This window comes from Dromiciops gliroides, chromosome 2, assembly GCF_019393635.1.
Source record: "Dromiciops gliroides isolate mDroGli1 chromosome 2, mDroGli1.pri, whole genome shotgun sequence".
In the NCBI taxonomy this organism is placed as follows: Eukaryota; Metazoa; Chordata; class Mammalia; order Microbiotheria; family Microbiotheriidae; genus Dromiciops; species Dromiciops gliroides.
Genome location: NC_057862.1, coordinates 293,601,678 through 293,890,035, shown reverse-complemented (window position 1 = coordinate 293,890,035; position 288,358 = coordinate 293,601,678). Strand labels below are relative to the sequence as shown.

Below are 288,358 nucleotides of genomic sequence, written 5' to 3'. Positions count from 1 at the left end.
GTCTTTTAACCATTTATCATGAATTGCTTCTTTTTGAGGGGATCATGGAAGGCATTACAAAGGAATGTATACTAAAGTGAGGTCTTCAAGGAAGAGAAAGATTTTACTGGGTGGATTCCATGCAATGGCCAAATACAAGAAAGTAGGAAACGGCAGGCTGAGATCCTGAAATAATGAATAGTCCAGTTTTATTGAACTATTTATGTAGTACAAAATAGAAATAAGACTCATAGGGTATGTAGGAAACACTGTAAAAGGTTTTGAATGCCAAGCAAAATGAGTTTGCATTTGGTTTTCTAGGCAATGGAGAGCCAGCGAAGACTTTGAAGCAGAGGAGTGTCATGATTAGAGAAGTGCATTAGGTAGATTATTTAGAAGCACAGGAAGAACTGGAAGAGGGAAAGACTAGAGGCAGGGAGAATAGTAAGGGATGTGATTACAATAGGCCAACTGAGTCATTTTGGTGGCAGTGGAAATGAAAAGGAGAGTTTATATGACAGGGAGATGGAGAATATTGAACTAGATGATCTTGAAAGCAAATTTCAAATGTAAAATGCATACTCGGATTCCAATATATTTGTGATGCTTATTGAGATAAAAGGGTTAAGAATACTTTGTGACTGCAAAGCATTGTCAAAACTGAAGATTCACAAAGTCCTGTATGAATTTTTATAAATTAAATACCATGTTGATCCAAATATAGCATTTAACTTTTTTTTCCTTTGCGGGGCAATGAGGGTTAAGTGACTTAGCTAAGGTCACACAGCTAGTAAGTGTCAAGTGTCTGAAGCCAGATCTGAACTCAGGTCCTCCTGAATCCAGGGCCCATGCTTTATCCACTGTGCCACCTAGCTGCCCCTATGTATGCATTTTTTTTTATTTTATTTTTTTTAGTGAGGCAATTGGGGTTAAGTGACTTGCCCAGGGTCACACAGCTAGTAAGTGTTACGTGTCTGAGGCCGGATTTGAACCCAGGTACTCCTGACTCCAGGGCCGGTGCTCTATCCACTGCGCCACCTAGCTGCCCCTTATGTATGCATTTTTAAAGAAGATAATATTGCACACATTTACCTGAGTAGAAAAATCTGTGAAATAATAGATTTGCTGATTTTACCTTTCTAAACTGAATTTTTATTACTTTAATATCAGGACCAATCAGAAAGGCATAATGCCTAAATACTGAAATACACTGCCTTCAAAAGCTACTAAGATGTATAAGCAAAGTTGCCTGGAAACTTGATTTTAACATGATAGCCTTAAGTCATCCAGAGTTATATATCCAAAAGAAATGTTTAAAATCAAGTGGGATCTCTTCAAATTGCTAAAAGTCAAAGAACGTACTCAAATTGTTTTCCAGGAAATTGCAAGGTGCCCGTAATAACAGCTCTTCTTGTCAATTAGGTACCTTCACAGGTTAATAGATTTAGAGCTAGAAAAGACTTAGAGATCACTTGGGTCAAGGATGAATGAGAAAAGTGAAAGAATTGGGGATTTTGAGTAAAAGGACCTGAACTTAAACCCTAGCTCTGCCACTTAACTATTTGTGACCATATATATTTAAGTCACTTCATATCTATGAGCCTCAGTTTCCTTTTATTTTTAAATGTCATTTATTTGTTTGTTTATTTGAATTTTTGAGATAAACCAACCATTTCTATAACAGTATAATTTTTATAAAGATGGCACTTGAAACTGCAAATTTATTATGTACAACTTGCTATTTCTTTTAAATACATAATAAAGTTATCATGTAAATTTTTGTCCTTTTTTTCTTCTCCACCCCCCACCCCCAGAAATGGCTACCACTAGACACAAGTATGTGTGTGTGCATGCATGTGTATATGTATATATGTGTGTATGTAAAGTCATTCTATATATACTCCTATTTATCAGTTCTTTCTCTGGAAGTTGGTAGCACAGTCAAAATTACTTATTCACTCAAAGTTGTTCTTTTTGTTGTTGTTGTTGTTTTCAGGGCAATGAGGGTTAAGTGACTTGCCCAGGGTCACACAACTAGTAAGTGTCAGGGGCAGCTAGGTGGCGAGGGGCAACTAGGTGGCGCAGTGGATAGAGCACCGGCCCTGGAGTCGGGAGGACCTGAGTTCAAATCCGACCTCAGACACTTAACACTTACTAGCTGTGTGACCCTTGGCAAGTCACTTAACCCCAATTGCCTCACAAACAAACAAACAACAACAAAAAGTAAGTGTCAAGTGTCCGAGGCTGGATTTGAACTCAGGTCCTCCTGAATCCAGGGCCACTGTTTTATCCACTGAGCCACCTAGTTGCCCCTTCAAAGTTGTTCTTAAAACAATATTGCTATTACTGTATATAATGTTCTCTTGTTTCTGCTCATTTTACTCTTCATTATTTCATGCAAGTCTTTCCATGTTTTTTCTAAGATCATCAAGCTCATCATTTCTTATAGCACAGTAGTATTCCATGACAGTTATATCAGATAACTTGTTCAGTGACTCCCCAATGGATGGGCATCACCACAATTTCCAATTCTTTGCCACCATAAAGAGAACTGCTATAAATATTTTAGAACATATAAGTTCTTTTTCTTTTTCCTGAAAATCATCTTTAGAAACAGACCTAGTAGTGGTATTCTTGTGTCAAAGGATATAGAGGCAATTTAATAACTCTTTGGGCATAATTCTAGATTTCTCTCCAAAATGGTTAAATTAGTTCACAATTCCACCAACAATGAATTAGTGTCCTAATTTTTCCACATCCTATCCAACATTTGTTGCTTTCCCCTTGGTTTTCTTTTCTATAATATGAGATTAGACTAAATGACCTCTAAGATTCTTTCTAGCTCTAAATCTTAAACCCCTCATTTTATAGATAGGGAAAACACAGCCCATAAAGTTGAAGTTATTTATCCAAGGGCACTCAGTTGTCCAGCTGGGAGCTAAATCCAGCACCTCTTACTCCAAATCTAATGAACATGCCCCTTGCTTCAAGTGACAGGTGGCTAAATTCTGCAACTCCAGCAACCAGAGGATTTGACTAGAATACAAAAGAACAAGAACTGCTGCCACACTGAGATTTGCTTCCCATAGGTCACTGCCTCCCTCAATTAGACTTGAAGCAAGATGGAGCCCTAAGAATCCATCAGTGCTGTTATGGTTCTGTCAGTCTGAAGGCTTGGTTGATCTTGAATCTATAGGACAAAGTGGGTCCTGTTCTTGTAGAGTGCTTATCTGTCACTATCAAATGAAGTAGAAAAGGTACTCTTTCTGGACTGAAATTCCTTCTTTTCACATCCCAAGAAAATGTTCAAGTTAGGAAGGCAAGAAAAAACCAATAACAAAAAAAGACAGTCCTGAATCAGGCAGGTCACTTTTCATTGTTTTATTATTAAGAGCACAATGCCTCAGGTTCAGTCTTTTTGCATCCTCTAGTTGGCCTATCAGAGACCAGCTCACCTTATGCATAGATATAAGGGAAGTTACTCACTAATTTTATCTGAATAGTGCTAGAAAGAAATTACTGTTCCACTAGCACTAGAGTCACAAAACCTTGGCATCTCAGAGCTGGAAGGGACCTCACAGATCATTTAGTCTATTTCTCTCTTTGGAAAAAAAATTATTATAAATTTAACAAGCATAAAAAAAGAACTAGGGACAGCTAGGTGGCACAGTGGATAGAGCACCGGACCTGGAGTCAGGAGTACCTGAGTTCAAATCCGACCTCAGACACTTAACACTTACTAGCTGTGTGACCCTGGCAAGTCACTTAACCCCAATTGCCTTACTAAAAAAAAATAAATAAATAAAAAGGAACTATACAAAGAACAGAAAAGATGATTGTATATAAAACTATGAACTCCTCTTATACAGTTTTTTTCTTCTTTAATTTTCCAAAATTGTTAAGCTTTTACTTTTTCTCCTTCCCATCTTCCCCTCTCCACAAAGAAAAGCAAAATATACTAGTCAAGCAAAACAAATTCCTGTATTGGCCATATCTAAAAATACGTCTTATTTTGCATAATTAGTCCATTATCTTCCATCAGGAGGTAGACAGCATTCTTCATCAGTCCTCTGGAATCATGGTTGATCATTGCATTGATCAGAGTTCTTAAGGCTTTCAAAATGTTTCATTTTTATGAAGTTAATTTTTCTCCTGGATCTTCTCACTTTACTCTGTATCATTACATGCTATCCTTCCTAGGTTTCTCTGAGACTATCTCTTTCATCATTTCTTATAGCATAATAGTAATACATTACATTCATATACCATAATTTGTTCAGCCATTCCCCAACTAATGAGTACCCACTTTCCAGTTCTTTACTACAACAAGTCCAGCTAGAAATATTTTTGTACATATGTATCCTTTCCCTATATGTGACCTCTTTTGAATTATATGTGCCTAGTACTTATATTACTAGGTCAAAAGGTAAGTATAATTTAGTGTCTTTCTGGGAAGTTCCAAATTGCTTTTCAGAAGTCTATCCAATAATTACTATTTTCCTCTTTTGTCATATTTGCAAATTTGATGGATATGAGGTGGAACTTTAGACTTGTTTTTTATGTATACTTATCTAATTTTTACTGATTTGGAGCATTCATATGGTTGTTGATTGTTTACATTTCTTCCTTTGAAAACAACCTCTTCTGAAATCAAAGCTATCTACTGCCATATAAAAAAAAATGCTCTAAATCACTTTTGATTAGAGAAATGCAAATTAAAACAACTCTGAGGTACCACCTCACACTTATCAGATTGGCTAATATGACAAAAAAAGGAAAAGAATAAATGTTGGAGAAGCTGTGGAAAAATTGGAACACTAATACCTTGTTGGTGGAGCTGTGAACTTATTCAACCATTCTGGAGAGCAGTTTGGAACTATGCCCAAAGGGCTATAAAACTGTGCATATCCTTTGACCCATCAATACCACTATTAGGTCTTTATTTCAAAGAGATCATAAAAGAGGGAAAAGGACCCACATGTACAAAAATATTTATAGCTGCTCTTTTTGTTGTGGCAAGGAATTGGAAATTGAGGAGATGCTCATCAATTGGGGAATGGCTGAACAAGTTGTGGTATATGAATATAATGGAATACTGTTGTGCTGTAAGAAACGATGAGCAGGCAGATTTCAGAAAAGCCTGGAAAGACTTAAGTGGACTGATGCTGAGTGAGATGAGCACAACCAGGAGAACATTGTATACAATATCAACAACTGTGTGATGATCAACTGTGATAGACTTGACTTTTCAGTTATACAATAGTCCAAGATAATTCCAAAGGACTCATTTTGGAAAATGCTCTCCAAATCCAGAAAAAAGAACTGTGGAATCTAGATGCAGATTGAACCATACTGTTTCTACTTTTTTTGTTTTTCTTTTTTGAGGTTTTTCCCTCTTATTCTGATTCTTCTTTCACAGCATGACTAATTCAGAAATATGTCTAATGTGATTATACATATATAACATCAGATTGCTTTCTGTGTTTGGGGGGGAGGCAGAAAATTTGGAACTAGAAATCTTATAAAAACAAATGTTGAAAATTATCAGGGGCAGCTAGGTGGCGCAGTGGATAAAGCACTGGCCTTGGATTCAGGAGGACCTGAGTTCAAATCCAGCCTCAGACACTTGACTCTTAACTAGCTGTGTGACCCCAGGCAAGTCACTTAACCCTCATTGCCCTGAAAAAAAAGAAAAGAAAAGAAAATTATCTCTACATTTAACTAGAAAATAATAAAATATTTTTATGATGAAAAAGAAAACTACCTCTTCTGAAAAGCAATCTGAAATTATGCCCCCAAAGTTACAAAACAGTGCATACCCTTTACCTTGACAATACCACTATTAGCTCTGTTTCCTAAAGTTATCAGGAAAAAAGGAAAAGAACCTATATGTTCTAAAATATTTATAGCCATTCTCTATGTGGTGGCAAAGAACTGGAAATGGAGAGGGACACCCATCAGTTGTGGTATGAAATATGATTGTGTTGGAATATTACTGTGCTGTAAGAAATGATGAGCTGATGGATTTTTTTTTAAAAAAAACATGGGAAGACTTGCATGAAACAATGATGAACAAAGCAAGCAGAACTAAAAAAACATTGTATACAATATTAGCAATATTATTCAAAGAACAGCTGTGAATGACTGTTATTCTGAGTATTATAAATACTCAAATCAATTTTAAAGGACCTATGAAAGAAGATGCTATCCACCTCCAGAAAAAGAACTGATAAATAGAATTATCCATATTTATGATTTTACATATTTAGAGAGAAAGGTGGATAGATAGATAGATAGATAGATAGATAGATAGATAGATAGATAGATAGATAGATAGGTAGATAGATAGATAGATGATAGATAGATCTGTGTCAGATGGTGGCCTTCTCTTATGCAGAGTGAGGAGAGAAGGAAGAAAACAACTTGGAACTTAAAATATAACAAAAATTAAATTAATTTTAAATTTTCTAAATTTTAATTTTAATTAAAAAAAATTTAAGAGAAACTCTGATGCAGTTACCAACCATAATTCTAGAGAACTCTTGATGAAACATGCTACCCTACTTCCTGACAGAGAGGTGATGGATTCAAGGTGCTAGTTGAAACATAAAATTTTTTTATGTGACCAATATAGGAATTTGTATTGTTTGACTATGTATTTGTTCAAAGTTTTTGTTTTTCTTCTTTTTTCAATCTGGTGGGCAAAGGAGGTAAGGTGGGAGAGAAGGTAGATTTTTTTAAATCAATTTTTGTCAATAAAAAATAAAATGAACTTAGAAATACAATTAAGTATTTTTAAAAAGATAAATGAGACTGTCTGTTCTACCTATTTTGTTTTTGTTTTTTTCTCTGCCAAGGAAAATGAACGTTACACTGGAAATAACAAAACAAAAATGTGTAACAGGAAGTTGATACCTAAGACATGTAAGGAGATTTGCCCTTGATGAATTCAAATGACCTGTCCCAGATGAAATAAAATTTGCTTGAATTATTTCCCAAGAAATTGCAATGGTGACAATGCTAACAACTCTTCTTATCAAACAGGTACATTCACAGGATAATAGATTCAGAGTTGGAAGGGACTGAGAGATCACTTGGGTCAAGAATGTATGGGATAGGGGCAGCTAGGTGACGCAGTGGATAAAGCACCGGCCCTGGATTCAGGAAAACCTGAGTTCAAATCCGGCCTCAGACATTTAACACTTACTAACTGTGTGACCATGGGCAAGTCACTTAATCCCAATTGCCTCACACACAAAAAAGAATGTATGAGATAAGTTAAAGAATTGGAGATTTAAAGTAAAGGGACTTAGATATCAAAAAAAATTGGAAAGTGTGATTATCAGCATGATTGAAAGGTCGTGGAAGGTGGGCAAGGTACTACAGCACTAGAGAAGGGTAAGTGCTATTCTGGTTATCATAAAATGGAAGAGACCAGAGTCCACAAACTTTAGATTAGTGAACTTGACTTTAGTTCTTGGGAAAATTCCAGAACAGATCATTAAAGTGAAGATTATTGAACACCTCAGAAAGGAAGCCATGATTAAAGAGCTATTAAGGCTTCATGGGGAGCAGCTCAAGCCAGACTAACCTTATTTCGTTTTTTGCCAGGATTACCTAACTAGTAGATCAGAAGAATATTGTAGTTACAGTTTACTCAGATCTTAGCAAAGAATTTGCTAAAGCATTTTGTGCTATTATTTTGGGGAAATGGAAAGATGTGGACTGAACAGTAATACAATTAGACGGATTTGGAATATGACATGATGTTTAAAGATTTCCTCTAATTTCAGTCATTCTTCAATAGTAAAAAAAAAAAAAAGTACTCCAAAAAAATCCTTTGGATAGCAATAAAGTATAGATTCCAATTAATAGTTTCTGTGTTCTAGATATAAACTAAGGAGCCCCTTGCAATAAAGACAAGAAAGAGTAGCCATTAATGATTCAATGTCATTTTGTCAGGAGGTCTCCAGTGGAATGCCTATGGCATCTGTGCTGGGCCCTGTACTATTGAAAAGTCTTATCAATGACTTGGAAAGAAGGCATAGTTGTGGCATGCCTATTAAACTTGCAGATTACATGAAGCTGGGAGAGACAATTAACATTACTGGATGACAGAGTCAGCATCCACAAGGATTTCGGCAGGTCGATGCATTGGACTGAATCTAGTAGGCTTTATATGTGAGTTAAAAAAATAAACTTCTTAAGTACAGGACAAGGGAGGTCTGGTTATTCAGAGGATAGTCTGAAAAAGATTTGGGCTTTTGGTGAATTGAAAGCTTAAATATAAGCCAGCCTTGTAAAGTGGTATCTTAAAAAACTAATGTGATCTTGGACTACATTAATAAAGATATGGCTTCTAGGAAGAAAAGAAATAAGCATTTATTAAACACTTCTTATTTACCAGGCACAAAACTAAGTCCTTTACAAATGTTTTTTTCATTCAATCCTCCAGCCCTAGGAGGTAGGTGCCATTATAATTCCCATTTTACGATGGATGAAGCTGAGGCAGGCAGAAATTAAGGGAAGTGCCCCAAAACATGCAACTAGTTAGAGTCTAAGGATGGATTGGAACTCAGTCTTCCTGGCTCCAGGCTCAGTTCTTTATCCACTAAGCCACCTAGCTGATAGTCCTGTATTCTCTTCTGGTCATACCACATAAGGGGAATTGTGTTCAGTTTCGAGTGTCACAATAAAAGGACAATGATAAGCTGGAGTGTGTCCAGGGGAAGACAACCAGCATGGTGAAGGGTCTTGAGTCCATGTGATGTAAGTAGTGGTTGAAGCAATTAGGGAGATTTCTCCTGGAGAAGAGGCATCTCAAATGGGACATGATAGATGAAGCTTAGTATTTGAAGGACTATCATGGAAAAGGCATCTGCAATTACTGACTTGATCTGTTAGGCCTCAGAAGGAAGAACCAGGAGAAACAGATGAAAGTTATAAGCAGGCAAATTAGGCTTGATGTCAAGGAACTTCCTAATATTCACAATTATCCCTTCCACATGGCAGGGGTTAGGGGCATAGAACACCCCCGCCCCATCTGGAAAATTTGCATATAATTTTCTGCTCTCCCTTCATACCAGAGAAATCTGAATATTTTCTTTTTCTTTTTATGGGGTGTTTATAGTATCTCAGTGTAAAATTTGGATTGATATCATACAATACTGTAGATATATTTTTTGCTTTTCTGAGTTTCTAAACTTTTTCTGTGTCATCCACTGGCCTTCATGTGTCATTTGCAGCTTCCATGAAACTCCCCTAAAAGTTCCCATTTCATTTCTTATGACAACCCATGATATAACAAAACCGTGATGGGGAAAGTTGTGATGTGGAAGGGGTCACTGTAGTTTCCCTAAAGTGGAATGGGCTACTTTGAGAGGTGCTGGGTTCCCCTTCTTGGAGGGACTCAAGTTTAGACTGGGTGATATCTTATTGGATATGTTATAGTACAAATTTCTCTGGTTATAGCTTGAACTAAATGACCTCTGAATTCCCTTCCAACTCTTAAAAATGATATGATCTATGACTGTGAACAGAGAGTGGGAAGAAAAATTGTCACTTCATGTTACCTAGAAAGCACCTAGGTAGGTTTGAGAGCTACCCTCTCTCTCTCTCTCTCTCTCTCTCTCTCTCTCTCTCTCTCACACACACACACACACACACACACACACACACACACACACACACACACACACACACGCACACACACACACGCACACGCACGCACATATCTGTATTATAAGTACATATACATGTATACATGTATATATGTGAGTCTATATCCCAGGGATTCAAACTGTCCAACTATATAATTCACTCCTTGAATTAAATTAAACATGCAAGGCTCCTCTGGGGAAGGAACAGTCCAGGGCAAACCAGGCTCTCAGTCCCTGTCTCACATAATCTGCCGCTGGGGGCAATGGATAGGGGGGTGCACATGGAGCATATCTGTAACACTGCCCCTTACCCTACCCAGACAATCCAGAAGACCCATAGGCTAGGGAACCAAAATTCTACACAGCTAGACATTGCCAGGCAACAATACCCTTTAGAGAGTGAAATTATTATTCAGCTGCCACCCACTACTAGTTCTATGACTAATGAACTCCCACCACCTATTTCTTTCCCTATCCCTGTATAGCTCATTCACTGGTCACTTAGAAACAAATCATCCCTAAACCCCACCTTCCATTCTTTCCCCTATCTTCTTCAATCCTTGTTCTTCTCCAACTCTGCTCATTCCTCCTATTGTGCCTTCTGGAATTCCTGTTCCATAGAGAAAAAATTTCCCTTTATCCTGGACCTCTTTCTCTCACAATTCTTCCACCTATTTGCCCTCATTGAGATCTGGGTTCTTTCAAATGGCCCTGCATCCGTGTCTATCTTCTTCAGTATTGGCTGAACTTTCCCTTACAGCTCAGACACAGTGGTCCTGAGGAACAGTTGGATCACATCTCGCTTCTTCTTGCAATCTATACCTTCCCTCGGCCCATTAATCATTAACCTCCTCTCTTTTGAAGTTCACATTATCGAAATTTTCCATTGTATTCAAATCATGGTAGCTTTTGTCTATGTAGCCCCAACCCCTACCCCAAGTGGGTTTGACGGTCACCAGAGCCCACAATGTTTCATGTTGCCTATGTAAAAGGAGATGTGACTTTTGATTGTATGATATGACTCAGGCCCTGCCTAACATAATCTGCAGCTTGGATTGGACATAGGGCAAGAGATTGATTGGCCAAGAAATCTCAGAGACCGTGACAATATGTACAGCATATGTGCGAGATGTAGCTTTGAATTGGCATAGAGACGTGGGAGTGACTGGAGAGATCAAATAAGTGGAATCTGAGAAAAAGAAGGCATGTGCTCTTATAATGGGAATCCCTGAAGTTTAGTTCATGTGGGGGCAGCAACTCCCCCAATATGTCCCTTCTTTCCTAGTACCTACACACCCATGAATTGCTAAGAACAGAATACTTTGGTGAAATCATTTTCTCCTTGACTGAGCTGAGATTTTCTCTCACTTCCTAGTCAAAGAGCCTTTTTTTTTTTTTGCATTTTATTACCTACACTAATCTGTATCACTTCCCTAGTTTCTGTTCAATACATATGTTTTTCTCTTATGACTTGTTAAGTCTTTAATGGGAGAAGTTAAGCTGGAAGAGACTAAGATAACTTCTACTCTCCCCTTTAGGGTAACCAAGGAAAAGTAGCATTTATCCTGACACCCTAAAAAGAGAATTGTACCCCAAATTTTGCAAATATCTGATTTGTAGCAGACAGATATAATCTGGCATACACGTTTATACAGAACAGGAAGAGAGCCATAGATAGATATTCATTTCCTCACTCACATCTCCAAGAAAGGTATTGAGCTAGAATTATGAATCACATCAGACATATGCCAGAAAAGCATCTCATAATCCCACCTGGAGAACATAAATATTTTTTTAAGATCAAGAAAGCCCTTTCTGATCTTTATTATAGAGGACTCTTTAGATTATATCTAAAACACATCAACTATTCATTCAGGCCTGTGTTTTATTGCCATCCAAAGGTTGAGTTTTTTTGGAGTACTCTTTTTACTATTGAAGAATGCCCTAAAATTAGGTGGAATCTTTTTCTTCTACTTTTTTTTTTTTTTTGGTGAGGCAATTGGGGTTAAGTGACTTGCCCAGGGTCACACAGCTAGTAAGTGTCAAGTGTCTGAGACTGGATTTGAACTCAGGTCCTCCTGAATCCAGGGGCGGTGTTCTATCTACTGCACCACCTAGCTTCCCAATGAGGTGGAATCTTTAAACATCATGTCACATTCCTTTTTGAAAGCCTTTAATGAAAGAAGGAGTAAGGAAATGGCATTTATTTGGTCATTTAGAGAGGCCATTGACCCAATTTATTGGTTATTGCTAGTCCTAACTAATAAAGTGATCATGCTAAGACCACTGTCTCTCAGTTTACCTTAATTTTCAAACATAACAATTGGTGACTCATGAAGGGATAGTAGGGGAGACAATGGTCTCTGAAAAAGCCACCCAGGGAAGTATATAGAAAGATTTTTACAGGGTGGGGCAATAAGGGTTAAGTGACTTGCCCAGGGTCACACAGCTAAGTGTCAGGTGTCTGAGGTCAGATTTGAACTCAGGTCCTCCTGAATCCAGGGTCACTGTTTTATCCACTGTGCCACCTAGCTGCCCCAAGATATTTTTTTAAAAAATCCAATTTTCCCAACTTGGCCCTTGTGAGGAAATGTGGGCTCCCCTCAGTTGATTGGAGCTGTCTGGGGAAACAATTACAGGTGATTTAATGTCCCGGAAGTGGACTCAGGTTCAGCTGGGGAATTGATTAGAAGAGAATCAGGTAAAAGTCTGCCTCTCCTCCCCACCCCCCCCTACCCCCCCCAGCAAATAAAATGACATGATTCAGGGCAGCTAGATGGTGCAATGGATAGAGCACTGGCCTTGGAGTCAGGAGTACCTGAGTTCAAATCCTGCTCAGACACTTAACACTTACTAGCTGTGTGACCCTGGGCAAGTCACTTAACCCCAATTGCCTCACTAAAAAAAAAAAAAAAAAAAAAGACATGATTCAGGGAAACCCTAGGCTGGTAATGTGGGGGAGGAGTTTGAAGAGTTGTCCCTGTGTCACCTCCCCCTTGGCTACACTGCGTTCTGATTGGCTAGTTTTGGGTGCCAGTTTTTGGTGCCCAGATTATGATTGGGGAAGAAGGGGAGGGGCCAGTTGTGTAAAGAGATAAAAAGGCCTGTGAGCCTCCATTTTGTTGCACATTTCACTAAGGAATGCCCTGTTCTCACAAGAATGAAAATAAAGAAGCTTTTTGACACACTTTGAACGCTGAGTTCCAGAAATTTTTGAGTGATATTTCTCACAGCCCTGCTTATCATCTCCATGCCCCACCCTCCCTTGATGCCACCTCCTGTCCAAACCACAGTTGTATCTGCTGTGCCTGTCATGCCATGGCTCCCAATGGCCTCAGTGGTCCACCTGCCTCCTGACTCGGCGATTGACTCTCATACCTCCTATCATCCATGTTTCTAGAATCAATGTGATGTCCATGGCACCCTCAGCTCCACCCATTATGTCATTGCATCCACCTCCCATGACTATACCAACAGCATTTTTATAAGCCCACCCCTTTGACTCCAGTCCCAGAACCAAACCTAATGCCTCCTGTCCACCCCCCACTACCCATGGAAGATGAGCCTGTTTCTAAGAAACTAAAGACAGAAGACAGTTTTATGCCAAAGGAAAAGTTTCTCAGGAAGAACAAGGATCAAGTCACCAATGAAGAAATAAAATGAGGGCCAGTTACAAAATGGAGTTGATTTAGTGTGAGAATTGAGAGAAATAATTAGATTACATTTCAAGAACACTGACTCTATCTTGTGCTGCCATGTGTATTATCCTCCATCTTGTTTTTTCTGCAAATCATTCATGGGAATATAGATGGTATAAGCCATCTATTGTTTTGTAAAATTCAGGTGGGTGCAATTAATCATCATCTCCCGATTCTTGGAAAGGAAAAACTTTGAAACCCACTTGCCCCCTCCCAACTTGGAAAATCCACCATTTTCCCTCCAATTAGAAATCAGATCATCTAATCTTGTATCCTGGTTTATATATCCTGTTAACTGTTTTCTCTTAATGCATAAAAATCTGTTCCCCTCTGTATTCAAGGTCCAGTGCCAAACTGAGGAGCCCTTGTCCCAATTTGTCATGCAATTAGCATGTATTGCTTAATAAATCCATATGTGTCGGGGAAAGACATTTTAATAAGAAGATGGGATGAGAATCACTTCTGCTCTGTTTAGAAAATGAGAAAATAGGGGGCAGCTAGATGGCGCAGTGGATGGAGCACCGGCCCTGGAGTCAGGAGTACCTGAGTTTGGGTCCGGCCTCAGACACTTAACACTTGCTGGCTGTGTGACCCTGGGCAAGTCACTTGACTCCAATTGCCTCACTAAAAAAAAAAAAAGAAAGAAAGAAAAGGAGAAAATAGGCTATAGACAATGGGAGTAGGCAGGCAGCTTTGGTTGAATCTGCTAGAATTTGGGATAAGTGGGTGCTGGGTAAGGTTGCAAAGGAACTTCCATTTGAAATAAATGGATGAGGTTACAAAAGTAGACAATATCAGGGTGGAGATATAAATTAAAATAATAGAATTGAGACTCAAATTACTGGAGACTACCTAATTATCTGGAAGTAATTACAAGACGGTAAAAACAAGATGGTACTAGGTGATATAGTGGATAGAGTGGTAGGCCTAGAGTCAGAAAGACCCGAATTCATATCTGATTTCTGACATTTACTAGCTATGGACTGTGGCTCATGCTTTTCCTCCATATTTCCAAATTTCAAGAATTTATAATTTCATCAGGGTTATAGGGTACCTTAATAGATGCTCTTTGCAAATTACTCTGGCTAAAAAAACAATTCTCACCCCTCTGATGATGAGCTTCTTCCCAGTTAGAGAGTGTGTTCATTATTGTATCTGTTCTCAGCTCTTTCCAGTACTCATGACAAGGTCTTTGAAAATCCAAAGTTTCTCTCCATGCAATTATGAAGCATCTGATAAGTCATATTGAGGCCATAATGAGACTTTTAAGTAAATAAGCATGTATTGAGACACTACCATGTGTCTGTTACCATGAGTGCTGATGTGTGATGAAATCAGGATCAAATTGATCATGAGTTGTCCCAAAAGAATTATAAGACTCAGCGACTCAGTTTCCCAAGTTTTACTGCAATACTGTGGGTGACCACAGGGAGAGAACCAGAATAGTGGAAAGGTATCTCTCGAATAGTGAAAGGAAAGACAGTTATATTTATAGTATTGTGTTAAGATAATGGATTTAACAGATACTCAGGGACCCACCTGGAGATTTAAATTGATTGAATTAGATAAGGTGACTGACTGTTGACCTTACTAGAGTGTAAGCACATCTGGCTGGTACTTAAGGGTACTTAAGAAAGCAATTGTTCTCAGAAGCTAACAACTTTGAACTTTGACCACCTTTGAGCCCAGTCAACCAATCAGCTTAAAGAACCTCCCATTTCTGGGAGGGGAACAGGAAGGAGGAAGTGGAGGCTGCACAGAGAGCTCAGGCTCTTTTGGCTGGAGAGATCATGGTAGTGGGAGAGAACTTCAGAAGTGGAAGCTAAGGAAGTTTAGGATTGTCAGGTTATAGGAACTCTGTTCTCAATCTTTCTCTTTCTTTTACTATCTTTCAGTAAACCCTTAAAAAACCTAAATTTGTTTATCAGTTATTTTAGTCAGTTTCCCCCCAAACTGGGGGGGACAGATTAGAACCCAAATTTAGAATTTTAAATTACACAGTATGGATAAATTGATTATCAGTCTTATTATAATAATCTCTACTTTAGGGAGGTACAGGGGAGAGCCTATCCTAATTCGGTGTTCCTGGGGTCCTAAACCAACCCCCGAGGTGGGTGCCTTTTTCCATGGAGGTGTATTTTGGGGGTTTACATGTCATAAGGTGAATCTGGGGACAAATTTGCGCCTTTTCTGTGCATGTCTCTTTCTGATTCCCATGGCTAGTTTCAAAATATCTTCATTTTTCATTAGAATTTCTATAACCTGTCAATGTATCATTGTGTATCATTGTTATAGTTAAGGTCTTTTTGACCTTAATGACCTTAATGTCTCTTTATGTTCTTGTTATGAATGGTGATTTATGTGGGTTAAGAGAACCTAGGACCTGACTTGTTTCCCAAATCTTAAGTTATCCATTATCTGGGATCTGAATCCCTTTTAGAGCTAATATCTGAATTAGAGCTTGGATCTTGTTTTTTCTGTTAACCCCTTTTTGCCTCCTACATCAAGTGCTTTGGAAGATATGAAAATATTCCTGACCTTGTAAAATTGGCATCTTATAATTGATATTTCATCTTTGTTAAGGGACAGGACTGTGGGTGTAAACCTACCCTTCTTCCTCACTTCCCTATTTCTATTCATAAAGGTGTCCTTCCCCCAGATTTGTAACATTAGAGTCCTTCTTATATCTCCATTCTCTCTCCTCACTCCTAAGCAACTAGCTGCCAAGTTTTGTTGTTTTCCTTCATGATATCTCTCAGATCTGGCCTATCTCTTTACTTATACTTACACAGCCACCATCTCAGTCATCTCTCACATGAGCTATCACAATAGCCTTCTGATTGGTTTCCTGGCCTTGTCAAACCTCTACATAGCCTTCTCTCCAATAAATTCTCTACACAGCTGTCAAAATAATCTTCCAAAGCACACTTTCCTGTTGAAAAGGCTCACCTCTAGGATAAAATAAAAACTCCTCTGTTTGACATTTAAGGCCCTTCATCATCGAGCTCCAGGTTTATTACACATTCCTCCTTTTCCTTGAAGGTTACTCTTCCATCCATCCAAATTAGACTATTTATGGTTGCCTAGACACAATATTCTATCTCTAGACTCTGTGTCATTGCCCAGACCATCCTCCTATGGAGAGCTCACCTTTCTCACCTCTGCCTCCTAGTTTCCTTCAAAGTTTAGCTTCCTCCTACATGAGGCCCTACCTCCACCTGCCCTGAGAAGCTATTACCTCCCTGGAATTACCTTGTATATATTTTGTGTAAACTAATGTTGTATATGTAGTTTTGTTTTGTTTTGTTTTGTTGTTTTTGTTTTTGCTGGGCAATGGGGATTAAGTGACTTCCCCAGGGTCACACAGCTAGTAAGGGTCAAGTGTCTGAGGCCGGATTTGAACTCAGGTACTCCTGAATCCAGAGCCAGTGCTTTATCCACTGTGCCACCTAGCCGCCCCTAATGTTGTATATGTATTTAAATAGAGGCAAATATTCTCGTAATTAGATCTCTCTTTCCCCAAAGGAGAGGACCATAGAACACAAAAGCCAGATCCCATGATCTAAATCCCCTTTTCCCTAAAAGGAGAAGAAACCAGAGAGAGACAATGCCTGTGAAAATTAAATGAAAATTTTAACTGACTAGGGAAGAAAGTTTAATATGATCATGGATATTATCCAGCCTATTGCCAAATAGGACACTAGGTAACAAATTGAAGGGGTTTATATACAGTTTAAACAAAGGCAAGTAAGGAATTTAGAGGGAAGGATGGACTATATTAAAACGAAGGACTATACCATACCACCCCCAGCTTGGGCCATCAGTTCAAAGTATACCCTTTTCAATGGGTGGGCTGAGTGACCCCTACCTATCTAGACAAAGGATCTTTCTCCACCCAAGCTTGAGTAGAACTCAATGCTCTTCACTTTTAATTCCTTACAAGGTTGGCCAAGATGAAAGGGTGTTAATTTAATTTCATCAAGAAGGAAAAAAATGGAGAAGTAGTGGGAAAAGGGGCAGTCCAGACTTTCAAAGAAGGGGAAACCTGAATTGCCCCAAGATTTTAGTTATTAAATATCATTTCTCACATGGATAATTATGTTCATATGTTGGACGTATCCTGTATTTAGAGGCAGCTTGATGGCACAGTGGATAGAGCACTAGGCTTGGAGTCAGGAAGATCTGGGTTCAAATTCAGGCCCAGACACTTCCTAATTGTGTGACCCTGGTCAACTGACTTAGCCTTCCTTTAATTGTCTCAGTTTCCTCAATTACAAAATAAGGATCATAATAGCACCTTCCTCATTGGGTTTTATGAGAATCAAATAAGATATTTGTAAAATTCTTAGTCACATAACAGGCACTTAATAAATGCTTATTACCTTTCCTCCCTGTACCCCCACTCCCCATATGTTGTCCCCCCCCTCCAGAATGGGATGCTTCTTGAAGGCAGGTACCATATCTTCAAAGACACAGAGTTGAGAACTGGAGTATCTTGTGTGAGAAATAGTAAGAAGGCCAATTTGGCTGGACAAAAGAGCATGTAAATAAATCTGCAAAGTGAGGTTGGAGCTATCTTGTAAAGAAAGGGCTTTGTTGTTATTCTTCATCCTTCATTCTTGAATAAGACCAATGACATCATAAGGGTGATGTCTTGACTTTGTAGTGAATGGATTTGAGTCATCAGCTTCACTCTCTCCTCCAGACTCATCAGAGTCCAGTGGCAAGACAAAGGTCAAGATGACTAGGATGCAGTGGGTGACCTTGACCTTTCTAAATTAAGGTCTTTCCCAAGTCTCAGTTTGTCAGAGGCAAAACCTTTTCAATGACTAAGGGCTAGGCAAGAATTGAGACAAAAAAATGGCCTGATCATCACAAAGATATTAATGTGGGAAAGGAAGGCCCTCCTAATTTCTGGCCAAAACAGAAAACAATTGCTACATACACTCATTCAAGTCAACAAAACTTAAACAATGAGCCACCAAGGCTTGGGCTGGGGCTATTATTATCCATCAATCAAAGCCAGAAGGATTTGGGTTTAAAGAAATAGTCAAGTAGCTCCATTTAAACACCATGAGCTTTTTTAAAAAACTAGTTTGAGAGCTATAGTTCTAGAAATCAAAAATGAAAACTGCACAAGGCAAAAAGTAAATTGTCCTAGCTTTTTGAAAAAAAAGAAAAAAAAAGGAGAGGAAGGGAGAGAAGGGGGGAAGAGGAGAAAGAGAAGGAGGAGAAGGAAGACTTCCTCATGCAGAACCCTTTTGATGTTGTTCATCCTTCCTTCTCAAAGAAGATCAATGACATCTGGACAGAGATGTCTTGACTTGCACCTGAATTGGATTTGAATGAGGCAGAGGTGAACAAAGTGATCAACCTCAAGATCTCTCCTCCAGAGTCATCAGGTAAAGGGCTTTAAATGCCATAGGAATTGGTATTTTCTCCTAGAAGGGTTGTGGAGTGATTGAGGTTTCTCAAGCAGTGTATTAAAATCGTTATATTTATACTTCAGGAATATCATTTTGGCAGTTGAGTGGAAAATGGGTTGGAGAGAGAGAGAGAGAGAGCACAAACCTGGGTGACTGTGATTATTATTCTCTTTGACAGTAATAAAGACATTCCAACAGAAGTGGGTTTGGGAGGAAATATGAGCTCTGCTTTGAACATGTTGATTTTGAGATGACTGTGTCATATCCAGTTCAAAATGTCTAACAGGCCAAAGCTTCTTAAATTGGGGGTCATGTAACTGAATATGGCCATCACAAAAAACTTAGCAGTAAATGTTTGATGTGTATACCTATTTTATATACCTACATCCCCAGGGTCACATAAAAATTTCTCAGGTGAAATGGGATTACGAGTGGGAAAAGTTTAAGAAGCCCTATAATAGGCAACTGGCCATGTATGATTAGAGCTCAAGAGAGTAATAGATAATGCCCAGTAGTAGTAATAGTGTTATGGGATTGGGGTACCTCAGAAGTTTTCTGGGGGAAATCAAGGAACCTTCTTGAGAAACTAAACCAAAAGACAGACACACCTAAAGAGATGAGCGTCATGGGATCTGCCAGTCTCCCCCACACCTTGGGGAGATAAGATTAGGTATGTCTGCTGCCTTTGTGACAAAGATGGCTTGAGAGAACAGAGCTGCCTCTCACAGAACTTCCCCCAGTCACTACAAGTTGAGGATGGTCCTCCCCCAATAAGGGAACTTTCCACAGTCAGATGATCACCCCATTGGACCACCACCATCGGTCCTCTATAATAGAATTCGCCTGTCTCCTGCTCAAGGAGAAAGGTATCTCAGAGAGCCATACCTTTTCTCTTGGTTTCCTTTCCCTAGCACCTAAATAAACTATTATTTTATTCTAATTGAATTTGTGTGCAAGAGCATGTAATTCTTTTTTTTTTTTTTGGTGAGGCATTTGGAGTTAAGTGACTTGCCCAGGGTCACACAGCTAGTATGTGTTAAGTGTCTGAGGCCGGATTTGAACTCAGGTCCTCCTGCCTCCAGGGCCAGTGCTCTATCCACTGCGCCACCCAGCTGCCCTGGTATAATTCTTTAAAAAGGAATTCCTAAGAACCCCTACCCCAAACTCCCATCTATTTCTCCCATAACAATAGATTTTGCCCAGAAAGGAAGGTACAAATGTTGTGACTGACAGAAAATTGTTAATATAATGACAGAAATCATTAATACCAAATGTGCTATGGATTGCCACTCCCTTAAATGATCCTTGTAACGTCAGAATTTCAGTAATGTCCTTACATTCCTATTTTTAAGATATTTACTCTTGATTAGATTCCTTGCCCAGACTGCCAATGGCCACTAGGGTCTCATGACCAGGCCTCCTCCCCATCTCCTCCTAAACATATAAGAAGCTTCTGCATGGGTCACTGGACCTGGGAAATCTGCTAGACATCCCCAGGGTGGTGGGTTTACTACCCTGTTATCTCAATTAAAGATGTTTTATTCCTCAACTCGTGGCTTTGATTTATTTCAGGATTTGATATGATGGAGACTTATTCTCACTCTCATCTTGAAGTGGTAAAAGAGGTAGTAATAATGATGATAATTATGATGATGATAACAATATTGTCTATCATTTATATAGAGCTATGAAGTCTTCCTTGATTCCAGCCCTCAAATCTTGGAGTATTTGTCCTTGATCTCTCTGTGCCTCCATCATACTGACTTTGAATTGTGCTTACCTGTTTACATATAATTTGTCCTTTGTAGAAAGGAAACTCCTTTAGGGCAAGTACTATATAATTTCAAATATTTGTCTTCTCACAATTTATCTCAAGATAAGGCATGGCTCTGCACATGGTAGGTGTTTAATAAATATATTTGTTGAATTCCTATATCTGGTGTTCTATAACTTCTTGTTCACAATCTAGGTGGTACAGTAAGCAGCAAGATGGTACAATAGGTAGAGATTGCCGAACTTGGAATAAAGAAGACTTGAGTTTTCATTCTTGCCTCATACACTTATGATCTGTGTCACCAGGGCAAGTCATTTACCCTCTTCCACCCTCAGTTTTCTCACCTGTAAAATGGGGGTGATAATAGCATCTACCTTTACAGGGTTGTTGTGAGGATAAAATGAAATAATATTTATAAAGCACTCTGTGAATCTTGAAGAGTTATATAAATGCTAGTTATTATTGTTGTTGTTATTGTTACCTTTTCTACCACTTCAAATAAGCCTCTATCACATTTGTACCTTCCTTTCTGGGCAAGGTGTAACTAAATTTACCTTGAGTAGACTAAGCAAAGTTTCTCTACATCAGGCTGAGCTGTGTGGGTGGTAGGGTTGCTATCCAAACATAGATGTCAACTCTTCCCTGCTCTCTCTCCCCAATCAATGCTCTCTTTTGGCAGTTTGCAGTCTGGGTAACCCAGAGGTGCCTTTTCACCACTCAAAACCTATGTATGTGAAGGAGAGCAATTCTTTTCCTAATATATCCCCATGGCCTTGAGTCTTGCAAGGAGAGTTAAGATGTGTGAAAGTGTTTGCCTAAGTGAATTTATATAGACACTGAAGGAATTTGTGTTGTGTATTTTCTTTTCTTTTTCTTTCTTTCTTTCTTTCTTTCTTTCTTTCTTTCTTTCTTTCTTTCTTTCTTTCTTTCTTTCTTTCTTTCTTTCTTTCTTTCTTTCTTTCTTTTTTGCCTGAGTTCTTAGATATCTTTCCACTCATAGTGGCTGTCCAGCAATTATGGAGTGTAATAGAAAGAGCCAGGAGCAGTCAAGAGTCCTGGATGCTTGTCTTGAGTCTTCCATTTAAAGCACCCAAAACTCTGAAGTGGGTAAAATTTCCTCATTTCTACAGCAAGGGAGTTGAACTTCCAGCTCTTACATTTTGCATTCACGGAGTCTAAGTCCCATTCCTGCAATAAAATTAAATGTTCTGTAATTCTAAGGTCCCTCCCAAATCAATGTTCTATGAATCTATGATTCACAGGCCCTGTCCTTCTCTGAAATCCAAATTCTATGGTTTCCAAGGTCCCTTCCAGTCCTGACATTCTATAGTTGTTTAGTTCCATAAGCTTGTTTCGGTCAATCAATCAAACATTTATTAAGCACCTACTATGTGTGGGTACTATGCTAAGTGCTAGTGCCTAGTACTTCTTCAGCACCTCTTTCCCAAACCCCTTCATAAAAACAAAATTTTACTCTCAGATCTTTTTCATACTTTCAAGAGTCAATGACCATTTAAAATCTGGTTGAAGTAATTAAGACCAAAATCTTAAGGCTGATAGATAAAGCTCAGTGTAGAGTTTCATCTTTTAGTTGGTACAAAAGGTGTGAGATGATGAAGGATGCAATTTTGTTATGGAATCATAGAGTATTGGAGCTGGATGTGATCTGGAGAAGTAGATTTTCCAAGGTCACTGAACTAGGCAGTTGTTTTCTGGCTCCTAACCTCTTCCCTAGGTCCTGTGTTTTTCCATTACATTAGAATAACATCAGGGGGCAGCTAGGTGGTGCAGTGGATAGAGCACCAGCCCTGGAGTCAGGAGTACCTGAGTTCAAATCCAGCCTCAGACACTTAACACTTACTAGCTGTGTGACCCTGGGCAAGTCACTTAACCCCAATTGCCTCACTAAAAAAATAAATAAACAAATAAATAGAATAACATCAGTATGACATAGCAGAGAAACCACTAGAGTCATAGTCAGTAGGATTGGGTGTGAATGCTAGTTTCAACACTCTGCTAATCATGTGACTATGGACTAGACCCTAACCTTCACAACCTGAGTTTCCTCATTTGTAAAATGGGGATACTAATACTTGGCACTATCAACCTGCCAGGATTTACTTTGTAAGCCTTAAACTATGTAGACCTTCGTATTTATCTTTGTATTCTCCACAGAGTATCTCACAGGACCTCACAATCAATAAACATTTATTAAGTGCCTACTATGTGTCAGGAACTGTTCTAAGTACAGCACTAAGGTCACATGTAATAGATGCTCAAGAAATGTTTGTTGAATGAATAAATGAATGAAAGAATGAAAGTAATGTCACATCCCTGAGACCAGTTAATCTTATAGCTGGAGGATGATGGTGTTGTTGGAGTCTTGGGAAGGGAGGATAGGGTATGAAGACTGGTCAGCTATGAGAGTAGTTATTCCATAGACTGCCATAATTGATTCATATAAAAGAACTCTAAACACCAGCTCTGGATTCAGGAGGACCTGAGTTCCAATCCGGCCTCAGACACTTGACGCTTACTAGCTGTGTGACCCTGGGCAAGTAACTTGACACCAATTGCCTTACCAAAAAAAAAAAAAACTATTATAGAAGTTTATTATATACCTCACTGTACCACAGATAAGGCTAGAGAAGGTTAACTCATATTTCTATGTATCCCTACTGCTGTGATATACATTTTGGGGGATGGAGGTCAGGACTTGTAATTTCAATCAATGAAACATTTATTAAGTGCCTACCATGTGCCAAGTACTATACTAAGTGCTAGGGATACAAACAGAGACAAAAACCACATCCCGCCCTCAAGAAGTTTACAATCTAATGGGGGAGACAACTTGCAAAGAAATATATGTGGAGCAAGCTATATACAGGATAAATAGGAAATAACAGAGGGAAAGCACTAGAATTAAGAAGGGTTGGGGAAGCCTTCCTGTAGAAAAGATGAGATTTTAGTTGAGACTCAAAAGGAAACCAAGGAAGTCAGTAGACAGATCAAGAGAATTCCTGGTGAGGAAATTCCCTCTACCAATGCTGGATAGCAATTGTTGGGTAACTTATATTCTTAGATTGTTGCCTGGGAGTACTGATAGCAAAAGATAGCAACATTAAGAGGACACATGATTGGGGCAGCTAGGTGGCGCAGTGGATAGAGCACCAGCCCTGGATTCAGGAGGACCTGAGTTCAAATCCAGCCTCAGACACTTGATACTTACTAGCTGTGTGACCCTGGCCAAGTCACTTAACCTTCATTGCCTGCAAAAAAGAGAGAGAGAGAGAACACATGACCTCTTTCTAAACCAAAGTCACTGACCTTGAAGATTGTACAGAGACAATTTAAGGATCATGGGGCTCCCAGAAGGATGTATAAATCAAAAAACCTGTATGCCATAATGCAGGAAATAGTATAAGGAAATTTTACAGAACTTCTGAATTCAGAAATAAAACACCAGTAGAAAGAATCCATAGATTGTCTCCAGAGGAACACACACACACACACAAATCTATACTTCAAACACTAAGACACAGTTGTTAAAGTCCACAAGTGCAATGACAAGCAATCAGTTCTACAAGTGGCCAAGAGAAAGACCTTTAAATAAAAAGGAAAGGAAACTGGAATAGCACAGTATCATTCTATACTCAATAGAAACCTCAGAAGGAAAATGTATAGGATATTCTGAAAAGCAAAAAAGCCTAAGAAACAACCCCAAATGACATACCCTACCACTCTAGACCTATTCAACAACAAAAAAGTAGCTATTCAAGAAAAGAGAGTCCTGAAAATAACAAAAACAGACACAACAGAATATATTTGACTTGCTAACACTCAAAGTGACAGGGACTCAAGAAAGATAAATAAGTACAATTACCAAGGAAAGACCATTAAAAAAAAATACTGACCTGCAGGGTAAAAAAACAAACAAACAAACATGGGATCAACAATTGATTTTAAAACACACACAAGATATGAGTTGAATGTAAAGAAATAGATGTGAGAATGGATTGAGGTATCTTGTGGACTGAAACTGCAGAATGAGAAGATGCATAAATGGGGAGTGGGGAAGCAGAAAACAGAGGGGATGGAGGATGTACCCTTATCAAGTCCATGGGTGAACACTGAAGGAATGATAACTTCTATAATCTCTTAAATAGAAAAGAGGATGAATGGGAGAAGAAGCAGGAGGTAGGGATTTAAACTAATGTTTAAACATTTCAAACCAATAGAGGGTTCCACTGAAGTGTGCTCCTTTAGGGAAAGAGTCGTATGTCTGTGATGGGAGATGGAGACCTCATGATGAGTTTAATCTGGAGGGATTTGGTACAATGGGAGATCTTTCTCTGAAAGAGTGTTGTGCCTCCATGGACAATATTCTGCATCAGGAGGAAGAATATGTGAGCTTCTAGTGTAAGCCTGTACCCAGAAAAATAGGGGAGGGATGAACCCAGAGATGAGATAGAATGATGGCATGGCAAGGGGAAAAAAAAGATTAATAAGAATTTATAAACCACCTAATATATGCCAGGCATTTTGCAAATATCTCATTTAAACCTCATAACAACAGAAAAAGAGTGAGAAGTAGGTGCTATTATTATCACCATTTCACATTTGAAGAAACTGAGGCAAACAGATTAAGCAACTTGTCTAGGGTAATACAGCTAATAATAATAACTAACATTTATATAACACTAAATATGTACCAGGCTCTTTGCTAAACACTTTAGAATTATTATCTCATCTTATCCTCACAGCAATACTGGGAAGTAGCCCCATTTTACACATGAGAAAATGAAGTCAAATAGAAGTTACCAGAGTCACATGATAAGTAAATATCTGAGGCTGGATTTGAACTCAGGTCTTCCTGACTCCAAGCCCAGTCCTCTATTGTACCACCACCTGCCTGGGGGCAGGAGGGGGTTGGGGGAGGAGGGGCTGAAGGTAGGTAGTAAAGTGAATAGTTCACTGTCCCTGAAGTTGGGGAGACCTGAGTTCAAATCTCATCTCAGACACTTACTGGCTATGTGACCCTGGGCAAGTCACTTTAACCCTTAAAACATCTGGGACCATCTCCAGTTGTCCTGATATATATCTTGCCACTGGACCCAGACAACTCTGGAGGAGAGAGTGAGGCTGATGATTTTGCACAGCCCTTACTCACTTAAATCCAATTCACTGCAAGTAATTACATCACCCCAATGTCATGGTCCTCACAGAAAAGACCCAAAAAAAGTCCCTCAGGGGTAGAATTGGATAAAAAAATTGGGGACATAGTAATTTATTTTTTAAATTTTTATTTATTTAGAATTTTTCCCAAGTTACGTGTATAAGGACATTTTCACATCCATTTTTAAAACTTTGTGTTCCAAATTCTTCTCCTCCCTCCCTCCCCACCACCTCTTAAGAATTCAAGCAACTCAATATAAGTTGTACATGTGTAGTCATGCAAAACATTTCCACATTAGTCAAGTTGTAAAAGAAAACAAACAAAAAAAACTTTAGAAAGAGGAACTAACAAAAAATACTATATTTCAATCTGTATTCAGCTACCATAAGTTCTTTCTCTATAGATGGATTGCATTTTTCATAAATCCTTCTGATAGCATCCTGCTCATCATTTCTTACAGCATAATAGTGTTCTATCCTAATCTCATCCCACAATTTGTTCAGCCTTTCCTCCAATTGATGGGCATCACCCCAATTTCAAATTCAACTTTTTTAAAATCTCTTTTACCAACCTAGTAGTGGTATTGCTAGGTTGAACAAACAGTATGCATGGTTTTATAGCCATTTGACCATAGTTCCAAATTGCTCTACAGAATGTTTGAATCAGTTTACAACTTCACCAAGAGTGTATCAATGCCTCATTTCCCCCATATCCCCCACAACATTTGTCATTTTCCTCACCTGTCCTATTATCCAATACAATAGATATGAGGTGTAATATGCTGTATATATCAAGTTTAAATATGAATTATATTTTGAAGAACTCTCATTGTTTAATTTGATCACTGACAATGCTATACTAAGGATTAGTGAAAATCCAACAGTTCAACAGCTAAAGAAGTAAAAGAGTCCAGAGACAACCAGAGTTCAGCTTCCCTGATGACATCTCAACACTCAAAGAAGACAAGATTTCAAAGACTTTAAATGAACAGTTTTGGTTTTCTCCTGTTATTATATACACCATCTGTAGTATGTATTCACTGGAGGCCCTCCCTCTGCAGACATTGTCAAAGTGCGGGTTCATGAGGGACCGCCCCTCTGGACAAAAATTCCCCTTTCTCCCTTTCCTGTATTGTTATTGACATATTGTTTGTTAGCATAGGGTATTATGTTCTGTTATTTTTTACTGTTTCATCTAGGAAACACTTCATGTTCCTCTAAGAAACAAAGGGGGGGGGATGTGGGAAAAAATAGAATTTGGCAGATGCCCAGGGGTCCGACTTGATTGATCTAGTAGTGTTTGAATTGGGTGTGAATAAAAAACTACTAAGTACCCACTTGATTAGATTTTTAGCCACCTAGTTTAAACTTGGCAAACCTCAGAGGCTGTGGACTGGGTCATCAACAGGGAACCAGTCTCAGCCATACTTCTTGAAAGACCTCCCCTTTGGAGGAGGGAGAAAAAGGTAGAAAAGGTGACCCCCAACAAGAAATAAGACACTCTCACTCACTCTCTGGTCTTGAAGGAGCTTCAGAGCAGACTGGCTGCCATAGAAATTACGGACTCCTAGTGGTGAGTTAAATCCAGCCCTTTGAATTAGCCGAGCTGAAAGTAAGTTTGGGTTTGAGACAGCCCTTGCTAGAGGGCTATTCCCTTGTTCTTGGCTTTATTAATTTCAACATTGCTGTTTATTTTATAACCATTAAATAAAACCTGATTTGTTTGTGGAAAAGAGGCTGTTAAGCTCCTTTCTTATTGGCCTAGGAGAAATAACTAAAAAATACAGTTTGGAGGGGAAGAAGCTTTGGACCTAGAGGTCCCTCATTATTTTCTGAACCCCAATATTTAGTGAGCCACCCAATTAATTCTCCCCATATTAAATTTGGCCCCTATAATTTGCCAAGCAAAGCCAGGAGCTAATGAATCTGGTGTGGGTTTCTTTAACCCACCCCACCCACCCCTTACTTGACCATGTGCCAACTAATCTGGTGGACCTTTTTAACACTCTGCCACTGCCTCCCTCATTTAATCAATCTCCCTTACTTTAAACACCTCTGAAAGCCTTACCTCAAGAGAAAAGCCAGTCCGTTTTAAAGGGAACCATGACTGAATATTTTGTTTTCCCCTTATGTATTCTCATTGGAATGTTTTGGGACAGCATAATGTCCCAATTTAAATGACTAACTTACTCAATATTCCATCATAGCATTACTTGTTTCCTCCTCATTCACAAAGTAAAACAATTTTGGAATAATGGCATGGGAGGAGAGCCCTTCTTCCCCACTGAACACATGTTTAATGGTACTGAAAGCATTACAACTAAATTAGAACCTTACCACGATAGCATAACCATAGCACTAGTGATTATAATTTTTATTCTCTCTTTTATCATTATTGTAATGTGTATTTTCTCAAAAAAAAAAAACTGGAAAGAGAGGAAGGAGTGTGACAATAGTGGACCACATGGTCGGAGAGATGCTAAAACAGCTCCCTCTTCTGGAGATGACGTGAGTTCAGAAACAGATCTTGACCAATCTTTAGAATCAGATCAGCAGAAACTGCTCCCCCTGCAGGAAGTTATAGAACATACCCGCAAGGGAACAGCAGTGCAGGTTAGAAAATACACTCCATTTAGCCCAAAAGATTCGAGTGCATGGAAGAAAATTATACCTAGGTTTGTTCAAAATCCAAAGACTGTAATTTTGCAGCTAAGGACCATATTTAATACATATCAACCCACTTGGGTCAATGTCACTGGTCTTATGGAAATTATACTATCCCTGAGTGAGATTATGGATATTATCACAGCAAGAAATTCCTTGGTAACTTCAGGTCAAGCTACTACAGAATGGCTTCTCCAGGACCCAAATTAGAATTATAATGATGACCAACAATTCCAAGAATTAAAAGAAACTATAGAAACACTTCTTAAGGGAATGGAAACTTACTCTAAAAAGTCCAAAAACTGGCAGAAATTCTTAAAACTCACTCAAGAGCCTAATGAACAACCTAATAGGTTTTACGATAGCCTTTGTGAAGCTGATAGGCAATGCACAAGACTAGACCCACTAGATTCAAAGGATTCCTATGTTGTGCTTAACACATTTGTCCACCAATCATTGCCAGAAACTGCAAATATTTTATAAAACAGTGTCCAGGCTGGAAAGATATGACTATATAAAAGCTTAAAGTAGTTGCCACCTATATCTTTGAGGCAAATGAGGAGAATAAGTCTAAACAGAGCATTCTAGCACCAGCACTTTCTGGTCGGGCATCTAAAGGCCAATACAAAAACCCTAATGTGTGTTATTACTGTGATAAACAAGGACACTGGTTGAGGGAATGTAGAACTAGAAAATGGGAAATTAAGCAGGCAATGACCAAGAGCCTTGAAGATTTCTTCAGGGGAAATCGGGTTAATTATGGAAACTTTTATCAGAGAGGAAACAACCAAGGTAATTATAGGCCTTATTACAGGCAGAATCAAAATGGATATAGATCTTTTTAGGGGGATACAGAGAGACAGAATCAGAATAACCGTAGACCCTATCAGAGAAGTACAGAAGGACAGAACCAGAATCAGGGTAACCAGAGATTCTCTCAGAGGGGGGCACAAGATTGACAATGCAAAGGAGAGGGATGGACAATAGATACTGAAAGCTTCATTTTTACAGACTGTGGAAAAAAATGAAAGTTTTTAACTAACATTTAAGAGTTGGCTAAACAATAACTGAAGGACGCCAGTTTTTGAAAGACCACCCTTTTGGGGAGGAGATTGTAACAAACAGCCGTGCATCTGCTGATACTTGGGAGAGCATGACCAAGCACTTCACTTCTGGGGTGCAAGCTTAAAAACGAGGAGAAAACGGAAGTGGTCTCTCTCGCTCTCGCTCTCGCTCTTGACACACACACACGCTGACTCAGGTTTGATGGCGTGTTCTGGTGATCAGTCCTGGTCCTCGGTGGCAACACGTGCTTGATGCTGGTTCTCAGCCTGAGTTAACTTTGGGATTTGGTGAATTTTATAAGGAATATAGACTAAGCTTAGATCTAAGACTATTTATTTGTATTTCTACTTTCCTATTTCCCTAATCAGCATCACCTTGTTTGTTGGCTAATTAATTCCCAAACAATAAAAGCTAAGTAATCCATCTCTAATTAAAGCTCAGAGGCTTCTTTCTCTTACTGGTCTGGAAGATATATAAAGGAAAGGTTAAAGGGGAGTTTAATGCTCTTATATCCAATTTTAAATCTCACAAGACCCTGGATATATTAACTCCCTTATACCAATCCATTCACCTCCCCAGAGTAACAAACCCCATGTGACCCTCAAAGTTGGGGACATGTATTATGATTGTCTGTTGGATACAGGAGCCTCTAAATCAGTATTAGTGAGTAAACCAGACCCTGGTTGTAAAGCTGAAAGCTCTTTAAATGTGGTAGGAGTCTCAGGAAAAGCCCAAAGAGTAGCAGAATTAACCCCTTGCATAGTATCTATGGGGCCTTTAACAGTAGAACATTCATTTTTCCTTATGCCTGATGCCCCTGTAAATCTATTAGGTTGTGATCTCCTTTGTAAACTTAGAGCAACCATATCTTGTGCTCCAGATGGGGCTGTCTCCCTACAATTGCCAGAGGATACTGTTCATTTATTACCAGTTTTGATTACAGATGCTCAAGGAACAGTAGGGGATACATCCAAAATCCCCTCTGACATTCCTGAGACCCTATGGGCCTCATCCTTTACTGAAATGGGGCTCCTTAAATCTACTATGCCTGTTACCATTAAAATTAAAGGGGGAAGGGGGTCAGCTACATGGCACAGTAGATAGACCACCGGCCCTGGATTCAGGAGGACCTGAATTCAAATCTGGCCTCAGACACTTGACACTTACTAGCTGTGTGACCCTGGGCAAGTCACTTAACCCCCGTTGCCCCAACAAAAAAAAAATTAAAGGGGGACCACCCCCATCCATTCCACAGTATCCATTGTCTAAAGAGGCTATAGAAGGAATCACCCCTATAATTGAGGCTTTGAAAAGCCAGGGTATTATTGTTCCATGCCATCATTCTCCATGCAATACTCCCATTTTGCCGGTTAAAAAAACCAAGCCTGGGCCAGATGGTAAACCTGTTTATCATTTCGTACAAGATCTTAGAGCAAAAACCTCTTATGTTATACTGAGACATGCCATAGTCCCTTACCCTGCCACGATTGTTTCTTCCATCCCATGTGATGCTACATGCATTACAGTGGTAGACCTCTGCTCTGACTTTTTCTCCATACCAGTGCATGAGGACTTCCAATATTTATTTGCTTTCACCTGGAAAAATACACAGTGGACCTGGACTGGACTCCCACAGGGATTTGTAGACAGTCCTACATTATTTTCCCAAATTTTACAGCAGGATCTGGCCTCCATTACTTTTAAAGGCTCCACTTTTGTACAATATGTTCATGACTTACTTTTAGCCTCCCCTAATGCTGAAACCTGTCAGAAAGATAGCCGTCACTTATTATTAGAGCTAAACAAGAGAGGTCACAAGGTTTCTAAGTCAAAGGTACAATGGTACTTGCTCCAGGTAGACTATTTAGGCTTCATTCTGGCTGCTGGAACTCGCTCTGTCTCTCTTTTTTTTTTTTGTGAAGCAATCGGGTTTAAGTGACTTGCCTAGGGTCACACAGCTAGTAAGTGTTAAGTGTCTGAGGCCAGATTTGAACTCAGGTCCTCCTGAATCCAGGGCTGGTGCTCTCTCCACTGTGCCACCTAGCTGCCCGCTCTGTCTTTCCTAAGCGAGTCCAGGCTATTCAACAACTTTCTACCCCCACTACTAAGAAGTAGTTAAGAGCCATTTGGGGAGCTGCAGGGTTCTGTAGACAGTGGATCCCTTCTTTCAGGGAGCTCACTAAACCCCTGATATCCTTAACAAAAAAATAATGTTCCAGAGCCTTTACAGCTGGAAACCCAACATCTCTCAGCTCTAAAAGAATTGAAACAGGCCCTATTATCAACACCCGCCCTAGGCCTCCCAGATTACAGTAAGCCCTTCACTCTCTTTGTACATGAGCAAAGATGGGTGGCTTCTGGAGTTCTGACTCAATCATTGGGGCTTGCCTAATGCCCTGTAGCTTACTATTCAATCCAACTAGACTCGGTCACCGCAAGAGACCCGCTGTGCCTGAGGGTGGTGGCCGCAACAGCTATTCTAGTGGAAAAAGTATCTGATTTGGTCCTAGGTAATCCCTGACAATACAATGTCCTCACAAAGTGGAGACCCTCTTGCTACACCATAGAACACAAGCCTTTTCAGATCAAAGGCTGGCTAAGTAAGAAGTAGCCCTGTTAGGTAATGAGAATATCACTCTAAAATCCTGTACTGTCCTTAACCCAAAAACACTGCTCCCTAACTTACCACTCTTGGGGGAGCCATTGCATGACTGTGCTTCTTTAGTTGATATGAATGAAAAACCCCATGATGATCTTTTGGATACATCTTTAGAAAACCCTGATATTGTCCTCTATATGGATGGTTCTTCGTTTATGAAAGATGGGATCCATTTCACTGGGGTCACTGTAGTTTCTGATTATGATACTGTCTGGGCAGCTTCTCTGCCTTCCCATTTTAGTACACAAGCTACTGAAGTTGTGGCTTTCACACAAGCCTGTAACATAGCCAAAGAGAAGAGTGCCACAATTTTTACTGACTCCAACTATTCGTTCAGTGTATGCCATGCTGTGGGCATGCTTTGGGTACAGAGGAGCTTTCTAACATCCTTGGGCAAAGCTATTGCTAATGGAGACCTTATCAAGTAACTCCTATCTGCCCTGAAACTTCCCTCTGCTCTAGCCATTGTACATTGCCCTGCCCACACAGGGAATAATGATCCTGTTTCAGAATTGTTTTGACCTGAATCTCTCCAATTAATAATGAGTTAGAGCATTTTTTCATATGGCTTTGATTATTTCATCTGAAAACTTCATGTCTTTTGATCATCTATCAATTGGGGAATCACTCTCTTTTTAACAAATTTGACTCAATTCTCTATGTATTTGAGAACTGAGGCCTATCAGACAAACTTGCTTCAAGTTTTTTTTTTCATAGTTACTATTTCTAACTATTGTATGAGCTATTGTATTAGCTAATTATAGTATTACTAACTATTGTACTATTGTATTACCCTCAATCCTATTCCCTCCCCTTGATATTTACTCTATTTTCTATCTTCTTTCACCCTATCCCTCCTCAAAAGTGTTTTGCTTCTGACTGCTCCTTCCCCCAATCTGCCCTCCCTTCCTTCACCCCTCCTCCCTTATCTCCTTCCCCTCCCACTTTCCCACAGGGCAAGCTATATTACTATACCCAATTGAGTGTGTATGTTATTTCCTCTTTGAGTGAATTCTGATATGACTAAGGCTCACTCACTCCCCCGCACGTCCCCTAACTTCTCCTCTACTCCATATGCTTTTTCTTGCTTCTTTTATGTGATACTTTACCCCACTCCACCTCTCCCTTTCCCTTTCTCCTAGTGCATATCTCTCCCTGCTTAATTTTATTTTTTTAAAGATATATACATGGGGCAGTTAGGTGGTACAGTGGACAAAGCATCAGCCCTGGGCCCAGGAGGACCCAAGCCCAAATCCAGCCTCAGACACAACACTCACCAGCTACATGACCCTAGGCAAGCCACCCAACCCCAACTGCCCCACAAAAAATAAAATAAAATAAATGCTTTAAAGATATTATCCCTTCATATTGTACTCACACCTGTGCCCTCCATCTAAATATACCACATTCAGCTGCACTAATAATGAGAAAATTCTTGAGTTAGAAGTATTATCTTCCCATGTAGGAATGTAAACAGTTTAACATTTTAATATCCCTCATGATTTCTTTGTCCTGTTTACCTTTTTATGCTTCTCTAGGGTTTTGTATTTGAAAGTCAAATTTTCTATTCAGTTCAGGTCTTTTCATCACAAATGCCTGAAAGTCCTCTCTTTCATTGAATTCCCATTTTTGCCCTAAAACATTATGATCAATTTTGCTGGGCAGGTGATTCTTGGTTGTAATCCCAGTTCCTTTGCCCTCCAGAATATCATATTCCAAGCCTTCCAATCTTTTAATGTAGAAGCTGCTAGATCTTGTGTTATCCTGTGGCTCTACAGTATTTGAATTGTTTCTTTCTGGCTGCTTGCAATATTTTCTCCTTGACCTGGAAGCTCTGGAATTTGGCTATAACATTCCTGGAAGTTTTCATATTGGCATCTCTTTCTTTTAGGAGGTGATCAGTGGATTCTTTCAATTTCTACTTTACCTTCTGTTTCCAGAATATCAGGACAATTTTCCCTGACAATTTCTTGTAGATGATGTCTAAACCCTTTTTTATCATGGCTTTCAGGTAGTCCGATAATTTTTTTGTGTGTGGTGAGGCAATTGGGGTTAAGTGACTTGCCCAGGGTCACACAGCTAATAAGTGTCTGAGGCTGGATTTGAACTCAGGCCCTCTTGAATCCAAGGCCAGTACTCTATCCATTGTATCACCTAGCTGCCCCTAGTCCAATAATTTTCAAATTATCTCTCCTGGTTCTGTTTTCCAGGTCAGCTATTTTTCCAAGGAGATATTTCACATTGCCCTCCATTTTTTCATTCATTTGGATTTTCTGTATTGTGTCTTGATTTCTCATAAAGTCATTAGTTTCCATTTGCTCTATCCTAACTTTTCAGCAATGATTTTCTTCAGAGAATTTTTGTATCTCCTTTTCCATTTGGCTTTTCAAGATGTTGACTTTTTTCATGATTTTCCTGCATCACTTTCATTTCTCTTTCCATTTTTACCTCTACCTCTCTTACCTTACCCCCAAAGTCCTTTTTGAGCACTTCTGTAGCCTGAGACCAATTCATATTTTTCTTGGAAGCTTTGGCTGTAGGAGCTTTAACTTTGTTATCTTCTTCTGAGGGTATGTGTATGTGTGTGTTTGTGTTCACATTGTCTGCTACCCCTACCCTTGTGTATCTCTTTTATATGAGAAAAATTTTCTCCATTCTACCTCTCCTTTCCTCCTTCTCCCAGTGCATCCCTCTTTCTCACCCCTGCATTTTTCTTTTTTGGAGATCATTCCAACATAATCAACTCATAGCCATGCCCTGTGTCTAAAAACTCCTTTAAACTGCCCTAATAATGATACATTTCTTAGGAATTATATTATCTTCCCATATAGGAATGTAAACAGTTCAACTTTATTAAATCCCTTATAATTATTCTTTCTTGTTTATGTTTTTATGCTTCCATTGAGTCTTGTGTTTGAATGTCAAATGTCCTATTCAGCTCTGGTCTTTTCATCAGTTATGCTTGAAAGTCATCTATTTCATTAAAAATCAGTTTTTACCCTGAAGTGTTTTGCCTGGAGGTAAGTATTAGTTGGAATTCCAGCTCCTTTGGCTTCTGGAACATCACAGTCCAAGCCCTCCACTCTTTAACATGGAAGCCACTAAATCTTGTATGCTCCTGATTCTATTATATTTGAATTGTTACTTTCTTGATGCTTGAAGTATTTTCTCTTTGACCTGCAAGTTTTGGAATTTGGGTACAATATTCCTGGGAGTTTTCATTTGGCGATATCTTTCAGGAAGTGATCAGTAGATTCTTTCAATTTCTATTTTACCCTCTGGATCTAAGATATTGGGGCAGTTTTCCTTGATAATTTCTTGAAATATGGTGTCTAGGCTCTTTCTCTGTTCATGGCTTTCAGGTGGTCCAATAATTCTGTTGTTATTCTTGTTGTTGTTGTTGTTGTTGTTGTTGTTGCTTTAAATTTTATTTTACTTAGTCCAATGTAGTAGACAATTAACATTTTCCACCAACTCAGGGTGCAGAAAATTTCACTGCAAAAGGGCTTCACAATTTTTTGTTTTGGTGCTGCCTTTGTAGGAGCCTTAGCAGTAGATGCAGCTGTTTTCTTAGTTGCTTGCTTATCCTTTTTTGCTTCCTTGGCAGCCATGATGGCTTGTTCTCATTGGGCCTTCAGGTTTGTGGTTCCTCTCGGCCATTATATCAGCAAGAGAAGCCCCAGTGATGGCCCTCTGGAATTTAACCGCCTGACAAGTTCTTTTATTTTGAATCTCTTCCGACTGTCCCTTCTCATGCTTTCTTCTATACGGGACAGTCCAATTGATCTGCTGATAGTTCCTCTATAAAAGGAATGCAGACTCACATTTTGCATTCAAAAATTGGAAAACTTTCCCATCTGTGTGGATGTAGTGCCTCCTGTAACCCGGGTAGATCTTGTGCCCACTGAAGCTGCACAGCTCAACCTTTGTGGCTGCTAGAGGTAGGAAGATGGCAAAGAGGAAGAGGCTGGTCCAATAATTCTTGAATTATTTCACCTCAATCTATTTTCCAGGTCAGTTGTTTTTCCAATGAGATATTTCACAATTTGTTTTTCCTATTTTTTTCATTTTTGACTTTTTTTTATTATTTCTTTATGTATCATGGGGTATCTTCCACTTTCCCAATTCTGATTTTTAAGGAATTATTTTCTTCCATGAGATTTTGTATCTTTTCCCATTTGGCCAATTCTCCTTTTGAAGGAGTTGTTTTCTTCAGTGAATTTTTGTACTTCTTTTTCCATTTGACCAATTCTGCTTTCTAAGGAGTTATTCTCTTCAGTGGATTTTTCTGTCTGTTATGCCATTTGGTCATTTTTGGTTTTTAAGGTGTTATTTTCTTCAGTATTTTTGTGCCTCTTTTACCAAGCTGTTAATTTTCTTTTCATAATTTTCTTGTATCATTCTCATTTCTTTCCCCAATTTTTCCTCTATCATTCATCTCTTTCTTTAACTCTTGCAGGAATTCTTGTTGGGTTGAGTCCAACTAGAATTATTCTTTGAGGCTTTGTTTATAGCTGTTTTCATATTGTTATCTTCTTCTGAGTTTGTGTCTCAGTGTTCCGTGCCACTGTAATAGCTTTTTATGCTCAAATTCTTTTTTGTTGTTGTTTGCTCATTTTTCAGATTACTTCTTAACTTTGAACTTTATGTTAAAGTTAGGTTTTGCTCTTTGGGTGGGGGTGGGGTACACTTTCCCAAGCATCAGGTTTTTTCATGGTGCTGTTTTCAGAGCTATTTCTGGGGATCTGCAAGTTTTTGGTGCTTCCAAGTTAATGTAATCCTGGGAGAGGGACAGTCTCTGTTCTCCTGGTCTATATGGTGGTCTTTAACCAGGAAAGGTCCCTGCTTCCCTACATTTGTAAGCACCAGTGCTCTCTTTGCCTTGAAATTGTAACCAGGGCTCCTCCTCCCTTATGATCAACCACCAGCACTCTTCTCCACCCTGGAACTGCAAGCCAGAATCTAGTATGGGCAATAGAGTTGCCAATCAGTACCAGCTGTATCCAGTGCCAGCAAAGGGTCCCCTATAATCGTTTTCTGACTAGTTATCTGACTCCCTTACCTAGTCTCTGGGATGAGAGCTCCTGAAGCTGCTGCTGCTGTGGCAGTTGTTGCTGCCGCCACATGTGTGGGTCTAGACAGGGTTCCACCCCAGTGTCACAAATTTCTCTTGCCAACTTAAGTTTTCTTAGGCTCAAAAAATGTCTCACTCCAAGACTTTTGTTGTCTCTATAGCTCCAAAATTTGATTTGAGGAATTATTTTAAAGTTGTATGGAGGGGAATGTTGGGAGAATTCAGCTGGGAGACTGTCCTTATTCTGCTATCTTGGCTCTGCCTCCTCACATATGTTTGTTGCTAAATTTTACAAATGAGGAGACATAGAACAGTTTGGAATAGGCATTGCCAGAACCAGTCCAGCAGTTCTCCACTATGTTGCATCTGCCTCTAACCAGACTAGCCTTCTCAACAATTATACCAAATTAGTGTCATTTTTCTATACCCCCCCCCCCAGGGACTCTTGCTGTTCAGTAGAGACAAGAACAGCATTTTACCAAACAAGAAAATGCTCCCCCTGATATTCAGATTAATTTTCTGTACATCAAACTCTGGATATGAACTATGTAGGCTACCAATTGAGATACAGAGTTCTTGTATCCTTCCCTATTTATAAGTCTATTCAGCAAATAAGCAGAGAAAATAGAAAAGAAGAATCCTACTGTCTAAAAAAGTCTAAGGATTAACCTCAGCTTTGGCCCCTACTAATGGGAAAATTTTGATGTAGGTTTTGTCAAGTTACCAAGTCTTGCAACAATATACCCTACCATGCATGTAAGGTCACTTAATTATAAAATTTAGAGCTTGAAGAGATATTATAGATCATCTAATCCAACCCCTTAATATTAAAGATATGGAAAATAAATCCCAAAGTGGTTATGTAATGTGCCCAAAATTATAAACATACTAAATAACTCAGCTAAAATACCAACTCAGGTCGTCTGACTTTTTTAGTTTGGTCTTCAGATGACCCAAAGTTATAATTAAATTCTCACACAATCTACATATTATATACAATGCATACAATGATATAAAGTCATTCCTCAGCTTTCATTTCTCCAAACTAAATAATTCTTTAACTGTTCTTCACATAGGACTTATTTTCTAAAATGTTAATTATTTTTCATTGCACACTGAGAAAGTGCCCTTATTCCCACTACTGGAATTGATTTCTCTATCACCTGATGTTGTGTAAAGAAAACTGAATTTAAAGTTAAAAGAACTGGATTTGACAAAAACTGGGAATGACAAAAGATAGGAATAATAAGTATTAGAGGGAAGAGTGGGAAAAGACACACAGAAATATATTGTTGGTAGAGTTAGGAATTAACAACCATTCTGAAAAAGCAATTTGGTACTATACAAATGTAGTAGATAATGTCCATACCCTTTGACCCAGAGATTTCACTGCCAGGCAAAGAGGTTATCAATATAAAGAAAGGCTCCATATATACCAAAATATTCTTATGCTAGGAATTATTGTGATAGCAAAAAACTAGAAACGAAAATAGATGTCCATAAATTGGGGAAGGACTATACAAGTTGTGGTACATGCATGTTATGGACTATTACTAGAATGTAAGAAACAGTGAATATGATGAATACAGAAAAACATAGGAAGACACATAAACATTATATATGTCTACTAAAATGTAAATGGAAAGAACAAGAACAAAATAATGAAATTGAATGTTATAAAAATGATAATGAACAAACCAGCTCCAAATAAGAGCTAAGAGAAGAGACCTTCTTCATCCTTTACAGAGCTGGGAGGCTCTGGGTGTGAAAGTGCTTCATGTAGTATCAGACTTTTAAAATATCTCGGTTAGTTTTGTTTAATTATTTGTTCCCTTTTTTATTCTTTGTTATGAGAGATGACTCTCCAGGAGGTAGGCAAAAAAAGTGATACATTATGGAATGCAGATAAAGCAATATCAGAAATTTGTTTTAAAAAATAAAGTAGGGGCAGCTAGGTGGCACAGTGAATAAAGCACCGGCCCTGGATTCAGGAGTGCCTGAGTTCAAATCCAGCCTCAGACACTTAACACTTACTAGCTGTGTGACCCTGGGCAAGTCACTTAACCCCCATTGCCCCACAAAAACAAAAACAAAAAAATAAAGTAGGGGCAGCTAGGTGGCACAGTGGATAAAGCACTGGCCTTGGATTCAGGAGGACCTGAGTTCAAATCCAGCCTCAGATGCTTATTAGCTATGTGACCCTGGGCAAGTCACTTAACCCTCATTGTCTGCCCCCCCCCAAAAAAAAGATTCTTAAAAAATAAAGTATAGGTTGGCCATTTAGTTCCCAGTGGAGCCATATATTTCCTTAAACAAGTCTTTCCTTCTTCCTCAATGGAATTGTTTCTCTTTCTAGCTGAAACACATAATTTGGGCCCCATTAATAGATATTTGATCATGGAGTGGGAGGAAGAGATCTGTCTACAGGAAAGTATCTCAACTAACATTCCCTAATCTACTCAGACTTGACTCAAGAGAAATTACCCAACAAGAAACCAAGCAACTTCCTCCTGTGCTTCCACTTCCTGCTGAGCCCAACTGCTCTACAGCCTCAGGTGAGAAGAGGATCAGGTGTCTTTCATCTCCTGCTGCCCATGGTCCCCTGAGGAAAGGCTGTAACATTTATCTGTGCCAGAACAAGGGAACTTCTACCTCCTGATGCCAGCCTAATCTCCCAATCAGGATGTGGAGAACTTCCAGTGCAAAGAGAAGCAACCTTTTCTTCAACTTTAGGCTTGCCATCTCCTGTTGCACCAGTCACTTGAGGGAAGAGTAAGAAGGAAGTTGGTGGAGACAACTTCTCTCCTCTCTCTTTCTGAGCAGACTCAATTTCCATCTCCTGCTGTGCAGTTTCCTGCCTAATCTCCAGACCTTGAAGGGAGATTAAAGTAGTAAAATGGGCCTCTCATCTGACCATCTGCCTTCTGTCTCATGTTGAACTTGTTACCATCCCAATCTCAAGCCTCCTTTGAGAAGAGGAGCAGCACTTTTCTTTTCTTTTTTCTTTTTCTTTTTTTGGTGAGGCAATTGGGGGTAAGTGACTTGCCCAGGGTCACACAGCTAGTAAGTGTTAAGTGTCTGAGGCTGGATTTGAACTCAGGTTCTCCTGACTCCAGGGCCAGTGTTCTATCCACTGCACCACCTAGCTGCCCCTAGGAGCAGCACTTTTCACTCAATGATAATCAGTCTCACACCAGGTTGATAGCCTTCACATTCCAGTGATTCTGAACCTCTAGTTCATCATCCAAATGTCATTGCCATCCCCTACAACCTGAATTTTTACTCTCATGTCCTTCAATCCTCTCATCCCAAAGCTCTTACCAAATACCACCCACTCCTTCCACTGTGCTCTCCTGAATACCTGTTCCATAGGAAGCCAACTTCCCTTTATCCTAAATATTTTCCTTTCCTATTCCTTCCATTTTCTAGATATTACTGAAACCTGACCCTCCCATGATGACACAGCCTCCCTTGTCACCCTTTCCAGTACTGGCTGCACCTTCACTGATTTTCCTGGGCTCACAGGATGACACAGGGAACTTGGAATATTTCTTGTTCTCTATTGCTACTTCAAGATTTCCTTCTATGTGCATCACTCAAAATAAACTCTCCTCCTTTGAGGTTCTTGCAGTTCATATATATTATCAATCAACATAGCCCAGGTAACTCCCTTTCCTTGCTCAATTAATTCAGGTACCTGGCTCACAAGTTTTCACTCTTATGCTCTTACAGTTGGGGACTTTACATATATATTGGCTATTGCTCCTTCAACACCTTAACCACTCAATTCCTCAAATTGACCTATTCCTCCATAGGCTCCACAGCCTCATATGAAATTAATCATACCCTTGATCTTGCCATCACCCATAAATGCATCACCTCAATGTTTAAGAAGTCTGAAATCCCCTTCTCTGACCATAACATTTTGGCTTTTCACTTCTGCCTTTCCTTATCAAATCCTGCTCTTTGACCACACCATGACCTTCAAACTCTTGACTCCTAATTTCTCTCTCAGATTATCACCCCTCACTAGCTAGTTTTCCTCATTTTAACCCCTTGATGAACCGCTTCATCCCTCCTTTAACCCTCCATAAATCCCCCTCTCTTCACCCCCTCAGTTGAGCCTCACATTTTATTGAAAAAATTGAACCCTTCATTGATCTGCCTCTTTTCCCATCTTCCTCATCTCCTATCACTCAGATTCTTTCTGCTATCTCCTCCTTCATCACATCTCACATGAAGAGGTGGCCTTACTCCTTACCAAGGCTAATCCATCTACTTGCACAAATGATCCCATTCCATCCTATCTCTTCAACTTTTTTCCAGCCTCTAACACTATTGATCACCGGCTCTTCTTTGATACTCTCTTCTCTCTAGTTTTTTTGGGAACACCACTCTCTCCTAATTATCCTTCTTCCTCTTTGACCACACCTCTTTTTCTGGATCCTCCTCCAGATCACACCCTCTAACCATAGGTATACCCAAGGATTCTGTCTTTGGCCCTTTTCTCTTCTTCCTCTATGCTACCTCACTTGGTGATCTCATCAGTTCCCATGGATTTAATTTAACACCATCTCTATGCTAAACATTCTCAAATCTACCTAACCTTTCTGTTAATCTCCAAATTCACATCTCCAAATGATTTTCAGATATCTTGAACAGGGTGTCCAATAGGCATCTTAAACTTGACATGTCCAAAATGGAACTCATTATCTTTCCCTCTATACCTTGCCTCACTCCTAACTTCCATATTACTGTTGAGAGCAACACCATCCTCCTAATTCCTCAGGTACCCAAAGTGGGCATTATACTCTACTCCTGGCTATTCTCACCTCTCACATCCCATCTGTTGCTAAGACCTGTCAATTTTGCTGTTGCAACATCTCTCCAATATGCACCCTTCTACCCTCTTACACTCCACCACCCTGAAACAGGCCCCCATCACCCCACACCTAGACTAGTGCAACAGCCTGCTTGTGGGTCTGCCTGCTTCAAATCTCTCCACTCTAATCCATTCTCCATTCAGCCACCAAAGTATTTTCCTAAAACACAGGCCCAAACATGTCAGCTCCCTACTCGTTAAACTCCAGAGGCTTCCTACCACTTCCAGGATATAAAAAAAATCCTCTGTTTGACATTCAAAGCCCTTCATAACCTGTCCCTCCTCCCCAACCTTTCTGGTCTTCTTATATTTTACTTCTTGTCACATATTCTTTGAACCAATGATACTGGCCTCCCAGTTGTTCCAGAAACAAGACACTCCACCACTCAGTTCCAGGCATTTTTTCAGGTTGTTCCCCATGCCTCGAATGCTCTCCCTCCTCATGACCACCTTCAGACTTCCCTGGCTTCCTTTAAGTCCCAACTAAAATCCCATCTTCTACAGGAAACCTTTCCTAGTCTCTCTCTCTCTCTCTCTCTCTCTCTCTCTCTCTCTCTCTCTTTTTTGTGGGGCAATGAGGGTTAAGTGACTTGCCCAGGGTCACACAGCTAGTAAGTGTCAAGTGTCTGAGGCCCGATTCGAACTCAGGTCCTCCTGAATCCAAGGCTGGTGCTTTATCTACTGTACCACCTAGCTGACCCCCCCCAATCTCTCTTAATTCTAGTGCTTTCCCTCTGTTAATTATTTCCTATTTATCCTGCATACAGCTTGTTTGTACATATTGTTTGCTTGTTGCCTCTCCTATTAGACTGTGACCTCCTTGAGGGCAGAAACTGTCTTTTGGCTCTTTTTGTATCCCTAGTGCTTAGCATAGTGTCTGGCATATAATAAATGTTTGTCAGAGTTGCCATTGACCTTGGGATAGTCTTGAGGGAAGGATGATGGATAGAAGGAAAATAGTAGCAGTTTATGACACAGTGACAAGAACACAGGACTTAGAGTGAGGAAGAACTGGGGTCAAAATTTTGCCTCAGACACAACCTATTTGTACGTCCCTGGGAAAGTAACTTAACTTCTGTGCCTCAGCTGTGTGAAGTTGAACAAATAAAAGGCGGAAATATCCACATTATGTACTTTTTCCACTAGGCACCAGCCAAAGAAGTGAGCTAGTGGGTGGTGAGATGGACATTTGCAAAGGTTAATGAGGATAAAGTCACCTTGCAATTCCCCATTTATCTTGCTCTGAACCCTTTAAAATATGGTCTACCCACATCTGGGGTACATATAAAATTTTACCAACTTTTCTTCTTCCCTAACAGAAAGTTTAATTCACTATTTCCTAATGTTTTCAATATTCTTATTTTAGCAACAAGCTCTTCCTTGTCGGTTAGTACTAGGTCCAGAATGAGTTTCCCTTGGTTCTTCTACCTTTTGAAAGCAAAATTATCATTCAGACATTGATGGAAAGCAACTTTGGGAAAGTAAAATAGCCTTTAAGAATAAGCAGATTGGGGGCAGCTAGGTGGCGCAGTGGATAGAGCACCAGCCCTGGAGTCAGGAGTACCTGAGTTCAAATCCGACCTCAGACACTTGACACTTACTAGCTGTGTGACCTTAGGCAAGTCACTTAACCCCAATTGCTTCACAAAAAAAAAAAAAAGAATAAGCAGATTGGAGCCAATCACAGACTTCAAACTCCTAAGGTATAGTCACACTAGTATCACCAGCACAGCTGTTTCTAATATGGTGGCTCCAGTTGCTTGGCCTGATGGTGTAGTCAGAAACTAGTAAGGGGTAGAAAAGCTACCAGAATCAAGGGGGGAAATTCTGGGGTTTATGGAAAAGATTTTGCTACTGATCACATTCATAGAGTTTCTTGCTTGTAGTCAGTGTTATAACTGTGTCATGACAAATTGAGCAGGTTTTTTAAAAAGCCTTTTTCATTCTGAACCCTCCACAACAGCTCTGGTCCATTGTCTAGGGATGGTGACTGGATGACAGGCTGAGACACAAAGCATGGACTCATTGGTCTGAGGTTGGCTAGATAGACTCTGCTTTGTAAGTTTGATGTTCAGTCATTTACTAAACAGGACAACTCAGAGCCAGGGCAACAGTTCCAAAGTTGAGTAGATCAAATTTACAAGGACAGTCTCTTAGAGATACAGAATTCCAGTGGACAGAAAACCATCCTGCTAACTTGGAAGGTAGGGAATTTCTCAGGATGTGCCATTTAGAGGACAAATGTGATAGCCATAGTATTGTACTACAATGGTTTAGCGAGTACAATCCTCACCTCTGGTCAATACACCATGCCCATAATGGGTTTAGCTTTGCTTATGCTCAATCCCCAAAAATATTTCACCAAAGCAGCGGGAGCTTTAATTCAAGATAACCTGGGAAGGAGCTGCAAAGTGCCAAGAACTACATGGGGTCTGGAATAAAGCTACAGCCGACAAATGTTCTTCATTGTGATCATTGCAATATGAAGGACATTGCTTACAAAAAAGGAAGAGAAGCACCACAAGTCTATAGAGCAAGAGTCCTTGACCTTTTTCTATAACAGTAAGTGATGGCAGTCTAGTGAAGAAGTCTTTGGACCCCTTTCTCATAATAATGTCTTTTAAATAATTGAAGAAAATGCTAAATTTCAGTTATAAAATGAAGATAGTTTACTTTTGTGCTACTTGTTCTTATCTATTTCAGTGTCAGAAAAGCCATAAACAACAGTTATCTAATCAATGAAACTAAGTACTGGACTTGCTCAAGCTTCTGGTGTCCACAGTAAACTAACTGCTTTCATCACCATCAATATCTTCCATGAAGTTGTTCAAGAGCAAAGGCACACAAATGAAATATTACTTTATCCTCTTTGGTAATACTAGAGCAAATGAGAGTTTGGGGTATTTATATTTGGTTTTCATATTAAAGGAGAAACAAAACTGAAGATTTCAATTTACAATGTTGTCATTTCAACACATTCATAACTATTGAATGTAGCTTAAAAATAGCATCAAGGTGAAGTAGTCCAGGCAGGTCAAATGATACCCAACTAATATGACTTCTGATAGAGGGAACAGAAGTAGAACTATGGGGGGATAGAAAAAAGAGAGAGGACAAAGAATGTGAATTGAGTTGACAGTTATAGCAAAGGTTATGTTGAGAAAATCTTGTGAGGGGTAAAGTTACAAGTATTGCAGAGGAAGCCCAAAAGACATAAATAAAATTTATAATATATAAAGAAAAGCTTATATGATATTAAGGGAGGTAACTCTTGAATATATCATTTATACTTTAACATGAATGAGCTACAGGTTCATTTTTTATAGAAACATACTATGAAGAGGCCTCCCCTCCACCACCCCCATCACTGCCTTCTTGTGTTGAAGGTGCTTGCATAGTTCAATGAAACTATGAGCAGGGTTATCCAAGATGGACAGGTCATAGTGGAGAGCTCTGACAAAAGGTGATCCACTGGAGAAGAAATGGCAAACCACTTCAGTATCTTTGCGAAGAAAACTCCAAGGACAGTACTAAAATAATAAAAGAGATTATATTGGAAGATAAGCCCCTCAGGTCAGAAGGTGTTCAATATGCTACTAGGGAAGAACAGGGGACAATTACAAATAACTCCAGTACTATATAGTGTCAAGGAAACAATGAACATGAATTTGGACAGACTTTGAGAGACAGTGGAGCATAGAAGGGCCTGGTATGCTATATTTGATCTATGGGGACATGGATAGACACGACGGAACAACTAAACTACAACTATAAAGACACTGAATGCTTTAGGCAGGAGGTGCAACTGAGATTCACAAAGGCAACCTTCTATTTCAAAGTTTTGCTTTGGACTGCCAGTGATGAATCTGTTCTGAATGGTTCTAGCTCTGAATGTTTCTAAACAACTGAATGCCTTGCTTTTTGATGATTTTGAATACACTTCCCAAAACTATTTATTAAACAATCAGTTGTTACTGATATTGTTATAGGTTTAAGGGAAGGGAGACTGAAACCAAATCCCTCCTCTCTTACACAGACACTGATCAAAGCAAGTTAAACAAAGTCTCTACCCTCAAGAAACTGAATTTACAATGATATTAATTTATCAAGTCATCATTATTCCCTTTTAAAAATCATGATATTAAAGCCCAATTTACTAGTCTGTAACCCAGGCCTTTTTAATATCCTCTGTGATGACAAATTTCTTCCCTTTGAGGGAGGAATTTCTAATTTTTAGAAACAGTCAAAAGCTAAGTTTGAGGAGATCATCAAACAGGGTAAAAATGTTTGTTTTTAAAGCAAAGCAAAACTAAGAGCTAATGCCCATTAGACAAAAGGTGAAAGGATATGAAAAAAGTTTTCAAAGGAAGATTTTCAAAGTATCAACATCCATATGAAAGAGTGCTCCAAATTAATACTAATAAGAGAAATTCAAATTAAAACAACCCTGAGGTTTTGCCTTACATGAGGAAAATTGGCAAGAATGATAAAAAGACAAATAGTCAATGTTTGAGGGGATCACAGGAAGACGGGAATACTAATGAACTAGTGAATAGCTGTGAATTGGTCCAACCATTCTGGAAATCAATTTAGAATTAATTAATAAAATCACTAACTTGTCCATACCCTTTGACACAGAAATCCCACTGCTAGGCAGAGAGAGAGAGAGAGAGAGAGAGAGAGAGAGAGGGAGAGAGAGAGAAAGAGATCAAAGGCAGAATTAAAAGTACTATATACACCAAAAAATTCATGATGGCATAGTATAATAGCTAAGAAATAGAAATCAAATAAATGCCTATAGATTAGAGAATGGTTGCACAAATTTTAGTAAATGAATGCCATTAAATAATGCTATGCCCTGAGAAATTATTAATGTAGAGAATTTAGATATGTATGAGATGACATATAAATGATACAATCAAGCAGAACCAGAAAAATATATACAACCACAACATAAATGGAAGGAACAATAAAATTAAACTTTAGGGGGCGGCTAGGTGGCGCAGTGGATAAAGCACTGGCCCTGGATTCAGGAGGACCTGAGTTCAAATCTGGCCTCAGACACTTGACACTTACTAGCTGTGTGACCCTGGGCAAGTCACTTAACCCCCTTGCTCTGAAAAAAAAACAAACAAAAACAAACAAAAAAAATTAAACTTTATTGTTGTTGTTCAGTCATGTCCAACTCTTCATGACCCCCTTTGGGGTTTTCTTGGCAAGATAATGGAGTGGTTTGCCATTTCCTTCCTAGCTCATTTTATAGATGAGGAAACTGAGACTGGGCTAAGTGACTTGCCCAGGGTCACACAGCTAGTAAGTGTCTGAGGCCAGATTCAAACCCAGGAAGAAGAGTCTTCCTGACTCCAGGCCAGGCATTCCATCCACTATGACACCTAGCTATCCCTAATTAAATTTAATGCTCTATAATTAGAATGACTAAGCATGACCTTGGAGAAGAATTGAGAAATGTACTTCCTTCTCTGTAGCCATAGGGAACTATGAGTATAGAAAGTTACATATATTGTCCAACTTGGTAGAAATGGTGGTTAGTTTTACTGCTGTTTTCCCCATCTTTCCTTTTTATTCTTTGTTTCAATAGACAGCTCAGTGTGTAACAGGAAAGGGATAGGTATATTTGGAAATGAAGGTCATATAAAAATGAAATATATCAATAAAAAGTTTAATAACAAAAAAAGGAATTTTCTCTTCTTCTCTTAAGCTTACTTTACAACCCAGTAATATACAAACTATTTTAGTGTATCTACCACATGTGAAGGGCCCTGCTATTTTAAGTGGATGCTATTTTATTCCCTGGCAATAGTTTGTCCTTACTGAGAAACGGCAATAACTGCCTTTTGTATAACATAACTTCAAAAGTGTGCAAGGCGCTGAGTTTAAGCAATTAGACTATTATTAGAAGTAGTGAAGTTCATTAGTAAGAATTCTAAATGTGCTTCTCCATATATTTCCACCAAGGAAACTTAATAAAACCAATCACCTTAAACTTGAGTTGCTATTCAGTTTTCAATTGAAATGCCCAAGTCCAGGTAGCATGGATATATATCTTAACTCTTCACCAGTTCAATATGAATATGTATGTTGGAGGGGAAGCTATTACAAATATTCTAGTATTTTCAAGTACTTTCTTTTTAAATTTTTTTTAAAATTATAATTCAATCTGTATTCAGATACCATCAATACTTTCTCTGTTGATGGTTTACATTTTTCATACATACCAATACCATCCTGCTCATCATTTCTTTCACAGTTACTATTGCTAACTGTATTACCCTCCATCCTATTCCCTCCCCTTGATATTTATTCTATTTTCTATCTTCTTTAACCCTATCCTTCCTTAAAAGTGTTTTGCTTTTTACTATCCCCTCCCCCAATCTGTCCTCCCTTCCTTTGCCTCTTCCCCCTCTTATCCCCTTCCCCTCCCACTTTCCCCCAAGGCAAAATATATTACCATACCCACTTGAGTGTGTATGTTATTTCCTCTTTGAGCCAATTCTGATGAGAGTAAGGCTCACTCACTCCTCTGCTCCTTCCCCATCTTCCCCTCTACTCCATAAGATTTTTCTTGTCTCTTTTATGTGAGTTACTTTACCACCTTCCACCTCTCCCTTTCCCTTTCTTCCAGTGCATTCCTCTTACCCCTTAACTTTATTTTAAAGATGTCATTATGAGGAAGGCAGCTAGATGGCATAGTGGTTAAAGCGCTGGCCCTGGATTCAGGAGTACCTGAGTTCAAATCCGGCCTCAGACACGTGACACTTACTAGCTGTGTGACCCTGAGCAAGTCACTTAACCCCCATTGCCCCGAGAAAAAAACAGAACAAAACAAAACAAAAAACAAACAAAGATGTCATTATGAGTCAGCTAGGTGACACAGTGGACAAAGTGCCAGCCCTGGACCCAGGAGGCCCCGAGCCCAAATCCAGCCCTAGACATAAGCCACCCAACCCTGCCTGCCCCACAAAAAAACAAGGATAAACAAAAAATAAATGCTTTACAGGTATCATCCCTTCATATTAAATTCACACCTGTGCCCTCTGTCTAAATATACCACATTCAGCTGCACTAATACTGAGAAAGTTCTTATGAGTCAGAAGTATTATCTTCCCATGTAGAATGTAAACCGTTTAACCTTTTAACAACCCTCACGATTTCTTTTTCCTGTTAACCTTTTTATCCTTCTCTAGGGTCTTGTATTTGAAAGTCAAATTTTCTATTCAGTTCAGGTCTTTTCATCACACATGCCTTAAAGTCATCTTTTTCATTGAAGTCCCATTTTTTTCCCTGAAATATTATACACAGTTTTGCTGGGTAGGTGATTTTTGGTTGTAATCCCAGTACCTTTGCCCTCTAGAATATCATATTCCAGGCCCTCTGCTCCTTTAGTGTAGAAGCTGCTAGAACTTGTGTTATCCTGACTGTAGCTCTACAGTATCTGAATTCCTTTTTTTCTAGCTGCTTGCAATATTTTCTCCTTGAACTGGGATCTCTGGAATTTGGCTATAATATTCCTGGAAGTTTTCATTTTGGGATTTCTTTCTGGAGGTGATCGGTGGATTCTTTCAATTTCTATTTTACCTTCTACTTCTAGAATATCAGGGCAATTTTCCCTGACAATTTCCTGGAAGATGATGCCTAAGCTCTTATTTTGATCATGGTTTTCAGGTAGTCCAATGATTTTCAAATTATCTCTCCTGGATCTATTTTCCAGGTCAGCTGTTTTTCCAAGGAGATATTTCATATTGTCCTCTATTTTTTTTTATTCATTTAGATTTGCTTTATTGTGTCTTGGTTTCTCATAAAGTCATTAGTTTCTATTTGCTCTATCCTAATTCTTAAGCAATGATTTTCTTCAGAGAGTTTATTTACCTCCTTTTCCATTTGGCCAATTTGGCTTTTCAAGCTGTTGACTTTTTTTTTCCATAACCCTCCTGTATCACTCTCATTTCTCTTTCCATCTTTTCCTCTACCTCTCTAACTTTTCTCTCTACCTCTATTACTTTATCTTCAAAGTCCTTTTTGAGCACTTCCATGGCCTGAGACCAATTCATATTTTTCTCGGAAGCTTTGGATGTAGGGGCTTTGACTTTGTTATTATCTTCTTCTTGACTGCCTATTTCTTGGCTTTTAACTCCATAACGTGTAGCACTGCTTCCAGGAAGCACTGACCTGGACTCCAGGGGGTCCCATGGGGTATGATTAGGCTCATTCTCAGCATGCCTGGCCTATAAGTAACCATGGTCTGCTTTCTCTTTAACCCGGAAGCAGAAGTCTGATTGAAATCTGATTCTCTATGGTCAGAAGCTTGGCGTGCCTGTGCTCCTCCCCCACTGTGCCACTGCTGCTTGAGTCTGCTTACTGGTTCAGAATATGGGCGCTCCACCTTAGCTCCAGCAGAGACCACAGCTATGTCCCCCTGGTCCACCACTGGACCCCCTCACCAGTCCATGAGCCAAGTTTCAGAAGAAGCTGCTGAAGATTCTGAGACTCTGGAGGCACAGCCTGCCTGGGGCTGGATCTGAGCAGTGTCCTGAGCTCCTCTCTTACCCCAAACAGCAGATGATCCCAGTTGCTTAATTAAGCCATCTTTGCCTGGAAAATAGTATGCATTGTTTTTAGAGGTATGTGGATGGATTTGTTGGGAGCACAAAAGAGTCACAGCCTTTCCTCCACCATCTTGGCTCTGCCCCTGCCCCCCCCCCCCCAAGTACTTTCAATTTCCAGTTTCACCAACTTCTTACATTTACTTTTTGGGGGGTTTTCTCTGACAACATTCATTGGCACCAGCACTTCAGAAAACACCTTTTTGGGGCAGCTAGATGGCACAGTGGATAGAGCACCAGCCCTGGATTCAGGAGGACCTGAGTTCAAATCCAGCCTCAGACACTTAACAATTACTAGCTGTGTGACTCTAGGCAAGTCACTTAACCCCAATTCCTTCACACACACACACAAACAAACAAACAAACTTTAAAAACCCCACCTTTTGCCAGCTGGGAAAATTCCAGGGAGACAAGATTAATGTGGTAGAAAACCAAAACTGGGTGTGGGGGGCAGCTAGGTGGCACAGTGGATAAAGCCCCAGTCCTGGATTCAGGAGGACCTAAATTCAAATCTGGCCTCAGACACTTGACACTTACTAGCTGTGTGACCCTGGGCAAGTAACTTAACCCTCATTGCCTAGAGTGTTACTGAAGCAGAGAAGCATTCCTCCATTTAGCCCAGGAACTTTAAAGGAGATAAACAAATACTTTCAGGAACTTTCTGTTGGTTTCCCCTTTATTTGCTTCTAAGTAGGTTATTCTATCCTTTAAAAGAAAAAAAAACAACTTGGCCTTAGCTTGATCAAGGCTCAATTCAAATTTTAAGAGATATATATGGCTATGAAAGAAGCTTAAATTGAGAATGTCATCACTGACTATAGCTGGTAGGTTACAGAGTTTAAGTAATTTGAAAGATATCAATTTCCTTGATTATCACTTTGAAAATTGCTTTCTTCAGGTAGTTCTCATGGGATTTCTACCTGGAATATAGATAAAGTAAAATATCCCATGCAGAACTCTTTTAGTCACTACATTTAGAAAATCATCATTAGCTATGGGCAAGACATATGGATCCCTTACAGGTCAGAAGCGCTGGCTGGTTGAACCAGTCTGCTAGACTATTAAAATTTTAGTTCCTCTAAAGCCCTACACCTTTATGGCTTTTGTAAATGCTACAGTTAGAAAATCAAGAGTTTCAGAAGTCCCTCATTTTCCAAAATGGCAGGCTGAGGCAGAGCTAGGATGGCAGAGTGTTTGGAAGCGATACAGAGAGTTCTTCCTAACATGTACCAGATCAAACCCTGATGGGGAAATTCAGAAAAAGTCACAGTCAGTCCTTTGTCCAGACTAGCTAGCTTGGCATAGAGAGTCTGACAGGTAAGTCTTCAGACACTGAAGACAGGCTGTCCATGCTGCCAGCAGAGCACCCTAGTGTGCAGGGATAAAGGTTGTACACCAAGGCAAGAAGAGGTATCAAAATCCTACTGGTGCACCCCCAGATCACTTTGAGAGGGACAGGTGCCAACTGGCAGCTTTGTCACCCACCACCCAGTGCTGGGTTATAGATTTAGGATAGACTGAGAAGGGAACCTATGCACAGAAGTAGTAGGTAGGCCCTGGACAGTGTACAGAAAAAGGTAGAAGTTCAAAAGCCATTAGCAAGATTAGCGGTGAGGCTCAGACGTCAGGCACAAAGCAAAGCCTCACTTCCAATATCTAGGCCAGCCTGCAAAGGAATCTCAGGACAATAAGTAGTCTACTCTGAGCCAACAGAGCCTTCCATTTGGCTGATAAGGGTTGAGTTTTACATCAATCTAAATTTGCTCAGACCCAAACCCAGGTCAGGAATTTGTAGAACTCTGACCAGGGGGGCAAAAATCAGACTTTGCCCCAGATCAGAATACCTTGGGAGAACTGAAAACTTGAAGATCCCCAACCTGTCCTGAAATCATGAATCAATTGATTAATTAATACCCTGAGAAAGTAGCAACAGGGCCAACCTCAGACCTCCTCTCCAGAAGTGCCACAGAGTGTGAAGTCAGGAAGTAGACTGGGAGAATGAGCAACCAAAAAAAAAAAAAAAAAAGAACCCTTAAATAATGAGCTATAGTGTTAGCAAGGACATCTAAGATACAAAAACAGAAAAGAATCACTCCAAAATATTTATAAGCATCGCTTCAGAGAAAACACAGCTTGGGCAACAAACCCAACTAGAATTCCTAAAAGAGCCAAAGGGAAAAAATTTTTTTAAGAGTTTAAAATGTTTTTATAAATGGAATGAGAGTGCTTAAAGAAAAATTGGAAAAGAAGTGAGAGCCATGGAAGAATAATTGGAAAGGGAATTAATAGCTGGCCACAAAAGGTACAAAACCTTGCCCATGCAACAAAAACAGACTCTCTGAATATTACAATGTAACAAATAGAAGCCAATTACTCCATGAGACAACAAGAAAGATTAAAACAAAGTTAAAAGGCTTAAAAACAGGAGAAAATGCAAGGTATCTCACAGCAAAAAACTGGAAAACAGCTTGAGAAAAGATCTGAGTCATCAAACTATGTGAATTCCATGTCCAAAAGAGGACAGCCAGGTGGCACAGTGGATAGAGTGCATGGCCTGGAGTCCAGAAGGTTCCTTTTCCTGAGTTCAAATCTGACCTCAGACACTTAGTAGTTGTGTGACCCTGGGCAAACTACTTAACCCTACTTGCCTCAGTTTCCTCATCTATAAAATGTGCTGGAGAAGGAAATAGCAAACCATTCCAGTTTCTTTATCAAGATACCCCAAAATGAGGTCATAAATATTTGGATATGAATGAAATGTCTAAACAACCACAACCACAAGGTATTGTATTTCAAGAAATTCTAAAAAGAAAACATCCCAGAGCTTTTAGAACTAGAGACCAAAGTGGAAACATAAAGAATCCAACAGTCACTTTCTCAAAAAACTCCAAAATGAAAACTCCTGTAGCTAAAATCCAGGGTTTCCAAATCAAAGAAAAAAATACTGCAAGCAGCCAGAAAGAAAGAATTCAGGTGCCCAGGAGCCACAGTCAGGATCACAGATTTAATGACCACCACTATGAATATGCAGAGAACTTGAAATGATATTCTAAAAGGCAAAGAATATGGGCTTACAGCAGAGAATAACTTACCCAGCAAAATCAAGTGTAATGCCATAGGTGAAAAGTGAGTTTTTAAAGAAATAGAGGACTTCCAAGCAGACCTGATGAAAAGACCAAAGGTGTAGAGAAACTGTGAAGTATAAACACAGGAGTAAAGAGAAACATGAAAAGGTAAACATGAATGAACAACAGTAAATCACAAAACAATAAAAAATACTTACATTCAAATATGGGGAGATGATACATATGTCCCCTCTGACCCTAACATCATTGGGGTCACAGAGGGAGTCTAATTAAACAAGTCCTAGGAGTGGTTCTGTTATGTCTTGATCTTAAAAGAAAGAGGGAGGGGGACAGCTAAAATTATTTCACATAATCAGGCTGAACAAGTAGACATCTTGTTTGTATAAATGAGGAGGAAAGGAGGGACAGCTAACACTTGAACCTCATTCTCATCAGAACTAACCAAAAGAAGAATATACATACGCTACTCAATCCACTGAACCACCTATTGTTTTGAACTCTTATCAGCATCACAAATGGCCAATCAGGAATTCTAGAGAACTAATAATGAAACATTTTACCACATCATGATAGAAAGGTGAATGACTTAGAATGCAGAATTAGACAAATATTTTTTAGGACATAGCAATGTAGAAAATTTTTTCTATCAACTATACACGGTAATGGGTTTTTTTGTGTGTGTACATTGGGGAATGGGGACAGGATGAAAGGGTGAGAAAACTAATCTTGATTGATTTAAAAGTATCTATCTACATATATATAATATATATGCATATGTGTATTTATGAATGTGTACATATGCATATTATATATAGATGGGAAAATTTGGGAATACTGATCATACAATGACCAACCATAATTCCCAAGGACTCAGGATGAAAAATGCTGCCCACCTCCTGACAAAAAGGTGATGGACTCAGAACACAGATTGAGACATATTTTTTTAGACATGACCAATGAGAAATTATTTTGTTTTGCTTGACTATCCATACTTGTAACAGGGATTTTGTTTTTCTTGCTCTCTAAATTGGGCGGGGGGGGGGGGGGTGGAGAACAATAAGAGAAATGAAGTAGGAGGAGAAAAAGGAATGATCTTTGAATATAAAAATTTAATTTAAAAAAATGACAGCCTACAAATAAGATTCTAAAATTTTCTGCCATTACTACAACACTTTTTTAAATCAGAAGTTTTTATCTAAAAACAAACAAAAAAGAGAAAACCAGGGGAAAAGTCCCGAGAAACTTAGAAACCAAGAATCTGGGGGAGGAGGAAATTGGATCAAAGGTTGTCCTCCTTACCCTTCCCGCCCCCCTTCCCCCCCCCCCCCCCCCCCGTGCCTAGGACAGAACACAGGATGGGAAAGGCTTCTCTGCTCTCCCAGTGTCCTAGGGAGGAAACAGGGGAAAATCTCCCCCACCTTGGGAGACCCTGTCCTGCAGATGGTGGCAATAGGAATAGCAAGAGACACAGTCATAGTGGTCCAAAGGATGTTGAAGCTGGGGAGAGAAGTAAAGGATGGGGGTGGAATGGACTTGAGTGGGGGTCACAGGAAGTAGTCAGCCACTGGCTTCTTGGAAGGGATGTCCCGGGTTTCCTGGGGTGCAGCTTCAAAGATGGTGAAGTCTTTCTGGAGGTGCTCATCCAGCTCCAAGATGGCTGCCACATTTCCGCGGCGGTAGCAGCAGTTGGGTGCTGACCACACGGTGAGCATAGTTTCATTGAAGAGCCACTTGTCGCCTTCCATCATCAGCTGGTGAGCCTGGCATATCATGTCATAGGCTGCATTGACCTGGGCCACTACATCACTGCCAAAGAGGTAGCCAGCTCCTCTGGGACTCACACCCCAGTCCATCGTGTCTTCAGGGTCAGACCAGAGCAAGTCACACATGGGCCCATCATGAGGCACCTCCTGCTTCCGGTCAATCGTCCGGATCTGGTACAGGGTGTGGATAGAGGGAGAGAGGCCCCCATGCACGTCGATGATGGCGGACAGGCTGAGGTAGTCAAAGATCTCAGTGCAGTAGCACCATACAGTCACTGAGCCATACTTTCGCAAACACTCGTCATAGAAACCGTAGACTTGGGTGATCTGCCTGCTCTCATGGTTCCCCCGAATCAGAGTGATGCGGTCAGGATACCGGACCTTGAGGGCAAGCAGCAGCAGGAATGTTTCGACGCTGTAGAAGCCTCTGTCCACAGAGTCCCCCATGAAGAGGTAGTTGGTCTCAGGGACATCGCCACCCACTCTAAACAACTCCTCGAGATCACAGAATTGTCCATGGATGTCCCCACATACCGTGACGGAAGAGTCCACCCTCTGTACATTGCTCTCCTCCACCAAGATCTTTCTGGCCGTGGCGCACAGAGCCTTGACCTCGCTCTCCTTGATGAGCTCGCAGCGGCGCAGCTGCTCGATCTGCCGGTCCAGGTCACTGATCTCCGCCTTGGTCACCCCGCCTCACGCGCCCCCACCCCCGTGCGGGGGGCGAGGAGCGGGACGCATCCAGGGGTCCGAGCCCTCCCTTCTCCGCCCGCCCGCACAGGTGTCTCGGGTGAGGAAGGACTCCTGAGGCTATTACTGACGCGGCGGCTCCGGGACCCCACTCTCGAGCCGCGGGATCTGGGCTCCACTTTTCTACTACAACACTTTTGAGGCTGAGTTTCTAACATGTTTGGAAAGAATTTCTGCAGTTTTTATACATTTCTTGAACTTTTTGCAGCTCTACCAAAGGCTTCTTTCCACTCATTAGCACTTGTATCTTAAAGACCCAATTGGTTCACAAACACTTCCAAATTGCTGGGCAACTTGTCAATATGAATATATCAAGAGATACGACAGTCTAAGTCTTGCCAAAATCTAATTGTGTTATGTCACCTCTCTCCATGTTGCTCTCTTCATAATAAAAAAAGACAGAATGAAGAAAAAACCTCCATGCCCTAGCCTCACCTCCTCCCCGCCCCCCAACCTTGTAAGACTCCTTTATAGTATAATCAGTCTCCCCTCAACTCTGAAACTCCTCGATACCTTGGCTTCTTCTGAGAGAGCCTGAACTAATCTTAATTATGCAGTTATCCTAATTATGCAAATTTATTATCCCAATTTAAGCCCCCCTTTTCCAGTGTATACACTTTGTTCACACCACCATGCAAGCAGCCATATGTCAAATAGCAGTGTATTTAGTTAAGAAAGAATTTCAAGGTAATTCATTAAGGAAAAAATAAATAGGCAACAGAATCCTTCCCAGTTTCTGCTACTTCCAATGCAATCTCCTATGGGTTCACATGCTGGTGGAGAAGTAACTAATTACAAAGGAAATGGGTAACTTCACTCAGCAGGTAGGAAAACATAAGATTTAGTGCCAGCATGAATATCTATAATAGCCTTTCAGATGCAGGATTTTTCCTTGCCTCCACCATCATCCTGGCATCTCCTTTCATAAGGGGCTGATCGCCTGGGTTCCCCTTCTCTAGAGTCTATTGAGTCTACTTATAGGAGTTGCTTTGGCTAGCATCCCCAACCTACTACCTGGCATCACATGGTATCAGGTTGCTTCAGCTTTCTCCCGGCCCTCTGTGACTAGGGGGAAAAAGGGCTGTTTTGTCAACATCATGCCTACCCCCAAAGTCTCTCTTCTTCCCTAACCCAATTTATACTCCCTGGTGCATTCCTTGTACCTAGGAAGAAGCTTTATGGGAGTCTGATATCCTTGGAGCTTCTCCCATGAGTGATAGCTCTTTTGTCTCAGTCATTATGAGCAATGAGGTCAGATTAAGAGTCAGTCATTGTTAGCAATGACCAACATACCATTATTACGTCTTTTCTTTGGTAAAAATGTGTAATCATTGCAAATAAGAGCAGATGCTGAGTTATATTTGTAGGCACATATCATAAAACATCCGGTAATTTGCATAATATATTTTCAGACAATTCTCCTAGTTACATAGGCTACATACACCGGCATGTAATGAGGCACCTAGGTGGCTCCGGGTATAGACTGCTGGACTTGGAGTTAGGAACACCAAAGTGTAAACCATGCCTCAGACACTTAATAGCTGTCTTAACAGCTACCTAACTATTAAGTTGGGCAAATCATTTAACCTCTCTGTCAATTTCTTCCTCTGAAAAATGTGAATAATAATTGCACCTACATCATAGAGTTGTAAGGCTCAAATGAAGCAGCGTATGAAAAAAATTTCGCAAACCCTAAAGTACTATACAAATGCTAGTGACTATTATTACATGCAATATAGAGTACATAAAATATCCAAATTAGAGTATAATTTTGTAGACAAATATATAGATCATATGCAGAAACATTAACAAATAGCATCATGTGTCATGACTGAACACAGGCAACCATACGTGCATCAAATGCAAGACCATTACAATATGTACAAAGTACATTTTAAATATACTTCACTAGTGGTCACTACTTGATGACATGCAATTTATTAACCCATTATTTCTACATTTCATATTTCAATCTGGTTACTATTTTAAAATCCCTGGCATGTCTACAGTGACCCATAGTCAGTCATAAGAATCTTGGTGGGCCAGAGGGTCCAGGCTAAATGCTACCACATTCAACCCAAGAGTCAGGCTCTATAAGTGGCCTCAGTTCCCCTGGGGTCCCAAAGGTAGAACAGTAGCTGTCTTCAAAGATGAAAGCTGTAGCCTCTGACTTTAGCCCTCCCACAGGATACCATTTGAGAAAGAGGTTTGCTAGAGGCCAGGACAAGTCTTAGCAACCTTCTCTGACCCAAAAGAGAATACTAGCATGCCACATTTGTCATTTGGATCATAATTTGGATGCTCTAGATGTAGACCATTGTCTGACATCAATTGTCCATCAGGAACATGGAGGGTCCTGCTTGGAAACTGCTTCACCAACTCTTCATTGCTCCCTATTGTCAGAGAATCCAACCAACTCTAGGCATCAGATTGTTGTAATATATCATGTTTTCAGGGTTCCAATCAGATTTGGGGGCTATTTTGTAGATTCCTTAGTCTTTCAACAACTTCGTATTATATAACTCTCCACTAATCAGCTTTTGTATGTTTTATTAAACACCAATATTTTAGAGCAAAATGTCAACTCCTGGCTAGAAGTTCTGACTTCATACTTAGGTGTTATATTGTTGTATGACCCTTTCCAAGCTCTTTGGACTTAGATCCTAGCTAGGTGATAGGCATCCTTCAACTGATCCTTCATCTAAGTGATATACTGGTGTGTTAGGAGTGTACTAGGGCTATTTTGAACTACCTTACAAGAGTTGTAGAGAGTTAAGAAGCCACTTTGGTGAGATAGTGAGTTAATTGTTGTTGGTTTTTTTTCCCTAGTAGTGTCCAATTCTCCACATTCCCTTGATGGGAGAGAGGGTTCTTGTCAAAGATATTGGAGTGGTTTGCCATTTCCTTCTCCAGTTCATTTTATAGATGAGGAAACTGAGGCAAACAGAATTAAGTGACTTGCCCAGGGTGACACAGCTAGTAAGTATCTAAGGCCAGATTTGAACTCAGGAAGATGAATCTTCCTGACTTCAGAACAGGCACTCTATCCACTGTGTCACCTAGCTACCCAGTGAGTTAGGAAGGTGTAAAAAGATTATCTTGCTGTGAGGACCTAGTTGAAATTATGTTAACATAAATTTGTAGTGTACCTAGTCAGCAGAGTTTCATGATTTTCTCCAGCTTTGTTTAGCAGCATCTAAGTAGGGGCAAAGGCAGCTGATAGTGGGAGTAATTCATCTCTAAGGCTTGGCAAGGCAAGATTTGGTGACAGAATAAAGGGGCAAGGGATTCCGAAAAAGATAAAAGTATAGATTTTAATCAAGGAATCAAGATTGGGAAGGGAGGAATGAGTAGCTAGTACAAGGCAGATGGCTTGGGAAATAACTAGGGTCAAAGGACTGAATGTCATAATGAGGATTAAAAATCAGAGTTTAAGGTTATAGGACAGAGGGAGAAGTAGAATTACAACAGATTGTGATCATAGAAGGGAATTTCAGTTCATAAACATGAAAGTGGATGTGGGTGATAGCAATGATTCTATATATTAAAGTTCTAAAGACTTGCTGGTGCTCATGCTCTTCAAGGAAGTGGTATGAATCAGTAATACTTTGCTCCAGACCTACCAAATACAGTTCTCATACTTCTTATATGTTTCTATGGCCATTTGAGGTGAGCAGAAACAGTTCCAACCTGGTTTTGGAGTTCTCTCTGGCCTCATTGTCCAAAATTATCAAGAAAATCTTTCATGGCCATGGAATATCATCTTTGTGTTGGATCAGTTATTGTCTGGTACAGCAGTTCCTTGCTTAGTTCTAACTTCTGATTCCCTGTTACTAATGGGATGCCCTTTGGGGAGCTTAAGCTTGAGTTCCTAAGGATCATTTTCTTAGGCAAATGACTTCATAAAAGCCTTTATTTTAAGGCAGCTCCTGTCAATCATTTAAGGATAATGAGGGCCAAGAGGGTTGATCCAGTCTAGCTATAATACTTACTTCCAGCAGTGGCACACTCTCTGGCGGCAGTCCTAAAATCTCATCTGTGCTTTCTTGTGCAAACCTCAAAGTTTACTGTATTTTATAGATTGCCTTCATGAGCATCACCTAGATTTCTGATTCACAGGGCCTATAGGAAAGGGCATCTGTACTATGTTTATCTTCCCTGGCTAATAATGCATGATGAACTTATAATTGTCCAGTGCTGCTATCTATCTCTGGATGGCAGATTGGCAACATCCAACTTAGCACTTGTCAGACTATAAATAGTTGTTTGTTGTTCATCCATTCTTGGAATAGAACTCCATGCACATAGTCTTGAAGCTTATCAGTGACAATCCATGTCAAAGCCAAGCATTCCAATTTGTGAATAAGATAATGTTACACTGTCAGTGAGTGCTCTGAGACAAGGTTTCTGATGGCTACTGTTCTGCTGGTTTAAAATGGCTTCCATGACCTATACACAGACATCTGCCTGTAGGTGTGGTAGTGTAGAAATTTGCATTTCTATAGTACCTTAAAGTTTGTGAAGAACGTAACAAATATGATCTTATATGATCTGTACCATAACCCTGGAAATTAGGTACTACTAGAAACTGAGAGTTAAAAAACTTTAATTAGTAGGGAAGCATGACTATTTTGGTTGCTGGTGAGAAATAGGTGAAAGATTACTAGCCCTTTTAGTCTTTACCAAGCTTAGACCCCAGAATTTTTATTGGAGGGATTTTTATTGAGAAGAGTCTTATTCCCTTTAGATTCACCCATCTCCTTTGCAGTTTTGCTAAATGGTACCCAAAGGAAATTACTTGCCTGGACCAGGTATATGAGGAATTTTATGACCACATTTCAGATGAGAGATAAATTGAGTAAATCACAGAAGCAATAAAAAGAGTCAATTTAAAAGACAATCTTAAAATATCTAAACACTTTCTTTAGATATCAATCAACAAACATTTATTAAAAGTCTATTTGTGGGGCAGCTAGGTGGCGCAGTGGATAAAGCACTGGCCCTGGATTCAGGAGTGCCTGAGTTCAAATCCAGCCTCAGACACTTGACACTTAATAGCTGTGTGATCCTGGGCAAGTCACTTAACCCCCAATGCCCCACCCCCCAAAAAAAAGTCTATTTGTCAGATACTATATTAGGTGCTAAGGATATTCTCAATGGAGTCTGAATCAGAAAGGAAAAATGTAGGGATTCTAGATTTAGAGCCTGAAGAGAACTTAGAAGTCATTGAGGCCAACTCTCTCATTTTACAGATGAGGAAACTGAGGTTCAGAAAAAGGAAGTAACTGGCCAAGATGACAGCTATCAGCCTTTCAGAAATGAGATCTTAGAAGTTGTGATCTATCCAAGACATCTATCTCAGCAAAGACCAGCAGATGGTAGCAGGGAGTAGATGAGCTGCCCATGGGTCATCTCATGCTCTCCATGTTGAAGACCACTGTCTTAAAACCCACAGTGATTAGCACATTAAATCATCATATAAATTATAGACAAGTTGTCTACTGATGCAAAAGCACAAGAGCTTTAAAATCCAGTAAAATTTCCTTCTAAACTTTGGTATTTGGTCTAGAGAGAATAAATACCGAAGCACAAAATTAACTCAAAAATGGGTTCTGGGTCATATGTGACAAATGTGCCTAAATGGGTTGTTTAAATATATATACACAGATCACAGATAGCAGGGATAGATAAGAGCTGAGGTCTGGTCTTCCTCTACTGAGAGAAAGAGATCCAAGATCTATACCTTCACTGTCAGTACCCTACCTGAGGAGTAGGGGCAAACAGGTACTGGGAGCACCATGGAGGCTGGATATTTTTTCTTCCAGTCTCTGAGAGGGGTTTCAGGATACAATTATATCTATCTGGCCCCTCAATAAATGGTAATCAAGAGGATGATAGATTCAGAACAAAATTTACTTCCCTGATGTCTTTTAAAGTGGAAGGTAGTCCTAAGCTTCCTCTCTCTAGCCTATCTTTTTCCCATCATGCACTACTTACACAAAATACTTTCTCAAAAACCGAAGCTAAGTAAATTCTTTTATCCAAGCAAAATAGTAAATAGAAGTTGGGTAACTTATATAGATTAGAATAGACAAAAACCAACAGCAACCCAAGAGTAAATGAGCTTTTCAACTAGGCATAAGATAAGCACTAAGCACAAATACAGAGAGTCAGATTTTACCAAGGATGTCCTCTCTCTATAATTTCTAGGGTGGCAAGCTGGAAGTCAGGGACATGTGAAGGAGCTGACTTCCTCTTCATGTCTTTAGCTTGTCTCTCATATGTCTCTGAAGACTCTTTGGAATCAACCTAGTAAGTCCCTTACACAAAAGAGATACAGCATTGCATTCAATATTCTCTCTATAAGCAGGAGTCATTTTTCCCTCTGCTTTTACAGTAGCACAATCTCCCCACTCTCACCCTCAGGCTCTCACTCCTGCTTCAGGGAAAACAAGGTTACAATGAGCTTTAATTTTTATTTCTAATTCACCCACAACCTTCATAAGCCACAATATGGAAATTCATAGAAGGGTAAGGCAGGGAACTGGCAGGTGTCTTCTTGGATGGTCCAGGAATCAGACTCATTTAGTGAAACCAATGCTAGACACAAAGAATTTGGATGATTCAGTAAAACCTGGTATTGGATATACAGAAAGATAGGCTAATCTCACATCTCCAACTACCTTTCAGACAACTCAAAGTGAATGTCTAATAGACATCTTAAACTCAACATGTTCAAAGAAAATGAACACATTATCTTTCCCTCTAAACCTTCCCACCCCAACTTTCCAGTTCCTATAGAGGACACCATTCACCTAGGTGTTGTGGAAATTTATTTTGATTTGGGGACCCTACCTTTAGGCTGAGATTAGAAAGCCTTAGGCCCTCAGGGTCTCTTCTGTGTGGGAGGTGCTGGTGCCCCTCCCCCTCTGCTTCAGCTGAGCCAAAAAGCCTCGTGGGCTGTACAAGATATGCCAGGTCAGACAGCTGGGGGAGGGATCCCCAGCTCCCTCTGCCCTGAGCGGATCTATCTGAGAGATGCTGGGCTCTGGTGTAGCCCGTGCCGAGGTCCCAGGTGCGCAGCAGGGGGCACAGCCCCTAGAGCCCTGGGTGTGGTATGCATGAGACACTTGAGCGTCCCTGTCCCCCCAGCTGCAGCCCTGGCTGGTGGATTAGCTTGGTGTGTATGGGGGCACAAAAAGCGCTGAGATTTGAGTGGAGAGAAGTAAGATACATATAGACCTGGGAGTTAGATGGCAAGTGAGGCTGAAGGACAAGATTGGGGGACTGACAAGATTAGAAGAACAGAGAATAGGCTGATGAGATTAAGAGAGCAGAAAGGCTGGAGCACTAAGAGACCAGGGAAGGAGAAAGAGCTAAGAGCAAGAAAGGACGGAGGCCCATATGGAGAAGGGTGACTGACAAGATTAAGAGAACGGAGAAAGACGCAGGGGAAGGCTAAGGGACTAGGAGCAAGGAAGAGGCCAGAAGGTTAAGAGGTTGGAGAGGAACGGACAGAAAGGGGCTACAAGGAGGGAACAGAGACTAGAGATGCAGGAAGGAGGCCAGAAGATTAAGAGGAAAGTTAGAAGAAAGTAGCTGAGGAGTAAAAGTAGAACATACCCTAAGGCAAGAGGCAGCCCTTATTGTATTAAAAAAGTTCCAGGGGCAGCAGGTGGAAAGAGACACCAGAACACAGTCAGGTTGTACATTTTATTTCCCTGTATTTTTATGTTTAAATAGTATCTCATAAATAAACTCTGCGTTGATTATTTAGTTAAGAGGTTTCTTAATCTTTTGCTTATCAATTTTGAGAGTGGAGCAGTGTGGTGGAACTTTATAAATGGCCCACATTAAATTAATACCAGTCAGATAGCCAGTTAGTCAAAAATTCCCAGATTAAGTACCCCAGTCAGATTAGTTCCCCCAAATTAGCCCTAGTCAGTTTAAAATATTTCCACAGTGTTATCGTTGATTCCTCACTGTCTCACACTCCATATTTAATCTCTTCTTAAGATCTGTAAATTTCACCTTTGCAATATCTGTCAAATATGCCCCCTTCTCTGACATTGCTATCATTCTGGAGCAGGTCCCTATCACCTCAGGCCTGGACTATTTCAAAAGCCTTCTAGTGAGTCAGCTTGCATCAAATCTCTCTCCACTTCAACCAATCCTCCATTCAGCCACCAGAGGATTTTCCTAAAGTGAATGTTTGACCATTATCACACACACACACACACACACACACATACACACTGTCCCCACCCTACCCCTCTACCACTCAATAAACTCTAGTAGCTGCCTATCACCTCCAGTATCAAATACAAAATTCTCTGTCATTCAAAGCTCTTCATAACTTAGTCCTTCTGTTTTCTTTTTATTCTTCTTACATCCTACTGCCTATGGACAGTTACAAGGTGTAATGAATAGAGCACTGGCCCTGAAGTTGACAGGACCTGAGTTCAAATCTGACCTAAGACACTTACTAGTATGTGACCCTGGTCAAGTCACTTAACCCCAAATGTCTCAAGCATACAGGATCATCTCCAGATGTCCTAATACATATCTTGTTTTTGTTTTGGGGTTTTTTTTTGGGGGGGGGGGTTGAGGGACATCAGGGGTTGTGACTTGCCCAGGGTCACACAGCTAGTAAGTGTCAAGTGTCTGAGGCTGGATTTGAACTCAGGTCTTCCTGAATCCAGGGCCAGTGCTTTATCCACTGTGCCACCTAGCTGCCCCCTCCTAATATATATCTTGCCATTGGACCCAGATGGCTCTGGAGGAGACAGTGAGGTTGGTGACTTTTCACAGCTCTCCCTCACTTAAATCCAATTCACCGCAAGTCATGACATCACCCTGATGTCATGGTCCTCTTCCAGAATGAAGGACAAACAACAACATCTCACTCCCTGCCATGCATTCTTCAATCCAGGGACACGGGTCTCCTGGATGTTCCACCAAGACTCTCCATCTATCAGCTCCAGACATTTTCTCTGGCTATCCCCCATGCTTGGAATGCTCTCCCTCTTCATCTCTACCTACTGGTTTCTCTGGCTTCCTTTAAATCCCAATCTTCAATAGGAAGCCTTCCCTCTGCTAATTATTTCCCTCTTATCCTGTATATAACTTGTTTGTATATCTTTGTTTGTTGTCTCCATTAAATTCTGAGCTCTGAGGGCAGGGATTGTCTTTTGCCTCTTTTTGCATTCCCAGCACTTAGCACAGTGCTTGACATTTAGTAGGTGCTTAATAATATTTACAGACTATTAGGTGCTCTGCTTTTGGCAGAAAGAGACCTCCACCAAACATTTGCATACTTGAAGTTCCACATCACCACTTTAAACAGGTTTCTATGGCAGACTTGTGATGTCTTTCCTATAAACTTCTATTTTCTTTCTGTTTAGATGGTTTATACTGACAAAATCACTTCTCCCCATTTTGACTTTTACCCCCAAACTTCCCATTACTCTCTTTAGTTCCTGGATTTCTTCATTTGAATAGAACTTTTAAATATATAATGCCACTCCCCCTGCCCTTTTTGTTCATCCACTTTCTTTTGGGTAAGATATGGCGATCCAGAACCATAGACCAGTCATGGGTTTCATCCTATGAAGTCTCAGTGATTCCTATGAGGTCAAATTTGTCCCCTTCAATAAGAAATGCTAGTTACATGTATTTGCTGCCAAAACGTTGGGTATTTGTCTAGCCTTTTTTAGATTTTGTTTCCTGTGAATTTCTTAGTGTTTCAATTAATATTCTTATTCTTTGTCTACTCTTAATGGCATGTAACTTCGGGGTGGGGTATACATAGCTAGTCCTCTTTCCCCATCCTTTTTTATTTTAGATGGGATGGCCACATTATTCAAATGCCAAATGCACACTTGCCTAAAAGACTATTTTATGGAGAGCTCACAGAAAGAAAGCACCCACATGGTGGTTAGAAAAAGCAATATAAGAACACCCTCAAGGTCTCTCTTAAGAACTTTGGAATTGGGGGGCAGCTAGGTGGTATGCAGTGGATAGAGCACCGGTCCTGGATTCTGGAGGACCTGAGTTCAAATCCGGCCTCAGACACTTGACACTTACTGTGTGACCCTGGGCAAGTCACTTAACCCTCATTGCTCCACCAAAAAATAAAAAATTAAAAAAAAGAACTTTGGAATTGATTGCATGACATGGGAGACACTGACACAGGACTACCCAGCAGGGCATACCCTCATCAGAGAAGGTGCTATGCTCTATGTGCAAAGTAGAATTGAAGTAACTCAAAAGCAACTCGAGGTGTACAAATTTAGAGAATCCAACCTAAATGTCTACATGGATTATTTGTGCCCAACCTGTGGTAGGTAGTACATTCCAAGTTCAAATTGGTCCAATCAGCCACAGTCGGATACATTGTGACTTGACTCTAACATAGTGATGTCACTTTGGTCCTCTTCAAGAATGAAGGACAACCAGTATTTTAGAGCACTTTTGACTAGAATAGCAAGACACCTATATCCTTACCAGTTTTTGTTATAAATTCCATACTCCCCATTAACAGGAATCTGTCAATCCTACATTGTAAACCTTGATTCAGAAATCCAAATCCTATTCTCAGACACTGCTTTCTTAGATAGCTTTGTACTTCCCAAATTAATTTTTCCCTTTTATATCAAATGCCTTTAATGGACCACAGTAAAGAAAATACAATCTGTCCCCCTGTGGTCTTCAGTTTCTTACCTGAGTTTATAAACATTGCCAATACTTTTAAGGTACCTTCTGGAAGTGTCATTTGTGCCTAAATGAATGACCAGAAGTGGGTAGTTGCCATTTTCATAAGTCTTGGGAGGTTTTGTTAGAACTTGGATATATGCCCCCAGGAAGACAACAACTCTATCGTTACAGTCAGATTGACACAAAATTGGATGATATCTCATAATTTTTTTTTTGGAGGCAATTAGGATTGTGACTTGCCCAGGGTCATACAGCTAGTAAGTGTCTGAGGCCAAATTTGAACTGATTTCAGGGCTGGTGCTCTATCCACTGTACCACCTAGCTGCCCTTCATCTTATAATTTCTGTAGGAAAGAGTGAGGTTTCATATATAGACAGCTTTTTCAAGAAGTATTGCAAGGAATGGAGAGAAAGAAGAGATGGTAACTACCACAGATAGTTCAAAGGAAAAAGAATTAATATTTCAGTCTATTATGTTCTTCTTAGGATGAAAAGCTGCTTCTTCCTCCTTAGCAGATTCAGCTCTCCCTTCTTCAGGAAAAGCCTCAAACCAGTTTTGAAACTGTAATTTTACAAGTGATTTTTTTCTCCTCTAACACTCTTCCCTTTTCCATTATCCTGAAAAGGGTCAAATCTTCCCTAGCCCACCTCAGATTCCCCCTTTTGCAAAGTTAGTCTTGCTTCTGTTTCAGAAATGTTCTTTGAGCCCTGTCAACTTCTCCTAACAGAGATAAGTCACTTGGCTGTGCCAGCAATACAAACATTGTACATTTAATCAAGTCACTGCATAATTTCCTCCATTCTCTGCAATGGCTGAGATGTTCATCCTTTCTCCTCTGAACTACTTATGGATAGTTACCATTCCATCTGTCTTCCCCTTCCCTGCCAAACTTCTTGAAAAAGTTGTCTGTTCACGAAGCATCATTTCCTCATTGCCCTTTCATGTTCAGTTGTGTTCAACTGTTTATGACCCTATTGGGGGTGGGGGTGGGGTGGGGGAGGGAGATTCTTGTAAAGATACTCGAGTGGCTTGCTATTTCTTTCTTCAGCTCATATTAGATGAAGAATCAAGGTAAACAGGGTTGTGACTTTATGCAGGGTCACATAGCTATTAGGTTTCTGAGGCTGGATTTGAATTCATGAAGATGAGTCTTCCTGATTCCAAGCCTAGTGCTCTATCCAGTGCACCACTTGCCTCCTTGCCCATTCTCTTCCTAAATAGGAGCAATCTTCATTCTGATACCACTACTCTACTGAAATTACTTTCTCAAACCTGGAAGGACTTACATGAACTGATGCTGAGTGAGAGGAGCAGGACCAGAACTTTGTACACAGTAACAGAAACATTGTGTGACGATCAGCTGTGATAGACTTAGCTCTTCTCAGCAGTGCAATGATCCAAAACAATTTCAAAGAACTTATGATAGAAAATGTTCTCCACAGCCAGAAAAAAGAACTGTGGATTCCAAATGCAGATTGAACCATACTGTTTCTACTTTAGGGCTGGTTTTTTTTCCTTATTTTTTGAGGTTTTTCCCTTGTGCTCTGATTCTTCTTTCATAATATGATGTGATTGTACATATATAACCTATATTAGACTGCTTTCTGTCTTGGAGGGGGGGAGGGAAGGAGGGGAGAAAAATTTGGAACTAAAAATCCTATGAAAACTAATGTTAAGAACTATCCTTGGGCAGCTAGGTGGCGCAGTGGATAGAGCACCTGCCCTGGATTCAGGAGGACCTGAGTTCAAATCCGGCCTCAGACAATTAACACTTACTAGCTGTGTGACCCCGGGCAAGTCACTTAACCCCAATTGCCTCATCCAAAAAAATCCCCCCAAAACCCAAAAAACTATTCTTACATGTAACTGGAAAATAATAAAATACTTTAAAAAATTACTTTCTCAGAGGTCACAAATAATCTATTTGCCAAATTTAATAGCCTTTTCAGTCCTTATTCATGACTATTTTATAAATATTGACCGACCTCTCCCTTAGTGTTTTTTTTTTTTTAGTGAGGCAATTGGGGTTAAGTGACTTGCCCAGGGTCACACAGCTAGTAAGTGTTAAGTGTTTGAGGCCGGATTTGAACTCAGGTACTCCTGACTCCAGGGCCGGTGCTCTATCCACTGCGCCACCTAGCTGCCCCTCCCTTAGTTTCTGAGATGAGTCTCACAGTTTTCCTCCTAGTTATCTCTTTTCCCTATCTCCCCCCTTTTCCAAACTCTTAAGGTCAATGTTCTCAGAATTCTATTGTTCTTCTCTATGTTCTCTTCCTTAGTAGTTTGATTCATTCCACATAGATGACTCTCTAATCTGTATTTAGCAACACTATTTTGATTGCTATTCCCTAAAGCTTAAGGCCTTGGCAGTGATGGGGAAGAGAGTAAAGTGTGCAACAAAAGGTGATGAGACTCAGCAGCATGGAGAGGTACCTGTAATCAAGGCCAGAAATATCAGAGTAGGATGCTGGCAGCAGGCTGCTCCACTCACTCTGAAGAGTAATGAGCTAAGCACAAAAACAGTTGTTAATCAATGTTAATGGTCAAGCATTTATTAAATAACTATTATGGGGCAGGCATTATAGTAGGGCCTACAGAAACAGAAACAAAAGTGAGACGGTCCCTGCCCTCAAGAAACTTAGTGATTTACAATATAGTCACAGAAAGTGCAAGATATATGCAAAATAAATACACCAGAATGGGCGTGGGGCAAGATGGTAACAACTAGGAAAATGTTTCCTATATGAAGTGAGCTGACCTTTAAAAGGAGCTAGGGGTTCCAAGAAGTAGTAATGAGGGGGTAGAGAATTCCAGGCACAGGAGGAAATATCTGAATTTGGAGGAAAGATGGGATTTGTCTAAAAGACTGATATGGATTGCACAGTGAACTCACCAACTAACCTGGGTTTAAAAACAAAACAAAACCAAAAAAACCTGTATAGGAGATGGAAGCAAGACCAGATAGCAGAAAGTTAATATAAGTGTAGCATGGTCCTATAAAAACAGGTTCCAGAGGGCCAATGATGAAGTAATGATGGCCTCAAGATGCAGAGTAAGACATATAATTTTGGACACAGTCAACAAAGAAACTTGTTTTGTTTGACTATCAAATGTTACTTTTTTTTTCTATTTGCTCCCTATATTTAAACTTACATCCCACTTATGAAATTAAAAACTCCATTTTTTAAAATGGCATAAATATATCACTCTGGAATCAGGTCAGTGGACCAAGGCTTTCCAGTAATTATGAATTGCCTCTAAGTTCCATTCCAGGTCTAAATCTAAGAATCTATAGTAGCTATTAATATTTGTTGATTGATTTTTTTTTAATGTATTCATAATTAGTACTGGGATTTAAGTTACCCTTAAGTGAGATTGTTTTCTTTTTTTGGCCAGTTTTTAGTTCATTATAAGGAATGATGTAATTTTTAAAACACTTTTAAATTAGGGCCATGTATTTACAGTTGGAAGGCACCTCAGAGATCACCTAAATCCAACTCTTCATTTTTTAAATAGAGAAACTGAGGCCCAGAGTTTGGCTAATCTAAAGAAATAGCAAGTAGCAAAGCCAAGATTCTAACCCAGGTTCTGATCCCAAATCCTTTGACATTTTTCACTATTCCATGCTGCCTTTCATTAGGATCCATACCTTGTGCAGACCTAGACCCAAAGGGACTGACTGGAGTGGGGACATGTGGGGAGGAAGAAACACTGCCCACCACTTCCAAAAGCTACCCAAGAATAGGAGCCAGCAGATCCCTGGCCACACTCAGATCCATGATTCGCTAGAGATCAGTGCCCTTGGTTACCACTGCCAAACTTCCTCAACCCCTCCTACTCCCCCACCCCTCAATCTCCTCCTCCAACCACTCAGGTCAAGCAACAAATCCAGGACCAACCCAACCCTTTCTGCAACACTCTTTGGAGACTGTGAGCTTCACTATTCATCTGTCACTATTATCCTATGGCTTCTCCTCTTATCCCTATATTAATCATTGGCCATTTAGAAAATTGTCCCCAGCTCCCTCCCTTTCTCTTATCCCCATTCTCTTCAATCTTGCCCTACTTAATCACCCACTCCAATACTGCTCCTTCATTTTTCATTGTGTCTTCTGGAATTCCCATTCCATTGTGAACTCACTCCCCTTTCACGCTCAACCTGTCTCATATTACTTCTAGTGGCCATCATTGAGACCTTATTCTCCTCTACTGATACTGTCTGTCCCCTTCATCAATGACTGTTCCTTCTTTTACCCCCTTCTTCTTTTCCCTCTTCACCCAACATTGGTCCTGAAAGGGAAGTCAAAATACCCCTTAATCACCACTGCTACTTTCAGGCTGTTTACCTCCTATAAACTTTTCCTTTTTTCAAGTCCAGTCAAAATTTTCCACCCAATTGAAATTATGGTTGTAATATACTAAGCCCCAAGTTATTCTCCTGCTTTTCCCAAGAAGCTCAACATCTTGTTCCACCATCTTCTCCCCAACTCCTGAACTTACTCCAGTATCTTCTTAGATACTCCCTCAAACATCCCAATTCTTCAGCTTTCTTAAATCACAAGACCCAATCCTTCACTCTACTTCAGCCATACACAAAAATAGTGAAGTCACACACTAGATCTCACCACTGAACCACAAATGTTCTACTTCCCTAATTAGAAGTTCTGGCATTCCCCTATCTGACCATAATCTCCTATTGTTCCATTTCTCTCTAGCCTTCACTTCTCCTAAATTTGTTCTCTACCCTGAAGATATTCAATCTCTCCACTTCTCAATACCTTCTCAGATCACGACCACTATTCTGAATTCACTTTCTTCTCTCTCCAACTTCAAATCAATAGTCAGCCATTTCAACTCTGCCCCAAGTTCCTTGCCTCCTTGACAACCTTTTCTTGCCACTTGCAACTTTTGTCCACTATCCATTTCCTTTACTCCTACTCACAAACCACTGAACAAAACTATAGGAAGGACTATTACAAATTAAAGTTATCTAACCTCAACTGGACCCTCACTATAAGGCAGTCCTTTTATTCCTCTCTGATTCCCTTTCTCACTTGCCACAGAAACTATTCCAAACCTTCTCTTCCCTCCAGCCCTTCCCCACCCCCAACATCCCTCCCCCTTCTTAGGTGAGGGCTTTGTCTCTTTACTTAAAAAAAAAAAAGAAGAAAAAAGGCCATTTGATGAGCTCCCTCATCATTTCAGCTCAAAACAACCCCCAAGACTCTCTTCCTTTCCTTTAGTCTCTGACAAAGAAATGGCCTACCTATGTCCTTATCAAGGCCACCCTCTCTGTGTGTGCTCTCTTTTTTTTGCATTTTTTTTTTACGGGGCAATGGGGGTTAAGTGACTTGCCCAGGGTCACACAGCTAGTAAGTGTCTGAGGCTGGATTTGAACTCAGGTCCTCCTGAATCCAGGGCTTTGCCCTGCGCCACCTAGCCGCCCCTCTGTATGTGCTCTTGATCCCATTCCGTCCTTAATTATGCCCCATCTCTCGAATCTTCAACCTTACCCTATAAACTTCTTCCTTCCCTATAGCCTTAAAACATGCCCTCTTTCCCTAAAAATAAATAAATAAATAAATAAATAAATAAATAAGAACAAAAAAACCCCAAACCAAACCAAAACCCTTGTTAGGCCCTATCATACCCTCAAGCTTCTGTCCTTTCTCCTAAGCCAAATTCCTGGGAAAAGCTGTCTTCACTTCACTATTAACTGTCTTCACTTCTCTTTTTTCCATCCTTTACAATTTGATTTCTGACCTTATCACTCAACTGAATCTGTACTCTCCAAAGTTACCAATGATCTCATGACAAATCAGATGTTTCCCAGTCCTTCTCAACGTAGCTAATCTATGTGCTGTTTATGACACTGTTAACAACCTTCTCCTCCTCTCTGGGTTTTTGTGACACTTTTTCCTGATTTTCCAACTAGTCTAACATTCCCTCTTAATCATTCATTTCACATCCCCCAACCATAGGTATTAAAGATTCTGTCCTAGGCCCACATCTCAGTAACCACATCAGATGACAATGGTTTAACTATCACCACTATCTAGGTGACTCATATCTATATAATCAGGCCTGTCTCTCTGGTAAACTTCAGTCTCCTACCACTATTGGATATTTCAAAATAGATATACCAAGACATCTTAAACTCAGCTGTCTGAATCTGTACTCATTCCCTCCACCCTACCCCCTTTCCAAATTTCCCTATGTCTGTTGAAGCCACCACCATTCTTCCAGGTTCATAACTTTTAGACACATCTCAGGCACAGTCTTCTTAATAAAGCCTTTTTTTGTGGAACAATGAGGGTTAAGTGACTTGCCCAAAGTCACACAGCTAGCGTCAAGTGTCTGGGGCTAGATTTGAACTCAGGTCCTCCTAGCTGCCTCCAATAAAGCCTTTATGCCAACTGCTAGTACCCTCCCTCCCAAACTACCTTGTATTTATGCTGTTACATGTACTGTTCCCCTCTCTCCATTAAAAGGTAAGCACCAGGGGCAGCTAAGTGTCGAAGTGGATAGAGCACTGGCCCTGGAGTCAGGAGTACCTGAGTTCAAATCCAGCCTCAGACACTTAACACTTACTAGCTGTGTGACCCTGGGCAAGTCACTTAACCCCAATTACTTCACTAAAAAAAAAAAAAAAAAGGTAAGCACCAAGAGGCATCGGCAGCCAGGTGGTGGCAGTGGATAAAATACTAGCCTTGAATTCAGGAGGACCTGAGTTTAAATCCAGCCTCAAGCACTTGACACTTACTAGCTGTGTGACCCCTGGGCAAGTCACTTAACCCTCATTGCCCCACCAAAAAATAAAATAAAAGGTAAATTCCTTAAAAGTATAGATGGTTTATTTCTTTGTGCTTTTATTCCCAGGGCCTAGCACAGTGCTTGGTACATGGAAGTTGCTTCATGCTTAATTCACCACTATTAGGCATTTTTATGGTGGTTACAAAGTTTTAAAATTTTAACAGTAACTAAAATAACAAGAGTACTTTTGCCTTTTGTTTTCAATATTTATGGAACCATCATAAAGGCTAAAGGAGAATAACTTCAAGTCACATGCAAATTATATGACTAAGCATCCTATTTACCTGTAATCTAGATGTTCATCTGTTTGTGTATATTCAGGCCCCTGCAGGCAAGAATTTAGTTTAAAAGTCTCCTAACTCTTCCTTTAAATTTTGAGTCTCCAGGCTTTTAAATTTCCCATCACAGAGCAGCACATGCTATTTTGCAACGATCATTGGAAACGTGGGATGACAACTCTAGACGTTTTAAGCATTGCCTAAAATTGGACTACTGGCTTCCGAAACATCACGTAAGATATTTGGTGAGACTCCTTGTTTTTACACAAATTCCAGCAAAGGATGATTTATTACCTAATGCACATTTTCAACTTATAAACATGTGAATGACCTGTAGTTTTGAGTAGTCAACTACTTCTGGGCAGTGGCCAAATTGAATGTGTGCCCCCAACTTTCCATCTGTTTAAATGTCTTTTAATGCTTCAATGTTTTCCTTGGAAAATTCACACTTTCTTTCTCGTGTGTGTGTGTGTGTGTGTGTACATATACATACATACATATAAGGGGGTGGGAAAATCAGATGACTCCCGGTGATAATGCAGTTTTTCTCACATGGCATATTAGCCAAAGGAAAAAAACAACATTCTTTAAGATCATCAGCTGCTGCATCTTGAAAACCCGTTGTCTGATCCACTTCGTTCTCTTCGTCAGCCCGGCCAGAAGCAGGCCCCCCCCCCCCCCCCCCGGCCTCGCCGCGGACTCTGACCCCATGGGCTTCCAACTTGGCAGGAAGAGGCTTGAGGTTCAAAGCCTCAAGAGCATCAGCTCCACCTAACGAAGATAACCGAGACCGAGGCCTCTGCCAGGAAGCCGACCGGGGGTGGGGGGTGGGGGCGGGGGTACGGACGGGAGGACCCGGTTGGGGCGAAACGAAAACCTCTCCTCGGTTTACCTTGGCCCCGGAAAGGGAGGGAAGGGATTACAGATAACATCTTCTGACACCTCCCCCTCCCACACACCTCCCAAGCTTATGGGGTTTTTGCCCTGAGAGCTTAGACGGAAAGAGAGGCACAAGCGAGGAGAAAACACCCCGTTTTCTGGGCAGGGCCAGGACGGGGTGGGGACAAGGGGTCCCCGATTCTCCCCCGCCGGCAAGGGCGGCTCTTCGCCTCAGTTTTGGACGGTCTGCGTTTTCACACGTCGCATCCAGCCGCCCCCTCTTCCTCTCCCAGGCTCCGCCGCTGCCCCCAACGGCGGCTAACGTTCCCGGGCACCAGGGGCTCCCCTCTCTCCGCACACCCCGTCCCGGGCAACGGCAGCCGGCGCCGGGCCACCCGGCCCCTAAGGTCGCCCAGCGGCCCGGCTTTGCAGCTCCCTTGGCCCGGCCTCTGTCACGCCTGGCTTCTTCCTCGCACTGAAGCCGATGGAGAGAACTCGCGACCACAGTCGGGAGCCGACCCTCGAAAGCGCGAGAGTGAGGGAAAGCAGAGGTCTGGAGGACCAGACGAGGGACAAACGTTAGAGGGCACGTGACCGGAGGAGGAGACGAAAGCTCAGCCAATGGCAAAGCGCCGTCCCCGACAGTAGGACGGCGCTGGGGCCTGAGTGGGGCGGGGTGCGGAAACCCGGCACAGCGGAACGGGGCGGGGCCGGGGGCGGGGAAAGGGAATGGGGGTGGGGTTTTGAGAGGGGGAGGGGAAGGGGGTGGGGGGCGGTCAGGGCTGGGGGGGAGGGGCGAAGAGACGCCGCCGCCGCCGCCGCCGCCGCGGCTGCAGCAGCCTCTGGGAGCCTGGAAAAGGGGAAGCGAGGGCGAGGGAGGGACTCAGTCCCCGGCAAGGCGGCGGCGGGGGTGGCGGCTGTGAAGGCGGCAGGAGGGCAGAGGGAGGCAGCGTCAGGGGCGCTGCTGCTGCTGCTGCTGCTGCTCCTGCTGGTGCTGCTGCTGGAGGCGGCGGTGGCGGAGGAGGAGGAGGAAGAGGCGGCGGCGGCGGCGGCGGCGCAGGAGGAGGTGGCAGGGGCGGGCGGCCCGCACCAGCCATGCCGAATAAAAACAAGAAGGAGAAAGTGAGTCCGGGGCCCCTGCCGGTCCGCCGAGCCAGCGGTGGGGACTGGGACTGGGGGCCGGGCCTGGAGGCGGGAGGGGAGAAGAAGAAACTGCCCCTGTGGGGACGGGGCCTAGTGTGGGGGCCCGGGCGCCGCCCCCCTGAGACGAGAACTCGCCGACAACTTCTGCTCCTGGCTGGGGGCCCATCTGCGCTTCCCCCGCCCGCCGGGACCCCAGCCCCGGGCAATGACAACTGATGCTCCGGAGTTAGTCACCCTGGAAGCGGGGCCAGCGCGGAAGTACCGGGGGTACCCAAGGCCTCGGACGGGGCAGCGGGAGCTCTCCCTCCCGACGGCCTAACCTTAGGTCCACCCTCCGCCCCCCAGTCCCCTGAGTTGGTAAATCTCAAGCAAGTCGGGGGGGGGCACCCTTCCCCATCCGCCCACGCCCGGGCGACTGGTGGCGCCCACACCTCGCCCCCACTGCTCCTCTCCAGGCCCCTGGGGATCAGTGACAGCAGCCCGAGATTGTCCTGGAAGGAAAAGCTGCGGGGGGGGGGCGGGTGCGGCTGCCCCGGGAAACGGCATCTGGCGTCCACAGTCGGTGCCTCCCCCGCCCCAGAACCTCTCCAGAGCAGCGGCAGCGGGGGTGGGGGGGGGGGGGGAAGGATGATACCGGCTGCAGAGATGCTTTAGAACATGCTTCCTAGTCCAGGAGAAGAGGGCGAAGCAACAGCAGCAGCCGTCGAGGGGCTTGGGGCTGGGGGGAGTCCTGCGAACTCCAGGCAGAGAGAGGAGGGTTTGGGAAATCAGCCCTGGACACCAAACTTCCTTTGCTCACCGTAGTTGTCTAGTGGATCCCTCGTGATCATGAGGAATTTGGTGTCCCTTCAGAGAGACTTTCTAGGGCTATAAAATAGTATTATTATCCTGCATTGTGATGATGGGTATGTGTGATGATATGTATTTTTGCTGCGTTAGCTTTTTTGTTTTGGTTTCAGGTGGCGCTGTATAGCATTTTTGTGTCACCTTAGAAACCACCATCATTGGAGTTTAGGGAAAGGGAAAAGGAAGGGGACTTTTGACACATACAACACCATATATAATTGCATAGATCTTGCGTTTGTTTTGTTGCTTTTTCTGGTAGTCTTGGCAGCAAAAACTAAAAAGAATAAATGTCTTGTAGTCTATTACATCTCTCAAAAGTGGTATATTATAGAACTTTTTGGATAATATTAAAATGAGATATAACTATAGGTTCTTCAGAGTTTTAAAACTATTAGCAGTTTTGCAGACTCAAAAATATAAAACAACTAACCTGCTTGATGTTTTCTCAGGAACCAGCAAAATCGGGGAAAAGTGGAAAAAGTACAAAAGAAGGACAAGATGCTGTAGAACAGGAGGTAATTTTTCTTAACTCTTGTGTTTTGACTTTAGTCAAACATTTTTGGTGCTGGCAATTAGCAAAACTAAGAGTGGCCGAACCCAGAATACTTGGCATTTCCCCCCAAATTGGACTTTTGGCTTAGGCCATCCCTTCTTTGTATTTACTTAGGAAATATTTGGGAATATGGAAATTTGAAAATTCATATTTGGAAAATTAAGGAATAGGGATGTTTAAATGAAAAGTTCAACAATGTAGTTGTGTAATCCCAAAGGCCTCTTTTCCCTCTTCCTCCTAACAGACCTGATATTGTTTCTGTCAGTCAGGCATGTTTCTCTGACACATGTTCTACTTATCCCTCTTAGTTGCTGGTTCTCCTTTTCAGCTGCTGGACCAATTTCTTTTTAATCTGCCAGGAGCCTATATCAGCTGTTGATTCTTTGCCCTCTCACTCCTCCTCCTCCTCCTCCCCCCCCCCCCATCTCAACACACTCTTCAGTTGCTTATAAAATTCCACCTGCCCCCCTTCAACTGCTAGGGAGTATACCTGTTCTAGGCTCTTCTTTTCTATGATATTGGTTAATTGATCTTTTACCCTTGCCTGTCTCTTAACCACCCCACCTCCCATTTAAAAAATCTGTAGTTGTTTTTGTAAATCATTTTTAGCCTTTTGTTAATGTTCTCCTATTAGTGTTCTATTTTAGTGTTAGTTCACACTTTTTTGTCCCATTGTGCATGTTACTTTTGCTGATTCGTGACAGAGTAAATTCCAAATTGTACTTGTATGTGACTACAGCCTATTTTTTAAGTGCTGTTCCGTATTTACTGATGATGTCATTGACCTACTGTCAGGACAGTTGCCTTTGAGTCATTTTAACTTGTGGATTTCCACAATCACCACTTTGTTTTGCCCATTGGGTCTCTGGACTGAAAGAAGATGACCAACTGGCTGGGCTCAGGAACCTAAATCACACTGTCTAAAAGAACAGCTAATAGGCACATTGAGTTAGGCTTCTTAGCATAAGAAACAGTCTTATTTAGCCTGGTGGTTCCAAGAGCTGGCTTCTGAACAGACCTAGTCCAAACACCTTGACATTCATTTATATTCCCATTTAAATTAAATTAGAATTAGTGAGAGTCAGTTTAGGAATTATACTTAAGATTTTTTGAGTCATGTAAGAAACTTTAATAGGTTCCATTGAAACTAATTTTTTCAATATGAAGTATTTTTCTTTATTATATATGTATATGTATGTATATATTATGTATCCATATACACACATAAATGCATACATACATACATATGTGTATAGGTACTTGACTCTTATGGCAGTTTTTATCTTTCCATTTTTTTCCTTGACCACTCATCATACTTTAGATCTCCCTCCTTTGCAGTTAGGGAGTGCAAAGTAATTTTAATGTTAAACGTAACAATTAGGAAGATAAATCTCCTGGTCCCCCCAAGCATAGAAGTACATTGAAAATTTTTAATAATATACTTTTGAATTATTTATACCAATTTTTTTTCTACTCTTTCATTGTTATAGCTAACCAAGAGTTGACTCTAGTAACCATTGTAATTGCATATATTGGTTAGCATATTCTTTGAATCAGTTCATTTAAATTGGCATAGTAGATACAGGGTGGCCTTGGAGTCGAGAAGACCTGGGGTAATTTCCTGCCTCTGCATTGAGCATTGTACAGGTTACTTCACCTCTGTGCTCCAGGCAATTATTTTTTAAAATAAATTTTTAGTTGCTATATTTTGTTTATACCACACCTACATTTGTCCAGGTAGTCCTCCCTTTACTCTTTGTATATTTCAATCCCTTAAAAAAAAAGAATAAGAAAATGGATTAAAAACAGCTTGTCAAACTTAACTACATATTGGACAAAGTCTGGCATTAAATGTAGATTCCCATAGAACCCTCCCCTCCCTCTCTAAGGAAATGTGGGGCAGACAGTTCTTTAAGACTTTAAGTGAGTGGTAAAACTCTGCTCTGCCTCAGAGGAGGGGGTTTCCACATCAGGAGTTCCTACAGGGAGAGTTTCCCAGGAGGTAAATGTTCCTTTTACCAACCTTGACCTGTCCAGTAACTGCCAAAGTTTCATAGTTATTCTCCACTCTCTCCTTGATATCCAGGGTATGTGCTGGCAGAGAGGAGATTGATATGATTTTAGAGTACTGTATTTGGAGTCAGAGAACTTGGGTACAAATTCCAGCTCTGCTGCTAATTACCTGGACAAGTCATTTAAGCTTCATGGGTCTCAGTATCTTATTCTATAAAATGAGAGAGGCAGATTAGATGATTTCTAAGGTTCCTTCTTGCTCTAAATCCTGTAATATTCCTCTAGTAAGGGCTTACAAGCATTTCAGTGTGTTTATTTTAGTTACCCAGATTTTATTGCAGGGGAAAAATCAGAGTTGGAGACTACTAAATTCAAATTAGGATTTGAACCCAAAAAGCTATTAGTAGCTTAAAGGTCTGAGAGACACTTAACAGTAGTTTTGTAAAGCAAGTCTATTGGGATCATTTTGTCTACTGAGATCTAACTTCATTCTTTACTTCTCTACCACCAGGATTGCTTTAAAAGTTAGAACTAGAGAACCTGAAGTTACCTTGGATATTTTCTTGACATGATAAAGGATACACTATTTTGAATTACTTGAAGTAATGTTAACTGAGCAACTTTTCTTTTTTTAAAGAATTAAAAAAAATTTTTTTCAGTGCGACAAACATTTATTTTATTTTTTCCAGTTACGTGTAAGGGTAGTTTTCAACATTCATTTTCTTTCCTTTTCTTTTTTTTTTTTTGGTGAGGCAATTGGGGTTAAGTGACTTACCCAGGGTCACACAGCTAGTAAATGTTAAATGTCTGAAGCCGGATTTGAACTCAGCTCCTCCTGAATCCAGGGCCGGTGCTTTATCCACTGCGCCATCTAGCTGCCCCTTCATCATTCATTTTCAAAAGATTGAGTTCCAAATTTTTCTCCCTCCCTCCCTTTCCTCCCCCCTCCACAAGACATCAACCAGGTTATATATGTACAATCCACAAGTGCTCTTTTTATCAGTTCTTTCTATGGGAATGGATAGTATGCTTCATCATTAGTCCCTTGGAATTGTCTTGGATCATTGTATTGCTGAGAGTAGTTGTCATTCACAATTGCTCATAGAAAAATACTGCTGTCACTGTGCACAATGTCCTCCCAGTTCTGCTCACTTCACTGTACATCAGTTCATATGAGTCTTTCCAGGTTTTTCTGGGAAACTGAGCAACTTTTAATTCCACCTGACCCCTTATATTGGTCCTTGTTCATTTACTGCTCCTTCATAGCTTTTCTGCTTGCTACCTTTCTTCCAGTTCTACCTACTTGTTATTGTATGAAAATGAATGAAAAAGCATTTATTAAGTACTTACTATGAGCCAAGCACAGGACTAAGCATTTATTAAATGTTTGACTTAGTGTGTGGTCAACTAAGCCGTTACTACATATTTCTAATTTCTTTTCTATCCTATTATTACAGTTATGTGTGAATATTTCAAATGGGAATCTTAAATAAGTTTGAAATTTCCTGGCCTCATTTTAAAGCCTTCTTCATTTAATATCTATCTTTACAATTATTGTTTTTCAGCACAGTGCTCTGTAAGTAGTAGGTAGGCCCTTAATGATAAAATGTTTGCTGAAATGAGTTGAATATTCCATGAGTTTGCCCTAAGTCAGAGCAGTGTACCCCTCTTGGAGCTCCATGTGAGAAGAAAGAACATGAATCCAACCCAAAGGTCAAATTGCCATTTGAATTTAAAAAGCACCAGGAAGGAAATTGTTCAAGAATTTTACTTTTTGTACTGATGGTTCATTTTGTTTCAAATGTTTGAATGATTCTTATAACTTCTCTCTTCACTGAAGAGAACTCAAGGGGGAAGTTGACTTAAAGTGCAAAAAGAAGACTTTAGGTTGAATATAAAAAAAGTTGCTTAATGGATTCTGGATAAGGGGAAATGAAATCTTCCAAATTGATTGGTACTAAGAACAAAGTTATGTAGTGGAAGGAAACCTGGGGTGGGAAGCAGATGATGCAGATTCTAGTTGCATAGCTGCTTCAAACTTGCCCTTTGACCTGACCTTGGACAGGTCACTTGACCTCTTGGTGTCATAAGTTTCTTCTCTCTAAAATGAAGAATGACTTCTGAAATTCTTTTCACTTAAAATTCCCTGCTCTTATAGGTGATATCCATTTGGGTGGTTTAGGAGGAATATTGCTTAAAAAGAACTAGATAACGTATGGAAGTTCTCTACAGAAAGGGTTAACCTTTCATGGACTCCTTTGGCTATCTGGTGAAGCCTGTAGACCCCTTCTTAGAATGTTTTGAGAATACATAGGATTACAAAAGAAACCAGTTATGTTGCAATACAGTTATCAACATATTAAAAAAGGAAACAAGTTTATGGGTCCAGTGTTAAGAATCCCCTCTATATAGTTATTTGGATGTTTTCACTTTTGAATGCAGCAAAATACTATAATTGTAATGGCTTTAGTTACTTGTATTGAATTTTTTTTTTTTTTGGTGAAGCAATTGGGGTTAAATGACTTGCTAGTCACACAGCTAGTGTCAAGTGTCTGAGACTGGATTTGAACTCAGGTCCCCCTGACCCCAGGGCTGGTGCTCTATCCACTGTGCCACCTAGCTGCCCCTCTTGTATTGAATCTTACAGCTTTGTGTTTATCTCCCTTTCCTTCTGTCATCTTCTGTACTACTCCACCCCCATAGCTTGTTTGTAGCTATTGTTAAGAAACTATCATAAATGGACTCCAAAATCAATTCATATCAGAATATGATTTGAAAATTGGCAAAGGGAAACAGTTCTTAGAGAATGGTTTATATTTTCTCAGTTTGTAATATCCAGATCTTTGCAAATGAAAGTAAGAATTTTTTTGTCATAATCTTTGTAAATTGGTTTGTTTTTCTAAATTTAGTTGTATAGAAGTAAACTGTATATGTAATGATGCTCCTTTAATGCCACTTATATATTCCTTGCTGGTTTTTTTTGCTTGTTACTTTAAAAATAAATTTAGTGCATCTGCAAAGTACCTACTTTTAAACACATTAGTTTCATTTTTTTCCTTCTTTGTTATATTAGGTGTATTTACTGTATTAGTTAGGTTTAGAAAGTCTCTGTAGCAACTTTATAATGCCTGTTGCCAAAGAGAAGGCCTGTGATGGTTCTTAGGTTTTGCCCTATTATCTTTTGTTGTCACCTCATACCTTTTTGACAGCAACTTTTAACAACTTTCCTTGGTTCCTCATGTGTCCAATCAGCCCCAAAATTCTTGCCATCATTCCTTTTCAGATTCTCACCAATATGGGGCGGGTAGGTGGCACAGTGGATAAAGCACCGGCCCTGGATTCAGGAGTACCTGAGTTCAAATCCGGCCTCAGACACTTGACACTTACTAGCTGTGGGACCCTGGGCAAGTCACTTAACCCCCATTGCCCCACAAAAAAAAAAAAGAAAGAAAGAAAAGATTCTCACCAATACGTCACTTTTTATTTCTGGTGACATCAACCTTGTCCCTTCATTATTACAATAGTCTGTCCCTGCTTTAGACCCTTTTTCTGCCAACCACCCAGCACAATCATGTTGGTCTCCTCATAAATCTTCAATGACTTCATTGCCTCCTGGGTGTCAGACTCATCCCTACAGGTCATATGTTGACAGTTTAAAAATGTAATGTTATCTATGTTTTATTGTATTTTTATTTTGTTAAATATTTCTCAGTTACATTTTTATCTGGTTTGAGCAGTAATTTGGTCTGTAGGCCATTTCTTTGACACCTGTGGCCTAAAAGATAAACCTCAAATTCCGTAGCTTGACATTCGAGACCTCTATGGTTTATCCCCTACTTAGTTTTTTTTAGCCTTAACTACTACTCTTCTATAGGAATAGATCCTAGTATATTCTGGCTTTAAACTGATGCAATTGGCAAATAACATTGGTTCTCACAATTAAAAATGCTTCATAATTTGTCAGTTTTAGGTTTCAAATGTGGTTTGTTTGGGTTTTTTTGGTGAGGCAATTGGGGTTAAGTGACTTGCCCAAGGTCACACAGCTAGTAAGTGTCAAGTGTCTGAGGCCAGATTTGAACTCAGGTCCTCCTGAATCCAGGGCCAGTGCTCTATCCACTGTACCACCTAGCTGCCCCTTCAAATGTGTTTTGTCCCAAGTTTTACCACTCTTACCCTTTGCTCCTTGGGAACTTGGGCAGGAAGCAAAGGTAACGGGTTTTTTTTGGTTTTTTCTTGTTTTTTTTTTTAAATCCAATGACCATCTCTTGGAATTATATTCTTGTAGGGCATTAGTACTGCTATGATTGGGTAACTGATTACCCAGCTTCTTTTTCCTGCTTTCTTTCCCATCAACCTGTCCTTTACTTAGTGTTTTGCCAGGAACTTGAGGAATGAGGTTTTTTTGACCATTCTTTACCATCTTTTGCCAGTCTTTCAGCAGTCCTAATTTGGGTTACAACCTGAAGTTAAGAACCAGTGTCCTACATCCGTATTCCACAACTGTACTGCTCTTCATTGTTCCTGTCACCAGCCTTGCACCTTCCTACCTTTAAAAAAATTTTTTGTGCTCTAATCCTCTCTTCAATACCTTTCTCCCTGTTCTTTGTCAGAATCCTACTACTGTCAGGTCTGGCATAAATACCACTCTCCCTGACTTAGACTCTAGTCCCATGTCTTTATTCCCTGATTTCTTATAACATTTGCTGTCTGTATCACTTATTTGGTATTTAAAATATTATGTAAATTTTTTATGCAGATGTGACTTGTCTGTACAAGTTCTCAGAAGTGAAGAAATAATTTATCAAGGAATCTAGTTAGAGAAAAACAAGAATGAAGCTTCCATGAGGATAGTAACTAACTCTCACTTTATTTTCCTCACTGTGCCTTGTACATAGGATGTGTTGAAGTTCTTAATTATTTGGTGGATTTTTAAAGCATTTATTAAATCAGTTTAACTTAGATTGAAAGTAGGAAGAATTGATAAATCAGGAGTCAAATAGATTTGAAATCATGGTAATTAAGTTGAAGAGATGCATTTTTACTATAAATTTTATTTTCACTTTAACAAATATAGGTATATGAACAAGAGGATAAGAACATTTATAAAAGTGTTTAGGCTGAAACAACCCCCCAAACTCCTGAAGATTGTAAGTTATTGTTCCTTTATCTACAACTTTCATTATTTATTGTGAAACATACCACAAAAGATGACTGCTCTAACTTTAACACTGTAGTACTACTTAACATGCTACTGAATGGTGCTGGAGGAAATCAAACCCTGCTAATTGTATCCTCTTCAGATTTGTTATCTAACCTCAACTGGGCCCTCATTGCAGCAAGGCAGTCTTTTTCCTTAATTGATTTTCTATCACACTTCCCAAAGTTGCTGTTCTAAACTTTCTCCTCTCAAGCCTCCTATTCCACTCCTCTCTGGCAAGGGCTCCCTGATCTTTCATATGCTACATCTCAAGCCCCCTTAAGATCAGTGTTCATTTTAAATTCCTTTACTTTGGGCTTTAATGAAGGAGGTGACCCTTCTCCTTGCTTCAGCCAGCTCTTCTGCCTCCATCCTTGATCACCCTCCCCATCTTCTCCAGGAGATTTCTCCTACCATAACATTTTGAACTGGATATTCTCAAACTCAAAATGTCTGAAATGGAGCTCATTGTCCTTCTCCCTTCCCCTCCAAAACATGCTTTTTCTGACCTCCATTTCTGTCAGGGGTACCGGTTACCAGGTGGTCACCTTCAACTCACTCTCCTTCATTCCATGTAACCAATCAGTTAACAAATCTTGTCAATTCTCCCTCTGTGTGATCTCTTGGTTTTTTTTCCTCTACTAATGCAGCTACCACCCTAACTCAGGTCCTTATTTCCCTCACTCTTCCAAGATTATTACAATAATCATCTAGTTGATTGTCCCTGTCTCAAGTGTTCCCAGCTGCTCTGGTCTACCTTGACTCAGCTGCCAAAGTAACCTTAAAACTCAGGGCTAATCATGTCATTGTTCTGCTCAGTAAACTGCAGTAGTTCACAGTTGCTTGGTTTCTCAGGTTCTTAATCTCTTGAGTTTTTTGTTGCCATTGTATGGAACTAATTACTTTATTTAGCCTCAGCTTTTGTGGGAGAATCCAGAACCAATCACTTTATGGAGACACTGAACTTATTTATGAACAAAAGATACAGGGGGGCAGCTAGGTGGCACCGGCCCTGGAGTCAGGAGTACCTGAGTTCAAATCTGGCCTCAGACACTTAACACTTACTAGCTGTGTGATCCTGGGCAAGTCACTTAACCCCAGTTGCCTCACTAAAAAAAAAAAAGATACAGGAAGAAACAACAAAGCTCTTTTTACATGCATCATTTTGGGAGTCATGAGCCCCCTTGTATTGTCAGGCCTTTTCTCTTATACTCCTGGGTAGCAAAATAAGGGTGTACACACATAGACTTATATGTGTTATCTACTATATAACATCACCTCCTTGAGGGCAGGGATTTCTATCAAATGTATGAGCCTTCCACAACTTGACTCCAACCTGTCTTATTCCTGTCAAATTTGCCTTCTTACTGTTAAATCGAATACTATATTGCATTTCCTATCCCTGTGTATTTGGACAAACCATCCCCTGGCCTGCAATGAACTTCCTCCTCACTTCTACCTCTTAGAATCCCATTTCCTTCAAAGCTTAGCTAAGTGTGACCTCCTACATGAGTCCTTTCCTGATCTCTTTTCTAGCTACTAGTGCCTTCTTCGGACCCCCTTTCCCTCAGTTATCTTGTCTTTGTTTGGTTTTATTGTTTTCCATTATAGAATGTAAACTCCTTAAAGATGGAGATTTTCATTTTTGTCTTTGTACCCGCTGCACCTAAATACACTGCCAAGACACGTTGTAAACGCTAAATAATTATCGTTTGGGAGCAGCCATATGTTCTCCCCAACCCCAGTATGGTTTTTGGTTGTTGTTGTTTTGTTTTTTTTGCGGGGCTATGGGGGTTAAGTGACTTGCCCAGGGTCACACAGCTACTAAGTGTCAAGTGTCTGAGGCTGGATTTGAACTCAGGTACTCCTGAATCCAGGGCTGGTGCTTTATCCACTGCGCCACCTAGCTGCCCCCTCCCCCCCCAGTATGTTTTGATCTTTATTATATATAAAATGTGAATTTGGTGCTCTATTCTCACATGGTTGAGTGTATAAATTCTTTGATTTTGTTTTTGTTACCAATTTTTTTTCTATGACTGGATTTTATAGGGAAGATTTTAGAACAAATTATATATAGAGGTAAATAAGAGTTTACACAGTGGATTTTTTAAAGGAAAATTTTTATATAAAGGGAAGAAAAAAAGGCAATACAGAGGACATATTTCAGCACAAATGTAGATCTGACCAGATAGAAACTGCATATGCTGTGCATTTATACACTTCTAAAATGAAAACATTTCCAAACTCATTTTGCCACCGGAGGGCATAAGAGAACAGGCCTGACAACAATTCAATGTGTATTTCTTATGATACAAAAAATGGTCCATCTAAAAAGAGCTTTCCTGTTCTTGTGTATTTGTAAAAATAAGTTCAGAGTTATGAGTTTTCCCTTAAACATCATGATTAAGTAAAATAATTAGTACACTGGCAACAAAAAACTCAAATGACTATAAAACCAGAGGAACCAAGCAGTTTTATAAATAAGATCAGTATATAGAGACCTAACTTACTAGTTGTTAGTGTGGTATTAGTTACCACACTGTTGAGCACTATAGACACAAGATAAAAATAAAAATCACAGCCATTTCATAAATTTTCAAGAAAAGAAGGAAAGGAAAGATAGTAACATAGATGAAGTAAAAAAGAATGAGGGAATATCTATTCTTACCCCAGCTAAGATTTAGATACTAGAAGATCCCCATACATTCTCACGGACTTACCAACAGACATCCATTGTCATGCTTCCCAGGCACACAAATTTCTGACCTTAGGAGCCCAAAACCTTTCTCCCTACCCAGTAATAATCCAGCCAGATTTGATCCATGAAGCTTTTTCTTTTTTTCTTAAAAAATTTATTTTTAAAAAAATTCTGCACTTAAACATCAAAAAATAGCATTTTCAAAAAATAGCATTTTCATGTATACAGAACAGAAAAATGCTAATTATATAAGAATTTGTGAATCTGTTACATGCAAGTTGCTTTTTAAAAAGTTATATTAAGGGGCAGCTAGGTGGCGCAGTGGATAGAACACTGGCCCTGGAGTCAGGAGGACCTGAGTTCAAAGCCAGCCACAGTCACTTAACACTTACTAGCTGTGTGACCTTGGGCAAGTCACTTAACCCCAATTGCCTCACCAAAAAAAAAAAAGTTATATTAATAAATTCACCATGTTATTTTCCAAACTACCCTGCTTGCCAATGTTTCCTTCTAAATTCCTGTTCTCTGCTATATTTCTCTTTAATGCTTCAATGACCTTGTTTTCTTGGGAGATGAGAACATTATCACCAGCTCTGCTCCCTAACTCCATGTTCTTCTCCATACCCAATTAAAAAAAAATTTGCACAAAACCAATCCATACATAGACTGTATTCAAAATTTATGCTGATCCATCATCTCTCTATCAAGAGGTGGGTAGCATTCTTCATTATTGGTCCTCTGGAAACATGGTTGGTAATGGCAGTGATCAAAAGTCCTAAGTCTTTTCACATTGTTTTTCTTTACTGTGGTGTTACTATATAATTGTTCTCTGTTTTTATCACTCTGCATCATTTATACAAGTTTCCCCAGGTTTCTCTAAGTTGTCTCTTTCATTACTGTTCTATATTTTGATTTGTTCATCTATTTCCCCAATTGATGGTTGCCCATTTTGTTTCAAGTTTGTAAATTTCCTACAACAAAAAAGCACTTCTGTAACTATTTGTGTAAATATAGATCCCCTCCCTCTTTGATCTTTTCCGGCCATAGGCTTAACAGTGTTATCACAGGGTTGAAGTGTATGCACTTTTGGGGTAAAATTCCATGTTGCTTTCCAGAATGATTGAACCAATTCACTTCTCCACCAACAGTATGTTAGTTTTGGAGGACAAAAACAGGCAGTTCTGGAAGAAATGCAAACTATCTGTTAGTGAATGGCTCTTCTCATATATTTGAATCAGTTCCTTTACCTTAGATATCCATCTTTTTATCAGAGAGACTTGCCACAAATTTTTTTTTTCCTCAAGCAGTTATTTCCCTTTGATTTTATTAAGGCAAAATGTTTTCAATTTTATGTAATCAAAATTTTTCATATTATCTTTTATGTTCCTCTTTATCCCTTGTTTGGTCACAAACTCTTCCCCCATTCACAACTGTGAAAGGCATTTCCTTTCTCCCAATTCTTGTAATTTGTGTATGATGTAACCTTTTTTAAATCAAAGACACGTATCCGTTTGGAACTTATCTTGGTATCTGCTGTTATATGTTGTACATTGTTGGTCTAAACTGACTTTTTTGCCAGATTAATTTCATGTTTGTGTCTCCCTAACTGGTTGAATTCATTCTTGCTAGTCCTTGTCCTTTATCTCTCATTTCTTTTGTGGCTAAACTCCTTGAGAGGCCATCTACAATAGCTAACCTCTGTTTCCTTTCCTCCCACTCTCTGAAGTATCTGCAGTCTGGCTTCTGACCTCATCATTCAACAGACATTACTCTCTTCAGAGTCACTAATGATATCTTAATTACCAAATCTAACGTTGCCTTTTCTCAGTCCTTATCCTTGACCTCCCCAAAGCCTTTAATACTGTTGATCACACTCTTTTCCTTGATACTCTGTTTCTTTGGTTTTCATGACTCTGCTCTCCACTGGTTCTCCTCCTACCACTCCTCTATTTCCATTGCTGGATCTTATAATTGTGGGTGTCTCCCAAGGCTCCATCCAGGACCCTCTTCTCTCTCTGTACTATTTCACTTATGAATTCACCAGTTCTTATGGTTTGATTTATCTCTTTGCAAAAGACTCCCACCTCTGCTCTAGTCTCTTGACTTTTGCATCTTTAGCTGCCTAATGGACATCTTGAACTGTATGTCCCATAGACATCTGGAATTCAACATATCCAACACTAAACTCATCTGTCACCCAGAACTATCCTCTTTTCTAATTTCCCTATTGTGGTGGAAAGGATAAACATTCTTCCAGGCACCCAGGCTCACAACCTAGTTGTCATCCATACTCCTTACTGTCTCACCTCCCATAACCAATCAATTGCCAAGTCTTGTTGTTTATGCCTTAATATGTCTCTTGTATACACCCCCTTCTCTCTTCTGACACTGCCACCACTCCTTTTACAGTCCCATAACACCTCCCACTTTGACTTTTGCAGCAGCCTGCTGGTTGGCCTCACTGCCTCAAGTCTCTTGCCATTCCAGGCCATCCTCCATAACAAATCTACTGTCTCCCTATTATTGCCTCTGGGATCAAATATAAAATGCTCTGTTTGGCTTTCAAAGCCCTCCATTGCTGCTTACTACTTTTCCAGACTCTTTATACCTTACATTCCCCAGCCTATCCCCTCTAGATACACACATCCTTGTTATTCTTAACACAAGACACCCCAGACAACTGTGGGCATTTTTACTGACCGTACCCCATACCTGGAACTTTATTCCTTGCTCAGCTCTATCTCCTGGCTTCCCGGGGTTTTTTCACATCTCAGCTAAAGTCTCACCTTCTGCAAGAAGCCCTTCCCATTCCTCGTTATTCTTAGTCCCTTTCCTCTGAGACTATCCCAAAGTGTTATCTTATATTTATGTTGTTTGTACATAGTTGTTTGCATGGTGTCCCCCCTATTAGATTGGGAACTCCTTGAGAGCAGGGACTGTTTCTTGCCTTTCTTTGATCCCTAGTGCTTAGCACATAGTAGGTATGTAATAAATGCTTATTGGGGGCAGCTAGGTGGCGTAGTGGATAGAGCACTGACCCTGGAGTCAGGAGGACCTGAGTTCAAATCTGGCCTCAGACACTTAACACTTACTAGCTGTGTGACCCTGGGCTAGTTACTTAACCCCAATTGCCTCACCAAAAATAAATAAATAAATGCTTATTGACTGATGTACTATGTTTTGATATGTAGATGCCCAAGTATTTAATATATTCTGTAGTTACTTTATTTTTTGTTTGGTTTGGTTTGGTTTGGTGAGGCAATTGGGATTAAGTGACTTGCCCAGGGTCACACAGCTAGTAAATGTTAAGTGTCTGAGGCCGGATTTGAACTCAGGTCCTCCTGACTCCAGGGCTGGTGCTCTATCCACTGCGCCACCTAGCTGCCCCTGTAGTTACTTTAAATGTAATTTATCTTTTCCTGCTAGGTTTTATTGATAGTAAACAGAAATGCTCTATTAAGGAAAAGCAGTTTATGCCTTTGTTTTCTTTTTTAAAAAAAGAATGAGTGTTGTCTTTTGTCAAAAGCTTTTTCTACATCTGTTGATATCATGATTTTTGTTCTTGTTTTTAATGGGATCTATTATGCTTATGATTTTCCTAATATTGAATCAGACATGCATTCCTGATATAAATTCAGTTTGTTCATAATGTGCAGTCTTTTCGATATGTTCCCATACCTTCTTTGCTAATATTTTATTTAAAATGTGTCAGTGTTCATTAGGAATATTGATCTATAGCTTTCTTTCCTATTTTGTGCCTATTTTCCTATTTTTGCACATAGTTTAATACTGAAATAGTTCTTTTAATCCTTGATAGAATATGGTTTTAAATCCATTTAGTCTGAGAGGTTCCTTACTTTGTGAGTTCATTTATGGTTTGTTCCATTTCTTTTTTCTGAGACAGAGTTATTTAAGTTTTTTGTTTCCCTTTCTTTTAATTTTAGCATCTTACATTTTTGTGAAATGCATTTCTTAAAACAAGTTGATTTTATTAGCATACATTTAGGCAGAACAATTTCTAATAATTTCCTTTATTTCTTGTGAATCAGAATCCAAATGTCATTGGTGGTCACAGTGGGAGTTAAAATAAGACAGAGAGCCTGGGAATGATTTTTGTCATATTTTGATGACCTTAAAAGAATAAAGTAAAGGGAGTGAAAAAAGGATATATTAGGGAAGGGAAGAGGCTGTAGGGTGGGGGAACTTATTTTACTATAGTAGTCAAGGTTGTTCCAGGAAAAGTCTATATGTAAACAAGTGAAAGGAGCCAGCATCACTTGAACCTTAATCTGAACTGATTGTTATTGTTGTTTGTCCTTCATTCTGGAAGACCATGACATTGGGGTTATGTCATGACTTACAGTGAGTTGGATTTAAGTGAGGGAGGGCACTGTGCAAAGTCACTAGCCTCACTCTCTCCTCCAGAGCCATCTGGGCCCAGTGGCAACATATACATTAGGACGACTGGAGATGGCTCCAGATGTTTTGAGGCAATCAGAGTTAAGTGACTTGCCCAGGGCCGCACAGCTAGTGTCAAATTGTCCAAGGAGAGATTTGAACTTGGGTGCTCCTGAATCCAGGACCAGTGCTCTATCTACTGCGTTGTCTAGCTGCCCCAATCTGAACTGAATAAAGGTAAAATGCCCACACACATAGAGTTTGGTGTAGAAATATATACACCTCAAGGGGCAGCTAGGTGGTGCAGTGGATAGAGCACTGGCTCTGGATTCAGGAGGACCTGAGTTCAAATCCAGCCTCAGACACTTAACACTTACTACCTGTGTGACCCTGGGCAAGTCACTTAACCCCAATTGCCTCACCAAAAAAAAAAAAGAAAGAAAGAAAAAAGTAATATATACACCTCAACAGAGAAACAGGAGAGAACAGAGTGAAAGAGACTAGCGAATAAGAGCCAGGGTAGATTCAATTTTGAACTCGGGTCTTTCTGACTCCAGGCCTGGCACTCTATACACTTAATATCCTAGCCACTGCCCCATCCTTTCCTCCACTCTACACACACACCAAAGATTAAACATGCCTAGATACATCCTCATTAAATTCCAGTAGGGAGGGGGGCGGCTAGGTGGCACAGTGGATAAAGCACCGGCCCTGGATTCAGGAGTTCCTGAGTTCAAATCTGGCCTCAGACACTTGACACTTACTGGTTGTGTGACCCTGGGCAAGTCACTTAACCCCCATTGCCCTGCCGCCCCCCCCAAAAAAAATTCCAATAGGGAAACATAAGGAAAAACTGCTGCCATGTTAGAAGTGAATACATTACTTACAAGGTAATATTGTAAGAATAATAATTAGGATGACTGTAGAATTTTCAAGGAAGATAACAAAGAATTACAGAAATTACACAGCATTTACACAATTAAGAAACATGGCTTACGGGGCAGCTAGGTGGCGAAGTGGATAGAGCACTAGACCTGGAATCAGGAGGACCTGAGTTCAAATGTGGCCTCAGACACTTGACACTTACTAGCTGTGTGACCCTGGGCAAGTCACTTAACCCCAATTGCCTCACCAAAAAAAAAAAAGTCTCCACCCTAAGGAGCTCACATCCTAATTGGTGAGGCAATATACAAACAACCATGTATACACACAGTATTTACATACATTCAAGAAGGGGAAGAGTCACAAGCCACACAAACTCTAAGCTTGAATGGAGAAGCTGTAAAGAAGAGTTTAAAAGGAAAGAGGGAAAGGATAATTACCTGATTAGGGTCTGGGTGAGGGAAAGAGAAGAATGCCAGGCCTGGAGTCAGGAAGACCTGAATTCAAATTTGGCTTCAAACACTAGCTGTGTAACCCTGGACAAGTTATTTAACCCTATTTGCCTCAGTTTCCTCATCTGTAAAATGAGCTAGAGAAGGAAATGTCAAACCACTCCAGTGTCTTTGCCAAGGAAACCTCCAAAGGGGTCGCAAAGAGTCAGACACAACTGAAAACTAAACAAGGCAAGGGGCAGCTGTTTTTGCTGATTTAGGGAAATTTGGGCAATTTTGTGAAGTATATTATCCAGATTCTTTTTTCTTAGTTTTCTAGGATGTCATTAATTCTGAGGTAGCTGTGTTGGGATGCTTACAATAGTTTAGTTAATTCAGTGATACTTTAAAGACCATATTTCTAACGGCTTTGTTTTATGTTCAATTGATTGGTATTCTAATGTAGTTCATTACTTTAGGTTTGGGAGAGGGTGTTTTGAATTTTTCCTTGTTAGTGACTTCAATATTTTCTCATTTCTCCTCCTCCCCCCTTTAAATTATCATTCGGGTTTTTTTGTTTGTGTTTTTGTTTTGTTTTTACTTTTGAGCACTTATTTGATCTCAGGATTTTTTTTGAACTTTGCGAACTCTTGATAATTTCTTGTGATATCATTTACCCATTTGAGGATGTCAGTCAGGTTATATGGTTTCTTTCTCGGAATCTGTTGCTTCTGGTACTTGAGTTCATATAGTTGTTGCAGCATTTATTTTATTTTATTTTTGTGGGGCAATGGCAGTTAGGTGACTTGCCCAGGGTCACACAGCTAGTAAGTGTCAAGTGTGAGGTCACATTTGAACTCAGGTCCCCCTGAATCCAGGACCAGTGCTTTATCTACTGCACCACCTAGCTGCCCCCAGCATTTATTTTTTTAAAACTGTAATGGCATTCTTCAATTTGCTCTTTTATTTTGTTTTTTATTTGTTTGTGTTAAGTATTTCTGTTTTCTTTGGTGGCTCAGTTTTTGTTGTGGGGATGGGGTGAATGTGTGAAGAGAAGGTAAAAAACCTATATTCAGGGGCAGCTAGGTGGCGCAGTGGATGGAGCACCGGCCTTGGAGTCAGGAGTACCTGAGTTCAAGTCCGGCCTCAGACACTTAACACTTACTAGCTTTGTGACCCTAGGCAAGTCACTTAACCCTAATTGCCTCACTAAAAAAAAAAAAACCCTATCTTCAGTTTTTTGTGTCCACCATCTTCAGTTTCCCATCATTATTCTCTCTCTCTCTCTCTCTGCAGGGCAGTGAGGGTTAAGTGACTTGCCCAGGGTCACACAGCTAGTAAGTGTCAAGTGTCTGAGGTCAAATTTGAACTCAGGTCCTCCTGAATCCAGGGCCAGTGCTTTTATCCACTGCACCACCCAGCTGCCCCCATCATTCTTTTTTTTTTTCCTTATAAAAGTACTTTGATTATCCTCCAGCTACATGCAGAGATAGTTTTCAACATTTGTTTATTTAAGATTTCCAATTTCAAAGCTTTCTCCCTCCTTCCCCTCCCTCCCCCCGACAGCAGGCAATCTGATATAGGCTATATATTTACAATAACATTAAACATATTTCTGCATTAGTCACATTATAAGAGAAGAACCAGAGCAAAAAAGGAAAAACCTCAAAAAAGAAAAACAATAGCACCAAAAACAAACAAACAAAATAGTATGGTTCAATCAGCAACCATATTCCACAGTTCTTTTTTTTTTTTCTGGATTTGGAGAGCCCCCCCATCATTCTTAACAGATATAAAAGATATTTTTTCTCATTCTGTACAAACTATCCTTCTGTTTTCCCTCTTTCCCAAAGAATATGGTTCAAATCCCACCTCAGACATTAGCTGTGTAGCCCTGGGAAAATCACTTAACCTCTCTCTAGCCTCAATATCCTTATTTATAAAATGGGGATCATTGAAGTAGCTCCCTCAAAGGTTGTTGTAAGGTTCAAATGTGATTATATATGTAAAGTGCTTTGCTAACCTAAGAGTGCTATAGGAATGTTAACTATCATTGTCATTATTTTCATTATTTTTCATTCCTGTAATACAAAGAGCTGGAAATGGGAGCTTATTCAATAAATTTTTATTAAGCACTTACTCTTTGTAGAGGGATGCTTACCACCATTATGCTGACTACTAGGTGATGAATTCTTTTACTATGACAACCCACAAAACAAAGAAAAATACAAAAAGACCCTCAGTCATCTGAGGGCCCCTTGTTCTAGAAGATACTATGAATCACAGTTTTGGGACAATTTGTAAATGTAAATATAATTATTATTTTTTATGATTAAGTAATTATGATTATTATTACGTAATGATAGTTGTTCACCAAAGGTCATAACTGTGTTGACATTTTTGCTATTAATGCAGCAAAGGTGTTATTGAAGTTCTTGATAAGATATAAGGAAGTTACAGCTATAAATAGAAAGATAGTTCCTAGCCTCTTGTTTTGAAAAGCAAATATAGGAGTTGATCAAGTTTGTTTTGTTGGTGTATCAAGAGCAAGGGGAACATCATTTGAGACATTTGGTCATCTTACCTTAGAGTGGACATGATGATCATAAGCAAGAAGATCAATCACCCTGAAGACATAACTATGTCCAAAATTAGTACAACTAATAAATTCTATGAAGTGGTCACATGTATTTAAATTGTTCAAAGTTATAATTATGTAAAATATGGTAATTGGTCCCAGGCCAATGGAAATATGCAATGCAAATTCGAATGAGACAAATTCATAGGATACATTATTCATGCTAATCAAGACCTGTCTGTAATTATATTTTCTTTTTCAACAACTCTTCCAGAAGATGAAGAGGTATAGAAATTCTTTACAATCCTGTAAATTAAATCAAAAGAGACATTATTTTAAAATATTTTAGATAAATTTTATCAATATGCTTTGTGTTTACATCACCTACATTTCCCAGTTTATACTTTCCCCTCCCAAAGAACTATCCATTATAACAGAGAATAAAAGAGAAAAAAACAATTCAACAAACTGACACATCAAAGAAGGTCTGACATTATTAACATAGAATTTAATATTTGGTGAACCCAATGTGAGGCTGGATAGAGGGGAAGAAAAAAAATTTTTGAAAATATGGCTCAGATTAAAGAAATAAAAGAGGCTAAGGGCTTATACTACACAGAAACCTTATATCTATTTTATGCTAGTATTTTTCTAGTATGTATCAGAAGATGTTGGACATGGCACCAAAATTGGCTGTCTTAAAAGATAAGGAAGGGCAGCTAGATGGGGCAGTGGATAAAGCACCAGCCCTGGATTCAGGAGTACCTGAGTTCAAATCTGGCCTCAGACACTTAATACTTACTAGCTGTGTGACCCTGGGCAAATCACTTAACCCCAATTGCCTCACCAAAAAAAAAAAAAAAAGATAGTTGATTGTGTAGTAAGACAGTTATTTGTTAGCACAAAGATGAAATCATCATTAAGTAAAAATATATACAATTAAAATGTGTCAGACCTGACCTACTTAAAACTATTGATACAAAAAAGGGAAATGGATAAAAACAAATGTTGACACAGATCAATCATTTCCTACTAAAGTTTACAGTGTTAAGCTGCCTAGCACATAATTAAAAAGCTTGTTTCCTTGTTCTGTTCCTCTCCCTTCCCCCTAGCCCTGAAAAAAAAGAAGAAAAAATATACTGCACTCTGCATTCTAAGTCCATCAGCTCTCTATCTGAAGGTGAATAATTCAATCAGCAGACACTTGATTTTCTTGACAAAAAGAAAGGGCAATGATTGGTTTAGAATATAAACTCCTTTGCAAATTCTCACAAAGAAGGAAAGTAGGAAATTATGAGCACCATCTTGTAAAACTCTGAGAAGGTTTGGGAGAGTTGATGGGGGTGTGGGGTGGGGGGGAGACAAGTTTATGAAAACATTGACATTTAAGATTTAATTAAACCAGGTCACCCAAGAACATTAAAAGATGAAATTTTGAGGATAATACAGTAAATGGAAAATTCCTGATCATATTTTTATAACTATTTTCTTTATCAGTGATGGTAGAATTCCATTTTGTACTTAGAGATATCAAGGACTATAATGTTAAAGAGAAAATTCAGATGGGAAAAGCAGCTGAACTAGATAGACCCAGCATTCACAATAGAGATCCATACTGGAGCCTAATACAGTATTGAGAGCATTGAAAGAGATTCTAAAGATATGAAATCACTGTGGGGAAATGGCAGGCATTATTACTACTTTAAAAAAAACAAAAAAACAGCAGCAACAATTGAAGAATTTTGAACTGGTCCAGCCTTCCTGGAAAGCAGCTTGGAACTACAGCTAAAAAGCTATTAAGCTATGTATAACTGACCCAGTGATACCACTACTAGAATTCTACCCTGAAATCAAGGAAAGAGCAAAAGGACCCATACATACAAAAATATTTGTAGCAGCTCTTTTTGTTGTGGCAAAGAATTGGAAACTGAGAAGATGCCCATCAGTTGGGAAATGGCTGAACAGTTTATGGTACATGAATGCAATGGAATATTATTGTGTGCTGTAAGAAATGACTAATAGGATGGATTTGGAAAGATTTGTCTAAACCAATGCAAAGCTAAGTGAACAGAACCAGGAAAACAATTTATATAATGACAACGATATTGTTAAGATGCACAACTTTTAAAGACTTATGGAAATCTTATCAATACGATTGGCCAACCACAATTCCAAAGGACTGAACTCATAATGAAACATTATAGAGTGTTGATGGACTTAGAATGCAGATTGAAGCATCTTTTCTTTTCTTCCAGATATAGCCAATGTGGAAATTTGTTTTGCTTGACTGTACATATTTGTAATGATGTTCCTTTTCTTGCCTTCATAATGGGAGGGGAGGGGTGGAGGAAGAGATTCAGAACCAAAAATAAAAATTGAATTGAATTTTTTTAATGGAAAGATCAATACCTATCTGCATGCCTACTTTTTCTTTTCTACAAAATCTTTGGGAGAATGTTACATTCAACATATGTTTCAAGACTATCCTTGATGAAAACATTAGAAGGGCAAAGGCAGCATTTTATAAATGCTGTTCTGCAACATACCATAGCCTTAGTTACACAGTTATCAAAAAGGTGCAAAGAATACAAGATCCCATAGTGTTTGTTTTTAGAGAAGTATTTGAGTAGAGCAAAATGTTGCCTTAAAGGATATCCTTTAGCAAGATGTAAATGTTGGAATCATACAAGATTCTTTGATAAATGCAACAAGAGAATTTTGGTTATCCAATTATTCATTTTAAGCAAGGTATAAAACAGATGCATGTCCACTGAAAAGTATGTGCATGTCCAGTATAGTATCCAGCTAAAAGAAGAAGTCTTAATATAAGATGATCAGATTCTTTAGATGCTCCAGTTTGCAGGCATCATGAAGCCCTTGAACAGTGGGGAGAGGGAAAGGTCTATAGCATGTCACTTTTAGCACCTGGGAACCTAAGGGTACAGGCAGCATGGAGAGTTCTGGCCTGGGATCTGGAGCTGAACTGAACTCACATACTGTGTAAAATCTCCATTCCCCAACTAATGCATAGCCTCATTCCTAGGTAAAGGGGAAACATACCCTGAAGGTATTCTAGTTGTGGAGTAAGTAATTGGCTCCCAGTCTCTGACTGCCCCATAGATACCTGCCTTCTCTTATCTTTGAAGCCTCAGGCTGAGGATCTCTGAACTGAGCATTAGCAGATAATAGCTTACACTCACTCCATTACTTCATCCCTAGATATTGAGGGATAAGGCACATCCAGAAGATGTCTCTTATGTGACACAAGCACTCTACTCTCCACCTTTAGTCTAATCCTAATTTTTCTTATTTTATAAATAAGTTAACAGAGACCCTGCCAGGTGAACTACATGATGGAGAATACCAGGATGGTTTACACAGAACCTTACACATGGCAAGCATGTTATATGTATTTGTTGTTAAATATGTACTAGCTTTTTCTGGGCTAATTATTTCAGAAATTCCCTGGAGCCAGAGTTGGGCTGTTATTTTACTAGGATTAATACTCAGTGTGTTGTCAGGGTCTGAAGCAGAGCACATCTCAGTGGCCTACACAGACATCAGTAAAGGCAAGGTCTAGCCTTTAACTTGTGCCCTTACCTCTTGTGAGACTGGGAAAGCTGGAGTCCTTTCTGTGTTGGCATGGCCTATTCCCAGGGCTGAAGGGCTGTTTTCCTCTAGTTCTTAGGACCTCTTGACTTCCAAAGCACTTTCCCATCCTCAGTTGTTTCCACACCCTCTTCCTAGGGCTTGAAAGGACTTGAGATTATAGCTTTTCTTTTACTTTCAGGATCTTCTGGGCCTAGTCATGTGTGATACATGGATGCCTATCTATGTACATGAATATATATGTATATCTGGGAATGTAATATGAATAGATGTGGTAGCAACTCCTTGACCATACACCAGGCAAAACAACATTATTCCCACTTTACCGATAAGCTGAGTCCAGAAGTGAAGTTCCTTAGAGTAGGAGATTTTAGAGTAGGGAGAAAACTTAGAGATCAACTGTTCTAACTTGCACATTTTACAGATGAGGAAATCGACCCAGAGAGAAGTGACTTGACCTGTAGCACCCTCCTTCCTGAAATTACTTTGCATATATTTTGCATTTTATTTCCTTTTGCACATGGCACAGGAGATTGTGTTTGGGAGTCAAGAAGACCCAATTTCAAATTTGGTCTCATAGACTTAGAGCTGTGTGACTATGGGCAAGTCACTTGATTGGAGTTAAGTGACTTGCCCAGGGTCACACAGCTAGTAAGTGTCAAATGTCTGAGGCTGGATTTGAATTTAGGTACTCCTGACTCCAGGGCCAGTGCTCTATCCACTGCGCCACCTAGCTGAACCCAAGCTATAAGCTTCTTGTGGAACATTTTGGTTTTGTATCCCTCTTGCTTAGCACTCTGCCTTGTATATACCGTAGGAGCTTAGTATGTATTTGAGTTGAGTTGGATTGAAGAAACTCTTTTAGAGTCTAGGAATGTATATGTGAAAAGATAGCTTGTTACTGGTACAAGGCAGCATGTAAGTGCCACATGAGGAGCATAGACCAGGAATTGGTAAGAATCCAGAGAAAGGAGAGGTCACTCTGTTAGGTGGGTAGTAGGAAGAAGTTAGCAAGGTGGAATGTGAGCTTCAGATCAACCTATTTATTCCTCTATAGGTGAGGGGAACACTGGCTCCAAATAGCACTCCTACAATTTCTCTTTTCTGGGTTCTGGGTATTCATCCCTATGTGTCTGTATTTCTCTTCCAACTGACAAAGTTTCTGATGACATTAGACCACTATCACACAGCTTTGCTGTTAAAAGATTAAGTCTTGGTCACTGTTTCCATGGCTTTCAGTGTTCATACATCATCCCCTTAGTGACCGTTGGTGTCTTCAGCACCAGGCCAGCGTTGTTTTCTTGTTCAGTGATTATGGTGGGGCTGCTGGGACCACTCTAGAGATTTCTTTGTATTAAAACAGTTGGTAAGCTCAGAAACTAGTTTCTAGTTATCCCTTTAACTATTTGTTGGCCACTATGGAATAAAGGAACAGAAAAGTGACAGTTGTCATACTGTAAAGTATTCCTGTTTTTTTCAGAACATTTAAAATCTTATACAACTTTACTCTTTGGCTGAGCAAAATGAGGTTTCCTTTAATTTCATTAAACTAATCATTGAACCCATTAGCTCATAGAAAAGATCAGAGCTTATTAGGTGATGGCAAACTTCTGCCCATAATAATATCTGACCTCATGCTGCTTATTTTTGTACACCAATTGGATAAGAATGATTTTTACATTTTTAAATATAAGGAAAGTTGGTGGACCAGATTTGGCCACTGGCCATAGTTTGTCAACCCCTATCTTGGCTCTGCTTAATCAAGTATATAGATTTGTCTCAACAGAGTAAAGGTTGGCAGCCTTTTAAATAGGACGCACCAGAGGCTACCTCTGTTAGCAAGTGGGTTGGGCTGGAAGGTATTGGGCGGGAACACTGTTTGACTATTGTGGCACTACCTGTGGCAGCAATCAGTTCACATGCCCCAAAACCCCATTCTACATACTGTCTTTGGCATTTTCATTTTTGTAGTTCACAACTGTCATCTTCTTGCTTAAAAACTTTCAGTGACTCCTCCTTACCCATCAAATAAAATCTAAATTTTATTGCTTGGCCCTTTAGGGTCTTCATGATTGGACCTCCAACCTTCCTTTGCAGTTTTCATCTTTACAAGTTGAACTGAACAACTTGTTAAAATCCATTTGGATTTAAGGACAAAGGAGATGGCTCCTGCTTACAGGGAATTTACCTAATTATAATTTATTGAAGTTAAAACTACAAATACATTCATTATAAGATACTGATTTAGAGCTGGAAGGGATCTTAGAGGTCATCAAATCCTCATTTTGCAGATAAAGAAGTTGAAGCTAGAGAGGTTAAGTGATTTGCCCAAGGTCACACAGCTAGTAAGTGTCAGAGTTGGGATTTGAATCTAGGTCTTACTACATCATGACTCTCGAAAATATTGTTCCATTCCCGTGACTTGAATAGAAATTGAACACATGACCTTGGCATTATCAGCATCATATCCTAGCTGACTGAACTAGTTGGTCACACAACAAAGCTCTGTATCAATATGTGACATGGTGGACTGACTTTCCTTCAGATCAGGAGTGTGTGTGTGTGTGTGTGTGTGTGTGTGTGTGTGTGTGTGTGTGTGTGTGTTCCATTGTCAGAGGGGTGAAATCTATGGTCCCTTCTCAGACTAATGCGTTTATTTTTTAAAATTCATAATTGAAGGGAATGTTACATTTCAGTTAGATAAGTAAAGATAATAAAGATATAAATCTTCTTTTCATCCAAGTTCATGAGCCCCCTGAAATCTATCTGTGGACCCCCGCTTAAGATCTCTTCCTCACATTTGTGAGTTGTCACATCACTTATGAGGTCCAATCAGAAGCTAGTCAATTCTACCAGGACTGAGCTGAGTCAATCCTTTGGGTTTCTGCTGTTTTATGCTGAGTGTGTTAGAGAGGATATAGTGCTGTATTTGGAATTAGGAACATTTGGGTTGATCTCACCTTTGATGCCTACTAGCTATATAACTTTGGGAGAGTCACTTTAACTCTCTAAGCCTCAGTTTTCTCATCTGAAAAATAGGGATAATAATGCCTTTCATACTTACCTCATAGGGTTGTTATGTGATTCAGATGGGCTGTTATGTGTAAAGTACTTTGCAGACTTTAGAAGTACTCTATCCATATTAGTTTTCACTAATCCAAGGGAACAAAAGGAATTAGAACTTTTTATAGATGCACCTGACTAGGATAAGCACTAATCTCAAAAATGACAAAATGGTATCTGTTCAAATCCAAGGCATTAGTCATGTTCAGTATCACAAGTAACGAAAGTCTGTGCTCCAAACACCAATGCCAAAGAAGCCAAAGTTGATCAATTCTATGAAGACCTACAATATCTTCCAGAAACAACACCAAAAGAAGATGCCACATTCATGGTAAGGGATTGGAATGCTAAAGCAGAAAATCAAAGTATAATTGGAATAACAGGCAAGTTTGGTCCTTGAGTATAAAATGAAGCAGGGCAGAGACTAATAGAGTTTGGGTCACTCTTTTTCATTAACACTGAAGGCAACTCTATACATGGACATCACCGGGTGGTCAGTATCAAAATTAGATTGATTAAATACCTGGGACTCACTGTTACTCAGATCATGAGCTTACTGCAAAATTCAGACTTAAATTGAAGAAAGTAGGGAAAACTATCAGACTGTATTGGCATGACCTATATAACATCCCTTATGAATATGTAGTGGAAGTGATGAATAGACATAAGGGATTAGATCTGGTAGAGTGCCTGAAGAATTATGGACGGAGGTTCACAATATTTTGCAGGATGCAGCAACAAAACACTCCAAAGAAGAGCAAGACAGCAAAATGACCGACTTTACAAATAGCTGAGGAAAAAAGGAAATCAAAACAGAAAGGAGAAAGGGAAAAACATACCTAGCTGAATACAAAATTCCAGAGAATAGTAAGGAAAGGAAAGAAGGTTTTCTTAAATGAACAATGCAAAGAAATAGAAAAAAAAATAGAATGAGAAACACAAGTGATCTCTTCAAGAAAATTAGAGACATCAAGGGAACGTTTCATGCAAAAATCGGCATGATAAAAGACAAAAATAGTAGGTACTTAACAGAAGTAGAAGAGATTAAGAAGAGGTGGCAAAAATACACAAAACATCTCTACAAGAAAGATCTTAATATCACCACAATGATGATATGGTTACTGCTCTAGAACCAGAAATCCTGGAAAATGAAGTCAAATGGGTCTTAGGAAGAATACTAACAGGCTGAAGGAGATAATGGAATTCATCTGAGCTATTTAAAATCCTAAAAGATGATGCTGTTAAAGTGCTGCACTCAATATACCATCAAATTTGGAAAACTCAACACTAGCCATTGGATTTTGGTAATGCTAGAGAATATTCAGATTATGGAACAATTGCATTAATTTCACACACCAGCAAGGTTCCACTTAAAATTTTGCAAGCTAGGCTTTGGCAATATGTGAGCCAGAATTACCAAAAGAGCACCAAAAGAGATTTTTGAAGAGGCCAAATTGCCAATGTTTCTGGATTATGGAGAAAGCAAAGGAGTTACAGAAAAATATTTACTTGTGTTTCATTGACTAAACTAAAGCCTCTGACTGTGTGGATCCCAACAAAATGTGGCAAGTCCTGAAAGATGGAATACCAGATCATCTTACTTATCTCCTGAGGAACCTGTATCTGGGCTAAGAAACAATAGAACCAAACATGGAACAACTGGTTGGTTTAAAATTAGAAAAAGAGTGTAACAAGGCTGCATATTTTCAATTTATTGATTTTAACTTATGTGCAGAGTAAAAGTACATCATGTTAAATGACAGGCTATATGAATCAGAAGCCAGAATTAAGGTTACCAAGAGAAGTAACAATAGTTTCAGATATGCAAATGATCCCTCAGATGACACAAAGTAAATTGGAATTAAGAAGCCTCTTGATGAGGGTGTAAGAGGAGAGTGTAAAAGCTGGCTTGAAGCTTAACATTAAATAATAATAATAAGTTCTCGGTAACTGGTCCCATCACTTCCTGGCAAATAGAGAAAGAAGAAATGGAAGCAGTGTCAGATTCTATATTCTTGGGCTCAAAGATCACTGTAGATGTTAACTGCAGCCATGAAATTAAACTTGGTCCTTTGAAGGAAAGCTGTGGCAAATCTGGACAGCATGCTAAAAAGTATCTCACAAGCAAAGAAAGGTCCATATAATGAAAGTTATGTTTTTTTCAGTAGCAATTTATGACTGTGAGAGTTGGACTATAAAGAAAGCTGATAAACTTTTGAGAGTCCCTTGGATAGCAAGAAGATCAAATCAGTTAATACTTAAATTAATTCAAGCTATTTACTGGAAAGTCAAATACTGAAGCTGAAGCTTAAATACTTTGGCCTCATGAGAAGATGAGACTCATGGGAAAAGACCCTGATGTTGGGAAAGATTGAAGGCAAAAGGAAAAGAGGACGGCAGAGGATGAGATGGATAGATGGTGTCATGGAAACAATGAACATGAGTTTGGACAGACTTTGAGAGATAGTGGAAGATAGAAGGTCCTGTTGTGATGTGGTCCATGGAGTCATGAAGAGTCAGACTTGAGAGAACCATTGAACAACTACAGAATAAGCAGACTCCAGGCATCTTTGAATATATTAGTCATGAGTAAACTAGATAAAAATGCACCTTGGCATTAGTACAATTCCTTTGGTGCTTAGAGGTTGTACCTATGGCCTTTATCAATCACTTGTCATATATCTGTTGAAGTATCCTGTCCCCCTCTAGTCTAACTAGACTTCCGATCATGTCTTTGCTTACAGTTTTCTTCACTAGGGTGGCTAGGTGGCACAGTGGACACAGCACTGGACCTGGAGTCAAGAAAACCCAAGTTCAAATCTAGCCTCAGACGCTTGCTAGCTAGATGACTTTGGGCAAGTCATTTAACCTCTGCCTGTCTCACTTTCCGCATCTACAAGATGGGAATAATAATAGTACCTACCTTCTAGAGTTGTGATGATTATCAAATGAGAAAACTATAAAGCATTTAGCACAGCACTTGGCACATGTAAGCACTAGATAAATGTTAACTATTTTTATTATTCACATAGAATGTCTTTTCTCTTTCAAGCTTTACCAGTCTAATTTTTACCCATTCTTCAGATCCTAGATCAAATGCTAACTCTTGGATGAAACTCTTACTGATTTGCGCCTCTCTCATCCTAAACCAGGAGTAATCTCTGTCCTCTAAACCGACATGGCACTTTGCACCTCTCATGACACTTATTCAGCCCTGTATATACTCATTTGTGTACCTGTCTTATCTCATTAGACTCTAAACTCCATTTGGATAGGGACTATGCCTCTTTCTTTGTATCTCTCAAGTAATGTCTTGTATGTAGCAGGTGCTTAGTAAATATTTGTTGAATGAATGTAGTGGGAGGGGTTGATAACCCTTGTTCTATAAATAACATAGAATTATAGAAAGTTGAAAAAGACTCCCAAGAGTCATATGGTCTGGCTACCTATTCCACATAGGAATCCTCTTAATAATATCACAAGTGTTCATCTTTCCTCCCCAACCAATGACAATAAATTTATGTTGTATTTACTTACTTATGGACATTTGGGTTTTGTATCCCCTTTGTTGAGGTCAATGCCTTTCACCATATAGACACTTAATAAATAGTTGTTGATTAACTGATGCATGCTCAGTATTGTCAAACCCAGGGAACTCCATGCTCTTTCTAGCCTACCACCTGCATTTTTGCTTCCTCTTGTAATATAAGGTATCACCTCCAAATAGAAAAATTGGGGAAATCAAAAGTTGAGACTCCTGAGGTCCAGCATGTGTACCAAGTATAGCCTACCTGACATTTCTAGCAAAAATGTATTTAATCTGATTAGTTAGCACATGTAAGCTGGTAGACCAATAAAACTTAACCACCTGCCCACTCTTCCAGTTACTATTAGTTGTCATTCTTGGAGCAATTAGCAAGTATAAAAAATTCTTATGACTGACACAGATTTCAAATCAAGTAGTTGAAAGAACTTTCACATCCCATCTTTAGGGGGAAAAAAATTCCAAAAGAAGCAAATGACTGAGTGCTTTGTTTTTTAAGCATTTATCAAAGGCAATCAAAATAGCAGCTGCTGCTGATGGTGTATACTGTTTGCCACGTCCATAGTCTCTACCCCCCTCTCTCTCCTGAGAAAAGGAAAGTTTATTTCCTTATCATTTCTCCAGTATTGAGAATAATCATCACTAGTAATCAAGGTTTGAGTTGCTTTTTAGTGTTACCTTTTACATTATTGTCACCATTGTATCTATTCTCTTGGTTCTACTTTCTTCACTATTGCATCATAGAAGTCTTTGGATGTTTCTCTGAATCATTCATATACATAATTTCTTATGGCAACTAAAATCTCATCTTCTATAGGAAGTCATTCCCAACCCCTTTTAATTCTAGTTTCTTCCTCCTGCTTCCCTCTGCTCATTATCTCCAATTTGTCCTGTATATAACTTACTTGTACATAGTCGTTTACATATTGTCTCCCCCATTATTAGACTGTGAGTCTCTTATGAACAGAGACTATTATTGGCTTTTCTTTGTGTCCCTAGTGCTTAGCGTCTGGCTTATAGTAGCCACTTAATAAGTAAATGTTTATTGATTGACTGACAGTAATCTATTATATTCACATACCACATTTTGTTTAGCTATTCCCCAGTCAATAGGTACTGACTTTGCTTCTAGTTTTTTGCTACAACAAAGAATGCTGCTTTGAATTAGTTGCTAATACATAAGACCTTTTTTGTTTTCCTCATAGATTTCTTTGAGGCATATACCTAGTAGTAGGTTGCATGAGTTTAGGTTATGAACAGGTCAATGGCTTGTGTTGCATAAAACTCCAAACTTTTTCAAAACGATTGTATCAATTTACAACATTACTTAGAGAATATTAATGTACCTTTTATTTCTTTTTAAAATCCTTCCCAGACTCCCATTTGATGGGCACGAGAAGCCACATAGTTGTTTAAACTAAAATTTTTCTTATTTTTCTTTCACACACTCCCCATCTGTTGCCAAGACCTATTGATTATACCTTCTTAATATCTCTTGCATACATCCTTTTCTTTCTTCTGACACTGCCATCACCCTGGTATAGGCCCTCATCACCTCACTCCTAGCCTTTTGCAATATCCTGCCTGCTGGTTGGTCCCCCTGCTACATATTTCCACCCCAGCCCATCCTCCATTCAGTTGTCAAAGGGATCTTCCTAAAATGCAGGTCTGACTATGTCATACACACTCCTACCCATCCAGTTCAGTGGCTTTCTGTCTCAAAATTCTCTGACATTCAAAGTCCTTTATAACCTGCCCTGCCCTCTCCACTTTTCCAATCTTCATCCACCTTACACCCTCCCCACTACCCTCCAAGTACTCCAGTGCAATTCAGTGACCCTGACCACCTTGATATTCCTCAAACAAGGTATTCCATCTCCTGACTCATGGAATTTTCTCTGGCTGTTTTCCATTGCCTGGCATATACTCTCCTCATTTTTATGACTATATTTGTTTTTGTATGCTGATCATGTAATCTGTTCTGCTGGTATACTTCTTTTAGTTATTTTTGGGGGGGGCGGGGTGAGGCAATTGGGCTTAAGTGACTTGCCCAGGGTCACACAGCTAGTAAGTGTCAAGTGTCTGTAGATTTGAACTCAAGTCCTCCTGACTCCAGGGCTGGTGCTCTCTCCACTGCATCACCCAGCTGCCCCTCTCTTCATTTTTACCTCCAAGCTTTCCTGACTTCCTTCAAGTCTCAGCTAAAATCCAGCCTACTGGAAACCTCTCCCAATCCCCCTCAATGCTAATGCCTTCCCTGTGTTGGTTACTTCATGCACACATATATACATATATATGTATATAGCTCATGTGTGTGTGTGTGTGTGTGTGTGTGGCGGGGGGGGGGGGGGGGGATGGGTGGTGGGGGGGTGGTTTCATTGCACTTACTTGTTTGCATATTTTCTTCCCCAGAGGATTTTGGGCTTCTTGAGAGCAGAGATTCTCATTTTCCTTTCTTTATATACCCATTAGGTACTTATATTATATATCTTATAGCTGTACTCCCAAAATTCCTAGCTTTAGGGGCATGATTAGTTTAGAAGAAAAAGCTGCTTTCTCGACCATCCTTTCTTCAGGTGGAGTTTGGGATAGAAATTTGGTTGGGATATGTAGATTTGGAAGTCAGATGAGATCATTGAGAAAGAATGTATGGAGAGTAAGAGGGAAGGGGGTGGCATGTAGATTACTGTCCCTTAATTTTTATTGTCTTCTCCTCCCTGCCTAATTACTTTGTATTTATTTATCTCTTTTTATTTCCTTCCACACCCTTTATAATGTAAAAACCTTGAGGGTGGGAACTGTTCACTTTTGTTTCTGTATCCCTAGAACCTGGTATAATAACCTGCACAGTATATAATTAATAAATGTTTATTGAATGATTATAAAATACTCCTATATTCGGGGGTGGAGCCAAGATGGTGGCAGAAAGGCATTAAATGCACAGAGCTCATAGCTCATAGGCCTTAACCTCATCAGAGTAGGCTCAAGGAGGGAATAACACACACACCCAGATGGTAGGAGTAATCTATTTAACCCTACAGGAAAGTAGGAGGGGAAAAGGATAAGGAGGTAAGGGTGAATTAAGGGAGGGTAGAGCGGGGGAGGGGGCAGTCAGTAGCAAAACACTTTTGAGGAGGAATAGGATAAAAGAAGATAGAAAATAGAGTAAATATCATTGGAAGGGAATAGGATGGAGGGAAATAGATATGATGATTGACTACAATGGCAAAACATATGGTACGTACTCTTGCTGGGCTATTGTGAAGAAAATTTTTCGTCAAGTTTAAGGTAATAAAAGTTATGATGAACAGGATGCTATCAGAAAAACCTGGAAAGACCCACATGAACTGAAACAGAGAGAAATGTACTGTATACAAATTAACAGCATTAGTGTAAGATGATCTGCTGGGAAGCACATGGTTATTTTCAGCAAGGCAATGATCCAATATAACTCTGAAGAACTTATGAAAATTGCAATCCATCTACAGAGAAAGAACTGATGGTATCTGAAAATGATGGTGACTGAAACACATTTTTTTTTTTTGACAATTCCTTAATCTGAAGTTTTGTTTTAATCTGTTTTCTCTCACAACCTAGCCATGACTACTCATGTATAATTTATATTGAATTGCTTGAGTTCTTGGGGTGGGGGTGGGAAGGGAGGGAGGAAGAGAAGTTGGAACACAAAGGTTTGTTTTTGTTGTTTTTCGGTGAGGCAATTGGAGTTAAGTGACTTGCCCAGGGTCACACAGCTAGCAAGTGTCAAGGGTCTGAGGCCGGATTTGAACTCAGGTCCTCCTGAATCCAAGGCCGGTGCTCTATCCACTGTGCCAACTAACTGCCCCAACACAAAGGTTTTTTAAAAATTGATGGCAAAATTTGTTTTTACATGTAATTTGGAAAATAAAATTCTAAAAAAAAATAAATAAAAATACTCTTATATTCACTTTCTGAAGGTTATCTAGTCTGTTCCTCTGATCTCCTTTTTAAATAGTACCAAATACTTTTGAGGACTACACCTTTATTATACAGTTTTAGCTCTATTAATGCCATGCCCTCTTTATGCCTGCATTTTTCATTATTTCCTTTTGAGATTCTAAAGCTTTTATTCCTACAAATGAATTTTATTTTGTCTAGTTCCATAAAGTTTAACTCCTTGGCATTTTAACTTAGCATTAAATCTGTAAATTAATTTAGGTAATATAGCCATTTTTATGTCATTGGTGTATGAACTAGCTATGAACAATAAATTTCTGCCTTTATTTTTGTTAAGAATATTTTGTAGGGGCAGCTAGGTGGTGCAGTGGATAGAGCACCGGCCCTGGATTCAGGAGGACCTGAGTTCAAATTTTGCCTCAGACACTTAACACTTACTAGCTGTGTGACTCTGGGCAAGTCACTTAACCCCAATTGCCTCACCAAAAAAAAAAAAAGAAAAGAATATTTTGTAGTTGCATTTGGTTTTTTTTGTTGTTGTTGTTTGTTTGGGTTTTTGGGTTTTTTTGCGGGGCAGTGAGGGTTAAGTGACTTGCCTAGGGTCACACAGCTAGTAAGTGTCAAGTGTCTGAGGCTGCATTTGAACTCAGGTCCTCCTGACTTCAGAGAGCCAGTCTCCTAAGCCACCTAGCTGCCCTGTTGTAGTTGTGTTATAGGAGTTCTAAATGTGTCTTGGAAGAGTAATTCCCAGATAGTTTATGTATTCTGTTGATACTTTGTACGCAGTTTCTATCATTTTCTCCTGGCTTTTTTTTTTTTTTTGATCTGGACTTCATGGGTAAAGGAAGCTCTCATCTCCATGCCTTTGTACTAACTGCCCCCCATAACTTGGAAAGCACTTTATCTTCACATCATAGAATCTCTTTCTTCCTTCAAAGTGCTCAAATACCACCTTCCTCATTAATCCTTTCTTGATTCCTGCCCTCCCCTCAAATTTTAGGGCCCTCCTTCCCTCTCTCCCTCGTATTTATTTTGTGTTAATTTGGTACATTTTCTATACATATATACACAAATTTTGGCTTCCTTGATTAAATATAAGCTTCTCAAGAACATGAATTGTTTCCTTTTTTTTGTCTTCTCAGCACATTTGTTGTATTTGTTGTTCAGTAATGTCCAACTCTTCGTGACCCTGTGGACCATAGCACACCAATTCTGTCCATGGGATTTTCTTGGCAAAGATACTGGAGTGATTTGCCATTTCCTTCTCCAGTGGATTAAGGCAGAGGTGAAGTTACTTGTTCAGGGTCAAACAGCTAGTGAGTATCTGAGGCTGGATTTTAACTCGGTTTTTACTGACTCCAGGCCCAGGTTCTATCCACTGAGCCACCACACTGCCCCAACTTTTTACTGAAAAAGGCCTGGCATAGGAACAGGTACTTAATAAATTTTTGCTGGTGGATGGAAGGTAGATTGACAAACCATCTGCAACTTTTATTCTTAGAGAGTTGTCTGAGGTTGAAATGTGAAGGGGAAGATATATAACCAATTTTATCAGAAGTGGGGCTTAAACTCAGGTCTTGACTCCAAGGCCAACTTGCTATCCACTATAGCACACTACCTCTTTTTTTTTTAATTGCAATGTGATGTACTGATTGTTTTTGTAGATTTCTTTGATATTTTGCTTTTTTGTTAATTATTTGATGTCTTACTACTGCATTCAGGAAAGTTAGGTGGTGCTCTGGGTTTGGAATTAGGAAAACTTCCTGAGTTCAAATCTGGCTTCAGACTCACTAGCAGTGTGACCTTGGGCAAAGTCACTTAATGCTGTTTGCCTCATTTTCCTCATCTGTAAAATGAGCTGGAGCAGGAAACAGCAAACTACTCCAATATCTTTGCCAAGGAATCACCACAGATAATTAGATTTTAGTTTAAGATGTTTACCCTTGATCATATTAAAATTAGAATCCTTCTGTGTCTATACTTTTTAGGGTTTTCAACATAAATCAATGCTTTATTTTGTCAAAGGCATTTCTATGCCTATATAAACCTTTCATTTTTGTTGTTTTTGATCATTGTTTTCTTAATATTGAATCATCTTTTACCTTTCTAGTAGCAATCCAAGTTGGTCATGGAATAATTTTTTGGATACGTTGTTATTCTCATTACTAAGGTTTTCTTTAAATTTTTTTTTTTGGCACCAGTATTCATTAGTGAGAATGGTTTATTTTTTGCTTTATCTTTCCCTGGTTTGGATATCAGAAACTATATTTATCTGATGAAAGGAACTTGTTAGGGGCTTGATAAAACATTTCATAAAATATTTATAAGTACATTTTTAAAAATCATGAGTGGTTGAAAGTTGAGATGCAGACAGTAGTCATTAGAAGAGCATGTTTAACTTGGAGTATACTGAAATAATTATTAAAGGAATGAAACTTAGTCTAATTTGAATTTTTCCTGAATCTTTATGCTGCAAAGTGCAAGAAAAGCCTTTAAATATGCATTTTTATTTTGTTTTTATCTTGAAAACAGATTTCTAACAAGAAAAACAGCATTATTGCTTCCCAAACTTCATTGTCTAAAGTGAAACTACCTACTCCACAACCTGTAGTGAAGAAAGAAAAACGCCTAAGTACTTCAAGGTTTAATGTTAGCAATAACAGAGAACTACAGAAACTACCAGCTTTAAAAGGTATTTTGCATTATTTTTACTTTGTTAATGTTTATCTTTTAGAAGGGAAAAAGAATGTTAATGATCTTTTGCCATTATTTGTGATTCTTTTTTTTTTTGGTTGTATTTTGTAAAATTTACTTCTCTCAATCTCTGTTTTAGACTAAATTAGTGCTTCTCTAATTTATATAATAACAAAATTATTTTGACAAAAAATGTTTCATTATGTAACAATTGGAATAACACCACCTGCTGGAGACTTACTGTAGAAAAGCTGTGCCATGAGGTGAATGTCTCTGAGGGCAAGACCATGCGTCTTTTCTTTGGTGTCAGGAAGTGATGTTTGCTGGTGGGAGGAAGAAGGGGGGGGGGATCCTGGCACTCTGACTGGGGCTCTTTTCCTGAGGACTCCGGTGGAGAAGGGAGCTAGAAATGCGCTCTCCCTTTAATAGATAGATGAATGTAGGCCTTTCTCTCTTTACCAAATTCTTATTCTCCTTAATAAATGCTTAAAAGCCTAACTCTTGCTAAAGCTTATAAATTTATTGGTGACCACTCATTAGATATTTTAGACAGACTAACTAGAATTTTAGCCCTTAACAATTAGTAGGTAAAAGCTGAAAAGGCTAAAAATATGATCACAAGTGCACTGTAGGTCTTTTCATTGCAAACAATATTAAGGAAAAAGTAAGGGTTTTGTTGCTTCTGGTTTTTTACCCCCTATGGACAAGAGTGGATTATTAAGAAAGTTTAACTTTATTCATTGGTAGTTTATAAATTTGTTTTCTCAAAGAAGAAATTTTATTGCCATACATCTCTAATTTTTAAAAAATCTGTGCTAAGTACTTGTAACTCATAATTATTAACTACATTTTAGTCTTCCCATATCTGCAAATAGTTCTGCCCAATTATTTTAAGATTCTGTAAGGATTATAGAAAAGTTTCTGGGTTGGTGCTAAGCAGGCTACTTATTTATTATTAAGGTTTTGAAAGTTAAGTAGAACCTCATTTTTATAGAGATTGATATAGATATATGTGTATTCATGTAAGAAAGCAAGAATAATTTCCACTTTATAGATGAAAAATGTATTATGTATAGGGAAGAAAATTGTTTCAAACCACTATCATGCTGTCCCTCACTAGTTTGACAAAATAAGCACCTTTTTTTGAAATCTCTCAGTATAGTACTTATATACACATTCTACTCAAACACATTCAGGAAAGAATGGGTAATGGGTGCTAAAAAGCTTTTAAACTTAATTTCACATACTTGCTAAAACACTGTTAGGAATATGTAGGGTTGGCAGGGTTCTTTTTAAAGATACTTTTTCAACTAGACACTCCCTACTGCACATGGTTGTTGGGAAGAAAGTATATTGTAAACTTTATAGTACTACAGAATTGTGAACTGTTTGGGGAGATAAAAGCAACAGTTCACTTTTATGTAATACTTGCAAGTACTTTCCTCACAACTCTTCATACTTGTTGATATAAGTATTATTATGTCCACTTTACAGATCATAGGATCATATATTTAGAACTGGAAGGAACTTCAAAGATCACCTAGTGTGGCCCCCTCATTTTACATTTGAGGCTTGTAGTCAGGATGTGACCTTGTTTAAAGTCCTAGAAGTTAAGTATTGGGGGGTGGGGGGAGTGGAAGAGAGGGAGAGAGGGAGGGATTGTGAGCACAAGAGCACAACTTGTATAGGAGACTGTTACAGTTGAGGGATGAAGAGAGCCTAAACTTAAGGTGAAGGGGGTTGTCTTTAGCAATGGAGAGAAGAGGTCAGACTTGAGAGATGTGGTGGAGGTAGAGACAACAAGATTTGACAATTTATCAGAGATGTGGAGTGAGAGAAGGAGGAACTGACAAAGCCACGATTATCCAGGGAAATACCTAGGATACTGAAAAGCTAGCAGTGCCTTCAGTAGAAATAGAGACATGTTGGGACATGTTAAACTTGGGATGTTTCTGGAACATCCTGCCTGAAATGTCTATCAGGCATTGCTGAAAGAGGACCAAAACTCAGTCACTAGCGATATTAATTAGAGTCATCTGCATAATTAATTAAACCCATGCGAGTTGAGGAGTTCACAAAAAGAAAGTGTGTGTATAGAGAAAAGAACCCCAGGAAAGTTTTTGTGTACACCTATAAGTGCCCCCATAATTTGGGGGCTTGATGTGGGTGGTAAACCAACAGCAGGAGACTGAGAAGGTATTATCGAACGATAGAAAGATAACCAGGAGAAAGCAGTGTTACAAAAATTCGAGTATGTGGGAGAGTATGATCCACAATGTCAAATAGGTTTAGAGGGATTAGGAATCAAAAAGGATCAGATCTGATTTAAATTAAAAGATTGTTGGTCATTTTGGAGTACCCTTTCTCTTGTGATGAGACTGGAAGCAAGGTTACAAATGAGTGAATGAGAAAATGTGGAGGCAACAAATCTAGATAATTTTTCCCCCCTAGGAGTTTGGTTAAGAAAGAAATGAGAATTTGAGGGTATGAATGAAATCTAGTAATTGTTATTTTTAAGGATGGGGAGTCTTGGGAATGTTTGAAGACAATAGGGAAGTTTGAAATAGAGTAAATAGATACAAGATTCAAGAGAGGGAGGGATGATTTTAGGGAGCATCTGTTGGAGACAATGGGAGGGGATGGGATCAAGGACACAGGTAAAGAAATCCTCAGCAAGGAAAAGAGCCATCTTATTATGAGACACTGGAGAGGTGGGGAGGAGGAAGAAGGGGAAGATTTCAAGGGGTTTGACATAAAGGGAAAAGAGGGCAAATGGCCTCAATTTTTCTCAGTAAAGTAAAAGGTAAGATTCTCAGCTTAGAGAAGAAAGGCTTGAAGAGAGAAGAATGAAATAGGGAATGAGGGAATGAGATAGGAAATCAATGAGAAAATAAAGGATTCCCTTGCTACAGTGAGGGTTCAATTGAAGTTGGATAACATGAAGTTATAGTGTGCCTAATCTGTACTGTTGTGTAACTTTTTCCAATTCCTTCAGCATCATGTGCATAGAAGTTTATGGTCAGATAGAGAAATATCATTATTCTTGATTAAGGAAGTAGGACATTTACAGATAATAGTTAGATTTTGAGTGTTAACATACTTGTGAAAGGCACAACAACTAATAAGTACTTCTTTTCTTTGCTATAAATAGCCTGGTTTTTTTTTAGTTCAAAATAATTGTTGATAATAGGATAACAAGTATGAAATTCTTTGTATTCTAAATTGGAAAGGAGGGGCAACTAGATGATGCAGTGGATAGATCACCGGCCCTGGAGTCAGGAGTACCTGAGTTCAAATCTGGCCTCAGACACTTAACACTTAATAGCTATGTGACCCTGGGCAAGTCACTTAACCCCAATTGCCTCCCAAAATAAATAAATAAATAAATAAATAAAATTGGGAAAGGCACTTTGGTTTATATCTCTATATTATCATTCTTTATATATATATATATTTTTTTCCAGTATGGCATTATTTAATTATTTAATCAAAATGAATTTGTAAAAAGTACTTCTGAAAATTTTACCATGATCACTATTATTGTATACTTGGAAAATCATAATATTCTAATGATCATTAAGGAGGTGATTATGTTTGTTTGAAGTTGTCTCATTTGGGTGATGTGAAATTGTATCCTGTTTTTGGTATTTTAGGATACTTACAGGCACATTATAAAGTAAGAGTTTTACATATTTCATTATTCATTTATCTTCCTATTTACTGTTTAAAAAGTCATTCTGGCAAGCTGGCCTTATGTTGAAAACTTAGGTGTGGACATCAGAATACCAGGGAACCTATTTTTAGTCATACAGTTGAATTGCCTTGACAAAAGTATACATACGTAGCCTGTTGCAATTAAGTTTTGCCTTAAAGACTTTATTCTTAATGAATTAATACAAGTAATAGTTATCCTCTGACAGATTCCATAATCTATGTTTTCCTTTCTGTGATATTTACTTTAATACCATAAGAATTCTTGATTTTGTCATTATGAGTAAGCATCTTTCTTTGCTTCCCTCTCCAAACAAAAAGCACATGTTGCATCCAGTCTAGCATTTAATCGAGTTGCTGTTGCAGAAAAATGTGTCCCTTGCTGCCAACCTGATGGCTAGCCCTTCAGATTTAGTTGGGCTGGTCCTCCAGTGACATTTATATAGTTTATGATGTTTGCTAAGGATGTTTGTGACATATTAATCAGAGCAGCCCATAAATAACATACCATCTTTATTAATACACAGAAAAGAAAAGGCTTTATTAGATCTTATCAATTTTCTTTTCTCTAGATAGAACTTTCTTGACACTTTCTTTGGAATCAGCTGCTGACTTGCATGTTTTTCCCCATAAATAACAAAAGTTGGGGGTTTTTTTGAGGGGGGGAACGGTTGCATCCCTTTCTACTTTAGTATTTAGTTTAAATGTTGTGTAACTTATGGCCTGTAATTTTTTTTTAAACCTCGTATATACAAAAACATAATTAGGGAATTAGTATTAAAGCTGGAAGGGAGACCTGCAGAGACGACCTAGTGCAGTCTCTTTATTTCACAGGAAGTCGAGGTTCATGGGGTAGATGTCTAGGAAGGTGCTATCACCATACCCAGCTTTCTTTTTTTTCTCACAAATTTTGAAAAGTCACTTTACCCCCTCCTACAGTTTCTCTTCTGGCAACCTGTTATTTAGGAGGATCAGATCTAGTAGTTTCCCTTCTTGAAGAATAAAATTCTATTACTAGAAAGCATAGGAATAAATGGAACTTTCCTTAAAATGATAAGTTGGTTGGTTATTGTCCTTCATTCTTTTTAATTCTTTATTTTGGGGAGGGGGCAATGAGGGTCAAGTGACTTACCCAGGGTCACACAGCTAGTAAGTATCAAGTGTCCGAGGCCGGATTTGAACTCAGGTCCTCCTGAATCCAAGGCCTGTGCTTTATCCACTGCACCACCTAGCTGCCCCATTGTCCTTCATTCTTGAAGAGAACCAAATTAATATCACCATGTTGGGGTCAAGGTTACAATGTGTCTGACTGTGGCTGATCAGACCAATACAAGGTCGGAATACTATACCACAGGTCAGGCACAAAAAGTTCATATGAACAGTTGGCGTGGAGATGTTTCTAAATTTGTGTGTCTCATGTTTCTTTTGAGTTTCTGCAAATCTGCTTTGTTCAAAGAGTACAGCACTTTCTTTGATGGGGGCACACCATGCAGGGTGGTCCTGTGCCAGTGTCTCCCATGTTTCACAATTGATTCCAGAGTCCTTCAGAGAGACCTTGAGAGTATCCTTGAATGACTTCTTCTAACCTCCAAGTGAGTACTTGCCTTTGTGTGAGTTCTCCATAAAATAATCTTTTAGGCGAAGGTACTTTTGGCATTTGAATAATGTGGCCAGCCCATCAGAGAGGAGTGCTCTCTGCAGTAGAATTTGAAAGCTTAGCAGTTTTAGCCTGAAAAAGGATCTCAGTGTCTGGTACCTCATTTTGCCAAGTGATCTTCAGAATCTTCCAAAGACAATTCAAAGGGAAACAATTCAGTTTCTTGGCATGGTGCTGGTATACTGTCCAGGTTTCACAGGGATGCAACAATAAGGTCAGCACAACAGTTCTGTAGACCTTCAGTTTTGTTAGACAGTTTAATAGCTATTCTCTCTTACCCTTTTCTTTGGAGCCTTCCAAACACTGAGCTAGCTCTGGTAATACATTTTTCATCTCTGTGAACATTCCTGGAAAGTATATACTGCCAAGGTAAGTGAACTTTATCCTCAGTTTTCAGAATTTCTCTATTTGCTGTAACCGATAGTTTCACATATAGTTGGTGTGGTGCTGACTTGTGGAGAACCTCTGTTTTCTTGGTGTTGTTAGGCTAATCTTAGCACAAGCAGCAGAGAATCAATCCATCATTTGTTGCATCTCAGCCTCAAAGGCTGCATCAAGTGTTCAGCCAGGGCTACAGCCTTTTCAAGTTAAATAATCTACCATTAGCGTGGTAACTGACTTTGGTGTTGTTTTCATCCTCATAGAAGGCGGCTGACAATATCACAGAAAACATCATGCTAAAAAGCATGGGAGCAAGTACATACTCCTACTTCACTCCATTGATGACTGGGAAAGAGTGAGAACATCGTCAGTTATCCAGAATCCAGGAAAGCATACCAACTTGAAACTGATACACAATATTGATGAACTTCTTTAGGCAACCAAATTTTGCCATAAATTTCCACAAACCCTCATGACCAACAGCGTCAGAGGCCTTTGTTAGATCTACTAACATTATGTACAAACCTCTGTACTTTTCTGGCACTTCTCCTAGAATTGTCTAGCAGCAGACACAATGTTGGCCATTCCTCAGCCCTCTCTGAAGCCATACTGGCTGTTAGGTAAATGACCATCTTCCAGGTGAAGAATCAGCCTATTAAGGACTCTGAGAAGAATCTTGCCAGCAGTAACTAAGAGATTCCCCTGTAATTATTACAGGACAACCCATTTCCCTTTCCTTTATAGAGATGGACAATGGAGGCATTCTTGAATTCCTGGGCCTGACCTCCTCTTGCCATATAACCTGGAAAATTTCTGTCAGTTTTTTTATGAGCAGTGGACCCCCCTGCCTTGTAAAAATGAATACTGGAATAGACTCAGAACCAGGTGTTTTGCCACACAAAAGGAACTCAATGGTATTCAAAACCTCTTCTTCAGTTGGAAATTTGGCTAAATACGGATTGACTTAAACCTGAGGCATATGGCCAGTGGCTTCAGTATTTTTTAATTTTTTTTTTCTTTTAGTGAGGCAATTGGGGTTAAGTGACTTCCCCAGGGTCACACAGCTAGTATGTGTTAAGTGTCTGAGGCCGGATTTGAACTCAGGTACAATTGACTCCAGGACCAGTGCTCTATCCACTGCGCCATCTAGCTGCCCCTACAAGTGGCTTCAGTATTGATAGATGATGGTCAGTTGAGAACACTATAGAAATATTCATCCCATCTCTCTGGGATCATATCTTTATCACTAATCAATGTGGCTTCATCAGCATTGAGTAGGTGAGATGTACCATAGGTCTTTGGCCCATAAATAACCTTTAGGGAATCATAAAAGTGCTTTGGATTGTCACTAACAACATAAAACTGAATTTAATCTGCCTTCTTATTACTGAGCTAAGCATCCTACATCTCTCTGAGTTTCACACTTTTGATGGACTTAAACACTATCTTCTCAGAGATGGATGGACTAGTCTGCTGGTAAACCCTGTGAAATTCTCGTTTTTCATTTAGCAGCTTCTGAATTTCCCTATCCTTTTTGTCAAACCAATCTTGGTGTTTGCAAATGTTCTGGCCCAGATGAGTAAATGTGGTGCTCACTCCAAATCTCTGAAAGCTTCCCACTCCTTTTCTTTTTCACTGATGCCAGAAAAACCTGAAAAGACTTCCATGAACTGATGAAAAGTGAAGTGAGCAGAACTAGGATAACATTGTATACGGTAACAGCAATATTATGGTGATCAATTTGCAGTTGCAAATGACTTAGCTATTCTCAGAAATTCAGTGATCCAAGACAATTCCAAAGAACTTGTGATGAAAATGCTATCTACCTCTAGAGAAAGGATTGATAGAATATGAATGCAGATTGCACTATACTATTTTTCACTTTATTTTTTTGTTGGCTTTGGGGGGGTTAGAAAATGTGACTAATATGGAAATATATTTTTCATGCTTACACATGTATGACCTATATCAAATTGCTTGCCTTTTCAGTGATGGGGAAGAGATGGAAGGGATGGAGAAAATTTGGAACTCAGAATTTTAAATAACAAATGTTAAAAAGGTTTTTTATGTACAATTGGAAAAATATTTAAGTTAAGAAATGCAACAACAACAACAAAAGAATAAAGATCAGTTTGGTTCGAAACATAGATAAGTATGTAAAGGCAGACAGGAGATAGATGGAGAGGGAAGTTGGAACCCCACCGTAGAGTGCCTTGAATGCCAGAATATGGGCTTGTTGCTTTCTTTGGTAGTCATGAGAAGCCCTTCCCAATAGATCATAAGCTGTCCTAGTCTGGCCTTTCCTCTTATTTCTAAATTTTATTTTATTTTGAACTTAAATTCTAAAAAATGTATTTCCACATATTCAACAGAACACAAAAAGGGAATTGCATATGAAACTGAATCTCCATTTAATACCACTTAGATTTTTTTTTTCAGCATACATATTAAAAACTGGCTTGCCTGTGCTTCTGAATTTCCTTCACTTCTCTTCTGTACATTTTGTAAATGTTTCAGTGGCCTTTGGGGGGAGAAAAGGATATCACTATTGTTATTTTTTTCTGCTCCTTCCACCACCATCCCCTTCAAAATGGAGATTAAAAAGTACCTTATAACCTAAGCATAGTAAAGCACATTCATCCAGTGTCAGTGTCCAAAAATATATGCTTCTTTATGCATCTTGGGTCCATTACCTCTTCTTTAAAAAAAAGATTAATTCTATTCTGAACTTAAGAAATGTAAGTCATTTCCATAACATAGTAGAATAAGGAAAAAAAAATTGATTGCACATGAAACGGCAAATCTATTATGTACAGCTTGGTATTCCTTTTATTTTATTTTATTTTATTATTTTGGTATTCCTTTTATTTTATTGGTATTCCTTTTAAACATGTAATAATTACATGATAACTTTTTTCCTTTTTTTCTTCCCTTCCTCTCTCCACCCTTGAGGTGGTAACTATTAGATATGTGTGTATGTGTATGTGTATATGTATATGTATGTGTAACTATTAGACATGTGTGTATATGTATGTATGCTTATATATAAATGTAAAGCCATTCTATATATACATTTCTATTCATCAGTTCTTTTTCTGGATGCAGATAACGTCTTCATATGTCCCTTGTAGTTAATTTGGGAATTTATAATAATCAAAATGACTTAGAAGTTGTCCTTAAAACAATATTGTTACTGTATACAATGTTCTCTTTGTTCTTCTCCTTTCATTCATTATTTTATGCACATTTATCCATCTTTTTCTAAGATAATAAAGCTCATCATTTCTTATAGTACAGTAGTATTCTGTCTGTCATAATCATATACTACAACTTGTTCAGCCATTCTCTAATTGATGGGCATCCCTGCAATTCTCAGTTCTTTGCTACCACAAAGAGAGCTTCTATAAATATTTTAGAACATATAGGTTCTTTTCCTTTTTTCCCCCACTCATCTTTGGAAGCAGACCTAGTAGTGGTATTCCTGGGTCAAAGGGTATAGAGGCAGTTTAATAATTCTTTGGGCATAATTCCAGGTTGTGCTTCAAAATCAGATCACTTCACAGTTCTACCAACAGTGTGTACATGTTTCAATTTTTCCAATTATTCATGAACATTTGTCGCTTTCCCCTTCAATCATTTTAGCCAATCTGATACGTGTAAAATGATATCTCAAGGTTGTTTTAATTTGCATTTCTGTAATCAATAATGGTTTAGAGCATTTTTTTCATACAACTATAAATTGCTTTGATTTCTTCATCAGAAAACTTCCTGTTCATATTCTTTGACCATTTGTCAACTGGGGAATGTCTCATTCTTATAGATTTGACACAGTTCTTTATATATTTGAGATAGGAGACCTTTATCTGATAATCTGTTTATAAAATTTTTTCCACAATTTTGTGCTTTCCTTCTGATCTTAGCTACATTTGTTTTATTTGTACAAAACCTTTTTAATTGAATGTAATTGAAATAATCCATTTTACCCCTCACACTGCTCTCTATCTCTCCTTTGTTCATAAATTATTTGCCTGTCCTTAAGTCTTATAAGTAATATATTCTATGTTCTTCTGGATTTTCTTCTAATATCTCTCTCTATATCTAGGTCATGGTTTCCTTTTGATCTTATCTTGATAAACGGTGTAAGATATTAGTCTGTGCCCAGTCTTTGCCAGACTACTTTTCATTTTTCCCAATAAGTTTTACCAAATAATACCAAATTTTACCAAAACTTAAGTCTTTATACATGTCAGATACAAGGTTATTATATTTATTTGCTGCTGTAAATTGTATGTCTACTCTTCCACTGATCTACTTTTCTATTTCTTAGCCAGTACCAGAGTTTTGATAACTACAACCTTACAGTATAGTTTATGATCTGATACTGCCAAACCTCCTTCCTGTACATTTTTCATTAGTTCCTTTGATATACTTTCTTGACTTTTTGTTCTTCCAAATTAATTTTGTTGTTGTTTAAGTCTGATTTTATTTGTATAAAAGGATTTTTATAATTTTGTTCATATAGTAACTGATTTTGTTTTTTCAGGTATATTCCCAGGTATTTTAAACTGTCTAGAGTTATTTTAAATCAGGTATCTCTTACTATCTCTTCTTGTTGGGTTTTGTTTGTGATATATAGATGCTGATGATTTATGGATTTACTTTATATCTTGCTACTTTGCTAAAATTATTCATTGTTTCAGCTAACTTTTTAGTTGAGTCTTTGGGATCTTTCAAGTAAATCATCATATCATTTACAAAAATAGGTTGCTTTAAATTCCTTCTATTTGTTTTTTCTTCTTTTATTGCTATTTTAGGAGGTGAGTAGCCCACTTAATCACTGGTCCATTCAATGACCACGGTTGGTCATTGCTTTTCAGAAATCTTAAGTCTTTCACTTATTTGTCTCGATAGGATTCTGAACGTCCTCCTGTAGAGGGCATGCTTGTTTCTTCTCACTTGTCTCTTCATTGGTTCCTACTGCAAGTCTTTTTTCTTACAGCACAAGAATAGTTCATTATATTCATAGGCCATAATTTATTCAGCCATTCCAGAATTGATGGATAACCTCTTAGTTTCCAGTTAATTATTCTTCTTTTATTTATTTATTTTCCCCTTTTAATCCCTTCTTCCTCCCTTGAAGGTTATGAAGTTTGTTTTGCTTTCGAACTATCCCTCCCTGGAATTATCCTGACTTTCATCACCCTCCCACCCCCTATCTTTGCCTGTTTCCCTATCAAGTGTGATTACATTTTTCTGCACCAAACTTTTTTTGTGTGTATGTAGAGGGAAGTATTTTCTACTCTCCTTTGTTCCTTTTATATAAGAATGAGGTTCATATGATACCTGCCTTCCACCCTGTAATTCATGTTCTCATATACTCCATAAGAAATAGATATTTCTATTATGAGAAATAGCAAGTTCCACCCTCATTTTCTTCCTTTCTACACTAGTATCTTCCTTTTACCTTTCTTTCCCTTCTTTAAGCCCTAAGAACAGAACTAGTCTGTTCCCAGATCCCTTGTTTTTAACTCCTTATTTAACCCTTTGAAGCCATTAAAGTTCTGAAGGGGCACTGATTATTAGTACTTCATCATCTTGTAGCCACTTCTAGTTGCTCAAGTAAATTTCTCATGGCAAATTTATCTTGATTTTTGTTGTTTGCATTTTAATGTTTCCTTTTTGGCTTTCGTCTTTTCATCAAAAATGCTTGAAAGTCTTCTGTTCCATAAAAGGTACTTTTTTTTTTCCTTGTAGGATTATTCTCAGCTAGGTTATCTTAGTTGTAAGCATATACATTTTTTTTTTTAATTTTTTTTAGTGAGGCAATTGGGGTTAAGTGACTTGCCCAGGGTCACACAGCTAGTAAGTGTTAAGTGTCTGAGGCCGGATTTGAACTCAGGTACTCCTGACTCCAGGGCCGGTGCTCTATCCACTGCGCCACCTAGCTGCCCCAGCATATACCTTTAACCTTTTGGAATATTATATTTTAAAGTCTCCTCTCATTTGCTGAATTCACAAGGTATTCTGTGATCCTGACTGTAGCTCCTTGTTTTTGAACTCCTTTCTGGCTACTTGGAGTATTTTTTTTTCCTTTGATGCAGGGACTCTGGTTTTAGGCTATTGCATTACTAGGACTTTTATTCCTGAGGTGATCATGATTTTCAGTGAGTCCAGTTATTCTTAAATTACCCCTCTATGATCTGTTCTCCAGTTCAGTTGCTTTCTTGTTGTTATTATTTATGTCAATAGAAATCTTTATATTGTATGCTTTATATCTATTGATCTTGTTCTAATATTTCTTGCTGTCTCTTTAGTTATTAATTTCTGTTTGGTCCATCTTCATTTTCAGGGATTCTGATACTTGAAAAAAGTTTCCACTCTCTGTTCTAAACTATTATTCCTTTTCTTTTCTCCAAAACTTTTATATCATATTTTGTCTCTTCATGTGTTCTCGGTATTGATATAGTACTTGTGGAAAATCTATGTTTTTCCTTTGAATATCTACTTACAGTTGTTAGGGATTTACTCTCTCCTATGTTGGATTTTTGTGTATGTCTGGATCTATAACTGTATCCCCAGCTGCCTAATAGACATCTCAATCAGAATGTGTCATAGACATCTTATTTTCTACAATCAGTCCCAAACTAACTTCATTATCTTTCCCTCCACCCTCTTCCTAACTTTCTTTTTACTGTTGAGTGTATACCACCATCCTTCCAGTAAGTAACCCATGCACAAAACCTAGGTGTTGTCCTCTTCTCTTCACTCTCCATATCTAATCTATTATGGAAATCTTCACAATATCTCTTATTATACCACTTTTTCTTCTTTGACAACTGCCTCAGTATAGGGTCTCATCAACTCACTCCTAGACTATTTCAGTAACCTGTTGGTTGGTCTCCCTGCCTCAAATCTCTCTAATCCAGTCCATCTTCCTCTCATTTTTCAAATTGATCATCTTAAATTTCAGGTCTAATCATGTCACCCCCTTGTCAATAAACTCCAGTGGTTCCTATCAATTCCCCAGGATCAAATGTAAAATCCTGTTTAATGGTCAGCTCCTTTGTAACCTGGCCCCCTTCTAACTTTCTTGTTTGGACATAGCCATTTGCTTGTTTTCTCCCCCTGTAGGCTGTGAGTTCGTGTTGAAAGTAGAGACTATCTTTTGCCTTTATAGCCCTAGCACTTAGCCTGGCACATGGTAGTCACTTAATAAATCCTGGATCCCTGACTGTCTTATTCTTTTCTGACAAAATTGCAATAAAAATTATGATAAAGGGCCTTCAAAGAAAGGATTCAAACTTAATTAGAAATTAAATAATTTAATTCTGAAGAATTGATGGGCCAAAGAACAAATCATAGAAACAAGAGATGATTACATTGAAGAATATGATGCTAATGAGACACTATAGCAAAACTTTTGAAACATAGCCAAAATGTTCCACAGGCTCTGTACAGTGCCTGACACATAGTAGGTCCTTGATAAATGCTTTTTGACTGATTGACTATATCATTTCTTTGGTCCTCCCACATTTTTTCAATTATGCATATTTGCCATTTTTAACTACAGAATAGTATCCCATCACATTCCTATACCATTATGTTTTTTATTTATTTTTATTATTCTGAACTTGACAAACGCCAATGAATGTGAACATTTTCGTGTGCATTGAAAAACAGAGTATTACATGAAATCATGAAGCATTATGTACAGCAATTTTTTAAAAAAAACGATAGAATAAATTCAGCATCTTTATTTCAGAAGCTTATCTGCTTATCAGAACTTCCTTCTTTTCTCTTTTTTTGAAATGGGGGACAGGGAATAAGCACTTATACAGCATCTACCATATTATGTCAGCTACTGCACTAAAGCACTTTTTAAAATACCATCTTATTTGATCCTCACAACAACTCTGGGAGGTTAGATGCTATTATTATGTCAATTTTATAGTGGAGGAAACTAAAGAAAAGACGAGGTGACATGACTTTCCCAAGGTCACACAGCTAGTAAATGTACTGAGACCATATTTAAACACCAGATCTTCCTGATTCTAGGACTGAAACTATTTCCTGAGCCACCTTCATGTTTTGGATATTTCATTGGTTGCTCCAGTCCCTTTCCCTCCTGTCATTTCTAAAGCCAAGTGGTAGTTTCCTTTTCTTTGCTATATATAACAGAAAGTATTGCTATAAATTGTTTTTATTGGGTCTGTTTTACTTAATTCAGCATCAATTTATATAATCCTTTCCATATTTCTTCGAATTCTTAACATTTGTAGTTTATTTTTTAAAGAGATACATTTTTATTATTTGTATATTGCCTACATTTCCCAGTGTATCATTTCTTCCCTGCCATCCCTCACAAGAAAAATAGTAAAGAGGAAAAAATAGTTCAACAAAACTAACCAACACATTAACAAAGTCTGACATTACCTATAATGTTACATATCCATAGTTCCCCATTTCCTCAAAGGAGTTAGTTGCTTTCTCACATTTCCTATTTAGGGCCAAATTCCATCATTATAATTTCACAGTATTCAGTTTCAGTGTTTTTTTGTTGTTTCATTTTATGTTGTTGTAGTAATTGAGTATGTTTTTCTTCACTTTTGATTCAGATTATATAAATCTTCCTATGCTTCTCAGTATTCATAATATTTATGGTTAGCACAAAAATATTCTATTACATTCATATGCTATAATTTGTTTAGCCAATCCCCAATTGATGGGCATCTGATTTGTGTCTAGTTCTTTGCTGCTACAAAACCCCTTGTAAGAAATATTCTTTTGCATGTATATGGGGCCTCTTTATCATTGACTTCCTTAAGAATATATACCTAAGCAGTGGAATCTCTGACTCAAAGGATATGGACTTTTTACTAACTTTTTTCATTGAATTCCAAATAGCTTTCCAGAATGGTTTGACCAATTCACAGTTCCATGAATATGAATATTAATGTGCCTGTCTTTTTGCAGCGCTTCCAACATTTTGCCTTCCCATCTTTTGTCATTTTTGCCAATTTTTTGCGTATGAGATAAAACCTCACAGTTGCTGGAACATTGATATTCTTCTCCATAGTTTGTAATCCTTTTTAGAACTGTTTATTCTTATCTTCTGGCCACGTATTTATTAAGGAATAGCTCCTGTTCCTTTATGTATATGTTAATTCCCCATGTATCTTGGATGTCAGACCTTAACAAAGATGTTTAATACAAAGATTATATTCCCCTGTTGATAGCTTCTCTTTTCACCTAAACTTCATTGATTTTGTCATACAAAAGCTTTTACATTTTCTGTGATTGAAATGATGTTTTAGATTCTGTGATCTTAATCTCTGCTTTGATTAAGAATTCTTACCCTAGGGGCAGCTAGGTAGGGCAGTGGATAGAGAACTGGCCCTGGAGTCAGGAGGACCAGAGTTCAAATTTGGCCTCAGACACTTGACACTAGCTGTGTGACCCTGGGCAAGTCACTTAACCCCAATTGCCTTCCCTCCCCCCGCAAAAAAAAAAAAGTTCTTACCCTAGCCATAGTTGTGAAATGTATATGATCTCTTTCTTTTGTAATTTTTTTTTATGGTGTTACTTTTTATGTTTAGGCTACATATCCATTTTGAGATTGTTTTGGTGTATGATATAAGATCTGTCTTGAGGACAGAGAGTTTCAATTTTGTGTCTGTATCCCCAGTGCCAGACGTACAGTTGTTGTTCAGTTGCTTTCCGTTGTGTCTGACTCTTCATTAACCTATTTGGAGGTTTTCTAGGCAAAGATACTGGAGTGGTTTGCCATTCCCTACTCCAGCTCATTTTTAGATGAGGAAACTGAGGCAAATAGGGTTAAGTGACTTGCCCAGGGTCATATAGCTCACAAGTGTCAGATTTGAACTCAGGAAGATGAGTCTTTTTGACTCCAGGCCTGGCACACTATCCACTGTGCCACCTAGTTGCCCCTACCAGACTTGCCCAGGGTCACACAGCTAGTAAGTGTCAAGTGTCTGAGGCCGGATTTGAACTCAGGTCCTCCTGAATCCAGAGCCATTTTACACCTATCAGATTGCCTAAAATGTAGAAGGGAGAATGACAAATGTTGGCAAACATATGTGGAAAATTGGGACACTAATTCACTGTTGGTAGAATTATGAAATAAGTTATTAAACTACCTCTACCCTTTGACCCAGCAATACCACTACTTGATCTATTTTCAAAGACGATTAGAGAAAAAGGAAAAGAACCTATATGTTCTAAAATGTTTATAGCAGCCCTCTTTGTAGTGGCAAAGAACTGGAAATTGCAGAGATGCCCATCAATTGGGGAATGGTTAAACAAGTTATGATATATGGTTGTGATGGAATACTACTGTGCTATAAGAAATGATGAGCTCAATGATTTTAGAAAAACATGGAGAGAATTGCATGAAATAATGAAGAATGAAATGAGCAGAACCAAGAAAACATTGTATTTGGTAACAGCAGTATTGTTTTAAGAATGATTTTGGGGGCAGCTAGGTGGTGCAGTGGATAAAGCACTGGCCCTGGATTCAGGAGGACCTGAGTTCAAATCCAGCCTCAGACACTTGACACTTACTAGCTGTGTGACCCTGGGCAAGTCACTTAACCCTCATTGCCCCGCCCAAAAATTTTTTTAAAGAAGAATGACTTTGAGTGAATAAGTTATTTTGTCTGTTATAAATACCCAAATTACTATAAAGGACATATGAAGAAAAATGCTTTCTGCATCCAGAGAAAGAACTGATAAATAGAAGTATATATAGAATAATTTTACATATGTGTGTATATACATACATACATATACAGAGATACACACACACACACACATAAAAAAAAATACACCTTTTTGTGTCTGAAGGTAGACATCCCTGTCTGCTTTTTAGACTTTTTAGCATAAATGAATGCTGTATTTTGTCCAAGGTCTTTATAGCCATTACATAGCATATATATGCTATTGTTCTTCTTCAGCATTGAATTAAGCTGTCAGAACAGAAAACATTTCTAAAGCTCTGTTACATACTAAAAGTACATAATTTGTGAATATGAAATAAAACTTTATTTTTCAGATGATTTGATGGTTTAGTTAGAGACCCCCTAAGAGAGAGAGTTAACTAAAATTTAATAAAACAATAACCAGCCAAGTCTTAGGATGTATAATAAATCTACATAAATCATCAGCATTTCTATATATTGCAAACAAAATCCAGCAGGAAGATAGAAATTACATTTAAAATAACTACAGAATGTTCAAAATACTTGGGAGTCTTCCTACCAAGATACATACAGTAGCTATATAAATACAACTGTGGAAATAAAGATAGATCTAAATAATTGGAGAAAGATTAATTGCTCATAGGTAGACTGAACCAATTTAATAAAAGTAATGATACTGCCCAAATTAATTTACTTTTTCATTGTCATACCAATCAAAATACCAAGAGATTATTAGAAAAAAAAATAACAATTCATCTGTAGAAACAAAGGGTCAAGAATCTCAAGACGAATAGTGAAAAAATGAATGGGAAGGGGGCAGCTAGGTGGCTCAGTGGATAAAGCATTGGCCCTGAATTCAGGAGGACCTGAGTTCAAATCCAGTCTCAGACACTTGACACTAGCTGTGTGACCCTGGGCAAGTCACTTAACCCCAATTGTCTTACAAAAAAAAAAAAAAGAAAAATTGGTATCTGCTACAAAAATGAATGGGAAGATAATGAGTGAGATGAGCAGAACCAGAAGAACATTGTACACAGTATCATCAACATTGAGTGTTGATCTACTGTGATGGACTATATTCTTCTCACTAATGCAATGGTACAGAAGAGTTCCAGAGAACTCATGATATAAGAGGATCTCCAAATCCAAGGAAAAAAAATAAAAAAGAACTGCGGAGTATAGATGCTGAATGAACCATACTATTTCTTTTGTTTTTGATGCTGTTGTTTTTTTCTATTTTGAGGTTTTTCATCATTGCTCTGATTTTTTTCTCTTATAAAATGACTAATGCAGAAATAGGATTAATGTTATTATATATATAAAACCTATATCAGATTACCTGCTGTATAGGGGAGGGGGAGGGAGGGGAGGGAGGGAGAAAAATCTGAAATCATAAAGCTTGTATAAACAAAAGTTGAGAACTATCTTTACATGTAACGGAAAAAAATAAAATACTTTATTAATTTAAAAAAAAATGAATGGGAAGGAAAAGATCCTAGCAGTATCATATGCCAAACTATACCATGTGACAAAGAAGCAATCATCAAAACTATTTGGTACTGAAAAAATAAAAACTATTTGGTACTGGTTAAGAGACTGAAGAGACTGATCAGTGAAATAGATTAGGCATGCAATATATAGAAGCAAGTGAACACAATAGCCTAATATTTGACAAAGACTGCAGGGAAAAGGGCACTGTATTTGACAAAAACTTCTGGGAAAACTAGAAAGTACTCTGATTCTATCTCACACTTATCATATTAGTAAAATTGACAAAAAAGGAAATAACAAATGTTGGAGGGACTTAGGGGAAAAGAAGCATATTGCTGTCACACCAAAAACCAATATAATCCCCAAATGGATTAAGGGTGACATCATAAATAATTTAGAACAACAACAAAAAAAATCACCTTTTAGATCTATAGCTAGGAAAAGATTTCTTGTCTAAACAAGGGATAGAGAAGATCACAGAATATAAAATGGAGAAAAGAACCAAATCAAATTGATAAGAATATCCCAGTCGATAAATAGTCTGAATAGACAATTTTTCCTAGGAAGAAATCCAGACTAATACTAACCATATGGAAAAAAATGTTCCAAATAACTAATTATTAGGGATATGCAAATTAAAACAAATCTGAAGTTCTTTCTCACACCCATAAAATCAGGAAAGTTGACAAAAAAGGAAAATGACAAATGTTGGAGGTATTTCAGCAAAACAGGCACATTGATAGAGTGTTGATGAAGCTATGAGATGCAATCATTCTGGAAAGCAATTTAGAATTAAACCGGGGGGGGGGGGGGGGGGGGGGGGCGCGGCTAGGTGGCGCAGTGGATAAAGCACCCGCCCTGGATTCAGGAGGACCTGAGTTCAAATCCGGCCTCAGACACTTGACATTTACTAGCTGTGTGACCCTGGGCAAGTCACTTAACCCCAATTGCCTCAACAAAAACAAACGAACAAAAAAAGAATTAAACCTAAAATGTTACCAAGCTGTGCTTCCCCTTTGATCCAGCAATATCACTACTGAGCCCAAAGAAGTCCAATGATGAGGAAAGGGACCTATATGTACAAAAAATATTTATAGTAGCTTTTTTTGGTTTTTGGTTTTTTTCAGAGAATTGTAAACTGGGGCGGGGGAAGCATTAGTTGGGGAATGGTTGAAAAAATTTAAGGTATATTAAAATGATGAAATACTCTTCTGCTATAAGAAGTGATGAAACAGTTTCAGAGAAACCTGGGAAAACTTGTATGAAGTGAGCAGAACTATAAGACAATAAAAATGTAAAAATCAAACACCTTTGAAAGACAACACTTCCAATCAGTGCAACCAAAGTTCTAATGATAAAGCATAGCTACTACTTACCTACTGACAGAAGTGACTAAATGCAGCATGAGACATCTTTTTTTTAGACATGGCCAGTGTGGGTACTTGTTACAAGGGTTTTGTTTTTCTTCCTTTTTTTCCCTATGTGACAGAGATAGGAGGGAGAGAAAATAAGATTGTTGTTAACTGAAAAAAATTCTGTTCAGTTTTTTAAAAAAAGAAATAATACTTTAGCCCTCATGGGAGATGTCAGAGGGGAGTACATTAAAAAAACCTTAACTAAGATCTCATATGCTTATTTCTATAGGCCTTGTAGGAATAGTATATTAAAAGGCATTTCAAAAAAAAGTGAAAATGACAAATGTAAATAAGTTCCTCAAATAATAAGTTTTTAGCCCATGTAAGGGAAGAGAGGTACAGTGGCTTAGTGAAAAGAGAGCTTACATTAGCCATTAACAAACACCTTGGTTCACCATTGAAATCCCATGCCTGGTCTTTTTAAAAAAAGTAAGGATGGGAGGAAGATGCACTCCAAAAATATGTTACTGCTAGTATTTCTCATTGATATGACTTGTTTTGTGTTGATTTCTTCAGTTTAAAATATTTTGTTATTATGCAATTTGCAGTTATGCAAAAGAGAAAATTTGTTTGGGTTGAACATTTTGCAAGTTTATCCAGATTATATTCTTTTGACTTTTCTGTCATTTAAAAAAAATCTCTCCTGTCATTTTTTTTTTATTTACTAGGAGATGGTACATTTTGCATTGTAGGGTTTTCCCCACAGTTGTTGATAGGGTGGCAGGCATTTTCACCCTTGATATATAGCTTTATTCTATTCCTGTAGTTTTTATTATTTGCATCATACATTTTTACTTTTTTCCTTGGGACTAGGAAATTAATTTATTTTAATGCCTATTAACATTTTTAAAAAGCAGATCATTTTAACTTTTGCACAAAATGGCTAAAAAGGTAAATGTCTCTTGAAATTTTAAATTACAAAAACAGAATTAATGTTATGTTATGCTTGTATTTTATCTACTCAGCAGGGAGGACATGTTAAATTTTTATATTTTTAACATTTAAAAATGCAGATAATTAACAACATAGTAAATCTCTAAACCTAAAATTTAAACTGTTTACATTTTTAAGAAAATTCATATATGTTAACAAATAACATATTTGCTCTATTTCCTTCATAATCTGTCATCTGACAGAATTTGTCATCTTTTTATTAATGTGATCTTACCCTGTATTTCTTTGTATAGATCTTTCCAAATTTTCTTATACTCTTTTTTAAAGTCATTTTTATGCATTATAATTTATTGTTACATTAACATGCCATATTATCCTATTATTTATCCTGTTATTCCTCAATTATCAGACATTTAATTTATAGGTGTTTTGCTATCAGAATACAAAGCTAAACATTTTTTCTTTTTAAATAATCTGTTGGTAATATCCCTAGTAATAGAATAATTGGATTAATTTTGAATATTATTTTAACAAAATTCCTAATAATTGATTATGGTGAATGACTGTCAAAGGAACCTTATAACTTTATAAATACTTAGCTATGGCAGATCTCTTAGAAAATCTTGGATCTTTAGAAAACTAGTGGTTGAAAGAAAAGTAGCATGTTATTACCACTTGGTGGTGGTGAAGGGTGGACAAGTGTCCAAACTTATGAGCTGGTATTTCTTATAGTTTTAATGGCAATTTAAATCTAGGCTGCATAAGTATTGGGTTGTTCACAAACCTGAGATTCATTAGAAATAAATTGTGGCCGAGTACCTGCCAATAAAATAAGATAGGAATAATAAATATAAAAAATCTAAAATTTTTAATAATTTTCCCGACCTTTCTTCTGAACATTAGTTGTTTGTATTGTGGAACTATAATTAATCGTCTGTTCAGTCGCCAAAAGACTTTTAAATAACAGGATCATTGCTTAAAAGTTTCTTATTGCAGGAAGTCAAAATATGCACAAGTTTCTAACACACACTGACAAACAGAAAGCTCTTTTTCCATTTGCAATTTTTAGTGTCATTTTAAGTTGCTGCTTTTAGCCAATCAGATTTCTCCATGCCTGCTGACATCACTAACTAGCCAGTTCCCTCCAGCTGCAGAGAGCTTCAGTTTGTCTTTTTTTTTTTAACTAAAATGGAGGCTGGTTTCTTGCCTTAAGGAGTACATTGCCTTTCCTGCTGAAGCCTAGATGTTGACATGTAATAAAGCTAGCAGCAGGATGGTGGTGGATGCAGCTAATTCCAATGGGCCTTTCCAGCCCGTGGCCCTTTTACATATTAGAGGTAAGTTATTGTGTATATTTTAGTGAATTGTAACCTTCTGTGGTCAGTTAATAAATGGCTATTGTGCTTCAGATAAGAAAAGCAGGAAGTCCTTTGTGGCAGAATCCGTTTAATTTTGCTGCAGATTTAACCATATAAAATCGAGTGTGCAATGTTTGTTTGATATTTTAAGTACTACTTACAGATTTTAAGAATTCAGAGAGACATTGCATGCATAGTTAAAAGCTGGTTTTACTGCTCTCTGCTGTCTCTCCCATCCCCCTTTCAAGGCTGTGCTGATGTCAAAGGATGTGAAGTCACCAGCTTAGTGAGGTGGTGGGGGGCAGGGCAGAGCTAAGTTATCAGTAAGCAGAGTTTAACGAGTAACATTTATGTTGTTTAATACCGTAAAGGTTTCTTCAAGCATATGTAGCCTTAGAATTATAGATGAATCGTAACTGAAAAATAGTCAGCATTTATTTTCAAATAACTTAATCACAAAGGGTTGGTCCGGGTCTTCCAGCACCTCCTCCCTCCCCGACCAAATCTCTAAAGATAAATCTATGTATGCTCTGAAATGTTGAAATGGTATTGTTTCTAAAATATTGGCTTTTTTTTTTTTTTTTTGCATTAGAACCATCTTAACTCCTTTGGTGTGTGAAGAGAAAACAGTGTATTCCACTCGGCAAATCTTAAATTGTGATTTGCTTTTACATTTTGAAACAGCAACAAGTTTTTAGGGTGCTTTAAAAAACTACATTAGTTCACTCACCCCCTTTTGTGGTTCACTGGTTTTGTGTTCACTACCTTGAAAAAATACAAATTTTAAAAGGAACATTAGGCATATAGAATATAAACCCTTTAAAGTAATTTGTATATATGAGTTGTTTGGTTTAGGTTTGTTTGTTTTTAGCTTTTTAAAGATTTTTCTAAATGTACATTTTAATGTTTTTGTTTGTTGAGGATGAATGATAAAGAGACACTAGACTGGATAAAAATTACTTTTGATATTCATGGCGTCCTATATAGGCCAACCATGTCCTATATTAATAGAAAAGCTGTAACTCTTTAGATTAAATCTCCTTCAAGGACCTGTGCTGAGATAGGGTGGGGGAAAGATTTCTAGGTGACTAATAGCCTGTATGACTAAAATGCCGGACAAGATTTTTCAGATTCTAGGGTGTATCCAAAGACTAAAACCATATGAATACAATATCTCTTGAATTAAAATGGGTGGTGATTTTCTCTTTAAAAAAACCTTCTATATCCAGGTGGGGTTAAGCAGAATTTAAAATGTCCAGATTGTAAAATATATTATGAATTTTTTTTTGTTATTCCCACAGGGAATAGCCTATAACTATTTGTAGGCATTTTAGGTGTTCTGGTAGGATGAAGAGTAAAATGTGATATTTTTAGGATTTGTCAGTCCTTAGATAAATACTGAATCACTTGGTCTATTTATATATACATGTAATATGATTGCATTGTACATATCAGATACATATTTTATTGCATTTATAATGTGAACCAACATATTTTTGGCTTATGGTTTTATTTAGTTTTATAAAAAATTGCTTTGTCCTGGAAAATATTTGAAAGATGAAATAGATGTTAGTGATAATTGATCTTATTTAACTAAGGTTAATATTTAGGAAACCTGAAAGAAGGAAGACTGGTTAAGTAAAAGCAGTCAGAAAGGGTAATACTTTAAAAGTCTAGCTCTGAATTTTGTTTCAAATCATGAAATATTCTTATAATCTCAGAAATATAAGGAAAGAGTTGCTTAAAACCAAGAGATTTCTAGGGTAGTATTTTCAATGAGTTCTTAGACGATGATTAAGTACTTCCAGATAGAAATAAACTCTGTTTGGACGTGGGACCACACCTTAAAATAGAAAATACAAAAATTAGTCCACTGACGATTTTATGAAGGATTTTATCATAAGATTTTGATTCTTAACTAGCTGTGTGACCCTGGGCAAGTCACTTAACCCCAATTGCCTCCCTAAAAAAAAAAAAAAAAGATTTTGATTGATCTTTCCTTCTGGGTATATATCTCTTGTTTTCTGTGGTACTTCTTTCTCTTGTTTCTCCTCCTACTTAGCTTACCTGTTCTTTTAACATCTTTGCTACTTCATCATCCTTCTATCTTCTACACTCTGTATATGAGTAAACTTCAAGATTCTGTCTTAGGACCTCTTCATTATTTTTTTTTCCTCTATTCTCTTGATGATCTCATCAGTTCCCATGGATTAAATTATCTCTATCAAGTTAGCTCCCAAAACTATGTATCTAGTTCTAATCTCTCTCCTGAACTCCAGTCCCCCAAGGCCAACTACCTGCTGGGCATCTCTACCTGGATATTTCTTCAACATGTCTACAATGGAACTGATTGATCATCTTTCCCTTTGAACCTGTCCCTCCTCTAAACTTCCCTAACATGATTGAGGGTACTGCCATCCTGAAGTCACCCAGGTTAGTAAAGTAACCTCATAGTCATCTTTGACTCTTCCTTCTCCGTGACCTCCACATCTGGTCACTTACTGGATCTTACTGATTTAGCCTCTACAACATCTCTCATATTTACTCTTTTCTCTATGCTTATATATCTGCCCTTCTAGTTCAAGTCCTTATTACTATTTTTTTTTGGCTATTATAATAGCTTCCTAATTGATAATCTCTACTTCCAATCTGCCCTTCCCATAACTGCCAAAATCATCTTCCAAGAGTTCTTTCTGTGTCATTCCTCTGCTTACAATCCTTCAGAGTTTTTTATTCTTGGTAACAGAATAAGATAGAAACTCCTCCTAAAGCTGATTTTTAAGGCCCAATACTATATGGCTGTGATCTACCCTTCCAGGCTGCCTTTCACACTGTATTCCAGCAAAGCTGGACAAAACCTGTTCTTTGAACTCAGCATTCTATCTTCTACCTCTGAGCGTTTGTATGAGTTGTACCCTCCATCCCATCTGGAGCATGATCCTTCGTGGTTTACTCTTAGTGTGGGTGCTGTCCTCACAGTAATGTTTCCCTGATTGCCCCTTCTTCTCAATTGTTAATGCTCTCTCCAAATTACTTTGAATTTAATGATCACAGTGCCTGGCACGTAGCGAGTAGGTGCTTAATAAATGTTTGATTGATTGACTGGTTATCAGTACAGATGTTATATTCCATCTCCTTTCACAGCGGTATTAGTCTCCTTGATGGCAGGGTCTTTTTCTTTTTTGGTCTTTATATTCTTAGCACCTTTTAGTTTAATAAATGTTGAATTGAATTATAGCAGGCACAAGTTCTCACAATTCCCTACCAATTTCAATATAGATTTCATGCTAGATGAAAGATATCATTTCCTGGGATAATTGATTTTAGATACCTGTATGTCCTGATGAATGAAGGAGTGAAAAGGCATTTATTATATGCAAAGCACTGTGCCAAGCCCTGGGGATACAAATAGGAAAAGCTAGTTTCATTAGAGAAGGTGACACTTTAAAAGTTCAGTTGGAGGGCAGATTGAAAGGCCTGAAAGTTCTTAAAAGTCAGAGGTAGGGTAACAATCCACCCAGAGGACCTCAAGTTATTTAAGTAATATAATAGTTTGGGGGAACCGTAGAGCATAGATGCAAGACATATTGTCTTCCATTTCATTATTAAGAATGTTGTTGTTGACTTCCATTTCATTCAAACTCTCTTGAATAGTTAACCCAAGCAAGGTTGTAAGGCAATCCCTAAGGGCAATGTTCCAGCCCAACAGTCCTGGATGGTAGTTGGTGTACTGGTTTCCTAAAAAAAGGTGAAGTAATAGAGCTTAATTAGAAGGGCATTTTTTTGAAGTTTTGCCTGTCAGATAGCTAGCTTATTTTAAGCTTTTATTTTATCAGAACCCCAAAGTAAGGGAAATAAAATGTCTAATCTTTTGAGGCTTCATAGTCCATGTGAGAACCAGAAGCATATGGTTTATACCAGTGTTGAAGGGGGAAGAGGAGACTTTGGCTTTTATATATCATTTTAAGATTTGTAGCAACTGAGAGAGGTTTCTGTAGGATCAAAAACAGAAATTGGGGCATATTCCTTGCTTCCCTCAGCTACTTTAAGACCCCTTCTTCTGTGACCATCAATTTCACCTTTCTTCAAAATTTACTATATCCTTTTTTTTTTTTTTTTTTGCTTTCATCTTTGGCCCACTAGGTCGCTCTCCTTATTACAAGTTCAATACTTACCATCTCTTTTCCCCTTTGAACACCTTGGCTTAGTTCCTCAGCCTCCTCGACTCCTATGGACTTCTATCTCTTTTCTCACATAGAGTGAACTACACCTTAGACCTGACCCACCCCCACCCCCAGTTCAGGTGAATTTGTCCCCAGTGCTAATAATGCTACTTGGAGCTCTGACTTGAGCTTTAGTTCTTTTAAGATAAAGAATTTAAGTATTTTACAAGTACATGGGATAGTATAGATGGGAAAGTTCTACTGTTAACCATACAAAGAGTTTTAAATCACTTTAAAGGCGAGAAGAGAGGGTACTATTAGAACTATTTGGTAAGCATATATTTCTTACTCTGTTGTACTCAGCCCCTCCTAAAAACAATCCAGTGTGTTTTTCCCTTCTTCTTACCCCAGGATGTAGTTTTTATTGAGTGTTTTAAAAGCTGATACAGAAGCCAGTGTTAGACAAATCAGAAAGAACTGAATGTCAGAAGTGGGAGGTAGAAAGGAAGTGACAAATTGTGATTCCTCCTTTCCCAGTTTTTGGCCTTTCTAAACCAGGTTACTTTTTATCTTTGTCTTGTTATCATGTTTTCACTCAGCAAGCCAGAATTGATAATTGCTTCCTCAGGGATGAATACATAGCATTGGAATCAGTTATTGATTATCAGTTAAATTGTTCTAATTTGAAAATTAGAACACTTATCATAAAAGTATTTTATTGTTTTCTAGTTACATGTAGAGGTAGTTTTCAACATTTGTTTTTATAAGATTTTTAGTTTCAAATTTTTCTCCCTCCTCTCCCCTCCCCAAGACAGCAAGCAATCTGATATAGGTTATATATGTACAATCACATTAAACATATTTCTGCATTAATCATGTTGTGAAAGAAGAATCAGAGCAAAAGGGAAAAACAACAACAACAACAAAAACCAAAAAAAGTAGAAATAGTATGGTTCAATTTTCATCTAGATTCCACAGTTCTTTTTTTCTGGATTTGGAGAGCATTTTCCATCATGAGTCCTTTGGAACTATCTTGGACCATTGTATTGCTGAGAAAAGTCTAGTCTGTCACAGTTGATCAATACACAATGTTGTTGATACTGTGTACAGTGTTCTGGTTCTGCTCATCTCACTCAGCATCAGTTCATGTAAGTCCTTCCAGGTTTCTCTGAAATTCACCTGCTCATCATTTCTTACAGCACAATAGTGTTCCATTACATTCATATACCACAACTTTAAAACACTTTTAAAATAAAATTTTGTTATGAATCTTACTGTCTTCTGGGAATCAGTTGGTAGCAAAGGGTAGACAAATTTAGGATTGTTCAGCAAGTGGTTCTTTTTATCAGCTTTTTAAAGAAAAGGACTAGGAACCTCAAACTCTAAGGAGAAATATATGTCCAGATACTACAAGTCAGTGGCTAAATTTGGAATGCTCTTTTCCTTAAGAAGAGTTATGGGGGAAGGGAGATGGGAGCAATATCCTTCCCCCCCACCCCAACCAGAATATACCACTGAAAGACCCAAACATCAGAAAAGTAAATCTAGTTTTATGCTATTCTCTAAATACTATACCAACTCAACAAAGAATGTGCGATCTTTCAAACATCTTCATTTTTAAAGTTGTCCTTTTTTCAATAATGAAATGAAAGCTGAACTTTGGTGACCCAATATATATAACATTTTTTTTGGTTATATTCTTTGAGGTACCTAAGAATAACTCAAATGGCTCACTAGGAATGCATACTTTTTTATGTGTGTACACCCCTTTTGGTCTTCTATTTAGAAGGCCACAGAAATGGTTCTCTTAGAACACGAGTTCTTATCCTCTTTTCTGTCATAGACTGCTGTGGCAGTCTAGTAAAGTCTATGGAATTCTAAGAATGTTGCTTACATTCGTAATTAAAGGAAATGCTAAATTTCACTTAGAGGCCAGTGAAAATAAAGATGTGATCTTTTCAAGTTCATCAACTCCTTAAAATACATCCATGGAACGTAGGGTAAGATGCCCTTATAAACCAAATCCTTCTCAGAATTTTCTCTGTTTAGTATGGAAGAATGAGGACCGGATTTGTAGATAGGGATTCACGGTTTAGAGTCCAGCTCTGGTACTCTTTAGCTATGTGATCATGGGCAAATGTGTCTGTAAAATGGGAATAATACTTAAATATATGTGTGTATTTTTTTAAGGAAAGAGCTTTGTAAATCTTACAGCAATGTAAGCTGTGAATTATTCTTTGCTTATAGGGTTATATCACAGATTTGTAGCTAGGAAATAACCTTAGAGGTAGGTCATATATATAGTCCAACCTTTTTGTTTTAGAGATGAAGAAAATAAGGCAGTTTAAGCCACTTGGTCAAAGTCATACAGGTAGTAAATAGCAGAACCAAACTTCAGCCAAAGTTCTCTGATTCCAGGTACATTTTCCATGTAGAAGAAAGAAAATAAAATGAGTATGATAAAAATAGTTTCGTTTTGTTATCCTGGGAGAGGAAGAGATGCCAAAGGGTAATGCATCAGGCAGCACAGCAGGGTATTTTAAACTTGACACTTTAAGGAATTCCCAAAGAACATGTTCATGGTTCTTCCTTAATATCATAACCTGCAAGCATCAGAAAGGGGGAATGAATAGTTGCTAAATCATACACTTATTATGTTTTTCAGTATTTAACATTTTTCTATACAGTACAGCACATTAGAATATAGATTATATATAATTCAATATTGACACTTAAAGCATAGCTTATACGTTGATTTTTTTTTAATGTATAAGGTATTTTATTTTTTCCGTTACATGTAAAGATAGTTCTCAACTTTTGTTTATACAAGCTTTACAATTTCAGATTTTTCTCCCTCCCTCCCCTCCCTCCCCCCTCCCCTAGACAGCAGGTAATCTGATATAGGTTATGTCTATATATCTCTATACATATAGATATAGATATATACACACACATATATATACACATAATAACATTAATCCTATTTCTGCATTAATCCTGTTGCAAGAGAAAAAATCAGAGCAGTGATGCAAAACCTCAAAATAGAAAAAAAAACAACAGCACCCAAAACAAAAGAAATAATATGGTTCAATCAGCATCTATACTCCACAGTTCTTTTTTTCTTTTTTTCTCTTGGATTTGGAGATCCTCTTCTATCATGAGTTCCCTGGAACTCTTCTGTACCATTGCATTGGTGAGAAGAATATAGTCCATCACAGTAGGTCAACACTCAATGTTGATGATACTGTGTACAATGTTCTTCTGGTTCTGCTCATCTCACTCATCATCAGCTCACGTAAGACCCTCCAGGTTTCTCTGAACCCTTCCTGCTCATCATTTCTTATAGCACAATAGTATTCCATTGTTATACGGTTGATTTTAAGAAATATATCCAAATAATATATAAACATAGTGTGTCCAAGGAATGTTTGGTGAAAGGGGGAACTTAGAACATTATAAATAAAATTGTTACCTTTTTAACAGATATTAGTTTATTTCAGTAAATATTTGTTATCTGATCATGCAAACAGGCATTGTTAAATGTATCATTTATCATTGTCTGTATCATAACTTGGTGAAAAGGTGACATGTAAGATATAGTTTCCTAGCTTTCCACACTTCCTGTGGAAATTTTTAAATTTTCTTTTATTTAGTCAGGTTAAAATGTAGCTACAAAGAACATGCTCTATAAAAATGTTAGTATTATTATATGAAGATTTGGGGAACTTCAAAAATATTTCAGTAAGTATTTCTCTAGAGTTGTCACTGCCAACAGAGATAGAACACAGGTTCAAATTCTGGCTCTGCTACTTACCCCCTGTGTGACATTGGATGAGTCACATAATCTTTCTGGGCCCCAGTTTCCTTATCTCAGAGGTTCTTAATGGGAGTTCTTAATGCAAACTTGGATGAGAAAATTATCTTTATTTTCACTAACCTCTAACTGAAATTTAGCATTCCCTTCAATAATTTAAAAACATGAAGGGCTTCTCCAAATGGCCAGAGTAGGTCTGTGACTCACAGAAGGTGAAGAATGCCTGGAATAGGTGAACTTTCATTCTTTCCAGTTCTAAATCTGTGATCCCATAACTATTTATACATCAAAATTTTTTCTAGTACAGGAGTGGAAAAAAAACCACACACACAAAGAGAACCTCAGTACTCTAGATCCAGAGTGAGAAAAAGATGTTAAAGGTCATTGAGTCCAAGAAATTGAAGCTCAGAAAGGTTAAGTGACTTGTCTAGGGTAGGGTCACACAGCTAGTAAATGTGTGAGGCAGAATTTGAACCCAGGTCTTCCTGACTCCAAATGTAGCACTTTGTCCACTATGCCACAATGCCTCATTAGATATTCCATAGTGAAGAAAGACCTAGAGATAACCCATACAAACAAAAGCCCTTTGAGGGGCCTCAGTAATTTGGGGGGGGGCATTGGGGGTTAAGTGACTTGCCTAGGGTCACACAGCTAGTAAGTGTCAAGTGTCTAAGGCCTGGTTTGAACTCAGGTCCTCCAGAATCCAGGACCAGTGCGTTATCCACTGCGCCATCTAGCTGCCCCCTCAGTAATTTTTTTTGGCGGGTGAGGCAATTGGGGTTAAGTGACTTGCCCAGGGTCACACAGCTAGTAAGTGTCAAGGGTCTGAGGCTGGATTTGAACTCAGGTCTTCCTGAATCCAGGGCTGGTGCTCTATCCACTGTACCACCTGGCTACCCTGCCCTCAGTAATTTTTAAGAGTGTAAAGGGGTCCCAATACTAAAATGTTTGGAAACTGTTATTCAAGGACAAAGCAACTTTTCCATCTTTTGCTACTTTTCTTGAATAGCACCTGCCTTTCAAGATGGATCTTTTGGTCACAGCAGTGTTATTCAAAATACACTTTAAAGGCGGGCAGCTAGGTAGTGCAGTGGATAAAGCATGGGACCTGGATACAGGAGTTCTTGAATTCAAATCCTGCCTCAGACACTTGATATTTACTAGCTGTGTGACCCTGGGCGAGTCACTTAACCCTCATTGCTGCACCCCCCCCAAAAAAATACACTTTTAAATGTCCCCCAGGTCACTTTCTCAGCTCATATGCTATCCCTTACTGTTCTCCAGTAAGGATGCACATGAAAGCTTATCTCCTATTGTTTTGTCTATTTGCATATTGTCTTGCCCAGGGTCTCAGCTAGTAAGTGTCAAGTGTCTGAGGACAGATTTGAACTCAGGTCCTCCTGAACCCAGGGCTGGTGCTTTATCCACTTTATCTACTGCTGCCCTCCTTGAACTTTTTGTAGCTTATCCCTACTGAGTTGGAATTTACTACCCAGAAGAGTTTGAGTATCACTTTCAACCCTGAAAATGCCACCATATACTCCTAAATTACTAACAAAGCTCCTTAGAGAATCTCAGCACTGATATTTGGGGGAACCCCCTATTAATGTCTTTAGTCTGTAGACTACTTGTTTGTCCCTATTCTGTTTTTCATTTATTTCTCCAATTCTATCCAGTTCTACCCTTTCTTATTCCTTTGATGATACTTTTTTATATTTAATCCCTAATGAAGTATTCATTTGCATCTATGGAATAATAATGACTGTCATTTATATAATGCTTTATGGTTTTCAGAACTCTGATGACATCTTTAGAAGCAAATTGTTTAACTAGTTAATGATAAAATTATCAAAAAATTGTTCTAGAAATGAAGGTTTTAACTGATTAAACTTGAGTAGGAAAATTTTAGACATATTACTTTCCTATAGTTATTTTTAAATGAAGATTTATTTTTTATGATTTTCATTGGTATTTAATGATTTTATTTAAAATGGTTTAAGTGCCACTGGTCAAATCCCATTAATTCCTTTTGAGGGAGAATTTCATTGTTTTAAATATTGCTTGAATTAAGTACAGCATCATTTGAAGCTTGGAAATATTATATATTTCATTATATTCTGTCATTTGGGATCCTAGAAAGGGAAAGCAGGCCATGAGTGAAAGAGTATAAAGCATATGATGTGTTGGAAGAAAAGTCTAGCTGGGAAATTCATATTGGGGAGTGGTGTGATAGCTGAGGAGAGACACATTGGAGGCTATGTTATAAATATCTCAATAACACAAGTGTGAGTTACTGATTACCAAACTGAAGGGTTTAGACACCATGAACTAGGAAGCACTGAAATGTTTTTAAGCAAGGGATGGCATGCTCCAAATCTCTTTAGGAAAATTAGTGTGGCTGCTGTGTATAAAATGCATTGGAAATAGAGAGAAAAAGACGGGGAGGACAGTTAGAACTATTGTACCGGTCAAAGCAAAGGGGTAGTAAGACTTTGATAGTTGGAAGGAGGGGACAGATGGGGAAGAAAAGAGATGGGTGCATTCAGTTTACTTGAACAAATGTTTAAGTACTTATTTTATTAAAGAACCCATAGTAAAGTCCTACACTGATTCTTTATTATGGTATTGATAAAGTTTGGACTTCTCAAGCTCTGGAACATTTTACCAAACTGGAAAGGCCAAGAAACAAAACTCTCTACCTTCTCACCCAAGAATCAGCCTAGCTAAATTCCTAAGGGACTTATTCCAAGAAATTTGGATAGCAGATAATTAAACTTTTTGGTGACAGCAAATTATAAAGACCTCCATTCTACTAAAGTGTGGGGAGGCATTGCAATCTACATTGGTTGAGAAAGTAACTGTACCCATAAAAACATGGGAAAAAATTTACCTCTACTATGCATGTAACCATTATTCTAATTATTCGTGTACTTGTTTCATTTCCCTTCTAGATAGTAAGCACACTGAAGGTAGGGCCTGTGCCTCTTTTTAGCTTTGTATATGTAGCAAGTAACATAATATTAAAGACCAATATCTATAGTTACTTTAGTTATTACCTCCTTTTAGTTGATTTCAACTAAGTGTTTTTTTGGGTTGTTTGTTTGTTTGTTTGTTTGTTTTTGCGGGGCAATGGGGGTTAAGTGACTTGCCCAGGGTCACAGAGCTGGTAAGTGTCAAGTGTCTGAAGCCGGATTTGAACTCGGGTACTCCTGAATCCAGGGCCGGTGCTTTATCCACTGCGCCACCTAGCCGCCCCCAACTAAGTGGTTTTTTTATGAGTGCGAATTTATTATTTAGGTAGTCAATTCTGTCTCATTTTTCCCCTTGGTCTATTTTAATAACATTGAGAACTAATTTTTCTTAGGTAATCTAATATAAAAATATCCATGTCTATTGTAGAGAATGAAAGTTGTGTATGTGTTTGGAAGGAAGACCAGTAACTATATTTTCTCAGGGTTTTGTTTTTATAACCTTTTAGCTTGTGACTTGATGCCATTGAGATAAACCAGAATCACTTGGATAACTATAATGAAGTTAAAGCTTAACATTGCCTTTCATTTTTTGTACTCCCCCCTCTCATCTCCAACATAGTTTTCCTTTACTCTGTAAAATTCAGTATTTGTAGACTTTATTTACAGTGAAGGCTCTTTAAAGGAATTGTGTTCCTCCAACAATTTCAGCTTGGGTAGCAATTCTAGAAACTTGTTTTAGTCATATCCAATTATCCATGACCCCATTTGAAGTTTCTTGGCAAAGATACTGGATTAGTTGGCCATTTCTTTCTCCAGCTGATTTTACAGATGAAGAGTTGAGACAAACAGGGTTAAGTGACTTGCCTAGGGTCACACAGCTAGTGAGTGTCTGAGGCCAGATTTGAACTCAGATCCTCCTGACTCCAGGGTCAGTGCTCTATCTATTCACTGCTCCACCTACCTGCCTAATTCTAGAAACTACAAAACTGAACTTATAATATCTTTGTACCTCCATAAAATAGTTTCATAGCTGATGTTATAGTAATGTATAAGTAGTAAGCTGCCCTAAGATTAGTCCAAGGTCTTAAGACTAGGACTAAATTTTAATATACCTTTAAAAAACCAATAGGCAGTTAGGATAGGAAATAGTGATAGGGCATGACCAACAAAGTGTACCAGGAAGGCAGGATAGATAACCTGGCCTAAGTTTAGAATGTGGGCAACAGCAGTTTAGGAAGAGTCTTTGAAGCTGGACCCAGTGGAACTAACCTGCCTCTTGAAACAGCTGAGTTGGACAGTGAGTAGAGTGCAACGTGACCCTGGGCAAAACACTTCATTTCCCTGAGTCTCAGTTTTCTCATTTGTAACATGAAGGGGTTAGACTCCACCTCTAAGGATCCTTCCAGCTGTGATCCTATGACTATAAAAACAAAAGAACAAAAATCTATTAAGTTTTTGCCGTATTTTTGTTCATAGGTTCTAGAGCTGGAAGGGATTTCAGAGACCATCCAGTGGAGAGGTTCTTAACCTTTTTTTTTAAGTCTTGGACCACTCTGGCAGTCTGGCAAAGCCTATGGATCACTTTTTAAAATGTTTTGTTGCCTACATTCATAATTGAAGGAAGTGCTAAATTTCCTTTAGAGGTTAGTGAAAATAAAAGATGTTAATTTTTTCTCCATCCAAGTTCCCAGACCCTCTGAAATCCATCCGTGAACCCTAAGTTTAAAAACCCTGATCTGACTCAACCCGTTTATTTAACAAATGAAGAGACTGAGACATGTAGTAAGGATCACAGGAGAAATTTCAACCCAGGATCTCTGATTCCAGAGCCAATGAATGCCCTTTCTGCTGTTTTATACTCTCTCTGTTCATTTGGATATAAAGATGTTGTTCCAAGGAGGGTTTTTTTTTTTTAATTAAAAAAAATACATATTTCTTACTGTATTTCTCAATGTATATCTTCTCTCTCTCTCCCTCCCAGAGAAGCATCCCTTATAATAAACAATAGAAAAGAAGGAAAATCAGAGCAGAGTGACATATACCTGCAATCCATGCTATCAGGGAGGGTGAGCCTAGAGGATCTCTTGAGCTCAGAAGTTCTGACCTGCAGTGGGCTAGCTGGATCAGATGTCCACACTAAGTTCAGCATTAATGTAATAAGCCCCAGAAGTGGGAAGGATGGCAGCCCACAGGTTAAGTAAGTGGAGGAGGGGTGCAAAGTAGCCCAGGTTGGAAACAAAACAAGTCAGAGTTCCTGTGCCAGAGTGGAATTGGGCCTATGAGTTTTGTCCTGGCACTTTTAGCCTACTTAAGAAAGAGAGATCCAGTCTGGAAAGAAAGGGAAAGAGAGGGGAAAGGAAGCATGTCCAAAAAGTCTGAGAACTATATGCATTGTTCCATACCTATGACACCCTACCCCCCACCCCCCAAAGTGGAAGAAAATGCCTTCTCCTATGTCTTTTTTGTGGCCAACATTTAGTTTTCATTGTTGTTTTATTTTTCTATTCATTTACATTGTTATCGTCATTGTGTAATTGTTTTCCTGGTTCTGTTAACTTCATTTTACATCAACTTACCTAAGTCCATGCTTTTCTGTATTCCTTGTATTTGTTACAGTACTACAACAATGCTTGGCCATTCCCCTGTCAATGGGCATCCACTTTGTTTCCAGTTCTGTGCTACTACAAATACTTTGGTGTATTTGGTCATTCTTTTTGTCATTGACCTTAAAGGAGACTTTTCTTTTAAAATGCATTTTATGGGGGGCAGCTAGGTGGCACAGTGGATACAGCACCGTCTCTAGAGTCAGGAGGACCTGAGTTCAAATATGACCTCAGACACTTGATACTTAACTAGCTGTGTGACCCTGGGCAAGTCACTTAACCCCCATTGCCCTGCAAAAAAAAAATTGTATTTGATTAAATTATCTGTTTTCAGTGAATTTCTGGGAAGATGTTAAGGCATTTAAAGCATAAAAGCTCCCACTGAAGTCATAGCAGCCCTGAAGTAATCTGTAGGAGTGAAAACCCTATGATGCTTACATGCAGTGCTCATTCTACTTTGTCCTTTAGACAGGAACTCTACGAGCATAAAATTGAATTGAATGGTTGTGTCATATTTTTTAAAGGAAAAATTATTAACAAATCAATTGTTCTTAAATATTTTTTTTTGTTTCCTATTTCAGGGATCTATGATTTTAAACTGCCTACCCAACATTCATTCTCCTTAATTCATTTTACACCTCCCAGCTGCCTACTGGACATTTCTACCTTGATTTCCTATAGACATTTTTAAAATATATATTTTATTTATTTTTTTTGCGGGGCAGTGAGGGTTAAGTGACTTGCCCAGGGTCACACAGCTAGAACATGTCAAATGTCTAAGGCCGGATTTGAACTCAGGTCCTCCTGAATCCAGAGCCTCTCTTCACTTCCTTTTATTCTTCACTGATTTCACATTTCTCCGCCCCCCCTTCCCCCCTCACACACACTCACTCACTATGCCAAAGTGACATTTTTGCTATTCCACTTACATAACATTCTGTCTCCCATCTCCATGCCCCTCATGCCTGGAATGTTCTTTCTCCTCCCTTTTTCTTTTTGGAATACCTAGCTCTTTTCAGATGCCATCTTCTTTTTTTTTTTTTTTTTTTGGTGAGGCAATTGGGGTTAAGTGACTTGCCCAAGGTCACACAGCTAGTAAGTGTTAAGTGTCTGAGGCTGGATTTGAACTCAGGTACTCCTGAGTCCAGGGCCAGTGCTTTATCCACTGCGCCATCTAGCTGCCCCAGATACCATCTTCTTAAATAAGCCTTTCCTGACTTCCCCAGTAGTTCATGCTTTCTCTTTTCTACCCCTGGTTATTTTGTATTACATTGCATCTATTTGTGTATATTTATGCTGTTTATCCCCATTTAAAGGTAAAACTCCTTGAGCAGAGGAACTGTTTTGTTTTTCTTTGTATCCCCATCACTTGAACAATGCCTAGTATACAGTAGGTACTTAACAGTACTTAATCAAATCTTTGATCTACCTTCATAGATTGCTACAGTATTTGGGCATTGCCCAAGGAAATTCATTCTACAAACAACTGAGGTGTCCCTGCACTTGGGCTGGTTCTTGAATAAGAGATCTATACAATCGATTGCTTTGTCTTGGTTTGGGTCTTGCCAGACCTCACCTTCTATTTGGATAGTCTTTTGAGAACCCAGTTATTTTAACCACATCATGTGTTATCCAAGAAGGACTTTAATAGATACTTGTTTCTCCTCTTATTTTCAAATGAGAACATAGGAGAAAATGTAGGAGGTTTAGATATAATATCCTACACTATTGTTCAGAAACTCAGATATATAAGTTTAGGATGAGAGACACATGGCTATTAGATCTAGACATTTTAGTGTATTGCAAACTCAGTGCAACTTAGCAATGTGACATAGTAGCCAAAACCATATCCCACTCCCAGCCTGTCTTCCCCCTTCCACCAAACTTTCTGGAATCTTATTCAAGGGCGAATAGTAATCACTTAGCTAACATTTACTTCTGGGGGGGGGGGTAATGAGGGTTAATTGACTTCCCCAGGATCACACAGCTAGTAAGTGTCAAGTGTCTGAGGGCAAATTTGAACTCAGGTCCTCCTGAATCCAGTGGTAGTGCTTTATCCACTGTGGCACCTAGCTGCCCTAGCATTTACTTCTAACATTAAATTATTTTACAGGCATTTATAATCTCTTTGACATACTGCCCCTCACCCTTCCCCTCCCTGAACAAAAAATAAGACCAACAAAAAATAAAACCTTTAGCATAAATATGAATAGTCCAGAAAAACAAATTCCCACACTGTACATGCCCCAAAATAGCTGTTTCTCTTGGCATTTTAAGCTCATCACTGCTCAGGCAGGAGATAAGTGGCACATTTCATTTTCAGTTTTCAAAGTTCAGCAAGCATTTATTATGCTCTTTCCCATGTCAGGCACTTTGCTAAACAAACACCAGAGATACAAAAGAGCAACAGCAACCCCTGCCATTAAGGAGCTTACAAGATATAAACAGAGGAGGTGGAAGGTAATCTATGGAAGAGAAAGCACTAACCGCCTCTTGCAGAAGGTTAGAATTTGAGCTGAGTCTTAAAGGAAGACACAAACTTTAGAAGTGGAGGTGAGGGAGCCAAGCATTCCAGACGTGAGGGATACCTGGTGCCTAGGTATAGACACAGGAGATGGAGTGTTGTGGGTTCGAGGAACAGCAAGTAGGTTAGTATGACTGCATCATAGAATACATAGAAGAGAGGAAAGTATAATTATATTATTCTGGAGGTAATAGGGTACCACTGGAGCTTATTTAGTGGGTAGGGGGAGGTGACATGGTCAGCCCTATGCTTTAGATGGAGGTGGATGGAGGATGGATTGGAGTAGTTGGAATGGGAAGAGATTTGAGACAGGGAGGCTGGTTAGGTGAGAGGTGACAAGGGCCTGAATCAGTGTAAGGCTGTATGAATAGAGGGGGGAGGATGAGAGATGTGGTGGTGGTGACTGAATATGTGGGGTACGTGGTAGGGAGGAGTCGTGGATGACACTAAGTTTGTGAGTATAGGTGATTAGGAAGATAGTAGTGTCCTCCACAGTAATAGGAGAAGATTTGGGGGAAAAGATAATGAGTCGTGTTTGGATATTTTGAATTTGAGATGCCTCTGGAATATCCATTTAAAGGTATCCAAAGGTCTGGAAATCATCTGTGTAGAAATGATAATTGAATGCATAAGAGCTTAGATCACCAAGTGAGATACTATAATGGAAAAAAAAAAAGGAAAAGGTCACAGACAGAACTTAGGGGGTCTCCATGTTTAATGAATGGGAGTGATGTTGAAAAATCAACAAAGGAAACTGAGGAGGAGAAGTCAGATAGATAGAGGGAGAGCACAGCACATGAAAACATAAAAAAGAGAGCATCCAGGAGGAGAAGGTGATCAGTGTTAAAGACTGCAGAGAGGCTAAGAAGAATGAGGAATGAGAAAAGGTTAATCAGCTATTAGCTTTTGAAATTAAGAGAGGCAGTCAGTGTTAAATGACTTGCCCAGGGTCACACAGCTAGTACTTATCAAGCATGGATTTGAACTCATGTCCGTCTAACTCCAATGTTCCAGGGTGTTCTATTGCTCCTGCAAATATCTTTTGAAAATTTTTTTCAATGAACAAAAATCAATTTTCTCTTCTTCCTACTTTTCCCCCCAATTGACTAAAAATAAAGACAAAACCCTATTAATAATCAAGCATAGCCAAGCAAAAGCATTGCCCATAACCAAAAATCATGTGTCTGTCTGCATAGGATGTTCTATCATGGTCCTCTGGAATCCTAGTTGGTCAGAGTTTGTAAGTCTCTCAAAATCATTTATCTTTACAATGTTGTTACTGGTTTTTCTGGTTCTGTGCATTTCACTCAGCATCAGTTGATAAAGTCTTCCCAGGTTTCTCTGAACTGTTCCCTTTCAGAATTTTTATAGCACAGTAATATTCTATTGCATTCACACGCCATGATTTGTTTAGCCATTCCTCAGTTTATGGGCACCTCCTGAGTTCCCATTTCTTTGCTACAACAAAAAAGAATGGCTAAATATGGAGATGTTTTGCATGACTTGACATGTAATTAAGATCGGCAGCTAGGAGGTGCAGTGGATAGAGCACCGGTCCTGGAGTTAGGAGGACCTGAGTTCAAATCTGGCCTCAGACACTTGACACTTACTAGCTGTGTGACCCTGGGCAAGTCACTTAACCCTCATTGCCCCTTTAAAAAAAAAAAAAGATCATATCTCTTGCCTTCTCTTTAGTTGGGGAAGGGGCTTAAGGGATAGAAATCTTAGATTCAATTTTTTTTTCAAATGAATGCTAAAAATAAAATGATTTGTAGAAAAGAATAGCCAAAATTTATGTAATGGCTAAAGGTTTGCAAAGCATTTCACATATATTATCTCATTTATATAACAAAAGTTCTATAAAGTAGGTGCCATTATTATCCCCATTTTACAAATGAGGAAACTAAGACTGGGGGAAACAAACGTTAGATGATTCTCCCAAAGTCATATAGCCAAATTAACAAGCACATTTATGTGCAGTCACTGTGCTAAGCTTCTCTATTGTGTACAAGGTAGGATTTGAACTTTGTTCTTCTGAATCTAGTATTCTGTCATTAATTGTCCTCATTCTAGATCTCTTCCTCTCATGCTCATTCTGTCTAAATGCTCTCACTAAGACCTGACTTCCCTTAGATGGCTTACTATTGCTTTTAGGATACAATATAAACTGCTCTGTTAAGCTCTGAAAGCCCTTTACAAGTGGCCTCAACCTGTCTTTCCAGTCTCATTGTACATCTTCCCCCCTCCTACACTTAGGATCCAGCCAAACTGGCTTCTTCTTCATACCTTCACATGACACTCCATGTCCATTCTGAATGTGTTGGTTCTAACTGTCTTCCACCATCCCTTAGTTCTGTATCAGTTCATATAAGTCTTCCCATATTTCTTTGAACTCTTTATACTTTTCCTAATAATAATTAAAATAGCTAGCATTTATATAGCGCTTACTGTGTGCCAGGCACTATGCTAAGTGCTTTACATTAATTATCTCATTTCATCCTAACAACAACTTTAGAAGGTAAATGCCATAGGCAGACAGAAGTTAATCAACTTACTCTGGTCTTGAGGTCAGATTTGAACTCGCGTCTTCTGGCTCCAGATCCAGTATTGGGTGAGTTTTATTTCTTTATTGCACACCCCCCATTTTATGATTCAACTAAACTGTTCTTTTCTTCATTCCTTGATGTAGCATTCCATGTCCCTTCTGCAGGCCTTCATGCTAGCTCTCCATCATGGCTGAAATGCTTTTCTTCTTCACCTCCACCTCATAAAATTCCTTTTTCCTTCAAGATGCAACTCAGGTACCACTTAATACATGAAGACTTTCTTCATCCCCCCAACCTGTTAGTGCCTTCCCTAACTATCTCGTATTTAAGCACCTTGTTTATTCATATTTATTCTCCATATGTTATACATATACTTATATAAGGATTTCTCTCTCCTTTTAGAATACATGCTCTTTGAGAATAGAGATTGTGCATAGCACATAGTACGTGTTTAATAAATACTTACTGATTAGTGTGTTCTTGAACCTTGTTAAGGGAGGTATACAGAGAGTGTAAGAGTTTTGTTCGTATCCAAGTAGTTGTCAAGTCTTGTCAGTTCTACCACCATAATATCTCTTACCTCTGTCCCTTTCTCTTCACTTACAAAACCCTCATCTTCTCTCACTTCTATTATTGAAAGAACCTCCTAATTGGACTCCATATTGAACTCTTTCCAATCCGTCACCCATATAGCAACAAAAGTAATCTTTCCAATGTTACTGATCTGATCATTTCACAACCCTACTCAGGATCCTTCTGAGTCTCTACCTATTGCTTGCCCCTAGTATAAAATATACATGCAATTAGATATTCTCCCTTCCTTTCATTTTGGCTTACTTGCTGTTCCCTAACCTTGGCATTGCATTTCTTGTCTTTGCAGAAGGTCTTGCATGCCTGAAATGCACTCCTTCCTCACACCTGCCTCCTTTAGCTTCATTTAAGGCTCATGTCAGACGCCATCTCCTTTGGGAAGTCTTTCCAGGTCCCTTAGTTGTTAGTGTGGAGAATATTTGTAGGATTCGGTTGTATTAACTTATGTGTATACGAGTCATATGCCCTCTCCTCCCCCTGCCCCCACTGGTCTTAACTTTGTCTAGCACATAGTACAATACCTAGTAAATAGTTGGCACTTGCTCATTTCTTTTTATTTGAATAGTCCTATCATACTTTGACCTACTCATACTATATTTGGACCAGCTGAAAGTATTCTTTCACTGTTCATATGTTACTAGAGCTCATTGTTTGGCTCTCTCCTTTGCAGCCTCTTTCATTCTCCCTATGTTGCATTATGCTTTAGCACCTAACTTGTTATCTTAGAGATAATAGATTCTTTTTTTAAAAAAATTTTTTCCAATTACATGTAAAGTTTTTTTTTTTGTTTCAAGTTTTTCTCCTATACTCCCTTCCTCACTCCCCAAACCAATAAGCAAACTAATATAAGTTATACATTACAGTCATGTTAAACATGTTTCCACATTAGTCCTGTTGTAAGAGAAGAATCAGAACAAAAGGAGAAAAAAATGCAAGAAAGAACAACAACAACAAAAAAGCAACAAAAGTGATAATAGTATGCTTCAATCTGCATTCAGACTCCATAGGTCTTTTTCTGGATGTGGAGAGCATTTTCCACCTTGAGTCTTTTGGCATTGTCTTGGATCATTGTTTTGCTGAGAAGAGCCAAGTCTATCATAGTTGATCATCACACAATGTTGTTGATACTGTGTACAATGTTCTCTTAGTTTTGCTCATTTCACTCAGCATCAATTCATGCAAGTCTTTCCAGGTTTTTCTGAAATCCACCTGCTTATCATTTCTTATAGCACAATAGGATTCCATTACATTCATATACCACAACTTGTTCAGCCATTCCCCAGTTGATGGGCATCCCCTCAATTTCCAATTCTTTGCTACCACAAAAAGAGAAGCTATGAATATTTTTGTACATGTGGGCCCTTTTCCCTTTTTTATGATCTCTTTAGGATATAGACCTAGTAGTGGTATTGCTGGGTCAAAGAGTATGCCTTTTGGCCATGGTTCCAAATTGTTCTCCAGAATAGTTAGCTCAGTTCACAACTCCACCAACAATGTATTAGTGTTCCAATTTTTCCACAGTTTCTCCAACATTTATCATTTTCCTTTTTTGTCATATTAGCCAATTGGATAGGTGTGGTACCTCAGAGTAGTTTTAGTTTGCATTTCTCTATTCAGTAGTGATTGAGAACATTTCTTCATCTGAAAACTGCCTGTTCATATCCTTTGACCATTTCTCAATTGGAGGATGACTTGTATTTCTATATATTTGATTCAGTTCTATATATATTTTGAGATGATAGATTCTTAATAATTTTTAATTGAATTGGAGTACCGTGTTAATAATTACATAGCACTTGGCACATAGGAGGTAATTAATGCTTGTTGACTTGTGGCAATGTATTTGGGGACAGATTTTGACAAGCCGGAGTGAGTCAAAAGGCAACCAGGCTGGTAAAGGGAGTGGAGAACATGGAGAAGCGTATGTTTAGCTTGGTAAAAAAAACTGAAGTGAGACATGAGAGCTGTATTTAAGTAGTTGAAAGGTTGTCATGTAGAAGAACAGTTAAATTTGTCCTGCTTAGAACCTGGACCACAGAATTGAGATCAATGTATCAAAGTTGCAGAGACTGAGAAATATAAGGAAAAACTTCCTAACAATTTAAACTTTCTAGAATGGCCTTGGTTTTGCCATCATTTGTTGACCACTTTTCAGGGATGTTATAAGGAAATTCCTATTCAGGCAGGTATTAGACTACATTACTTTTGTGGTTCCTTTGAGATCCTTTCTCTCTCAATGAGTAACACTAATGGATTCTGAAGCTGTGTAAACTCTCCTACTGTATTCCATACATACGGTTATATGGTAGAACAGGTGCTGTCTACATTTGTACGGGCATTTCCTCATGGGAAGTTTCATATACCAATGAAATCAACAAACCAGTACAGGAAAAAAAAAAATGACACAAATGATTTTCCCCAAATTACCATTTCCCATGTAATTATGATTTTGTTTTATGCTTGCAAAACTTTTAATCTTATGTAGTCAGAATTTTCTGCTTTATCTTGTATGATAAAGGGAGATACTCTGTTTTCAGATGGCATTATTTTTTCAGGTTTGAGGAAAATTAAAAATGGTTCCATACGGAACATTTGTTTTTATGAAACTAGTCAGATTTGTTTTAAGCATTTGGCTATACTCATGAGTAATGTAATATATGTACAGCATAGCAGATGCCCCAATGAATGTGGGTAGAATGTTATTGTTTGTTATTAGCACCCATGGAACTTTTTAATCTTCAAAGCATTTGGCAAACATTAATTAATCTTCACCCCTGAGAGGTAGTAAAGAGGTATTATTATCCTCATTTTTACAGTGAAGGAAACCGGGGCAGAGAGGTTCTCTGACTTGCCTTAGGCCCAGAAGGAGTAGGTGACAGAGACAGGATGAGAATTTAGTTGTTCTGAGTCACAAGTCTGTGTTCAGACCTTGGACTGTGAAGCAGAGACTGCTGTTTGGGGTTTCTTTATCAAGCTCATAGATCTTCAGAATGTCTTCTGTGGGAAGCCTTTTTTCAGTTTTTTAGTGTGCTGTGCACCTGAAATTTTGTTAGGTGATCTTAATGGTATCCTCTAGAAAAACAAAAGATGCAGATCCTGGGTCATGAAGGTAAGCTTGGGACTTCAATTTTTGTGGTTACAGATTACAATGAAGTCAATCTTGAATTATCTAGCACTTTATAGAATATACTTGCCCATGAACAAAATATATTGCTGCTACTGAAAGGAAAAAATGGTGACTAAAGCACTGGAATAAGTGCTGAGAAATTTGTGTTATTGTTTTATTTTAAATACTAATAGTTTGAGTAAATACTCAGTACTTCTAAAATGTCTTACCTGAAAAGACTCCTTAGGTTAGTGTAAAGTCAATCTACATGAAAATATTTCCTTTCACTTGGTTGTAGTATATTATATTTTTTCTATCTTTGTCCTGAAAACCAACTTGACTAAAAGATATTAGAAGGGAAATTGTAATGAAACAGCATTTGATTTGGCATACAAGTACCCTTAAAAAAAAATAAGGATACTTTTAATATAATGAAACTTAATGAAATAGTGCAAGTTCTTGTCTCATTTTTTAAAAAGCCATCAGGTTTTCCCTGCCCCATATCTCATTCTTTCAACTATCCTGTGCTTAGTAGTTTATGCTAAGTTGTAAGTCAGCTTCATCTAAATTTGCAAAATAAAGTTAACATTATAAACTTACTTTACCTGTCCACTCCACTATAACCCTGATAGAATTATTCATTAGGGAAAATACGCAACAATCTTAATAGATGACTTTTCTATGCTGCAGAATATTGTTTGAATATTATTCTTGTATAATCATTTTAATGTGCCAGGAACATATCTTGTCTAACTCTATCCCTATCTCTGCCTGTTGAGAAATACCACCTATCCTTTAAAGCCCTCAAAATGCTATTCTCTCAGTTGTCTTAACCACAAATCATTCTTTCCTTTTTCTGAACTCCCCTGAATTCTGAGAGGTAAAGAGTGAAAATTTAACACATTCTTTGTCTGATTTTTGTCTCTATCTTGTTTTTCCTGTTAGATTGTAAGTCATTTGAGAACAAGAACAGTTTGTTTTTCTATACCCTACTTTTATCCCGCATGGTACCTTGTCTGGAATAGGCACAATAATCACAAAGTTTCTGGTAACCATTTTAAGGAATGAGACTGTTTCTCAGTCTGTATTTATTCTTTTTTGATTTTCTAACGTAGACCTTTTAGAATTTACCTTGTAGTGAAAGAGCATGAATATCACTTTGGGTTCCCTGTTTCTGACAAGGGACAAAATCAAGAACTTTCAAATAGTATGCCAATAGAGTCCTTTATAGGCAAAATAGAAGAAGAATGTGTCAATCCATGTATGTGTCTTAGTGAGTGGTTATGATTTATGGCTGTGTAATCACAGTTAGAATGGTACTAAGGAGGGTAGGATTGCATCTCTATTTGGGAGATTACTTTATTTTACTATTCTGTGCCACCCAGTATTTTCTGTAAGGGCCTCCAATCTTGCAAATGCATATCATTGGCCATAAGAGGAAACAGGCAAAAGAATGTGTCTTATCAATGCAAATTAATTACCACTTCCTTTTGTTTAAATAGAATTTCATGTGATAGAGCATTTTCTTACTTACTCTCATTTGATCTTCACAATAACCCTGTCAGATAGGTCGCAGAAGTAATAATCCCTATTTTAAGATGAGGCAGAGCCTGGAAAAGGTTAAGTGACTTGTCTGAAGTCACCTAGAATAGCCATTGGGAGTCACGATTCTAAGCCAGGTTTCTTATCTCTTAAGATATACTTGTTCTTTCTGTTAGACAATTATTCTGCTTTGTTGAAAGTACATATCCTTCTGATGATGGTTAGTAGTGTTGTAATTCCATTCAGGGGAGAGCATGTGTCTCTTCAAGTCTCTTGCCAAAAAGACTACTTCCCTAGTGATGGGATAGTTACAAAGAAAAATTCAGTGAGCCAAATGGTGTTTTGATATCTATAACTCTAGAAAACACCTTTTAAAAAGACTTTTTTCCTCACAAATTTGACTATGTTGATTAGTTTTGGCATCTTCTAGATATGGCTAACATGGTTATTTTTCCCCCTATTTCTTATGTGTATGTATGAGGTTTGTTCTTAATTTGTTTGTGTATTTAGAGTTCACAGAATCTTCTCAGTGTAAACATTCTCAGTCTATTTGTTAGCAGGGGTAGTTTTCTAATCTTTATGACTCCAGGAATTCTAGAGGGTTCAGAGCAATATTTTTGATCAAGTCCCTTAATCTTTCTGTGCCTCAGTGTCCTTGAGGGTGTTGAATTCCAATGTCTTTTCCAGCATCTAAATACTGAATTTTGAAATTGCATTTGAGGAAAAGTAAACTTTCTAGAAAACACGCCTTATGGACTTAGCATTTTTTCATGGATAAGTAAAACAGAATATGACTAACCCTTTTCTACCCTCTCCATCAAAAAAATGTTCTGTAGCCTATCCCTAGTGCCAAAGCTGAATTCATAAATTGATATACTGTCCTTCCTCTTGAGTTCTTATCCAGACCTCCTGTGTTGTTGTTTCTTTTCCTCTGTTCATTCTGTTTGGTTTTTGTTGTTGTTGTTGTTTGGTGGGTGTGTGTGTGTGAGAGACAATTGGGGTTAAGTGACTTGCCCAGGGTCACACAGTTAGTAAGTGTTAAGTGTCTGAGGTCGGATTTGAACTCAGGTCCTCCTGAGTGCTCTATCCACTGCGCCACCTAGCTGCCCCATCTCTGTTCATTCTTACTAACATGCCTTCTCCATACCAGGGCTGAACCAAACCAAGGCTGAAGATGATTTAAATTAGCCTGAGTTTTATATTTCACTTGTTGTAAAATTGGATTATCTAGTTATATGCATATGTGTGATGTTGTATGATTTTTAAAATATCTTATATCCATGTTAGAATCTAATTTGATTACCTGTATCTAGACATAAACCTATGAAATGTTAGCGCCATAAGGAACCAGCTCCTCCCCTTTATTTTACAGATGAGGAACTAAGGCCATAGACTCTTGAGTTAGAAGAGATCTCTAAATTCTCATTTGAAGGTACAGGAGTCTATTATATGTGAAAAATGCCTTTGCTTAGATCATCCCAATAAAGAAGACAGCTTCTTTCCAGCTTTCTGAGGCAGTCAGTTACATTGTTGGATAGCTCTATTAGGAATTATATTGACCTGAAATCTCCCTCCCTCTAACTTCTACTCTTGGGCTTCTCATGGTCTAAAATTAATTTCAGATATTATTGTTTAATACTGTATAGCCACTGTGCTGTTTTTGCTAATTAATTCATGAAATTGATTTATATCATATACATATCTCCTCAAGCTGAATTGGTACTACTGAGAAAGTGGACTCTCTGGTTCCACTAACTTTAGCATATGCTAAATATGACCTTTAGACCACAAATCCTGAATCCTCACCCTTAGCCTTCAGCTGCAAAGCCATAAGGAATCCCTAGAAATTTATTTGATGCATAAGCAAACAAACCCTGGGCCTTATTGTATAATAAGTAACCACTTGCATGAAATGGAAACACATGGGTTTTACAAATATAATAAATGTCACTTGCTCATTTTTTAAGTATAAGTAAGCATCCCTAAGTTAACACTGTATAACTTAAAAAAAAAAAACTTTTCCCCTCATTCCCAACCTCTCTCTATAGATATATCTTATATTTATCTGAATATATTTATATATTTATATCTTATATTTATCTGAATATGTTCTGCACATTTCTGTCAAATCCAACTTGTATGAAACTATAAGCTATAGTCAGCTTTATTTTAAATATGTAATTTCAAGCATATTTGGTCTAATAAAGCATCGTGTATTTTATACATGCATCATGTGTAATGGGTATGTAAGCATATCTCTTACGGTGCTTTACTATAAAGCACTTTGCTCACAGCAACCCTGTTTGGACAGAAAGGTAATTAGTGTTCATCACCTGTGTCTTTGTTTCTGAATTTTGAAAGTCCCATGACAGTGGCAGAAACACCTAAGCAATGAGTTCTCTGTGCATCACATACTGCTAGAAACTGAGTCATTGAGTGTATGTATATCATTTGAAAAAGATACTTTCTTGCTTTTCCTTTTCCAAAATGTCGAACTTTTGTGTTTTATTTTATAAAAGTTCTACTTACTTTTGTTATTATATATTTTGAAAATAATTTTCATTAAAAGCTTAGTCTCAACAAACTTTTTTTTCTGTTGGTGTAGGGAACTCCTAGTGAGGAAACTCTAACAATGTAATATCTGCATTTGTTCTGCATTGTAGTCTTAAGAGATTGGCTTGGGTCACCGAGAGGTGAAATTCCTTACCCAGGGTCATAGTCAACAGTTATTCCAGAGGTAGTACTTGAACCCGGGTCTTCCTGACTGTAGTTCCAACTCTATCCACCGCCCAGGCTGCTTTTATATCTCAACCAGTACCTTGTAAACAGAACAAAGAATGAAACTCAATTAATACCTTAAACTCTAAACTTTGTATTTAGATAAAGCTGTGTTTAAACTAACAACCCAGGTTATCAACCTCTACTCTTCACTATCTCTCTAGTGGTTCAGTAGATAGAGTGCTGGGCCCGGAGTTAAGGAAGATCTGAGTTCAAATCCAACCTCAGACACTTACTAGCTTTGTGCTCCTGGGCTGAACCACTATTTACCCCAGTTTCCTCAGCTGTAAAATGGGAATAAGAATCCTTACTTTTCAGGGTTGTTGTGAGAATTAAATGAAATAATAATCGTAAATCATTTAGCACAGTGCCTGGCACATAGTAAATGCTGTTATGATCACCAACATCATCTCTCACTTCCTGCATTCACTCTGTCGCCAAGGACCTTCACAACATTTCCCGTATAAATCCCATTCTCTCCTCTGACCATTCCCCAGTACAGGCCTTCACCACCTTGCTCCTGGATTACTGTAATAGCCTGTTTGTTGGCCTCTTTCATGGATAAGGAGACAAACACTCAGAGAAGGTTAAATGGGAGTATGTACAATGGAAATGTCATAGGATTTGGACTCAGAATACCTAGGTTTGAGTGCCACGTTTACATCTTTCTTAGGTGTATAACTTTGGGGACTCAGTTTCTTGATCCGTCAAATGAAGGGATTAGACTAAATAAGTAGGGCCTGCTGTCCCTTCCAGCTCCATATTCTTGTCCAAAGTGACAGAGCTGGCACTGTCCTCAGCCTCCTAGGCAAGTGTTCTTTCCAGGCTCTAGAAAGCAGACTGAAAAACAGCAACTTGGGCCCTTTCAAATGTTTTTGAGTGGGGAATAGTTCTCCTTTGCTCTTCAACATTAGACTTTGTATCACAATGTGTCATGATGAATTATATATAGTTTCTGCTGAGCACCTTTCCCGTGGTAGTCAGCAGGGAGTTTTATATTGATTTACACTTGGCCCCCACCTAGGACACCAGAATGCATCTGGAGGCTTGGCTTCCTCTTGCTGCTTAGGACACATAAAGCTAATCTTAGAAGGGGGTGGGAACATCCTGCAAGAGGAGCCAACAATCCTAGCTGAACATACTGTTGGTCTCTTCACGTCCTGTCATGTTAATAAAGAAGCAATTAAGTATGTGTCTACTTCAGCTGTCCCATAGCTTATTTCCCTGGCATTTTAGCATCACATATTTCACTGTGTTGTAAAGAGTAGCTTTCAGTAATAAAGATTAAGTAATTGAGAGCTAGCATGGTATAATGAAAAAGAAACTGAGTTTGAATTATTACCCTAAAACTTAGTTGTTTTGTGATCCTAAGCAAGTCACTAAATTTCCCTGAAACTTTTCCTTTATTTGTTATTGAGAGTAATAATATTTATGCTACCTACCTCAATTTAATTAATAAGCCTTAAAACACTATACAAATGTGGATTATAACTCTTATAACCAAATGAAGTTTTCTTCTTTAAGGTAAGATCTACCTGGTTGTTATCTCTTATAGTAAGTAATCTTCCAGAGAAACTAAAATTGTATACATTTTCCTAATCAGCATTAATGAAGCCCAGTAATTATAGAAAATGCAAACTAAAGCTTTAAGTTTGAAACTTTTCACCTTTTTTTTTTAAGGTAAGGAAAGAAAGAAGGAGGGATATGGCTTTCTTCATCCCTTTTTGATGCTTTGGGCACCTAAAGTGCTGCTCCTTCACCACAGAAGTTGTAGTACTCATTGTAACTAGTTGCTAGCATATTGCTACCTCTACCTCAACATATTAAACTAGCACACTGCTACCTTCGATGGGATTAAAATTGAAATGGAAGCTAGAAACCTAGTTGATATCCAGTCTCAAATCAAGCTGTCAGTTCACTTATCTACATTCGCTGCTTAATATATTCATTTTCTACTAGCATGGCTTATCAAATGATGTGGGGGAGTGATTATCTTGAGGGTTGTGTATAATAGTATATTAATTACCCCCTTCCATCTTTCCAAAGAATGCCCCACATCTAAGGAAATTGATCAGTGTAGAAGTCTTTATTACACTCGTCAGCTTGTTTACCTTTTTTCCTCTAGAATTGTTCTGTAGTATGTCTTCTTTTTCCCCAGTTTAGACCATGTGCTCTATAAGAATAGAGCAAAGACACTCCCTCATAGTTACATTGATCATATTTTCCTAACAAAAAACCAAGACATGTGATCTGACAGGGTACTTCGGATTTGTGAATTTGTGTGAAAAGCCTTAAAGTAGAGGTCACAGTAGCATTCATAACATAATGACAATCCTAAATTAAAGCTTCTAGGTTTTAGATTTTGTTCTACCCCAGAATTTTTCCGTCTTCAAGCTAAATTCAAATGCTACCTCCTCCACAAAGCTCTCCTTAATTGCAATAGCTAGAAGTAATCTCTTCCCTAAAACTTTCCATTACCATTCTGTATGGCTCTCTCCTTTGCACCTATCGCATTTTACTTCTGACACTTAGGAGTTGTGTGGCCACAGGCTTAATTAGGTCACTTTGCTGAACTTGTTTCATCTGCAATAAAATGGTACTAGTAATGCCCATAGAACCGATAATATTATTGTGAGATGATGTAAAACACCTTTCAAACTGTAACGTGCTAAACAAATGTCAGTTGTTGGCTCTGATTGTTATCTCTGCTGTTGTGTTGTGGTTATCTGCTTTTGTGTCACACTTGCCCCACTCCCATTAGACCCCAGTTAAGCCTAGAGCTGGGGCTGAGGCTGCTTCTGGTTTATTTACCTTGCTGTTTCCTGGCTACACACACCATTCTGCTCTCCTGCAATAAAATGGTCATGACTAGTGTTGCTCAGAAATTAATTTCAATGCACCTGACATTTTGTTAAGTTGAAGAGGAATGTTGAAATTGGTAGACAAAGAAAAAGGAGTTTGAATAATAACAATAGTTAGCACTTATATAGCACTTTAAGGTTTGCAAAGCACTTTACAAATTGTATCTCATTTGATCCTCATGAAATCCCTGGTATTATTTTCCTCATTTTACAGATGGGGACACTAAGGCAAACAAGTGACTTCTTTCCACAGGATCACATAGCTCGCATTTGTGATGAGATTTGAGTTCAGGTCTAACTGACCTGTACCCACTGTAGAACCTTGCTTTTTCCTGCTTCTTGGCAGCCTTCCTACCTTACTGTGGTTACATTCAGTACTTTAGAACCAGTCCTGATCAGAAGTACTAAGAAAACATCCACTGACCCTTATAGTCTTCCCCACCACTAATGGCCCTTTGACCTATGGTCATTGCCATGAGATCTGACATGGAATCCTAAGGACCATTTGACCTTTCCATCTCCCCTATAGCTACTCCCTCCTAGATTTGTTATCTCCCACAATTGGAATGTGAGCTCCTTGTTAGCAAAGCCTGTCTCGATTTTCTATTTGTACCTAACAACAGTGCTTTAGCTTAGCACAGAATAAATACTTTTCTATTCCAGGTGTCTACTGTGTGCAAGGTGCTAGGCCTTGAAGTGGGGTGGGGTGGGAGGGATGAAAATGAAATTAGAGCTCATTCCCTCAAGGAATTTAATTCAGCATATCTCTTGGAGACACAAAAAAGATAATGGTGAGAATGAAATACACTTTTTTTAAAAAGCCATCCTAAATAGTTTGACCAGAAGTCTCTCAAGTGGCCAAATGGTTTATATTAGTGAAACAGAATGAAAATGCATAGTTAATTCAAGGTAGATGTGGAATGTTGGCCATGTGAGACTTTGGCATAGACTTCTTTTAGATAAGGTGGGTACAAGGGTTTTTATGACCTTGAGCCACTTTTTAAATGCATACTTAAGAGGAGTTCTGCCCATTAAGATCATACATTTATATAAACTTGATTGGCAGGTTATCTGAATTTATTAATGCCTCAAACATTACCTTCAGATCAAAGCAAAACATTGTAGATTTGAAAAGTTTGCAATCTTCTTTTGGAATTCTGTTAATTTCTGTTATTGTAGAATTTTTAGAATTGGCAGGGAAGAAACCTCATAGGTCTTGTTTCACTGATGGAGAAAACAGAGCTGAACTGACTTGCCTAAGTTGACACAGGTAATAAATAGCAGAAATGAGCTACATTTAAGATTCCAAATTTCAGCATTCTTCCTACTATATACTTCCTATATACTATATACTATATACTACTATAGTATACTACCTCTGCTATGTGGTAAGAGCCAGTGGTGGTACTATTACAATATTTATCCTAACACTTTGGATAAATGAGAGACCAGTTTATTAGGAACTTTTTATGACTACAATGGAATTTTTAATGTTCTGTTGAAATTTGAACTTAATTGCCTTAAGAAGTGATGGGAACTACCCAGAGGTGTTAAAAAGTCTTTGTGTACATTTCAGCATACTAAGGAAGGGTGGGGCAGCTATAATTATCAGCTGGCCTTTCTGTTGCTGGTAGATGCCTGAGCAAGAAATACACTGAAATAGAGCGCTCCTTTTTTTTCTTGAAAGTTTGTCATATTCCTTAGTCTTTCTTATAAAGAAAGTAAGGTGTGTATATTGGGGAAAGTAGAGTGGAATCGAGATATGTGATTATTAGAGAGGAACCCCCTGACAAACCTCTTTACCCATGCAGCTCAACAACTTTTCTGCAACTTAATATATAGTCTTAGAGTTACCTAAGCCTCTGAGAGGTTAAGCAACTTGCCTGGAGTCATGTAGCCTGTATGTGTCAGAGGTTTGAATTAAACTCAGTTCTTTATAGTTGAGAAGCTAGCTCTCTATCCACTGTGCAACGTTGCCTCACATACGGCTATACAGACCAGATTTGATAGGCAAAGAACTCAGGCATAAAGTAGTTCTATAATTGGTCCAAGATCACATCATGATAGAGCTTGGCTGCAAGCTAGTGAGTGCAGTGTTTCTTCCACTTGAATTACTTCTTTGAAAATGTTTTGTGCCATAATAGAAGAGCTTGTGGAAGTAAAAAACTAGCCTGTACTTGCATCTCTCTTATCTTTGTCAGAGCCCAGTGTTCCTCCTGGGTCGCACTCCACCCCACCCCACCCCACCCCTAGCAGGTTCAGCCAACTCAAGTGAGAGATATGTGAATGAAGTTCAGAGTTGGACTTCAACCATTACTTTCTAAGACTTAAACGAGGGTGGAGGGAAGAGGGAGGGACGGAAAAGGAAAAGGTACCACAAAGTAAAAAAAGAACCCCCTGATTTTCCCTACCCTTTAATTCAAGTGAGATAGGAAAAGTGTCATTACTATTCTCACTGTGATTAATGCTCACTTCCTCTGTCAATAGACCAAAGAGTGACTGAAAAGAGAAATAAAAACTAAAAAGATGATCACAAATGTTAGAGGTGGTGCCTGGGAAGAAAATTAATTTGCTACCGAATTTGAATATTCCCAAACTGTGCTTATGAGGAGATCTTTATCTTTGGGAAAGAGACCTAACTTGATGTGTAACTATGGTGAAAAAACCAAAGGATTGTAAGGTGGTAGAAAGAGCACTAGATTGGGAGTCAGAGCAACTAGATTCCACACCTCTATAGCAATGGGTCATTTTCTTACAGCTCTCTTTTAAGCCTTAGTTTCTTCATCTCTAAAATTAGGGGGCTGGACTAAATGATCCAAGGAGAGTTTTAGTTCTAAGTCTTATGAGCAAAGATACCAAAATTGAGAAGACAATGTCAATTTCATTTTTGAGCAACGTCTTGCTATAAACAGCATTTGCTGGAAATTATTCTTAGTCTATTAGATTTAGAATAAATGAGTTCAGTAAGTAGTATTTTTTTATTTTCCCAGAGCAGTTCTAGGAAGAAGTTCTGAAGAACCAACCACTCTCAGACGTGTTAAAAGAAAAACTGTTTTGCATTTAAAATATGAATGTTTAGACTTGTGTACTCTTTTTGAAATGTTTTGCTTATTTGCTTCATTTTAGACAATTATTTGATCACTGTGTTAGGCACAGTGCATATAAAGTCTAAAAGGGCACAAAAATTCATTTGGGTGAAAAAATGTCAGTTTAGAAACAGACCCACAAACACGTTTTGTGGGTAGAAAGCCAGAATGGTAGGTTTAACCATAAATTCAAGCTTCCATCAATAACAAAGAATGAAGAGTCCCTGATACCTAATGACATCTTTTTCTTTGGTTTGGCTGCCCAAATGGTATCAGACTCAAATAGAAATGGATCCCTGAGGGCCACATATTGACCTAGAAAACCACAAATTAACATTATCTAGGTTATAATATGTTTTCATTTATTTTGTTAAACATTTCCCTATTTCATTTTAAGCGTTGTTTGACACCTTTTCCTTATACCATAATTTGTAAATTTGCCTCTAGTTTTCTAGTTTCTAGTAAAGATGAATAAAGTATTACTTTAAAACAGCAGTTCACAAAGCAAGAAATACAAGCCATCAACAGTCACATAAACAAAATGCAAATTAAAACAACTATAAGGTTCTACCTCACACTTGTTGGATTGACAAAAATTGTGGGAGGGACTGCATTAAAATAGGCACATCAATGTTGATGGTGGTATGAATTGGTTCAGCCATTCCAGAAAATTATTTGGAACTGTGCATGTCCATTAACACAGTGATGCTATTACTAGATCTATACCCCCAAAGATATTAATTTTTTAAATATGAAAAGAATCTATATGTACAAAAATATTAATAGCAAAGAACTGGAAGTAAAGGTATTGCCTATCAATTGGGAAATGACTGAACAAATTGTGGCAGGTGCATGTAATGGAATATTATTGTACCATAAGAAATGAGGAAAGAGATGGACTCAGAGAAACTTGGGAGGATTTTGGTATAACCAAGAGAATAGTTTAAATATCAACATTCTAAAGAAAAACAACTTTCTTTGAAAGACTGATCAGTTCAATGACCAAAGCCAACTCCAGAGAACCACACATTTTTATCACCAGCCTAAAACAACACTAACATATTTGTCAGAGAGAGTAAAAATCTTTATAGTATTAGGAGAAAGGAGTCTTTGAGCCTTGGGTGACATGATATTTAAGGAAAATGGATTTACATTTGGAAATCCACAGAGTAGTCAAGAACAATTTAAAGCAGTTGCCATTTGTTTTGAAATCATACCGTTTTGTGTTATTTTGTGGCTGTTTGGTTTTGTATCATATTTGCCCACTAGATGTTTTCATGAAAATGTAACTTTTTTTATCCTTTCTTTCCTCTTGATACAGTTCCCCATATAATTGGTCCTTAAAAGTATTTGACTTCACTGAGTGTTAATGTAGATAATTTATTAATGTGGTGTGTGCGCACGCATCCGTGAACCCAACATGCACAAACACCATTCATATACTATCCACCTTATATACACATATGTATATGGGGGGATGTCTCCTGCTGACTCTGCATTCATATTCATGGAGTTTTATAACTTGACTAACAATGATAATGATGATAATGAAAATTAGAACTTATATAGCATTTTAATGTTTACAAAGTACTTTACAAATAAATCAAATACAAATACAAGTAAATACAAATAAAATATTCTTAAAATAACCCTGAGAAATAGGTACTATTATTTCCATTTTTACAGATAAAGGAACTGAGGAAGGTAGTTTATGTGCCATACCTAGGGTCACAGCTGCTAAGTGTCTAAGGCTGGATTTGAATTTCAGCTTTTCCTCTCCAGGTCCTGTGTTCTATCCATTGTACACTTAACTGTTTCTGACCGTCACAATAACCTTGTTAGGGTAGGTAGGGGGTTTTGTTTATTTTTTTCTGTCAGACCTGTGAATTCATCGATATAGGGAGCTTCTAGTGGCTACTTTTTTTTTTTTTTTAACCAATTCAGATTGTCTTTTACTTTGCATTTTAGTATTAGAAAATTGCCTGGGGAATTGGGAGGCCCAAGTAACTTGCCCAGTGTCAATTAATCAATACATAGTAGAGGCTGGTCTTGAACCCAGGTTTTTCTGACTCCATGGCTAATTCTCTATCCACTAAACCCTCTCTGGTAAGTGATACAAATGTTATTCCCATTTTAGAGATGAGAAAATAGATTCACAGAAGTTAAATGATTAGCCCATAGCTATACTGCTTAATAAATAATAGCACCTAGGTCTTCTCAATAACAAGTGCTTTCTTAACTTTATATTTATATATTATATACATACATATATATATATTTCTTTTTAAGAAATAAATAATGATATTAACTTATTTTTATGTAGTGCTGTTAATGATTTGCAAATGACTTTCTTCACAAACTTCACAGTGGAAGAAACTGAAGTCAAACATTCTAGGTAATTGAGTGAGTGGCATGTAGCTACTGTGTCAGAACTGGGACTCAGCTCAAGCCAAGATGCCAGAAGCTTTTTGATTCAAGCACAATGGCCATGTAGCTCAAGATGGATTTTAATTTTTTTTTTGTTGGCACAGAATTTATCTTGTACATAGTTTATTGATACAAGTAGATGAACAGCCACATTTATTAAAATTGGTAGCACTGTCTAACTCTACAGATATCACTGATCCCTTTGCCAGTTAGAAAACACAAGCGTGTCCCTAGAACATGCATGTAGAATTACAGCCTATTGGGTAGGGTAGGCTTTGCTATTAATAAAGATACTGGTAAACATTTTCCAGAAGATAAAACCACCTGCCCCCTTTTTCTGTTTCATTGGAAAATTATTCCTCAATGGATGTAGAACAGAGGCTACAAGAAGCTACTCTGAAACTCAGTTTCAGTTAATAGTAAAGAAATGTTACAGGTATGATAACACAGAACTGAAGATCCAAACAATCATTTGTGAAAGGGAAATAAGAAAGTATTTGGGGGCTGATAGATTGGTTGGTTGGTTTGGGGGTTTTTTGTTTGTGGACGGATACATTTTAACTACAAATTCAGTGTTCTTAACACCAGATTTGTTTTTCCCAGAGTAGCTTCCAAAGACAGAACTTAAACCCTGCCATTATAGGATGTAAAGGAAAAGGTAAATTTATCTGTGTAGTCGCATGAAGATTATGGATAAGTTAGAATGTGGAAATCACTCCCTCTTCTGGTAGTACCTGCTAAACTCTATATATTTGCAGAAAAGTAGGATTCATTTACTTTTTTCTGTGTTCACCAACAGGTTCCATGTCTCTTCCATTATTTCCAAGGTTCACAATTAATGGAACATTATGTTGATGGCATTCCTGTATGACACTTAAATAAAACGTCATTACCCAAGGACATTTAATCATAAATATGTTATTCTTATTTACATTATATTGATTAGAATGAACATTAATTTGGGATTTGTGAGTTTTATTAATTGCAAGTGAAATGTGGCTGACCTGGAGTCAGACCTGAGTTTAAAGACAGCCTCAGACACTCAGTAGCTGTGTGACCCTAGGCTAGTCACTTAGTCTCTGTTTGCCTCTGGTTCCTCAACTGTAAAATCATGGTAATAAAAGCACCTTTCTCACAAGGCTGTTGTGAAGATCAAATGAAATAGTATTTGTAAAGCACCTAACATAAGTGCCTGAGACATAGGTGCTATATAAATGCTTATTTCATACCTCCCCTCTATTCTGTAACTTGTACTTTAAAAACTCATGCTTAGAGTCATGAAATATTAGTTTTAGAGGGCCAGAGAATGTAATTATGATACTTTTCATTTGTATGATAGTTTACAGTGTTACCATTTTGCAGATTAGGAACCTGAAACCCAGAGAAGATGAATGATTTTTCTGTGTCACACAGTGGTAGAATACAGGTTTTCTGATTCTAATAAGTCCAGTGTTCTTTCCACTACACCACACTGCCTATATCATTAAGTATGAAGTCACTTTCTGGAGATCATTTAGTCCAAGGCGCACCCCCCCCCCATTTTCTAAATTTGAGAGAAGTCAAATGAATTGGCTGCTATCACACAGCTCCAGTGAGTTAAGGAGAGTCAGGACTGGAACTGAGCAGAGTCTTCTGATTCCTAGCCCAGTCTCCTTTTCACTGTTTCATGTGGTAATTTGGTGGATAGCAACTTTTGAGTGGATAAATAAATGATAATTTAGGTCAATCATGAAAACACTTAAGAGAAAAAGATGTACTCATTTAAAAAAAATTTCAGTGAGAGTAGTTAATAACCAAAGTACTTTTTGTTAAAACCTGAGTTAACCTGGAAGTGTACCGATAATTACTATCTAGTATAACTCTTGATATTTTTCTGTTACTTTCAAGTGTGCACTGGTTAATAGTGTTTATATACAGTGACTTTATATATATATACACTAATGCACTTTTTTGCTTATTGGTAGCCATAACATTTAGTTGTATTAGAATAACTGGTGACTTTCCCAAGGTCTGAACATTTTTGGAATAGGATATCAAGCTCCGAATGTAAAAAAATAAAAATAAAAGTAGTTGAGACTAGTATGTTAGGGGCAAATAACTTCATATTTAATTTATTTCTAGCATGAAATTTTAATTCTCTTGTCAAAGTCACTGTGCTTTTCATAAGCAGCAGTCATTTTGAACTGCTTTCTAGTTAAAGAACTGTGTCATCAGTGTCCTCTTAGCAACAGTAATGGTCTACAAGTAAGTTTTCTTTCGTATTGTATCATCTTCATTTGATACTTTCCTATTCGTATTGACTGTTGATTAATCTGTTCTGAAATGAAGAGATTATTTCCAGCTCAAAATCTATGATCCTATGATCTCAACAGTCTGCTTAAAATTTAAATAAATTACTGTTACGAGGGAATAAGTGAAAAAAAAAATCGACTAAATGTTTATTTTTTATAGTATTCAGTTTCCAAGTAGTGATTGCATGGTTTGAGTCAACTCCAATGTAGTAGTTTATTACTTATGAGTCAGGCAGCTGGGAATGTCAAATACTAGACTAGATTGCAACCAACAGTATCAAGTTCTTGGATTAGTTATTGGACTTTTTATTTGGTACACATTACTTGTGTAATCAGTGTGAAGCTACATATCAGTAAAGGGCTGATATTTTATAGAGTAGTGTGGTTTTAAGAAATAAAAGTTAATGCACATTAATGAAGGAGGTAGAAATATTTATAAACTGCTTCATTTTGTCACTTTTTTATGTTTTATTCCTTGGGTATTTAAATATAAAACAAGAAAAAGAAAATTTTACATAGGCCAAGTGCAATATAAAACTAGCCCCTAAAAAGATTATTATTGCACATTATAATAGATAAGTAAAACTGTCTATTAAGACTTCTCAAGAAGTCTTAAGAAGCGAATTTTCCAGAGCTGGGACTTTAAATATAGAAACTTTTTTTTTTTAATTTAGCCTTTTTGGACAGAAATCTTTCAGAAATATATACTTCTTTGCCTACTTAAGTAACTTATGTGAAGCATTTTCATTTTTTCTTGGTGACTCGGGTTCGTTTGTGAACATCAGTTACTGTACTATGGTACAAGAATTCGGAAAGGATAATGTGTTTCTTTTTTTGTGGGGCAGTGAGGGTGAAGGTTAAGTGATTTGCCTAGGGTCACACAGCTAGTAAGGTCAAGTGTCTGAGGCCGGATTTGAACTCAGGTCCTCCTGAATCCAGGGCTGGTGCTTTATCCACTGTGCCACCTAGCTGCCCCCATTAATGTGTTTCTAACTATAATCAGCAATGAAGCTGTTAAAAGAGATCACTTTGAGTGGACTTTGAGGTATATGTAAGATTTGGAAAAGAAGAAAAAAGCCATTGGAAGACCGTTTCATATAGTCAGAAGCGGGTAGCAGAAAGTGTTGTGAGTAATTAGGGAAGTAGAAACATATGTGAGAGCCAAATTGGATATACGGAGCATTAATCTCCCCCTTTAACTTTCCCATATATATATCACAGACCAATAAGAAAAAGGAGCCACTGAGCTTTAATCTGTGAGGAATCTGTTTTTTATTTATTACTTGAGAATTAATTAGACAACAAGAGCTGAAACCAACTAGGGAAATAAGGAAGGAGAAATACAAATGAATAATCTTAGATCTAAGCTTAGTTTAGTCTATTCCTTTATAAAACTCACCGAATCCCAAACTGCCTGCAAGACCGAACACCAAACCAGGTGCACTCCTTTATTGCTGCTAAATTCACTGCCAGAGAGAGAGAACTTCCGTTCCTGCCCTCACTTTTAAGTCGGTGTCCCAGAAGTTCCTAGTGTTCTCCTCCCCGAAAGGGGGGTCCTTCAAAAGCCACTTCAGTAGCATGTGTAATCTCTCAAATGATTCAGCTAAAACTTCCGATATATATCTTTACCACAAATAATTTTTACCACACATATAAGATGCTTTATGAGGATAGTGTCTCCACCTTTCCGGTTAAGATGGAAAATTTGCATTAAAGAAGAAGAGATAAAGGCAGAAATCTAAATTAGTGCCTGTTTGGAGAGGGGAGGGGTGTCTTCAAATTCTAGGCCAAAGAATTTCAACTTTGTCCTATATGTTTTGGGTAGTACTGTTAGAAGTTCTAAGTAAACAATCATTTCTTTTTCTTAATTGAGCTATTTTGTTTTTTAACACAACAATCACATTTACCAAACAACTACCACCATCCCCAACCATGATTCATTCCCATTATTAAAAGTTAGGCAAGACCACCTAAATGCCCCTTCTCTCATGAATCCTTTCCTAATGTTCCTCCTTAAACTTGCTTTTAAACAAAGATACAGGGAGTCAGCTAGGTAGCGCAGTGCATAAAGCAAGTGACCCTGGATTCAGGAGGACCTGAGTTCAAATTTGGCCTCAGACACTTGACACTAGCTGTGTGACCCTGGGCAAGTAACTTAACCCTCATTGCACCAGCCTCCCCCCCCCCAAAAAAAAAAGATACAAAGAACACTGATTGCAAAGGAAGCAAAAGGATCAAAAGGAAAAGACAGGTTATACAATTGCCTTACTCTCAAAAATCACCACCCAGCGTAATAACCCATCTTTTCCCTGTGTTGTAAATGCCTAACTTGCCTTGTGGATATTTTCATTTTAAAGGCATGGGGAACAACAGGATCACAGAGATTTAGAGCTGAAAGGGACCTTTAAGGTCAACCATCTCATTTTAATATTTTTTTTTTTTTTTAGTGAGGCAATTGGGGTTAAGTGACTTGCCCAGGGTCACACAGCTAGTAAGTGTGTGTTAAGTGTCTGAGGCCGGATTTGAACTCAGGTACTCCTGATTCCAGGGCTGGTGCTCTATCCACTGCGCCACCTAGCTGCCCCCAACCATCTCATTTTAGAGATGAAGAAACTGAGGTACAGAGAGGGGAAGTGACTCACCTCAAACTAGTAAAAGGGAGAGTCTAGATTTGAACTCATGTCCTCTGTCCACTAATCCATCCTGTTTAATCTTTGTTACAAAGGAAGGTGTGGTGGGTAGAGGTAGATTGGAAATGGGGAAGGTATATTTAGAAGTAACTGTAATTTTCCATATCACTAAAGATGTCCTATCTCATTGCTGAGACTCCTGCTTTCATTCCATTCCATTGCGGCTGAGCTACAGTTTTAACACTAAATATAAAATCCTGATAAGTATTTATTGACAGCTTGTTACATAAGTGCTTTGGGAGCTGTTGCTGTTTGTCCTTCATTCTTAGGAGTACTAAAGACATCCAGGAAAGTGATGTCTTGACTTGCAAGTGAATTGGATTTAAGTGAAGAAGGGCTGTGCAAAGTCATCAGTCTCACTCCTCCAGAGTCATTTGGGTCCAGTGGCAAGATATAGATCAAGACAACTAGAGATAACCCTGAATTTAGTGGGAGCCAAAGGCCTTTTTTAAGATAAGGTCTTTCCCAGATCTCAGTTTGGTTGAGGCAACACTTATTCAGTGATTAGGGCTAGGTAAGAAATTGGGGTTGGGGGGGCTCTTTTACCTACTCAAAAAAAAAAACCAAAAATTACCTGGGAGGGGAAGAACCTCGGGATTTCTGGCCAAAACAGAAACAATTGCTATTTACACTCAGAGCCAACAAAATGACCAAATGAGGCTTGGGTTGGGGCCCATTACTGGTCAGTCACTAAGAGCTGGAGTGATTTGGGTTTAAGGCCCAGTCAAGTAGCTCCATTTGAATCCCAATGGGCTTTACCAAGGCCTGGTTTCCTAGAGTGCTATTTCAAGAAATTTCTGTTCTTTTGGGCAGAGCGCCCACATTTTAGTGTAAGATTTCCCAGGGGAAGGAAGGGGGAAAGGGAAGAAGGAAGGAAAGAAAGGAGCAAAGGAACAGCATTGCTCAACTGGAACTGACCAGTTGGGTCCCCAATGGGGCAGCTACTACTACTCACAGATTGCTTTTTCCCCATCATTATTCTTCTTCTTTTTTTTTTCCTTCTGTTTCCCAAGTTTTATTGCAATACGGTGAGTGAACACAGGGAGAGAACCAGAATAGTGGAAAGGTATCTCTCGAATAGTGAAAGTAAAGACAGTTATATTTATAGTATGGATAAATTGATTATCAGTCTCATTATAATAATCTCTACCTTAGGGAGGTACAGAGGAAGGTTTATCCTAATTTGGAGTTCCTGGGCTCCTAAACCAACCCCTGAGGCCCGTACCTTTTTCAGTGGAGGTGTGTTTTAGGGGTTTATACGTCATAAGGTGAATCTGGGGGCAGATTTGGCCTTTTCTGTGCATGTCTCTTTCTGATTCACGTGACTAGTTTCAAAATATCTTCATTTTTCTTTTGTTTCTAATCTAAGTTTCTATAGCCTGTCATTTTTTCATTGTTATAGTCTCAGGTCTTCATGGCCTCACTCCCTCTGTTCACGTTATAGGTACTGATTTATGTGGGTAAGAGAACTTAGCATCCTCACTTCTAAGTTATCCATTAACTGGGATCTGAATCCCTCTTAGAGCTCATATCTGAAGCTTGGGTCTTAGGTTTTTCTGTTAACCCCCTTTTCACCTCCTACATCATTTCACCCTTTTCATATATCCCAGGAAAAAGGACGAAGATCATCTCTTCTATTACTGCAAGTTAAATTTGTAAGCATAACTTCATATTCAAATACCCAACAAAAGGAATAGTAAGGGCAGTAGTTTTCCAGACCCACCAAAGAAAATTATCCCAGGCTTCTCTTCTAACTCTAGTATAAGAAGAGGCAGCAGCATTCTTACTCTGGAATCCAAATAGCCCAAGATAACATATGGGCTTAAGCAAGTGGTATTTTACACTAAAGACATATAATCTCCTTGGTATAGGAAGGGGAAATACCTGTGGTTGCCTGTCATTCTGGAAGAGGACCAGTGACGTTGGGAAAGTGATGTCCTGACTTGCAAGTGAATTGGATTTACATGAGATAGGATTGTATGTATGTATATAGGATATATTTAATCTGCCTTGGATAAACTGACACCTGGGAAAGACCTTAAAGTTACTTTTGATCTATTTGGGGTACACAGAATGATGCGCCAAAACAAAGAATTAAACACAACATATATGTTCAAGAATGAAATTGTGTAATGGATCATAGATGCCATGGAGAAGGATATGTTTGGCAGTAGTTAGAGAAAGCATGCTAGGATCACATTAATGCTTTAACCCTTGGCAGCCTCCACCAAGTAAAAGCACAGGTCCTTTGTTTGACATTGAGTCTGCCTTCGCTCAATCTCCTCAGACTTCTCACACTACACTCCTTACTATATATTTCATGTCCCAGCCAAATGGAGGGACTGTTTGCTTTTCCTTGAATAGATCACTCGATTTCATAGAATCACAAGAGCTGGTAGAAAACAAAAAGGTGAGTTAATCTAACCTGTCCATGAAGCAGGAATCCCTTCCTATATATAACATTCTCAATATATGTATGATCCATCCCCCTTTAAAGCTCTACTGAAGCAAAAACTCATTACCTGTTGAGGCATGACATTTCTAGATAGTTTTAATTATTGGAATGTTTCACATATACTGAGATGAAATCAGCTTTTCTCTATAACTTCTGCTCCATTAGACCTAGTCATCTCTTCTGAGGTCAAGAAGGGTAGTCTCCGATCTCTTCAACGTGACAACTAATCCCAAATAATTGAAGAATACAATCATATTTCTCTTAAGTCTTTTCTCCATGTTCGAAAATCCTCGTGTTTTCAAGATATCCTTCCTATTGTACAGATTGAGTTAATAATAATTTTGGATTTTATTTTGACCAGTAGGAAGAAATGGTTGATGAATAACCAACAACAATGATGATTTTTAAAAGTCCCATATTTGAATAGCACTTTATAATTAACAAAACATTTTTTATGGTTAACATTTACATAGTACTTTAAGGTTTTAAAAGTACCTTTTACATAACTACAGAAACGTAAAGAAAAGAATAAAAGCTTCACAACCACAATCAATTTATTGATACAGGTGTGATGGTGAAGCATTCCCCTTCACCCCTCAGGTAGTGGACTATTGACAAAGAAGAGACATACATTTTCAGACAAGGACAGTGTGATTTTTTTTTTCTTAATTGTACTTATTTATCACAGGGGAGCATTTTATTGGTGGTGGTGGGGAATCATCGGGAAGTGACAATGATATTAAAAAGGAAAGAGCATCAAGAAAACATTTCTTAGTGTTTTATGCTTATTTCCTCATTTGAGTATCTTGGTAACTTTATGAGGTAGGCACACTTATAACAAGTAGGCTGCTAGGAGATAGTGACTTGCCCAAAGACACAAAGTTATTAAAAGTGAAAGCAAAATTTGAAACCAGGTTTTCTGCCATCTATACATCCAATTCCTTCCACTTTGCCAGAAGAAACAAATGGAGCATTGGGAGAAAGTGTCCATGTCATCTTAGAATTTGTAAAAGACAAGGAAGATAATGTTGGCATAGTTGGAGAAATAGATAGAATTTAGGAATTCCTTTTTTTAAAAAAATTTGTAGGAATGATAGAATGACAGGCATAATTTTATAGCTAAAGATGAGACGAACAGTACTCAAGAGATTTTAAGCTCTAAAAAAAACCTCTGATAATATGGCTGAATGATCTAGATGAGAAAGACTTTGTACTGAGGTTTTAGACAAATTTGGAATTTAAAAGGAGATGTACAAGTCATTCAGAAAACTCACACATTTATCAGGTATCTACTGCAAGCAGATCACTATACAAAAGGTGAAGGAAGGATAAATACTGGAGAGTGGTAAGCTACTAAATGAGCTCCCACTCAAAGGACAAAAGCTTATAAATGTAAATCTGGAGCTAGAAGAGCAAAGAAGAGATAGGCCTAATGTTTAGAGATAGATGAGATTTTAGATAAAGACTACAAAACTACTTAATTTCAATGCCTTCCCCTTTTAAGAGAAAGTTAAAAGGAAGTGAAATCCAAGATAGTTAAGATTGTAAATACCATGTTGTTCTATCCTACAGTTTAAGTCTCCTGACCCAGAAGAATTCTATGGGTCTCTACAACAGAGACCTAGAAATTTCTTCTGTGAAGTTCCAGACCAAATTAGTAAATACTTGGTTTATCAAAAGAGATAATACATGCTAATCACTTTGCAAATCTTAAAGTGCTATAGATATGTTAGATATTTTTGAGTACCAATAACCTCTTCTAATGCTTCATCATAACAAAAGGGTATCTGGCTGAGTTCTCAAAGGCTTTGAGCCCATCAATGGACTGTGTGCTTGTCATCTAAGGAATGGCCACACTGTGTTTGGAAAGGCTCATTACTAGAAGTTTGAATAGCAGGTAACGATTTTTTTCTAAGCCACAACTCGACAGGTTATTATTAATTCTCTCAAAGGTTGTGATGTGTTGAGGGTGGAGTAGAGTAAATAGCAATACCTAATTAAAGTCACAGGTTCTCTAGCAGAAAGCTTCTTAAACTGTGGGTCATGACCCCATATGGGTAACTAAATGTGGGAGTCATGAAAAATTTGGCAACAGTAAAAGGTTATGTATACCTTACCTATTTTATATACTTCTGTGCCTATGATCCTGTTGTTCCTTTGCCTTTAAAAGGGGGCATTTACAACTTGGGGAAAAGATGGGTTACACTGGGTGGTGATTTTTACTTAGAGAGTAAAGTAATTGTACAGTTTGTCTTTTCCTTTTGACTCTTTTGATTCCTTTGCAATTAGTGTTCTTTGTATCAAAATAACAAATTAAAATATTCTAACATGATGACAGGTGACAACTCACTGTATTTTGTTCATCTGGTTATAATTGTAACAGTTCCCCAACAGTTCCCTGTATAGATGGTTATTGATGGTAAAATAGATGCATCATGATAAGGAAAACATTTAGGATGCCACATTTTAAGAAGAATATATGGGGCAGCTAGGTGGCGCAGTGGATAGAGCACCGGCCCTGGAGTCAGGAGTACCTGAGTTCAAATCCGGCCTCAGACACTTAACACACACTTACTAGCTGTGTGACCCTGGGCAAGTCACTTAACCCCAATTGCCTCACTAAAAAAAAAAAATTTTTTTTTAAAAAGAAGAAGAATATTAGCAAATTTGAGCACATCTGGAAAGAAATGACCAAGCTAAAAGCACTAGAGACCATGGTCCTGAGATCAGAATTCAGGTGGAATAAGCTGAACAAGGCTTTGGTTGGTTGGTTGATCTATCTATATTGGACCAAAGAGGAGACTCAAAGAAGGGATAGGACCAGTGCTCTGGGGGCATGAAATGAATGATACTTAATGACTGAGAGGAGGCTACTTAAGCAGATCATATTTCTCTGCCAGAGAAGAGCTTTTAGCCTGGAAAGTACAGGACAAATATGGCTAATAGGGAGCTGTTGTCCAGAATAAGATGATGAGAAGGCATCCTGGTGCTTTTGAGTTCAAGTTACCTGAAAGTAAACAAGGTATATTGAGACAATTAGGTGTGATTGCTAGGTGTGTCAGTGATATTTTGAGAAAATACCACAGTAATAGTATATGTCCCAGTTTTCAAAATAAAGAAAAAAATGGAGTCTACAAGTTCTAGACCAAGGGTTCTTAACCTTCTTTTGAATCACAGACCCCTTTGACAGTGTTGTGAAGCTTTCTCAAGAATGATGTTTTAAATTCGTAAAATACATGGAATTAAAGGAAACCAATTATAATGAAGTACACATGAAAATGAGTCCAGGGACCCCAGGTTAAGAATATTTGCTCTCTAGCCCAATGAGTTTAGCTTTTTTTTTTTTAATTGAGTTTTGTTTAATCTTTCACTTTCACATCACAGTTATTTCTAAATATACCTCCCACCCTACCTTGCCACCAAGCCTTGCCTTATAATAAGATTTTTTTTGAAGTTCAACAAAACCAGCACATGGCCTTGTCTAATTGCCTGTGTTGCCCATGACTAACAATTAGTTTTATCCAGCTGCCGTAAAAGCTTTTAATAATAGCTCTAATCTATGTAGTGCTTTAAGACTTGCAACAAGCCATACATATATTCTTATTTGATCTTCACAACAGTTCTGTGAGATAATTACTATCATAATCTTCATTTTTACAGATGGGAAAACTGAAGGATAGAGAGGTTTTGACTTGTCCATAGTCACAAAGCTAGTGTTTGAGGTGGGATTTGGACTCAAATTTTCCATAATCTAAAGTCCAATGCTTTATCTACTGTATCACGCTACCCATCACCAAAAGTTTACCATCAGTTAACAATCAGCAGGCAATATGGCACAGTGAATAGAGTGCTGGACCTTGAATCAGGTAGACCTAATTCAAATCTCACCTCAAGCACTAACTAGCTTTGTCGTTGTACAACTCACTTAACCTCTGTCTGCCTCAGCTTTCTTATCTTTAAAATGGGATAACAAGAGTACCTACCTCATAGGGTTGTCGTAAGAATCAAATGAATTAATAATTGTAATTCGCTCTGTAAACCTTAAAGTTCTGTGTAAATGCTAGTTATTAAGTGCCTATTGCCAGTTTTCTAGCTGCCACGGATACAATGAATGAAACTATTCCTCGTTGCAAGAAACTTATATTCTGATGGAAAAGACAAGTACATATATATTTATATAATAATATGGGGCAAAGGTCAGGAGGGGAGTATATTGCAGACATGGGAAACAGTGCAACAGCACAGAGATGGAATTTCATTCCTGTGTAAGAAACAAAAGGTGACTGGATTGCTTAATTGCATAGTCTAAGGGCTAGGGGGGGAGTTGTACTCTATGAAGCTGGAAATACAGGTTTGAGTCAGTTTATAAAAGGGTTTAAAATTTAAACAGAAGCTTACATTTTATCCTAAAGGCAATAGGGAAGTACTGGAGTTGGCTGATTAGGGGAATCCCATAATAATTTATTTAAGAAAAATCACTTTGGATGTGTATAGGGTGGCCTGGAGAAATGAGGGGCTTGAGGCAAGGAGACCAATCTGGAGTTGAATGAAATAATATAGGTAAGAAATGATAAGTGTCTGAACTAAGATAGCTGCGTAGGTAAAGAAGCGTCATGGAGATGAGAACAAGATTTGACAACTGGATTATAAAGTGAGGGGAAATGAGGAACTGAGGGTAATGAACCTTGGGAACAGGAAGAGTGAGTGGTGGTGCCTGCATGCAAAGGCTAAATGACTACTTGTCAAATATATTGTAGAGCATTCCTGTTCCCATGTGGGCAGAACTAGATGGTTTGAGGTTCTTTCTATCTATAGTGGGATAGTGTCAAGTAAAACTGAAAAGGTTAGGTAGCAGGTTGAAGCCAGATGATTGGGAGAGCCTTGAATGCCAGGATAAGTAGGTTGGTAGAATAAAAAGTCCTGGATTTGGATTCAGAGTAGACTGAATTCAGTTCCTGGCTATTTACTGCCTTAGAACCTTGGGCAAATTACACTTCTACTCTCTGCTCCTCAGTTTCCATATCTGTAAAATGAGAGGTTTGGACTAAGTGAGCTCTTAAGATCCCTTTCCATTCTAAATTCTATGATCTCTGTGACAGTGTCTGTTGGAAACCTGCCAGTTAAGATTTTAGAAGCCACTGTGACACCCCATTTCTGATCTCTTTGCCTTTGCACTTAGTGTCAACACAACACCCCCCCCCCCCCCCAATGCCTGGAGTGCCCTTCTCTCTCACTTATGTCTCTTACAGGCTTTGCTTTCTCTCAAAACTAAGCTAAAGCTCTGCCTTATATGTGGAAACTCTCCTGATCCCCACCCACCCAGTTTTTTGATGCCTTCCTGCCTTCCCCACAACTGCCTTGCATTTATTTTGTATATATTCCTTATGTGCAAATCAACATTGGTGGAATTTCCTCAGCAAGAGTTGCCTATACTGATGAACCAGGAAAAAAAAATTGTATATACTTTAGTATAGTTGTCTCCCCCAATAGCCTGTAAGCTTCCATTAGGACAAGGACTGTATAATTTTTGTCTTTTATCCCTCAGTACCTAGCATAGTACCTGGCGGGTAGACCATTTAATTAAAGCACCTCGAATGATAACAAAGGCAGGTATATGACCTTTCTACAACTTGAAGAGAATTTTCTGGAGCACTGAGAGATTAAACGACTTCCTCCTGAGTCACACAGCCAGAATGTGTCAGAGACAGGACTTGAACCCCAGCCGCCCTGACTGCAGAGCCAGTTCTCTCCTCAGTGCTTCGCCCTGCCTATCTTCATGTGACAGACACTTGAGTGCCTTCTACTCCAAATCTCAGCTGTGATGTGTTACATGCTTTTTTCCCCACACACACATTATCAGTACCAACTATTGAAGATGCTAGCCATGTTCACTTGTGATTTGAATAGCCAGGAATATGCTAGGTATGATACTGAATGTAGAGATGGTTTTTATTTAATCTGTTGATGGATGGTAACTATACCAGATATAGCCAGTGTGCATTTGGGGCATCTTCATTTTTGATTTTTGAACTCACCTCAAAAGGCTCTCCCCTTCTCTCTAGTTCTCGACTCCCAAATGTTATAGTTTGGCTGTTCTTTAGAGTAGACTTTTATAATCTGATTTTTTTTTTCTTTTCTGCTTTTCAGATGTACCTCCTGCTGATCAAGAGAAGCTTTTTATCCAGAAGTTGCGTCAATGTTGTGTCCTCTTTGACTTTGTTTCTGATCCACTGAGTGATCTAAAGTGGAAGGAAGTAAAACGAGCTGCTTTAAGTGAAATGGTAGAATATATCACACACAATCGAAATGTGATCACAGAGCCTATTTACCCTGAAGTAGTACATATGGTAAGTGATTATACTTTTAATTATAGTTTCTAATCCTTTAGTTAGGCAGTGGATTCAGGTATTTACAGGGTAGGATGAGGTGGCATGTAGACTGCTTACCATCATCAGTCTTTTCTGTTTACATTTGGAAGGATGTAGGTATTTGTAAAGTGTATCTTAATTGTGTGTAAAGTATAAATATTTATTGTACATCATAATTACCATGCTCAGTGCATGGAAGTTAACCATAACTTCCTTCCCTGACTAAAGGACTTTATATGGATCAAAATAAATATGTGTTTAGCTTATTATTTCCATCCCCTTATTTGGGTTCCTATACCACATCTATACCTTCTACTTGGTTCACCTCTCTGAACCTTAGCATTTACAGCTATGTCATGAAACTAAAGATCGGTAATTTCACATAACTACTTTTATCTTCCACAATTGGCACTTTCCCTTTTTGATGATGATGATAATAATATTTCAGTAGATCCCTTTTCTTTATCAACGTGGATACTATATCCAGTAGTGTAAATTGCAAGTAAATTGCAATATCTTCACATCTGATGTGATTCTTGTCCATTTTCTCCCATAAATCCTTCATAAGGTATCTGTATCCATCATTATAGGAATTGTCCTCCAAGCCTTATTAACCCCTATTTTGTACAAGTACATCTTTTAGGTTGCATCTCTTTTGTTCTTCTTTCTTGACACCTGACTTTCTACCTCTTTCCCAGTCATATATTCTTGAATCATTTCTTTTTGCCATTTTTTGCCCATAAGTGATTTTTGGCAACTTCCAGCCATCTTGTTTTTTAGGTATTCTGCAAATTTTATTCTTCAGAAATAGTAATGATCAATGATTAGCAGCCACATTTACCTCCCCAAGAGAAAACTGGTATTTAAAGATGGAGATTTGTGTCAGGAGTAGCTTAGGATAAAGGAAAATACCATGTAGTTTTGGGCCCAGTTCACTCTCTGTCCACAGCATCTGCCTGAGATGATTCCCTAGGCTGCCTGTCTAAATGCATACCAGTCTTTATCCATTTATTTTCTGTTGTGTTTCCTGCCTCTATCAGAAGGCCTCTCTTTTGAATAGCTATAGATCTCATGAAAAGGGAAAATATACAGGCTTTTGCAGTTTTCTACAACAGACCACACCCTCATAGTAACACAATTGACTGAAAGTTTTAGAAAATATGAGATTTTACTGTGTTTTGATGATTTTTTAGTTAACAAAAATCCATCTTCTCTTTCCCCTCACCATAACCCCAGTTGAAAAAGAAAGAAAAACAAAACCCTTGAAACAAATTTGCACAGTCAAAAAAATTCCAATTTGACCATTTCCAGATACATATATGTCTCATTCTTTTTTTTTTTTTTTTTTTTTTTTTGGCGGGGCAATGGGGGTTAAGTGACTTGCCCAGGGTCACACAGCTAGTAAGTGTCAAGTGTCTGAGGCCGGATTTGAACTCAGGTACTCCTGAATCCAGGGCTGGTGCTTTAACCACTGCGCCATCTAGCTGCCCCTATGTCTCATTCTTTACCTTGATTCCATCACTACTCTGTTAAAAAATGGTCTTCATGTTGTGTGTCCTTTGGAATCAAGATTAGTTATTACATTAAAGAGAGTTCCCAAGTGTTTCAAAACTAATCTTTGATTATTAGTATTTTAATTATTAACATCCAACTTAAAAATACTGTTGTTATTGCATAAATTCTTCTGGTTCTGTTCACTTTATTGTACATCAGTTCATACAAGTATTCCCAGGTTTCTCTGAAATAGTCTCCTTCTTTATTTCGTAAGGCACAATAGTATTCCATCCTACTCATATACATGTGATTTGTCAATATTTTTTAAGTATTCAATCCCAAGAGCCTTAAAGGCTTCCTTCTAATATGATGTCTCTAACAAGGTGTCTCTTATGTATGTTACAGTCATACCAAATTTTTTGATAGGTGTAACCAACAGACACAATTTTGGTCATAGATTTTCTGTCAGTATTAAGTATGCTATGAAACAAGGACACATATTAGCCCAGGATATTCAGCACTGTCATGGAGAAGGTCTTGCACAGAGCCCACATGGAAGGAGTCCTTACAAAGAGTGAGGTGCTCCAACATTCCAAACACTCCAATTTGGAATCCGAGTCATCTTTTATTCCTCCTTCTCCTTCACAATTCACATCCAGTCAATTGTGCATGTACAGCTTCCTCTTATCCATCACCTTATCTCCGCTCACACAGCTAACACACTCATCGTCTCTCGCCTGGTTATTATAAGAGTTTCTTAATTGCTTTCTCTGTTTCCAGTCTGCCCTCCAGCCCTCTTTCTAAAGAACAGGTATGATCGTCATCCCCTGCTCAGAAATCTTCAGTGGCTCCTTCTTCCCTCGAGGGCAGTACATAGATTCAGCCTAGCATTTACAGGCTTCCACAATCTGGCTTCTGTGTCCCTTGCCAGACTTACTTTGTCTGACTCCCCTTCACACTCTCTATGTCCCAGCCAAATTGGAAATTGTCCCTGAGCTCAACCAACATTAGTCTCACACATCTGTGTCTTCTTACAGACTGTCTCCTATGCCATTTGTACTCCCCTCTCATCATCCTTATCTTCCTTCTGGGTTCAGCTGAGCTATCACTTACCTTGGGAAGTTTTTTGTATTTCACAGTTGACACTTTTCCTTCCCTCTTCAAAATACCTGTAATTAGGCAGCTAGGTGGCACAGTGGACAGAATGCTGGACTTGGAATCAGGAAGATACGGATTTGAATCCTGCTGTGTGACCTTGGGAAAATCATTTAACCTCACTCAGTCTCAGTTTCTTCATCTTTAAAGTGGAGATAATTATAGCACCTGCTTCTCGGGGCTGCTGTAACTGGCAAATAAGATAACAAACATAAAGCTCTTTACAAACCTTAGAGTAATATGTAAATGTTTGCTATTATCATTGTTGTTATTAGGTTCCACCCTCAAACTTCAAATGGAAAGGAAAGCAAGTTCCTCAAAAAGCAGGAACTGTGTGATTTTTGCCTTCGTGGCCCCAATGCCTAGCCCAGTGCCTTGCATGCCTTGTGTATTTTGTAAGTGTTCACTAAATTAGCTTTAAGCCCAAGAATACAACTGGGCTTCATCAGTAGTAATAGCTTATATTTATCTGGTGCTTTGTGGTTCACTGAATATTTTCCCAACAATAACCCTATAATAGGAATAGTGTAAGAATTAGCACCCCGTTTTTACAGTAGAGGAACATGATGCTCAGAAAGCTTGTGATTTGGTTTCAGTCATGAGCTAATGAGGAAGCAGATCAAATACCTTTTCTTTTATCCCAAACTGAGTCCATGTACATGCTTATAGCTTAGAAGTATCTTCATCTTCAGCTGAAAGACAGTTTCTCCTTCTGTAAAATGAGGGAGTGGAGATTAGGTTGGATTTGATGCTCTCGAAAGCCTGTTTTAGTCTTAATTCTCTAAATGGAATGCTACACTGCCATTCTCTTGGGAGTTGTTGGGGGTAATGCTTAAATGTTTGTTCTCCAAGTAAATGTGTTCTCCATGCAAATGCTTAAATGTTTTCAGAGGCCTTAGTTATTTTCATATTTATTTAATAACTTAGCTGTCTTAGCTGCAGTTGTTTCTTAAGCTTTAGAATAAGAAAATCCTAGGTACTTGTATGATTGACAAACATTACTATTAGTATGTTTCTAATGCTATTTAATTGATTGTCCTTAATAAATACTGTTTTTGTTTGTTTGTTTTGTTTTGTTTGTGGTGGTTGTTTTGTTTGTTTGCTTTGAGGAGCAGTGAGAATTAAGTGACTTGCCCAGGGTCACACAGCTAGTAAGTGTCAAGTGGCTGAGGCTGGATTTGAACTCAGGTCCTCCTGAATCCAGGGTCAGTACTTTATCCACTGCACTGTTAACCAAAAAAAAAAAAATGCATATTGCATTTGAAAATCAATACTTTTAACTCTGAAATGAAACTTTTTTATGAAAGGATTTTCTTTCCTTACCTCTTTTGTGCTTCATAATCAGTGCTGTTTCAGACATTAGATATGCCCCCAATTTGTGTTTGCTTGATCCCTACCACTGTTTAGCAAACATTATTACTGAAGACCAATCAACAACTTCCCTCAGACATTAGAAACCAAGTGCTGGGATCATAGGATTGTAGAGTTAGTGCCAGAAGGCACTTTAGAGGTCATGTAAGCTAGGTTTCTTATTTTTCAGATGAGGAAACTGAGGCTCAGAGCTGGGAACTCAGACACTTTCACTCCAAATTCAGTGCTCTTTCCACTGCTTCATGGGGACAAAATAAATACCACAAGAACTGATTGATCACTACTAATTGGAAAAGGTCACCTTGAATTGGTATAGATTAATAAATTAGTTTTTAAAAAATTATTAGCGTGATTTTTTTATGAATAGACCTAGAGAATAACTCAGACTAACACAATATTGACTATTGATTGCTTCAGTAGATAAGTTATTTGTATTTAGAAATTTCTGTTTCCATAAAAATGTGCTATGGTCCTTGGGGAAAAAAAAAGGTTTTGATACTTTTAATTTGCCCAGAAAAAGCATTATTCTTAGAGAAGGCCAAGATGTTCTGCTTTGGCTGAATTGTCTCATTTTTAATTCATGAAATCTGAACTAGGTTTTTTACTTCATACCCCCAAACCTTATTTTGTTAGTTTTTAAAAATTAAAATAACTGAATTCAATCTTTTATTTTAGGCTTTATCTTCATTTCTATCCCAACTCTGATAGGGATATAAGTGTGTGTGTGTGTGTGTGTGTGTGTGTGTGTGTGTGTGTGTGTGTGTATACACATACACACATGCATTCTAGTTTCTGACCTCATCCTTCAATTTAAACTGTTTTCTGCAAAGTCAGTGTTGTTGTTCAGTCATTTTTTAGTTGTGTTGACTCTTTACAATCCCACTTTGGTTTTTCTTGACAAGATAATGGAGTGGTTTGCCATTTCCTTCTCCAGCTCATTTTACAGATGAAGAACTAAGGCAAACAGGGTTAAGTGACTTGCTCGGGGGTGGGAGGTTGGTCACACAGCTAGTGAATGTCTAAGGCTAGATTTGAACTCAGGAAGCTGAGTCTTTCTGACTCCAGACCCAGAACTCTATCCACATCACCCCTAGCTTCTCTCTTATCAAAGTTAGTAATGATCTCCTAATTGCCAAATGAAGTGGCCTTTTCTCATTCTTCTCAGTTTCTCTGCAGCCTTTGACAATGTCATCCTCATCTCCTTGATACTTTTTTTTTCTAGGTTTTCACAACATTTCTTTCCTGATTTTCCTCCTACCTTTCTGTCAGTTCCTTCACAGTCTTCTTTGTTACTTCTACATCTAGGGATGCCTTGATAACTGTGAGTATCCCCCAAGCCTTTGTCCTGGGCCCTCCGTATTGATGATTCTCAGACCTACTTTTCTACCTCTAAACACACTCCTAACCTTTGGTCTCATGTCTCCCAACTCTTACTGGATATCTCAAATTAGATGACCCATAGACATCATAAATTCAACATATCTTCCCATGGCCCGGTCCTTCTCACTTCCTAACTTTTCTGTTACTATCAAAGCTACCACCATCTTCACAAACCAGGTGTCTTCAATTCCTCACTGACATCTCTCTCCATATACAATCTGTTTGCCAAGTCCTGTTGATTCAGCCTTCATAACATCACTCATATATACCCTTTTCCCTCCTCTCTGACACTGCCCCACCTTAGTGTGGGCCCTCATCACCTCACACCTGGACTATTGCAATAGCCTATTGGTTAGTCTCCCTTCCTCAAGTTCCCACTCTAGTCTACCTTCCATTCTTCTGCCAAATTGATCTTTCTAAAGTGTAGGTCTGACTCACACTCTCTCTCTCTCTCTCTCTCTCTCTCTCTCTCTCTCTCTCTCTCTCTCTCACACACACATACCACACACACACACACTCAAATTTACTAAACTCCTCTGGCCCCTGTTACTTCTAGGATCAAATATAAAATCCTCTGTTGGACGTTCAAAACCCCTCATAACCTAACCCTTTCCTGCTTTTCCGTATTCTTATAGTTTACTCCACCCCCTAAACCCCTGCATTCTCTTCTATTCAGTGACACTGGTCTCTTTGCTATTCCTAGCATAGGACATTCTATTAGCCATCTCCTGTGCATTCACATATTTCCCTTTTCTTCGTTTCCTGGCTTCCTTCAAGTTTCAGCAGAAATCCCACTTTCTACAAGAAGCCTTTCCTGATAGTGCCTTTTATCTCTTGATTGTCTCCAGTTTGTCTTTTATGTATCTTGTTTGTATATTTTGTTATTGTTGTTTAGTCATTTTCAGTCATGTCCAACTCTGTGACCCTTTGGGAGGGTTTTCTTGGCAAAGATACTAGGGTGATTTGCCATTTCCTTCTCCAGCTCACTTTACAGATGAGGAAACTGAGGCAAACGGGGTGAAGTGATTTGCCCAAGGTCACATAGCTAATAAATGTCTGAGGTTGTCTTTGAACTCAGGTCTTCCTGCCTCCAGCCTTCTAACCACTGTGCCATCTAGCTGCCTAATATTTGTACATAATTATTTACACGTTGTCTTCTCCATTAAGACTGGGAGCCTTGAGAATGGGGAATATTTTTACTTTTAAATCCCTAACACTCAGCAGAGTGCCTGGCATATAGTAGGTGCTTAATAAATGCTTGCTAACTTGTACATATAAATATAGACATTCTACATGATATACTTTTCCTTAAATATTATTTTTACCATGTCATTCCTAACACAAGTCATCTAAGAACTATGATTGCTTCTTCAATCTTAATCCATTTTGCATTCTTTCACTTCAGTATTTGAGTGCCTGTTAAAGCACTTAAGTGCTATGCATAATAGAGAAGAAATATTTGACATGGTCTCTAAGGTACTAAGGAACTTAAATTTTTTTCAGATATGTGCACCAATTAAGACAACATAGCGCCAAATTGAATGATAAGATGAATATGATCAAGTGCTAAGTTTTATGCATGGTATGGGTAAGGACATACATATATAATGCATGCATGCATAAGCAGATATTGGTACAAGAATGCAGGAAAGGGACAGGTGCCAGTCTGGGCAAGAATTCTTAGTTAGGACTTAAGGGCGAGAGCATTCTTGAAGTAGAAAGCAGCTTCTATATTGGATTGCTGTTTGAATTTGTACTGGCTGTGTTTCTGTCGTCGTATGAATGTCAAGTCATTTCACATGTGCATATTAAAGAGGCTAAGGACTAGAGCTATGATTTGGGGATTCCCAGGTAAGGAATCTTCTTCTACCAATGGAGGTCAGCATTTTTCTGAACTGTATAGTTTTATAGCATTTGTTTCCTAGAGTATTAAAAGGTGAGGATCTTCCTAAAGAGCATGTTGAATAACCCCTTAACTATAAATTCTCGTGGTTCCTTGTTAACCTCCAGGATGAAATACATAATTCTTTGTTTAGCTTTTTTTTTTAAGCCCTTCATAACTTGGCCTCTTCCTAACTTTTCAGTCTTTTCATACTTTATATCCTTTATATGTTCTGTGATCCAGCACCACTGGCCTTCTTGCTGTTCCTTGCCCAAGACACTCCATCACTAGTCTCTGAGCATTTTAACTAGTTGTTCTTCCTATCTTGGGTTCTCCTCCTCTGTGTCTCCATCTCCTGGCTTTCCTGACTTACTTTATGTCTCAGTTTAAATCCTTCTTTCTGCCAGGACCTTCCTCAGCTCTCCTCAATACTAGTGCCTCTGTTCTGAAATGGCATTCAATTTACTCTATATCTTTTTTTGTTATGTACATAGTTGTTTGCATATTCCCTCCCCTATTAGAATGTAAGTTCCTTGAGGGCAGAGGCTAGTTTTGCCTTTCTTTGTATCTCCAGAGATTAACACATTTTAATATGTTATAAGAACTTAATAAATGCTTGTTGATGGGACTTGAACCCAGGTCTTCCTGGCCCCAAAGTCAGCGCAGTTTTCAACAAGAAATGTCTGTCTCTCATGTGCATAATATATCATCCTAATTCTAAGTTATTGAAGAACAAAAATCCTAACTGCCATTTCTCAGGTATCCCTAATGTTTCTCCCATAAATGATCAACGCAGAATTTGTATTGTCTGACTACATACAACAAGTAGAGAAAAAGTAACGTAGGACTACAACAACTAGATTCTTAGGCATTTTCAGCACCATTTAGCTTGAAAGCTGTCAAAGTAATATGTGGCTACTTTAAATTTTGAGAATCTGATTCTTACTCCTCTTCTGCAATAAAAAATAGCATTACACTATATTTTAAGTGCAAATATAAGATCTTAGCCCAAGAGATAACAAGGCATTTTTGTTCTAAAATGTATTTGAGAGGGGGCAGCTAGGTGGCGCAGTGGATAAAGCACTGGCTCTGGATTCAAATGTGAGTTCAAATCCAGCCTCAGCTACTTGACACTTACTAGCTGTGTGACCCTGGGCAAGTCACTTAACCCCCACTACCCTGAAAAAAAAAAAGGAAAAAAATGTATTTGAGAGAGATCACATTGGTTAAGAGAAATTACATAAGAAAAGCTGGGTATTTTGTGGCATTTTAAAATGTTGCCTTTTTAAAAATCAAACAAAATGTACTTAATCTTTTAACAATGAGGATTTAGTCCCCAAAAGAATAATAAATGTTAATGTTTCACAAAGCCACTTTCTTCTTTGGAAGTGAGATTGATGATTGTTATTTGAGTTTAAACTGTTGATGTGTGGCAGCCCACAGTTGTCACTTTTAAAATCTTCAAAGTCTAATTGTAACAGCACCTGGAACTTGAATTCGAAAAAAACTTACTGAGTGTACTGCCTTTCCATGTACAAAAGAATCATGGAATTTAAGAATTTAATGGGACATTAAGAAACAGTGGTCAGGATTATCTTCAAACTGGTTCTATGAAGTAATCCAAGGAATTTCCATAAAGAGAAAAGTACAAGCCACAAAGTAACCTGCTTTGACTCACTGTTCATAATGCATATTGTATATCAGTGCAGAAAACCATGAAAGATGAATTTGAAGTGGATCCAGTGACTGAAAAGTTAGCTTCTCTGTGATCTAAAATTGGTCATTGGAATACACTTGGTAATGTATAAACAAACTCAGTAGTTGATCATATTATCCGCAGAGACTATGTAAAATAGTCTCAATCTGTCAGCATTTTGTTTATTTGTTTTTATTCTGTTTTTGTACCGACACCCATGTGGGGATAAAATTTGAAAATTAAAACATAAGAAAGGAAAAATATAACTAAAGCCAATATAATAAAACAAACATCCTTAAAACTTATTAAAGTACTTAATCCCTCATATAGAAAAAACCAGTAATATAGCTAGTGACTCTTTAATTTGGATTAGCTTTTAGTGATCTTCATGAAGAGTTCTGTTGTTACAAAATTGTTAAAAATGTTTTCTTGGATCTAGGAAAATTTGCAAAGGCATTCACAAACAAAACACAACTTTAAAACACTTCACTTTAGGGGCAGCTAGATGGCGCAGTGGATAGGGCACCGGCCCTGGATTCAGGAGTACCTGAGTTCAAATCCGACCTCAGACACTTGCCACTTACTGGCTGTGTGACCCTGGGCAAGTCACTTAACCCCCATTGCCCCGCAAAAAAAATTTTTTTTTTTAATTAAAACACTTCACTTTGCTCACAAAACAGACTGTAGCATCTGCTATTGCTACCGATTATAAAACAATAATAGCAAAGCACATCTTCCTCGTGGTTATTTATAATTTTGCTGTATTGAAAAGCATAGTAGTGTATTTTTCATGAACCTTATGTTCTTTGCCCTTCCACTGAAGGCCTAATCCAAGGCCTCCTCATGTTATGGAGGCGACCCTGGGCTTTGAAAGATATGGTTGGAAAGACTTTGAGTCCGGTCTGACAGTGGACCTCCCCATCTCCTGTACTAGGCCCTATGCTAAAATCTGCTATCACTAGAGGGCATTCTCTAAGTATTCTGTCAAAGCTGTCTCTTTAGATTTGCTTTAAGTTCCACAACATCTTGTGGCTCTGTTTATTTTGTCCCATTTAACTTTTTCTACATTAAAAGACCAGTTTTGTTGTTTGGGTTATTTTCACAAAGAATATTTTAAGAGAAACTTATTAACCACATTATCCACAGTTAGAAATTGAATTTCACTTGATATTTCTTCAAATGTGCTTAATATTACATGAATTTAATATCCCTGAATTGATTATTTCATAAGCATAAATCAATTTTATAATAATTCTGTATTATTGTCCATTGAAACTCTACAACTGGTCCCAAGGATTCCCATTAGAAAACCAGTATAGCTTTAGTGTCTAGCTGCACTTCTTGATACGTTTAACAAATCCATTTCCATGACCCGAGTGGTGTTTGTGAAGAAAATTTAGTTAAACATTTTATATGGCTCTGTTAGCTGCTGTGATGTACATAGTTAGTGATGATATTAGGATTTATAGCAAAAAGAAAAAACCCACTTAAACATCAATTGGTCCTGCCCTTTCATTTTTCAGATGAGAAATTTGAGGTCTAAGTCAGTTAATAATGTAAATTAGTGGAGAGAACTATGGAAGGTGGGCTTGAGATCCAATGACAGAAAAGTTGGCTTCTTTGTGATTGTTACCTTCTCCTCCCCTCATGTTTCTCCAATCAATCAGCTCATTTATCAGCAAGTATTTAAGTTCTTACTATGTTCTGTGCACTATGCTAAGCACTCTAAAGACAAAAACAGCTTCTTTTTCTTCAGCCTCCAACACTGAAGTTAACCTCACCTAAATGTCCAAACTACTCATAAAAATAAGCCAACATACGTAACATGAATTTCAATCCAAAAAGTCAAAGCCAGAAAACAGTAGGATAGTAATGTGTACCTAATATTGCTCTCTTCTACTAGATTCAGAGCTTTTCTTTTTATTTAGAGATAGTGAGTTAACTTTGTTTATTTGGCTAGACTTGCTACATCCTAAAAAAAAAAATTGATGTCCTAGTGGAGTTTGTTGTGGCAATATAATTTTGGAGGCTTGGGTAGTATGCAGAGAAGTAGATGAGAGTTTTCTTTTCTATCCTTCCAGCTGAAATCTGATTTCTAGTTCTTCCCAGAGCCTAAATGTGAAATAAGGTGGGGGGATTTGAGTAATTCCCTGAATAAATCCTTCTTTCTTCTCTGGTACTTTAAGGAAAGAGGGCAGTAGAGAGAAAAGAGACAGAAGATAGGGTCAGGACTTGTTCCCTGTCAAACATGAAGAAGTGAGATATTCCTTTATTGACTATCCATCCTAAAAGAAGTGAGGAACATTTTCATCTCACTGCCTTACCTATTGAGAACAGTGTTTTATTTTCCAGATCAGTTCTGGGCAGGAATGTGTTAAACACACCCAAATGAAACCCTGGGCATCAAAATAACTGTCATGTTTACCACGTGTACATAATGTCCTCTTCTGGGGCCCTAAGTCAGCTTCACTTGGAAAGCTCTCTTTCCAGTTTGGAAAGTTGCCAGTGATGTTTACTTTTAGTTGCCATACCATAGTTTTAGAAAGACACCAGTATGTGCTTTAACATTTGACATATAAGCACTGTCTCTGAAATATTTAAAATCTTGTAAATGCTTTAATTCTAATGTTTTTCCTTTGAAATAAGCAATGATTTATTTTATCCTTGTTGTACAGGTAAAAGAAGGAAATAAGTGGAAAAACTGAACACAGAGAAATTGTGCCTTACCTAAATTAACCTCTGTGGAGGGAGGGAAAAAGAGAGAAAATAAAACCATGGTGTTTGGTTATCTTTTATCAAGTCTCTGAGCAGTGAGTGTAAATTTGAGTCACCTTAATGCAGCCAAAAGAGCACTGGACCCAGAATCAGAAGACCTGAAGTCTAATCCTGCCACTTCCTGGCTACATGACTTTGGACAAGTAACTTCTCCGAACCTCTGTGTTCTCACCTGTAAAACTGAGGTGATACTTTACGCTACAATTTATATTAACCCTCACAGGGTTATTAGGAAAGGGCTTTGTAAGCCTTGAAACACTTAAAGAAATAAAAGTTGCTATTATAATTCATTCATATTTCAAGTGTTGCCTAGACCTTTTCATATGGAGAGAGTATTTAGGTATCATCCAATGTAATCCTTTTATTTTACAGATGGGAAAACTAAAGCTCAGAGAGATAAAGGGATTTGCCTAAAATCACACAATAAATGTCAGCCAGCATTCAAACCCATAGCCTCTGATTCCAGATCCAGTGTCTTTTTTGTCTCTGTTTTTTATTCTGTTTAATTTAGATTAATTGACCTGTTTGTTTATTATGGACATTTTCTTTCTCTCAAACACTGATAGCTAAGTGAAATAAGAATGTAGTTTTGCTAAATTTCCTTAATCTTCATCACCCTTAAATTCTCTGGCTTTTAACACTATTGCACCTCCTCTTCTTTTAGATACTCTCTTCCCTTGGCTTGGGTGATAATGCTTTCTCCTGGTATTTCTACCTATCTGACCACTCCTTTTCAGTATCCTTTGCTGGCTCATCTCTATCAAGATATAGTGCTAGACTACCACCTTCTCATGCTACACTAGAGTGAAATCATAAATTCCTGTGAATCTTATTACCTTCTTAATTCATATAACTCCCAAATTTATAAATTCAGCCCTAATCTTTCTCCTGAAATCTAGTCTCTCCTGGCCAAAATGTTTCATGGGCATCTCAAACTCAACATGTCTAAAAGAGGACTTTTATCTTTCTTCCTATACTTTTCCATCCTTCAAACATTTGTATCACAGGAACCCAGAAGACATGCGTCCTTGACTCTTCCTCTTCCTCACCTTTGCATTCAGTGAACCTTGTTCATTCTAGCTTTATAGTATCTCACAATCAAAACCATCTCTCCACTCACTTAGGTGGTCACCATCCTACTACAGGTTTTCATCACTTCTCACCTACTCTACTCTAATAGCATCCTAATTGAACTCTGTATTTCTAGTTTCTCCCTTCTCTAATCTCTTGCACAGCTACTAAAATAATCCTTCTAAGACACTGTTCTAACCATGCCATTGCCCTAAGCTTCCCCTTCACCTCAAAAATAAATACAAACTCCTCAACCTGGCACAAAACTGCCTCTTTGAATACTCTGTGTTGTAGCCAAACTTGTCTATTAACTATTAATAGTTGTTAATATTAATTAATATTAAGAGTCCCCAGGTTAATTGTTTCATTGGCCTACTCCCTGTGTTTGCACAAGCTCTCTCCCCCGCCCCCCCCCCCAATTTCTGGAATGCATTCTTTCCTTCTTTACATGAGTGGGCTCCATGGCAAAGCCTTCCCAAACCCCAGCTGTTAATCCTTTACCCATTCAAATGACCTTATGTTGATTCATCTTCGTATGTGATATACCTTCCAGGGAGGACAGAAGAGAAAAATGTAGGCCCCTGAAGGCAGGGATTGTGTCGTTTTTGTGTCTGTATCCTAATGCCATGGCACTATGCCTTCCGCTTAATAGATGCTTAGTAAATGCTTATTGAATTTCATTTTAATGACAGTCATTATTAACAGCATTTAAGAAAATCAGATAATTTAATAAATGAAAAGTTTCTGGGAAGTGGCTTTTTTTGTTTGTTTCTGAAGGTTATCATCTCTGAGAATACTTTTCCTTTATGGAATATGCCTCCTTTTCTTTTCATGAAACCTTCCCATTTCACATTGTTCTTTCTGTCCTTTTAACTTTTGTAACATTGCATTGTCTTGGTTATTAATTTGGCAGTTAATCATGTACATTAATCACACTGTCAACTCTTGTACTGTGGTTTAACTTTTCTTATGTTTAAACCTTGTCTCTCCAAATAGTACAATAGTAGTAATAGCTCAAACTTGTCAAGCACTTTCCTTACAACTACCCTGTGAGGTAGCGAGTGCGAGTGTTATTATCCCCATTTTACAGATGAGAAAACTGAGGCTCAGAGAGGTGATGTAACTTGTCCAGAGTCACACAGCTAGTGAGTATCGGAGCCAGGACTCGAAACCAAGCCTTCTGACTCCAAGACACCAGTGCTCTTTCCACTACACCACACTGCCTCTCACAAAGTACTTTTGTAAGTAGTAGGCACTCAATAAATACTTGTTTGTTTTTGAGTTGGATATGGTGTGTTTGATTAGACTGATCTCTGTACTATTGAGCTTGTTCTGACAGCACATTTACTAAAATTGAAATGATATGGAAAATAATAGCTGCCATTTTTATCTCGCTTTAAGAATAGCAATGCACTTTGCATACTACATTAGCTCATTTGATCCTAATGACCCCTGTGAGGTAGATGCTATAAGTGTTATTGTGCCCATTTTACACATGATGAAACTGAGACTCAGAAAAGTTAAATGACTTGCCCATGTTCACACAGCTAGTTAAGTATCAGAAGGCAGATTGGAACCTACTTTTTCAGTCTTCTTACACCTTAGTCCCTCCCACATCCTCTGTGATCCAGTGACACTGGCCTCCTTACTGTCCTCACACATAAGACGCTCCCATCTGGCCATCCCTCCTGCCTGGAACACTCTCCCTCCTCAGCTCTGCCTCCTCACTTCCCTGGCTTTCTTCCAAGTCTAAGCTAAAATCTCATCTTCAGCAAGAAGCCTTTCCCAGGTCTCCTGAATCTTAGCACCTTTCCCTGTGAGATTGCCTGAAGTTTACCCTGTCTATAGCTTGTTTACCCATAGTTGTTTTCATGTTCTCTCCCCCATTCGACCATGAGCTTCTTGAGAGCAGGGGCTATCTTTTATGTTGTGGGTTGGTTTTTTTTGTATCCCTAGCACCAGGTAGCACAGTGCTGCCCAGCACATGGTCAGCACTCTGTGAATGCTAGTTTCCTGATTGACTGATCCTACCCAAAATTCCATGCTTTTCCCATGGTGTCACACTCTCTCTGAAGATTGTACAAGGGTGTCTGAGGCAACTGTGCTGTAGTAAAAAAAAAAATGCCCTTGCTTTGGAGTCAGCGTCCCTTGGTGTGGTTCTCCAGCTCTGCTACTCACGTAGCTACGTGAACTGAGACAAGTTCCTTCACTTCACCTGACCTCAGTTTCCTCATCTATAAAATGGTGGGACCTGAACAAGATACTAGCCTCTAAGGTCCCTCCATCTTAAAATCCTATCACGTATAAATTGCTCCCTATCCCCTGAGCTCTAAATGTATGTATCACGTTCTGTTTTGTATTATAGTTATTTGTGTACTTGTATAATCCTTCCTACTATATTATCAATTCCAAGAAGCAAACTGTATTAGTCATCATTGTTTGTCCCTTAGCACCTTGCATAGTCTTGCACATGGTAGGTACTTAATAAGAGTTTGTATGAAGGTGGCATTGACCATGACATAGCAACCAGGATACAGCCATCCTCCGCTTAACTGCAAGTTTCATTACTAACTCTTGACAGCAACCCCCAAAAATTATTTTATGTCTGTTTCCTTAATTATGAAACTCATGCTTACATACTATTTCACATGAGTATAAGCTTAACACAAATACTGATTGAGTATTTAAAATACATGGAACTTACATAGTGTAGTATAGCAGAATTATTTAAGAACTAGGATTCTCGAGTCCTGTGAATTTTTAAAATTCTTTCTGTTCTGTTCATATTATTTGTATATTATCAAATACTGGGCTACGGGTTTTCTTCTCATTTATTCTTAGGATTAAGCTCAACTATTCCTGGTTAAGAATATGGAAGAAGTTTGTTTATTGGCAGGCCTCTTGAGAGAATTCCACCTTTGAAATTCCCAGGATGATTGTTTTATGTTTCACTTAAGGATTAACGTTGGAGTCTTTCCATTATCTATTTTTATTTTTTTATATTTGCAGTGGAAAGTATTACTTGAAAGGGTGGGGATTGAAGAAAGAGATATTTTGTTTCAAAGGAAGATAAGAAATTATGGTCATGGCATTTATTCTGAGTCATTATGAATTTATTTAAATTTATAATGTAATCATTTCTTACTCTCTTTTCTTAATAGTTAATGCTTTGCTAGACTCAGTCTCATTCACTAGGTAGTACTGATATATTAATGCTGAACTCTGGAAAACCAAGTGAAGAACTTCAGTTCTACAGTCTATTTTTTTGTTGTCAGTAATTATATATAAATTATTTTCTAGATCTTAGTTTTAACTACTCTTTTCTATGTTTGAAAAAATATTCTATACGCAGTTAAAAGCAATGCCATTCTTAGGGATCAGTGCTTAAGAATTCAAAATATAGATTAACAGAGCTTCCTTTATCCTTTCCTTCAACATACATTTGTTTAGCACCTACCTCTATATGTGAGATTCTGTCATGAATGTAAAAATCAGTACAGATTCAATTCTACAAGTACTGGAGGAAAGGCAGCCTTGTACAGTAGAGAGATCACTGGTGCTTGAGTAAAAAGTCTGGGCTCCAACTCTGCCTCTGTTGTGGCTATGGGCAAGCCATTTAACCTCTGCATCTCCATTTCCTTATTTATGACATGAGGTGGTATGGTTAGATGGCCTCTAAAGACCCTTCCAGATCTAGATTAATCCTGTTAAGCTATATTAAAATGTTCATTAAGGCCCTACTGTGTGCTAGGCACTAAGAATTTAAAAAGAAAAACATCCCTTTGTAACGATTGGAATGACGCCACCTGCTGGAGACTTACTGTAGAAGAGCTCCACCCATGAGGTGAAGGTCTTTGAGGGCAAGAACATGCGTCTTTTCTTTGGCGTCAGGAAGTGACATTTGCTAGTGGGAGGAAGAAGGGGGAGCCTGCTGCTCTGGCTCTTTCCTGAGGATTCTGGTGGAGAAGGGAGCTAGAAATGCGCTCTCCCTTTAATAGATAGGAATCTAGGCCTTCCTTTCTTTCTCTACCAAATTCTTACTCTCCTTAATAAATGCTTAAAAGTCTAACTCTTGCTAAAGCTTATAATTTATTGGCGACCACTCGTTAGATATTTTAGACAGAATAGCTAGAATTTTAGCCTTAATATCTTTCCTCAAAAAGCTTATATTTTATCAAGGGAGAATGTAACATATACACAAATAAGTATAGCACCAAGAAAATTGACAGTGATAGAGCCACTTACAAATTTGAGAAATTAGGGAAGAGCAGCTCAGCTGAGCTGAGCTTTAAAGGAAGACAAGGCTTGAGGAGGAGCTATGGGAATGCAGAAGATAGAGTGTCAGATCTGGGGAACAACCAGTCGTCCAGTTTGACTATAGACTTTGATAACTGTTTGGAGATTGGAGTGAGGGGAAGAGAAAATTTCCAAGTCATGGGATTCTTTGTTGGCCCTCTACCTTCTAGGGCCCTGCAGAAATGTAGGGCAGTATTGATATGGGTATCCCTATCCCAAGCCCAGGAGAGAAAGAAGCTACAGACCATAGTTATTGGTTTCAGCTTGATGATGATGATGGCGGCGATGATAACTACATTTATGTAGTACTTTAAGGTTTACAGAGTACTTCACAAATATCTCATTTTAGCCTCATAGTTGCTATTGTTATCTCCATTTTACAGAAGAGGAAATTGAGGCAATCAAGGTATATGACTTACCCCGGGTTACATAGCTAGTAAGTTTCTCAGGCAAGATTTGACCTCGTGTCTTCCTGATTCCAAGCCTTCCAGGCTCTATCCAGTGCATCATACCTGCTTATAGCTACATCTCAAAGGGGCGAGAAGGAGGAAAAATACCATACTTGGAACCAGATCCTTAATAAATCCTTGTGCCTGTGGCTGTGGTGGGAACAGTCTTGAGCATTTTCCTGAAGTCTCTGACTTTTTTTGTCTGGGGTCCTGGTCCAATAGTACCAAGCCTTGGTCTGAGGTCCTAGCAAGTTTCTTGCCATGGGGGAGACTATGGTCTTATCTATTTGGAGATATAAGACGAATAAATAACTCAAAATAAGTCCAGAATGTGCCCTAAGTAATATAAAACACTGATCTTACATTGTCTCACTTGATCTGTTTTGTATTTGTTTGACTGCATTGACCTATGCAGTGTTTGTTTAGGCAGTTTTACATATAATTACATTCATTCATTTTACAAACATGCATTTGGAGTCTGTGGGGCAGACTATTTTTTTTTTTTAAGTGAGGCAATTGGGGTTAAGTGACTTGCCCAGGGTCACACAGCTAGTAAGTGTTAAGTGTCTGAGGCCGGATTTGAACTCAGGTATTCCTGACTCCAGGGCCGCTGCTCTATCCACTGTGCCACCTAGCTGCCCCGGGGCAGACTATTTTTTAAAAAAAGAAATACTATAGTAACTACTTGCTGACTAGAAATAGTATGGTACCTTTCTAAGCAGAATTTGCAAATATGATAAAATTTCCTAGCCCTTTCTCATTTTCTTCCTTTCCTATTCTTCATCCCCTCCAAAAAAAAAAAAGGTTTAGAATCGAGATCTAATTAGTCACTTAGTTTATAATCAAAAAGAGTCATTCAGTAACTATGGTAAGTGTTGGGGTTAGAAGGAGTAAAGAAACCCAAGGATCTTACTTTCTGATATAGTAGTGTCAAACTCATATAGAAACAGGGTCACATTGACTTAGAAAACCACAAATTAACATTATCTATGTGGCATTGCATTTTTAAAAACTTTACTTTTTATTCTTGGTCAGGCTGCCCTCAGGAGTTTTGCTGACTGAGCAGATGACCACGAGTATTATACCTCTGGAGTAGACTATGTGTACATAATTGGGTATTTCAAGAAGGTAACTCTGGAGGGGAGGTACTGACAGCAGTCGGTCTGCAAAAGGCCTCCTGTAGAAGGTGGTGCTTTCAGTGAGTCTTGGATGAATTGTAAGAGGTAGAAAGAAGTGAGAAAGAAGAGCATTCCAGGCCCAAGAGGCAGCCGGTGCCAAGGTGCAGAGAAAGGAGGGATAGGATCTTGGGTGAGGAGCAACAAGAAGGCTCACATGGCTGGACCTTAATGTAGAAGAGTGATGTGTTAGAAAATTCGGAAAAATAGCAAGGGACCAGGTTGTGGAAACAAACCTTTAAATGCCACACAGAGGAATTTACATTTGATCCTAAAAATATGAAGGAACCCCGTAGGACTTTACTGTTTAGGAGATAAGAGGTAACATAATCATACAGACTTCAGCTATATGGAGGATTGAACTTGAGAGGGGAAAGATCTGAGGCAGATTAGAAGGCAATTAAAATACTCCAGGCCAGAGGGAAGGAGGAACTGAATTAGGGTGTGGCTGCGTTAGGGAGGAGAGACACCTGGAAGAGGAAGACTGTTTTGGCAATATGTAGAATGAATGGATGAGAGGTAGGAGTGGTGAGTGGTAAAGGGAGATACTGAGGGTGTGAACCAGATTGACTGGGAAGGTAATGATGCCCTAGACAATATATAATAGAGAAATAACAGAAGAGAGGTGAGTTTGGGCAAAAAGACAACTCTGTTTTGGACTTGTTGAGTTTAAAATGCTTATAGGGCATGCAGTTTGAAATATTCAATAGGCAATGGATAATTTGGGATTAGTGCTAGTGAGACTAGAGCTGCATATGTGAATATGGGAATCATTTGCCTAGAGATTAGAGTATAGAAACCAAAGAGAAGAGGACCTAACAAAGAGCCTAGAGGAACAGTCAGGGTATGTGTGACGTGGATGAAGATTCAGCAAAAGAGAGTGAAGGAGCAGGAAGACAGAGCAGGAGGGGAGTTAAAAGAGAAAGCAGTGTGACAAAAACCAAGAGAGAAGAGAATATCCCAATGGCCAAGATGGCCAGCACATTATGAAGAGTGAGGGTTGAGGCCATTCAATTTGGCAAGTGAGAGATCATCAGTTAAGTTTGATGAGAGCAGTTAAGTGAAGTCAGAATCCATTAGGGAGGAGGAGGAGGTTTGTCTTGGTACAGTTAGGGCCCAGGAGAGCTTACAAAGCATAAATTTGCAGCAGACCCAGTGAGCACAGTTTTGTGATTTCTTCCTCTTCCGTTCAGTCTGTGACTGGGACCTAAAGAAGAAGAAGATGGGAGTTATAAAAGGTTCAGATTTGGCAAATACAGTATTGGGAAAGGAGGACAATGTAGTCAGAGCACAGTTACCGTGGTATGGAGGGATTTGGAGGTCACCTTGAGGACAGGTGTTTCGTTTTTGGTTTTTTGTGGGGGACATTGGGGGTTAAGTGACTTGCCCAGGGTCACACAGCTAGTAAGTGTCAAGTGTCTGAGACCGGATTTGAACTCAGGTCCTCCTGAATCCAGGGCCAGTGCTTTATCCACTGCTCTACCTAGCTGCCCCCCTTGAGGACAGTTTTTAGGAGGAAGAGTAAAGCATAGGGAGAGATGGAAATATAAACGATTATGATGCAACAAAGGAATTTTGCAACACTTGTGGGTGATAGCAATACGACATTGATAATAATCATTTATTAAGTTCTTACTATATGCCAGTCACTCTAACCATCCCAGGAGCATTTGGCAGCACAGCAAATAGTTTCTGAAATCAGAAGGACCCAAATTCAAAATTGGCCTCTGACACCTAAACTTGTGTGACCCTGGGCAAGTCATTTAACCTCTATTTGTCTTAGTTTCCTCAACTATAAAATGTTATAAAATAGCAATGAGATAACATTTGCAAAAAGTGCTTAGCATAGTGCCTGACACAAAGTAAATGCTGTATAAAATAGTTTTGAACCTTCCCTCCCTACCTCCCATAGCTGGAGTGGAATGGCAGCTTTTGCCCCAGAATTAGAAAGTTAGGGAATTTGAGGGAACATCAATTTGTAAATTTGAAGTCTTCTATTATGAGGACATGAATTAGGTTGGAGAACAGAGGCAGAGTCAGGTCCTGAAGTCATTGAAAAAGAACAAACAGTGCCTTAGAGTTTAGGACCAGAATTTAGATTGGGTAATACAGCTGTCTGGATGTATAGATTGCAACTCAGAGAAGTTTCTGAGTATGTTTAGCTGCTTTGTATTTCTTTATATTCATTCTCTTTATAACGATTCTGAATGTATTTCTATATGTACAATATCTGTTTTCTTTTAGAATGTAAGCTCCTTGAGACTAGGAATTGTGTCATTCATTGTATTCGTATCCCTCACACCTAGCACACTGCCTGGCACGTAGTAAGAGCTTAATAAATTCTTGATGAATGCTTGATTGAAGGAGAGTCTGGAAGTGGCAACAAAGTGCAAAGAACAGTCTCACTCCCCCGCCTGGGTGCCTGGGGAGAGGTGTAAGTAAGGACACATTGAATACAAGATTGAATCTCTGGAAGGAGCCAGGTGTTAGGGCCAAAAAAGGAAGGAGCAAGGACAGAGATGGTGCAGGCTGAAAGGAGGTTTCTTAATAATTATAGAACTGAGTCCCAGAGAGCAAAGGAGAAGTAGCAGCAGATCTAGCTGAGGTGGACAGGAAGGATGGAATGGAGAGAGGGAATTGGCAAGGAGTTTCTCCTCACCAGCTCATCCAGACCAGGGGTTTGGTATCACTGGTGTGGATGAGTGAGACTGGGTGGGAAGTGAGCTGACTATTAGGGAATGAGTTCAGGGGGACGCTCAGATTTCCGTTGCCTAACCTGCCCTGGTCATAGTCTCTGGTGTTGTGCCCTCCAGACGTCCAGAAGCTTAAAGAGCCACATGGTTGAGGGGCAGCTCCCAGTCCTATCCCTGAGGATTTTTACTCTATGTGTCCTTGCCCTTGACATGATACTTGGGTGATAAATTGTAGTGCTAGTTGAGGAGGGATATTGGAAATAAATGGTCAGCCAGTCAACTAGTGTTTATTAAGAACATATAGTTTAGGGAGCAGCTAGGTGGTATAGTGGAGAAAGCAGTGGCTCTGGATTCAGGAGGACCTGAGTTCAAATCCACCCTCAGACACTTGACACTTAACTAGCTGTGTAACCCTGGGCAAGTCACTTAACCCCCATTGTCCTGGGGGGAAAAAGAGAAGAAGAACATAGTTTTGCAAGGTACCTCCACAGTTAATAAAACTGAAGTGCTCTGCAAATTTAGTTCTTTTGGCTTCTGAATGAGATGACTAGCAGAAAAATGTGTGGTTTTGTGTAGGCTTCAACTATAGAGTCAATTGAAGCACACTATGGATCTCAATGAACTGTTCAGTGTAAAATTTTAAAAGGATAACAATTTAGTCATTTAAATGGGAAGACCTCTCAGGATATGTATTTTTTGTGTTTTCATTTTTGGACATTTAATTTAAAGACTTGAAATTGTTTCCTGGGAGCTTTTCCCTTTTTTTTTTTTTTTTTTGGTGAGGCAATTGGGGTTAAGTGACTTGCCCAGGGTCACACAGCTAGTAAGTGTTAGGTGTCTGAGACTGGATTTGAACTCAAGTCCTCCTGACTCCAGGGCCAGTGCTCTATTCACTGCGCCATCTAGCTGCCCCCCCTGGGAGCTTTTAACAGGAGATAGGTATTGGGTCAGGTCTTGGGCAGCAGAGGGACAAGGAAGGTCAGAAGTGGACAATTAGCATAGTGCCTGGCACACAGTATAAAATAATAAATGTTGATTGGTTGATTAAAGCAGAGGGACCTGATGTATATTGAATGTCTGAGCAGCATGAAGTCAAAACCATCAAATAAAGTAGTATAGAGAAGTTTGCATGAGTCGATAAGCCCAGGAGTAAAGCAGAACCCTAGACTTTTGGGTTAACCAGATTTTCAAATAGGGCACATCTTCTGATAAGAAGACACTGGACTTGGGGTTCAGTATTGGCCATGCTACCTACTAACTAACTACTACCTACTAGCTATAATACCGTGGACAAGTCATTCAGTTTTTCCAGCCTTGATTGTCTCATCTGTAAAATGTGAATAATCATATTGACACTACCTACCTTACAGAGCTGTTGAGAAATTCACATCACTTGATGGATCCAAAATATTTTCTAGATTCCAAAGCATACCGAAATGAGTTGTTACCAAAGCTCAAAGCGAACCAGCAGAAGGGGTGCTATTGCACAAGGTTATGACCATCAATCCTGGGACAAAGATTTTCCTGCCCTCCTTTTATATTGTCTGTTGAGGGTGGCTAGTTAAAACATAGCAAGTATAGGGCAGCTAGATGGCGCAGTGGATAGAGCACCGACCCTGGAGTCAGGAGTACCTGAGTTCAAATCTGGCCTCAGACGCATGACACTTACTAGCTGTGTGACCCTGGGCAAGTCACTTAACCCCAATTGTCTCACTAAAAAAGAAAAGAAAAGGAAAAAAAAAAAGAAAGGAGTAGTCAGATGGATAACCAAGAGAGAGTACTGTTTTGAAAACCTAGAAGGATGAGAGCATCAAGGAGAAGAGGGTGATCAGCAGTGTCAAAGGCTATTGAAAGGTCAAGAAGGATAAGAATTGAAAAAAGATGCTTAGATTTGGCAATTGAGAGATCATAACTTTGAAGAGAACAGTTTCATTTAAATGTTGGGTTTGGAAACCAAACTGTAGAGAATTAAAGAGAGTGAGAAGAAAGAAAACAGAAGCACCTCTTGTAGACAGCCTTCCCAAAGAGTTTATCCAAAAAAGAGAGCACAGATATGGGACAGTAGATAGTGGGGATGGATGGATCAAGCGAGGGTTTTTTAAGGGTGGGGTTACATGGATGTGTTGTAGGCAGTAGAGACAAGAAGTGTTTGAAGATAGTGAGAATAGGGATGATAAAAGGGGACAGTCTGCTGAAGAAAACATGATGAAGTTAAATCACTTGTACATGATCTTTGGCAAGAAGGGCCACTTCTTAGTGGAAGACGGGTGAATGGTGGAAGGCATATTAATGAGGTGAAATAGGTAGGAAAGGATAACAGGGAGCTCTCACTGAATGGCATCCGTTTTTTCTGTGAACTAAAAAATTCCCAGCTGAGAGGGAACCATGGGAGGTTAAAGGAGGAATAAAGCAGTTTGGGAAGAGGCACTGTGATGAGTGGCATAGTGAATTAATTGGGAGGTGTTAAAGAATTACCTTGCCACAGTGAGGGCCCAGTTGAAAGAAAAAATTTATGGTGAACCCAGTCAGCACGATTTGGTGATTTTTCTCCAGCTTTTGTTTAGCAGCACATACACTGAACAAATGGACCCTAGAAGCTATCTAAAGTAACCCCCATATTTTACAGTTGAACTAAATTCAGCACATTATGTTCAAACCTCAAACAAGGAATTCTTTTAAGACCAGAGGTAAAAATATATGTGTGTGTGTGTGTGTATGTATCCCACTTTCCTTGCAACTCCTAATAGAGCTAGATTAGATTCCCAGTTTCTTAACCCTCAGTCCAATTGTGTTTCCAGCTTAGCTCATTTTTCCCCTTATACTTACACTTTTCAGCATCACTCTTTTTGTCCTATTTCTTCTCTCTCTCACCATTCTCATCCCACTGTTGGAGAGATAGTAGAATGGAGAAGATGAGAGGAGGCCCTTTGTCTTTCTCTTCTTCCAGGTTCCAGGATTCATCCTTTTCCTTCACCTCTTATATAGAAAAGATTGCAATATGGGCTCACTGAAAGCACCACAAAGTTTCCTACATGATTTCCAACCTGGTCTTCTTAGTTTCAGCTCCAGCTTACTATCTCTACAGTGCATGCCAATTAGACAGATTTCATAGGCTGCATATCCCGTTACATGGTGTAATCTGGGAGGAATGTCTTTTTCATCCATTTTTATTTTTTCTTTATGGATTAGACATAATTGTAAATTTCTCCGAGGGGACTTTGTAGTATTCTAGAGCTCAGTGTAATTAATGTGATGTCATCTGCAAATAACTTTTAGAGAACTTCAGTATTCTTTGACATTAAGTCCCAGCTTAGGAAGAATAATGATAGTTTACTCTTAAGGTATCTTTAAGTGAGTTTGCTCTTTAGCAAACATGTGTCTTTGTGTGTGTGTGTCATTATGTGTGTGTCTTTGCAATTGCATAGGCCTTTTAAAGAGTAGATTCTGTATCTAATCAGCTTGTTCCATATGTCATCAAGCTTAGTGAAGAAGTAATACAGTACAATAAAAATAGCCCTGGAATTTTATTCAGAAGACGAGTTCAAATCCAGGCTCTGACAGTCTCCAGCTGTGAGATGATGAACAAGCCCCTTAACCTCTCTGTGTGTCAGCATCCCCTTATGTAAAAGTAGGAACAATAATGACCAAGTATTATTTTAAACCTCATAGGGTTGTGAGGAAAGTGCTTTATAAATCTCAAAGCACTGTGGAAATAGGAGTTAGTATTTCAGGGTGCTGATGAAGTTCAATATGTATTTGCTGAATGCCGACTGTGTGTGTTGTTGGAGGAGGGATTGCATGAAGTATAACTCAGTCCTTGCTTTAGCACAAATGGGAAGATAAAAACACATACACCTAAGAAGACAACTAGCAATTACAAGGCCAAATATGGTAAGTGCCATGAAAGTAGAAATGAAAGTTCATTGTTCCAAGAGGTTTAGAAAAATTTTAAGAAATTTGATTTGAACTTGAAAGAACGGTAGGAATTAGAGACAGTACCTTGTAATTTGGGGGAGAGAAAGATTGTATGTGAGACAGCAAGGCTAAAGGCATGCAGGTTGAAATGCACAAACATATTCAAGGGTCAATAGCTACCATAAGCCATTTTGGCTAGACTAAGGCCTGGAGGCTAGGAAATAGTTGGAAAAGTAAATGGAGAACAAATTGTGAAAGAAGTTTAAATTTTATTCTTTAGAGAGTGAAGTAAGTAGTTGAATGACATGTGTTAGGAACTCCTATTAATCTAGGAGTATGTGTATAAGTGATTAGAGGGGAAGATTGGAAGTAAGATCAAGTAGGATTGATTAGGTGGGGTACAGAAGAAGGGAGAGTGAAAGATGACAAATTTAGAGACTGGATGAATGAATAGAAAAGAGGTTTCACAATAGCTTAGTTGACCAAGTATCATAATTCATAAGGAAAAATTATTTAGTGATGTTTCCATATGATACCAAACGTTTTCGGGTTATTATAAAAGCTATACTGTACTAATTTTCCAGCAAAGAAAGGAGGAGTTATATCTTTTCTATGATTGTTGTATTTCCCACAGGTATATCAATTAATGGTATGACTAGAGCCCTCATGAAAGGGTTGAGTGTTAAATAGAACCTATAATTTGACCTTACTGAAATTAACTGTTCTAAATTTTACATAATAAAATTGGATAACTTAGATAATATGGACTCTAGCCCTGATGATTTTGAGCCTAGAACTGTACATTATTATACTGTCTTTCTGTGCTACCTCTTCAGAGGAATGTCTATTCATAGTTTATAGTCTTCATATACTAGGCAATACCGTGGCTGTCATAACAAACATTTTATTCACACATCACTAACATACATTAGTGACATCTAGGCAGCCTAATTCTAAATAACTGTAAAGTGGTGTTTCTCTAGTTACTGCAGTTTGCATCTAATTCAAAAGCCCAGTGATTCATAAAATATCAGTTCTTTTGATTACAAGGCTAAATTTAAATATCCAAAGTAGAGGTAAGCTCATCAAACTCTACCTCCCAAATTAGATAGAATTTACTGTTAGGGGCGGCTAGGTGGCACAGTGGATAAAGCACCGGCTCTGGATTCAGGGGTACCTGAGTTCAAATCCGGCCTCAGACACTTAACACTTACTAGCTGTGTGACCCTGGGCAAGTCACTTAGTCCCAATTGCCTCACTAAAAAAAAAAAAAAATTTACTGTTAATAAAAGCCTTTGTGAACATTGTTAAGGTCCTAGTATTAGTGTTCTTGCATAATGGCCTAGGTTAGGTAGAATGTTATGACTACATGGTAAACTATATTTTATTATTAATGTAGCATGATGTTATTATCAACTTACATTTATGCTTTTGGGGGGGGGGGGCCTAAGTGCTTTCTTCACAACCCTGTGAGATATCTCCTCATTTTTTACAGCCAAGGAAACAAACAGGCTCTAAGTTCAGGTGACTTACCCAGATTCTGTGATCCTAGATGTTAAAACCAGAACTTGAAAGCCCAAGTTATCTGATGCTCAACTCATGAACAGGTCACTTAACACAAGCCCAGTGGGTTTTCATAAGTAAATATGAAACCCATAAAGGTTGTGACTTGTCAGTTACATAGATAGTAAATAATGGGATCTTGAGCTGAACCCCGAAGTCTTACAGTTGCTAGTATGGGATTACTACCATACTGCCCCATTTTATGGCAGAAGCCTAATTGTTTTAAGCCAAATGAGTCTTAAGACTGATAAGTTATAAAGATAAATTTCTTTACTTTTGTTTCCATGGTTAGATGCTGAGAGTAAATTGCATATTACTTTTAGAAATTGAAAATACTTATAATCATAGCATGTAATTGCCACCAAGTAAATTTACATTAATACTACAAATTTTGTATGTAATCTCCCTCAACAAGCTTAACCCCAGAAATTTTTCATGTAAGAAATCAGAATTCAGGGGTTATTTGAAGTTTTATGATATTTTCTACTAACTTTTCAAAGATGATTATTAGTTTTTGTATTCTTTATCCTTTTTCACAGATGAGACTATACTAATGTGACCATTTTTAAATGGATATTCTTTTTCCTTTCATCTTTTTTGTACTATCATTTACATGTCTTTAACAAGTTTTGGGGTTTTTTTTTTTGTTAAATTGTGTATTTTTTTGAATAATCAAGCGTGTGAGTACTTACTATTTTCCCAGCATTCCACTCCTGGGAGAAAGATTAATGTGAAATCAGTTTGGAAAAATAAATTGGCACCATATTGTGACTGTCAGTAGAAATGTTCAATATGGGGGCGGCTAGGTGGCGCAGTGGATAAAGCACCGGCCCTGGATTCAGGAGTACCTGAGTTCAAATCCGGCCTCAGACACTTGACACTTACTAGCTGTGTGACCCTGAGCAAGTCACTTAACCCCCATTGCCCTGCGCAAAAAAGAAAAGAAAAGAAAAGAAAAGAAATGTTCAATATGTATCCAGGTCATGTTAAGGAGCCTAGTTTGGTTAAGATTTAGAATATATAAGAAAGACTAATGTGAAATCAATCTGGAAAATTTAATTGGCACCATAATGTTACTGTCAGTAGAAATGTTCAATATCAATTTGAATCAAACTATTAAAGATTTTGTAGAAGGTATTCCTGGCTTGAGAAAAGTTTAGCTGGCTGGTCTTGTAAGACCCTTCTAGTATGAGGAAATAAGTTTGAGTTAATGGAATTGAGCCACATACTGAAGCTCTGTAAAAGCCAAATGAAAGAGTTTAAACTTCATCCCTTAGAAATATATCTTAGAAACTATCACAGGCTGTACCTAATCTTACACAGAATTCATACTCTGGGGCCTTATGTCTTGATGGTAGCCTTGGGTTCTTGAAGGGTGTGGACAGAGCAGAGTGCAAGTGTCAACAGGTCTTTTTAATATGGGCCCATTGACAGTGTAGGCCTCTCATCAGATATTTAGCCTAAGTCTGGAGAAGCTAACCATGAAAAAGGTTAGGAATTCATGAAGACTTTCTCCTGAGATAGGGAGGGCTTGTCATCTGCATTGTTAAGAGTAAGAACCTACACCAATGAAACCTTACATCTTTAGAAATACTTAAAAGATACACAGTGCCAAGCACTAAGGTACATTCAGAGCTCAATAAGAAAAAAATTTAAAAAAAAATTTTTTTAAAAGCTCAATAAGATATATATATGTGTGTGTGTGTGTGTGTGTGTGTGTGTGTGTGTGTGTGTGTGTGTGTGTGTGTGTGTGTGTGTGTGTGTGTGTGTTAGGTGGAAAAGGCTTACTTCTTATGGAATGTATATTCTCTTGATCTTAAATACATTTGTCAATCCTTTCCCCCACATTAAAATAAATAAGGCTTATAACACTTTGATTTAATCAATAACCACACCAATGAAAATCAAGTCTTTTGAAGCATTGAAGTATGTTACTTAGTATCAAAAGACAAACAGAAAAATAATTTATCCAACTTTATTCTTTCACCTTTATCTCTCTAACTTTACTTATAACCACATTTGATGACAACTTTTTCTTTCTTTGTTGCTTTAACCAGCAAAAAGTTGTGGGGGTGGGGTTTTAATCCTGTTGTATCATAACTCTAAAGGTATTCACCTTTTTTTATTTTTGTCTAGGAGGGTATATTTTAAGATTTGAAGTTAGGAAAAAGAAAAAATTACTTTGTTATTATTGTATAGTTTTTCTATAATAACTGAAATTTTGTGCTTGCTTTATTTTCATATTGGTACTTTTATAGTGTTATTTTTAATTTACCCTTATCAGTTTTCTACTTTGTGTGTGTTCCCTTGGAGTTAGCATGATTAAACCCCTCTTTGACTGATCCACATTTCAGTTTTGTATAAAAGAGAAGTAGTGGTTCCTTTTTTTAAAAAAACCTTTAGAAAAGGTTAACTTTATGCATCTGTAGCATTGTTTTCTCTGTCAATATCTATTTTGTTTTGAGTGCTAATATTTTTCAAGTTAAGCATATAAGCCATTAAAAATGTACTTACCCCAAAGAATGCTCTATGTTATATAGAGAACTTTAATCTTTAACACATTATCTTTTTAAGGTGAAAATTAGGGGAGCCATAGGAGAGAATAGAGGGGAGAACATAAGAAGGAAAGAATACTGGTAGGTCAAATCTGAAAGAGAGAGAGAATATTTGCAGGAAAATAGCACCCAGGTTCCTGGGAGGTAACTTCACTAGGATTCTATAAAGGACTTTATGCCAAATAGAGTAAAAATATGCTGTAATGTCATCAGAGATGTACTGTCATCTCTACAGGAGACATTGTGTCTGAATCTGTAGGAAAAGGAAAGAGTCTAGTAAATAAAAACACCTTTCTTCCTTGAGGTGCACAATATGAGATCACCCTTCATGTTCCCAAAGATTTTCAATTAAGCAAACATTAAGTGCCTACTATGTGCAAGACTTGTGACCATGTGCTTATTTTAGCATTTAAAAATCAGTTCATTCTAATGGTGAAAAAAAAATGTGGGTTTTAGTTTGCAGTTAACATGTTTCGAACATTACCACCGTCATCTAATCCCACGGGAGCAGAATTTGATCCAGAGGAAGATGAACCAACACTAGAAGCAGCCTGGCCTCATTTACAGGTATTTAACTATAGGATTTCACTTTGGGGGCAGAGAAAGGAAAAGGCTGATTTTCCACATGATCTGTGAGCATTTAGAAAAGCAGAACCTTACCACCACCACCACCACCCGCACTACCCCCTTTAGGAGCCTGCATGGATTCATTACGAATACTATGCAGTAGTGTTGCTAGAAGCAGCTCGTACAAGTTCGTGGTAGCTAGTTGTTTTTAATTTTCAAATTTACAACTTGGAAAATGCCAAATGCTACAAATTGGGGTTTAGTTTCATCAATCGTCTAAACTTAAGAAAGTGATGGGGGAAATGTTAATAATGTAGATTGAGGGGGCAGCCAGGTGGTGCAGTGGATAAAGCACCAGTCCTGGATTCAGGAGGACCTGAGTTCAAATCCGGCTTCAGACACTTGACACATACTAGCTGTATGACCCTGGGCAAGTCACTTAACCCCCACTGCCCTGCCAAAATAAATAAACAAACAAACAAATTAAAAAATAATAATAATGTAGATTGAACTTAAAAGTAAGTTGTATTTACCTTTCTTTTGGAGAGCTGGTTGTTAAACATTTACTAGGACACCAGTGATACTAACTGACTAGGACTGAGGTGCTTATTACAGCAAGAATGGAAGAAGAGAGGACACCAGCTATAATAGCTTGAGAAAATTGAGGCTAACCTTAGAAATGTTAGTAAAGAAAAAGGAGAGGTTTAAGAAACAAGCCAGAAAAGTAATATGATAAAATAGTTAACAGAAAAGGGTAGAATGACTAAGTCTAGCAAGTTGTTTCTCATATCAAGTGTTGGGTTTTTTTAATCTGTAAAACATGACATAGATACAAAAATACTATATTGACAGGCTATATACTGTAAAGAAAAGGTAATATTCTAGCTCTTTTGCACTTAGGTACTAGGTCCAGATATATAATATGCCATGCTTAAATTTCACAGGTCAAATCGATATAGAAACTCAGAATTTCCTTTGTGCTTGACTTTGTGCCTTTAAATTGCAACACTTCCAGGGAGCAGGATACTTGGCTCACATTAGGAGGGGGCCATGACATTATTTGTTGACAACTATGGTCCTTGTAGTTGATATTGGGCAACAAAATTTAAGCATTAGTAAAATATAACATCCTATTACCATACAGTTGGTTACAAGGTAATGAATTTTTTTGGCCATAGCAACTCATGAGGATCAAAGAACTTTGGAGATATTGAAGGGATCTACCATGAAAAATGGTATATTCCATAGGTACAATTGTCCTCTAAGAAAGAATATGCCATATATGCATACTACTTGGAGTTCTCTTTTCTTTAAAAAAGCAGTCATGTTAGATTAAGCCATGTAATTAGCTTTTGCTTGCTAGAAAACTAGCTTTTTGTTTTAGATGAATACTTTTGACTGTCATTATCTAAAAGTTAAAGTTCTCTTTAAACACATGTAAAATGTACAGTGTGTTTTTAATTGCTATTCTTTCTCTCAAACTAATGCTACTGTTTGTATTTTTCCCTAGCTTGTTTATGAATTTTTCTTAAGATTTTTAGAATCTCCAGATTTCCAACCTAATATAGCAAAGAAATATATTGATCAGAAGTTTGTATTGCAGGTGAGAATTTTACCTTAATTTTTTTAATATATTCCTTTACATTAGGGATTTTTTTTACTAAGTATCCCTTTTCCTTCTTTCAGCTTTTAGAGCTCTTTGACAGTGAAGATCCTCGGGAAAGAGATTTTCTTAAAACTACTCTTCACAGAATCTATGGGAAATTCTTAGGCTTAAGAGCTTACATCAGGAAACAGATTAATAATATATTTTATAGGTAAGTTAGAATTTGGATTGTCTTTGCCTTTTTATGTGATATGTGTTTATTATGACATTTAATATTCCCTCATTGTTTTTGTGTCCAGTTATTAACCCAATTAACAAACATTATACTATCCTCCCTCCACTACAGCCTTCCTCTGATACTCTTCTCTCATGGCTTGTGGGTGACCTGAGGTAACCTCTCAAAGGCTGTGCCAGTGGGAGTACAAGCTGTGGCAGCTGGAAAGACCGTAATTTATAGCCTGGAGACTAACTGTGTGTCAGTGGAGTTAACTTTTCAGAGTCTCATCACCATGTCGGGTGCAAGATGATGAATTTCTTTGCCACAGCAGTCTTCAAAGACTAAGTTGTAACAGCCTACTCAGGGTTGGTGTAAGGAATGCCCATAACAATAAAATCAAAGATCCTTAAAGTATAGTAAATACCACTTTCAGTTCTCTCTTTATAATATTTTAAAGAAAAATAACCTTGGCCTCCCTTCACACTCAGGAGGAAAAAAGATTTTAGAAATTTTATTCTGGGGTTTACATGATATCATATAAACATTCACTTTGAATAAAGTGATTCTTTTAAATGACAAAAAGTTAACAATTTGAATCTATTGTATTATTGCTTTGGAGATTCCTTCTACCAACACATACTACAACCTCTTCATTTGATCTTCTATATGATTCTTCTTTTTTTTTTTCTTTTTTCTTTTTTTTTTTTGGTGAGGCATTTGGGGTTAAGTGACTTGCCCAGGGTCACACAGCTAGTAAGTGTTAAGTGTCTGAGGCCGGATTTGAACTCAGGTACTCCTGACTCCAGGGCCAGTGCTCTATCCACTGCGCCACCTAGCTGCCCCTTCCTATATGATTCTTATTCATGTCAAAGGACAAATGACTTTTCAGCAGATCTGGAGATCTTAGTACCCTTCAAGTTCTGTTAAGGGCTAAAATTCTAGCTAAACTGTCTAAAATATCTAATGAGTGGTCGCCAATAAATTATAAGCTTTAGCAAGAGTTAGACTTTTAAGCATTTATTAAGGAGAATAAGATTTTGGTAAAGAGAGAGAAAGGCCTAGATTCCTATCTATTAAAGGGAGAGCGCATTTCTAGCTCCCTTCTCTGCCGGAGTCCTCAGGAAAGAGAGCGAGACCGAGCGCCAGTCTCTTCCTTCTTCCTCCCACTAGCCAACGTCACTTCCTGACGCCAAAGAAAAGACTCCTGGTCTTGCCCTCAAAGACCTTCGCTTCATGGGCGGAACTCTTCTACAGTAAGTCTCCGGCAGGTGGCGTCATTCCAATTGTTACAGTTCCATATGAATCAGTAGTGTGAGGTAGCAACAAAAAAGGTAATGCAGCATTGGATTGCATCTTAAAAGGCCTGGCTTCCAGAAATAAGGGGTCAGTAGTTCATCTTCACCTTGTCCTGGTCAGACGACATCAGACTCTTACGTTCACTTCTGAGTTCCCCAGTTGATGAGCTAGAAAGTGTCTGGAGAAGAGCACCAAGGATGGGGAAGGGCCTTGAGTCCATGTCAAGTAAGGATCTACTGAAGGGACTTTAGGGATAGTTAGCCTAGAGAAGAGAAGATTCAAGGGACATGAGTTGCCTTTTTAGTATTTGAAAACTGTCTTTGAACCTTGAAGAAAGAAGAACATGGAGCATAGGGTGGAAGTTGCAGAGACAAATTGAAGTATGAAATAAGCAAAACTTCCTACCAGTTAGCTCTGTTGAAAAGTACAGGGGCAGCTAGGTGGCGCAGTGGATAGAACACCGGCCTTGGAGTCAGGAGGACCTGAGTTCAAATCCATCCTCAGACACTTGACACTTACCCCTGGGCAAGTCACTTAACCCCAGTTGCATTCATTGTTTGGACATAGGTTGGATTTGTTGGCCTCTGAGGTTCCTTCCAACTCTAAAATGTAGTCATTCTATGAAACATCTTTAAATTATTCTTCGTAATTAACCTTTGTGTAATATAGGTCTTTTGCTTTTCAATTTTATATGTACTATTGATGATTGTTCTGATATTATTGTAAGGTCATAGCAGAACTGAAGCTAGGATCCAGCATAAGACTCTGAGTCAATTCACCACGTTATGTTGCTTCACTATATATATAAAAATATATTACCTGTGTTTCCTAGGAAAAAAATGGGCTTCAGTCTACATTCTGCTGTTTAGTACTTGTAAATTTGGGCAAATCACTTAACCTGTGTAGGCTTCAGTCTCCTCACTATAAAATGAGAGACTTGAAATAGATGATTTCTGAGGTCACTTCTAACTAAATCTGTGATCTTGGAGCTAAGTAGCTCAGTTAACTAATTAGTTCACATTAAATCTGTGTCACTGAGAACGATTTTAATCTTTTTACTTGTGAATGACAAATTTGAGGTCCTTTTGCGTTTCTGGGTTTTGTGCATTCATAAGATTTCCATTTTCCCATACATTTTTTATTTTGATATAAATTGCATGTCCTTGGCGATTACTCTACTTGAAATTGAGAATGGTTTGTTTTTGAGGCTCTGATTTATAAATTTCCAATCCAGTAAGATAGTGTTTCACTTCTAAATATAATGTAAAAGGAGAAGTTTAGAAAAGAAAAGGCATTCTTAAATTCCATGCAGGAGTAGTAAAAGCTCAGCACAATTCAGAGTGCTTGAGTTGAGTAGAGATAAGTTTAGATCATACCTTGTTAGCCATTTCACACAGAAGAGTTGATACACAGATCATGCCATGCATTCGCAAATGTTTTGTCACAAAATCACAGCTTGAGAGCTAGGAAGGACCTTATAGGTCATCTGATTATATTAACTTAATTCAGTAAACATTTATTCGAGACTTACTATGCATCAAACAGTATGATAGTCTCTTGTGGAAAAGCATAAAAATACACGTTTCAGTCCTTTCCCTCAGTGAATTTACAACCTGCTAGAGATTACCTTCAGTAAATATTTTCAAATAAGGAAGAAGGAGGAGGTGTCAAAGAAGAAGTGGTGGAGTAAGTGGCACCTAAGCTAGACCATAAAAGAAAAGAGTGATTTCAACAAGAAGCAGTGTTGAAAGAATGTGTTCCTGATATAGAACAATGGGAACCTGCCTGGAATATGGGAGGCAGAAGAGGGAAAGATAAAGTTCAGAATGGCAAGATATGACAAAAATATAAATATTACAAACTATAATATGTGCTACATGACAGAGATAACACTATTAATAATAACTGATATTTACATCGCTCTTTAAGGGCCATAGAGCATCGTAAATATATTACATGCAGTGAAGTAGGTACTACAATTATGATAAATGAAGATTGTTACATGCGCTTCATTTTACAAATGAAGAAACAGGCAGTCAGTTTTAAGTGCTTTTGTCCATGATTCCATAGCTGTCAGAACTGTGGCTTAAACCCAGATCTCTTCTGGCTCCAAGTGCCTTGCTTTTCCTACTCTCCCACACTGCCTCTCTGCCGAAAAAAATCTTTGGCAGTACAGCAGCAAAAGAGACTACTTCTGCTGGAGTGATTAAGGAAGATGTCATGGAAGATGAATAGTTGGGCCTGGGCCTTAAAGGATATGTAAGATTTCAAAAGATGTAGATTTTAGGTGAAAGTGGAAATTAAAGATTTGCACCAAAAAAGTCATATAATATTATTAAGTTAAAGCTGCAAAGAGCACAATCTGTTATATGGAAAGTAGTTTATATAAAACTGACATGAACATTTAAGTATGCTCTCTGTGCATTATGAATCACCAGTGTGACAGCAAAGTAAAAAAAAAAAAGTTGGTGAGATCTTGAGTTTCATTCATAGAAACTAGTATCCAGAGTAAGAGGGGAATATTATTCTGTACTTTTTCATGGTCAGACCAAGGCGCCATTCTGAGCACCAAATCTCAGAAAGAGTCCTCACATTTTGGAACTTGGCCCAGAAAAAGGTGATCAGAATAGTGAAGGGACTTGATTCTTTCATAGTATGTTTCCATTTGAAGGAACCTGAAGATGTTGGATTTGGAAGCCAAAAGTCTGAGTTAGAATGCTGGCAGTGTTACTTATTACTTCTGTGACCTTCAGCAAATCGTTTGACCTATAGGCCTCAGTTTCCTTTTTTGTAAAATGAAGAGGTCACAACACTTGATGATCTCTAACATCCCATCAGTTTCAACATTTTAAGAGTGTAGTTTCTTTCTTTCTTTTTTTCTTTAGTGAGGCAATTGGGGTTAAGTGACTTTCCCAGGGTCACACAGCTAGTAAATGTCTGAGGCTGGATTTGAACTCAGGTACTCCTGACTCCAGGGCCAGTGCTCTATCCACTGTGCCACCTAGCTGCCCCAGTTTCATTTTTAATATGGAGACAGTCAGGGCCCAGAAACCCAACAGCCTTGGGAATAGCAGTATCCCCCCAACCACCAGGCCTGCCTCCATGGCAGTCCCCACAACCATCATTTTTCCCTGCCCTCAAGGAGCTTACATTCTTTTTGTTTTGGTTTTGGTTTTTGGTTTTTTGTTGGTTTTTTGCGGGGCAGTGAGGGTTAAGTGATTTGCCATGGGTCACACAGTGTCAAGTATCTGAGGCCAGATTTGAACTCAGGTCCTCTTGAATCTTGGGCTGGTGCTTTATCCACTGCACCACCTAGCTGCCCCTACAACCATCATTTTTTCCTGTTTGTTTGTTTTTTGGTGCAACCATCATTTTTAAAAAATATTTTATTTTCCCCCAAATTACACATAAAGACAAGTTCAATATCCATGTTTTGAAATTTTGAGTTCCAAATTCTCTCCCTCCCCCCCTCACTGAGAAGGTAAGCAATATGATAAAGGTTATACATGCCTCACAAACATCGAGGGGAGAAATCATGGTAGTAAAGGGATCCACCTTTTTTATTACCAACAGCAGCAATAGCTGACCAGCTACTACCAACAAGCAGATAAGCACAAGAACCCTGGGAGACATAGCACCCTCCAGACCACTGGTCCTGCTTTCAGCCCAGACCTTACAGCCATCATATACGGAGGTGGTTCCTTTGGAGATAGAGCCAGCCATCCCTGCCAACTGGCACTCACAGGCAAACACACCAACCTGACTGAAGCACCAAGGCACTTTGAGGGAAAGACAGGAAACATTGTGCACCAGGTAGATAGCCCAGGACCATAAATCCAAGAGTCTTTAGGTTTCTAGCCTCACCCCTCACAGCCATCATCCCAAGAAGTAACCCCTGTAGAGATGCTGACAACTGCTCCTGCAGGTGCTGCAACCACAGCTACTAAAGACCCGGAAAAGAAAGTCCTTGCCACTGAAATCCTTGGTATTGTCAAATGACTCAACATCAAAAACATAGTTGGGGGGGGGCGGGGCGGGTAATGAGGGTTAAGTGACTTGTCCAGAGTCACACAGCTAGTAAGTGTCAAGTGTCTGAGGCCTGATTTGAACCCAGATCCTCCTGAATCCAGGGCTGGTGCTTTATCCACTGTGCCACCTAGCTGCCCCAAAAACATATCAATAGAAATGACATTAAAGAAGAGGCCTTTCCATTTGCTTTGCTACTAAACCCTAAGGACCAGAAGGCCTTTCTGTCTGATTTGCAGCTGAAACTTTCCATATGTGTTGGCTCTCCCATTAGAACATGAGCTCCTTTTACATTTCTGTCCTCAGAGCCTAGCACAGTGCTTCCTACTAAAGAGTAAGTGATGACTTTGAATATGGACCCTGTGATCAATATGTCTGCTATCAGAAGACCAACCTAGCTAAGTTGTGAGTGCATCTGTGGAAGGAGTGCCTATGTCAAAATCACAGATTCTTCAAGTATTCATAACAGAACTGCTTTAAAATCAAGTACATTTGTAAAATCAATCTTTTAAAAAGAAAGAAAATTTTCTGAAATATAATTATATAAACTTGGTATCTTTATTTTTATAAATGTCTTTTAAAAGAAAAATTTCTGGATTTCCAAGCTCAAAGTATGAGAATTAAGGACTATTTTGGATGGAGTCTCAGACTTTAACTCATGTAGGTATGGCCTTCCCAGAACAAGCTTATCCTATCTTTGAAGACCTTCAATAGTTTGTGGAATCTTTTGATCTTTTGGGGGGTCTGAAAAAAATCACTCTTAGGGAATTCTGCCATACATTCTCCATGTTGGCATTTAAGCTCATTTCCTTTTTGTTCTATTATTAATATAGTTAAATTTGGCTACCATCTGCAAATAACACTGCAGAGACTTGACATCTATCAGCCTTCCTTTCTCCAAGTTAAGTAATAAATTTAAGTTCCTCTAACTTTCTTGTATACTTTATAGTAAATAATATGTGTCCCAGACTTTCTTATTCTCAGCCATAAAAGTCAGTTTGAAAACTAACTTTAGAAAACATAGTATAAGGGGCAGCTAGGTGGTGCAGTGGATAAAGCACTGGCCCTGGATTCAGGAGGACCTGAGTTCAAATCTGGCCTCAGACACTTGACACTTACTAGCTGTGTGGCCTTAGGCAAGTCACTTAACCCTCATTGCCCTGCAAAAAAGAAAACTTAGTATAATTGCTTTGGTTGGTAAAAGTAAAAATTGTGAACCCTGATTCCATGACATTCTGGAATATATGGAACATGTTTTTCACAGGTATTCCTTCCTCCTGTGTCACATTCACTTCCCCTCCCCTTTTCCATCTAAACTTTATGGAAAGTTTACATGTTTTCTTTATTTTTATTACTGATAAAGATATTGAAACAAAAGAAACTGAATTTGAATTTGCCTTTATTTTAAAAGAAGCAAGCTTGCAGAGAAAAATATGTTAATCACCAAAGTCACATCAGGAGAGTAATTTAATGATTACATAACTACTATTTTAAGAAATCAATATTTCATGTTAGAAAATTTTACTTCATACAACCACAGTATATGCAATGTTGAAAACTATTTCAGTGGTTTAAATTTATGAAGACTGAGAGAAAGATAGAGCAACAAAGGAAATCATTTTACCTTAATGTAAAAGGTTAGGAAGCAGCTAAATATAGTAACTAGATTGCCTGGCAACATCTTTTGAGCTGTCTGTGAGTGACAGAATAGAGGCTAAGGAGAAACCAAAATGTCTGACACGTAGGTGGCTTTCTACATTATCCCAGTCACCCAGTCTCAGCTCTTAAGAAATTTCAAAGGCAGCATGGTACAATGTATAGGTCACTGGATTTGGAATCAGGAGACCTATTTCTAAGCCTACGTTACAAACATGCAATAATGGGCAAGTCACCTCAACTTCAAGAACATTGGTGGCCTAATCTGTATATGGGGATAACCCCAACCACTGCACAGGATTCTGTTGACAAAAGCACTTAGGCAAACCTTGGATCACTGTATAAGTGAGTTATAGCTTTATTTCCTCTTCCCTTATCCCCAGCATTCCAAGTCTGTCTTCCAGATCTCATTCTCCTTCTAAGTTTATTTATATCCTTCTTTCCATTGACACTGCCACCATTCATCCTTGTTCCTTCACTTTTAGACAATAGCAGTAAACACCTATTTAAGCCTCTTAAAGTCAGATGCTATTTTATTATTGTTATATCCCCAATGCCTAGCACAGTGACTGGCATATAGCTGACACTTAGAAAATGCTCATTGTTAACAGGGTTACTGATCCAATAGATCAGGGGAAAGTTGCAGATAAAGTTCACCTAAATTTAGTTTAATTAAATTAGTATTTGATAAAGTATCTTATGGAGAGATCTCAGCTACCAGTAATGGAGTGAGACAAATTTAGAATTAGTTGGATGGCCAGATGTGAAGAGTAGTCATTTGTAGTTCCATATCATCCCAGGAGGAGGTCCCCAATAGAGTGATCTCATGATTCTTGCTTGGCCTTGTGATCTTTATTTCTGCATATTTTTTACCCAAGTGGCATGTTTATTAAATTTTCAGGCAACAGCAAACTGAGAGACTTAGTAACCCAATGTATGATGATATGATCCCAAAAGATCTTGAGAGGTTAGCATTGGGATGAATCTAATAAGATGGAATTCAGTGGAAAGTTTTATACTGGGGATTTTAAAAATAGTCAGCTTCACAAATGGAAGAAGAATAGTTAGGCAGCTGTTCGAAAAGATTTAGGAGTTTTAGTGGCCTCCATGCTCATTATGAGTTAGCATGGGAGAGAATTTGGGATGCTTAGCCTAGAAAAGGAAAGACTCAGGTGGGGTATGATGGTTTTCTTCAAGTATTTGAAAGACTTTCCTGTGAAAAAGGAATTTGACTGCTTCTATATGGACCCAAAAGGAAGAGCCTGGGAGCAGAAAGGTCAGTTTATGGGATACTAAACCACTGTTGGAGTTCTGAACTGATGCAACCATTCTGGACAGCAATTTGGAATTATGCCCAAAGGGCTATAAAACTGTACATACCAGGGGCAGCTAAGTGGTGTAGTAGATAAAGCACTGACCCTGGATTCAGGAGGACCTGAGTTCAAATCCAGCCTCAGACACCTGATACTTACTAGCTGTGTGACCCTGGGCAAGTCACTTAACCTTCATTGCCCCACAAAAAAACAAACAAACAAACAAAAAAACTGCGCATACCCTTTGATCCAGCAATACCACTGCTAGGTTTATATCCCAAAGATATCCCCAAAAGATAAAAAGACCTATTTTTACAAAAATATTTATAGTAGCTTTTTGTGGTGGCTAAGAGAATTGGAAATCAAAGGGATACCCACCAACTGGTGAATGGCTAAACAAGCTATAGTATATGATGGTGATGGAATATTGTTGTGCTATAAGAAATGACAAGCAGGATAATTTCAGAAAAACCTGGAAAGACATGTATGAACTGATGTATAATGAAGTGAGCAGAACCAGGAGAATGTTGTGAACAGTAATAGCAAATGTTTGATGAAGAAATATGAATGACTCAGCTCTTCTCAGCAATACCATGATCCAAGACAATCCCTAAGGACCAATGATGAATCACCTCCAGAGAAAGAACTGATATTGACTGAACACAAACTGAATGAAGCGTGCTATTGTTTCATTTTTTTTCTTTTATTCAAGTCTTATACAAAGTGACTAATATGGAAATAATAGGGATATAATTTGTAATTCACAACTTAAAAATGTTTATTATATATATTTTTAAAAGTCAGTTGAAGTAAGCAAAAACTTCCTAACCATTAGGATTATTGAAAAGTAGAATGGGATTCCTCTCAAGAAGTGGTGGATTTTCTCTTAGTGACAGTTTGAGACTAGTTATCCTCTTGTCTGGTATGTTAGAATATGGATTCCTGGGGCAGCTAGGTGGCACAGTGGATAAAGCACCGGCCCTGGATTCAGGAGTACCTGAGTTCAAATCCGGCCTCAGACACTTGACACTTACTAGCTATTTGACCCTGGGCAAGTCACTTAACCCCCACTGCCTTGCAAAAAAAAAAAAAAATATATATGGATTCCTTTTTGGATATGGGTTGGGGTAGATGGCCACTGAGGTCCTTTTTAACCTTAAATTTTTGTGATAGTACTTTGCATTTATTTTGTACCCTTCTCACACTCTACCTTGTATTATTTGCCTACCTACCTTCACTATCCCTACCAGATTGATAACAGATTCATTGAAGGCTTAGGATTGTCTTATTTTTTGTAACACCCTCTTGCCCATAAAAGCATAATGCTTAGTATTCTGCCATTCACTTGGAACTTTTTTGTAAGGTGTTGTATTGCAGATTTTTGTCTGTTTGTTGCATGTGCTGTCCTTTCCACTATGTTGTAAGCTCCTGGAGGCCAAGGACTTTGTCTTTAGCTTCTTTGTGTTTCTCATAGCACCTTGACCCATGCCTTACACATAAGAAGTACTATTGATCAAGTATATTGTTGAATGAATGATCATTTATCTGCTTAAATACTGCAGGAAACTTTCCAATGTAGGAAAAATGTAGAAAATATATATAACATATTTTTGTTTGGGTTTGCTGAACTTTTAAAGTCTTGTTCTTTAAACTAATATTTAATTTAGAATGTTAAATGCTTGAGGAAAGGGGAAATACAGTTAGATATTTAATAATGTGTCAAAACAAAGTTTTATCGATGATGGTGAAATATCAGATCTCAACACCCCGTAGTATTCAAAGCCCTCAGTGAGTCTTCAGCTCCACCCTACTTTTATGACCTTATTCCCTCTACTCCCCTATGTAGAACCTCAGTTCTAGCTAGAGTAGTGTTAGTTCATCATTCCCTAGATAAAATAGGTTCATTCCTAACTGTATTTTCTTTGACATTTTCTCTCTCCAATAGAATACCCTTTTCTTTCCTTTCTGCCCTTCTAAATCCTGCCCATCCTTAATAGCCCAATGTATATTCTTCCTTCTTTTTTTGGACTTTCTTCATCTGAAGCAGTCCTCACTAATCTTCTCCTCTGAATAATGATTGCCTAACACTCTTTGGGATTTCATCATGTACAACTTTGTATTTTTAACTCTTTTCATGCCATCTGCATTATCTCTCCAAACTAGCTGGTACCTCTTAGGGAAATATATTATATCTTATATTTGTATTTTCCCTTCAACACCTAGCACAGAGCTTTGTTTTGATTAAATGCCAAATAAATAATTATTGAATGATTAAACAAACATAGAAAGTAGCAGATATGCACAAGCATACAAATAGTAGCCCAAATAGCCAGTGGTTAGCAGTACAGTTATCCCTTCTGCATCGCAGGGGCTAGAGCAAGCACAACACCCCCACAATCTGGAAAATCCACATAAAATTTTTTGGCCTTCCCTTCATACCAGAGAAGAAGTCTAGGTTTTTTTCTTTTTCTTTTATAGGGTGTTTATGGTACCTTATTGTAAAACTTGGGTTAAGTATTTGGTCATAGGTTCCGTGTCATCTTCTGGCCTTAACATGTCATCTGCCACGTCTGCAAAACTCCCCAAAATTCCCATTTAATTACTTATACTTAAGAAAACTGCAGTGAGGAAAGTCATAATGTGGAAGGGATAACTGTACTATAAAAGAAAAGTTTATCTACATGGACACATTTCTTAGCATTTGCTTTGAAAATAATCTGATTTGAAGTGTAAAATGTCATCTAGCTCTCAAAAGACTGACTATATATCCCCCAAAGTATCTTACTTGATTATTGGCTAAAAATACAAAAAAAAAATTTTTTTTTGATACATTAATTCAATTCAAAAAACATCTGTTGGTTGCAAAGAAATATTCTTATTTCTGTAGTTAGAGGAAGTATAGAAGAGTTTCCTCATTTGTCCTAATAGAGGACCAGTGTACTTGAGAAAAGAGCATCATCACAGTTACTCTGTGTTCATAACGGACATCCACCAACACAGTCAGCTGTAGTGTTTATTCATTTTTTTAAACAAATACCAACTCAGATTTTTTGGCAATAAAGATCATTTCATTCACTTATGGAAATGTTTTTTCTCTTTGAGATTTTTGTTACCAGCTATTTCAAATGTTTAATTATGATTATTGAAATATTTTTCCCTTAGGTTTATTTATGAAACAGAGCATCACAATGGCATAGCAGAATTACTGGAAATATTGGGAAGGTGAGTCATTGTACTGATAAATGCTCGAGAGATTTCTGTTTGTGTATTCTATAAAATTGGATTTTTGGATGGAATTTATAACTCAGCAGGGCCTCAAGTTCATCCAGTCTAATCCTTTGCCATAATTAGGAATTATTAAAAATATGTCTAAAAGATATTATACAGAATTTTATTTAATATTAAGGGTTAAAAGATTTATATATCTGGACATGTTGTCTTTGATTGGAAACAATCACTATATAATACTACATACATTTCCAGATTTATTTGATATGTTGTTTTTCCTGAAGGGATATTTTTTCCTGTTTTTTATCTTTGTTACGAGATATATTCTCTAGATAGCAGGGAGAAAAGGACCTATTCAGAAATGATAGTGACAATAAGGGATTTTTAAAAACTAAATTATTTCTAAATATATGACCTTGTCATATGTTTTAATGTATGTAACTTGGAAGTCCAATGTTAAGTCTCAACTATAGTCATTTAAAAACAATTAAACATAAATGTTAACTTTTTTTAAAGTTGCATGATTTTATTTATTTACTTATTTGTTTTTTGCAGGGCTATGAGGGTTAAGTGACTTGTCCAGAGTCACACAGCTAGTGTCAAGTGTCTGAGGCCAGATTTGAATTCAGGTCCTCCTGAATCCAGGGCCAGTGCTTTATCTACTGCACCACCTAGCTGCCCCCAAAAGTTATGTGATTTTGTTAACCATTATCTGTTATTTAGGATATTAGGAGCAAATATTAATACTCTAATTTTCCTTTGATTTTATAAATGTATGAATGACTTCATAAGTGAACGTATGTTATAACATTGTAATGTAAATCATAACATTGTGAATTTTCATTATCTCTTAATGAAAATTTCCCCTGTTTAGAGAAGTCAGGGAAATTTTTCTTGGTATGTTTGTTTGTGCTTTTTTAAAGTAGAGAAAGAAGCATTGTAGTGTAGTGACTAGAGAACTGTCCTTGGATTAAGGAAAACCTGGGTTCAGGCTCTGCCTCTCCTTACTGGGCCCCTAAACAAATAAATCGCTTATTCTCTGGAGAAGCTGCAGAGAATTGATACCCCGGAGAATGTAAGCTTCTTGAGAATAGGGACTGTCACATTCTTTGTGTCCCCAGCACACCTAGTACTCAGTAGGCACTTACTTAAGAAATAGTGTAAATAAGTCACTTCACTTTTCTGCTGTACAGTGCAGATAATAGTATTTTCCCGTTCTTCTCATGTGACTACTATGAGGAAAAGGAATTGTAAACCATAAAGCACCACAAAAATACAAGTTCTTATTATCACTATTATCTAACCCAAAGGTATCAAACTCACAGTCTGGGGCCTACAGTCTATGGTCTGAAGCAATGGAAAATTTAATTAGAAAATATTCAGCTAAATAAAAATGCCATATAGCATAGGTCATGTGAATTATGCTTTTCTAAATTACTACACAGACACAAGGATCTGTTTCTATTTGAATTTGACACTGCTGATCTATACCATCTTTTATATGCCAAATCAGCATTTTCTCACAGTTACCCCTCCTTTATCACTAAAGACAGCCAGGTGGATCAGTGGAGAGAGTTTTGAATGTAGAGTCAAATAGACCTAGCCTAGGTTTAAATCCTGCCTCAGACACTTTACTAGCTGGTGACCCTGGATAAGCCACTTCTCTCAGCCTTTGTTTCTTCATCTATAAAAAAGAGATAATGATAATAGCACCTATTTGGCAGGATCTTTGTGAGGATCAAATGAGAAGATATATGTAAAGCACTTTGTAAACTTGAAATCACTATAATGCTGGAAAAAAGGGCCTAAAAATTTAAAAGGAAACAATTTGAAAGCCTAAGGTTTGACAAATCACTGATGAAAATGCAACACTTCTTTCAACATTTGAAGAAATGTGTAATTGGACAAATCAGGGTATTGCAAAGTATTCATGCAACAGTTGAAAGCCCCCTCAAAAACAATATATCAGGGGGGCAGCTAGATGACGCAGTGGATAGAGCCCTGGCCCTGGAGTCAGGAGTACCTGAGTTCAAATCCGGCCTCAGACACTTAACACTTACTAGCTGTGTGACCCTGGGCAAGTCACTTAACCCCAATTGCCTCACTTAAAAAAAAAAGAACAATATATCAGGCCTTGTACTCTAACATAACAAATTGATTGTTTTTCCCTTTGGCGGGCCATTCCACTTGGGCTTTTTTTTTTAAGGTAAACTAATTCCTCACTATCTACCATCTATTTATAGTAGTAATTACTATGAAATATCAAAGTTCCAATGCCTATGCTTCCCTAAGACTTTTTAAAATTTCCAGTGTTTTCTTCCCCTTCCTTCTTAAGAGATCTGACTTGCCTGCAGGATTTCTATGTTAAAGTAGGACTGGAAAAAATATATATAATTGCAGATCTGAAATTTGTGAATATATTTAAATTTTGAACCAAATCTTTTTTTTTCAGCATAATTAATGGATTTGCCTTACCATTAAAAGAAGAGCACAAGATTTTCTTATTGAAGGTGTTATTACCTTTGCACAAAGTGAAATCACTGAGTGTCTACCATCCTCAGGTACAATGGAGTCATTAGCTATTTTGTGTGGATGAGTCTAGTTGTTAATCAAGTATGTTTCATTTATATAGTATGCTAAACTCAAGACCTTGCATTTTTATAGGGAATATTACTTTATTGAATTAAATTTGATGATTTAGCTAATATAGGTGTTACCTCTTAAACAGTTATTTAAAGGATTAGGAATAAAAGTGCTTTCCTTTGTGTTTGAAAGGCCAGAAATGGAAGCACTAAGGTTAGAAAGTCTTTGGAATATGGAGTTGAAGCATAGTTATATTTAATAGTTTTAAGCAATGCAATTCATAAAATCTGAGGAATCAAAGTTGGAAGGGATGTGAAAGGCTCTCTAGTCATCTACCCTCCTACTTAAGAAAGGAACAACTTCCCAGCAACTGATTATCCTGCTTCTGCTTAAATATTCCCTAGCAAGGCAATCCCTTCCATTTACCTAAGTCGAACCAAGATCTGACTCCATGAAATTTATATTCATTTGTAATTCTGTTCTCTGAAGCCAAAAAAAGTAAACTTATGCCCTGTTCCACATGATTTTCTTTCAGATACTTTAAGACAATTCTCATTCTCCCCCACCCTCTTATATACACATACACTCATACACACAATTCTTTTCCAGACTAAAAATCCTCAAGCCCTTCAACTGTTCTTCGTTCATTGTTTCCTCACCATCCTGGTGCCTTCTCTGTTCATGAACTCTAGCTTGTTGGTATCGTTCTTGTTATCAAAATATGACCAAAAACTGAATACCACGCTCTCAATGCTCTCTGACCAGCTTCTGGCTTGTAGAGCTCTAGCTACCCCTGACAGACGTGTGTCATCACAGTTTCGATCAGCATGAATGCCATGCGCGTGTTCATCTGAGTCATTAATAAAAATGTTGAACAAGAATATGCTTTATTTTTGTATTTTCCCTGATGTCTATCACAGCCCCTTCTACATATTCTTAGGTTGGGCGTGGTTGGCTATACTGATTGAAGTTGACAGATCCCAGGCCAGAACCTGCCAACATGCCCCTGAAAACTTCTGGCTCGACATGTTAATATTGACTCATTCATCAACCTGAAAGAATTGATATAAAAGCTTTGTCTTACCAAAAATTCTCATTTCGCTTTTGTGTATGGACAACACTTAGATGTCCGTACTTAGAAACATGTTTTCTTCTCTCAAACTTTTGTTCAGTTTATTGAATCCTAGTAAATATTATGTTTGAATTCAGCCAGGTATTTTGTGGTTATTGTTATTTTTTAATTGCGTTATAAGTAATAGAAAAGTTTGGAAGATGGGAGAGTTTGGGGGTGGGGAGTGGAGCTGACTTGTTCTATTTGGGGCATGTTGCATTTGAGATGCCTCCTGGAGCTCAGCAGAGAGAATAGGACTGCACAGACCCATCCAGGCTTATCTGCATCTGTAGCAACTGCTGAGATCATTAAGTGAGGTAGTATAGGGGGAGACAAGGCAAGGGCCCAAGACAGAGCTTTAGGGGGGAAATGTAAAACATTAAAAATTGTTTTATGTGTGGATCCAGGCCTGCTTCTCTTAATTATGTTGTATGATAGATCAGCAGATAGAAAACAAAAGTTAGCATCTCTTCTTCCTAATTCAAACTTGGAACATTAAGTATATGTAACTTATTGCAGGGAGTTAATTCAAATTTAATTTGTTTACTTTGGCATCTTGGAAGATGATATTTGTTAGGAATATTGTAGAAAAATCCTTCAGTTTCCATGAAAGCCCCACTTCAGTGCCTCATTGTGGAACAAAGGTGACCTTGAGTTCTTGGAACCTTTTCCAGCAGAGTGGAAACTTGGACGGGTCCTAACAAGTTGGAAAGGCTTGGAGTATGGGCTCAGTGATGTCTGTTGTCTAAGAAACAGTATAATTAAACTCAGGCTCATTGCCAGGTTGAGCACTTAAGTGGTGAAATTTTTTGGCTACAACTCATGGACACTATTAAGACAGAAGGCTTTCAATCTAGAAGACCCACAGTGATGAACCTTTGGGCCATTGATCATTGAAGTATTATAGAAAAGCCTAAACAAAGAGTGACCAGATTGATGACCTTGGTAGTAAATGGAAATATTCATGCAAGGGAAACAAAAACTAAATTTTGGTGTTTGTTAACCACTTAAATAGTCGTTAGTTGTGTTTTGGTTACCCCAGTACATTCAATTCAAAAAATATTAAGTACCTACTGTGTACTAAGAGCCATGTGATAAAATAATACAAATTCTTAACCTCAAGGAGCATGCAAATTAGAAAATAAGACATACTTATAACTATATTACAAGTTAAAAAATGATTGAATGTATAAGAAAGGTCAAACAGGAATTCAATGAGAGGGAATCACATCTAACTGAGAGAAGTAGGATTCATTCTGGGAGGTAGCACTTGAGTTAAACTTTGAAGGGAATAAGAAAATTGTCAATAAGCAGAGCTTACAAATAATAATAAATAGAGATGAATGAGAAAGGATTTCAAAGGCACAAGCAAGAGAGGGAAAGGTGAAATTAAGAATGAATAATGGGGGGACAGCTAGGTGGCGCAGTGGATAAAGCACTGGCCTTGGATTCAGGAGGACCTGAGTTCAAATCCAGCCCCAGGCACTTGACACTAGCTGTGTGAGCCTGGGCAAGTCACTTAACCCTCATTGCCCTGCAAAAAAAAAGAATGAATAATAGGGGGCGCAGTGGATAGAACACCAGCCCTGGAGTCAGGAGGACCTGAATTCAAATATGCCTCAGATACTTGACACTTACTAGCTGTGTGACCCTGGGTAAGTCACTTAATCCCAATTACCCCCCCCCCAAAAAAAATGAATAATAAACTTTGACTGGTGCATAGAGTACATGCATAAAGAGGAATCATTTGAAGTAAGAATAGAAAAGGAGATTGAAGCCAGACTGTAGAAGGCCTTGAATCCCTGGATAAAGTTATACTTTATTTTAAGAGGCAGTAAGTAAGGAGCCACTGGAAGTTTTTGAGCCAAGATACACTGTGATCAGAGTAATGTTATTCGGGCATTGGTGGAAAGAAGGCATGCTACTGAAGGCAGCTCCAGGTCAGAGATTATCCAAATGAAAGGTGATAAAGGCCTGAGCTGGAATGTGGAAAGGGACTTGATTAGAGACGGATTGAGATGCTAGAATGAACAGGAAGCATAGAATATTATGCGTGGAAGGTACCTTAGAAATCATCTGGTGCATTGGTTCATCACCTTTTTTGTGCCGTGTACCCCTTTGGTCATCTGGCAAAGCCCATCAGCCTCTTTAATCATGTAGGATTGCAAAGGAAATCAGTTATTTTGAAATACAGTTTTCAAAATTTAAAAAACAAAAGAACCCCTGCTGCAGACCAATCCCCTCATTTTATCCATGAGGAAACCCCTTAGTGAATTGACTTCCTAAAGGTCACAGAGCTAGTATGTAGTAGAATTAAGATGCAAACTCCAGTCTTCCAACATTTGTTCTACTGTTCTTTCTATTACAATACTCTGGATAAATGGTCTTAATAATGGGTTGGTAAGAGAGAGGAAAGAATCAGAGAGATTTTTGAGCCTGGGTTTTGAAAGGATGATGATACTAGCAGCAGAAATCAATAAGTTAGCCAAGAGGCCTTCAGAACAAGGAAAAAAATGTGGATTTTGGAAGATAGTGTAACGATTGGAATGACACCACCTGCTGGAGACTTACTGTAGAAGAGTTCCACCCATGAAGCGAAGGTCTTTGAGGGCAAGACCAGGAGTCTTTTCTTTGGTGTCAGGAAGTGACGCGGGCGAGTGGGAGGAGGAAGGAAGAGACTGGCGCTGGGTCTCACGCTTTTTCCTTTGGACTCTGGTGGAGAGCGGAGCTAGAAATGTGCTCTCCCTTTAATAGATAGGAATCTAGACCTTTTCTTCTCTCTTTACCAAATTCTTATTCTCCTTAATAAATGCTTAAAAGTCTAACTCTTGCTAAAGCATATAATTTATTGGCGACCACTCATTAGATATTTTAGACAGACTAGCTAGAATTTTAGCCCTTAACAATAGATAATAGGTTTCGTTTTTGACGCGTTAAGTTTAAGATGCAATAGAAATCTCTAGCAAACTCTTGGAAATGTGGAACTGGAATTCCCATGGAGAAGTTGGATTTGGTCCTCCAAATTTGGTCTTTTGGATCTCACTTTAATTTGAGGGAATCAAGAACCATTAAGCCTGGTTTTTGTCATTAGCTATTGACTAGAGAAAAACAGTATTCCTCGTTTTGCGTTATCTTCCACAAGGAGCAAACTACATCACAGAGGCTACAGTCACAGACTGGCCCAAGGTCTCACCCTCCAAGTGGGCAGAAGACCTAGGATGAGACCCCCTAGAGACTTCTGCTTTTGTCTAGTACTTACCCCTTGGCCATGTTATAGCCTCTACTGTTTGTTGTTTTTGTTTTTTAACATTTTGAGACTCTGTTTTAAGGAATTAGGTGAAAAAGCATGCTAAAGCTTTTCACATACAATGAACTCTTAATTGTCTGTATCCCAGAATGCTAGTATTGACTCTTTTCATGGTTTAAAATGACTTTTTTTTTTTTTTGGCCTGGAAGTAGTAAATAACCACTGGGGAGAAGAAATAAGGAGGGGGAATTTGTTACCACTGTGAGAAATTGCCTATTTTGTTTTTTAATCAGCATTTCAGAATTTCCCCTTGACCTTCTCACAGTTGCCACTATGACCACATACATTAACTGGTTGACATTCATGTTTGGTCAGTCTAGTTTCAGTTTTCATTTGGTTTAAGTTTTTTCTGTCCCTTGGCCTAGAGGATCACTAGCTATTTAGTCACATTGTACTGACAACAGCTTGAATTTAATCTTCATGTCATTGTTCACAAATTATTTTTTCTACTAATGCTTTAAAATGAAAGCACAATTCAGTTTTGTGAGGGAAATACCAAAATAATAGCTTTCAGGAAACAAAACCTCAATCTTCTCTCCATCCAAAAAAGGTCTGATTACAGTAGCCTAGAGGAATGAAACATTACAAAATTATTTGTGCACATGATTATCTATCTCCACTACCAAATTGTAAGGTATTTTTTGTATTTTTCCCACAGGAATTTGTACATAGTAGGCTCTCAATAAATTTATTTGTTGAATGAATAATACTAGGAAATATTAAGAATAGCTAATTTGAAGTGTCTAGTTACAATTTGGGCTTCTGGTGGGTTCCTCATTTGGGAACAACTTTCTAAATAAAGGAGTTAGAAATAATAGCAAGAAATAATGTAGGAGATGCTATCATCAAATAGTAAAATATTAATATATCTTTTCTCTCCTAACCTATTTAGCTGGCATACTGTGTAGTTCAGTTTTTAGAAAAGGACAGCACACTTACTGAACCAGTAAGTATATTATTTTATTTTAGTCAAATTCATAATTGTACTGTGAAAATGTATATCTTTTGCTCAATGTAAACATAATACAGTGTGATTTTGTTAACAAAATGTAGAAGTCTGATCATATGAAAAAAATAAGCCTTATCCATTTGTTTATTTCTGTAAGCTTTAAAATTAAGCCAGTTATTGATCCAACCATATGTTATATAGGTTTTGAAAGACAAGTTGTTAACTAAAATAATTAGTTCTGTAGAAATAAGCACTTATAATGAAACCTGTTGTCTCCTCTCTCGAATCTTAACCTAGTCCTTTTTTTTTCTTTTGAGCTCTAAGTATTTTAACAAGTGCATTCATTAAAGTATGCACATTTTTAATCCCACTGCTAAGCACTTTGATTTTTTGCTTTACTTACTACATATTCAACTGACCAGTCAGAGGAATTATGGTACAAAAATTAAATGTTTGAAATGCTTGTTACAACCAAATAGACTTAATCCAGGGAGCATTTAACCTTTTTTGTTGTATCCTGGAGCCCTTTAGCAATTTGGTGAAGTCTGCATACTACTTTTGGAAAAATATACAGCTTTTTTAAAATTCATAATTAAAAGTTCAGTTAGATGTAATTATTTTTTCCCTTCCAAGTTAACAACCTCCTACCCTACTAAAATCTGTCTGCAGACCTGGAGAGTAGGAGCAGTAATAGTCCTGCTTCCATCTGTTTTGTGATGACTATTTCACATTCACAACTGTTAGTAATTGTTAGTTGGATTGCCTGCTTTTGTGTACTTTGTAATTTTAATTTCAGGTTATTATTTTAAATTTAGGAGTTGTATATTTAGCTATCAGTTGAAAAGGTATGATTTTTTTAAATGTAGTTGACAAAATAGAATAAATAGGGTTGATATTTTATTTCCTCATAGCTATACTGCTTCACTGCTAAAGTACCCATTTTAATGTAGAAAAAAACTTTCAAAAATCCATAACACTGAGATATTTTTCAGGTTTTCAGGGGAGTTCAAACACTGACACTTTCCTCAGATGACTTGATTTATAACCTATGCCACCCATCAAACTTTTATGTTCCACGCTTAGATCTCTTCCACTCAAATTTCTTACAATACTAGAAAAGGCTCTTGGCCATCATCCATTACACACGAAGCAATAACAAAAAGTTCTGCAGAGGTGATGTGCTCAAGAAACCAGGTGAAGGACAGCACTGTCTGACTTAATCCCTGCTTCCAGCCATCTTAAGGAGTGACATTTACTCTGCATTCTCCACCATAGGATTCCCAGGAACTATCCACCATATTTGTGTCTGAGACTTTGGAAGCCCCAAAGGAACTGTACCAAATCTTAGCAGACTTCAATATCAAGCACAGTTGAGGTACTGAATGCCCTGTAGAGGATACATTATTTTTATCCTCCTTAACTAAGCTGAAGACATACTTTGATGGTGGAAATGCAGCTGCATAATTGACATGGAAGCACTTTTTAAAAGCACTTTTTTAACGTGTGACATGGCCTGATTCCTATATTTGCAAGGTATTTTCCAGATCAAAGACTCAAAAACATTTCATTGTTATATTCTTTTTCTGTCCCTGGAATTAAACTATGAAAATTGCAAAGATAGTTTTGTTAGTTGTCAAGGCTGCAGAATTGGTCATGTCCCCCAAAAGGACATTAGAAGGTTTTTTAATTTACTATTAATGTTAATGCTATTGAGAGACAGCATGGTGTAGTGGATGAGTTAGGCTAGTTCCACTTCTGACACATTCTGACCATGTGAACCTGGGGGGAGCTGGTCACTTACCTCTCTGTGCCCCAGGCAGCAGAGAAGCTACCAGTCTGCATGAGGAAAGGAGGTTTCGCACCACCAACTCTCTTCACAGATGGAACCATAGGTCTGATCCAAAACTATTGTTGTCATGAAGCAAAAACAAAAACTACATTTATTAATTGGGATACATTTCCTTAATACAATCAGTTCACTTATTACAATACAAGTATTGTTTCCAGTGAAGGTAGGCATGAAATTATGTCCTAAAATAGTGGGGCCCAAAGCATTGTGGTAAATGCAAAAGAAAACTATAAAGTAACAGAGGGGAAAAAAATCTCTAATTCTATTAGAATTGTCATCTAGGAAAGGTACAGTATAATATATTATTTTGATCTTACTGGTATATATGTGGAAAGCCTTAGTACATTATATCTCTATACATTCTATACTTTGAAATATTTAGAATAGCCAAAGGATCTTTAGCTTCTTTTCAGATTACTTGTTTTAGTGATGATGATGATGATGATGATATAAAAATGTAGATAATTATGTTACTTAGGCATTCTGTTAAATTTATGTTGACAAAAGTACAATAAAGTTATAGGCTCGGTCTTACTGGTAAGTATTATATTAAGATAGTTATTCTTTCTGGGCAGCTAAGTGGTGCAATGGATAGAGCACAGGCCCTGAATTCAGGAGGACCTGAGTTCAAATCTAGCCTCAGACGCTTGACACTTACTAGCTGTGTGACCCTGGGCAAGTCACTTAATCATCTTTGCCCTGTGCAAAAAAAAAAAAAAAGATATTCTCCAAAGTTGCATATTTGTCACTATTACTGGTGCTTCCTTTCTTAAATGTTCAATTTAAAAGATTGAGATTTTTAAAACATCCACCATCTAATATTACATTATTACTCAACTCTCTTATAAAACATTTACTACACCTTAAAAGATTTCTGGGTCCATAGATAAAATTTTCTTTTAAAAAAAAAAACACGTCTAAGTATTTAACCTCTTAAAATATATCCTGCAAAAGTGAAAAATACAGTTCTCACCAATTTGTCTTTGAGCAAATCCTGACAAGTCTTAAACCAAGTCCCAAAGTATAACTAATTTTTTCTTCCCCCTCTTCCCACTACAATGCCAAGTCAAGGGGGAAATTCCAAAGCCAGAGGAAGCACAAGACTCAAAAACCCCTGATCTCAGCTCTCCGAAATTCAGGTCTCAGGACCATTAGTAATTCTGTCCAAGCTTGGCTGTCAGAAAGGTTCACCGTAAGAGGTTATCTCCAAGGAAATGCACTTAGAAATTTTTAGTCCTTATAGAAAAGTTCAATTTCTTGAATTACACTCCAAAGTAGCCATTGTTGATCAGGATTAGCATTCTGTGAGCAATTCACTTTCTTCAGAAAAATACTGTTGCATTCTGAACTCACAGAAATAGCTGAGTCTTGTCTAAAACAGGAATCCACATTGTCCAGGTTCTGACTCCTTCAAATCCATCCTATAATAGCTCTGTAAGCTATTATCAAAAAATAGGAACTTTTCAAGAAAGAATTAGTCAATTTCTATTTTATAGCTCACAGTCTGATTTTTTGTTTGTTTCAAACAATAGAATTCCTTTATCCAAATGAACAAAGAAAAGTAGTAGATGTGTAAAGTGTTTATTTTAGGGAGATAACATGACATGGTGGAAAGGCATCTAGACTCGGAATCAGAAGACCTGCGTTTGATTGCTGATTCCCAACACTCACTAGTTATGTGCATGCCTTGTCACCCAGCACTTAACTCTAAGCCTTCATTTCCTTATGTAGAATAGAGATGATAATACATATAAACCATAACGAGCTACGAAAACTTGAGTTTTTATTTTGTTATCTCTGTCATCTGAGTTCTTTGCAAATTGTAAATTTGAGATAGGAAATAGGGAGACATCTTATATTGGCTCATATGAACACCTTCCTTGAAACAAAATTCTGTTGTAAATATCCAGAGTTTCACAACTGGAATTACCTGTGAACAAGTAGTTGCTTTTTATAAGAAAAGTTCTTGAAGGTACAGAAATTTTTCAGAACTAGTCTAGACACTCATTATTCTGAATAATGGACTAGAGATTGGGGAATGATACAAGGGACACAAAGGACATGCCTTTATGTGTCACTAAAAATTCTGTGCCTGGTCCAATCCACAAATAAACCACTGCATTACATCAGCCATATTAATCTATTTTTAGTTGCCCCAGTTCCCTTTATTCTTTATTACTCCTGACCACTTATATTTTATTTCCTTTTCAAAATTTATTCAGGAAACCAACCTTGAGACCATTTAACTTGAAAGGAGGGTGGGTTACATAAACTTAAAAACCTCTATTAGGATCAAGTGTAAAGTAACATTCCCCAATTTTATCAAGTAAACAAAACCTTTGTCTTAATTTGTTTGTACAAACCAGGGATTTGTATAATGAAATAAGACCTTGTAGATCAAGAACTGAAGATCCTTCTGCATGTAGAATTGTAATGTGATTTTTCTTTTCCTAGGTGGTGATGGCACTTCTCAAATACTGGCCAAAGACTCACAGCCCAAAAGAAGTCATGTTTTTAAATGAATTAGAGGAGATTTTAGATGTTATTGAACCATCTGAATTTGTAAAGGTGATGGAACCTCTTTTCAGACAACTAGCCAAATGTGTTTCCAGCCCACATTTCCAGGTGTGTATTGTTTAGGAAAATATAATGAATAATTAACTTTATGAGGTTGGTTTGTTTTTATTTTGAAAACTGTGCCTTTTTAAATGATGCACCAAACTTTGCTACAGTGCCAAAGTTGTTCAGTGTAAAATACAAGTTAACAAATATTCAGTTTCTGACTGGTCATGCTATAAAACATATTGGCCTCCTTTGTGTCACAATTTCAGACTCATTTTCCCTTATTTTTTATTAAAGTAGAATATTGCTAACTTCTAAAACTCTAAAACCAGTACCAGTCAGTTGTCATCATCATGTAAAGCCCTACTTCCAAAGTACATAGCATAACATTTTAAACTAAGTGGTTACAATGGATTGATTCTGTTATCTAAATTACACTTCTCTTCTCCAATGAGACTTCTCATTTATATCCCTTCCCTATCTAACATCAGTGTCTACTTTTCGACATACACAGGTCTTTCTATCCTCCTCATTGACTTTGTCTCCAATCCATTCCTTTCTTTACCATATTCGTATAGTGTGATTTATTTCTGTGCCTTTATGTCTATGCCTTCCCCATCACATCTTTGACCGCTGCATTTTGACTTTGACCATACCACTCCACTGAAAATTTTCTCCAAGATCAATTACGATCAGAGTGAGATCAACAGGAAGGAGACCTAGATGAGGCTTCAGGAGACCTACATTCAATCCCTATCTGCTGCTTACTACCTAGGCAAGTCACTAAACCTCTCTAAGCATCAATTAGAGTTTGAGCCAAGGGATAATACAGAGAAACCTGAACCTTTGGTACTTAACCAGAAAATGGATTAGAAATGTAAAGCAGGGAAACCAATTAGGACACTATTGTAGTAGTCCCAGAGAGAAGTGATGAGGGCTTAAAGTAGGCTCTGTGGGGCCAGCTAGGTGGCACAGTGGATAGAGCATCAGCCCTGGAATCAGGAGTACCTGAGTTCAAATCCGGCCTCAGACACTTAACACTTACTAGCTGTGTGACCCTAGGCAAGTCACTTAACCCCAATTGTCTCACTAAAAAAAAAAAAAAAAGAATAAAGTAGGCTCTGTGAGTGAAGAAGAGCCATATATGAGGTGGAAAAGACAAGATTTGACAATAAATTGGCTATATAGGGTGGAGTGAGAGTGAGGAGTTGAGGATGACTCAAAGGGATCCCTACAGATGTAGAAAAACATAAATTAATATTATCTATATCATGTTACATTTGTATTTATTAATTTTGATCTGGTTCAGGCCATACTCATCATGGGGGGTAGGAGTTGGGGGCCAGGGAGACAAGAAGTTTGACACTTCTCAGAGTATGGTGGTTTGAAATGTCTAAAAGTTGAGGCAGCTAAGTGGTGTAGTAGATAGAGCACCTGCCCTGGATCAGGAGGACCTGAGGTCAAATCTGACCTCAGACACTTATTAGCTATATGATCCTGACCAAGTCACTTAATCACTAAACCCCAGTTGCCTCAGAAAGAAAGAAACAAAGAAAGGAAAGAAAGACAGAAATGTCCAAAGGGCAGTTGGTAATGTGAGGACTGGAGTTTAGGAGAGAAGGGAGAACAGGTAGCACTTAATTCAACAAACACTTTATACTGCTAACTGTTGCCTTTTAATTCATTTTTAAAAATATTTGTTGTTTGCTTACCATGTGCAAGGTACTCTGCTAGGTGCTATGTGAAATAACAATCTGATAGGAAAGATAAAACATATGCTTGAAAAATTAGTATAACAGCAAGTGCTCTAAGAGGAGTACAAAGAAAAAGCTATATGTTTCAGGGAGAGCTCAGTTTCTGCTGAGGTTATCAGAGAGCATTATATAGAAGACGTGGCATTTTAGCTGGTCCTAGAAAGGTTAGTCTTCCAGCAGGCAGAGATAGAGAAGTTGGGTGGGGAGGGAGTGATGCAAAGATGCATAGCAGATACCAAGGCTGAAATGTGCAAACTGTGTTTAAAGAGTAACAATTTGTCTAGTTTGGCTGGAGTATGTGATGTACCTATAGTGGAAAAATAAAGAAGATTGGGCCAAATTATGGAAGGTTTTCAATACCAGGATAAGGAATTTGGATATTATTCAATGAACAATGGGGAGCTATTGAAGGTTTTTAAGTAGGAAAGTGAAACTACCAAAATGGTGCTGTATGGTGATCAATCTGGCAGTGGTTTATTATATTGATTTGGGTGACTAAGACAGGAAGTCTTGGATGTGGAAACCAGTTATGGTGAAAGATGATAAGGGCCTGAAATAGATTGATCACAAGCATCTTGATGCAAAGGAAAGTGTGCTGCATTTGGAGTCAGATGACCTAGGTTTAGATCCCAGCTTTGTTACTTTTACTACCTTTATGACCTTAACTTCTCTGAGCCTCATTTTCCAAATCTGTAAAATGAAGTGAACTAAATGACTTTTGAGGTCCTTTCCAGATGTAAGTCTATAATACAATGTAGAATGGATTACAGATTAAGTAGGAGTAACCTACTCTTCCACAATTCCTCCAACAAGAGTCTACCAAAATGTTGTAGGTCTTTTCTTGGCTTTTTAACATGATAGATATTATATTTGATAAAACACTTGTGCTGTCCATCTTTTGTCTTTCAGTATAACCACATGACCAATTAATCTCCTTTTCTAGTCATACATGACCTAGGTGATATATTTTATGCCACTTTTTTGGTTCTAGTTAACATTGGTAATAAGCTGCCACCTGTTTAAGAGTCATGAAACTATAATCTTTCCATTATCCTTTGGTTCAGCCACAGTTTTGATTATTGATGGTTTGTGGTATCCCATCATTCATAGTCTTTAGGTTTTTGATGCAAGGAGTAGCTTGAAATTGTCAAAAGCACCATGTAATTTCCAAAATGGTCCATTTATAGTATCTGCCTAAGATGAATGTACAATGGTTTATCCATCTACCTGCATATCCTACTCTGGAAAATAGTCATTCCATATCCATTCAGTTTTTCTTGTGTGAATTGATAGGCCAGATTGTTCAGTGACTGTGAATCTATAGACTATAATCAATTTCTGAATAATCTCAAAATTCTCCCACTTTGAACACAGCTTTCCAATACTGTGTACTTGATATGGACCGGCTTTTCTTCCTGTGTTATTCTCGAGTATTTTCCTGCCTCATTTAGCATATCACAGGCTGAGTAAAATCCAGATATAGAGGTTCCACTTTCAAAATGCCAACCATTTTTTTTCCCATTATTTTCCAAGTAGTTTCAGCGTAAGGGCAAGTACCCTTTCATTTTTATCTTTGTATTCCCCAGCTTCTAGCACAATACCTTATACATAGTAGATACTTAATAATAATTGGGCACTAAATTGTTTAATTTTTCCGATAAAGTTTATTCTTTCTAACCTGGGAAGCTGAGACTTGCAAAGCTTACTATAACTAAGTTGCCTAACAAATTATCTTGTTTTATACAAAGCATGGAGCATTTTGTTTTGGTATATATCAGCATTTCCAATCCTATTTCTAACCATATTATTTTTCAGTATACTTCATAGCCTGACCTGGTTGTAAAATTTTAATTGAAAAGTGCTTGATAAAGCTTGGTAAAGAATTTGCTTATATATCAGACACTGGTTATCTATTCTGAAGTAAGTTAGTTCACTTATTTTAGTAATGTAGGTAAAATTAATTCTCATTGGAGATCATTCCATATAGAATCATAGAATTTCAGAGTTAAAAGGGATTTAGAAGCCATTTTATTCAAATCCCTCATTTAAGATAAGAAAGCTTGAGCCCAGAGCTGTGTAATAACTTAACCAACTGAATTCTGGGACTGTAGGAAGCAAGGCCAGGCCTAAGGCCTAAGTTTCTTGCCTTCATATGCAGCATTCTTTCTCTTTTACTATTTCTACTTTATTGTCCTATTTAAGAAAAGAGAAAAACTTTTAACCAAACTAGCATGAGCATAGAGCAAGAGAATATCACTGTGGAGAAGCTTTATACACAAAATCTCTATTTAGACTTAACATAGGACATTAAAGTAATATTAAAACCAAGTCATTAAAAAATTTTCCTGAACAGTTTGAGCCTCAACCTCAGGTACAGAATTAGCTAATATAATAACTTCAAAAACAAACAGATTGGCACATGATTTCCACATTGTGTATCATCATTTTGAATAGGATATAAGCATATGACAGGAAGCAGAGGAGAAGAGAAGCCACAGAAGAGACTAAAGCAAGATTCCAGGTGCGCTATGGTTAGAGCACATACCAGAGGATTTTCCAAATGTATGATATAAGACCAGTATTTAAATATATATATGTTCAAATGATGAGTTTACAAGGTTTGGGGCTTGGGGTTTTTTGTTTTGTTTTTTGGTTATCAAAAAATTCACTATTGTTTAAACTTTAATGAATCTGTGGTCTCATCTGTGTAGGCATTTCTTCTACCGATACATATCACATCCATATGGTTTCATCCTTTTTAGCTCTTCTCCATGGCTTTCTATAATTCCTTAACAGGGTGGAGCACCCATAGGGCTATGGATCATCTTGATTTCTTGTTAGTTTGTAGATGGATACCAGTGGAACCACCAGGGTGTCCATCAGCAATCCATCTTTTACTCTTGTTAAATGCCTAGATCATCTCCCTTTTTGGTCATACATACATCTCCCAAATAATATCCTTTACAGTGTTTGGAGAATGTGGTTCTTCAATGATATTGCCTGGTAGCCTGTTTGAACCCATCATATTTCTCTCCATTGCATTTTGTGTGACTTAACTTTTAATTCTTTAGACACTGATAGTCTACTAGTCATAGCTATGCAGGGTTGCTAGACAAATAATAGTATTTTTAAAAATAAGACTCTTTTAGGGGGCGGCTAGGTGGTGCGGTGGATAAAGCACTGTCCCTGGATTCAGGAGGACCTGAGTTCAAATCCAGCCTCAGACACTTGACACTTACCAGCTGTGTGACCCTGGGCAAGTCACTTAACCCCCATTGCTCCACCAAAAAAAAAAAAAAAAGACTGTTTTAGGGAAACTTTTAGGGTCATTAAAAGCACTTTGCAATTTCCCAAAGGCAAACCAGGCAGGTTTCTTCTTCCTCTTCAGTTTTGGACCCAACTCATTGTCTATACACAGTTTCTTTCTCTCTCTCTCTCTCTCTCTCTCTCTCACACACACACACACACACACATTAAATCAGCAATATGAATTGTACATACAACTTTATACCATAGTCTAGACCCTGCCTTCTTAAACTGTGTGTTGCAACCCCATATTAGGATCACATAGCTGAATGGGGCAGGGGGGTCACAAAAAACTTGGCAACAATAAAAGATTATGTATACCTATTTTATATACCTTTATGCCTGGGGTCACATAAAAATTTCTTGGGCAAAAAGGGGTTGTAAGTTGGAAAAGTTTAAGAAACCCTGGTCTAGACTGGTGGAGGCTTTACCCTAAAGGAAGCGTGATCAGTCAGTCTAAAAGTTGGAAAGATGAATCACATACCAGCCTTTGAAAGAACTAATAAGAGGTCTTGTTTCCAACACAACCACACTTACCTTTCTCCCCCTACAGCCCCAGCTCCCCCCATTTCATTCCCTTCTTCAACTACACAAGCTCTCAACCTAACCCTTTCCCTAGTCAAGCATTTGTTCCTTAGGGTATTTATAGCCTAACCCCAAACAGCAGTAGTACAGGTGCCATTGGGAAAGTTTCTCTCTCTCTCTTCTGCACTCTCTCTCTCTCCAGCATACCCACCAAGAAGAAAAAATTTAATAGGGCTGTGCCAGCAAAAAAAAAAAAATTTGGAGATCACTTATCTAAACAATAGGCCTTTATCCAGTTAGTTTTTTCCTGTATAGACAGCTAGGCCAAATATTTTTGTGTGACTTTGAACCTCAGGAGGTCCTGCAGCATTCTGAGACTTGTTGCAATCAGTATAATATCATCTTCAAACAAAAGCAAATGAAGTACTTCACCAGCTCTAGATAATCACTCTAAAATTTCGATTTGATGCTTGACTGTGTGACAGTAGCAAATACCTTTGGAAGCCTTGTCTCTTTGCTTTAAAAGCCTCACTTAATATTATCAGAGGTTGATTCAGATGCTTTTCTTTTCTTTTTTTTTTTTAACAGGAAACAAACAATAAACAGAGTAGGATCTTGTACTCTTTACATCTTTTAGTCAGTTGGGTTTCTGTGCAGTTGTGATCTGCTCTTTTGCAAAAACCTACCTGTTCCCTTCTTATACCTTCATCGAAGATGCTTTCAATGAGTATCTAGACTATTCTTATAAAAATGCTGTAAAAATGGGAAAGTAAGTATGTAGGTCAGTTGGTTGTTGTTTAGTCATTCAGTTGTTCAGTCATGTCAGACTCTTCATGACCCCATTTGGGGTTTTCTTGGCAAGGATACTGTGGAGTAGTCTGCCATTTCCTTCTCCAGCTCATTTTACAGATGACGAAATGAGGCAGAGTTAAGTGACTTGCTCAGGATCACACAGCTAGTTAGTGTCTGAGGACAGATTTGAACTTAAGTCCTTCTGACTCCAGACCTGGTATTCTATCCCTTGTACCTCCTTGCTTCTCTATAGGGGTCAATAGTTACTGATATTTTCTTAATCACCTTTGGGGGGGGGTGAGGAGGGTTCATTATAAGGCCTATTTTTTTTTCTGAGAATTTGGTGTCTTTACCCTCTATCAGATATGTTAAAAATTGATCTCTTAGTGTCCTCAAAATTGCGTTTTCTTCAGTGTGGATCTTCTCTTTTTATACTTGACTCTAGCTTCTTAAATTGTGGGTCACTTAATATAGGGGTTGTGAAGATTTTGGCAACAATAAAAGGTTATGTACCTATATACCTGGGGTTACATAAAAATTTCTTCGGTAAAAGGGTCATGAGTGGAAAAAAATTCAAGAAGCCTTGATCTAGACTATTCTTCTTGTCTTTTATTTTTTACTGTCATTTCTACTCTTCATGCAACACATAAAGGACTGTGATTTCAGTATTCAAATATGGTAAATCCACTATCACTGATGGGAAAAGAGTTTGTCAGGAAAACAATGCATATATTCCATTTTTCAGTCAATCAGTAAGCATTTCTTAAGTGCCTGTTTTGTGGCAGGCACTGTACTAAGAGCTGGGGACACAGGAAAAGGTAAAAGATAGTCCTTGCTCTCAAGGAGCTCACAAACAAGATACATGCAGGATAAATGGGAGATAATCAGTAGAAAGAAGACATTAAGGAGGCTCAGCAAAAGCTGCTCATAAAATGTAAGATTTTAGCTGGGACTTGACAGAAGCTAGGAGGCAAAAATTAGGAAGAAGAGTATTCCAGACATGTAGAACAGCAAGTGAAAATGCTCAGAGTCTAGGTATAGATCATCTTGTCTCAGGACCAGCAAGGAGGCCCATTTCACTGGATTAGAGTGTGTTGGGGAGAGTAAGGTATAATAAGACTGCAAGTATAGGAAGGAAGCAGGTGGTAAAGGACTTTGAAGGTCAGCGGATTTTATATTTGACCCTGGAAGTGATGGGGAGCCACTAGAGTTTATTGTAGGGGGTGGGGTGACATGGTCAGACCTGTGTTTTAGAAAGATTAGTTTGACAGCTGAGTAAAGGATGGACCACAGTGGAGAAAGATGAGGCAGGGAAAACAACTAACAGGCTATAGTGGTAGTCCAGGAGTGTGGGCCTTCACCAAGGCAGTGACAATGTCAGAGGAGATAAAATGTATATGAGAGAACAGGAGTTGGCAACAGATTAGATTTGGTGGTGAGGAAAAGAGCAAGGAGTCAAGAATGAAACCTAGGTTTCAAGCTTGGGTGACTGGGAGGATGGTGGTGCCCTCAACAGTAAATGTGAAGTCTGGAATGGGGGAGGGCTTGAGAAGAAAGATAATTCCGTTTTGGACATGTTGAGTTTAAGATGTCTACAGGAAATCCTGTTTGAGATGTCTAATTGGTAAGTGGAAATGCAAGTCTGGAGTCTAGGAAAGAGACTGGAGAAGTAGATCTGATCATCAGCAGCAGATACCTGATAATCATATGAAAATTGAATGAATCCATGAGAGCTAATGCTATCACCCAGTAAAATAGAAAAGAGGACCCAGGACAGCATTGGAGGGATACCCAAGGTTACTGAGTGCTACCTGATGAAGATCCAGCAAATGCCATTAAGAAGTGCTCAGACAGATAGGAAGAGATCTAGGATGTAATGAAAACTTGGAAAGAAGAGTTTTCAAGGAGAAAAGAATAATCAGCACTGTCGGAGGCTGTTGAGAGGTCAAAAAGGATAAGGATCGAAAAAAGGCCACAAGATTTGACAATTAAAAGATCACTGGTAACTTTGAAAAGAGCATATTCAAGTGAATGGTAATGTTGAAAGCGAGACTTGAGAGAGTTAAAAAGAAGAGTAGTGAGCCTTCTCAAGAACTTTATCCACAAAAGGGAGAAAAGATAAGAGACAATAGCCAGTGGAGATAGACTGATCAAGTGAGGGCTTTTTTGAGAACAAGGGAGGCATATTTATAGGCTGTAGGAAAGCAGCCAGTAAGTAAACCAAGAAAAATTGAAGATAAGTGAGAGGGCAGACAGAGTAAAGAAAACAGTCTACTGGAGCAAATGGGATAGGATCATCCTTTGTCAGGAGAAGGGCCACATCTTCATGTGATAATGATAATAACAATAACTAGCATTTATATAGCACTTTAAGCTGTGTAAAACACTGGACAAACATCTCATTTTATTTTCACAATGACCCTGGAAAGTAGATGGTATTACCCCCATTTTACAGTTGAGGAAACTGAAGTAAAGTGACTTGCCCAGGATCACACAACTAGGAAGTATCTGAGGCTGGATTTGAACTCAGGTCTTCCCAACTCCAGTTACAGCACAGACCTACCCAACTGCCTGTGATACAGCATTGAAGGAGAAGATAATGACAGAAGGCCATTCTCACAGTGATGTAATATGAGAAGGGGAGAAGAGGAAGCTCAGTGAAAGATGTCATTTTTTTTTTCTCAGTAAAATATGTAGCCAGATTCTCAGCAGGGGGTGGAGGAGCCATGGAAAGCGTGAGAAAGAATCAGGTTTGGAAGAAATTTTATCCTTAAAGAAAAGCCTTGCGATGATGAATTAAGTGAATCTCTTGCCAGGCTTTCTGTAAATTCAGTTTTTGTCCTCCACTGCTTCACTGTTTTATGTCAGTACCATTCATAAATTTTAACTGTCCTCTGTAAGTTTCTTAAATCTTTTTATTGATATCTTTATTTTGACATGACCTTCATTATTCTCCAGACCCAGAGAGCCATCTGTTATGAACAAAAGACAAAAAAGAAAGAAAAATAAGCAAGTCACCAAATATATAGTCAAGATAGCCTATGCAGATGCACACTCAAAGCCATCTCCATGAGTTTTGGTTTGAGGTTTTTTAAAAGCACAGAGACTTTTTTATTCTTTTTTTCAATTTCAAATTCTGTCCTTCTTCCTACCTGCTTCCCCAATCCATTGAGAAGGCAAGAAAAACAAAAACTATTACAAATCTGTATAGTCATGCAAAACAAATTTCTGCATTAGCCATGTTCCCTCCATAAGTTAAAAAACAAGCTTATATTTTAAACTAGTGTTACACCCCAGTTGTTAATATCTGTCTGTATGGCAAGAATATCATGTGTTTGCTGACAGAGACAACTTTGGGGCTCTATTTGTTTCCTTGTGGTAATTCATTTACATCAATTAAACTTTGAAAGGAAATGGTAATGGTCTGCATCAGTGTCTGTTCTTTATCCAATTTTCTACTTTTTTGCATCAGTTTGGAGGTACAATGGTATACCATGTGTTGGTTTTTATATCTGTTCTAACAAATCAGTCTTATGTACACACAAACAGCTGATCTGGAAATAACTCCCACATGGTTACTGGCCATTTTTTGTATGTTAGCTTTTTGGGGGGATGATGTTACTTGGTGTTCCCCATATCTAGTACCTCCCAACTCTGTTCATGAAAAAAATATTCATGGTGTACAGGCATGACTCTTCTTAGTAACCTACAAACCTCTGGCATCTCTTCCTTTTTTCTTCCAAACTATGAACTGAAAACTTTTTTGGGGGGGTGGGGTGAGGCAAGTCAGTGAGGGTTAAGTGACTTGCCCAGGGTCACACAGCTAGGAAGTGTCAAGCATCTGAAACCAGATTTGAACTCAGGTCCTCCTGAATCCAGGGCCAGTACTCTATCCACTGCACCACCTACCTGCCCCCTGAAAACATATTTTACATTCTCCTATTCCCATTTTTCCATCGAGATCACTTATATATAGAGATATATATAGATTTAATTTAGAAAAGCTTAATAAATTCTTCATAAAATTTCTCTTCCTGAACCTTTACAATAAGTAATTGCGGCTAGTTGGCGCGGTGGATAGAGTACTGGCCCTGGATTCAGGAGGTCCTGAGTTTATATCCGGCCTCAGACACTTGACACTTACTAGCTGTGTGGCCCTAGGCAAGTCACTTAACCCCAATTGCCTCACAAAAAGAAAAAAAAAAGAGTAAGTAATTGCAGCTTATGTGACATCTTCAGTTTCGTATTTCTGCAAATATTTGCCACAAGTACTGGCTATATGAAATGACCAGGTACCTTGTAAAATTATGTTTCTTGTGGACCTCGGATACATAAAACCATCTCTGTCTGCTCTGTTATTTGCCTTTCCTTTTTACTGTAACTTTATTTGTCTTTTGGTCTCAAGAATGATAGAATTTAGTTCTTCTATATTTGTCCTCTCCTAGACCACCAGACCACCATTATCTCATGTTTAGGGTATTTCCAGCTGAATTAATATTTGTAGACAGGCAGCAAACTGGGTGGTTCTTAGCACCTTTTGCTCCCTTTTCCACCACTTTGCCAGAGGCTTCAGGGGACTCTTTTATGGGTTGCTGTGGCCCATGAGTACAGCCCTTGGACAGCACAGCAGGCATCATCTGTTTGCCAGGACCATACTCAAAATCTCTGTAGGTTGGTAGAAGCTGCCAGAGCCTCCGTGCCGTGGGTGCAACTTTGAGGATCCAAAGCCATTTCCATGCCACATTGAGGCATCATCATAGCTCTCTATGGGAGAATTGTTTAAAATGCAAGAAAAATTACAGATCTTTTCATGGATTTCAAAGCATTTAACTTTCATTTCTTACTCTAATAAAATCTTACCTCTAGACTTACCTTCAGTCATTTCCCTCTAAAGTGCTGCAAAATTCAACTACTCTGGATTTGGTTTGGTTTGGGTTTTTGAAGTTTCATGCTCTTTGCTCTTGTATGCTCCATGTATCTATCTGTATGTTTACTTATGTGTGGATTTTAAGCTTATCATTTAAAGTGATTGCTCCTTCTGAACTCCTATAAGACTTTGTACATAGAATTTTATGGCATTTTTCTCATTCTATCTTGTAGATGCTTTTTATCAGTCTTCCCTATCAAACTTCCCTATAGAACTGTAAGCATATTACTCTTCTTCGTATTTCTCACAAGTGTCCAACACAGGACTTTGTACACACCTATATTCATTATGTATTTATTGAATAAATAAACATGGTTGACTAATACCACCTTAGAGTTATAGGCTACTAGGGTCAGGAGTCAAGTTGTATGGTTTCCACAGTGCCAAGCAGGACAAATATCAATGAATATTTGTCTTAAATGAATGGCTTTTAATAAAATATAGGCATATACCACTTAATGTTCCTCTAGCCTATAAATTTCTCAATTAAGTTTTAATAACATTATAATCATACTTTGACCAAACATCTCACACCTCCTAAAAGTGTTTAGCTACTCACCTAAGTGGCTCTGGCTACCTTCAGCTCTTTTTCCTATGGTATATTTCCCTAAGTTTTTTCACTAAATGATTTCCAGTGTCCCTTCCAGTTCTATAACCTATGATCCAGATTCATTTTTTTTGTGAAACCATTTTACAACATTAGGTGGCATAAACCTATACTTCACCTCTTTTAAGGTTCTTAATTTGATATTTACAGATTTAAACCTTTTCATTGTAGAAAAAATTATGTGTCTTTATTTTTCAGGTGGCAGAGCGGGCACTGTATTACTGGAATAATGAATATATTATGAGTTTAATCAGTGACAATGCAGCAAAGATTCTGCCCATCATGTTTCCATCTTTGTACCGTAATTCAAAGACCCATTGGAATAAGTAAGAAATAAGTCACAACTTTGACCAAAAATGTTTACGCTTTGTCGCTTTTGCTGAAGCTTCTTACCAATTAGTGTGGAAATCTAGATTCTAAGTGTCAGTAAAGAAAACACAGAGTTGAGACTCCAAAATTCATGTAGACTCAAGTAATACTGTAGATTCTATCAATGGCCTTTTTTTCCCCCAAGTCAACATCATGGCATATTATTTGACTCAGTCTTTATGACTTTCCACAAAGGCAATATCTCATGATTCTCATAACTTAAGATCTCTCTGAGAGAAGCTAAAACTTCCTCTTGATCTGTGTTGTTAATATAAAGATGGCTTAGGAGGGCTTGAATGCTTCCTGTGTACCTGATGGCAGCAATATTCCAGGCCCATCACTGAGGAATCCTTGCAGTGTAGAAGTTACAATAGCTTCCTTTATACCACCAAGATTCTAAAAAGGGGGAGACAATATACTTACTAAAATGCTAACAGCATCCAAACAAAGTAAGTACATTTAATTTTATTTCTTGCTAAGTTTGTGTTCCTTTATTTCCAGTGTTTATTTATTGAATTATGTCTTCTTTTGAGACATAAAGAATTTTCTGGATTTTTCTAACACTCTTTTCTTTTTTCTTTTTCTTTTTTTTTGGTGAGGCAATTGGGGTTAAGTGACTTGCCCAGGGTCACATAGCTAGTAAGTGTCAAGGGTCTGAGGCCGAATTTGAACTCAGGTCCTTCTGAATCCAGGGCTAATGCTCTATCCACTGCACCACCCAGCTGTCCTGGATTTTTCTACATAGAATTAATGTCTTCCTCTAAGTTTTCATCAAAAGTTGTATCATTAGAGCACAAACTCTGACGGGCACTGACACAGTGACAAGACTAAGTACAGGGCAGCTAGGTGGTGCAGTGGATAGAGCACTGGCCCTGGAGTCAGGAGGACTAAATACAATGGATTTTTACTAGATTATAGATTTATTTTCCAAAGATCAGCCAACCCAAATGCAGTGTCATTTTCACCAGAACAGTGGCCAACTAGAGAATTTTTTTAGCCACAACAGCTCATTAACAGCATGTATCAATTTTGCCTATATAATATTAGTAATGTCTATAAATATATTTATGCATATATATGAGATATATTTATATATATATATATATCAGAGCTTATATCAATAATCCCTTTAGGCATAAAGGGATTCTATTCTGCATTAGTAAAGGGGCTACCCATACTGTGATAAAATTACAACTCTAATGTCATGTCACAGAAAGTGTTACACATATACACATGGAGAAACACATCATCACAGAGCTAAAAGGGACTTCAGAGGTCTTGTAGTCCAACTCATATCTACACAGGAATCTCGTAATCCTCTTTATATCCCTAACAAGTGGTCATCCAGCCTCTTTTTTAACACCTCCAGTGATGGGGAACCCTCATGTTCTAGAGGTCCCCATTCTTTTATACAGTTCACATTGTTATCAATCTAGAAAACCGAGGGATGAATCTCTATTCTAGTATTTACTACCTCTGTGATCATAAGGAAGACGTTTCTCTACTTGTCTGAGACTATTTCTCAGCACTATAAAGGGGTCTAATACAGTACCTATCTCACAGATTTGTTGTGAGAAAGGTGCTTTATAAACCTTAAAGAAATAGAAATGTAAGATAGCGTAATTGTCATCCGTGAAGAACTGAGAGAAGGATATGTCTATGTCTAAGGACCAGCCTAGAAAAGTTAGGAGAGTCACATCCCCAAGATTGCCCCAGGGTAAGGAATCTTTCAGCCATAGCAGTTCCTTGGTGGGGCGAAGGCCCACACTGATGAAAATACAAATGATTGATCCACTTTGGGTTTTTTTCATAGTCAAGCAAAACAAATTCCTGTATTATTCATATTGAAAAATGTGTCTCATTCTGCATATTGGTTTACCATCAATTGAAGCCCAGAGATTGATGTGATGTGATTGGCTCACATTTGCACACCAAGAGAGTAGCGGAGCTCAAACTAAGATGTCCTGATTCATAAGTGGGTGTCTCTGATTATAGCAAGGTGCCCTTCCTTCACTGATGATCATATTTACACCCAGTCTTTTTTTTTTCACCTGTTGCTCCTGATTTATTTGAGCATCTCTCTGTGCTAGTGGTGACAGTTATTTTTTTTCATTAACGTGAATAAGGTTTTGAATTACAGATGAGCAAATAAGTGGATGGAAAAGCTGACACACAATATAGTTACAGTGTTACTCTGTATAACTTGATTACTTTGAGTTATTTTTTTCTTAAAATAGTAAACATACTTTTCATGATGTAAACATCAATAATATGTAACTAATGTCTAAAAGAAAAATAACTATTAGGTGCCACAGATTAATAGTGTTGAATATATTTTTCAAAATATGAAGTGTCTACAAAGGAAGTTTTTCTGAAGTACTCTAGGTAATGTTATTTAATTAAGTAAAGATTGTTGGAATTTAAGAATAAATTTAAGCAGTTTTCCTTGAGCTTTGAATATCAAATTTTCATTTTGAATATCTAAAAACTAAAAATTCATTTTTTTTTAGGTAGGAGTTGGACTAGGTAACTATTAATAGTTCCTTCTAGCTTTGCAGTTATTTGGTTCCTCAATTGATAAAATTTGCAAGACTTAAAAATTATCTAAAACACTTCAGGCACTGGCTTCTGCTTAAGTGATATTACACAAATGTTTTTGTGAGGCTGTGTTTAGTCTTAAAGATTTCTATCAAATGTAAATACCTACAAATTAAATGCTTTCCCAGAGTGATTTAATTCACCAGTTAGCTAAACAGCTAGCTACTTTTGATCAGTATGATATGTCATTCTGCTTATAGTATTAAGTTTGAACCTGAAATTTTACTTATAGAACAATACATGGCTTGATATATAATGCGTTGAAACTCTTCATGGAGATGAACCAAAAACTATTTGATGACTGCACGCAACAATTTAAAGCAGAGAAAATGAAGTAAGTTACATTGTTCTAAATATATTTTCTGCAGTGTTTTCCTAATTGTTGCTTATCAGCTCACATTGCTTATTCTATAAAATTTCTCTTAACTGTAAAGTAAAGCTATGGCCCTTTTTCTCTGGATAAACAACTTAACTTTGGCCTGTAATAATTTTGTTGTGAATATGCTTTATGGAATATGTTTGTTTTAATACTTTAAGTTAGACTTTCTGTCCAGGAAAAATAATACCAGCAAAAATCCTAAGAGAGAAGTATAATAAATCTGTTTGGGTTATTTTGATTCTCTTCTATAGTTAGTTTTTCTTCTCCATCCTCTTCCCTTCCTTCTTTTCTTAGAAGAAAATGTTTTCTTAATAACCATCTCCCTATTTCTTCCCCCCTTTTCTTTCCTTTTTCCCCACTTCTCATTTCTTACTCCTTTATTCCCCTCATTTTCATGATAGGACGTGTGGACCATTGCAGGAGGTTAGGCCTCATCACTCACATGGGGTCCGAGTTGGCAGCCTTTCCACCTAACTTCAAACCGCCAAAGTAAAGGAAGCTAACTAACATTGGCATAGTGCTTAGAAATTAGCCAGCCTTTTACACATAGTATCACATTTGATCTTCATAAGTTGCCTGTGAGGTAGATCCTGCATACAGGAACCATTTTCTGCATTCAGTAACTATTTTCCTCATGTTACATTTGAGAAATCAGTCACAGAGAAACTAAACGACCTGTCTGTCCATCAGCCCACAGTTAGCAGGGGTCAGGAATGGGCTTCCAAGCCAGATTTCTTCTGACTCCAAATCTAGCACTTTGTTTCCCCCTCTGCTGTCTCCCAGAGATACTGTCTTTGTCGGACCTGTGAGTACCAGGGTAGTAACAAGAGAAACAAAGAGAAGATGGGAGTGTGCAGCAGAACTTGGGTGAGGAGTCAGAATGATAAGAAAAGAGGAACAATCCGTCTGCTTACATAGGACATTTCAGGAAAGGGAGGAATGTCCTAGTAGCCATATTGACTAACTAACAACAGTGGGTCCCATCAGAAATCATTTTCCTTCATTCCCTTACCTTATTAAAAACCTTTTTTCCCCACTGGCAGCCATTACTCTGTCCAGTTTAGTGAGAATGAGCAAAATGGACCAACTGTTCCTTTTTCCCTATGTGGTCCCATTAATATATCACATTTTATAAAATATAAGGATTTTAAAAACAAAGCTTTTTGCATTCCTCAAAATTGCATATACATTTTTATTCACATCAGTACTTACATATTTTGAGTCTGTGATCTCTTCAGTGTGGGTACTTCCTCCACTAGTGTATAAATTACAGCCCATCTAGTCATCCTCATTCTCTGTAGTATTTGTCCATGCCTTTGCATTAAATCGCTTGCAAAAGATCAACCTCACATCCTGGCAGCCTTCACAGGGTCTGTAAATAGGATGGGGGTGGAGGGAAACGTGCATTTTAAAACATTCCAAGAAATCCATCAGCCTCCCACAGGGGCCCATAACAGTTTAAAAAAAAATAAAAAAGATAAGAGCCCCTACTGTTGACCTTTCAACATTTCATCTCTATCTGGTTGGGACAGTGACTTCTCAAAGTTCACACAGCTACCTAGGTTGCCTTACTCCCCCAAATCGCACTTGTCAGTAGTATTTGCTCTGGCATTTCATCTCACTCTGCCCTGTCTCCCATTTTGCCATGTATTCTGATTTTGCTTTGGATATAAATAAATTATGCCATCCAAGTTAAGAAAGATTGTAGATTTTGTAGAGAAGCCTCATGGGTAAGCTAATGTTTTTAAATACCTATGGATGCCTTCCCTTCTTTGCAGGAGTGGAGTACTGTGGCTTTGGAATAGTACATGCCATGTCAGATACCTTTGGTGGGGTGTGTGTGTGTGTGTGTGTGTGTGTGTGTGTGTGTGTGTGTGTGTGTGTGTGTGTGTGTGTGTTGGGGGAATGTTGTTCCTTTTTATTCTTTATTATAAGGGATGGCTTGCTAGCTGGGGGAGGGAAGAAGTTTATATTTGGAAGTGAAGGTGAAAGGCAATAAAAATGAGATTAAAATATTTTTGTCTCTTTTTAGAAATTAACCTTTTGAAATCTCTTCTGGTATTTTAATTTGACATTTTGCTATTTTTCAGAGAGAAGCTAAAACTGAAGGAACGAGAAGAAGCATGGGTTAAAATAGAAAATCTAGCCAAATCAAATCCCCAGGTACTGAAAAAAAGAGTAACATGAAAACATTTGGGGTTTTTGTTAATATCATAATAAGATCAGGTATTTGATATCATCTTAGAGATGGGGAAAGAAACCAGTTTTACTAATAATGTATATGCACTATCTGCAATAAAAAATACTTTTAAACTTTGTAAACTTCCTCTTGTGCAAGTACTTATTTTGTGTGTCCCTCACCACTCCCCCACGCCCCGCCAAAAAAAAAGTTACCTTAGAATTTACGAAGTAGCCTTTTTCTTTTTTTAAATAAGCAGTTGATCTGGTTGCAGCTATAAAATGTAAATTAAATGGCTGTACAGTGGTCCAGTGAAACCCTTATTTGGACCTTAGCCCTTTGGACTGCAATTGCAGCTTGCTTCTTTTCTGACAACTGTCATAGATAAAAAGCCTGAAGCAAAGCCTTGCACATTCTCTTTTCATTTTAAAATAATACAGATTTTTAAAAAGAAGTTAAATTTAAATTGATTGAAAACAAAGCAGATGACTTTTTCTTCTAGAACTGCTTTACTCTTTAATAATAACTAAGTATGGGGCAGCTAGGTGGCACAGTGGATAAAGCACCGGCCCTGGATTCAGGAGTTCCTGAGTTCAAATCCGGCATCAGACACTTGACACTTATTAGCTGTGTGACCCTGGGCAAGTCACTTAACCCCCATTGCCCCACAAAACAAAATAAATAAATAAATAAAATAATAGCTAAGTATGTAGCACATTACTACAGTTTCACAGGAGTTAGAACTGGAAGACCATGCTAGAGATCACCTAGTACAACCCCTTATTTTACAGATGAGGAACCTGAGGCACAGAGGTGTCACGTGACTTGGGCAAAGTCACAAATCTAGTAAGTAGCAGAGCCAGGCCTTGAACCCAGGCTTTCTGACTCTGAATCTGGTCCCCTTTCCATTGGCCCAGGCTTGCTGGACTATGTATGTTAACAGTCAATCTGGCTTTTACCTTCATTCATCAGAGTTCTACATATCAAAAAAAAAAAAGTTGCTTTTAAAAGTGAAGGCATGGGGCAGCTAGATGGCGCAGTGGTAAAGCACCGGCCCTGGATTCAGGAGTACCTGAGTTCAAATCCGGCCTCAGACACTTGACACTTACTAGCTGTGTGACCCTGGGCAAGTCACTTAACCCTAATTGCCCTGCAAAAAAAAAAAAAAGTGAAGGCACTATGGGGCAGCTAGGTGGCGCAGTGGGTAGAGCACTGGCCCTGGAGTCAGGAGTACCTGAGTTCAAATCCAGCTTCAGACACTTAACACTAGCTGTGTGACCCTGGGCAAGTCACTAAAAAAAAAAAAAGAAAAGAAAAAAAAAAGTGAAGGCAATTAAAAGATTTTATTAAATAGGTGTAGTTTCCAAATTGATTCCCAGTTTTGGTGGGATGGCTCTTTGAAATGGAGACCTTTGGTTTTGTGGATGTGTGGTATTTGTAAATTCAAAGCAGTACCAATTGTGAAAACTTATTACCTCCTGACTTCTATTTGATATGTCACTCTGATTCTAATGATACCTTTTATTGAATATCAGTCTCTGAGTCTTTTCCACACCAAGATTTTATTCCCAGGTTCCCTTCTACTCTGCTAAAAAAGAAATAATTTCCTAACATAGTGAGAATCATTGGCTGAATCTCAAGATGCAGAGAAAAACCTAGTAATTCTTTTTTGTTTTCTTAGAGGAAAAGTTTAAAGATTTCTCTTTCTGTATGTTTTACCCTGAAACTAGAGAATATTTTAAAAATATAATCACTGGGGGCGGCTAGGTGGCACAGTGGATAGGGCACCGGCCCTGGAGTCAGGAGTACCTGAGTTCAAATCCGGCCTCAGACACTTAACACTTGCTAGCTGTGTGACCCTGGGCAAGTCACTTAACCCCCATTGCCCCACAAAAAAAAAAAAATGGAAAAAAAAATATATATATATATAAAATCACTGAAGTCTACTTGGTGAGTAGACTTCTTTTCTATCATTTATTACCATTCTAGTCTATCAGGTTTTCGGCAAGCAATTCAGTTACATCTTAAGAGTAAATTTAAGTAAATGGAACTGTGAGGATACGTAAAATTCTGTTTGATACAGAATTCATGTGCACAGTTAAGAATGATTTGTGTTATAAAATATATATTTGTCATTTAAAATTCTCAAAAATGGTTTTTAAAGAATGGTAACAAATGAACCAGTTTTATTACCAATTCTTAAATGTTTATGACAATAAGCCTATTGATTTTTTATTAGCTTTCTCTTAGAGCTGCAAATTAAATTTCAATCATACCATTTCATAAGCTATTTCATAAAACTAGAAAAGTTAACTTAAGCCATATTATGTAGAAATATTTTATTACTGCTTTAAAATACATAGTACATGATACACAAAGTATGTAGTGTGACTTTTTCAATGCTTTTTTAAAATTGTATTTCTTTTTGTGTATAAGTTTATGCTAAGCACTTTCAATTTAATAGGTTCATAGCGTATTGTGTTTGGAATTTTTTTAAGCAAATGAATCTAAAATAATATTCTTAAGTCTGCTTAGGAGGTTTCTTAAAAGTTACCATGAAACTGTACAATTGATAGAAATCCTGAAGCCTTATATATGTGTGTGCCTGATGTTGCAAAAGTATCTTGCTTACATAAAATATGAACGCTGAAGCTATACCAAATGAACACTTGAAAATCCACAAGCTGAGAATTTGTTCTCTTTGAAGTTAAAGTCTTATAAAACATAGACACATACCACATATGTAACATACAGGCCATCTGATTGTGTTTACATAAACTACAGAAATTGAGTTAAAGTACCTTTATGCTTTACCCTGGAAGAACCAGTCAGGTATGTGGACTGAGTACATACAGTGAATGAATATGGGTCTACTTCTGATACTTATTGTAGCATAATAAATGTTTTTTCTTCTTTTCTTTCATCCTAATTATTGAATTTTCTAAAGTTTTGATTGTTATCCTAATTGTCATTCTTTTGCAATATTCTTGTAACCTTACCAATCATGTAAAAGTAATAGTTTTAACCCACAGTTGTAGTCTTCAAATAAACCACTTTATGATGGCAATTACAAACTTCTGTAATACTGCACTGTGAATTTAACATTGTTCTGATGTCTCATCTCTGTCTGTGCCATTTGTGACTAAATCATAGTAACATCTGTCAGCACTTTACTGTTACGTGATAGTACTTGAAAATGGAAAATACTTCATGGGTTAAAATTTCATAGTATGAAATTACAGTGGGCTTAACATGTGCTTCAAATTATTGAGAGAAGGCACTAATTTTATAAGCATCTTAGTATATTGCTTGCTGTCCTGTGTCTAAAATTTTATAGGTTCTCTTAACTGTTCGTCATATAACAAACTAATACTAAAGAGTTTCTATAGATAATACTTTGAGATGATTGAAGCCTAGTTTCCAGTCCCCAAATCTGACTTTTGGTAGAATGTGTCATAATTGTTTTATTTTTATACTAGAATTGCTAATGACTTACCATATGGCCATTGTTACATATTTAGAAAACTTGTATTTTGCTTAGTCAGTGCTCATACTTTTTCCCCAGTTTAAAAAAAAGTTTCTGTTTGCATCTTTTTCTTGGGTACAGAAGCAACTATATATATAGAGAGAGAGAGGTTTGCAAGGTTTGGAGCACTTTAAGAAGTATTTAGTTCTGATCAGACACAAACCTTTTTAATTACCTAAAACATATTATTCCTTGAATCTAATACTACTTCACCTGGCAATAAAATGCTTTGAAGTATGAAGTGGTTCCTTCCTAACTGAGAGTGACGATTTTAACAATTTGCATTTTAGTACACAGTGTATAGTGAAGCCAGTACCCTGAATCTTCCAGTTGCAATGGAAACAGATGGGCCTTTATTTGAAGATTTACAGATGCTGAGAAAGACAGTCAATGAAGAGTCTCGTCAGGTAAAATTATGTGGAGATAAGTTGAGCTACTCTTAATAAATACTTAATAATTTTAGCTGATGGTGCTTGATGTACCTGTACCATGTCTTAAACAAATCAATATGATAATCTGATAAAACGCATAGCAGACTTCACCCTTGGGTCTCATCCAGTAATAAGATCACTAGTATTAAGTGATAGTTTATTTTTTTTAATTAGATACCCTGAAAGCTGCATTTTCCTTTACCTAATCTTTTAATAGCAGTAATAAGAAAGCTAGCCACACTAGTTTTAACTTCCATACAACTCTTATTCTTAAAAACAATAGCAGCCTCCCACCTCCCTAGCACTTTCTCCTTCTGCTTCCCTATTTCAGTTCTAACCCTGAGGCAACTCCTTCTCTCTCTTTATCCAAATGACTAATTCTGCCCTGAACCGCACTAGAAACTTAAAATTAGATATTCTTTGGGGAGAAAGGGGAAGGGGAGACTGAAGTCCCACTAGTCTGTTGTTTGGCCTAGGCTTGTGATAGAGACAGATGGAGGGAGCATTGAAGAAGCACTATGTAAAGACAAACATTGATCTAAATTCTAAAGAATACAGACCAAGCAGAAAAGAAAGACAATTCCTGCCCTTTAAAACTTATATTATCTTGGGAGAGAACAACATTTAAATTTCATTTTTATAGAGAATTCCTCATAATCTTACCTTCCTCTACTAGGGAGCCCCAGCATCTTCTCTACAATAAGTAGTCTTAGAAAATTGCCAGGGCGGGGGATGGGGGGGGCAGCTAAGTGGTGCAGTGGCCCTGGAGTCAGGTGGACCTGAGTTCAAATCTGGCAGACACTTGACACTTACTAGCTGTGTGACCCTGGGCAAGTCACTTAACCCTATTGCCCCGCAAAAGAAAAAGAAAATTGCCTGGAGCTTTTAAAGGTTAAATCTATGCCCAAACAGCTAGTGTGGGTCAGAGGTGGACTTGAACTCAGGGTTTGCTGTCTTAGAGGGCCTGCTTTGTATCCATTATCTCTTGCTGCTTCTGTGTCCAGTATCATTTGCTATTAATCCATCCAGCAGAATACAAGATCAGTTCCATTTTGGTGTAATTTCAGCCTTATATTAGAGTTCCCTCTACCAATCAAATCACAGATCCAGTGTAAGCATTTCACGGTTAATCAGCTGAGGCAGCGTGGTATAGTGGGAGAAGGGGAGGGAATAAGAAGCATTTATGCAGTACCTACTGGATGCCAGGCACTGTGCCTAAGCACTGTTAAAAATCTTGTCTCATTTGATTTTCTCAACAACCCTGTGAGGTAGGTGTTGTTACTATCCCCCTATTACAGCTGAGCAAACTGAGACAGAGGTCAAGTGACTCTCCTGGTTTCACACAGCTCGAGTCAGAGATCAAATTTGAGCTCAAATTTTCCTTCAGGCCCAGAGTTCTTATCCACTGGGCCCCCTGGTTGGCTCAGAAGAGGAATCCTAGAATGGAAGCCAACGAACCTAAACTTTCTTCTCCTTTGTCTGCTGTTGACTATGCTGACTTCAGACATAACTCTCTGGCTTTCATTTCCTCATTTGTATACTATAGGCACTGAACTAGATTGACTCTAAGATCCATTCCAGTTCTGGCTATCAGAGTCAGGTTTCAGTCATAATCCCCTCTATGGGTATCTTCTAGGTACTTCTGGCCTGGGCCTGCAGCTTTCTATGTGGGGTTCTGTTTCATTGGTGATAGGGAAAGTCGATTTCTACTCCTGGCTTTATTCATTGCCATGGAACTCATTTACCTCTGAGACTCTTGAGAACTGGAATAAATCCCTACAGTCCCTTCCAGTCCCAGTTCTATGCTTTATGAACTTGAAAGAGACTTTCTCCTAGTACAGATCATTTAGTGTCTCCCAGAATTTAAGTAGCTCTCTTCCTCCCTCAAGGTCACCTATTCATATGTTACATGAGTAAGCATGAATTTAGTCATAGGCAGATTCAGGGGAACTGAACCTAGAAATAGCTCCACTAAAGTGTAACACATTATATCTTAGAGGTGACCTTGGATTCTCAAAAACTGTGAAAACTCTAGCAGGTCCTGCCAAGCTACAATGGGGTCAAGAACAGGAGTCTGTCAGTTATCTGAAAACCAGACTAGCTAAGTTCAAAGAAGGTTATCAACAGGTCATCCATAGGGTGATGGGTTTTTCAGCCACAGCTCATGTTGACAATTATGATCTGTATGAGAAGGAGGCAATTCCCCACTTAATGAAATATTCCTCTGCTTTGCCCTTCAGCCACCACAACATAATCCTGTATGAAGTCACAAAATTAATTAGTAAAATATTTAATGTTTCTTTCTTAAAACCAGCTATGGACTGTGTTTTATATGGCGCATAACAAATGACATTCTGCTTACAATTAATTGCTATGCCCAATTAATGGAAAAAACACTAGTTTTGTTTTTTGAAATTCAGTAAGTCAGGGTACACTCCACCAAATTAATTATGGATCTGGACTGATGTAGCAATAATTTTTAAGTAATGTTTAAGACAGTCCAATGAAATAAACACCAGAAATCAGCAGGCCTTTTTTTGAACTCCCTGGTTCAATAGCAGCACCCATGTCATCTCTAAATCTGGGTGTTGAAATAGGTCAGTGAGCATTTTTTCCATCTCATTGAAGTTTTAAAATTATGAACATTTGCAGGCTTTTATGGTATAAAGGATTCCTTTGGAAACATGAGTAATCCATATGTTGCATAATCTGGTTATCACTGGATTTCATACTTTTGTAAGATAATTCAGTGCTCTGTGAAATTGTTTTTCCAAGAGTTATTTTGGCTTTAGGGGTTTTTTAAACTTCTTTTTAAAGGTAAAGGAAGGGGGGCAGTTAGGTGGCACAGTGGATAGAGCACTGGCCCTGGATTCAGGAGGACCTGAGTTCAAATCCGGCCGACACTTAACACTTACTAGCTGTGTGACCCTGGGCAAGTCACTTAACCCTCATTGCCCTGCACAAAAAAAAAAGGAAAGGAAAGGAAAAAGAATTTGAATTCACTCTTTCTGATGGACCCAATGAATAAGTGCCACCATTTTAGTTTTGCTTAATTTATTTAAGAAGCCACATGACTATATTTAGAAAGGTGACCTTGGGGCAGGAAGTCCTGCCTCTCACCTACACTGATAGAAGTTTTCCTATACCAATGAAATCACAGGTCTAGTCTCTGGCTCCCTAGTCTAAGTTTATTAAAGAAGACCACTGCAATGACTCTTAAGAAAGCCTAATGAGTTGATAGCATGTAATAGGGAATCACAGTTAATTGTCCTTCAACCAACTATAAAATTAGCTAGCCACAAACCCAAATCATGTAACAGCTTGGGCAGAGAAGCTAAAAAATGATGACCTGTCTTATCTAGTGGAAGCTTCATGCCTCCATGAGAGTGGGGCACTTGTGTTTTAATTATGAGGGTTGGCAGAGTTTTAGACTTTTAGAGCATTGCTTCAAATGCAGTTTCCAGGGATTTAGATACCATTGCTTGTAAGAATAGCAGAGGTCTCTGGCATGCTAATGCCTATGGCTGGCTATACCTGTGAGGATTAGAAATACTTTGATCAGGGGCAGCTAGATGGCACAGTGGATAAAGAACCGGCCCTGGATTCAGGAGGACCTGAGTTCAAATCCAGCCTCAGACACTTGACACTTACTAGCTCTGTGACCCTGGACAAGTCACTTATCCCTCATTGCCCCGCAAAAAAAAAAGAAAGAAAGAAAGAAAGAAGGAAGGAAGGAAAGAAAGAAAGAAAGAAAAGAAATACTTTGAACTGAAGCTAAGGAAATAAGTAGCTTAGACTAAAATTTGAATTTTTCATTCAAGCTACTTTCAGGCCCAGGACCTAAGTACTAAGAAAAGGGAAGGAGAGAAGGGAATAAGCATTTATTTAATTGTCTGCTGTATGTAAAACTCTGTACTAAGTGCTTTACAAATACTTATCTCATTTGATCCTCAAAACAACCCTGTGAGGTAGGTGCCATTGTTCCCATTTTACAGTTGAGAAAACTGGGTCACACAGCTAGTAAATCTTTGAGACTGGACTTGTATTTGAGTCTGATTCCAGGAACAACTCTCTTTCCATTATACCACATAACTACCTCTCTCTCTAGATACTTAATAGCCCTTTGACCACCACAGTATATTCCTTTAAGAAGTCATAAAATTAATACAATCACATACTAAGAGAAATGTAGGGGCAGCTAAATGGCGCAGTGGATAAAGCACCAACCCTGGATTCAGGAGTACCTGAGTTCAAATCCAGCCTCAGACACTTGGCACTTTCTATCTGCGTGACCCTGGGCAAGTCACTTTGTCCTGCCAAAAAAAAAAAAAAGAGAGAGAGAAATGTAAATGAATACTTAACAGGAATGGGCACAATCCCATAAAAGATGCCGTAGCATTTTAGAACTGGGAAGGACCTTAGGATCTAAATGCCTTGGGTCCTGTTGGGTAAAAGAGGGTTCTAGACTTCCATTCTGGATGAACCCTCATGCACATTTTTACATACCATATTTTTAAATCCTTCAGGGCAGGAACTGTATCACCTTTTTGTCTATATTTTTGTAATATTTAATCCAATACAAACCTTTCCTTTTACATATGATATCACTGAAGGACATGCTATTTGCCCAAAGTCACATGGCAAGTTAGTGCCCAAAGTGGGGCTAAGAACTGAATTCTCTTTATTCCCAGTTCATTGTTCTTTATTCTGCATCATGCAGCTTGGAACTGGGTAAATGAAGGTATGGTTGTTTTAAGTGTCAAATGAGAAAGGAGTGGATAGAAAAGGAACTGAGAAGAGTTCTTAGATCTTAAGACCGTTCTGTCATTGAGTGTTTTGTTTGTGTGGTGCCTTGCTCTGAGCAGCCTCACTGAGCCAGCCATATATGCCAAAAGGTTGAACTGTGTACTTCTTTCAGAAAATCTGACACTTTAGTAATTCTCTTTATACTACAGTCTAATGTTGATTGATTGGTTGAATCTGGGCTCTTAAAGACTAGTCCAAAAGTTCTGTGAGCTCTTAGCTCCCACCTGACTAGAATAACTTGGAATACCTGCCCAGCAATAATAGGTCTCTCAGAGGTTCAGTTTAAAGCTTAGCAATTTATGAAATGCATGGGTTTGATCTGAATCCGTTGGGGGTTGCCCAGTGAAGTATTAAAGTAATATCTGATCGTTAGTAATTGAGCACCTTCTTGGAACAATTATGTATGTGTTATAACCAGAAAGAGAATGTTCTCTCTCACATGGGTAGCATTTACCACAGTGGCACCTCCAGTGTTTTTAGTACTGTTCCTGGCACATAGTAGGTACTTTATAAATGCTTCTTCACTTGACTTGTAATATCATCATAGAAGAGTGGGCATTTGGAGAGGGATTTATTCATTTATGCAACGATATTTATTCAGTTGCATTGCTTTATGCAGGGCCCTATGCTAGACATAGTGGACAAAGAAAGCATACCTTGATTTTTTATTTTATTTTATTTTCTTTGCTGCCAGGGCATTGCAGGTAAGTGACTTGCCCAGGGTCACAGAGCTAGTAAGTGGTAAGTGCCTGAGGTCAGATTTGAACTCAGGTCTTCCTGAATCCAGAGCCAGTGCTTTATCTACTGTGCCACCTAGCTGCCCCACATACATACCCTCCCTGATTTCAAGGCTATTATAGTCTATTTAAGTGAATGGACTTTGCAAGTAACTGTAACACAGGAAGCATAAGTATAAAAACAAGACACAGGCTTGTTTTAATAGAGGAAGCAATCACATTGGGGAGACAGGGAGGAAATACTTATTGGTAGTCCTTGCTTTCTTTTTCATGAAATATAATTTAAATCATACCAGATCTTTGAGGCTACCATATAAACAGTAAGTCTTGTCCCAAACTTCAGCTATTCTAGATGATGAGATGTTAAGAGTAGAGCCTCCACTTGTAAAATATTGGCAGGATCTGCTTTTGAACCTTCAACAACGGCTTTAAAATTTTATTACTTAATACATATTCATTTGTTTTCCCAGTTAGGTTCTCCCTGATTGTTTGACCACTATATTTTTAGGCAAGCAAAGAGAACCAACATTCAGAACAGTTGTTTGTGTTAGTTTTAGGTCAAGTTAAATGTCTTTTTGTAAGAAATGCTATAGGGGGTGGCTAGATGGCACAGTGGATAAAGCACTGGCCCTGGATTCAGGAGTACCTGAGTTCAAATCCAGCCTCAGACACTTGACACTTCCTAGCTGTGTGACCCTGGGCAAGTCACTTAACCCCCATTGCCCTGCCCCCCCCCCAAAATGCTATAAACAAATCTTTGGCACATTAACTTTTGTGCTATAGTGAGAGATTTTTTTTTTTACATTGGGTTGTTTTCTGTGGTTTTTAGTTTATTTCTTATTAAAATTATTTTTGCAAAGCAATAAAGTACTTAAATTTGAACTAGATTCCTTAAAAATAATTTGTATCCAAAATCAGGACTAGTCACAGGACTTGAAAGTTATGTTATATTAAAGTAAAGAATAAAAAGAAAAAGAAACATCTGGAGAAGGAACCACTAAAGCAACTCAATAAGTAATTAAAGGTGTTCATTTCCATTCCTCTGGAGAATTTCACCAGGATAATAGTTTTGAGTAATATGTAAAATCTGAAATTTTCATTCAGAAATTTGTGTGAGTTCCTATAAAGGAAGGTCTCCAGATAGAATCTACTAAATTAAACATGAATTGTTTTTTGAACAGAGAGACTTAAAATGTTTGCAATTCTTATTTTAACAGTTGGTCGGGAGAAAAACAGTTACACCCTTGCAGATAAGGAAGGTGTAAAAAGATGAAAAGTATGAAGTAAAGGTATTCATTATTAAACATGTACAGTGCATTTTAAAAGCTTTGACTTAAGAAAACAAAACAACTTTAAAAGTACATAATTTTATACATGAAGTATTTTCCTTTTTTCATATCATTCCGGTTTTGTGACAATAGTCAAGAAATTGTACTTTAGAAACTTCAAACCTTACCTAGTTTTTTTATTAGTTTCATCAGCTGCTAACCCTATTAGAAGGAAAGAAATGGACCATTATATCCACTTTATTCTGTTACTTTTAATATTTATTTCAGAGTCTGGCCTTTTAAAGGAAACTTCAAGTTATGTCATTTCATTCTGTCCTGAAGCCTTCTTATGGATTTTTTTAAAAACCATTAGTGCTTGTTTCACATCTATTGCTAAATGATTTTTTTACAGTAATCATCCAAATATATTTGTGATTGCCTTCTCTTCCAGCAAGCATTATTCATTTAGTCTGATGTTTTGCATGTTTGTCTTCTGTTTTCTCATTTTCTCCCTTGCGAATTATAGAATTGTTCTCTTTTTAAGCCACTAGATTAGAATATTTAATTACAAAAACCCTGTATGTGTGTCAGTTTTTTGCTCTGCAGAAAATTTTCTAAATTCAGATTCATCCCTTCTAAGGTTTTCATCATTATCATTACTGTAAAAATAGAACTATGATCACTATGAAATACCTGCTTCTAAAATGATTAAATATTCCAGATTGATTTTTTTTTAATGGCTACTATGACTTGGCTGGAAGATTTAAAGAAAAATCTAATAGTACAGAGGAAGAGTACGTAGAAAGACTTGTCCTCCAGGATGTATGTTGGTGGTTCTGTTGGTCCGTCCTGTTTCTTAACTGGACTTGCTTACATTTGCCATCATTCCTAAGGAAAAAGACTCAAAAGATAAACTGTTCCCTTGAAAGAATTGGGACTATTTCATTGTGGCGAATAAATAACACTTTTAACCCTACAGGAAATAATCCTAAAAGAACATCAAATTAGGAATCTTTTTTGGTCTTAATATTATCACTGTTTCTGCAGATCCATAGTCAAAGAACTACTGCCCGAACGGTCGTTGGAAAAAGTTGAGGGAGATTTCTCTAAAGATGTAACCTTCATCTAATGAATTTCTAATGTTAACACATAGTCTATTTTTGGTTTTTTTATACCAATCTGATATTCATTTTATCAGAAGTTGGCATAGCTAGAAGGGTGAGCCCAAGAAGATACCTGTTACAGTTAGATCACTTCTGTTGTCAGATGACTTACTGTTAAGGAATAATTTTATCTGAATGTTGATACAATACTCTTGACAATTAATTACTGTGTTTAAATATCATGGCTGGTTTTTCCCCCCCCACAGCTTTGAGATACTTATGTATCGGACTCAACCAAAGAAAAAAAAAAAGATGGCTGTTTGCATATTATTTGATATGGTTTCTAATTAACTAGCTTTTTTTAAAATAGAAAACTTTTGTGATGTCTACTTTATGGCTATGTTTGGGTAACTTGCTGATTTACTGCCTCAAAAGTATAAATTCATACCTATTTGGTATTTATTGCCCAGGCTATTATTGTTTTAAAGCTATCTGAATATTGCTGTTTTCACCACTATTTTAGAATATCATTGATGGAAATGGACTACTACCATTAATCAGCTCCCCAAATATCCTTAACATTGGGGCTCCTTTTTTTAAAGCCACATTTATTCAATTTTGCATGCAAAAAAATTTGCATGTTTATTTAACTAAGCCAGACCTATTTACAGAAAGAAAAAGTATCCTAAATTCCAAATGGTAGGGAGTGGGGGACACATGTATTCTTCTACATGAAAGAATTGGTATAGAATTAAATACCTATCACTAAATAGCCTTTTAAACTTTCATTTGTAAATTACACATCTTTTATTACACATCTTTTAAATCTAAGTTTAGAGTCATCATTCCTCCTCTTTACTTACTTCCAGTTGAAACTGTAATGAAACTTCAATACTTTAAGTACAGCATGACTAATGACCACAGCAGGAAGTTACATATGAAAACCCTGCTATGAAATAACCAGAAATTGGGCTCCAAACATTTACAGAAAAAAGTCTACAAAATTGAATGGATGAATTTATGAGCCTATTTACAAACAATAATAGTAAAGATGCAAAAATGCCAACATTTGACACATTCTATTTCCCTTTCTCTTTCATTTGAAGACATCCTCTTGTTACTATTTGGTATTCCCAGCAACAGAGTAAAGCCTTCCTATGATAACATATTTAGCCAATTTTTAACCACTTTTCAGAAATGTATTTCATTCTTTCAGATAGCTTAGTTTTTAGCCAACTTCATTGCATTTTTAATTTCAGGCCCAGAAAGATCAGAAAAAGGATCGTCCTCTTGTGCGACGCAAGTCAGAACTGCCTCAGGATATCTATACCATGAAAGCCTTGGAATCCCATTGCAGAGCTGATGAGATCATATCACATGATGGGCATTAGCTTATTACCATGGAGTATATGGGGAGGAGGCATATTCTTTTCGACTTAGTAGAAAATACATACTTTTTGTGCCATACCAATCAGTTGTACTCAAAGTCAAAAGCTTTCTTCAACCCAGTTCTGTAGGCAATAACTTAATTCAGCATACAGCTCAAGATCAGTAGTTCAAACAATGGTAAATTATCAGGCTCCATTTGCAGAACCATGGGTTGATAAGTATTAAGTGACCACGTTTTTCAGGTGGTAGTGCCGTCATAACCCCAGCATATTCTAAACATGAGTGTTTCAGTTAAACATTAGAGCCAAATAGAAAAGCACCCTGATCATAATCAGCTCCATATTCCAACAGAACAGAATTTGTATTCATTAAAAATAGCTGGTACTGTGATAATGTCAAATGTTTCAAAGTCGACAGTACACCTTAAAGTATTACACATTTTAAGACTTTAGAACCTTGAAATTATCTCCACATTGTTCTCTACCAGCAGTTTTTAAAGTACATAAAAATGATTCTTTCATATTTTAACACAGCTTACAAAAGTTGACTTATGACAATCCTCAGTCGCTATTGTTTTTCTATGTTAGTTCTTTTCTTTGGATAGAGACATGTGTATCATGTCTTAGTAGTTTTACATATATCTAAAGCCATAACTTCAGGTCTTTAATACAGCACCAGTATTCCAGGAGTAAACTGGTAGAAGAAATTTGTTTTCCTAAGAGCTTTTTCTATCTACCTTAACTGGAATTGGATTACATTTTTTTAAAGTGTTTCATTTTCATTTTCCAAACTTTATTTTGCCTTTAATTGAACATTGTTGCCCTTTATCCAGGCTCTTGAACCTTAATAAAATATTTGGGCTCTAAGAGTTCAGAATTTTGTAGAAAAGTTAGAATAAGGTCATTTTAAGTTGAATCATTTCTCGGCCTAGCCCAGCCTGCTGCCTTCCAGCAAAACTAAACATCAATTATATAATGTTCCAGATGTTAAAATGACATTGTTCTATGTCTTTGGGTAAGTGTTGGTCTCAGAGCTTAGAGGAAGCAACAGTGATGGTAATTTTACGTAAATGTATATTTTTTTCTGTTGAAAAGAGCACACATGTTACAAATACACCTCACAAGTAAAATTAAAATGCATCTGTTTCCATTGAACTTCAAATGCTGCTATATATTCCACAAACTTACTTGCATGTAATGTACTTTTTGTTTTAAATGGAACAGCACGGGGGAGGGGAGGGAGGGAACTCTAACTTAGTGCTTTGTCTATTTTTTATTTTCTCTCAGGGTGGCCAGTATTTTGACTTATTTATCCTGCTTGAAAGCTATTTGAGATGTGTTCTGCTATTCTAAATGGGTGGTCCTAGTTTCTTTTGTCTCTGACAGTAAGATGATATAACTTTAATGTTAAATGTCAATGCATAAGAAGATAAAATGTGGCTTCTTTAAAGATTTTTTTAAACAATAAAATGAGGTCTCCTGCATCCATGAAAGATATTGTGAAAAGCAGACATATAGATAACTTGTGCAGATGTAGTGCCTGCTATCTGTCAGTTTCATTTGAAATCCATTTCCAATGTTTATTTCCTTTTTGTTTCCGAGGAAAATCATTGGGGGGGAGGGGATTTTATTGTAATGAGAGAGAATTTAATTAAAAGACTACCCCTGCTTTAAAAGTGGAAAAGTCCGCTTTGTAAGAACAAATACTTCCTGTGAAACTTGAAAAGTATCTGCTTTACCATTATGAAAATCTATAATTTTAAAAAAAAAGTTTAGATGCCTTCTCCTTTTGAGGGAAAAAGGGTGCTTTTTTATTGTATAAAGCAGTGTCTTATGTATTTTGATATACCATTGTTTGAACTTCCATCTTTAGCTGGTAGATTATCAATAGATTTGATTTGGGGTGTTCACTATGTTTGTGCAAGAGGTTTCTGGAAAGGTATTCTCCTTTTTGCCCTAGGGAAAAAAAAGCATATATATCAATGTTTGGTTGATTATGTAAAAGCTCAGCTTTTAAAGAACATCTCTAAGTTTTATTTCTGATCTTTATTGAAGTTAAACATTCACCAAAAAAAAAAAGATAAATGTCATGGTTTTTTGAGAGAAACTAATTTCTGCTTAGGTCAAAAGTATGACCTGATAGGATACTTTGACCCATTCAGGTTTTCATAGTCAGTACTAAAATTCACTATGCTAACTGTTCAACTTATTGTCCAGGTATATTGTGTAATTTATACTGAGCTAATTTTAAAGCTATTCCATCAAAAGTAAGCTAGAATTTTGGTGACTGTTTTTCTTCATGAAGTTCTATGTTTAACATCTTTACATTTTTCAAAACATACCTGTGCATCAGGAATGTCAACAATATTACAAATGTCTTTTTAGTGTGGCTTTAGTATGGCTTCATTTTAATATTGTACATACATTGTACTTTGTTTATGGTAATAAGTAATAAAAATGTAGACTTCATATTTTGTACAAAATGTCCTATGTACAGAATAAAAACCGTTCATAGAAACAGCAAACATAGGTAAGTGGCACAGTTATTTTTCTTTAGACAATATCTGTAACTTCTTTATGCTTTAGTGAAATGTTAAGTTCAACTGTACCTACATATTTTTTAACATTTTGTAATTCAAGACTTTTTGTTCTGACATTGTTTATGAAGAGAAACTTCATACACTTGCCATTTAATATGCTCTTTTATCTAATTTTAAAATTCTAAAAATGGTGTATTATATGGTCTAAATAAAGAACATGTGAGTTTTACTTGTTCATCATGAAACTAAATATAGCTGCAGTACCGGGTAATCTGCTCCTGGTGAATATTCAAAATAACATTGGTTTGGTTTTGGTTTTTGTTTCATCCAGAATACATAAATATTGATTGGTATGAAAAGTAGAAAGGAGGCTTGCAGTTAATTAACAATTATTTTTTAAAGTGCTTCATAAATTAATTTTAAAGCTTTGTAAATAAAAGTTTTCATAGATTGATGTCTTTTTTAAATTGCCAGCCTGACCCTTTTTCTGATTAGCTAACATGAGCCAGAACCAAAGGGGAGTTTTGGAATTTTCAGAAATAGCATTACTTGAATTTTGTCAATTCTCATTTAAGGAAAGTACTAACCTAGCAAAAAATAAGATTTTGAAAATATAATTGCCATTTATAACATTGAATCCCAGATAATTTTTCCTATACCCTACTAAGTTAGTTACTATGATCAGTAATGCTGTTTTGAGATTAATGAATATTAATATACATATTAAATATGCCTTAAAAAAGAGAGAGTGCTTTCCAAAGGAGGCAAGAGAACAAGGCTCTGGTTCCAACTCAGGCAAAGTGCTCCACTAGAAAGCACTTTGCAAAACTCTAATGTGTTATATAAATAATTGTACATGTTTAAAATACATAAATATTACACCTTGGAGTTTCAAGAAGGCTTGATTGCTAAATTCAGCTTGATAATAATAGTGTGCACTATTAATGCATACTAGAGATGAAAGAACAAGTCCAAGCAGTGCTATTACTTTTTCCTCCTTCCAGAGTTAATATTAAATACCTGTAGGAGTCTAATAAAGAAATACAATGAAGAAAATGAGGGCATCTGACATCCCATTCCAAAGCACCAGCATTTAAGAACAAAGTCAGAAGAGATCTAGGCTCACTCTCATTTTACAGAAGATGAAACTGGTCCAGAGAAAAGAAGTGACTTCTCAGTCCCAGCAAGTTAGTGGCAGTGCCAGCTAGAACCCAGAAATCTTTACACCAAGCTACTTTTCCTCAAACTATTCATCATATTAATTCAGTGACTCTTAAAGCACCTACCATCTTAAAAGCGCTGCTAGACATAGAAAGATCAGATCTTTCCAAGCTTACTCTGCAGCTTGGAGAAGATTTAGCACAGACTCCATGCTGTACTTAACCCTGTGTCACCCAACCACACTGGGTCACACTAGCTACATCTGTGTGATCCATCACCAGGGCTGAACCACAGCAATTCATGAAGCCTCTATATTGAGGTGTGAGGGGTTAACAGCATTGGTGGTGGAAGCACCCCCAACTAATGAACACATGAGTCCTTGAAGTCATTTTTCATACAACTTCTGGGAGAACAAAGGATCTCATGTTCCACTATCCAAATAAAGCTAACATTGCTTGTATTTGTTATAGAATCAAACATTATATTACATATAATGTATATTATGGTTGGGTTTATCCTCCTTTGCAGTTTTGTTTTTTAAGTCACCAAATGCATCACCTGAATTGAGTGAGAAGCATTACTTCATTATCTTATGTTTATTCCTGTTAACTAAAAAAGAAGAAGTAGGGCAGGATCTTTTTTGAAGTCCATTTGGCAGTGCTTTACTGAAAAAACCCTAAAACCTCAGCCAAAATGCCCATGTGGGGAAAGGCCACGGTGGAGTCTGCAAGGAGAGAAAGGAGATTATTATCCCAAAGACATGAATTTCAACCTCTAGCTTTGGTGATCTCTAAAATGTTTCATGATAAGTTGCCTCTAAGCAACTAAGTACTTTATAGCCATTTTCCTGTTGACTTCCCTAGTAATTCAACAGGACCACCGAATCCACTTTTGTCAATGGATTTCAAATTCTTACTAGTTCTTCAGTTTATGGAGAAGACATCTGCATTTGAATTTGTCCCATCATGTTCAGCTCCTTTCCAATTGCATAAACAATCACAAAGTTATTTCCTGTACAATTCCCACTAAAGAACTATATATAAAGTCTCACACTAGGAACAAGAAAGCTCTGGTCAAAATCACCTGTAGATTCAGATAATACTGAAACAGACTTCTACCTGCTAACTTTGCCTTTTGCTTTTCTGTCTGGTAAGAATAGAAATGGCCTCTTGAGAGAGACTTCTCATAATGGTCCCTAATGAGGGAAAAATATCTTCCTACATCATAACGGATTCTATCAAATCTTAACTCGTCATTTTTGTTGAAGAGTCTGAACTGGAACTAAAAGGCAAGAAGGAAAAGATGGAAAGAAAATTTTACTTTTAAATCACTGCTTCTTAGATAATCTTGTTTCACAAAACCTTTTTTTGCTCATTACTAAATTCAAGATCCAGAAAATCCTGTGAGCAAATCAGTTACCAGTTACCTGCATCTCTTTAGTCAAGGAAAAAGCACAAAATGAGAGGCCTCCCAAAGTATTCAAGTGAAAACTAAGCACTTGGAATGCAATTAACAAAATGCATGAATGTTTAGCACTAACATAGGAACAAAATCTCTGTCAGAGAGGAGAGCTTTTTAGGTAAAGCAAACTTTTCAGTAACTGAAAAGGTAAATTTGTAGGTGATTGTTATTAATAGAACTTGTAGAAAAAAAATTTCATTTCAGTCTGCATTTGAAGTAGAAATAAGCTCACCACCTCAAGAAGCTAACCCATTTTCACTAACTCAAGGATCAAACAACTTGTACTCTTTAAAGTGAATTAGACAGATGTGGTTTTCTTAGATTCCAGAGAGTTGTTAAATGGGCAATGTTATTCATTTTCCCTGCCCGCACCCTAAATAAATAAAGAGCCTTACTGTTAAGTGAACTGGGGTGTGTATATCTCTCGTCTATTGAGGAGGAGGTGGAGGAGGGAGGGAGTACAAAAAGAAGAAAAGGCATTAGCTCGCCAGAAGCTTTTCCTGAGTGATGCTAGCAGCACCCCACAGTACCAACGCATCAAGAAGCTGAGGAGGGAAAGTCACTTTTCTTCTCTAGCCTGACGACTGGAGACACTGTGACCCTGTTAGAGAATTTAAAATAGACCACATCAAATATCAAGTGCAAGAGAAAGAAGATAGCCATCTTTTAGAAACTTAAATTGAGGTCGTTAGACCAAAAGGACTGTGTATCATGTGACATGGCTACCTTAAATACAAAATACAAGCCATGAAATCATCCCAGGTATATGCAACACTTGGCTACTTCTTGGCCAAAAGAACACCAAAACAGTCAAAAACTATTCAAAATGTTTCCACAGTTCCTTTTTCAAAACTTGCCTTCTGAGTCTGGGCCACACAAGGAAATGTATCATGATAGTCACACAGGTTGGTTGGGGGCTTTGCCACTTTGAGATTTTTCCAGAAATCAGAGTGATGATGAATGAATCTGTATCAGGCTGCATTAAACACAAACCTCCAGCAGCTAGGATTGGGAAGTAATCCCAGTGGATCTGTTTTTAGCAAACGGAGAAATCGGCATGTTTTAGGGTAAACTAAACAATGAAATTTGAGCCATTCTAGTAATAGGGTCCAGCAGAAGAAGAAAAACTGACCTCAGACATTACATGGCCTTGTTTTTAATGGAAAAATGTAAGCCAACATTTACTAAGCAATAGGCACAAAAGTCCTTCACTGGGCCCTGGTAATAAGATAGCTACTACCCAGACCCTGCTCTCAAGGAACTTAAAGGTCTAATAAATTGTTTTCCAGACAATGTTGCTTCTCAGTGTGCTACCAGATTACTAAATCTAAGAGTCGGAAGGTTTTACCTACAGAGGATGCCTAGTCCGACCCATCCCGTACCTGACCAACAATCTCAGGACATCCCTAACAAGTAATTATCTAGTTGGTGCTTTAAAACCTCCAGCAAGAGAAGGCAGCCCATCCCACTTTGGAAAAGAGTTTTTGGTACAAAGTTTTTCCTTTAATTCAAGCCTAAATCTTCCTCTGCAGCTTCACCTATTAGTCCAAACTCTGCCTCCTGGGGACATGTAAAACAAATCTAGTGCTTCTTCCCTGCCAATACTTTCAAATTGCTGTCATTTCACCTCCTCAACCACCTCCTTTGCAAGATAAACAGACCAGTTCCTTCAACTGATTGTGGTCCAGTCCTGTCACCAACCTGCTTGCCCTCTTCTAGATGCACTCTGCCTTGTCAGTATCATAATGTCTAGAACTAAAACCTGATCCAAAAGTGATCTGACACGTGACCATATACTAGTGGAACTGTTGCTTCTTTTGTCCTGGATATTAGTAACTTTTGGTTGCCATGTCACACTGCTAACCCTTACTGAGTCCACTAAAAACTCCCAGCTCTTTTCCCTCCCACACACACACATGTATGTGTGTGGATACATATATTATTTAGACACCTTCAACAGATAACCTGTGAAAAAAATTTTAACCCAAATGTAAAACTTTACATTTATCCTATTAAATTTCTTACTAGATTTAGCCTGTTTAACCCAACATGTTGACAAATCCTCACCCTAGTGTTCTTTGCAAATCTGATAAGCATACCTTTTGGAACTTAACATTTATCAAGAGTTTGAATAACATGACCTAAGGCAGATTCCTAGGATACTTCCCTAGTGAAGCACCTCTCCTCCCTAAGATTATATAAACCAATTTATGACTGTTGGGTTCTGTCATTCAATGAATTCCAACACCACCTAGCTACATTAGCTTTTATATCCCATATCTCTCAGTCCTGTTCACAGGGCCAGCATGAGACTGTCGAATGCTTTGCCAAAAATATAAGTACACTGTGTCTGCATCATCCCCCCTGCTCTACCATTCTAGTTGCTCTGTAAAAATTTTTTTTAAGAGAAAGACTCTAGGGAGCAACTAGATGGCGCAGTGGATAAGGCACCAGCCTCAGATTCAGGAGGACCTGAGTTCAAATGCGGCCTCAGACAATTGGCACTTACTAGCTGTGTGATCCTGGGCAGGTCACTTAACCCTCATTCCCCGCCCCCCCCCAAAAAAAAAAAGAGACAGACTTTAGTCTGTTCTTGAAGTCATATTGGCTTTTAGTTATTATAGTTTCCCTTAGAAGGGAAACAGCACTTAGAAGGTGCTGAAAAGGGCAGCTAGGTGGCGCAGTGGATAGAGCCCTGGATTCAGGAGGACCTGAGTTCAAATCGGGCCTCAGACACTTAACACTTACTAGCTGTGTGACCCTGGACAAGTCACTTAACCCCAATTGCCTTACACCAAAAAATAAAAATAAAAGAAGGTGCTGAAAAAATACCTCTTCTTGTATGTAGTCTATAGCTTCTGTCAGGAATGGAAGTCAAGTTCACTGACATTTGTTTTTCTCTGGTACCTCTCATTCTTTATGACTTTTCAACGGTCATTGCTTGCAGCTGGCAATCACATCTGCCTGTTTTTCAGTGTCCGTGTGTGTGTGTGTGTGTGTGTGTATGTATAAAAAGCCCCTGACTTAGGGGCATTGATAGGCCTCTTCACCTATCTCGAGTTTTCATTTCCTGATAGCTATTTTTGTCCTATTGTTCTCAGTCCAGAGATGATTCTCCCTAAATGAGTGGAATAGTTTAGCTTTCTTATCCACCCCCCCCCAACCCCCCACCCCAACCCCTGTCTAATGTTCTCATCCCTTTTATCCACCTCCTTCCACTGGAGAGTTAAAAATCACTTGTTAATTAGGGGGCTTGAAAAGAGAAGGAAATAACCACTTACATATTTAGGAAATGAACATCTCTTGTGTGCCTGCACTGCTAAATGCTTTGCAAATATCTCCTTTGATCCAGGTGAGGTAGGTGCTATTATTATTCCCATTTTTGCAGTTTAGGAAACTGGTAGAGGTTGTTACTCACCCTGTGTCACACAGCTTATAAGTACCTAAGGCTAGATTTGCACTTGGATCTTCCTGACTCTAGACCCAGAACTCTACCCATGGTACCACCAAACTGATAATATACACGCCTGCAGCTAGAATGTCCATCCATGAAAGAAGAGTAGATCAGGACTGGAGCTTTGATCATTCTTTATATATAACATGGAATCTTAAATTCCTCCTGTGAGCTTTGAGGCCCCTCTTAAGTTTTCTGTGCTTCCATGATCTAGACTACATAGTACCTGGTGGGTCAGAAGCCAAATGAACTTTATAGGAAACTTTACATTGAACTTAAGTGTTGCCCTTTGCAATGTCAGTGCCAGAATCTTGCATGTGTTGCCTCAGTGTTGGTCGAATAGAATTCAAGTCTTAAAATAAAATGATGTTTAAACATTAACAAACCACTCTATAAATGTTAGGTATTATCATTACAAAAGCTATCTTAATGGCCATATCTGGTCTTCTTTTCTTTTTTTCCCCTCTGTTTAGAATTTTATTTTCCAAATTACATGTAAAAACAAATTTTGACATCAGTTTTTTAAAACTTTGTGTTCCAACTTCTCTTCCTCCCTTCCTTGGTCTTCTTTTCTAAGATGTTCTTTGGGCATTAGACACTGCTGACACCCTCCCCCCCCCCCCAGATATTCTCCCTGGATTTTCAGAACCCTGCGTTTTCTTGCTTCTCCCTTTCTGGTAGCTACTCAGTCTCCTTTGCTGAATCATCATCCATGTCCTTTACCCTAATCAAGGGTGTCCCCCAAGATACTGGCCTAGACCCTTGGTCTAACTTTCTTCACTTTCTCTCAAGAGATAATGTATGCAAAACACTTCATAAATCATAAAGCACTACATAAATGCTAACTGGTGATCTCATCAGCCCCTGAGGGTTCAAATATCTATGTAGATTACTCCCAAATCTCTGTCCAGCTCTGCTTTTCTGTGCCCAAGTGCTGCATGACTAACTGCCTATTAGACATTTCCCAACTAGATGTGCTGTAGGCACCTCATATTTAACAAGTCCAAACCAGAGCTCATCCCTCCAATTAGACAAGATCTGGGAGTGGTTCTGTTATGTCTTGATGGTCTTAAAAATGGAAAGAGTGATACACTGTGGAGGAAGGGAAAGACAGGTTAGGAAAATTACCACATAATCAGGATACACAAGTAGAATTATATACAAACAAGGGGTTGTGGCAGGGAGGACAGTGGCCAATCAAACCTCATTTTAATCTAAACTGTTCAAAAGAAAAAAGTAATACATTTGCTTACTAAAATAAATTTCACTAAAGGAAGAAATAGAAGGGAGAAGGGAGTGGAAGGAATTTGAGGGATAGTAGATTAAGGGAGGGGCAATTAGGTGGCCAGTAGACAAAGCCCCAGTCCTGGAATCGGGAAGAACTGAATTTAAATTCAGCCTCAGACACTTAGTAGCTGTGTGACCATGGACAAGTCACTTAACCCTGTTTGCCTCAGTTTTCTCATCTGTAAAAATAAGCTGAAGAAAGAAATGGCAAACCACTCTTTGCCCAAAAATCCCAAATGGGGTCAGGAAGAGTCAGACGCCTGAACCCATTGAACAACCAAAGCAAAAATCATGGGAGGGCTTATTCTTAAGCAAACAATCTCTAAAGATGCACAAAAATATAGCTCTTTGAGTTGGCAAAGAATGGGAATCTGAATATAAATGTGATAGAATATAATTTTGCTGATCTCAGAATGTAGAAGGAGACATTTTTCAGACATAGCCAATGTGGAAATGTATTTGGATTGATTATATGTGTTTGAGATGGGTTTTGTTCTTCTTGTGTTCTCAGTGAGGTAGGGGGATATGGGTAAAGTAAGAGATGTGAAAGCAGATTTTGGTTGATTAAATCAAATTTTAAAATTTTAAATTGTTTTCCTAGTGCTGCTCACTTCACTTTGAGCTAGTTCATACAGGTCATCTCAGATTTCCAGAAACCATCCCCTTCATCATTTCTTAAAGTACAAAAGCGTTCTGTCACATTTGTATATCATAACTTTTCAACCATTCCCCAATTGATGGGCACCCCCTCAGTTTCCAGTTCTTTGCTGCTTCTAAAAGAGTTATAAACCTGTTTGTACATTGTTAAAGTTTGTTTGGCTTAGGACTTAATCCACCCTCCTTCTAATTCACCTTTCTCCTTTCTGCCCTTTTTCTTCTTCCCTGTTGAGAGACATGTATTTATATAGTTCCTGTTTGCATTTATATGTGCATTCGTCCCCACTTTGATCACTTCACATAAAAATCAGACTCGTGTCAGCCACTCCACCACCTCCTCTTTGTTTGTATAGGCTTCTACTTGTGCATCCTGATTAGGTGAGAGAATTTTCCCCAACCTTCCTTCCCCTTTCTCTCCCTAGGATATTCCTTACCTCTCCCTCTCCATTCTTCCTTTAAGATCATTAACTCATAACACAATCACCTGGCTTTCAGTCTAGTTAGACTCCCTCTAGGATCCCTAATGATAACCTCTCCCCACATTAGAATTAAATAGTTTATCATTGTGTAGTCCCTTTTGATCAATCATTCTGATTTACTTTTGTATATTTCTCTTTACCCCTGTGTTTACACTTCAAAGTTTCTACCTAGCTCTGAATTTTTTCATCAGGGATGTTTGGAAGTCTTCTAGTTCATTAAAAATCCATTTTCCCAGGGAGCAGCTAGGTGGCACAGTGGATAAAGCACTGGCCCTGGATTTAGGAGGATCTGAGTTCAAATCTGGTCCCAGACACTTGACACTCACTTGCTGTGTGACCCTGGACAAGTCTTTTAAGCCTCATTGCCCTGCAAAAAATAATAATAATAATAGATTTTCCCCCTATAGAATTATACTCAGTTTTGCTGGGTAAATTATTCTCTGCTATAAGCATGTATCTTTTTTTGCCTTCTGAATTATATCATATCTCTATTCCTTTATAGTGATGGCTGCAAAAACATGTAATTCTTATTGTGACTGCTTAGTATTTTAATTCTTTCTGGCCACTTGTAATATTTTTTCTTGACCAGGAAGGTCTGAATTTGGTCTATGATGTTCCTGAAAATTCTTGTTTTGGAGTTCCCTTTAGGAGGTGACTAGTGTGTTCTTTTTATTTCCATTTTGCCTTCAGATTCTAAGAAGTCTAGGCAATTCTCTTTTATAATTTCTTGAAAGAATATCTAGACCCTTCCCTTTTGTTGTTGTTGTTGTTGTTGTTGCACCTTTCAGGTAATCTAGTAATTCTCAAATTTTTTTATTCTTCAGTATGTTTTCCAGTTATTTTAGCTATGAAATAATTTATGTTTTCTAATTTTTTTAGTCTTTTGACTTTGTTTTAATATTTTTTCATTGTCTCATGATCTCATTAGGTTCTATTTAGTCCTTTCTAATTTTTCAGGGAATTCGATGCTTGAGCAAGGTTTTGTACCTCTTATTCAAAGCTTCGGATTCTTTCCAGTTCCTTGTTCCATAACTCTTGTTTCTTTACCAATTTTTACCTCCAGCACTCTCATTTCATGTATAAAAACACTTTAAAGTATTTTTTTTAACTCTTGCTTCTTTTCTTCCAGGAATTCTAGATGAATTTGTGCCCAGGCTATGTTTTGTTTTGAGGCTTTGATTGTTGTTGTTTCCAGGTTGGTGTCTTAAGCATCCCTGTCACCATAATACCTCATTGTGGTGGGGTTCTTTCATTGTTTGTTCATTCTTCCAACCTATTTCTTGACTTCAGACTTGATGTGAAGGCTGGGCTGTGCACACTTCTGGAGGAAAGGTCTGGACTGGTCTTGCTGCTGCTTTCTTAGGGTACTGAATGTTGTTTTTCCAGGATTTCATAGTCAGCCCAGTCTGGGGAGCTGCAAGCTTTCAGTGCTCCCAAACTGGCCTAATGTAGGGCAAGTATGATCTCTGCCCCCTAGTCTGAGCTCTGCAAGCTCCTGACCTAGATTTGGGTCTATGTAATAGCCCTTGCCTCCTTGGTGGGCTTTCTTCCTTGCAGTTTCTGTAGACTGCTGCTGGATTTAACCACTATGGCCAGATAGAAAGCTCTCCTAGTTGAGTAACAGAACTACAGGCTTCACTTTGGTCTGGGATTCTAGAATTACTGCCCTGATTCTCCATACCTCAGAAGTTGCAACTGAGACCCTGATTAGCAACTAAGGTCAAAGCCACATAGCTGCTGCTTGCTTCTCAGTTATAATGTATTTATGACATTGGATGAGGCAACTTTATATGGAACAATCCTGTAAAGCGATAACTTCTCAAATGCCACTGAAATCTGTTTTTTTTTAAATCACTAAAACTCTGCCTAATGGAAAACTTAATAGAAATCATTTGATTCAATATGATAAACTAAGCCACAAACTAGATTGACAGTTTACCTTGGTAGTTATGACAAGTAGTGTCAGATCTATATCAGATTATTCTGATATTTAATTTTGTTACTTTCTTACTAATTGAAACTACTCTCCAACTTACCAGTGATGTTAACTGTCAAATCTGATGGTCTTTTCTCAACCTTCATCCTTCTCAGCCTATGTATCACATCTGACTCTGCTAACCACCCTTTCTTCCTGCACACTCTCACATACCTGGGTTTGCATGAATGACTATTCTCTCCTCATTCTCCTCTTACCTGCACTCAGTCTCCTTTGCTGGCTTATCCAGGTCATGCCCCTAAGTGCAGTCATACCTCAAGGTTCTGTCCTAGGCCAAGGGGCTTAATTATCAGTCCCTATGCAGAAGACTCACATATTCCAGAGCACTTGTCCTGGGTCATGAGCTGCTATTGGAAGTTTCAAACTGGGTGTTCCATAGACTTCTCAAATAAAGTATGCCTAAAACAGAACTTACTGTCTTTCCCAAAAAACCCACCTCTCTGCCAAACTTCCCTCTTTCTACAGGGGCACCAACATTGTTCCACTCTCCTGGGTTTGTAACCTCAATGGCATCTGTGACTCCTCTCCCTTACCTTTACTACCTCCCCTTCACTTTTCCCCTTCCCCTTATCCTTAGTCTTACTCCCATACATAGCCAAATTGTTTCATTCCTTACCTCTACAACCTTTCATTTATCCTGTTGTCTCCACTCACACACACAGATACCACTTAAGTTTAGGCTCTCATCAACTCTGACCTGGACAATTTCTACCCAGCAATACCCTCATTAGGAAGACAAATGTCTCTCTGCTTCAAGTCTCTCCTAACTCCAATCCTTTCTCAGCACAGGTGGGAAAGTGATTTTTCTCAAGCATAAATCAGACCATGTGATTCCACTCCTCAATGAGCTTCAGTGTTTTGTCCCACCCTATTTTTCCAGCCCTGTACTCCTTATAATCCAGCTAAACTGGCCTTTATTCCTTACACATGGCACTCCATGCCTTTACATTGGCCATCCCTATTCCTGGAATGCACTCCCTCTCACCTCAGCCTCACACTCCTTCCTACTACTCCCTCTCTCACAGGAAAGAGTGGCCCTTCTTGAAAAAGCAAACTTCTTTATATGCACAAGTGATCCTATCCCATACTCTCTTCTCCACGAGATTACCCCTCTCTATCACCCCAACTCTTTCACTAATCTTCAGTCTCTCCCTGCCAACTAAGTGGTTCTCTCCTGCCTATAAATGCTCTTTTGTCTTGTCCAACCTCAAGAAACTCTCACTTCATCCATCCACCTAGCTCTTGTCCTGTATCTCTTCCCTGTTAAGGCTAAACTTGAGAAGGCCATCTACAATCAGTGCTTCATGTCACTCTCTTAACTCTGCTGTCTAGCTTCTTGACCTTATCATTCAACAAAAACCATTCTCTCCAAAGTTAACCCATCTCCTAAGTGCCAAATCTAATGGCTTTTTTTTCATCCTCATCCTTTTTGATCTGTCTGCAACCCTTGACACAGTTGATCATCCTCTTCTTGATGGTCTCTCCTCTCCAGGTTTTCATGATACTGATCTCTCTTGATTTGTTTGACTGCTTCTTCTCAGTCTCCTTTCCTGAATTTTCATCTAGGTCATAGCCAGTAGGGAATCTATTGAAAGTTTCTTAACAGAAGGGCATAATTAGATATTTGCCTTCAGGATGATCACATCTTGGAGATATGATAGGGTTGGGGGCAGGGAAAGGAAAAGATATATTGAACATCAAGGAGACCTTAAAAGTCCTATTAATTCAATTCCCACCCACCCACCCCCTCCTGTCTTTCTTTCCATTCCCCTCCTTCTTACACTATCTACCTAGTTTACTTAGGCACTGAAACACCAGTAATCTGACCTTCACTCTCATAAGACAGAAGTAGAATTAAAAGAAAAAATGGGATGGAAACCAGAAGACTTGGGTTTATAAATTAATTTTGCCACTTTCTGTGTGACTTGGGGGTAGTCACAATCTCTCTAAACTTTGTTTTCCTTCTCTGTAAATTGGGGGATTGGAGAGTGGGAAGGAAGATAATATTTCTATTATTATGAAGAGCCATTGAGGAAAAGCATGGGAAAGCTCTAAGCCCTTGCTCTAGGAAACCCTAGTCTGCCATTCTCAACGAGGAAATTAAGTTGTAGTAGTCTACATCAGCTGCATTCTAGCTGCATCAGTCTATATTGGTTGGGCCAACAGCTATCAGAAGTTGAGGCAAATAATGTGGCAGCAGGGAACTCACTTGCTAATGATTTAAATCAGTTGTTTTATTGGGCAACAGATACATAAAAGAGCAGTGTGCCATTGATGTAGGCCAGTCACCTCTACGGTTCCTTCACTCCCCAAATCTGGCATCTACAATGGAAAGAATGTTATTGGAATTTCCACTAACTGGGAAACCTCTGAGATGCCCCTGGGAAGGCACAGCCCTAGGCTAAGAAAATGTGGAGATCAGGGCAGCTAGGTGGCGCAGTGGATAGAGCACCGGCCCTGGAGTCAGGAGTACCTGAGTTCAAATCTGGCCTCAGACACTTAATACTTACTAGCTGTGTGAATCTGGGCAAGTCACAACCCCAATTGCCTCACTAAAAGAAAAAAGAAAAGAAAATGTGGAGATCGATTAAAGTTCCATGAGCCAATCAAACATGGCACTGAGGGATAATCCCAAGGAGACAGCATCACCAACTGGGGGAATCAAAGGTTCCTATCTATTCTATGCAAAGCAGTTCCAAAGTTGCAAAATGGGACATGCAGGCTCATAATCTGGGAAAAGCAGCAATCTGTCGGGCACCAATTATGTTATGGGGAGAATTGATAGGGGGGTTGGGGTAGGGGTTCTTAGGAATTCCTCTTTAAAGAATTACACCCTCTTGCACACAAATCCAATTAGAATAAAATAATAGTTTATTTACTCACCAGGGAAAGGAAACCAAGAGAGAAATCCTTGGACTTCTCATGGGGAGAAGGCATGGCACAGAGGTGTGGCTCTAAGATACCTTTCTCCCTGAGCAGGAAACAGGCAGATACTTTTATAGAGGACCGATGGTGGTCCGATGGAGTGATCATCTGACTGTGGAAAGTTCCCTTATTGGGAGAGGACCATCCCCCACTGGTGGTGGCTGGGGGAAGTTGGGTGAGAGGCAACTTCGATCTCTTGAGCCATCTCCATCCCCCTTATGCCACAAAGGCAGCAGCCAAACTCAACGGGCTTATGTTTAGGGGTATCTATCCTTTGGTTTAGCTTCTCAAGAATAAGGTTCCTTGATTTCTCTCAGAAAACTTCTGGGGTACACCAGGCCCATAACATGTTCCCATAGCTTATTTACAAAAATTTCCAAGATCTTTGCTAGTGAAATCCCTTGTGTTAGTATTTTCCAGCCCAAGTCAGGAGGGTGATATTTTTGTAGCCCAAGATAGTCATAGGCTATAGACAATTCCATGGCACATGTCCTAAGTATCCTAAACTGGTTCTTAGGCCTCAAAACCATGCCATTGTCCTTGTTACAAACACTAGGCTCCACCTTTTCTGTTGTGTGGATCCATTTTCTTGTGTTTCTAGGAAAAGAAGACAGCATTGAAGTCTGTACAAAGAAATACATGCAAATTCATTCCTTTTTTGTAGAAATGACCCACCTTTTTCATACCCATTGACTAGTACCACCAGAAATAGTAATACCATTAAGTGAACTACATAGTCTCTTCAATAACCTTTTTTTTTTTTTTTTTTAGTGAGGCAATGGGGATTAAGTGACTTGCCAGGGTCACACAACTAGTAAGTGTCAAGTGTCTGCCGGATTTGAACTCAGGTACTCCTGAATCCAGGACTGGTGCTTTATCCACTGCTCCACCTAGCTGCCCCCCTACATAGTCTCTTAAACCCTAGATAAAGGTATTTTGGTTCAATTGTAGGGATAGCTTCTTGTCAGAAACCTACCTGCTCTTAGTAACAACATAAGTTATCCATTGACACCCAACTACCCTCTAGCTATTTTGAATGCAGAGTCAGAACAACAGCTCTCACAGGGTGACTTTCTGCTTATAAACCCAGACAGAACCCATTGATTCAAAATGTCATATTCACAATACTAAAAAGGGAGTTTTCTGTCACAAATAAAGCAAGACCCCTTCATGGATAAAGTATTAATTAAGCCTCTACTATGTGCCAGTCACTAAGCTAAGCACCGGGGTACAGATGGAAGAAACTACAATGGTCTCTGCTCGCTACAGTGTTCTGATCACAAGGAGTTTACATTCGAATATAGGAAGACGAAAGATAAAGGAGAAATGGGAAGAGAGCAAGAAGGGAGGCAAAGCCGCTGCTAGGAAGGTGAGGGCAGAGGGGCAGCTGGGTGGCACAGTGGATAAAGCACTGACCCTGGATTCAGGGGACCTGAGTTCAAATCCAGCCTCAGACACTTGACACTTAATAGCTGTGTGACTCTGGGCAAATCACTTAACCCTCATTGCCCCACAAAAAAAAAGGGGGATGGAGCAGGTGGGACAGGCACTCAGGAGAGTGAGTTGAGCTATTACTGATCTCCCTTTGTTTTCAAGGACCAATGACATCATAGGAAGTCATAGTATGAACTGGACTTAAGTGAGACAGGTGCCCAGTCATCAGGCTCACCTTTCCAGTATCATCAAAGTCGAGGCAAGACAAAAATCAGGATGATTGACAGTGGCCTGGGATGCAGTGGATGACCTTGGCATCATCGAACTCTAACTGCTCACGGCCTTCACAGCCACTGGAACAAATTGTTCTCATCTGCCCATTCCATAGGAAAAAGGCTTCTCTTTCTTCTCATGCTTGGAGTAGACATGGACTGCCTTGTCCCATCTACTGAGACGGTTTACCAGGGCATAGCCAATGTTCATCACTTCTTGGAGCTACAGGTGAGATTTGGGTCAAAATTGACACCAAAGGTGAATGAGCAGCCCTAAAAAGAGCTCGACAAGACCTCACACCAGAGGTGCTAGTCCTCCTTGAACACCCCCTACAAGTGAGCATGGCTAGGGCCCCTCATGAAATAGCAATCCTTGCCAAAGGTTTACTCATCTGGAGATCAAGTTCCCTGGTGGGGGCATGTTCAAGATGGACGGTCCTGCTGCCATTAAATTCCTTGTTCTAGAACTATTAGGGAGTTGATTGGTTAGGAGAGTAAAGTTCAGATCTGGGCTTAAAGAAAATCACTTTGGCTGCTGGGAGTAACATGGATTAGAATGAGGATAGGGTGTGAGGCAGGGTGAACAATTGGGAATCAATAATTTAGGAGAGAGATGATATGCCCCTGAGCTAAGATAGTAATTATGTGAATAGAGAGAAGGGGAAGGGAGGCATAATGTAGCAGCAGGTTTAGCAAGCAAGGTTTAGCAGCTGACTTGTATATATATAAAGGGAGGGAGAATGAAGAGTTAAGGATATTGCTGAGGTTACAAACCTTGGATACTAAAAGCATAGAGATGTTTTTGATAGAAAAATAGGGAAGTTTGGAAGAAGAGAGGATTTGTGAGAGATAATGAGTTCATTTGGGGGCATGCTTTATTTATATCTTTGGGACATCAAGTCTGAAATGTCCAGAAGGTAATTAGTGATGTGGAAATGATGTCCAGGGAAGAGCCAGGGATTGGATATCTAGATCTGTGAACCATGTGAATAAAGCTAATAATTAACCCTTGGGGGTTGATGAGGTTATCATGAGAATGTAGAGAGAAAAATAAGAGAAAAAAATAATAAGAGAGCCCAGGACAGAATACCGGAAAACACCTTCAAGCATTTTAATTCGGGAAATAATTGTGATGTTTAAAAAAAAAAAAAACCTAAGTAGTTATTAATAAATACAATGGTTCAAAAACATTAGAAAGGGGGCAGCTAGGTGGCGCAGTGGATAGAGCACCAGCCCTGGAGTCAGGAGTACCTGAGTTCAAATCCGGCC

General features: G+C 38.2%; 2 protein-coding genes and 1 pseudogene across 9 annotated transcripts; 1 reads left to right on the top strand and 2 right to left on the bottom strand.

Moving 5' to 3' along the window:
- Positions 1-35,556: 35,556 nt before the first annotated feature.
- Positions 35,557-37,225, bottom strand: LOC122738756 (annotated as a pseudogene).
- An 18,081-nt stretch (positions 37,226-55,306) lies between these two features.
- Positions 55,307-70,770, bottom strand: LOC122738755 (serine/threonine-protein phosphatase 4 catalytic subunit-like). Its single transcript, XM_043980682.1, has 3 exons — positions 70,727-70,770; positions 69,425-69,498; positions 55,307-56,220 (listed from the first exon to the last, which is right to left on the bottom strand). The coding sequence occupies exons 1-3, from the start codon at positions 70,768-70,770 to the stop codon at positions 55,307-55,309; spliced, it is 1,032 nt and encodes a 343-aa protein (XP_043836617.1).
- Positions 70,771-75,779: 5,009 nt separating this feature from the next.
- Positions 75,780-272,434, top strand: PPP2R5C (protein phosphatase 2 regulatory subunit B'gamma). 8 transcript variants are annotated; one of them, XM_043981615.1, is made up of 17 exons: positions 75,780-76,083; positions 77,400-77,465; positions 84,591-84,663; positions 112,385-112,544; positions 182,768-182,967; positions 212,915-213,025; positions 214,536-214,628; positions 214,712-214,842; positions 226,302-226,361; positions 228,820-228,928; positions 234,261-234,314; positions 238,621-238,791; positions 250,838-250,965; positions 253,839-253,940; positions 256,076-256,148; positions 259,981-260,097; positions 269,295-272,434. In XM_043981615.1, the coding sequence occupies exons 3-17, from the start codon at positions 84,595-84,597 to the stop codon at positions 269,424-269,426; spliced, it is 1,710 nt and encodes a 569-aa protein (XP_043837550.1). In that variant the 5' UTR covers positions 75,780-76,083; positions 77,400-77,465; positions 84,591-84,594; the 3' UTR covers positions 269,427-272,434. The 8 variants fall into 8 exon arrangements, with proteins under 8 accessions (XP_043837550.1, XP_043837549.1, XP_043837552.1 ...); XM_043981616.1 differs by lacking the exon at positions 75,780-76,083 and adding an exon at positions 76,883-77,009; XM_043981614.1 differs by lacking the exon at positions 84,591-84,663.
- Positions 272,435-288,358: the final 15,924 nt, after the last annotated feature.

Bases quoted from the DNA above. Each gene is read 5' to 3' on its own strand.
- PPP2R5C (XM_043981614.1), top strand. From the start codon at position 76,057: ATGCCGAATAAAAACAAGAAGGAGAAA. The intron at 228,929-234,260 runs GTACAATGGAGT...TAACCTATTTAG, and splicing joins TGAGTGTCTACCATCCTCAG to CTGGCATACTGTGTAGTTCA. The intron at 256,149-259,980 runs GTACTGAAAAAA...TTTGCATTTTAG, and splicing joins TAGCCAAATCAAATCCCCAG to TACACAGTGTATAGTGAAGC.
- LOC122738755 (XM_043980682.1), bottom strand. From the start codon at position 70,770: ATGGATCTGAGTGTGGCCAGGGATCTGCTGGCTCCTATTCTTGG. The intron at 69,499-70,726 runs GTAGCTTTTGGA...TTTTGTGCTTAG, and splicing joins CTGCTGGCTCCTATTCTTGG to CTCATTACTCTTCAGAGTGA. The intron at 56,221-69,424 runs GTACCTCTCCAT...GGGGCGCGTGAG, and splicing joins ATTTCTGGCCTTGATTACAG to GCGGGGTGACCAAGGCGGAG.